The following is a 288,358-nucleotide window of genomic DNA, read 5'->3' as shown; positions in this document are numbered from 1 at the left end:
GGAGGCTCAACCGAAGGAACAACGGGCACCTCATACCTCCGCAACAACGACCGATGGAACACATTATGAATAGCAAACGATGCTGGGAGATCCAAACGAAAAGATACAGGGTTAAGAATCTCCGAGATCCTATAAGGACCGATGAACCGAGGCTTGAACTTAGGAGAAGAGACCTTCATAGGGACAAAACGAGAAGACAACCACACCAAATCCCCAACAAGAAGTCGGGGACCCACGCGGCGACGGCGATTAGCAAACTGCTGAGTCTTCTCCTGAGATAACTTCAAATTGTCCACCACCTGGTTCCAAATCTGATGCAGCCTGTCCACCACCACGTCCACTCCAGGACAATCCGAAGACTCCACCTGACCAGAGGAAAAACGAGGATGAAACCCCGAATTACAAAAAAAAGGAGAGACCAACGTGGCAGAACTAGCCCGATTATTAAGAGCAAATTCGGCCAGTGGCAAAAAAGCAACCCAGTCATCTTGATCAGCAGAAACAAAACACCTCAAATAAGTTTCCAAGGTCTGATTAGTTCGCTCCGTCTGGCCATTCGTCTGAGGATGGAATGCAGACGAGAAAGACAAATCAATGCCCATCTTGGCACAAAACGTCCGCCAAAATCTAGACACAAACTGGGATCCCCTGTCAGAAACGATATTCTCCGGAATCCCATGCAAACGAATCACGTTCTGAAAAAATAAAGGGACCAACTCAGAGGAGGAAGGCAACTTAGGCAAGGGCACCAAATGAACCATCTTAGAAAAGCGGTCACACACAACCCAGATAACGGACATTTTCTGTGAAACCGGGAGATCAGAAATAAAATCCATGGAAATGTGCGTCCAAGGCCTCTTCGGGATGGGCAAGGATAACAACAACCCACTGGCCCGAGAACAGCAAGGCTTAGCTCGAGCACACACTTCACAAGACTGCACAAAGGTACGCACATCCCTAGACAAGGAAGGCCACCAAAAAGACCTGGCCACCAAGTCTCTAGTACCAAATATTCCAGGATGACCAGCCAACACAGAAGAATGGACCTCGGAGATAACTCTACTGGTCCAATCATCCGGAACAAACAGTCTTTCTGGTGGACAACGATCCGGTTTATCCACCTGAAACTCCTGCAATGCACGTCGCAAGTCTGGGGATACGGCGGACAATATTACCCCATCCCTAAGGATACCAGTAGGCCCAGAGTCTCCAGGAGAGTCAGGCACAAAACTCCTGGAAAGAGCATCTGCCTTCACATTCTTTGAACCTGGCAGGTATGAAACCACGAAATTGAAACGAGAAAAAAACAACGACCAACGAGCCTGTCTAGGATTCAAACGCCTGGCAGACTCAAGGTAAATGAGATTCTTGTGGTCAGTCAAGACCACCACACGATGTTTAGCACCCTCAAGCCAATGACGCCACTCCTCAAATGCCCACTTCATGGCCAAAAGCTCCCGATTACCCACATCATAATTGCGCTCGGCGGGCGAGAATTTTCTAGAGAAGAATGCACATGGCTTCATCACCGAGCCATTAGAACTTCTCTGTGACAAAACCGCCCCCGCTCCAATCTCGGAAGCATCAACCTCAACCTGAAAAGGAAGTGAAACATCTGGTTGACACAACACAGGAGCAGAAGAAAACCGGCGCTTAAGTTCCTGAAAGGCCTCCACGGCCGCAGGAGACCAATCAGCAACATCAGCACCCTTTTTAGTCAAATCAGTCAAAGGTTTAACAATACTGGAAAAATTAGCAATGAACCGACGATAAAAATTAGCAAACCCCAAGAACTTCTGAAGGCTCTTAACAGATGTAGGTTGTGTCCAGTCACAAATCGCCTGAACCTTGACGGGATCCATCTCAATAGTAGAAGGAGAAAAAATGTACCCCAAAAAAGAAATCTTCTGGACTCCGAAGAGACACTTTGAGCCCTTCACAAACAGAGAATTGGCCCGCAGAACCTGAAACACCTTCCTGACCTGTAGAACATGAGACTCCCAGTCATCAGAAAACACCAAAATATCATCCAAATACACAATCATAAACTTATCCAGATATTCACGGAAAATATTGTGCATAAAGGACTGAAAGACTGACGGAGCATTGGAGAGTCCAAAAGGCATTACCAAATACTCAAAATGGCCCTCAGGCGTATTAAATGCGGTTTTCCACTCATCACCCTGTTTTATCCGCACCAGATTATACGCACCGCGAAGATCTATCTTAGTGAACCACCTAGCCCCCTTAATGCGAGCAAACAAATCAGTCAATAATGGCAATGGATACTGATACTTGACTGTAATCTTATTCAGAAGGCGATAATCTATACAAGGCCTCAGGGAACCATCTTTTTTTGCCACGAAAAAAAAACCTGCTCCCAGAGGGGACGAAGATGGACGAATATGTCCCTTTTCCAAGGACTCCTTAATATAATTCCGCATAGCAGTATGCTCTGGCAGTGACAGATTAAATAAACGACCCTTAGGGAACTTAATGCCAGGAATCAATTCTATAGCACAGTCACAATCTCTATGCGGAGGGAGCGAATTGAGCTTAGGCTCCTCAAAAACATCCCTATAGTCAGACAAAAACGCAGGGATCTCAGAAGGAGTAGATGAAGCGATTGAAATCGGAGGTGCATAATCATGAACCCCCTGACATCCCCAGCTTAACCCCTTAGTGACGGAGCCAAATTTTTGAAATCTGACCAGTGTCAATTTATGTTGTAATAACTCTCGAACGCTTCAACAAATCCCAGTAATTTTGAGACTGTTTTTTCATGACACATTATACTTTATGATAATTGTAAAATTAGGTTGATATGTTTTGTGTTTATTTATAAATATATCAGAAATTTGAGAAAAATTTTAAAAATTAGCAATTTTCAAACGTTGAATGATTTTGCCTTTAATCCAGATAGTCATACCACAGCAATACATTAATAAATAACATTTCCCACATGCCTGCTTTGCATCAGCACCATTTTTAAAATGTTATTTTATTTTGTTAGCATTTTATGAGGTTTAAAAATGTAGCAGTAATTTTTCATTTTTTCAAGGAAATTTACTACATTTATTTTTTTAGGGACTTATCCAGGTTTGAAGTGACTTTAGGGGTCCCATATATTGGGAAACCCCCAAACGTGATACCATTTTAGAAACAGCACCCCCTGATATATTGAAAACTGCAGTCAGGTAGTTTATTAACCCTTCACGTGCTTTTCAGGAATTAATGCAAAGTGGTATGACAGAAATGAAAAAGTTTATTTTTACCACCTAAATGCCTCTAACTTCTGAACAGATTACTACAGCCGGCAGAATCTAAGGCCGCAATTTGGTCGTGAATTGCCATCGCAAACATCAGGACCACAAAATCATGATCTGAGGGCACCAATTTGGATTAGGAGGAAGCCCCCACACTCTGTTAACCATTTATAATGATGTAGTCACTATTGACAGCAGCATCTAAGGGGTTAAACAGATATGGACGGTGCCAACACTGATCGTGGCTAATGCAGCACGTTGTCAGCTATAGTGTACAGCCGCCAGCTGCTGGATTGTCACCTGTGTGGGGAGGCTATTCTCTTATATCTCAGGTCAGTTAAAAGACGCATTGGCTGTCATTAAGGGGTTAACACAGACATTGTTTTCCAGTCCAGAACAGGATTATGAGTTTGTAACCATGGCAGACCAAGCACTAGTACATCATGTAAATTATACAGTACAAGGAAGCGAATCACCTCCTGATGAACGGGAGTCATGCGCATGGTCACTTGTGTCCAATACTGCGGTTTATTCATAGCCAATGGTGTAGAGTCAATTCCCTTCAGAGGAATAGGAACTTCCAGAGGTTCCAGACTAAAACCGCAGCGTTTAGCAAATGACCAATCCATAAGACTCAGGGCAGCGCCCGAATCCACATAGGCATCGACGGAAATGGAAGACAGTGAAAAAATCAGAGTCACAGACAAAATGAACTTAGGCTGCAGAGTACCAATGGCAAAAGATTTATCAACCCTTTTTGTGCGTTTAGAGCATGCTGATATAACATGAGCTGAATCACCACAATAAAAACACAATCCATTTTTCCGCCTATAATTTTGCCGTTCACTTCTGGACTGAATTCTATCACATTGCATAGTCTCAGGTGCCTGTTCAAAAGACACCGCCAACTGGTGCACGGGTTTGCGCTCCCGTAAACGCCGATCAATCTGAATGGCCATAGCCATCGACTCATTCAGACCTGTAGGCATAGGGAACCCCACCATAATATCCTTAATGGCCTCGGAAAGACCATTTCTGAAGTTTGCAGCCAGGGCGCACTCATTCCACTGAGTAAGCACCGACCATTTCCAAAATTTTTGACAATATATTTCCGCTTCATCATACCCCTGAGAGAGGGCTAATAAAGCCTTTTCAGCCTGAATCTCCAGGTTGGGTTCCTCATAGAGCAATCCCAATGCCAGAAAAAACGCATCCACATTGAGCAATGCAGGATCCCCTGGTGCCAATGCAAATGCCCAATTCTGAGGGTCGCCTCGCAGGAAAGATATTACAATCTTGACCTGTTGAGCAGGGTCTCCAGAGGAGCGAGATTTTAAAGAAAGAAACAATTTACAATTGTTCCTGAAATTCAGGAAGGTAGATCTATCTCCAGAAAAGAACTCTGGAATAGGAATTCTAGGTTCAGACATGGGAGTGTGAACAACAAAATCCTGTATGTTTTGAACTTTTGCCGCGAGATTACTCAGGCTGGAAGCCAAACTCTGGACATCCATGTTAAACAGCTAATATCAGAGCCATTCAAGGGTTAAGAGGAGGTAAGAAGCAGCTAGACAGCAATTAAGGGCTAGGCAGCAAAACTCTGAAGGAAAAAAAAAAAAAAAAATTTCCCTTAAACACTTCTTTTTCTCCTGCTTCAGCCCAAACAATTAACACTTTGTGGGCCGGCTATACTGTCATGAATCCCAATGGCTAGGGATAGCAAGGGACAAGCAAAGTAATACAAAATATCGGACGAGCTCTAGGGCGATGGAACCTGGGCTGACCGCTGCCCTACGCCTGACAAACGCAACTAGAGATAGCCAGGGAGCGTGCCTACGTTGGTTCTAGACGCCACGCACCAGCCTAAGAGCTAACTAGTACTGCAGAGAAAATAAAGACCTCACTTGCCTCCAGAGGAATGAACCCCAAAAGGTATAGTTGCCCCCCACATGTATTGACGGTGAAATGAGAGGAAGGCACACACATAGAGATGATATATATAGGTTCAGCAAATTGAGGCCCGCTGTAAACTAGAAAGCAGAACGATACAAAAGGGGTCTGAGCAGTCAGCAAAAAACCCTAATCAAAAAACCATCCTGAGATTACAAGAACCCATGTGCCAACTCATGGCACATGGGGGAAACCTCAGTCCACTAGAGCTACCAGCTAGCATAGAGACATAATAAGCAAGCTGGACAAAAAAACCAACAACTGAAAATCAGCACTTAGCTTATCCTGAAAGATCTGGGAGCAGGTAGGTAGGAACCAAACAGAGCACATCTGAATACATTGATAGCCGGCAAGGGAATGACAGAAAGGCCAGGTAAAATAGGAAACACCCAGCCTCTGATGGACAGGTGGAAACCAAAGGCCGCAACCCACCAAAGTCACCCAGTACCAGCAGTAACCACCAGAGGGAGCCCACAAACAGAATCCACAACAATACACCCTGCTCCTAACAGCTTACAATCTAATATACAAGATACACCCTGCTCCTAGGAGCTTACAATCTAATATACAATATACATGCAGGTATATTGGGCTCTCATAAGATATTGGCGCCGGTGAGCGGAGTCTCCTTTTCCATTGATTTCCATTGAAAAATGGCTGCCGGAAGTGGCACATGCGCAGATTGAAATCTCGCGAGATGAGATCTCAATCCATGTATGGGCGGCCTCTGGCGGCGATTTTCCCAAAGCTCAAATCAATGGGAAAGGAGACTCCGCTCACCGACGCAGACATCTTATGAGAGCCCAGGGCCCGCAACACTGCCCCAGTCCTGACGCTGCCGATTTCCTGAAGCAGTGACCCTCCCTCCTGTGATGCCGCCCCCGGCAAGCTACTGTTAAATGACACTAGAAGACGCATCCCCATGTTATTTTAAAAAAATGTTCTTATATTCCACCCCAAAAATTGGGGTGCATCTTATGGTCAGGTGCGTCTTATAGTCCACAAAATACATACACATATATATATATATATATATATATATATATATATATATATAATAGAGTATATATATATATATATAATAGAGTTGCAGACTCTGATCGGGCTTTGATCAGAGTGGCATCAGTTTCTCTCGGAGGTGGAGAGGGGGAAAAAAAGTTTTTCCATTTTGCCAGTCTGTGAAAATCGGAGAGCATATGTATAAATATATTTATTTATATTTAATTTATTTATATATAGTATGTATACATAGCGCTATGGAAATAATGGGGCTACAAGCGAGTAAAATTAATAAATATATGTGTCTGTGTATATTTGCGCAATTCTAGAAGCCTGTGCACAGATTAGAATAAAGGCTAATAGACTTTCTATCGAGCCTGTACCTAGATTTGGGCCCACTCAGGAAGGAGCTCTGTGATATAGAGCAGCTGTTTGGAGCAATCAGTGGGTTTCTCAGTACTCAGTCATCCACTGATCCACTCCACATAAGGGCTCGTGCACACGAACCAATTTTGTCATCTGAATGCTATCTTGGTTTTGACAGATAGCACTCTTACCTATGATACTCTATGGGGCTGTGCAAATGTCAGATTTTTTCCTCGGACCCAGTGGCCCACTAAAAAAATCGTCCAATTCCAATTTTGATCTCAGTGCCAGATCAAAATGGACAATGCAAGTCTATGGGCCCGTGAAAAAATAGGACCCTGCTTGGATGGATGACATTTGAGTGCAATCCGATTTTCACAGTCTGACATAATGGAGAAGGTGGAGAAACCTTTTTTTCCCCTCTCCACATCCGAGAAAAACTGATACCCCTCTGATCAAACTCTGATATGATATGATATGATCAGAGTCTGTAACTCTATTACGCCAGTTGCCGTTAAATCAATTCTGCTGAGGATATCCTGTGGTTCCAGTTCTGGTCCTCCTGCTGCCATCAGGCTACTATGTTCTCCGTTGTTTCTGCTCATCCTTCCTCCTGCGCCACCGTCATCTGTCCGTGCTTCATTACAGCTGCTCTTCTGAACTAGATGAGATGTAACACCTATCATTACAAAAAGAGGATTAAATGGTAGGTCCTATTTAAGGAATCATTCTGATACACAAGAGAGAACACGTCACTCAGAGATGTTTACTGAGATTTTTTAGGGGTAAATGGTGCAGTTCTAAACTTCACCACGAACATCCTACAGCTACACAATGTGTGAATGGGGCCGTAGTGTTAAGTGAGCAGCTACTTACAGGGACTTGTCTTCCTCAAGCTGCTGCTTCTGGGGACACAAGGTGGTTCAGGATAATAACTGTATACATTCTGTACCAATTGTGATGTCATGTGATCTCTGATGTCATGTGCCCTGTGATGTCATGTGATAGCTATGATGTCATGTGCTCTGTGATGTCATGTCCCCGTTCGTAATAGCTGCCACTGGTGGGTTATGTATCAAGTTTCCAACATCAATAGTAGAATTAATAAAACAAAATCACAGGCTGCAAATAACCACCAGCCTCATTTTTAATTGAGTCTTGACTAGAGTTGAGCGAATGTGTTTGGAATTCTTTGCCGAATCTGAATTTACCATATTCGTGCCATATTGGTGCGTTATTCGTGCTGAATTCATGTTTGCTGATCAGTTCTGAACATATTCGGTCATTTCTACTCCAAAGAAGTTCGGCAAACATTGCAAAAACAATATTAGCAGCCGATCATAATCGGGACCGAATTTTGAAAAATTCGCTCAACTCCAGTCATGATGCACGTTAATACCTAAACATTTCCACCCTTTTATTCTAATCCCTATCACCTACTGTTCTGTGAACTAAAGGAAATAACAGGACGCCATACTGCAATTCCTGATCACGATAAACCATCAGTTCCCGGTCACCCCTGATCCAACAGGACCAAAGGAGCTAATAATGGAGAACTGTAGCAGTCTGCAATTAAATTTATGTTATGGTAACGTTTTCACAACATTAATGGCAAAGCTACCCAAAAATGGAACCAAATGGAGTTGTCTCACCTGGCCCACCCCTTCCTAAATTCTTTTATTAGAGCACATGGGTGTCATAGAGGACAAAAACAGCCGATTACTGAGGGTCTTCAAGACCAGTGACACATGATCAGTTGATCGCCACCAAGTCCTCATTTATGGAAGGGGTTGTCCAGATTGGTAACAAGGTTGGGCTGGGCTCACACTGGCTTAATAAAGAACCAATTTTAGAAATTATAGAATAATTCTAACAATCACAGGACACATGATACAGTGTTTTTTTATAAGCTTTTCAGGTGAATGATGCAGTTCTGAATCCCACTACTAACACCCCATCTACAGAATTTGTGAGTGAGGTCGTAGTGAGAGTTCCTTACCTGGACTGGTTTCCTTCAGGTTGTCAGGCTCTAATGAAACAAGATGGCTCTGGTGCTGCACTTTGCACATTCTATGCCAATTGTGATGTCATATGATGTCTATGATGTTTATGTGCTTTGTGATGTCATCCAAACTGCCTGTTTAACTGCTTCCCACCCAATGACATACTTTGTGAACTGGTTATTTGGAAGCAATGGCGCAGACAATGAAGGGACAATGGTAATCATATAAAACTATTAATCTTTCTACCACAGAAAGGAAATCTAACCATAGGGACGCACATATATATATATATATATATATATATATATATATATATATATATAGATAGATAGAAGCAGGTAAACAATGTTAGGAGTAATAACTATAAGAGCGGTACTGTACTTTACGACACTAAACTAAATGCAATATCTTATTTAGCATTCTATGTGTATACATTATCCTTATGGTTCAAAAGTCAAATGAATCTTTATGCCTTTCTGTCTTGGCTCAATGGGCGCCACTCTCAGCACAAGTCCTACATAAGTGAGTCACTTAGTACGCTGCATGTGCTCGCCACACTATCCGCCCTTGTTTTCTTCCGAATCGTGGCCACAACCCACACCCTGTACCATATGTCTACGTTGGAAGTAATGGCCAGAGGAACGGTCCTCCGCTACAGCCGGTGAGGATGGTGACTTTGGCAGGAACACCTGTCGTGTAGCACAATCACAACACAAGTATCGCATTGCAACCACGAGGGTGCTGAGACAAACCATTTGCAAAAAATTAAACTGGGTATGATTCTTGCGTCTTCTTTGTAATCGTCGCATTACCATTTGGGTTGCATTGCGACCTGGTTCACTTGTATTATGCTGCGATGCTGCAGTAACACTTAGCAATGTTTGGTCGCTCGAAGTGTCGTGACAAAAGTCACCAGGTAGCTCCAGCCTTACAGTGCCATGAATTAAAGGTATTCTGAGAAAAACAAGCCAGTAACTTGATGTTTGCCACTGAAACTTCAGCAAACATTTGCCCACTGTTATCTTTATCATATTCAGTCTTATTCAAGTGGCTGCAATTTGCCAACCTGCTTGTAAAGTAACTAGCAGACACGTGGGACACGTTAAATCCATCGCAGGGGTGGTTAGTGTAACCATTTTCTGAGACCCATATGAGTCGCCCGCCAGGGCTGTGGGGTACTCAGTACCGGGTTCGGTCGCACTTAAAGGGGATGTCACGGTGGCTGCGACCCGGTCCGTGGCCCTGGGCGCTCATTTAAAAGGGGAAAGGTCTTTAAGGGGAATTGTAAAGTCTATTGTTCGTGACGCCACCTATGGTTTTCAGTCTGTAGCGACCGACGCTTCTTAAAGGGGTCCTCTGGGGTGATGTTATGCAGCAAGATGGTGATGCTTCCCACAGGTGAAGCGGGGTCCCCAGGGCTCCCAAGGTGTATGGCACAGATGGTGTGGTGAATGGTATAGTAAAGAACCAGGACACAGGTTTGCAGTCTTTACCTGGTTTACTGATGGTAGCAGTCAGCCTCAGTCCAGGGTACCAGATATAGGTGTCGCGGTGGTCTGGCTGGCGTGGAGGCAATTGATGAATCCCTTTTCCAGTTTAGATCCATAAGCCTTTCCTACTTGTGCTGATTTGTGAGGTCCCTTGCTGGTAGGGTACCCCTCCTTTCTCCTGTCCTGGGACAGGTACCTGTATGGCGAGCAGCTTGAGCCGTTTTACAGGGTCTCTATCATGACCCGGGCACTTCAGGTGCTGCTGTGTTTTCAGGTGTGGTGTGGGCAAATCACATACAGTTCTTATGCTCTTCGGTTCTGCTATGTGTCCTAGAGTACCACAAAAGCCTCGGGCTCCCGGTGCCCGGTTTCTGCACTTCGGCTCTGAGGGTGCCCGGTCACAGTTCCCCTCTGAGCCCTTTTCCACTCCATTGCTCCTTCCCTCAATGGCTCCATCACATTCAACCCCTCGGATTCTCCTTCCTTCCCAGAGCTGCAGCTCAAATCCTGGCTGCACGGCACATCTGTCTGCGCTCAGATCCAGACTTCCTCCTCTGTCCACTGTCTCTCACCAACTCCCTAACTCTTCCTTCAGACCAGAACACATCAAGCTGGGGAAGCTCCCCTGAATCCAGGTCCTGAGCTCCCCCTTCTGGCCCGGATTTGGAATGTGTTGTGTGTGGGTGCCTTACCTGGTGAAGGGGAACCCCCTTTCCTCCAGGCATGATATTACCCTCCCCGAAAGGAAGGCAATATCACTGTAACAACCGGTCACCTGGGGTGTTTCACATAACTTTTTTTTATTTCTCCATAGACAGAACCGTACGAGGACTTTTCTTTTTTTTGTGTGGAACTGTAGTTTTGGGATCATTTCTGGGTACATTTGGACTGTTTTAAATACATATGCATATCTTGTGCGCACTAAACCACATATGATTGTATCAATAAAGTTTGTCAGAGCCAAATACAAAAACCGCAGCATCAAAAATATGATAAAAACACATGTAAAAATAACAAACTCAAGAACGCAATAAAAAAATGCAAGTAACCTAAAGTATATACTGTAATAGGTACAGAAGTGTTTTATAGAAGATCTGCAACATCAAAAACTAATCAAATACTCAGGGAATGTATCATCGGGAAAAAAAACAAAAAACAAAACTTGTTTAAATCATTTTTTTCATCTTTACTTATTTTTACCTTTTCTTTTGCTTGTCATATGTTCTGTCTTTTTAAACCTTTTTCTTCCACATCAGGTTGTGGAAAACACTTGATGGGAGAGTGTATGTCAAAGATTGCTAGGTGTTGCATCTCCTGATGAAAAATGCTCCTACGTAGGCACTGTCCAATCAAAAGACTACAAAAATAAAACTATTCAGGAAACAAATTGAGCAAAAACGCTTTAAAAAAAATTCTACATGGTTTAAACTAAAAAACTCCTTAAATGAATCCCTAAAGGAGAAGCATTTCCTTAAAGGGGTTGTCCGTTCCAAATTTATTAGTCTGCAGTCACTCTTTGTGACTGCAGACTTATGAATCCCCCTGTGCCCTATGGGGATTCGCCACTTTCTGACCTGGGACTGGTGGGAATGTATGAGCTATACCCCGGCACTAGCGATACTTACCTCTCCCCGCTCCACCGCTTGAGCAATAATTTAGCAATATTATTGGTATTATTAGTGTTGCATAGTTTGGTCATAGAAGAAACTTGTGAGAGTAGATTATATGGGGTAATTCAACTTTTATCTTCACAGAACATGAGATACATGCATCAGCTTCTTAATACAGCAAAACAGGAAGTCTGAAAGGACCTTTTACCAGAGAGAAAACGAAACCAAAGTACAACAAGTATATGCATTACATTCAACTAAGCATATAACAGTAACAACATCGCCATCTACTGTCAGAACAGTGTATACTCCTCCTGCATACAAATAAGTCTGTATCTGTTGCATATCTGCCAACAATTAGGACTATTGGTCTTGTAATAAATCTTGATTTCCTCCAGGCAGGGTAATATTAGTAATATTTCCCCATCTAGGGTTTGGGGGCGAGGACAGCATGGGCCTCTGTGATTTCAAATGTCAGGGCTGAATTTCAGTCCCAGTCCATCCCTGCTCGCAATTCCCTAAACAACTATGAGCTCTAGTGAAAATTACTATATAGCAAAAAGTAATGTCCAAGTTCGGTTTTTAATAACTATATCAGAGGTGAAGTGTTGAGTTTTAGAGAACAGTTCTTATATAATCGTTGCTCTTCTCATTTCCCTTGGTGTGCGCCTGCAGCATATTCCCCAGAGATAGCCTGCACAGACAGGTATATTGCATTTCATAATGTCCCTGGGTTAATCCGAGGGCAGGTGAACAATTGCTCTGTATCTTTTGTTGAAGAGTAATTTCATCAAACGGCCTCTGTTCTTCCCACCCTGGCCGGCTCAGTGGCTTACCTATGATCACATTTCAGCTTTGAGGATTCGACCTCCACTTAGCTTAAAGTACTGTATGTAACAGGTCACCTTACCTAAGACCATGGGCTAAGCAAGATTACCTGCGGCTCATGAAAAATGACCTAATTGTCTGTGTCAGATAGAATAGCCTGTGAGATAAGCCGTTTGATTAGAAGTAAGTGGTGCGGTTTGGTAGCTGTGCATACGATTTACTAAAGATTTATCTCTTGTCTTTTATAAATAAAAATAGATATAATACATAGTTACTTATTAGAAGCATCAGTTAACGATAAGTCGATCACAATTTGCTCCCCATGCTGAGATCCCAATGATCAGCTCTAATCTGTAGGGAAGCTTAGTAGTAAGCGTTCAATTTCACTGCAGCACTCCAACAGGAGAAAGAAGGCATTACACTGCGCCCACTGGCTCTCACGTCTCAGTTTGCACACGACTTGCGTTAAAGTCTACGACAGCTGTTGATTTTACAACCAAATGGCAGCTCTAAAATAATCACACACCAGCAATTGTATTTTTTTCCTTAGTATTTGATTGAGAACTGCTGTTCCACAATACATATGGTATATGGATGAAAATATTGGGTCACTTTCGCATTACACCTACAGGAGCTTTTATGATGTCCCATTCTAAATCTTTAGGAATTAAAGGAAATCTGTCATCCCACCCCCGCCCCCCGGGATGTATATGACCAATTGGCGTGCGGTGCCTGGAATAAATCCCTGATTTACATTGGTCTGACTGGGGAATTTTTTGGAGATGCAAGTGCAGCGCCCCATAGTCCTGGTCGTTGCAGTACTGACGCTCCGCCACTAAGGGGAGTGATGGTACGTCTGATGGCACTAAAGGAGTTCACCTGACCAGGTATCACAGTCACACATTACACTTCACACTCTGGCCACCAGGGGGAGCAAAGGGTTCTATGTATTAGGCCACTCCTCACAATCTGGTAAAACTGGGGGTTGGATAGGAAGTTAGGGAGAAGCTGACTGGGTTTTGCCCAGGCAACATCCTGTGAGAGAGGGAGTTCCTGGGAAGATTCAGGGGGGGTCTCTGTCAAGGGTGGGATCCTGACAGCGGCCTAGCGAAAAGGACAGAACGTTACGGAGCCGCGCCTGCACCCGTTGTGGTGGCATCCTAAGAAAGGACACGAAGCAAGGTTTATTGTGGAGAAGTGAGAAACGAGATCACAGCACAAAGGAGAATAGAACCAGTAGGAGTCGTGCCTTAAGATCGTGGCAACATCCTACTGAGGCGCGTAGCCGGGGGCCGGAACGCCGAGGAAGTATTGGGCTCCAAGCATTACTTCAAACAGCGGCAGGGCAGTTAACTTTAGGTTGGCTGTCTCACCTAAATCACCTAAGCAGACATAGGAGGCAATTGTGGGAGAGGGGCGTCTCTAGGGTCCCAGAATAACTCCAGGCCTACCCCGTCATACGGGTGCGTCCTAGCCAAATCATCTGGGGGACGGAGAGAAAGAACATCAGAAACAGAAACAACAGTTGTGAGGACTATCCCGTGGTGCTCAGCAGGGAGGTACTACAACACACAGGCGCTAGAAGGTAGGCACTGATTTCCACCTGCAAAGGGAACTCTGGATGTGCCTTCGGACCGGCCGATCTCAGCCAGCCCTGTTAGCAGTGCTCTGGATTGCGGATCCTGAAGCCTTCAGTAAAGAGGTAAAGAGACTGCAACCCTGTGTCCTCGTTATTCATCGCACCTTGCACCACGCACCATCATCACCCCTTTCATTGGGCGCCCCTTAGCAGGGTCACGGACCGGGTCTAGCCACCGTGACAACCCCAGGACCGAGACAGAGAGGCCCGGTACCGAGTACCCCGCGGCCCTGCGTCTGGGGGCGCTCCACAAGGTCCTGAAGTCTAATGAGGAACTAGTAAGATTTATAAAATATGAACTAAAACATGAACTTACTGTTGCAAAAAAAAAAAAGTAAAGCAAAAACTGTTAGCATAAAACAATATAAAAGTGAAGCAAACATGGAAAGCAAAATGGAATGATTGTTCTTTTTTTTCGCTGTCAGTCTTCATTGTGTGAATACAACAGAACAACAATCCTTGTCCTGGAACACAACATACAATTGTTAAAACAGTCGATGATCGCTGCGGGATTTACACTTTGTTATCCAGTGCAGGCATTTATATTGCATCTGAATGTCAAATACTTGATCCAGTTCTTTATTTCTCAAGTATGTGATTTCAAAAGGAGAATAACTAACACATAAAGAAATAAAATGGTGCATTGAATAGTTTTAATTTAATGGTCTTGAATATGTTACATTCACAGCTACAATGAGAATACCCCCCATCGAGTATGAGATTGTGAGATGCTGTATAATCAGGTACAATATAATTTTAGCCTTTTAGCCTCTTCCCCAACAGAACATATTGATGCTCAGGTGATATCATTCTCACTGTTATGAGAGTGAAGACCTAGTGGGCGTGTCTACAATCACCAAACAACCCTCCCATGAGCAACTTACCAAGTCTGTTTGGCCAATCAGCACCAAATAGTAATCTAACAGTAGAAGCTGCAATGGATGTAACAACACCTAGTCCCGAGTGTCCAAGGGGCTCCAATAGCCCTCTACAGCATATGGTTATTGTCATTTCCACAATTATTGCATAACTTGATAGTGCAACGAATATAACAAACTTTGCAATATATCTTATCAGAGAAATATGACTTTTTCTCCACTTATTGGCCACTTGTAAAGGCACTGACACAGATGGCGATAACTTCAGTGCTGAATTCACAGCTACACTGCTTAGTACTTCTGAAGAATGTCCTCCATGCTGCTACTGCTTCTGAACATGTGCTACCTAGGGATGGGAGAGCAGCAACCTGTCATATCTGTGTGTGCTGTGTATGGAAGACATTACAGCAGGTAGCGTCTACACACTAGCTCAGAGACAAATTAAATTTAAAGCTAAAACTAGGGGGAAACTAGTGAAAATCCCGGATACAAATCATGCTTATTCTGAAAGGTCACCTAAAATGATAGAAGGCTCTTCTCTTCTTCTGGTCCAGTAGATTCAGGTTATGCTTTATACATAATATTGTGTATATAAGCCTTAACTCCTTCACGACATTGAACGTATCCAGATGTCATGGAAGGGAATGACTTCCTGACCCACCTAGCTGCCGGGGGTTCAGCTAACATAACAGCTGACACCTGGCTCTCACTGCCAGGAGCGGTGCCCAAACCACACCTGGTGTTTTAACCCTCTAAATGCTGTGATCAATATTGCATGCTGGACAGACTGAATACATGTGAGGAATGCCTGTTTGTTAGGGAATTCCCACATGTATTCAGCCTGTCCAGCAGCCGGAAATCATGCAGCTGAGGCGATGAAAACTAAATCTCCGAGCACGCCAAAATACTCGGAGATCACCCAAGCGTGCTCGGGGAGACCCGACCAACAATGCTACTCACCCATCACTACTTCTGAGCTTTGCAGTGTGTCTCAAAAGTAGTTTTTGGACCACATATCAGGTATCGGTGTACTCAGGAGATATTGCAGAACAAATTTGGGGGTTTATTTTCTCCTGCTATCCTTGTGAAAATTAAAAAAATTGGGGCTTAAACAATATTTTAGTGAGAAAAATTTATTTTTTTCATTTTCACAGTTAAACGTTGTAAAATTCTGTGACACACCTGTAGGTTCAAGATGCTCACCATACATCTAGATACATTCTTTGAGGGGTCTAGTTTCCAAAATAGTGTCACTTGTTGGAGGGGTTTCCACTATTTAGTCACATCAGGGGCTCTCCAAACACGACATGACACCCGCAGTGTCATTTCATTCCATCAAAGACTGCTTTCCAAAACTTCACTCCTTCCCTTCCAAGCACTGCCGTGTGCCCAAACAGTAGTTTTCCCATACATATGGGGTATTGGCGTACTTAGGAGAAATTGAACCACTAATTTTGGGGTCCATTTTTTCCTGCTACACTTGTGAAAATAAAAACAAATAGAGGCTAAAAGAACATTTTTGTAGGAAAAATTGTATTTTTTATTTCCATGGCTCTACGTTATAAACTACCGTAAAGCACCTGGGAGTTCAAGGTACTCACCACACATCTAGATACATTTCTTGAGTGGTCTAGTTTTCAAAATGGGGTCACTTGTGGTTTTTAGGCACATCAAGGGCTCTCCAAACACGTCATTGCATCCGTTCTCGATTCCAGACAATTTTTTGGTGTATTTTCTGTCATATAGGCCCCCCAAAGTCACATCAAATGCAATGTGGTTCCTAAAAAAAATGTTTTTTTAAGTTTTGTTGGAAAAATTATAAATTTCTTATCAACTTTGAAGCCTTCTAACTTCCTAATAAAAACAAATTATGTTTAAAAAAAAATGATGCACATGTGGGAAATTATTTATTAACTATTTTGTGTGAAATAACTCTCCGGTTTAAGGGCATAAAAATTAAAAGTTTGAAAATTGCGACATTTTCTAAATATTTTCACAAATAAACGCAAATCGTATCAAGCATATTTTACCACTGTCATGAAGTACAATATGTCATGAAAAAACAACTTCAGAATCAGTGGGATCCGTTAAAGGGTTCCGGAGTTGTAAGCTCATAAAGTGACACTGGTCAGAATTGTAAAAATTGGCCTGTCAATAAAGGTGAAAACTGGCTGGGGGGGTGGAGGATGGGTGAAGGGGCTCATGGCATAGATGACATCTACCTTCCTCGCGGGTGAGGACCCTGTCAACACAGAGAATACAACAATGAAAAAAAGGTCCAGCTCTCCATCGTAGGATCCCCATGTAGCTCTATGTCTATGCCTGAATGCAATCAGTAGCAGGAAAAGGTAGAAAATCCAGCTTCACAAACTTTATTTTTTTATGCCATCAATTTTTTTTTTTTTTTTTAAATCTTTTTATTAGATTTTCCAAGAATAGTACAGATCATACAAATCTTAACATTCCAATAATAATGCAATAATATGACATTATTAAATAACAATATGTCCTCAACAAACCCTCCCTCCCCCCCTACATAAGGACTCCCAAATTCTGCTTGCGCCAGGCCAAGAAATGTCTCATGAAATTGGTGAATTGCCACCTATCCTCTGTAATAAATACCATTGGGTGTTTTCAAAATGTGCTCTCAATTTCTCTCTAGTTTCTAGAGGGAGCGAGGGAATAAAAGTAGCCCATGTAGAAAAGAATTTACCCGCCTGCTTCTCTCTATTAGTCAGTGCGTCCAACCACTCCATTCTGAATATAAACTGGATTTTAGTGCGGATGAAAGGAAGAGAAGGGACTGAAGGGCTCAACCACTGGTGTAAGATGCTCTTTCTAGTCGCCGAAGCCCAAATCATAAGTGTTGCCTTAATGTGTTTGGGCAACTTGAGAGATGTCTCGTCTAGGATATTAAAAATGGCCCATTGTGGAGTAAGCGTGAAATTTACTTTACAAATACTTTGTAATTCTTTGTGTATCTCTCTCCATAATCCCAGAATTTGCGGGCAGCTCCATAAATGATGATAAATGTCAGTGTTACGAGTCTTACATTTAGAACATAAATAGACAGTGGATGGGGACATCTTAGATTGCAAGCAAGGGGTAATGTAGGCTCTGTGTAATATTAAAAGTGCCATATCCGTGTAACTGCTGTAAGGCAGGGTCTTTCTCTGTGACACAGTAGCCTCAAAGAGGTCACCCACCACCAAGCATGGCATGTCCTTCAACCACCTCGCCACTCCCGTAGTCTTCCCTTCCCCCACCCACTTTCTACGTAATAATGAATAGATGTTGCTTATAGAAGCCGGGTTGGATTTAGCATTTCGAATAAACCCATCCAGATTAGGTCTCCCCATCTCCCCCCCCCCCCCCGACTGACATTTCTGCGCCAAACTGCGCGCTTGGAGAAATAAGAATGGTCTGTTATTAAATAGTGAGAATCGTTGTGACGCCATTTCAAAGGATAATATTGAGAAATTAGGATCCATGAGATCCACTACCTGCCTACAACCTTGGGAAGCCAAAAGCTTATAAAAAGATGGTGCGGAACCTCTCAAAAACCCCGGATTTCCCAAAAAGGACTGGAAAGGGGACAAATCATGCTTTAAATTACAAATTTTCCTGCATTGTTTCCAAGTTTGCAACGTCTGCCATAGTGATGGGTGTTCATGTATTCCCGTTGGGAGATTTTCCCCACTTAGATGTAACAAGGCCGGTAACAAGATGTGTGGGAAAAATTGTTGCTCTAGTTCAACATTTGCAAAATGGGAGACACCCCTGATCCAATCAATTGCATATCTAAGATTAGCCGCTAAATTATATCTTCCCAAATCAGGAAAATTAACACCACCCTCCAATCTCGTCGCCTGCAATCTTGCAAGACTTATACGTGATCTGCCTCCAACCCCCCAAATGAATTTACGAAAATTTAGGTTCAATAAGTCCAGATCCGATCGAGTCAGGAGAAGGGGCAACGTCTGAAAAGTGTATAGCAATTTAGGAAACACTACCATTTTAATTAAATGGCATCTACCAGAAAACGACAGTGTGAAGTGTTTCCATGAATGGAGAAGGTCAACTACAGAGGAGATTAGCGGTCTGTAATTAGCTCTATATAAACTAGATGGGTCTGCAGGCAGTCGTATCCCCAAGTATTTGATAGAATCCTGGCACCAGTGGAACGGGAACGAGGGGTCGCCCAGCCTCCCAGATCTAAAAACCGCCAGGGCCTCAGATTTACCATAGTTGACCTTAAATCCAGAGCATCTGCCAAAATTCTCCAAAATTTGCATAATGGCCGGGATTGCTTTATCTGGGTTGGCTATAAATAAAAGAACATCATCAGCAAAGGCCGGGATTTTTATGGATGCTGCTCCCACCCTCACCCCTTCAAAGGCTGCCTCATTCTGTAGTGTTCTTAAAAGGGGGTCCAGTGCTATATCAAATAGGAGTGGGGACAAAGGGCAGCCCTGGCGTGTTCCCCGCTGAATTTCAAAGGGTCTAGATAAAACATTGTTCACTGACATCCTAGACATTGGCTGTCTATAAATTGATTTGACAGCCTCACAAAACCATGGACCAAACTCTCGGAATGATAGCAAATTGTATAGATAATCCCATGCTACCCTATCGAACGCCTTATCAGCGTCAAGGCTGACTACAATAGTTTTCATCCGTTTATGTGCTCTACTATAAGATATGGCACCTAAAGCTGTCCTAATGTTGTATGTGATGGATTTTCCGTGTATAAATCCAGTTTGTTGTGGTGAAATCAAATTTGGAATTATTTTCTGCAGTCTATCTGCCAGGATTTTTGTAAAAATTTTAAAGTCCGAATTTAATAATGAGATAGGTCTATATTCTTCAACCTGAGTATGGTCTTTATCTGGCTTTGGGAGAACAATAACCACCGCCTCATTGAACCGGTCTGGTAAGTGACCCGATTCAACTATATTGTTAAATAACTCACTCAAATGGGTAGCTATGTTTGTTCCTAGGATTTTATAATGTTCATTGCTGAACCCATCTGGGCCTGGTGCCTTGGAGAGTTTAAGCTTAGTCAAAGTCTGTAAAATTTCCGAGGGTGTAATAGGGGAGTTAATGGTTTCCCTCTCTTCCTCCGTGAGTGTCGGGGCAAGGTGATTTTTAAGAAATTCCCCACTCCCTCCTCCTCCTCCCCCCTCTGACCTATATAACTCGCCGAAAAAGGAACGGAACTCATCCACCATCTCCTCGTTATTAGTTAAGGTGTGACCATTACGTTGTTGTATTTTATATATTTTCGTTGCTTTCCTATATGGTTTTGTAAGAGACGCCAGCACCTTCCCTGGCCTGTTACCCCATTTAAAATATTTTTGTTTTTGATAGTCCAAGTTGAACAGAGCCATCTCATGGGCCAGAGTATCCGCCTCCTCCTTTGCCCTCAAAAATTTTTCTTTTGTCAGTGTGGTGTTATTCAGTTTAAAATTTTTGTAGGCTTGAGTGAGTGATTTTTGTGTTTCCATTGCTCTTTTCATAATATCTTTTCTTTTATGGCTAACATAAGAGATAATTTTACCCCTCAGCACAGCCTTAGAAGCCATCCAAAACAGTTGTGTGTTGTCACAATGAATTAAATTATCATTTTTATATTCTCCCCAAGACATTTGCAAATATTTTTTAAAATCATCTGATTGGTATAGGTAAGAAGGGAAGCGCCACCTCCTTTCCTGGTGTATTGGAAATGTTAATTTAGATTGGAACGTGACCGGGGCATGATCTGAAATATGAATATTTTGTATATTAGACTGTGTCACTAGAGGCACCAATGACTCATGTAACAACCAGCAATCAATCCTGGCGTGTGAATCATGTACGTGGGAATAGTGAGAATAGTCCCTCTCCAAGGGGTGTTGTAGTCTCCATATGTCAATCAATTCAAAGTGATCTAATAATGATTGAATACTACTCCCCTGCACCGGTCGATGAATATCTTTAGGGTTAGATCTATCCATGGAGATGTCTGCTACCTCGTTAAAGTCGCCTCCCATGATCACCCTTGACGTGTCCCACCCTGCCAACCTCTCTTTCAGTTTAACCTGAAACTGAACCTCAGGCGTGTTTGGGGCATAGACATTGACCAAGCTAAAACACATTCCCTCAATTATAATTTTAACCAAGAGAAATCTGCCCTGAGGGTCTTCTACGCTGTCAAGTATCTCGTATTTGAGGCCATTGCATATCAGTATAGCTACTCCTCGTTGTTTTTTTGTGTATGAAGCCTCGGCACAAAGTGAATATTTCCTACTTAATAGAGAGGGGTGATTACCCTTGATCCAGTGTGTTTCTTGGAGGAGAATGATGTGAAATCTTTGTTTTTGTAGAAAATTTAGAACCTTTTTCCTTTTAACTGGGGAATTCAGTCCGTTGACATTCCATGAGCACCATTGTAAGGAGCGGATAGTGGCGTCTTTAGTGCCTGCCTGGTCTGTCATTAACCTATCCCTTTTCGGGTGACCCTCAGACCCACCTGCAGAAGCTGTAAGTGAGATCCCCACCCATCCCAGCGAGTGAGCGCGAGACCTCCTGGAACCTGAGAATTAGGCATGCGCAAGCAGAGCCCCTCCCCCCCTCCCAACTCCCCATCCCCCAACTCCCCCCCCCAATTAAACTCTATAACTATAACAAATGTACTCATCCCAAGAGTGAGCATAACATAGAAAATAAACATGCCGCCTATGGGCAAGAGAGTAACAGCATAAACACGACATCACTTAATAATGACAAATTAGAGCAGCTCTTCTTATTCAGGATATATCGGAGTTAGAGTGAGCCCGGGGTACCTCCTGAAGAAATTCCAAAGCCTTTCCTGGGTCACTAAAGGACCGATTTTTACCCTCCATGACAAAGCGTAGAATCGATGGATATTGCAAACTGAAGCGAATGTTTTTATCCACCAAAATTTTACAAGCAGGGTTGAAGGCTTTACGTTTGGCTGCCATTGCGGCCGAGTAATCTTGGAACAAAAGTAGTTTGTGGTTCTCAAACAGCAAGGTGCGTTGTTTCCTAAATGCTGCCAAGATGCGGGTTTTATCTTGAAAGTCCAGGATTTTAAAGATGACTGGGCGTGGTCTGTCACCCTCTCCTCCCCTCGGTGGTCCTAACCTGTGTGCTCTCTCAATAGCCATTACGCCCGAAGCTGGTAGTACCCCAAGAGCTTTAGGCAACCACTCCGATGTAATTTTAACCAGCTCTGAGGGAGGGACAGACTCTGGGAGGCCTATAAGTCTTAAATTATTGCGACGAGACCTATTTTCAAGGTCATCTACTTTGTCCAGAAGATCTGAAATGACCTTTTCTTTGTCATCTAGTTTGTTTTTGAGGGTCAAAGTGGAATCCTCCAGGTCTGATATTCTTTGTTCCACTTCTGCTATGCGTGCACCCTGGGTGTTAACTTGTGAAACTATTGTATCCAATGAAGTTTGAAAAGCTGCTAAGCGATTGTCTATCTCAGGCATCAGCCGTTCTATGATAGCAGTTGCAATGGACTGTGAGTTTTCTGTATTAATATCATCTTTTTGTGATACAGGTGATGCGCCTGCTTGGTTACGTGTGGAGCTTCTGCCAGACTTGGCATTTTTACCCACAAATTTGTCCATGATGAAATGGATGCCTAAGGTTGTTAGTAAAGTTGTCAGTGATATCGTTATGCGTAGTAATTACATCTGAGGGTAAATTTGGATATCTTTTAGGTTATTGCCCTAAGTGGGCTTTCACTCGTGACTTTGCGTTAATGATACCAGAAGAATTAAAAGTACCTTTCACAAAGATGTCGCATGTACATTTCAGAGAATATAAAGCTGTGGTTTGAGCCAACACAAAGCCTCAGAAGCGTAGTTGTGCAGAGATCCCAGCGGGTTATAACTGATACCAGGTGTGCTTTTAATAAATCTGAAGGAATGTCTCTCCCCCGCCAGTGTTGTGATAATCTGGGATCAGGGATTCTACTCTCCTTCTCCTGTACTTGCACTAAGTCCTCCAAAGGGTCTCCAAATAAGTATTGACTGCAGAGTAAATGGTTGTTCTGGGTCCTGCAGCCGTCTCCCACCTCCCCAATACCTGGGTGTTATAAGTGACACCTGTGCCACTCACCCTGTCACAGCGACGGTGTTTGCAGTTTGGCTTCCCTCTCCCCTCCAGCGGCGTGTGGTATGCAGTGGGGACTTGCACTCTTTCTGCCAATATGGCGCCGGCTCACCTCCTCTTCCCGTTCAGATCTTCCTGCACCGCTGTGGCGCTGCTTACCGACCCGGGGCGCCTCAGATCCTCACCGGCTCTGCTTTTCCTCTTCCTGACGGCGAACAACGCCGCTATGTGCAGGGCGTCTTCACTCCCACGGCCTCTTCACCGCCTCCAGCCTCCGGTCACCAGAAAGGAGCGGCGCCGCGTGGTGTGAGGTATGCGGTGCAAATTGCACCTGATGACTCCCGGGGAGTCCGGAGAGCCGGGACCTTAGTGGGTATCCCTTGTCCGGTCCCTATCCTGGTCTCAATAAGAGAAACTGGCGATAGAAAAGGTGTTCTGCGCCCTTAGTCCAGGAGCTCTAGTAAGAAGCGGCCATTCACAAGCTCCGCCTCCCGGAAGTCTCAACTTTATTTTTTTAACCCCTTTACCACCTTGAACGTATAGGTGTGTCCAAGGTGGGCTCTCCCCGTTACTTGCGGGCTCCGGCGATGAGCCAGCAACTTTTTTGGCACATGTCAGCTGATTTGAACGGGTGGAATCGCAATCCACCTGTGGCTGTTAACATGCACGCGCCAGAAGTGCATCACTAAACCCACCCATAGAAGCCCGTGTCACATGACCGAGGGTCGCCGGTGGGTTGACATGACAACCCGGGGTCTGCAGCAGACTCCTGTGGTTGTCATTGCCAGATTGCTCTGAGCGCTGACCGCTTTTTCCCAGAATCAGCTTCCCCATAGCCAAAGGGCGGTGACTGTTATTACAGCTTATCCCCATTGAAGTGAATGATGCTGAACTGCAATACCGGACAGAGCCCATTGCAAGTCTTGCAAAAAAAAGGGAGACAATTTGTATTAAGCCATAGACAACCACTATAAAAAGAACATGGAAAAAAATGTTAATAAAAAAGGTGGAATAATAAAAACTGGTGGCACCGGTATTAAAAAAAAAATAAACAATTTTTAAGGGTCTAGCATTGAGATATGATAGTTCTTGATGTGACTTTTTACCAGCTGCATTTCATTGTAAAAGAGCATTCGGTAGAGAAAAAAAACTTGATTGTACAAAAGAATGAAAAATGCATTATTTCACAGAGCAGCATCACAATGGCTGGTGATTTAGACCTCGGATTATTAGGGTCTTATTATGTAAAGAATGACTTTAAATGCATGAGCTGATTTTGTTCACAAAGTCGGGGGGAAAAAGAAAGTCAAATTAGTTAGCAGGTAATTGCGGCAGAGCGGAGCAAATCCAGAAATTATTTGTTCATCAGCCATTTATACGCACTGGGTCTTATAAAGGAAATGAAGATTTAACATTCGCTATGACTATTATAAGATGACTTCTGTGACTGAAAAAAATAACCAGTTTGTTGCTTGTGATGTGTAAAAATAAAGTGAAAAGGTTGAAACATCTTAGTCTGGTTGTCATATAATCATAATGATGACAGCCAAAAAAAAGCTTTGCCAGTTTTCCAATTGCCGTGACTTTCATCAACTTTATGAATGAACTGGTCCCAGTATTGATCTGGGGTAAGAAGGTGGAGTGTTGCCCACGTTTCCCCTCCCAGAAGACATGTAAGTTGTTGCAATGTGTTATGACGTTTGAATGATTAATAATATGTATTGATAGTGATAAATTGTGTTCTGCCTAGCCACAGATCGTTTATAGGGACAGGTAGAGTTAATGGTTGGGACTAGCCCAAAGTGGGAGGGGCTAAAACAATATGACAGATGGAGTTTCCTGTCAGGAAGGTAGATAGGGCCTAGCTTACAGTTAGAGCAGACCTTTGATCTGATTAGTCAGCAGCAGAGTCACATGAATTGGGTGTCCCTAACGTGAGCGGAGACTGAGGCAACGGATAGCGTGATCCGGAGTGGAGACAAGGAAAAGTGTTATATTGTGATTCTACGGAGATGAGGTCTGGGACAGGAAGCCTAGCGGGATAGTACAGAGTTATCTGACAGTCAAATGACGGAGCAGCACTGAGAAGGGTAGCGGGACAAAAAGAGTACCCTCTGTGGAAGATCAAAGGCATCAGCAAGCAGATAAGCAAAGTAACGGCCATAGTGGCAAAAGTAGGTCCTCTAAGGGGAAAAGGATGTGGAACCAGTTGAAAAATAGTACAAATGTAGAGAAAAACACATGGCACTGCTACTAAAAGCTTCCAACACCACCACATAGATTCAAGCCGCTATGCCTAGAAAGCCTGGAGATGGACACCCGGGTGCAAAAACTGTAAGTCCATAATATTCCAAGGTAAAGAAAAAAGTAAAAATGCTCTCACCAGTCCAAGTTGCAAAAAAAGTCCTTTTTATTATTGCATGTGCAGGTACAAAGGGAGGACGTGGAAAAGAAGGATGACGGCCGTTTCGCGCTGTTGCGCTTCAACGGGTCCTAATACCAAATGCCAGTGGGGAAAAGTTTTTACCTTGTTCCGTTCGAAAAGGAACACCCACTTGACGTCACTACAAAAGACAAGGGGGCCACCCACCAAATAGTGAACGGAAAAACAAGTGACAATAAAATAGCTTAAACCCACATACAACTTTATCTGAACAACAACAAAAGAACAACAATGGAACAGAAATTAAATAATAAAGAAAAATAAAAATAAAAATAAAAATACATAAATAAATGATTTATGTATTTTTCTTTTTATTTTTCTTTATTATTTAATTTCTGTTCCATTGTTGTTCTTTTGTTGTTGTTCAGATATAGTTGTATGTGGGTTTAAGCTATTTTATTGTCACTCACCTCTTGGGTAAAACTGGGGGCTGGATAGGAAGTTAGTTAGAAGCTGACTGGGTTTGATCCAGGCAACATCCTGTGGCAGAGGGTGTTGCAGGGGAAGATTCAGGGGGGTCCTTGTCAGGGGTGGGATCCTGACAGTGACCTAGCGACAGGACAGAACATTACGGAGCCGCGCCTGCACTTGAATGCGGCGGCATCTTAAGAAAGGATACGAAGCGAGATATATTGTGGAGAAGTGAGAAACGAGATCGCAGCAAAAAGGAGATAAAGCCAGTAGGAGTCGTGCCCCGAGATCGGCAACATCCTACTGAGGCGCGTAGCCGGTGGCCGGAACGCCGAGGAAGTATTGGGCTCCAAGCAGTACTTCAAACAGCGGCAGGACAGTTGATTATAGGTTGGCTGTCTCACCTAAAACACCTAAGCAGACATAGGGGGCAATTGTGGGAGAGGGGCGACACTAGGGTCCCGGAAGAACTCCAGGCCTACCCGTCATACGGGTGCGTCCTAGCCATATCATCTGGGGGACGGAGAAGAACATCAGAACAGATACGAGTTGTGAGAAAGAACATCAGAAACAGACACAACAGTTGTGAGGACTATCCCGTGGTGCTCAGCAGGGAAGGAATACAACACACAGGAGCTAGAAGGTAGGCACTGATTTCCACCTGCAAAGGGAACTCTGGATGTGCCTTCGGACCGGCCGGTCTCAGCCAGCCCTGTTAGCAGTACTCTGGATTGCGGACCCTGAAGCCTTCAGTAAAGAGGTAAAGAGACTGCAACCCTGTGTCCTTGTTATTCATCGCACCTTGCACCACGCACCATCATCACACCTTTCATTGGACGCCCCTTAGCAGGGTCACGGACCGGGTCTAGCCACCGTGACAACCCCAGGACTGAGACTGAGAGGCCCGGTATCGAGTACCCCGCGGCCCTGCGTCTGGGGGCACTCCAACTTTGCGTCACGAACAGGATCTACTTAAGCCTGAAGAATCAGGTCATGTGTGCCTTGGAACAGTGTCTGAATTGTGCTTGAACTGTGATTTATTGTAAAGACTGTGGATTGCCACTTGCCGCCAAAAGTTCCCACCAAAACCGCCGCCATTACAGCGCCAAGGGGAGCGCAGGAGAAGAAGAAGGGCGTGGAAGTGGGCGTGGACAAGCTGAAGAGCGCGAAAGACAATGGCCGCCCAGTCTAAGTATTGCTGTATCCTGAGGACGTGTCCGTCAGCGGCTGGGGTCCGCCTCCTCATTCTCTTTGGAGGGTGGAGACCATGGAGACGGGGCCGCCCCCAAAAAAGAACGCGGGAAGGAAATCCCGAAGAGGGGACAGACATGGCGACCTCCAAGCAGCCACGTGGGGACAACCCGACCCGGCATAAGCCTGCATTGCCAGGAGTGAGCCCGGACCCACCGCTGCAGCGTGCATTGACCGTCGCAGAGCTGTCCGCAAGAGGAGGGCCCAGCAGCCAGTCGCCGGACGAATGGGCGGCTGCAGCCGAAGCCTGGCATCTGGCGCGCTGCCGAGAAGCCCACGCACGTGTGAGTTCCCGGCTGGTCCACTCTGCGGAGATCCACCTGTCCCCTGCGTTCCCCTCTTCACCTGACCCGACCGCGGAAGACTCACGGACCCCGTCACTGGGCCGTGAACCGCGGGAGCGGGATCTGAAACTGATGCCATGGATGGAGCACCGGCGGCGCCTGGTGGCCGCGTGGCGAAAGGAGAAGGAAAGAGAGGCCCGACCTGTGGCTGTGATCGATCTGAGGGGCGAAATGAAAGATCCTCCACCGAAGTGGGGTGTGGTGGTCACCTTCAACTCCCAGGAAGGAAGGGGAGTTATTCAGGAGATTGGAGAGCCGCTGAAGGTACACGTCGCCCGGAGCGAGGTGGAGCCCTGTTATGGGGAAATCGATGCAAACCGCGACTTGCAGCCTTGAGATACAGTGGTTTACACCCGATGGCAAAGGGGAACGAGTTGGAGAGCTCAGGATGTCCAGCGCTGTGCAGCTCTTCAGGCCGTCCCTGGGATCCAGGAATCCGGACCCGTCATTGAAGAGTCGATTGCAGTCCCCATTACGGATCACCAGGCTGCCTCAACCCATCGGGTGGACTTGGGGCCAAGCCTTCCTAAGCCGCAGAGGGCCACCTGTGAGGTAAAGCCCTGGTGGAAACCACCTCCTGATTTATGAGCCTAAACTGCAGAAAGCTGAAATTGTATATAGTTCATTAACTGTTTGTCTTCCGTGTCCTCTGCTGCTGATACCCGACCAGGGTTATTCTTAAAGGGATCCCTTCGTTTACCCGGGATCCCTATTGCTTTTTATTTTTGCTCTTGTTTTTATTTTTGCTTTTGTTTATCAATGTTTACAAAGACTGCCGAATCATGGACGGTGAATGGTTCACAAACTGTATTGTAAATAGTTTGCACCTTCTTAAAGGTGCCCTTTACTGGTTTTACAAGAAGGAGAGCTTTTTGAAGAGACTGATGCTGAGTACAGCATGGAAGCTCTTGCCTTAACCGGACTTGCAGATAGAGAGTCTGCATTACCTCAAAGAGACTTGGTTCCCTCTTAAAGGCAACGTTCATGTAACAACTCTGCTGGCATCACGGCATGGCCTCACATCTCTCACACTATCTTACCCACTGCTCCAGGCCATGATGTGGTTTCTGTTTTATGCCAGCTCCATGTTCTATGTCTCTGCTCTCTGCATGCTTCATGGTTCTGTGTATAGAGGGGCAGCGCCTGAACTCTCTGGTTCTTATAGGAATCAGGTGCATCTGTCCAATCTGTTCCTGACCAATTGCCAGGAGGCCTCCAGTATATAGTGCAGCTCCACCCAGTGTTCTGGGCCTGCGCAATGTGTTTGCTCAGTTAATGTCTAGCTGCTGAGTTTGCCAGGCCTTGCTCTATGTTATTCCCTCGCTGGAGGCTCTACTCTGTATCCTTGCCTTTATCTTGTTGTCCGCCCTCCAGGAGGCAGAATATCCTGGGCCCTGTGTCTTTGTCCTTGTGTCTTGTTCCATTGCCTTGTCTGTACTTAGTCTTATCTCCGTCTCCTTGTCTGTGGCTTCCTTCCCTGCTGTGTCTTTCCTTGTGTTCTCAGTCTGCTTATGTTCTGCAGCTCCCTCCGCATTCCTTGCGGTTCTGCTCCATTCATCTCTGCTCCGCTCCCGTTGCTGTAAGAATCTTTCTGCAGCTCCTCTCTGCATTCCTTGCGGTTCCACTCCATTCATCTCTGCTCCGCGCCCGTTGCTGTAAGAATCTTTCTGCAGCTCCTCTCCGCATTCCTTGCGGTTCTGCTCCGTTCTTCTCTGCTCCGCTCCCGTTGCTGTAAGAATCTTTCTGCAGCTCCTCTCCGCATTCCTTGCGGTTCTGCTCCGTTCTTCTCTGCTCTGCTTTTATTGCTGCGCTATCTCTTGCTGCTCTACCGCTCCTATCCGCAGCCTTGCGGTTCTCTTCCAGTGTGACCAGGTCCCTACCTGTTCCTTCCATATTTCATATCTGTTCCTGCACCTCCTGTGTGAACAGGTCCCTCCCTGTTCCTCCATACTACATTTCCGTACCTGCACCTCTAGTGTGAACAGGTCCCTACCTGTTTCTTCATAAACCACATCAACCAGTCCTGTGTTCTCTGCCGTGCCTTCCTATCCTGTGTTCCTGCCAGTCCAGCCGTTCCTGCCGTGCCTTCCTATCCTGTGTTCCTGCCAGTCCAGCCGTTCCTGCCGTGCCTTCCAGTCCTGTGTTCCTGTCGTCCTAGCCAGTCCTGTGTTTCCTGCCAGTCCTGTGTTCCTGCCAGCCCTGTGTTCTCTGCCGTGTCCCTGCTAGCCCTGTGTTCTCTGCCGTGTCTCTGCCAGCCCTGGTCTCAGCCGTGCCAGCCTACTCGTCTGTGTCTCAGCTGTGCTCTTCAGCCAGTCCTGCCTGATGCCCGCACCAATCCTGGTGTTCCTGTCTCCCAAGTGGGATCAGCAGCCACAGCCAGACATCACCCTGGAGTAGCACCTGGCAGCTGCCTGCTGCACAAGCCTGACCTCACCATCAGGGGCTCCAGTGAAAACCCAGGCAGCTGTCATAGTCACGCCCCTTCCAGGGTAGTCTGGTTTGTGGCACAGTGGGGCCACAAACCCCCCGAGTTCACGCCTACCAGTCAGGGCGCGAGCGTGACAGTTTGCACAGGCCATGGCCTCCGCTGTATCCCATGTCCTACCGCTTGCAGAGCATGATGAACTTTCTCTCTGCCCGTATGAGCAACCTTATAAATTTGTTCCACAAAGGGTGGTTCAGATTGAAGAGACCTCTGACCCAATTATAGTCTCTAATGCTCTCTTCAAGCAACTTCAGGCCTATGAGGAGGAGCACTACCCAGCTGACCCACCTATGTTCTATGGGAATCCTGAAGAATGCCAGGGGTTCCTGAAACAGTGCTTACGCTACATCCTGCAGAATGCAGCTTGTTTTCCCTCTGACTGGGTCAAGGTGGGTTACATCATGTCCTACCTGGCCGAAGATGCTCTAATATGGATAACCCCTCTGGGAAGTAGGGGATCCTATCGTCATGAACCTAGGGGCCTTCCTGCTGGCCTTCCGTAAAGTATTTGACAAGCCTTGTCCTGCTGCTCCTGTTAAGTCTTCCCCATCTAGATCCGAGAGGCGCTCCAGACGGGCGAAACCCGTGAAGAAACCCCCACGTCAAGCCATGACCGTCTGTGACCCTCCAGTTCCTGTACCCATTAAAGCAGCTACCCGTGTGAAGCCTAAGAAGGTTGATGAGAGTGGGCTGGCAAGGCAGCAGCCTGAAATCAGCCATAAGAAGGGCATACAATGTCGCTGCTGTTGTGAGGAACACCTGGATGGCCTCTGTCCAGGGGATCTAAAGCTCAAAAACCTCGGGTCAGTAGGAGAGACTGCCCTTGGTGAGAATAACTCCCTGCCGCTAAAGTCTATGACTGTTTCTCTGCCTTCTGGGAGCTTTGGTGTGTCTAAGCCGCCTGTCATACGGAGTCGGTGTATGGTCTCCATTCTACAGCTCCAGAACCCGGTGTGGGCGTTGCCTGATAATGGCCGAACCCTGCTAAAGAGCAGTATAGTCCTACAAGGACAACTACAGCTCCAAGTTGGAGCCTTATACACGAAGAAGTTTGTCTTCCACATGCTGTCTGTTATGCCCATGGGTCATTTTGCGCCAAGGACTCTACCACCCGCTCTGGTCAAGGGTTCCAGTAAAGTGCTTCGTTTGAACTTACCCAGTCTTGAGAACTGTCTGGTTCCCATGCATCAAAGACACTCAGTAGTGTCATCTTCTTCAGCTGGTCTGCTAGTCGACGAGTCAAGGTGTGCTGATGTAGCGCCCCCACTGCTGCAGGGCCGAGGGGTACCCGGTACCGGGCCTCTGAGTCTCTGCTCTGGGGTTGTCACGGTGGCTAGACCCGGTCCGTGACCCTGCTGAGGGGCGTACAATAAAGGTGGAGGTATGGTGACGATATTATGATGTGGTGGTGCGGTGCAGGTCGCAGTAAATAACGAGGACACCAGGTTGCAGTCTCTTTACCTCTTTACTGAAGGCTTCAGGATCCTCAGTCCGGAATACGGTTAACCGGGCTGTGGGAGTCCGGCCGGTCCGATGGCACCTCCAGAGTTCCCTTTGCAGGTGGAAATCTGTGCCTACCTTCTAGCGCTTGTGTGTTGTGGTCCTCCCCTGCTGTGCTTACGGGATAGTCCCCACAACTGTTGTGTCTGTTTCTGAAGTTCACTCACAACTCGATTATGATGTTCTTCTTCGTCCCCCAGATGATATGGCTAGGACGCACCCGTATGACGGGTAGGCTCGGAGCTCTTCCTGGACCCTAGTGTCGACCCTCTCCTGTTGTTGCCCCTTATGTCTTCTTAGGTGAATTGAGTGAGACAGCCCGCCTATAACTGACTGTCTTGCCGTAGGTTTGAAGTTAGGCCTGGAGCTCTATACTTCCTCGGCGTTCTGGCCACCGGCTGCGCGCCTCAGTAGGATGTTGCCTCGTCTTACAGCACGACTCCTACTGGTGTTTCTCCTTGTTGCGTTGATCTCGTTTCTCACTCAGCACAATAAACCTCGCTTCTTGTCCTTTCTTAGGGCACCGCCACTATCTCGTGCAGGCGCGTGTTATGAACTATACTTTTGGGCTCCCTCTTGTGGTCACTCGCGGTATGGCTCTTGGATTCTCTTTCCTCAGGTTGGTAGTCACCTGTTCGTTAAGACTCTGGGTGTTTCTATTTAAACTTCCTGGAGTCTTAGTCCATTGCCTGGCATCCATGTAATCAGTCCCTGTCTGGTTGCTCTTGTCTACTGGTCCTGATTTTTGCAACATAAGCTAAGTCCTGCTTTCTTGTTTTTTGTTTATTTGTATTATTCTGTTTTTTGTCCAGCTTGTTCATAATGTGATTCCTGATTTTGCTGGAAGCTCTTAGGGGGCTGATATTCTCCCCCCATACCGTTAGTCGGTACGGGGGTTCTTGGATATTCAGCGTGGATATTTTAGTAGGGTTTTTCGCTGACCACATAAGTCCGCTTTCTATATTTCTGCTATTATTTAGTGGGCCTCTCTTTGATGAATCTAGTTCATACTTACGTTTGTCCTTTCCTCTTACCTCACCGTTATTATTTGTTGGGGGCCTGTATCTACTTTGGGGTATCTTTCTCTGGAGGCAAGTGAGGTCTGTATTTTCTCTGAAAGGGTTAGTTAGATCTCCGGCTGGCGCGAGACGTCTAGAACCAACGTAGGCACGTTCCCCGGCTGCTATTATTTGTGGGCTAGGATCAGGTATGTGGTCAGCTCAGTTACCACCTCCCTAAGAGCTAGTTTTTATGTTTGCAGACTTTGCTGAAGACCCTGAGATCCTCTGCCATTAGGATCACAACAGTATGCCAGGCCACTGAATAGTTAATGCAATGTGATAGAGTTCAGACTAGAACTGAACGGCAAAATCATAGACGTCAGAATGGGTTGTGTTTTTACTGTGGTGATTCTACACATGTTATATCAGCATGCTCTAAACGCCTAACAAAGTTTGTTAGTCCTGTCGCCGTTGGTAACTTACAGCCTAAATTTATTTTGTCTGTGACTTTAATTTGCTCATTGTCTTCCTACCCTGTTATGGCGTTTGTGGATTCAGGCGCTGCCCTGAGTCTTATGGACTTGTCGTTTGCCAGGCGCTGTGGTTTTGTCCTGGATCCTTTAGAAAATCCTATTCCTCTTAGAGGAATTGATGCTACGCCATTGGCGGAGAATAAACCGCAGTATTGGACACAAGTGACCATGTGCATGACTCCTGAACATCGGGAGGTGATTCGTTTTCTTGTTCTGCATAAAATGCATGATTTGGTCGTTTTGGGTCTGCCATGGTTACAGGCTCATAATCCTGTTCTGGATTGGAGGGCTATGTCTGTGTCAAGTTGGGGTTGTCAGGGAATTCATTGCGATTCCCCATTGGTGTCTATTGCTTCCTCCACTCCTTCAGAAGTTCCTGAGTTTTTGCTTGACTATCAGGATGTGTTCAGTGAGTCCAGGTCCAGTGCTCTTCCTCCTCATAGGGACTGTGACTGCGCTATAGATTTGATTCCTGGTAGCAAGTTTCCTAAGGGACGATTATTTAATCTGTCGGTACCTGAGCATGCCGCGATGCGTTCTTATATAAAGGAGTCTTTGGAGAAAGGACATATTCGTCCATCCTCTTCCCCTCTTGGTGCGGGATTCTTTTTTGTGGCCAAGAAAGACGGATCTTTGAGACCTTGTATAGACTATCGGCTTCTGAATAAAATCACGGTTAAATTTCAGTACCCTCTGCCACTATTGTCGGACTTGTTTGCTCGGATTAAGGGTGCCTGTTGGTTCACCAAGATAGATCTTCGTGGTGCGTACAACCTTGTGCGCATTAGGCAGGGAGATGAATGGAAAACTGCATTTAATACGCCCGAAGGTCATTTTGAGTACTTGGTGATGCCTTTTGGGCTCTCTAATGCTCCTTCAGTGTTTCAATCCTTTATGCATGACATCTTCTGGAAGTATCTAGATAAATTTGTGATTGTTTATCTGGATGACATTTTAGTTTTTTCTGATGATTGGGATTCTCATGTAAAGCAGGTCAGGATGGTGTTTCAGGTTTTGCGTGATAATGCTTTGTTTGTGAAGGGCTCAAAGTGTCTCTTTGGAGTGCAGAAGGTTTCCTTTTTGGGTTTTATCTTTTCCCCTTCTGCTGTGGAGATGGACCCAGTCAAGGTCCGAGCTATTCATGATTGGACTCAACCCACGTCTGTTAAGAGTCTTCAGAAGTTTTTGGGTTTTTCTAATTTCTACCGTCGTTTTATTGCTAACTTTTCTAGCGTTGTTAAACCTCTGACGGATATGACCAAGAAAGGTTCTGATGTCGCTAATTGGGCTCCTGCGGCCATTGAGGCCTTCCGGGAGCTGAAGCGCCGGTTTACTTTGGCGCCTGTTTTGTGCCAGCCTGATGTCTCACTTCCCTTTCAGGTTGAAGTGGATGCTTCTGAGATTGGTGCAGGAGCTGTTTTGTCGCAGAGAGGCTCTGGTTGCTCTATGATGAAACCATGTGCTTTCTTTTCCAGGAAGTTTTCGCCGGCTGAGCGGAACTATGATGTTGGTAATCGGGAGTTGTTGGCCATGAAGTGGGCATTTGAGGAGTGGCGTCATTGGCTCGAGGGAGCTAAGCATCGTGTGGTGGTCTTGACTGATCACAAGAACCTGATGTATCTCGAGTCTGCTAAACGCCTGAATCCTAGACAGGCTCGTTGGTCATTGTTTTTCTCCCGTTTTGACTTTGTGGTCTCATACCTGCCTGGTTCGAAAAATGTGAAGGCTGATGCTCTCTCTAGGAGCTTTGTGCCTGATTCTCCTGGAGTCTCAGAGCCGGCTGGTATTCTTAAAGAGGGAGTGATTTTGTCGGCCATTTCTCCTGATTTGCGACGTGTGTTGCAGAGATTTCAGGCTTGTCCACCTGATAGACTGTTTGTTCCTGATAAATGGACCAGCAGAGTTATTTCCGAGGTTCATTCCTCGGTGTTGGCAGGGCATCCTGGGGTTTTTGGTACCAGAGATTTGATGGCTAGGTCCTTTTGGTGGCCTTCCTTGTCACGGGATGTGCGTGCTTTTGTGCAGTCCTGTGGGACTTGTGCTCGGGCTAAGCCTTGCTGTTCTCGTGCCAGCGGGTTGCTTTTGCCCTTGCCCGTCCCGAAGAGGCCTTGGACACACATTTCCATGGATTTCATTTCAGATCTTCCGGTGTCTCAGGGAATGGCTGTCATTTGGGTGGTGTGTGATCGTTTTTCCAAGATGGTCCATTTAGTGCCCTTGCCTAAGTTGCCTTCCTCTTCCGATCTGGTTCCTTTGTTTTTTTCAGAATGTGGTTCGTTTGCACGGCATTCCTGAGAATATCGAGTCTGACAGAGGATCCCAGTTTGTATCCAGATTCTGGCGATCTTTTTGTGCTAAGATGGGCATTGATCTGTCGTTCTCGTCTGCCTTTCATCCTCAGACTAATGGCCAAACGGAGCGAACTAATCAGACGCTGGAGGCTTATTTGAGATGTTTTGTTTCTGCGGATCAGGATGATTGGGTGACCTTCTTGCCATTGGCTGAGTTTGCCCTCAATAATCGGGCTAGTTCCGCTACTTTGGTTTCGCCATTTTTCTGCAACTCTGGTTTTCATCCTCGTTTCTCCTCGGGTCATGTTGAGCCTTCTGACTGTCCTGGGGTGGATTCTGTGGTTGATAGGTTGCAGCGGACTTGGAATCATGTGGTGGACAACTTGAAGTTGTCACAGGAGAAGGCTCAGCGTTTTGCCAACCGCCGCCGCGGTGTGGGTCCCCGACTTCATGTTGGGGATTTGGTTTGGTTGTCTTCTCGGTTTGTCCCTCTGAAGGTTTCCTCTCCTAAGTTTAAGCCTCGCTTTATTGGTCCTTATAGAATTTTGGAGGTCCTTAATCCGGTGTCTTTTCGTTTGGATCTTCCTGTGTCGTTTGCCATTCACAATGTGTTCCATAGGTCTTTGTTGCGGCGGTACATTGTGCCTGTGGTTCCTGCTGTTGACCCTCCTGCTCTGGTCTTGGTTGAGGGCGAGTTGGAGTATGTGGTGGAGAAGATCTTAGATTCTCGTCTCTCTAGACGGAGGCTTCAGTATCTGGTCAAATGGAAGGGCTATGGTCAGGAGGATAATTCCTGGGTGGTCGCCTCTGATGTTCATGCGGCCGATTTGGTTCGTGCTTTTCACGCTGCCCATCCTGATCGTCCTGGTGGTCGTAGTGAGGGTTCGGTGACCCCTCCTTAAAGGGGGGGTACTGTTATGAACTATACTTTTGGGCTCCCTCTTGTGGTCACTCGCGGTATGGCTCTTGGATTCTCTTTCCTCAGGTTGGTAGTCACCTGTTCGTTAAGACTCTGGGTGTTTCTATTTAAACTTCCTGGAGTCTTAGTCCATTGCCTGGCATCCATGTAATCAGTCCTTGTCTGGTTGCTCTTGTCTACTGGTCCTGATTTTTGCAACATAAGCTAAGTCCTGCTTTCTTGTTTTTTGTTTATTTGTATTATTCTGTTTTTTGTCCAGCTTGTTCATAATGTGATTCCTGATTTTGCTGGAAGCTCTAAGGGGGCTGATATTCTCCCCCCATACCGTTAGTCGGTACGGGGGTTCTTGGATATTCAGCGTGGATATTTTAGTAGGGTTTTTCGCTGACCACATAAGTCCGCATTCTATATTTCTGCTATTATTTAGTGGGCCTCTCTTTGATGAATCTAGTTCATACTTACGTTTGTCCTTTCCTCTTACCTCACCGTTATTATTTGTTGGGGGCCTGTATCTACTTTGGGGTATCTTTCTCTGGAGGCAAGTGAGGTCTGTATTTTCTCTGAAAGGGTTAGTTAGATCTCCGGCTGGCGTGAGACGTCTAGAACCAACGTAGGCACGTTCCCCGGCTGCTATTATTTGTGGGCTAGGATCAGGTATGTGGTCAGCTCAGTTACCACCTCCCTAAGAGCTAGTTTTTATGTTTGCAGACTTTGCTGAAGACCCTGAGATCCTCTGCCATTAGGATCACAACAGGCGCGGTCCCGTAACGTTCTCTCTGTTCGCTAGGCCTCTGTCAGGATCCCACCCCCGACAGTGACCCCCCTGAGTCTTCCCCCCGCAACACCCTCTGCCACAGGATGTTGCCTGGCTCCAACCCAGTCAGCTTTCTGTCTAACTTCCTATCCAACCCCCAGTTTTACCAGATTGTGAGGAGTGGCCTAATACATAGCACCCTTAGCTCTCCCTGGAGGCAAGACTGTGAAGTGTATTGGTGTCTGTGATACCTGGTCAGGTGAACTCCTTCAGTGCCATCAGACGTACCATAGCCCCCCTTAGCGACGGAGCATCAGTACTGCAACGACCAGGACTCTGGGGCGCTGCACTGACATCACCGAAGATGGGGAAACGGTGATGATGTCTCCACACATCTCCAGCGACTATACCAGTAAACACTTAGTAGTCGAGTCAAGGTGTGCTAATGTCACCGAACATGGGGAGGCGGTGACTATCTCTCCACACATCTCCAACGACTATACCTGTAATCCGTTCCTAGGAACATCCCCGCCGCTTGGACGATTTCTTCTGGATAACGGGCACAAGATGGTTCCTATGTTTATACCTTCTGCGTCCTTATGGCCGGCTGGTGAAGATTTCAAAACTGAAGTTTGTTCACCTCAACTTTTCTCTGACCCGGTGGAGCTGTTGTTCTCCACACTCATTTCTAGTGATTTTTCCTGTCTTCAGTACTCTAGAACATCTCTGCTATCTGAAAGTTTGTCTCTGGATATCGGGCAGAAGGTGTATCCTGTGAGTATTCCTTCGGCTTCCATGTGGCTGGCTGGTGAAGATAACAAGTCGGTAGCTTCCAAGTCCTTGCTTCTTGTCTACACTGAGGAAATGGTCCAGTCCATTGAGAAAGCTAACCCTATTGGGTACAATGAGACTTTGCTATCCGAGATTTCTGATGAAGCTAAACCTGCAGAGCACAAAGAGACTTTGTTTTTTGAGATACCTGGTGACTCTCCTGCCGCCTTCTACCCTGAAGATATCATGTTGGCCTGGACTATGTATGCTCCCATCCTTCTTCTACAAGTTATTCTGGCGGGCTTGAAGAAGAGGGGCCGTAAAGGGGGGGTACTGTAACAACTCTGCTGGCATCACGGCATGGCCTCACATCTCTCACACTATCTTACCCACTGCTCCAGGCCATGATGTGGTTTCTGTTTTATGCCAGCTCCATGTTCTATGTCTCTGCTCTCTGCATGCTTCATGGTTCTGTGTATAGAGGGGCGGCGCCTGAACTCTCTGGTTCTTATAGGAATCAGGTGCATCTGCCCAATCTGTTCCTGACCAATTGCCAGGAGGCCTCCAGTATATAGTGCAGCTCCACCCAGTGTTCTGGGCCTGTGCAATGTGTTTGCTCAGTTAGTGTCTAGCTGCTGAGTTTGCCAGGCCTTGCTCTGTTATTCCCTCGCTGGAGGCTCTACTCTGTATCCTTGCCTTTATCTTGTTGTCCGCCCTCCAGGAGGCAGAATATCCTGGGCCCTGTGTCTTTGTCCTTGTGTCTTGTTCCATTGCCTTGTCTGTACTTAGTCTTATCTCCGTCTCCTTGTCTGTGGCTTCCTTCCCTGCTGTGTCTTTCCTTGTTCTCAGTCTGCTTATTTTCTGCAGCTCCCTACGCATTCCTTGCGGTTCTGCTCCATTCATCTCTGCTCCGCTCCCGTTGCTGTAAGAATCTTTCTGCAGCTCCTCTCCGCATTCCTTGTGGTTCCGCTCCATTCATCTCTGCTCAGCTCCCGTTGCTGTAAGAATCTTTCTGCAGCTCCTCTCCGCATTCCTTGCGGTTCCGCTCCATTCATCTCTGCTCTGCTCCCGTTGCTGTAAGAATCTTTCTGCAGCTCCTCTCCGCATTCCTTGCGGTTCTGCTCCGTTCTTCTCTGCTCTGCTTTTATTGCTGCGCTATCTCTTGCTGCTCTACCGCTCCTATCCGCAGCCTTGCGGTTCTCTTCCAGTGTGACCAGGTCCCTACCTGTTCCTTCCATATTTCATATCTGTTCCTGCACCTCCTGTGTGAACAGGTCCCTACCTGTTCCTCCATACTACATTTCCGTACCTGCACCTCTAGTGTGAACAGGTCCCTACCTGTTTCTTCATAAACCACATCAACCAGTCCTGTGTTCTCTGCCGTGCCTTCCTATCCTGTGTTCCTGCCAGTCCAGCCGTTCCTGCCGTGCCTTCCTATCCTGTGTTCCTGCCAGTCCAGCCGTTCCTGCCGTGCCTTCCAGTCCTGTGTTCCTGTCGTCCTAGCCAGTCCTGTGTTTCCTGCCTGTCCTGTGTTCCTGCCAGCCCTGTGTTCTCTGCCGTGTCCCTGCTAGCCCTGTGTTCTCTGCCGTGTCTCTGCCAGCCCTGGTCTCAGCCGTGCCAGCCTACTCGTCTGTGTCTCAGCTGTGCTCTTCTGCCAGTCCTGCCTGATGCCCGCACCAATCCTGGTGTTCCTGTCTCCCAAGTGGGATCAGCAGCCACAGCCAGACATCACCCTGGAGTAGCACCTGGCAGCTGCCTGCTGCACAAGCCTGACCTCACCATCAGGGGCTCCAGTGAAAACCCAGGCAGCTGTCATAGTCACGCCCCTTCCAGGGTAGTCTGGTTTGTGGCACAGTGGGGCCACAAACCCCCCGAGCTCACGCCTACCAGTCAGGGCGCGAGCGTGACAGTTCACTTGTTGCACTTAAAGTATAATGTTGCCTTAAAGAAAGTAAATAGTAATGATGTTTTACATAGAAGTAATATGTAGTTAGCTAGATAGTTATAAAGAATGTTTAATGATGTTACTAGAGATTGAGGACGGGTCGAATTCCAATAAAGTGAACCCGCGGGGGTTGGTTAGTGAGTCCTCCTGAGAGCCATAGAGAGATGGTTAATTGATCCTGTACTAAGAGAAGAGGCAGTAGGCCTGGGTAGATAGATAGGCGGTCCTGCATATGAGAAATCAGAGAGTAAAAAGAAGAATGTTGCACTTAGAAGAGAGAGATAAAGAAAAAGTTAATTCTAGAGTTTTATAGTAAGCCTTTAGTGGGTTCAGCTTATACGCCCTTAAAGGAAAAGTTAAATTATTGTTCAGAATTTGCATTTAGTAGAATACCCGGCTGGGTAATAGAAGTTATTTATAGATAGGAAATTAGTATGTTTAAAATATTTAAACATGTTTCTGTTTGTAACGTTCAAGAGTCCTCACCTCCCATAAAGGGAAGCACCGTTATATTTACTTGTTTGTTGCATTTCAAAATTTTGTATGTCTTTTGCTGACATGTATTGTTGTTCTTCTTCCCAGTCCGGGAGTACTGGATTTCACCGGGGGGGAGTGCAGCGCCCCAGAGACCTGGTCGTTGCAGTACTAACGCTCCGCCACTAAGGGGAGTGATGGTATGTCTGATGGCACTTAAGGAGTTCACCTGACCAGGTATCACAGTCACATACTACATTTCACACTTAAGCCACCAGGGGGAGCAAAGGGTTCTATGCATTAGACCACTCCTCACTCCACTTGGGTAAAACTGGGGGCTGGATAGGAAGTTAGATAGAAGCTGATTGGGTTTGATCCAGGCAACATCCTGTGGCAGAGGGTGTTGCAGGGGAAGATTCAGGGGGGTCCCTGTCAGGGGTGGGATCCTGACAGTGACCTAGCGAACAGGACAGAACGTTATGGAGCCGCGCCTGCACTTGAATGCGGCGGCATCTTAAGAAAGGATACGAAGCGAGCTATAATGTGGAGAAGTGAGAAACGAGATCGCAGCAAAAAGGAGATAAAGCCAGTAGGAGTCGTGCCCCAAGATCGGCAACATCCTACTGAGGCGCGTAGCCGGTGGCCGGAACGCCGAGGAAGTATTGGGCTCCAAGCAGTACTTCAAACAGCGGCAGGACAGTTGATTATAGGTTGGCTGTCTCACCTAAAACACCTAAGCAGACATAGGAGGCAATTGTGGGAGAGGGGCGACGCTAGGGTCCCGGAAGAACTCCAGGCCTACCCGTCATACGGGTGCGTCCTAGCCATATCATCTGGGGGACGGAGAAGAACATCAGAACAGATACGAGTTGTGAGAAAGAACATCAGAAACAGACACAACAGTTGTGAGGACTATCCCATGGTGCTCAGCAGGGAAGGACTACAACACACAGGTGCTAGAAGGTAGGCACTGATTTCCACCTGCAAAGGGAACTCTGGATGTGCCTTCGGACCGGCCGGTCTCAGCCAGCCCTATTAGCAGTACTCTGGATTGCGGACCCTGAAGCCTTCAGTAAAGAGGTAAAGAGACTGCAACCCTGTGTCCTCGTTATTCATTGCACCTTGCACCACGCACCATCACACCTTTCATTGGACGCCCCTTAGCAGGGTCACGGACCGGGTCTAGCCACCGTGACAACCCCAGGACTGAGACTGAGAGGCCCGGTATCGAGTACCCCGCGGCCCTGCGTCTGGGGGCGCTCCATCCACATCTGTGAAAAATGGTCCGATTAGTCTGATCAGAGTGGCATCAGTTTTTCTCGGACGTCAAGGAAAAAAAAAAAGGTTCTCCTCCTTCTCCATTCTGTCAGTCTGTGAAAATCAGATTGCGCTTGGATGTCATCCGAGTGTGGTCCGATTTTTTTTTTCACGAACCCTTTGACTTGCATTGCCGATTTTGATCTGACAATTTGATAAAAATGTACTATGTCTCCGATTTTTTTTCTGTAGACCTCTTGGTTCAAGGAAAAAGTAGGACATGTGCACAGCCCTGTAGAATATAATAGCATTCTTGCCTATCTGTCAAAGCAACTCGTACTGAGAAAATGAGTTGTGTGAGCAAGCCCTTAGACTGGCTGAGAGTTAAAGGACAACTGTCACTAAAAATGTACCTAGGAAACCTGAGGAACTGAAGAATTTGAGCAATTAAACACATTTCCCTTTACAGCTGTTTTCCGGGACTCCCTTGTGCTGAAATTCATGTTTTCATCCTACACACATTAGGCTCACAAGTGCACTGGTGGTCATGTCAGTGCACTTGCAGTCCCTAGCCCTTTCTTCACTTATCACCGCCGGCGTCGCCACTACTTCTTGAATGACAGTGGAGAACAGAAGTAAAACTTCAGTATCTACTGTCAAGCAAGAAGCAGGGGTGGCACCGGTGGTAGTAAGTGAAGAAGGGGCAAAGATCAAAACGGTATTCATTAAAACATCATTTCGACCTCCGAAAATCAAGTCCTTACACAGCTACAAAGACTGAAAAACAAAAATATTATGGCTCTCGGAAAATGATAACACAAGCAAATTTATTTATTTACCAAATTCCAATTTTTGTTTCACCATTAAAATTTAAAAAAATCTAAGCAAATTTTGTATCGCCGTAATCATTCTGACATAGAGAATCATCTTTCCAGATCATTTTTTAACAATGAACACCATAAAAACAAAACATAACAAACCAATGCAGAATTGCATTTTTTATTTTTTAACAATTGCACCTCACTTGGAATTTTTTCCCCATTTTTCAGTACATTACGTAGTACAATTAATGGTGGGAACGTAACCTAAGATGCACAATTCTCCCAATAAAAAAAATAATGCAAGTGGTAATGGGAAAGAAATATCGTACAGAGAAGTGGCACCCCCCATGAGTATTACCTTATAGGGAAGGGATTTAATGCCCCCTACCAGGTTGCCGGTTGGGAGGTGTTGAGCACAATGATGTTCATCTATTTAGTCACACCACCGATATTCTTACATCACCTTTCACACTCGCTTCTGTTCACAAAACAGCTGACACTTTCACAGCCCAATATCCTGCTAATTTATGGAGCTTCGCTGCAGCCTTGTCATCCACTGGGTCTCTCGCAGGTGATACTGGGCCGTGCATAAAAAAACAGATATTCTGGTATTATTACTATCTTTATAATAAGTCAGGTTATTATTATTTATTATTATTATTGTACATTTTCATAGTGCCATTTATTCCATGTCGCTTTACATGTGAAAAGGGGGCAAATATAGACAAATATAACTAAATATGAGCAAAAAAACAAGACACACAGGTACATAAGGAGGTAGGACTCTGCCCGCGAGGGCTCACAGTCTGCAGGGGATGGGTGAGGATACACTAGGAGAGGGTAGAGCTGGTTCAGTAGGTTGAGGATCACTGCAGGTTGTAAGCTTGTCGGAAGAGGTGGGTCTTCAGGTTCTTTTTGAAGGTTTCTATGGTAGGCGAGAGTCTGATGTGTTGGGGTAGAGAGTTCCAGAGTATGGGGGTAGCACGGGAGAAGTCTTGGATGCGGTTGTGGGAAGAAGAGATGAGAGGAGAGTAGAGAAGGAGATCTTGAGAGGATCGGAGGGTGCGTGCAGGTAAGTACCAGGAGACCATGTCACAGATGTATGGAGGAGACAGGTTGTGGATGGCTTTGTATGTCATTGTGAGGGTTTTGAACTGGAGTCTCGGGGCGATAGGAAGCCAGTGAAGGGCATAGGGGAGATGCTGTGGAATAGCGGGGAGATAGGTAGATTTGTCGGGCAGCAGAGTGTAGGATGGATTGGAGTGGTGCCAGAGTGCTAGAGGGGAGGCAAGAGAGTAGGAGGTTGCAGTAGTCAAGGCGGGAGATTATAAGGGCGTGCACTAGTGTTTTTGTGGCGTCGCGGTCAAGGAATGCACAGATCCGGGAGATATTTTTGAGTTTGAGATGGCAGGAGGAGGCAAGGGCTTGGATATATGGCTTGAAAGAGAGGGCAGAGTCGAGGAAAATCCCGAGGCACCGGGCGTATGGGACTGGGGAAAATGAGCAGCCATTAACATTGATAAATAGGTCTTGTGGAGGGGTAGAGTGAGATGGGGGAAAGATGATGAATTCTGTTTTGTCCATGTTCAGTTTTAGAAAGCGACCAGAAAAGAAGGCCGAGATAGCAGACACAGTGTGGGATTTTGGTAAGTAAGGAGATGAGGTCAGGTCCGGATAGGTAGATCTGCGTGTCAGATTTGCTAGTTCAGTCTGCAGTGTGAGCAGGGACAAGCTTCATTCTTCACAAATAAAATGTCATCATTTGTATTATATGGGAAGAGACACAAATTTATCATGGGTTTTTTTTGCCCAAGAAGAAATTATAAAAATCTGTTCATCAATTTTAAATGGTTTTTAATTTTTTCAGAAATTAAGTTACAATTGATTTTCTCAAAAATTGCTCAAGCTATAGAGTTATATTTTTAGAAGTTTTTCACTTTGGACAAATCTCTACTTGTATTGGTCGCTTGACAAGAACAAGGTCATAAAGTGTAATACCTCATTTTCCCTCTGGTGGTGCTGTAGGGAAACTGAACACTTTCTTTAGTAGTAGTTATTAAAAGTCTCATCATTGATTTAATATTGGTTATTTTGCTTCTTATGTGATAGCTAAAATAGTTTCTTAAATGCGTATCTTCAACACCATAATGGTTGTTTGACAACAGTTGTCTTAACATTATGAGTTAGGTCCTCGATATTGTACATCTTACACCTACTCATCATATCTCCACCTCAAGGGTGTGGCTGGGGAAATAAATTTCCAGCCAGTTTTTTTCTCTGTGTTTGTTTGTGTTGTGTGGAGGTAGGAAGCCTCCTGACTGCTAACTCCTGTGAGAAAAAAAACACCAGAACACAGGCATGCTTACCTGTTCAAGGCCTCCAACAATTGCACTACCCAGGGTGCACCAGGCCCAAGTAAAGATAGCGAAAACACAGGTGCAAATAATACCGATGCAGCCAACCTACAATCAGGAATTGGCTGCTTGGAGCACCCATGCAAAAAAATAGTCTGTATGTGGCATGTTCACACAGGACTGCAAAGTATATGGTGAAAAGCCTATTAATGACGCCATAAATATAGCGGGCTAACCATGATGCATCCTGTGTGAACAGAGGCCACAGTGTACAGAGCCATCTAGGGCCCAGGCGCACCCTGGAAAAATGTACAGTGCACCAAAAACATAACAATGTATGCAAGGTATTGGTTGATATTATGGCCACAATATTGAAGCTGCCAACCCACGTCAAGGGTCCTTGTATCTTGGCAGTCCTAATCTAAAAAAACACCATTGGAGGAAAACCTCCACTAAACTCAAAAAAAACACCAGAACACAGGCATGCTTACCTGTTCAAGGCCTCCAACAATTGCACTACCCAGGGTGCACCAGGCCCAAGTAAAGATAGCAAACAACACAGGTGCAAATAATACCGATGCAGCCAACCTACAATCAGGAATTGGCTGCTTGGAGCACCCATGCAAAAAAATAGTCTGTATGTGGCATGTTCACACAGGACTGCAAAGTATATGTAAATGTACAGTGCACCAAAAACATAACATGGGTTGGCAGCTTCAATATTGTGGCCATAATATCAACCAATACCTTGCATACATTGTTATGTTTTTGGTGCACTGTACATTTTTCCAGGGTGCGCCTGGGCCCTAGATGGCTCTGTACACTGTGGCCTCTGTTCACACAGGATGCATCATGGTTAGCCCGCTATATTTATGGCGTCATTAATAGGCTTTTCACCATATACTTTGCAGTCCTGTGTGAACATGCCACATACAGACTATTTTTTTGCATGGGTGCTCCAAGCAGCCAATTCCTGATTGTAGGTTGGCTGCATCGGTATTATTTGCACCTGTGTTGTTTGCTATCTTTACTTGGGCCTGGTGCACCCTGGGTAGTGCAATTGTTGGAGGCCTTGAACAGGTAAGCATGCCTGTGTTCTGGTGTTTTTTTTGAGTTTAGTGGAGGTTTTCCTCCAATGGTGTTTTTTTAACTCCTGTGAGAGCAGCCATATATGTTGTCCCAGAGGACCTGGGCAGGACTGTATATGAACTTTTTATTTTCATTTGAGCTGGGCAGCCTGTTTTCTGTCACCAGTTTGGGTTTTTTGGTTTATGATGCAATAAACCACCCAGCTACTTTGAGGAGCAGCTAAGTGAGCCGACCTTCCACAATATATAAATATATTATTTTTAATAATTATAGACTTATAGATTTTTTTAAACTGCCATTTTGTGCTGAATAAAATTATTCTTCTTGCAAACAGCAGAAATTTTCTATATTTTTCTAAATTATCCTAATTTGCAATGGTGGCTGAATCATTTTGATCACAACTGTATAAATAACACAGAAGCTACCAACAACAATAGGAAATGATCGCAGCTCAGCTCCCACTCTCTGCACAGCGACCTCTGCACGGACAATGCCCACAACACTCCTCCAGACTATAGGCTTCTACGGTCCATGTAGATACAGTACTGCGTATCTCTAAATGCTGTTAACTTGATGTCCCCCCCCCAAAAAAAGGACATCCATAAAATAAAAAACAACAAAAAAATCAGTATGTGGGCTTTTTTTTATTTGTAAAAAACTAAGTATGTGATACATTTCTTTACCCAGCTTCTCTTTTCCCATTGGTAAAAATAAAAGAGATATAGAGGGGCATTTATACTCCTGCCAAGGGGCAGACATATCATTGGTGCAACCTGTGCAGTTGCACAAGGGCTCAAGAGGTAAGGGGGCACACATCCACCTCCAAAGCAGGTGGAATTGTGCATAATGATGAGCTATTGAACAGTGCTCTCCTTTCTGTGTCGGCCAGCACTTTTGCCCACCATGGCTGCCCCCTCTTACTGGATAATATGTTGTAAGACCAATTATAAAAGATAAAGGCTGTTCTCTTTAGTAAATAATGAGAATACTGCTTTTAGTGATTTTTATTAATCACATTACACTCTGTACGCGTTGTGTAGAGTGTACACACGACACATGAATGTCTTTTATGGAAGCCTGTGATATGCCACCTCTAATCACACGTCGTCAGCACTGCACGTTGTCCTTGTGTGAATAGATCTGCCCTTGTCTATAAACCTGATCAATATTGCAGATATAGAGAGTGAGATACGTAACACACACAAAATTACACTATAATACCTGTTATGACCCCAATGGCGAGGGTCTCAGAGATATCAGCAAGTCTGCAAAGTACAAAAATCCAGCTCATAGGGCAGTGGTAAGTGGGTTGACCATATATCTACTCCTAACGCCAACCCTAGAAGTAGCCGGGGAACATGCCTACGTTGGTCGCTAGATGTCTCGCGCCAGCCGGAGAGCTAACTACCCCTAGAAGAGGAAAACAAAGACCTCTCTTGCCTCCAGAGAAAGGACCCCAAAAGTAGGATACAAGCCCCCCACAAATAATAACGGTGAGGTAAGAGGAAATGACAAACACAGAGATGAACTAGGTATAGCACAGAGAGGCCCACTTACTAATAGCAGAATATAGTAAGATAACTTATATGGTCAACAAAAACCCTATCAAAAATCCACGCTGGAGATTCAAGAACCCCCGAACCGTCTAACGGCCCGGGGGGAGAACACCAGCCGCCCTAGAGCTTCCAGCAAGGTCAGGATACAGATAATATACAAGCTGGACAAAAAATGCAAACAATAACGAATAGCAAAAAGCAAAAAAGCAGACTTAGCTTAATCAAGCAGGAACCAGGATCAGTAGACCAGAGCAATACAGATTAGCTCTGATATCAACGTTGCCAGGCATTGAACTGAAGGTCCAGGGAGCTAATATAGCAACACCCCTGACCTAACGACCCAGGTGAGCATAAAAGGAATGACTGACAAACCCAGAGTCAAATCACTAGTAGCCACTAGAGGGAGCCAAAAAGTAAATTCACAACAGTACCCCCCCTTAGTGAGGGGTCACCGAACCCTCACCAAGACCACCAGGGCGATCAGGATGAGCGGCGTGAAAGGCACGAACTAAATCGGCAGCATGCACATCAGAGGCGACCACCCAGGAATTATCCTCCTGACCATAGCCCTTCCACTTGACCAGGTACTGAAGCCTCCGCCTGGAGAGACGAGAATCTAAGATCTTCTCCACCACGTACTCCAACTCGCCCTCAACCAACACCGGAGCAGGAGGCTCAGCAGAAGGAACCACAGGCACAACGTACCGCCGCAACAAGGACCTATGAAATACGTTGTGAATGGCAAACGACACCGGAAGATCCAGGCGAAAGGATACAGGATTAAGGATCTCCAATATCTTGTAAGGACCAATGAATCGAGGCTTAAATTTGGGAGAGGAGACCTTCATAGGAACAAATCGAGAAGACAGCCATACCAAATCCCCAACACGAAGTCGGGGACCCACACCGCGGCGGCGGTTGGCAAAACGCTGAGCCTTCTCCTGTGACAACTTCAAATTGTCCACCACATGATTCCAGATCCGCTGCAACCTATCCACCACAGAATCCACCCCAGGACAGTCAGAAGGCTCCACATGTCCCGAGGAAAAACGAGGGTGGAAACCAGAGTTGCAGAAAAATGGCGAAACCAAGGTGGCAAAACTAGCCCGATTATTAAGGGCAAATTCAGCCAACGGCAAGAAGGTCACCCAATCATCCTGATCAGAAGAGACAAAACACCTCAAATACGCCTCCAGAGTCTGATTAGTTCGTTCCGTTTGTCCGTTAGTCTGTGGATGAAAAGCGGACGAAAACGACAAATCTATGCCCATCCTACCACAAAAGGATCGCCAGAACCTGGAAACAAACTGGGATCCTCTGTCCGACACAATATTCTCAGGAATGCCGTGCAAACGAACCACGTTCTGGAAGAACACAGGAACCAGATCAGAAGAGGAAGGCAGTTTGGGCAAAGGAACCAGATGGACCATCTTGGAGAAACGATCACATATCACCCAGATGACAGACATGCCCTGAGACACCGGAAGATCCGAAATGAAATCCATAGAGATGTGTGTCCAAGGTCTCTTCGGGACAGGCAAGGGCAAGAACAACCCGCTGGCACGAGAACAGCAAGGCTTAGCTCGAGCACAAGTACCACAGGACTGCACAAATGACCGCACATCTCTTGACAAGGAAGGCCACCAAAAGGACCTGGCCACCAGATCTCTGGTGCCGAAAATTCCCGGGTGCCCTGCCAACACTGAGGAATGAACCTCGGAAATGACTCTGCTGGTCCATTTAGCAGGCACAAACAATCTGTCAGGTGGACAAGAGTCAGGCCTACCAGCCTGAAATCTCTGCAACACACGTCGCAGATCTGGAGAAATAGCTGACAGGATAACTCCTTCCTTAAGAATACCCACAGGTTCAGCGACTCCAGGAGCATCAGGCACAAAGCTCCTAGACAGAGCATCTGCCTTCACATTCTTAGAACCTGGTAAATACGAAACCACCACACGATGCTTAGCACCCTCGAGCCAATGACGCCACTCCTCAAATGCCCACTTCATGGCCAACAACTCCCGATTGCCCACATCATAATTTCGCTCAGCCGGCGAAAACTTCCTAGAGAAAAAGGCACAAGGTCTCATAGTAGAGCAACCAGGGCCTCTCTGCGACAAAACGGCCCCTGCCCCAATCTCCGAAGCATCCACTTCAACCTGAAAGGGAAGTGAGACATCAGGCTGGCACAAAACAGGCGCTGAAGTAAACCGGCGCTTCAACTCCTGGAAAGCCTCCACGGCAGCAGGAGCCCAGTTAGCCACATCAGAGCCTTTCTTGGTCATATCCGTCAACGGTTTAACAACGCTAGAAAAATTAGCGATAAAACGACGGTAGAAGTTAGCAAAACCCAAGAACTTCTGAAGACTCTTAACTGACGAGGGTTGAGTCCAATCATGAATAGCTCGAACCTTGACTGGGTCCATCTCCACAGCAGAAGGGGAAAAAATGAACCCTAAAAAGGGAACCTTCTGTACACCAAAGAGACACTTTGAGCCTTTAACAAACAAAGAATTTTCACGCAAAATCTTGAAAACCATCCTGACCTGTTCCACATGCGAGTCCCAATCATCAGAAAAAACCAGAATATCATCCAGATAAACGATCAAAAATTTATCCAGATACTTCCGGAAAATGTCATGCATAAAGGACTGAAAACCTGAAGGTGCATTAGAGAGCCCAAATGGCATCACCAAGTACTCAAAATGACCTTTGGGCGTATTGAATGCGGTTTTCCATTCATCTCCTTGCTTAATGCGCACAAGGTTGTACGCACCACGAAGGTCTATCTTGGTGAACCACTTGGCACCTTTAATCCGGGCAAACAAGTCTGACAACAACGGCAAAGGATACTGAAATTTGACAGTGATCTTATTCAAAAGCCGATAGTCAATACAAGGCCTCAAAGATCCGTCCTTTTTAGCCACAAAAAAGAATCCCGCACCAAGAGGGGAAGAAGAAGGACGGATATGCCCCTTCTCCAGAGACTCCTTGATATATGAACGCATCGCGGTATGTTCAGGTACCGACAGATTAAACAGTCTTCCCTTAGGGTACCGTCACACATTGAAATTTTCATCGCTGCGACGGCACGATTCGTGACGTCGCCGCGTCGTATAATCATCGCTCCAGCGTCGTAGACTGCGGTCACACGTTGCAATCACGGCGCTGGAGCGATGCCGAAGTCCCCGGGTAACCAGGGTAAACATCGGGTTACTAAGCGCAGGGCCGCGCTTAGTAACCCGATGTTTACCCTGGTTACCAGCGTAAATGTAAAAAAACAAACAGTACATACTCACCCGTCGGTGTCCTTCAGGTCCCTTGCCGTCTGCTTCCTGCTCTGAGTGCAGCCGTACAGTGAGAGCAGATCACAGCACCGCTACACTCTGCTCTCACTTTCCGGCCGGCACTCAGAGCAGGAAGCAGACTGCAAGGGACCTGAAGGACACCGACGGGTGAGTATGTACGGTTTGTTTTTTTACGTTTACGCTTGTAACCAGGGTAAACATCGGGTTACTAAGCGCGGCCCTGCGCTTAGTTACCCGATGTTTACCCTGGTTACAAGCGAAGACATCGCTGGATCGCTGTCACACACAACGATCCAGCGATGTCAGCGGGTGATCAAGCGACGAAAGAAAGTTCGAAACGATCTGCTACGACGTACGATTCTCAGCAGGGTGTCTGATCGCAGTAGCGTGTCAGACACAGCGATATCGTAACGATATCGCTAGAACGTCACGGATCGTACCGTCATAGCGATGGAAATTTCAATGTGTGACGGTACCCTTAGGAAACTTACTGCCTGGAATCAAATCTATTGCACAGTCACATTCCCTATGAGGAGGCAATGCACTTGACCTAGACTCGCTGAAGACATCCTGATAATCAGACAAATACGCCGGAACTTCCAAAGGCGTAGAAGTAGCAATAGACACGGGCAGGGAATCTCCATGAATTCCATGACAGCCCCAACTTGACACTGACATTGCCTTCCAGTCCAAGACTGGATTATGGGTCTGTAACCATGGCAACCCCAAAACAACCAAATCATGCATCTTATGCAGAACAAGAAAACGTATCACCTCCCGATGTTCAGGAGTCATGGACATGGTAACCTGTGTCCAAAACTGCGGCTTATTTTCTGCCAATGGCGTAGCGTCAATACCCCTAAGAGGGATAGGATTTTCTAATGGCTCAAGAACAAAACCGCAACGCTTGGCAAATGACAGATCCATAAGACTCAGGGCAGCACCTGAATCTACAAACGCCACGACAGGATACGATGACAGTGAGCAAATCAAAGTTACAGATAGAATGAACTTAGGTTGCAAATTACCAATGGCGACAGGACTAACAACCTTAGTAAGACGCTTAGAGCATGCTGAGATAACATGTGCAGAATCACCACAGTAGTAACACAAGCCATTCTGGCGTCTATGGATTTTCCGCTCATTTCTAGTCAGGATTCTATCACATTGCATTAAATCAGGTGCCTGTTCAGATAACACCATGAGGGAATTTGCGGTTTTGCGCTCCCGCAACCGCCGGTCAATTTGAATCGCCAGGGCCATGGAATCATTCAGACCTGTGGGAATGGGAAAACCCACCATCACATTCTTAATGGCTTCAGAAAGGCCATTTCTAAAATTTGCAGCCAATGCACACTCGTTCCACTGGGTCAGCACGGACCATTTCCGAAATTTTTGGCAATACACCTCAGCCTCGTCCTGGCCCTGAGACATAGCCAGCAAGGCTTTTTCTGCCTGAATCTCAAGATTGGGTTCCTCATAAAGCAAACCGAGCGCCAGAAAAAACGCATCAATATCAGCCAATGCCGGATCTCCTGGCGCCAGCGAGAAAGCCCAATCCTGAGGGTCACCCCGTAAAAAAGAAATAAGAATTTTCACTTGCTGAGCGGAGTCTCCAGAGGAACAGGGTCTCAGGGACAAAAACAATTTACAATTATTCCTGAAATTTCTAAACTTAAATCGGTCTCCGGAAAACAGTTCAGGAATCGGTATCTTAGGTTCTGACATAGGATTTCTGGTAACATAATCTTGTATGCCCTGCACACGAGCAGCAAGCTGGTCCACACTTGTAATCAAGGTTTGGACATTCATGTCTGCAGCAATCACAAGCCACTCAAAGGTAAAGGGGAAAAGAAAAAAAAAAAATGAGAGAGAGAAAAAAAATCTCAGAACTTTCTTTCTTATAATCCCACTTCTGCAATGCATTTAACATTTAGTACTGGCCTGGCAAACTGTTATGACCCCAATGGCGAGGTTCTCAGAGATATCAGCAAGTCTGCAAAGTACAAAAATCCAGCTCATAGGGCAGTGGTAACTGGGTTGACCATATATCTACTCCTAACGCCAACCCTAGAAGTAGCCGGGGAACATGCCTACGTTGGTCGCTAGATGTCTCGCGCCAGCCGGAGAGCTAACTACCCCTAGAAGAGGAAAACAAAGACCTCTCTTGCCTCCAGAGAAAGGACCCCAAAAGTAGGATACAAGCCCCCCACAAATAATAACGGTGAGGTAAGAGGAAATGACAAACACAGAGATGAACTAGGTATAGCACAGAGAGGCCCACTTACTAATAGCAGAATATAGTAAGATAACTTATATGGTCAACAAAAACCCTATCAAAAATCCACGCTGGAGATTCAAGAACCCCCGAACCGTCTAACGGCCCGGGGGGAGAACACCAGCCGCCCTAGAGCTTCCAGCAAGGTCAGGATACAGATAATATACAAGCTGGACAAAAAATGCAAACAATAACGAATAGCAAAAAGCAAAAAAGCAGACTTAGCTTAATCAAGCAGGAACCAGGATCAGTAGACCAGAGCAATACAGATTAGCTCTGATATCAACGTTGCCAGGCATTGAACTGAAGGTCCAGGGAGCTAATATAGCAACACCCCTGACCTAACGACCCAGGTGAGCATAAAAGGAATGACTGACAAACCCAGAGTCAAATCACTAGTAGCCACTAGAGGGAGCCAAAAAGTAAATTCACAACAAATACCTATAGCACTGAGCTCTCAGCTCTGCTCAGCTCAACACTTTATTGGAAATCTATGTGCAAAAATGACAGTAAAGTCATCAAACGCATTTCGGAATAGAATTCTTTAGTGATCTATGGCTAAGGAATTGTATTCTGAAATGCGTCAGTTGGTCATTTTTGCACATGGATGTCCAATAAAGTGTTGAACCAAGGAGAACGGAGTCCCGACTTTCTTCTGTTTTGATAGTCTCACTGCCTACTCAGGCTGCGGTCCATGCAGGATGTTATTGGTGCAGATGCGGGTGACCTGTTCTTGTTCGTTTTGGATATAGAAAAGAGCAGCCACTAATCTACACCTAATAAAAAAAGAATGCTAAAAGTTGGCATCACAAATTAGGATCCTTGTAGTGCACAAGATAAAAGCTCCAAATCCCCTGCATATCATAAGTAAATGGGTTGGCCAGGACTATCATATTGATTACCCCTCTTTAGGATAAGTCATCGATATCATATCGGTGGAGGTCCAACACCCAGCACCGCCACCGATCAGATGTTTGGTCCCCCAGTGGCTGGAAATATACAGTGGAACACAACAGCTCCATTCATTGTGTAGTGGCCATACTCAGGTACTGCAGCTTGTCTCCTAGTGAAGTGAACGGCAGCTGATCAATAAACCATGTAACTCCGAAACATTGGCAGGAAGAGCTTATGTCTGTGTAGCCTTTCAAATGCTGTGTGGATTGAGACCTGGGCAGCTTAAAGGAGAGTAGAGGCAAAGTGCCACATTTCGAGGTAATGAAACTAATGCTAAGTTAGTAATATAGTTAGTAATACTAATGCTATAATGCTAAGTTTCATCTCATAAAAATATGTTGTTGTTTTTTTTGGAACAGAGGTTTGGATATAGTCAGGGGAGTGAGTCTATCGTAATGGATGGATTTTTTCTTTTTTTTGTGTGTGTGTTTTTGGCCACGTAGTTTGTTTAATTAAAACACTTTCATCTTTACAAGCCTTGTGACCAAAAACTGCATAGCAAGACCCTGGTAATTTGCAGTAAATTCACCTGCATTTTTAAAAAAAACTTTTTTGCCATGGTGCACAATATACCAGTAGCTACATTTACAGACATCCTAAATTTTCAGATAAATGTGGAATTGTTGTATCGCAGGGCTTGATACAAATTGGTCTCAATGTGGATGAACTTCACATGCGCACCACAATTGTTTTTTAGCAGAATGATGTTGGATCCAGAAAATTTGGGTACCAGTGGCTTAGTGTGGATGGAGAGGGCAATGGGGCAGTACTATAAGTTCAACATGTGCACCTATACAGGGGCACAAGAGATAAGGGGATGATTCTGAATTATTGGACTTCAAAGGGCCCATATAATATTCTTGCACAGGGGCATTTTTTGGTCTGTGCCCACCAGTTTGTGACTGCATTGTGCTGCCGCCTGTGCCGGGCTACTCTTTGTGTAGGGGAAAAAAGGGACTTGTTTTCTAGAATAAGGTGAGTAACAAATTTCTTTTTTTCTGTAGGGGCTGGCACAAAGGTGCCATTATTACCATGGAATGGGCATCATTACTTTTTTAAAGGGGCATTAATACTTTATAAAGAGGGCACTCGGAGGGCGTTATTTGCATTAAGGGGGTACTCAGGTAATTATTATTATCATCGTTACTATTATTATTAATGGGTACCGTTACAGGATGCAATACTTGCCTTGCCCCGGGCTCTGCCAACCTACGCTGCACCACTGCTTGGTAAGGAGACACTGGATCATGGCAGAGTTGGGGATGGAGAGATGGTGGAGAAGAAGTCAGTAAAGACCTATCACTAATATATGCCAAGAGTTCTACAAGAAAAAAAAAGGTATTTATTGCCATATTGCTCTCCACAGGTTTGTGACTGCTCAACCCCAGGGGTCCAGCAGCAGGGGGTAGGTATACAATTAATCACGTTAAGACAAAAAAATAAAGCATGTGAGCAAATGTATAACAAAACGTCGCTGTTCAAACCAAACACCCAGCTCATTAGCAGGCACCACAAGGGGTGTAGGAGGCAGAGGGAACAGATGGCGGACAAGGCACCTGCTCTTATAGCCTGGAGTCTACACAGTAAGCACAGAAATGGTCCGAAGGTTAGAGATCCAGCAGAGATTAATACAATGCGTATGCCCTGAAAGCAAAGAGGCCAAAGGACGTAAGGGCAGAACACTTGCAAGCTCGGAAGGAGAATAAAGCCTACATTAGCCTCAGACTTGGTTGCCGATCTATCGTGTTTTTGAGTCTGGACTTTTTTTTTATATATAGAGAAGGCGGTTGGTACATAAAAGGTAACGGTGGGGGTAAAAAAAAAATGGAAAAACACAGAAAAAATGCCCTCTGGTATATTGAAGTTGAGAGATGGTCCACTTAAAGAGGCATTCCAGATCATATCACCAATCCACAAGATCACCGAGGTCACATAACTGGCCGCTCCTGGCACCGGAGTATCCTCACAGCGCACAATGCACACACTGTGAGGATTCAGAAGTCCTGCAGTCACACAGTTTGACTGCAGACTTTAACATCAAACCTGGAGAGAACCCCTTTAACCAAAACCACTGTACTAGGATTGATATCATCACCATACAGTGACCATATAATGGTAATATCAGGTCTACACCAGTGCTGTGCAGGCCATATATGTCTCCTGTGCAGGTTCTCATCAGTGACGCATTGTTGATTGTATTCGTTCATTTTCTTTTTTCCTTTGCATACGGCCCATTTTTTTCCTATAGCAAGATGGCGCGGCCGGCGCCTGCACGATTGCAGCTATCGGATCGCCGATAGCTGCTACTGCGCACCGCAGCCCGCGCCCATTAACTAGTTAAATGCCGTTGTCAAACGCGGGAGTGCTCGCACAGCTGACCCCCGTCACATGATTGGGGGTCATCAGTGCATTGCCATAACAACCAGAGGTCTCCTTGAGACCTCTATGGTTGTTGATGGCCAATTGATTTGAGCACCACCCTGTGGTCGGCGTTCAAAGCAACCCTGCACTTCTGCTACATAAAAAAAAGTGTTTAAAAATATTAAAAAAATAAAAAATATATAAAAGTTAAAATCACCCCCCTTTCCCCCCAATCAAAATAAAACAATAAAAAAAAAATCAATCCTACACATATTTGGTATCGCCGAGTTCAGAATCGCCCGATCTATCAATAAAAACAAAGGATTAACCTGATCGCTAAATGGCGCAGCGAGAAAAATATCAAACCGCCAAAATTACGTTTTTTTTTGGTCGCCGCAACATTGCATTAAAATGCAATAACGGGCGATTAAAAGAATGTATCTGCACCAAAATGGTATCATTAAAAACGCCAGCTCGGCACGCAAAAAATAAGCCCTCACCTGACCCCAGATCACGAAAAATGGAGATGCTACAGGTATCGGAAAATGGCGCAATTTTTTTATTTTTTAGCAAACTTTGGAATTTTTTTTTACCATTTAGGGTGCTTTCACACTAGCGTCGTACGACGCACGTCGCAATGCGTCATTTTGGCAAAATTGCCCGCAGGATGCGTTTTTTCCCCATAGGGTTGCATTAGTGACGCATTGCGACGCATTGCCACACGTCGCATCCGTCGTGCGATGGATGCGTCGTGTTTTGGCGGACCGTTGGCTCAAAAAAACGTTACATGTAACTTTTTGTGTGTGTCGTGTCCGCCATTTCCGACCGCGCATGCGCGGCTGGAACTCCGCCCCCTCCTCCCCGGACATCACAATGGGGCAGCGGATGCATTGAAAAACTGCATCCGCTGCCCCCGTTGTGCTTTTTTTTCACAGTATGCATCCGTACGTCGGCACAACGCATTGCGTCGTGCGTCGTACGACGCTAGTGTGAAAGTAGCCTTAGATAAAAGAGAACCTAGACATGTTTGGTGTCTATGAACTTGTAATGACCTGGAGAATCATAATGGCAGGTCAGTTTTAGCACTTAGTGAACCTAGCAAAAAAGCCAAGCAAAAAACAAGTGTAAGATTGCACTTTTTTTTGCAGTTTCATCGCACTTGGAATTTTTTTCCCGTTTTCTAGTACACGACATGGTAAAACCAATAGTATCGTTCAAAAGTACATCTTGTCCCACAAAAAATAAGCACTCACATGGCCATATTGACAGAAAAATAAAAAAGTAATGGCTCTAGAAATAAGGGGAGTGAAAAACGAAAAAACGAAAAAAGCTCCGGGGGTGAAGGGGTTAATATCTGCCCTCAGTCACTGGCTTTCTCACTCTGGCGGAGAAAATTGCGCTGGAGCCCACACCATTTTTTTCCGCGATTTAACCCTTTATTTTAACAGCTAGAGCCCCCAAATTATGCACACACACACACAAACTACTAACATTAGTAGTGAGGAATATGCAAAAAAAAGGGATATGAAAAGGTGTACTGTATGTAAACCATGTCTCATATCATGTCGGGTTTGGGAAGGAGAAAGCAAAAGCCGGCAATTGAATTACCGGCTTTTCAGCTATCTAGCGCTGTATGAAATATATATATATATATATATATATATATATATATATGTCTCACTGACATAGTATAGGTATATATATATATATATGTATATATATATATATGTGTGTGTAGACATTAATTTTATCTGTTCTATTCTAACCTGTCATTGTTATTTTACTGTACACCGCACTGAATTGCCGGCTTCTCTGTAGAACACCGCTGCGTATTTCTCGCAAGTCACACTGATGGTCCGTGTGTAATCCGTATTTTTCTCGCCCCATAGAGTTTCATTGGCGTATTTTTTGAGCAATACGCTGACAAACGCAGCATGCTGCGATTTTGTACGGCCGTAAAATACAGATGCGTAATATATACGCCAGATAGAAGCTGACCCATAGAGCATCATTGGTCCGTGTGCAATGCGTAGTTTTTGCGCACCTCATATGTCCGTAAAACTCTCTAGTGTGACGCCAGCCTCAAACTGATTTTTTTTTTAGGAATTTATGGATAAAATGAAAAGGATTACATACACATTATATATGTGATCATGCTGCAGCACAGGCATCACCACTGACGCCTGCCTGCAGAAGGGGATTTGTTTGTTCAAGATGTATATAATACTCATCACCACAAGCCGCCCCTGAGCACAAGCATATAATTAACTAAAAATTGAAAATAAAGATTAAAAAACAACCACAAGACGGATTTCATCAACCAAGGTATAATTTTAACATTCTGACACTGTGTGTAGGTTACTGAGCACAATCCTGCTGACAGGTTAATTTTAACTCTTTTCCGACATTGTGCGTAATAGTATGCCGATGTTGGAATCCCCTTTTGGTGTGGGCTCCGGCGCGGAGCCCGTACCTTTCCGGGCACATGCCAGCTTATATATATAGCTGACATGTGCCCGCAACAGCCACGGATGGAATCGCGATCCACCTGCGGCTGTTAACCCGTTAATTATCGCTGTCAATCTCTGACAGCGGCATTTATTATTATTATCATTATTATTATTATTATTATTATTATTTATTTATACAGCACCATTAATTCCATGGTGCTGTACATGAGACGGGGTTACATCAAAATACAAATATCACTTACAGTAAACAAAACTAACAATGACAGACTGGTACAGAGGCAAGAGGAACCTGCCCTTGCGGACTTACATTCTAAAGGATTATGTGGAAGGAGACAGTAGGTCGGGGGTTGCAGTAGCTCCGATGGTGTTGAGGTGGCCGTGTGGTCATTGCAGGTTGTAAGCTTTTTTGAAGAGATGGGTTTTCAGGTTCCGTTTGAAGGATACAAATGTGGTGGATAACCGAACGTGTTGGGGCACTGAATTCCAGATGATGGGGATATTCCGGAGAAGTCTTGGAGGCGATTGTGTGATGAGCGAATAAGCATGGAGGAGAGAAGGAGGTCTTCTGAGGACCAGACAGTGCGTGAGGGAAGATATTGAGAGATTAGTTTGGAAATATACGGAGGAGAAAGGTTATGGATGGCTTTGTAGCTCAGTATTAGTAGTTTAAACTGGATACGCTGGGAAATTAGGAGCCAGTGAAGGGATTTGCAAAGAGGGGAGAGATTAGTTAGTTGGGCAGCATAGTTAAGAACGGACTGGAGGGGTGTGAGAGTGTTAGAAGGTAGGCCACAGAGGAAGATGTTGCAGTAGTCAAGGCGGGAGATGATTAGGGCATGCACAAGCATTTTGGTAGAGTGAGGGTTGAGAAAGGGACGGATTCTGGAAATATTTTTGAGCTGGAGGCGACAGGAGGTGGCGAGAGCTTAAATGTGCGGTTTGAAGGACAGGGCAGAGTCAAGGGTTACTCAGAGGCAGCGGATTACCGGGACAGGGGAAGTGTGAATTCATTTATTGTGATAGATCAGGTAGGAAAGGTGTGCGAGATGGAAGAAAGATAATTAGTTCAGATTTGTCCACATTGAGTTTGAGGAAGCAAGAGGAGAAGAAGAAGGAGGATATGGCTAATAGACACTCCGGGATTCTGGACAGCAGAGAGGTGACATCTGGGCCAGAGAGGTAGATCTGAGTGTCATCAGCATATAGATGGTACTGGAGGCCATAGAGCTTTATGAGGACTTTATGAGTTGTCCAAGGCCAAAGGTATAGATTGAGAAGAGAAGGGGTCCTAGGACAGAGCCTTGAGGGACACCAACAGAGAGGGGGCGAGATGAAGAGGTAGTATGGGAGTAGGAAACGCTAAATGTGCAGACTACTCCCCTGGACGAAGCTTAACCGCGAAACGCGCGTCGGGGTCCATTTACTGCTCTGCTGTTACAGGTAAACATACCTTCACCTCTCCCTATGTCTGTTTGTACATCATCTAGCATGTGGTCAGTATATTGATATACATAGTGGCAATACTCTATATACCTTTCATTATGCCTTATATTTGAGCACTACTATGTGGCCAGTATGTTAAGTTATATACAGTGACTCTATTGTCAACTTCTCTAGGGCTTATTTACATTTTTTTAGGTTAATACACCTCTTTATTCTATTATATATATCTTGTATCCCCAGTTTATATATGACATGCAGCGCTGACCCGTGCATTTCCATTTAGCCCACATTATGGAATTTTGTGCTTTTTAGCAGCTTGGCTATTATTTGCTTGAACTATCTATATATTTTTTCTTTACTTGGCTTTATTTATTAGGGAACACTTTATGTTGGATAGGTGTATTTATATATGTATTTCCTCAGCAGACAGTATATTTTCTGCCTTATGTTTCTCCACTGATTGTCATTTGGACTTTACCAGAATTTTTAATGTATTATTAATAAAATTCTTCTTTTAATTGGCACAAAGCTTCCGTTTGGTTCTATTTTTTGGATATTTGCTTTACTTTGGAAGTGCCTGTGATATAGGCTATTGTTTGGGATACATAAATGTGCAGTTGGTAGGTATGAGGAGATCAAGGATAGGGCAAGGTCTTTGACACCAAAGGAAAAGAGGATCTGTAGTAGGAGGCAGTGGTCAACTGTGTCGAAGGCAGAGGACAAGTCTAGAAGGAGGAGTATAGAGAATTGTCTGTTAGCTTTGGCTGTAAGTAACTTTTTAACTTGCGCTTCCGGCAGCCGCGCCGGAAATCCTGCCCATTGGTGACCCCGTCACATGATCGCAGGTCACCAATGGGTTGGCATGAAAACCAGAGGTCTCCGGCAGACCTCTATGGTTGACATAGCCAGATTGCTATGAGCACCGCCCAGTGGTCGGTGCTCAGAGCAAGTGAGCATTTCTGCTACAAACAGGCGATCTGATCATCGCCTGTGTGTAGCAGAGCCGATTGGACAACTGCAGCTTCTATTCTCCCAAAAAGACTATTGAAACATGCAAAAAGTAAAATATACACATATTTGGTATCACCGGGTTGAGAATCGCCCGATCTATCAATATAAAAAAAATTAACCTGATCGTTAAACAGCGTACCGAGAAAAAGGTCAAAATGCCAGAGTTACAATTTTTTAGTCGCCACAAAATTGCATTAAAATGCAATAACAAGCGATCAAAAAATCGAATACACACCAAAATGGTATCATTAAAAACATCAGCTCGGCGCACAAAAAAATAAGCCCTCATTTAACCCGAGATCACGAAAAATGGAGACGTTACGGGTAGCGCAAAGCATGCTTACGCCTGCGCATCATCTTGCGCATGACGCAAACAAAAACTCTGCTTGCGCATGCGTTTAAATGCGTTTTGGCATGCGTTTGAGTTTTTTTTGCTCATGGTGGAGTCGGTGACATAATTTTCTGGACATGCACAGTTTAAAGTATGCATGCGTATCGAACGTATGTGTACGCATGTCCTTGCGTACAATGTGTTCCCATAGACAGTAATGCGTTTTTTTACGCACTCATCCACATTCGCATGCCTGAGCATATTTGACAGATTTTTGCAGTCTCCAAAAATGCTACATGTTGCGTTCGCGGCGCCCCGCCGCACACCGCGAAACAACGCATGCGTACGCAAAAGCATGTAAACGCATGCAAACGCATGTCCATGCATACACCATGTTAAATATATGTTCGCATGACGCATGCAGATCTATGCAGATCAAACGCTGCACATAAATTCGCAAATGTGAAACCAGCCTTACTCTGCACAGATTTCAATTTGCGACATCTGCCGTTCATGTACAGCGGAGGTGCACACTGTATATATGGAGCGGGATTAGAGGTAGCAATTGTCAAAGTGGCATTTTAGACGTCGGAATGTAAATAAAATAAAAAAACAAATAACATATTTGGTATCTCCTTGTGCATAACTAATAAAATATGGTAATTATCCCAAATGGTGAATGCCAAAATGGAAAAAAAAATAGAAATGGCAGTTCTTTGGCCACTTTGTGTCCCTAAAATTGAATAAAAACAGATTAGTTGTATTTTCCTAAAATAGGGAAAATAGTATTTTTTAAAAACTGCAGCTTGTACGGCAAAAATTAAAGCCTCATACTACTCTATCAAACGAAAAATAAAAAAGTTAAAGCTATTGTAAGACAAGGAGAAAAAAAATAAAATGGGAGTGGTGCCAGGGGAATGCTAAGGAAACTGAGCGGCAAGCTTTTGAGGAGCTTTGAGTTTTTGAGGATGATTTTGGAGAGTTTTAATGCCATTTCCATTTCAAAAACCCAATAAAAAGACTCAGTGAATACATCCAGAAGTTATGTGCATACAGAAGGGTTTTTTTTAGATGTTTTTGGATCAAGAAACTAAGTGGAAACTCTCCATATCCTCCTCAAAACTCTTCAAAAACCTGCAGTTTTCAATTAGTAGTTTCTTCTAACAAAAAGCCAAAAGCCTTGTGCACCAGCAGAGTTTTTGAAGCAAAAAAAAAAAAACACTTATTTTTTTTTGGGGGGGTGTCTTTCGTTCCCTGAAGCTATTTTGAAGAATGTTGGAAAGTTTTTTTTTCCCTGAGTCCTTTCTTTTTTTGCACCCTTTTGATTGGACAGTGCCTAGTTTGGAAAAGTTTCCTTCAGGATCTGCTTCAAAGTGACATGCATGTTCCTTTTTGCCATGTTTAAAATCCTCCTTTTTGAATTGTATTTTGAGGAGAAATTTGCAGAGGATCTACTCGAAAAAAAACTCCACGTGATGTGATGGAATGCGCACGTCTTTTTCATGCAGGTTGCTTTCTAGAAAAACTCCTGAAAAAGCCCTAAACACTCAAAAGAATGAACATTTTTATGTAAGTGACTTTTTGTTCATGTGTTCACACATCTCAGCTTCTTTTAGGCTATGTGCACACGTCAGGATTTTGTCAGGATTTTTCCTCAGGATTTGTAGCCAAAACCAGGAGTGGAACAATTAGAGGAAAAGTATAATAGAAACATATGCACCACTTCTGCATTTATCACCCACTCCTGGTTTTGGCTACAAAACCTGATGAAAAAGCCTGACAAAATCCTGACAAAATCCTGACGTGTGCACATAGCCTAAATCAGTTCCGAATTCCAAAGACGCCAAACGATTAAAAGAAGTGAGGTGACCATTCTTCAGGCATTTTCTGCATACTTTATAATGCAAGTCAACAGGAAGGCTCAAAAGATGCCCGAGAGACGAGCTTTTTGCCAGCATTTTTCCTTAAAAATCCGCTAGCAGATTTTTCATATATATTTCACCACAGTAAACACCATTGGTATGATATATACCTGCCTACATATCTATAACTGTATATTCCTATGTGTTTATACACATTTACTAAATAACACTATTTGTATGACATGTATTTATGACATATTTCTATGTTCTGGATGTTATATAGAGCTGTGGTATGAGCTGCTGACAGGACAGAGCCCGCACCGGCTGACAGGACAGGAGCTGCCTCATGTCACCTCCTCACAGTCCCCAGTGCCGGGCGGGAGTGAGAGCACAAGCGGCGCGTGGTTCATTCCTCGTCACTCTCCAGCTCACCACCCCCATGCGCTGAGCAGTTGGTACGCTCCGTGCTGGGAGCATCATGGCGATAGATGGTAAGTAGGCCAATAACCGTCTGCTGATCGTCTCATTAACAAGTCATTAGGGGGGTTCTGAGACCCTGCGGCCAGCACAGGGCGAGGCAGCGGCGGCCACTAGAACAGTGTGTGTGACCCGGCTGTAGTGGATAGTGTATACTGTGACTGACAGCAGCTGTGCTCAGTGTGTGTGTGTTTACTGGGCATCCCCCAGTGCCTGTGTATGGTGTGACTGGTGGCTGGTGATGGCTCCTCAGAGCGGTGTGTGACACTTTTTTCTACTCTACCCGGTTACTTCGTCTTTTTTTTGGTGCATAAAGCGACTTTTAAATGGCGCCGTCACATGATAAAAGCGCCAAAAAGACAAGGGCGACATTTTGGCTTTGGTTGGACCGAAATTTTTTGACTTGTCTGTCAAGGAATGCAGCATGGCGGCCGCATGTGACGGGGAACGTCGCGTTAGTCCCGGGGCCACACGAAAAAAATCAGAGCGTTCACCATTTTGGTCAGTTTCATGAACAGGAATAATGAAGGCAGTGTAAAGGCGGCAACGGCTCCCACGGACGAGCGCACCCAGTCGGGATCATACCGCCATATTGGAAAACCAGGGGCCGGTCGCCATCACGAATTGCGGGCGTGATGGCTCCGTGTGACCGTCCGTAGGCGCCCGAGCTGCCTATTCAGTGTGATTTTTTTTAATTGCAAATGCTCTGACTATATTTATGACATAGGCTTAGTGTACGTCATAAGTGGCTCGTTGGTGAGAGTCCGAGCACGCCGTCACGTCCATTATGCTTGTCGGGAGCCCACTTTTCCCAAACGGGTGGTGATCCCAAAAATGATATCACACCATAGAGGTGTCATTTGGAACATCCCTTTAAGTCCTGATTGGTGCAACGACATGATGCACATGCAACGTCGCGCCGACCCTGCTAATCAAGAAGAGGCATCAGGGTCTCGTCCAGCGTCCACGGTGTGTGACTCTATTAATCTCAAAAGTAAAGGAGCAGAAACGCTCAGCAATGTGCTGCTCCAAGACTGAAGAGGAGTGCAGCGCTTAGTGAGTGCTTCTGCTCTTTTATTGTAGTGACCATAGTCGGTTACAACACCCGGACCCCCCACAGATGAAGACTTTAATGTGATCACTGACAAAAAGTTTAGTGGTTCAGACAGAGCACTTCAATGACTTATATATACACGTCTCCAAACTGTATCTCTGTAACTGTCACAACACTACAACTCTCAACAAACATGTATGTACAGACTGCAACATCATGGAAGTTGTAGTTGTAACAGCTGGAAAGTCTCAGGTTGGATGACTCCATTGCTTTGTGCAGCTGGTATATAAGACTTGTGGTGCTGAATGGACAGCTCCTGATTTGATTCACCATGGTAAAGGCCCCTATTCATCCTTGTTTTTGTTTTTTTTCCTTTTACTTTACGTATTGACTCTCTTAAAAATGGTTCACAAATAGTTTTCAATATATGTGCGTGTGTGTGTGTGTGTGTGTATATATATATATATAGAGAGAGAGAGAGGTTGAAGGAAAAAATGTGGCACTCACCCTTTTGCATAAATATCATAGTCTTTATTACACCATAAAAGGTATAAACGAATTCAGTCCATGGGAACAGCTGGTTTTCCGAGGGGTGCGGGGAGAAGTAACAAAAACCTGCCGTTCCCATGGACTGAATTCGTTTATACCTTTTATGGTGTAATAAAGACTACGATACTTATGCAAAAGGGTGAGTGACGCATTTCTCCTTCAACCTCTATTTAATTCATTCATTGTTTTATGCTGAGCACCTACTACCCATCATTTTGCAAAACTGCATGCTGGTCTAACTTACGGATCCACCAAATAAATAGCGCATATGACCCTGGTGCCGTTCTTTCATCTTTCTTTGTTGGATATGTATATATATATATATATATATATATATATATATATATATTTATATATATACATATATATATACACAGTACAGACCAAAAGTTTGGACACACCTTCTCATTTAAAATTTTTTCTGTATTTTCATGACTACGAAAATTGTACATTCACACTGAAGGCATCAAAACTATGAATTAACACATTATTATTATTATTATTATTATTTATTATTATAGCACCATTTATTCCATGGCGCTTTACATGTGAGGAGGGGTATACATAATAAAAACAAGTACAATAATCTTGAACAATACAAGTCACAACTGGTACGGGAGGAGAGAGGACCCTGCCCGCGAGGGCTCACAATCTACAAGGGATGGGTGAGGATACAGTAGGTGAGGATAGAGCTGGTCGTACAGCGGTTTGGTCAATCGGTGGTTACTGCAGGTTGTAGGCTTGTTGGAAGAGATGAGTCTTCAGGTTCTTTTTGAAGGTTTCGATGGTAGGCGAGAGTCTGATGTGTTGTGGTAGAGAGTTCCAGAGTAGGGGGGATGCACGAGAGAAATCTTGTATGCGATTGTGGGAAGAGGAGACAACAGGTGAGTAGAGAAGGAGATCTTGTGAGGATCGGAGGTTGAGTGTAGGTAAGTACCGGGAGACGAGGTCACAGATGCATGGAGGAGACAGGTTGTGGATGGCTTTGTATGTCATGGTTAGGGTTTTGTACTGGAGTCTCTGGGCAATGGGGAGCCAGTGAAGGGATTGACAGAGGGGAGAGGCCGGGGAATAGCGGGGGGACAGGTGGATTAGTCGGGCAGCAGAGTTTAGAATAGATTGGAGGGGTGCGAGAGTGTTAGAGGGGAGGCCACAGAGCAGGAGGTTACAGTAGTCGAGGCGGGAGATGATGAGGGCATGGACTAGGGTTTTTACAGATTCTTGGTTTAGGAATGTACGGATCCGTGAAATATTTTTGAGTTGGAGGCGGCAGGAAGTGGAAAGGGTTTGGATATGTGGTTTGAAGGAGAGATCAGTGTCAAGGATTACCCCGAGGCAGCGAGCTTGTGGGACTGGGGAGAGTGGGCAGCCGTTTACTGTAATGGATAGGTTCGTTGGGGAGGTCGTGTGAGATGGGGGAAAGATGATGAATTCTGTTTTGTCCATGTTAAGTTTTAGAAATCTAGCGGAGAAGAAGGATGAAATAGCAGATAGACATTGAGGGATTCTGGTTAGTAGGGAGGTGATATCTGGTCCAGAGATGTAGATCTGTGTGTCATCAGCATAGAGATGATACTGAAAGCCGTGAGATTCTATGAGCTGTCCCAGGCCAAAGGTGTAAATGGAGAAGAGCAGGGGCCCTAGAACTGAATCTTGCGGGACTCCGACAGATAGGGGTGTGTGAGTGGGAGACGCTGAATGCCCGGTCAGTTAGGTATGACGAGATCCAGGATAGGGCCAAGTCTGTGATCCCAAAGCATGAGAGGGTCCGCAGCAACAGGGAATGGTCCACTGTGTCAAAGGCAGAGGACAGGTCCAGGAGGAGGAGGATAGAGTAGTGCCGCTTGCTCTTGGCGGTTAATAGGTCATTGGTGACCTTAGTTAGGACAGTTTCCGTGGAGTGGTGTGACACATGTGGAATTATATACTTAACAAAAAAGTGTGAAACAACTGAAATTATGCCTTATATTCTAGGTTCTTCAAAGTAGCCACCTTTTGCTTTAATGACTGCTTTGCACACTCTTGGCATTCTCTTGATGAGCTTCAAGAGGTAGTCACCTGAAATGGTTTTCACTTCGCAGGTGTGCTCTATCAGGTGTAATAAGTGGGATTTCTTGCCTTATAAATGGGGTTGGGACCATCAGTTGTGTTGATACACAGCTGATAGTCCTACTGAATAGACTGTTAGAATTTGTATTATGGCAAGAAAAAAGCAGCTAAGTAAAGAAAAACGAGTGGCCATCATTACTTTAAGAAATGAAGGTCAGTCAGTCCGAAAACTTTGGAAAACTTTGAAAGTGTCCCCAAGTGCAGTGGCAAAAACCATCAAGCGCTACAAAGAAATTGGCTCACATGAGGACCGCCCCAGGAAAGGAAGACCAAGAGTCACCTCTGCTTCTGAGGATAAGTTTATTTGAGTCACCAGCCTCAGAAATCGCAGGTTATCAGCAGCTCAGAGTAGAGACCAGGTCAATGCCACACAGAGTTCTAGCAGCAGACACATCTCTACAACAACTATTAAGAGGAGACTTTGTGCAGCAGGCCTTCATGGTAAAATAGCTGCTAGGAAACCACTGCTAAGAACAGGCAACAAGCAGAAGAGACTTGTTTGGGCTAAAGAACACAAGGAATGGACATTAGACCAGTGGAAATCTGTGCTTTGGTCTGATGAGTCCAAATTTGAGATCTTTGGTCCCAACCACCGTGTCTTTGTGCAACGCAGAAAAGGTGAACGGATGGACTCTACATGCCTGGTTCCCACCGTGAAGCATGGAGGAGGAGGTGTGATGGTGCGGGGGTGCTTTGCTGGTGACACTGTTGGGGATTTATTCAAAATTGAAGGCATACTGAACCAGCATGGCTACCACAGCATCTTGCAGCGGCATGCTATTCCATCCGGTTTGCGTTTAGTTGGACCATCATTTATTTTTCAACAGGACAATGACCCCAAACACACCTCCAGGCTGTGTAAGGGATATTTGACCAAGAAGGAGAGTGATGGGGTGCTACGTCAGATGACCTGGCCTCCACAGTCACCAGACCTGAACCCAATCGAGATGGTTTGGGGTGAGCTGGACCGCAGAGTGAAGGCAAAAGGGTCAACAAGTGCTAAGCATCTCTGGGAACTCCTTCAAGATTGTTGGAAGACCATTCCCAGTGACTACCTCTTGAAGCTCATCAAGAGAATGCAAGAGTGTGCAAAGCAGTCATCAAAGCAAAAGGTGGCTACTTTGAAGAACCTAGGATACAATACATATTTTCAGTTGTTTCACACTTTTTTGTTAAGTATATAATTCCACATGTGTTAATTCATAGTTTTGATGCCTTCTGTGTGAATTTACAATTTTCATAGTCATGAAAATACAGAAAAATCTTTAAATGAGAAGGTGTGTCCAAACTTTTGGTCTGTACTGTAGATAGACAGATATTTGTGAACCACTTTGAGGAAAGTAAAAATATTTCTATATATGATATATATATATATATACACTCACCGGCCACTTTATTAGGTACACCATGCTAGTAACGGGTTGGACCCCCTTTTGCCTTCAGAACTGCCTCAATTCTTCGTGGCATAGATTCAACAAGGTGCTGGAAGCATTCCTCAGAGATTTTGGTCCATATTGACATGATGGCATCACACAGTTGCCGCAGATTTGTCGGCTGCACATCCCAAAGATGCTCCATACAAGGCAGGATGGATCCATGCTTTCATGTTGTTTACGCCAAATTCTGACCCTACCATCCGAATGTCGCAGCAGAAATCGAGACTCATCAGACCAAGCAACGTTTTTCCAATCTTCTACTGTCCAATTTCGATGAGCTTGTACAAATTGTAGCCTCAGTTTCCTGTTCTTAGCTGAAAGGAGTGGTACCCGGTGTGGTCTTCTGCTGCTGTAGCCCATCTGCCTCAAAGTTCGACGCACTGTGCGTTCAGAGATGCTCTTAGGCCTACCTTGGTTGTAACGGGTGGCGATTTGAGTCACTGTTGCCTTTCTATCAGCTCGAACCAGTCTGCCCATTCTCCTCTGACCTCTGGCATCAACAAGGCATTTCCGCCCACAGAACTGCCGCTCACTGGATTTTTTTTCTTTTTCGGACCATTCTCTGTAAACCCTAGAGATGGTTGTGCGTGAAAATCCCAGTAGATCAGCAGTTTCTGAAATACTCAGACCAGCCCTTCTGGCACCAACAACCATGCCACGTTCAAAGGCACTCAAATCACCTTTCTTCCCCATACTGATGCTCGGTTTGAACTGCAGGAGATTGTCTTGACCATGTCTACATGCCTAAATGCACTGAGTTGCCGCCATGTGATTGGCTGATTAGAAATTAAGTGTTAACAAGAAGTTGGACAGGTGTACCTAATAAAGTGGCCGGTGAGTGTATATACATATATATATATATATATATATATATATACTAGCTGAAGAGCCCGGCGTTACCTGGGCATAGTAAATATCTGTGGTTAGTTATAGCACCTCACTTCTCTTATTTTCCCATCACGCCTCTCATTTTCCCCCTCACTCCTCTTATTTTCCCCCTCACTCCTCTCATTCCCCCCTCACTCCTCTCATTCCCCCCTAACACTTGTCATTTAGACCTCACATCTGTCATTTTCCGATCACTCCACTATTTTCCCTCACTCCTCTCATTTTGCACTCACACCTTTTCATTTTCACTTCACACCCCTCATTTTCACCTCACACCTCTCATTTTCCCCTCAGTATATACATGTTTGTCATCTCCCTTATATATAGTATACACCTGTATGTCATCTCCTGTATATAGTATATACCTGTATGTCATCTCCCCTGTAAATAGTATATACCTGCTGTATGTCATCTCCTCCTGTATATTGTATATACCTATGTGTCATATCCTCCTGTATATAGTATATACCTGTATGTCATCTCTTCTGTATATACTATATACCTGTATGTCATCTCCTCCTATATATAGTATATACCTGTATGTCATCTCCTGTATATAGTATATACCTATATGTCATCTCCCCTGTATATAGTATATACCTGCTGTATGTCATCTCCTCCTCTATATACCTATGTGTCATCTCCTCTTTTATATAGTATATACCTGTATGTCATCTCCTCCTGTATATAGTATATACGTGTGTCATCTCCTCCTGTATATAGTATATACCTGTAAGTCATCTCCTCCTGTATATAGTATATACCTGTGTGTCATCTGCTCCTGTATATAGTATATACCTGTGTGTCATCTCCTGTATATAGTATATACCTGTGTGTCACAAAATTTCGGACATCAATCCAGGGGTTAACTAAAGTGCATTTGTGTTAAAATTTTGCAACTTTTTAAACTCAGGATAAAAACAATTTGGAAACCCGAATGCTTTTCAACAACTACAAACATAATAAACAACAAACAAACCAGGCAAACACATATAAAATAGGCCCAAATTAACCCCTTCGCTCCATGCGCCGTACTAGTACTGCGCTGCCAGCACTGCATTTGTGCCAGCAGCAGTACTAGTACGGCGCACCGATCACCGCGGTGTCACGCTGAGCGCCGCGGTGATCGGGTGCGGGTGTCAGCTGTATATGACAGCTGACACCCCGCAGCAATGCCCACGATCAGCGCTAGCGCCGATCGCGGGCATTTAACCCCTCTGATGCCGCTGTCAGTAGTGACAGCGGTATAGAGGGGGATCGCGCAGGGACGGGGGCTCCCTGCACTCTCCCACCGGAGCAACGCGATGAGATCCAAGACGGCGCCTGCAAGAGCTGCTGAGAGCAGGCGCCGGAAAGCCTCCTAAGGTTGCCTGTCAGATCGTTGATCTGACAGAGTGCTATGCACACTGTCAGATCAACGATCTGATGTAATACAGTGATGTCCCACCCTGGGACAATAGTAGAAAGTTAAAAAAAAAAAAATAGAATGTATAATAAAAAATAAAAAAAATCCCCAAGTAAAGGAAAAAAAAACCATTTCCCAGTAAATCCATTTATTTATGTAAATTAAAAAAAACAATAAAAGTACACATATTTGGTATCGCCGTGTCCGTAACGACCCGCTCTATAAAACTATCCCACTAGTTAACCCCTTCAGTGAACACCGCAAAAAAAAAAAAAAACAAGGCAAAAAACAACGCTTTATTATCATACAGGCGAACAAAAAGTGGAATAACGCGATCAAAAAGACGCATATAAATAACCATGGTACCGCTGAAAACGTCATCTTGTCTTGCAAAAAAAAAGCCGCCATACAGCATAATCAGCAGAAAAATAAAAAAGTTATAGCTCTCAGAATAAAGCGATGCAAGAACAATTATTTTTTTTATATAAAATAGTTTTTATTGTGTAAAAGCGCCAAAACATAAAAAAAATATAAATGAGGTATCGCTGTAATCGTACTGACCTGAAGAATAAAGCTGCTTTATCAATTTTACCACACGTGGAACGCTATAAACGCACCCCCCTAAAAGAATTTCAGGAATTGCTGGTTTTTGTTCATTCCGCCTCCCAAAAATTCTGTCCCGCAAAAAACAAGATCTCACATGACTCTGTGGGCAAAAATATGGATAAATTATAGCTCTCAAAATGTGGTGATGCAAAAACTATTTTTTCCAATAAAAAGCATCTTTTAGTGTGTGACGGCTGCCAATCATAAAAATCCGCTAAAAAAAACGCTATAAAAGTAAATCAAACCCCCCTTCATCACCCCCTTAGTTAGGGAAAAATAATAAAATTTAAAAAAATGTATTTATTTCTATTTTCCCATTAGGGTTAGGGTTAGGGCTAGGGTTAGGGTTGGGGTTAGGGCTAGAGTTAGGGTTGGGGTTAGGGCTAGGGTTAGGGCTGGGGTTAGGGCTAGGGTTAGGGTTGGGGTTAGGGTTTCAGTTAGAATTGGGGGGTTTCCACTGTTTAGGCACATCAGGGGCTCTCCAAACGCGACATGGCGTCCGATCTCAATTCCAGCCAATTCTGCTTTGAACAAGTAAAACAGTGCTCCTTCCCTTCCGAGCTCTGCCGTGCGCCAAACAGTGGTTCCCCCCCATATACGGGGTATCAGCGTACTCAGCACAAATTGGACAACAACTTTTGGGGTCCAATTTCTCCTGTTACCCTTGGGAAAAAAAAATGTGGGGGCTAAAATATCATTTTCGTGGAAAAAAAATATTTTTTATTTTCACGGCTCTGCGTTATAAACTGTAGTGAAACACTTGTTGGTTCAAAGTTCTCACAACACATCTAGATAAGTTCCTTGGGGGGTCTAGTTTCCAATATGGGGTTACTTGTGGGGGGTTTCTACTGTTTAGGTACATCAGGGACTCTGCAAATGCAACATGACGCCTGCAGACCAATCCATCTAAGTCTGCATTTCAAACGGCGCTCCTTCCCTTCCAAACTCTGCCGTGCGCCCAAACAGTGGTTCACCCCCATATATGGGGTATCAGCGTACTCAGCACAAATTGGACAACAACTTTTGTGGTCCAATTTCTCCTGTTACCCTTGGGGAAAAAAATGGGGCTAAAATATCATTTTCGTGGAAAAAAAATATTTTTTATTTTCACGGCTCTGCGTTATAAACTGTAGTGAAACACTTGTTGGTTCAAAGTTCTCACAACACATCTAGATAAGTTCCTTGGGGGGTCTAGTTTCCAATATGGGGTCACTTGTGGGGGGTTTCTACTGTTTAGGTACATCAGGGACTCTGCAAATGCAACATGACGCCTGCAGACCAATCCATCTAAGTCTGCATTTCAAAGGGCGCTCCTTCCCTTACGAGCTCTGCCGTGCGCCCAAACAGTGGTTTCCCCCCATGTATGGGGTATCAGCGTACTCAGGAAAAATTGGACAATAACTTTTGTGGTCCAATTTCTCCTGTTACCCTTGGGAAAAAAAATTGCGGGCTAAAACATCATTTTGTGGAAAGAAAAAATGATTTTTTAATTTTCATGGCGCTACATTCTAAACTTTAGTGAAACAATTGGGGGTTAAAAGTGCTCACCACACATCTAGATAAGTTCCTTAGGGGGTCTTCTTTCCAAAATGGGGTCACTTGTGGGGGGTTTCTACTGTTTAGGCACGTCAGGGGCTCTCCAAACGCGACATGGGTTCCGATCTCAATTCCAGCCAATTTTGCATTGAAAAGTCAAACGGCGCTCCTTCCCTTCCGAGCTCTGCCATGCGCTCAAACAGTGGTTTATCCCCATATATGAAGTATCAGCAACTTTTGGGGTCCAATTTATCCTGTTACACTTGGGAAAATAAAAAATTTGGGGCGAAAAGATCATTTTTTGTGAAAATTAATATGACTTTTTTTTACGGCTCTACATTGTAAACTTCTCTGAAGCACTTGGAGGTTCAAAGTACTCACCACATATCTAGATAAGTTCCTTAGGGGGTCTACTTTCCAAAATGGTGTCACTTGTGGGGGTTTCCACTGTTTAGGCACGTCAGGGGCTCTCCAATCGGGACATGGGTTCCGATCTCAATTCCAGCAAATCTTGCATTGAAAAGTCAAATGGCGCTCCTTCCCTTCCGAGCTCTGCCATGTGCCCAAACATTGGTTTACCCCAACATGTGGGGTATCGGCGTACTCAGGACAAATTGTACAACGACTTTTGTGATCCAATTTCTCCTGTTACCCTTGGTAAGATAAAACAAATTGGATCTGAAGTAAAAATTTTGTAAAAAAAAAGTTAAATGTTCAATTTTTTTTAAGCATTCCAAAAATTCCTGTGAAGCACCTGAAGGGTTAATAAAATTTTTGAATGTGGTTTTGAGCACCTTGAGGGGTGCAGTTTTTAGAATGGTGTCACTTTTGGGTATTTTCTGTCATATAGACCCCTCAAAGTCACTTCAAGTGTGAGGTGGTCCGTAAAAAAATGGTTTTGCAAATTTTGTTGCAAAAATGAGAAATCGCTGGTCAACTTTTAACCCTTATAACTACCTAACAAAAAAAAATTATGTTTCCAAAATTGTGCTGATGTAAAGCAGACATGTGGGAAATGTTGTTTATTAACTATATTATGTGATATAACTCTCTAATTTAAGGGCATAAAAACGAAAAATTTGAAAATTGCTAAATTTTCATAATTTTCGACAAATTTCTGTTTTTTTCACAAATAAATGCAAGTCATATCGAAGAAGTTTTACCACTATCATGAAGTACAATATGTCACGAGAAAACAATGTCAGAATCACCAGGATCCATTAAAGCGTTTCAGAGTTATGACCTCATAAAGTGACAGTGGTCAGAATTGTAAAAATTGGCCCTGTCACTTAGGTGAAAACAGGCTTCGGGGTGACGGGGTTAAAAGAAGAATAAGGCACAAATGAAAAACAGGCAGAAAACACTAAAAAGTAGACAAAAAAAATAAGGTTCAAATGCATTAATGAATCGAGCCCTTTTTTTATTGCGGTTTTGTGACATATAATGGGAATGTGTAGGCTACCACTTTGTGATGTGTGAAGGGTCCGCTCACTTCTATGGGTATGTGGGAGCGGTACTGTGGGAAGTAAATAGAGTCATGGTCACATTTGCTCACTAGAAATACATCCAGATTTGGGATCCACTGGTTGGACCCCACTGTTCATATATTTATCACCTACTCAAAGTCAGAAAACTGTAGACAGGGGCCCATGAGAAATGTCTTCTACCTTCCGACATCCCCAGCTCTTCTTTTGATTAGCCGACATCATCGTTGTATCGTGACGCACATGTGACGTCGCACCAGACTGGCTAATCAGAAGAAGGTCCAAGAGTACTGTCAGGTAGGAGGTCCCTCTCAATGCTCCTACCAGGCAACGTGGCCATTGGACTGGGTCCTACAAATCCACTTGCTTCTACTTTTCCTTGGACTTGTCCTCCTGCCTGTCACAGCTGCTTTACTAATTGCTAATTTCAGGTGTTCCGAATCAAACAATTCTGTAAAACTTTAGACTTTACAAGTTCCTCTGTTGTTCCTCCTGGAAAGATATTCTTAAAATGACAACCGGTTGATGCCAGTCTCCTTGTATGTAAGGTTCGTCTATACACTATCTGATCCCGATAGTTAATAGTAAATTATGTCAGGTGTTGATGCAAAGCCTTTTTTTTTTACAAATGGATCATGTATTCTGCCATTGGCCTTCCGGCACTGAGATGCTGATAACATCTGACGTAGAATGATAGCTCATATGCTAAAACGTTTGTCAAATATGGGGTATTTGATGACTACATCAGTCATTTTTAGGCAAAAACTTTCCCATCTGAAGATATCTCGTAATACGCTTCTTCCCTTTTAAACAGAAAACAATTTTTTTTAATGTTTGTATTTATATTTGTTATACATATTATAGTACCGGTATTTTCTAAGAATGTTTGGTAATTGTTGTACCCATTTTTCCATATTGCTATGTTTGCATAAACATTATCCTGAAATCTTGCAGTTTTAACTCTGAGCCTCATAATATACTGACACTGTTGCCTCCTGTCCTGTAGAGATCACTTCTCAGAGGTCATTTTTATCATCACAGGCCGGATTACAATGACGAGTAGAACCTACATAGAGGTAGCACTGAATCTCTCATTAAAGGGAACCTGTCACCCTCCTCAGGCGTTTGTAGCTAAAAGAGCCACATTGTGCAGCACTAATGCTGCATTCTGACAAGGTGGCTCTTTTAGTTATGCTCCCTGCACACGCTGAAATAAAGGCTTATAAAATGTGCCCCCTCATACCGTGAAATCATCCCGGGGTGGGTCTTTCCCCCCTAATCAGACGCAGCAGAGCCGTCACTTCGGGCCTGTGCGCGCCGGGCGCCGCCTCCTCTTGCTTCATTTTCGTCGCCTGCGCTGTAAGTATTTTTTTCTGGGCATGCGCAGTTGCGCTACCCTTCGAACTTACTGCGCTGGCGCCAGGGATGCTAATGAAGCAAGAGGAGGCGGCGCCCAGCGCGCAGATGCCCGGAGTGACGGCTGTGCTGCGTCTGATTAGGAGGGAAAGACCTGCCCCGGGACAGTTTCACTGTATGAGGGAGCACATTTTATAAGCGTTTATTTCAGCATGTGCAGGGAGCATAACTAAAAGAGCCACCTTGTCAGAATGCAGCATTAGTGCTGCACAATGTGGCTCTTTTAGTTACAAACGCCTGAGGGGGGTGACAGGTTCCCTTTAATGATAGGTGATATCACAGCTCACCTCATTCTCCTTCACAATTGCTTATAACACCTTTATATACAGTAGATAACACAGGATCCACCATTCACAATAGCTGATGTCACAGCTCACCTCCTCCTCCTGTACAATGACTGATAACACCTCTATATACAGTAGATAACACAGGATCCACCATTCACAATAGCTGATGTCACAGCTCACCTCCTCCTCCTATACAATGACTGATAACACCTCTATATACAGTAGATAACACAGGATTCACCTTTCACAATAGGGGTTGTCACATCTCACCTCCTCCTCCTGTACAATGACTGATAACAACTCTATATACAGTACATAACACAGGATCCACCATTCACAATAGGTGATGTCACAGCTCACCTCCTCCCCCTGTACAATGACTGATAACACCTCTATATACAGTAGATAACACAGGATCCACCATTCACAATAGGTGATATCACAGCTCACCTCCTCCTCCTGTACAATGACTGATAACACCCCTATACACAGTAGATAACACAGGATCCACCATTCACAATAGGTGATATCACAGCTCACCTCCTCCTCCTGTACAATGACTGATAACACACCTATATACAGTAGATAACACAGGATCCACCATTCACAATAGGTGATGTCACAGCTCACCTCCTCCTCCTGTACATTGACTGATAACACCTCTATATACAGCATATAACACAGGATCCAACATTCACAATAGGTGATGTCACAGTTCACCTCCTCCTCCTGCACAATGACTGATAACACCTCTATATAGAGTAGATAACACAGGATCCACCATTCACAATAGGTGATGTCACAGCTCACCTCCTCCTCCTGTACAATGACTGATAACACGTCTATATACAGTAGGTAACACAGGATCCACCATTCACAATAGGTGATGTCACAGCTCACCTACTCCTGTACAATGACTGATAACACCTCTATATACAGCATATAACACAAGATCCAACATTCACAATAGGTGATGTCACAGCTCACCTCCTCCTCCTGTACAATGACTGATAACACCTCTATATACAGTAGATAACACAGGATCCACCATTCACAATAGCTGATGTCACAGCTCACCTCCTCCTCCTGTACAATGACTGATAACACCTCTATATACAGTAGATAACACAGGATTCACCTTTCACAATAGGGGTTGTCACATCTCTGTTGTGAATTCCGCTCTTGGGCTCCCTCCAGTGGTTGTAAGTAGCACTTTTGTGAATTCTGCTCTTGGGCTCCCTCCTGTGGTTTTGACTGGTATAGCTGCTTCTTGGATTTAGCATCAGCAGCTGCTCCCACTGATCGTCTTTCTGGTTCGGCTATTTTAGTCTGGCCTTATTCCTCAATCATTGCCAGTTGTCAATCGTTCCTGCTTGGAGCCACTGCTCTTTTAGATTTCTCTGACACTCTGTCCAGTTCAGCAAAGAAAAGTCCTTTGTCCTTTTGCTGTCCACTTGTTGTGGACGTTATTGTTCAGCACATTCTATGTTTTGCTCATTTGTCCAGCTTATCAGTATGGATCTATTCAGCTAAGCTGGAAGCTCTGGGCTGCAGTTTTTGCCCTCCACACCTTTAGTCAGGTGTGGAGATTTTTGCATATCTCTGCGGTGGACATTTTCTAGTTTTTATTACTGACCGCACAGTGTTTCTTTCCTTACTGTCTATCTAGCTAGAATTGGCCTCCTTTGCTAAATCTTGTTTCATACTACGTATGTCATTTCCTTCTCCTCTCACAGGCAATATTTGTGGGGGGCTGTCCTATCCTTTGGGGATTTTCTCTGAGGCAAGATAGCTTTCCTGTTTCTACCTTTAGGGGTAGCTAGTTCTCCGGCTGTGACGAGATGTCCAGGGAGTGACAGGAACATTCCACGGCTACTGCTAGTGTTGTGTTAAGATCAGGAACTGCGGTCTGTATAGTTACCACCTGCCCAGAGCTAGTCGCATGTCGCTCCTAAATTACCAGTCCATAACACATCTCACCTCCTCCTCCTGTACAATGACTGATAACAACTCTATATACAGTAGATAACACAGGATCCACCATTCACAATAGGTGATGTCACAGCTCACCTCCTCCTCCTGTACAATGACTGATAACACCTCTATATACAGCATATAACACAAGATCCAACATTCACAATAGGTGATGTCACAGCTCACCTCCTCCTCCTGTACAATGACTGATAACACCTCTATATACAGCATATAACCTAGGATCCACCATTCACAATAGGTGATATCACAGCTCACCTCCTCCTCCTGTACAATGACTGATAACACCTCTATATACAGTAGATAACACAGGATCCACCATTCACAATAGGTAATGTCACAGCTCACCTCCTCCTCCTGTACAATGACTGATAACACCTCTATATACAGCAGATAACACAGGATCCACCATTCACAATAGGTGATGTCACAGCTCACCTCCTCCTGTGCAATGATCTTATGCCAAGTGGGATACTAAGTTAATAGACAGGTTAAACCTTTTAGATTTAAGATAATTAAGAGTTCCGATAATTGGGTGGTGGTTACTGAAGTTGCCGTGTCACTTTGAGGGTATCTATCAGATAGGGCTCCATATACCTACAGTATATGAATTCTCCTATTCTTGAGACTTGCCCAATAATGAGCACTGGCAGGGTTGGCCCATCTATGCATTGCATTGGCAATCATTTGGCTCACAACTGGGGCCTCCACGACCAAAGGCCCTTCATTTCTGCCTATGGCACAACTGCACCTGGCAGAACCCGGTATAAGTCAACGAGGTCAACCATCAGAAGTAAGTAAAAGTGGGGTCCAACCTGTTGGATTTACACTGACCGGCAGAATGGGGAACTTTTATCACCTTCAGAATAAAGTGCCAATGCACATTCTTGAATACCGCTACAGCTTTTTTGGCAGCCCCATAGAGAATAATTGAAGTGGCTTAAGACCTGCCTCTCCATTTTGCAGTGGGGATAAAAATCTTTCATTGTGGCTAAAAATTTCCTGATATTCTGATCGATGCGGGTCCCAGTGGTTGCACCCCCGCTGATCAGTTATAGAATATAATGTGGATAGGTGATAAATTGTTTTCACCGGACAACCCCTTTAATATGTAAAAGGATTGTCCGACCCTGTTTTTTTCAGTGCTACCGATCTCCATGCTAACCGTACCAGCTAGACAGGCACTACAACGACTCCCCGACCAAAGTGTTTACACATTGGTCACTGCTGCTGCCAGTGATTGGCTGCAGAGGTCACACGTCTGTATGTGCAGAACAGGATGCACAGAGATTGACTTTGTCATGTGTCATCTGTAAAAGCAAGCACGGAGACCTCAACCAGCACTGGAAGAAGAGTTTAAAGGGATCAGTAAGGTGAGTATGATTTATTTTTTATTTTCCTTGATGATGGAAATTTTTTGAGTATTATTATTATTTATTTCTATAGCACCATTGATTCCATGGTGCTGTACATGAGAAGGGGTTACATACAAATTACAGATATCACTTACAGTAAGCAAACTAACAATGACAGACTGGTACAGAGGGGCGAGGACCCTGCCCTTGCGGGCTTACATTCTACAGGATGGTGGGGAAGGAGACAATAGGTTGAGGGTTGCAGGACAATAGTTTGAGGCGGCATCTTCGGTAGTGGTGAGGAGGCAGCGGGGTCAGTGCAGGCTGTTGGCTTTCCTGAAGAGATGGGTTTTCAGGTTCCGTCTGAAGGATTCGAATGTGGTTGATAGTCAGACGTGTTGGGGCAAAGAATTCCAGAGGATGGGGGATATTCGGGAGAAGTCTTGGAGGTGGTTGTATGAGGAATGAATAAGTGTGGAGGAGAGTAGGAGGTCTTGGGAGGAGAGGAGATTACGTGAGGGAAGATACCGGGAGATTAGTTCAGAGATATATGGAGGAGACAGGTTATGGATGGCCTTGTAGGTCAGTATTAGTAATTTGAACTGGATACGCTGAGGGAATGGGAGCCAGTGAAGAGATTTGCAGAGGGGGGAAGCAGAGGAGTAGCGAGGAGAGAGGTGAATTAGTCGGGCAGCAGAGTTAAGGATGGACTGGAGAGGTGCAAGGGTGTTAGCCGGGAGGCCACAGAAAAGGATGTTGCAGTAGTCAAGGCGGGAGATGTTGAGGGCATGCACAAGCATTTTAGTAGATTGATGGTTGAGGAAAGGAAGGATTCTGGAGATATTTTTGAGCTGGAGACGACAGGAGGTGGAAAGAGCTTGGATGTGCGGTTTGAAGGACAGGTTAGAGTCAAGGGTTACACCGAGGCAGCGGACTTCCGGTACGGGGGAAAGCGTGATGTTGTTAATTGCGATAGATAGGTCAGGTAAGGAAGATCTATGAGATGGAGAAAAGATGATGAGTTCAGATTTGTCCACATTGAGTTTGAGGAAGCGAGAGGAGAAGGAGGATATGGCTGATAGACACTCAGGACAGCAGAGCGGTGACGTCTGGGCCAGAGAGGTAGATCTGAGTGTCATTAGCATATAGGTGGTACTGGAATCTATGGGACTTTATGAGTTGTCCCAAGCCAAGTGTATAGATTGAGAAGAGTAGGGGTCCTAGAACAGAGCCTTGGGGGACTCCAACAGAGAGAGGGTGGGATGAGGAGGTAGCGTGGGAGAGGGAGAATGATTTATCGTTTATTGTCCTTGAAAAAAAAAAAAAAGGGTTAGATAACCCCATTATGTAATAAGAGAAAAGGTTAGTAAACAAAGCCAATACACACAGCCAGGACACAACATTACTTATACCATCAGTTTATATTTTTCCCTCGCTGTATTATTTGTTGATGCCTCTGTAATTGCTCCTGCCATGTAAAACAATCATTAGGAGTCATTTGCATAATTGCCAGTGAGGTTTGAAATTAAACTTTTATTTCTTCCCATAAAATGTCTGTGATACGAGCATTATTATTGGCACGAAAGCGTATTTTTTCTCTAATTCCCTTCTTATGGTATAAGATTATCCATGGGTAAGTCACTTTGTAACGTAGTCTCGGAAGGCTCCGTGTAATCCGCATATTTACAACATTTCAAAGTTCAACTCTTCATAAGAAGTTTAGAGTTTTCATAATTATGCCGCTTTGCTCTTTTTGTACTCATTTGCTGCCACTTTAAAAAAATGTTGGTTTTTGTTTTCCACTTTTTGACATTTTTTTTTGGCGCAAAAGGACTACACACATGGAGGGATTCTACTGTATGTATGCCTGAATTGTTTCCACGAATTATGCAACAGGTGCAATTACGGTAAGCTAAAAGACAAAACTAAAGAGCTTTTTTTTAACTTTTGTACTTACGGTAATTCTTGAACCATGTGCATCATTTTGAAAAATGTGGCACAAAAATAAGCGACAAAGAATATTACAAAACAAAAAAAAAAGAAAAATGATTTAACAAAAAACAAACAAAAAATAAAAATGCAAATGATGAACTTGGCCCTAGAGGTCTGTATAATATTCTGCTGTATATAGTGGAAATAAGCTCTCTTGCCGGTAAGCTATTTTTCGGTGAGCATACCCCTGTAGATCGCACCTGGTACATCATTGGATTGCAAATTTCGTAGGAGTGAAATACAATATATGGATCCATAACTCACAGATTTCGACAATCTATAGTGTATGGGGTTCTATAACTCTCCCCTAATGGTAGATGTTAAGGGAAGAAACTATCAAGCATTTTTGGTGCCATTATTCCCATCCCATTCCCATTCCCAGAGAGTTTAAAATAAATCTGTCATCATAATGATGTACGTGCAGAGAGCCTGATTACTGTGATGTGTCACTTACTAGGCTGCTTGGTGCAGTTTTGATAGAATCTAACAATGCTCTGAATGCTGAACCCTGTATAACCCCGCCCACACCACTGATTGGCTGCTTCCTGTGTGCACTGTCAGCAAGCAGCCAATCAGTGGTTGGGGGTGGGATTACACAGATTAGTCTGACTGACCTGGACGTGAGACCTTGTCCTCTAGTGATAATCTCCTTCTGGTAAGACACTGATTGTATTGAAACTACAGCAAGTTGCTGAGAAAAAGACACATCCCTAGAATCAGGCTTTCTGCTCTTACATTATGCCTCTCTCAGATTAAATATACCATAATAACTCTGCATTTCTACCCAATTCCACTCCTGTTACTCTTATGACATACTCTGTCCTAGACCTGATGGTGCTTGTGTATTTACTTTGAAAATATATGACAGCATGGCCTTATCATTATTTTTCAAAGTTTATTGTTAATCTCCTCCCTCTTAGTTTGCGTGATAGTTCCTCTGGGAGCCGGAAGGTCGATCTGCTGATCACTTCGGGTCCCGATTTTCGGATCTAAAGGAAACAGATTTAGATAGAGAAAACCATGGAGATCATGCAAGCGCATTTCCTTTGCAGCGGTATTACATGGCGGTCATGCAAATAAATGGGCTTGCTTCTAACACCAGGATTGAGAACTTCTTTTATAAATTCTCTCTCTTTTGTGGCTGACAGATAGGGGTCCCAGGTAGGACTACTGTATATGAAGGACCCCTTTAAGAACCGCTACTATGAAAAACAATGTTTTGGTCCTGATTTTGCAGACAGCATTGATGCAGAAATGAAGAATGATTTTTTTTTTTCATTCGGGCAGTTTTTAATGCGTTACGCCCATTGTGTCATTTGTGCCAGTCCTGCAGTAATTTCTTTAATATTGCCCCCTAAGGAAAAGATTTTAGAATGAGAAAGGGGACATTTTAACATATGAATGGAGTGCAATACTTAGATTATAATCTTCCTGAGCAGTTATCCTGCCAAGTCATTTGGGTCAATGAGTCACTTCGGCTCGGTGTTTTCATGGTCCCCATGGTAGCACATAGACGTTCGATTGCAAATAGAAAAAAAATCCGCCCCCATCAAAGTGTAATTCGAGGATTTCTTTGCTGTTCAGAACATTTTCCATTTCTTATTCATACAACCAGAGGATGGTTAAGGAGCAATTCTCATCTTGCCACTGATATGGATAGGGAGGTAAAGGGGGGCTAGTTTGTATAACTACCTTAAGGAGTTATAGAATAAATGGTCCTGTGTGTTTACAGGAAGGATATCACTATTTCTACTTAATTCTATGATCTCTTGCATTTTCACCAGGTTTCTCATTTGCAGGCTCTATCTCTTAAGTTACAATGGTTTTTAAGCTGACGAGCTGTGTTACATCCCTTACACAGATCAGAACACAAAAGGGTATTCCTGTTCTTGTTTTACTTCTTAGCTTGTAGAGAGAAGCAGCAGAGGTATGGAGGAAATTATTCTGCAGTACTGAGCAGTGCAGATGTGAATCCAGCTCTTTGATGTAGTAAAAGACTTGCTAAAAAGCTCTGCACAAACTTTCTCTGTCTTTCTCTCTGACTGTTTTCTCACTTTGCTCTTCACTCCTCTTCTCCTCTCCAAAGAGTGTAATAGGAGGTGTAACATGACAACACAGTGAGCTGGTGGTCTGTCTATTCCAAGCAAGGCAGTTGAGCTGTTTTTTTTCAGAATGGAAGACCAGTTCAGGAAGTGGTAGGAAAGGAAAGAAGTGACTCATAAGTGGAGAAATAGGCATATATCTCTGATAAGATATACAATAAAGCTTCTTAAATTCGCCATACACAGCTCAGCACGCAAAGAGGCATTCCTACTCTTCTTTCCTTAGTTTGCACGCAGAGAAAAGCAGCAGCAGTGTGGATTAAATTATACACCAGTACTAAGCTGTGTAGATGTGAATCCAACTCTTAGATATGGTAAAAGACTTGTTAGAAAGCTCAGCACAATCTTTCTGTGTCTCCTGCTGTCTGTTTTCTCACTTTGCTCCTCCTCCCCTCTCCAAATGAGTATAATAGGAGGTGTAATATGACAACACAGTGAGATGGCTATCTGTCTTGTCCAAACAAGGCATTTGAGCTGTTTTTTTTTAGAGTGGATGACTAGTTGAAGAGGCAGTTGGAAGGGAAAGAAGTCGCTCATAAGTGGAGAAATAGACAGATTTTTCAGTACAGAGCTGTGTAGATGTGAACCCAGCTCTTTGATGAGGTAAAAGACTTGTAAGAAAGCCCAGCACAATCTTTCTATGTCTCCATCTGTCCGTTTTATCACTTAGCTCCTTACTCCTCCTCTCTAAAGTGTATAATAGGAGGTGTGACATGACAACACAGTGCGATGGTGGTATGTCTTGTCCGAGCAAGGCTAGTTGAGCTAATTTTTTAGAGTGCATGACAAGTTCAGGATGCGGTTGGAAGGGAAGGAAGTGGCTCATAAATGGAGAAATAGGCAAATTTCTCTGATAAGATATATTCACCTGTGTTATTGATTTATGCAACGTTTGTTGAAAGTACCGTTCACTTTTAAACTCGAGTGATCAGAGCAAAATTCTACCACTGCAGTTAGGGACAGGTACATAGGAATCGGGCTCAAAGTTCTATACAACGGGACCTGACGTGATGCACATGTATGTTACAATTCTGAAAGGGTTTGGTAGCCAAGTGCTCGTTTGGCCAACAGTTATCTCTCCTGACTCCCTAATATGTACGCTGGGGGATGAGGGTGATATAACGCTGGTGGTGGTTTATCTCTTGTTAGAAAAAAGGATTGGACATATTGAAAGTCAGCATGCCTGAGCTTTCTTTCCCCTGATAGGGGAAAATTGAGATACTACCATATGTTTTAGATGGTCGGTCGGTCCCGTGCAAGGACTTTAGGCTTTCGTCCAAGTTGCATAGCCAACTTTAGTGCTCTTAAAAAGGTTATCTGGTCTTCTTCTAAAAGTATGCAGTCACATTGTTATGAACTGACCCGAGTTGGAGTAGTGGTATTGCAGCCACTAGGGGCAGCACTGGCAGGTAGCGTAGTCAGGAGTTAGCCAGAGGTCGGTACACAGGAGCAGAGTCACTAATAATTTCAGGACCCCATACTGGCAAAATCCTCTCATCCTGCCTCCATGTATGTTATCTCATCCTGTGTCTATGTATGTCCTCTTATCCTGCCCCCATATGTCTCCATCCTGCCCCCTCATATGTCTCCATCCTGCCCCCCTCTTGTTTCTCCATCCTGCCGCCGTCATATGTCTCCATCCTACCCCCTCATATGTCGTCTATTATTTGAGTTTAAGGAAAATAAAAGTTCTCCTTACCTGGCTGGGGTCCAGCGGTGTCCTCTTCCTCAGCCATTTGAGGCGCAGATGCGTTGGCGCATGATAGTGATGTCATACGCCGGCGACGTGCGCTTTGAGGTCAGCTGCCAGCCTATGATTGGCTGGCGCCTCCTATTGCTGTGCCGGAAGAGGTTCTGCATGGCAATAGGTTGTACCTGATGCATGTTCAGTTATTATCGAACGGCTGAATCCTGTCCCTGGGGTTCGGTGAGGAGGGGGGCCCGATATGCCAGTAAGGGCAGTAATTGTGGCCCTGAACAGGAGCAGCAGTGTAGTTTGGACAAAGCAGCAGATGAAAAGAGGGCTTGATTAAAGACTGGGAGCTCAATAATCTCGCAAGGAAGGAAGAGCAATGGCAGGTTTAAATAGGGTGTTCAATCAGGAGATTACAGGGTGGAGACAATCAGGTACTCAGGGTGGAGACAATCAGGAACCACACAGGTACTAGTTTCTGGGTTAGCAAGGAACTGTCCGGCAAACTGAATAGTTCAGTGGGGAGAGCTGCTGCCTGGTGCACAAGAGCTGATGGGTTTGAGTCCTGACACATAGAGTGCTGTCAGGCTTCACCAGTGTTCCCAGTGAGAGCGGGTGGTCACATGTGCCAACTAGACGTGCTCGGCTTCTCTCATTGAGTCGCAGTGTGGCGGAATGTCACGTGACCGCCCGCTCTCATTGGTAATACTGGTGAGTTCTCACGGTGTGTGCATCGGACGCTGTTATGATTCAGAAATCTGACTAGGAGGACAAACCTGGACCACCACTTTAACATTGGCAAGGGTTCGTTGCTAAATTATTTATGTGGAAATAGATCCATCAGCAGCGGAAAACGTGGCTCAGCACCGATGCTGGTCTCTGAACGATTGCTGAATTCCAGCCAATATTGAGCCACTTGTGACGGTTCCTTGGCTTCTCATGTGTCAGGCACAGTTTGGCGGTACATCTATCTGGGCATGGCGGTGTCATTGTACGAGGCTGCGTTCACTAGACACAGATGGCCCTGCATTGTTTGTCTCTCGTATACCCGTCACGTGCTGTCCCCGGGGACATCCTCCGGTTGGATTAATACTCCTTTAATAGGGAGATGAGGCCAAATAAACACCTCATTAGGACAAGTCTGGCTGCAGACAACAGGCCCCCTGCTCTGAGGGTTTCACGGGGGAGATTGTAGGTGTAGTACTCCTTATAACATATTAGTGTGACAGCTACACAAGACCGCCATCACTTTTAATGCATAAAGCAGCAAACACTCGTCTGCATTCATTGCCTGCTAGTGGTTTAAACTCTCTCTAAGGGTAGGTTCACCCGACCACATGCGAGAAAAACAAACTAATTATTCTGATCAGACTTTAATTAGAGTGGGATCAGTGTTTCTCACCAGTGGAGAAAACAAACAAAAAAAAGTTTCTCCACCTTTTCCATTCTGTCCATGAAAATTGGACTGCACTCGGTATCATCCGAGTGCAGTCCGTTTTTTTTTTCACAGACCCATTGACTTACATTGCCGATTATTTTGATCTGACATATGGGATCAAAATCAGTCACGTCTACCTGGAATCTGTAAAGTATGTGTGTATTACTCCTCTGTCTGAATTAGATCCATAAGGCTAGGTCTGCACAGTGACATTTGTCGTGTGACAACAGTTTTCCTAAAAGTCTTACAACAAAAATATCTGTGAGCTGTGAATTTGCTGTAAATAAATCGGCCAAGATGCAGATTAGTCGCGCCCATGTCGCTTGCAACTTGCATTTGTAGTCTATGGAAAGTGTATCTCGTGGGACTTGCGACAAACTACAGAAAATCCCAAACATTTGGAAACATTTGCAACTTATGAAGAAATAATTAATGATTAATGAATAATTGTACGAAATCACTAGATGCATTTTTGCAATGTGCCGCTGTGTGATTTCAGCGTGGTGCGACGCATGTCGCTGTGTAGCCCCAGCCTTAATGCCACATGCGCTTTCTTCCACCCGTTCTGTGTTTTGGAGACACTCCTGGTTTTATCATACAATTGAGTCTCCCACCAGGGCAGTGGGTACTCTGCCCCAGGTCCGGTCGCTCTTAGAGGGGATGTCACGGTGGCTGCGACTCGGTCCGTGGCCCTGGGACTCAAAGGGGAACAGTGTTTAAAGGGGTTTTTGTATAAAATTTGTCGTGACGCCACCTGTGGTGTTCGGTCAGTGGGTACTCTGCCCCAGGTCCGGTCGCTCTTAGAGGGGATGTCACGGTGGCTGCGACTCGGTCCTTGGCCCTGGGACTCAATTAAAGAGGAACGGTGTTTAAAGGGGGTTTTGTCGTGATGCCACCTGTGGTGTTCGGTCAGTGGGGACCGCCGCCGCTTAAAGGGGTCCTCTGGGGCGATAGTATGGCGGCTGGATGGTGACGCCTCCCACAGGCGAAGCGGGGTCCCCAGGGCTCCCAAGGTGTGTGGCGATGATGGTGTATGCCGGTGAATGAGTAAAAGACACAGCGTTGCAGTCTTTACCTGGTTTACTGAAGTTATAACAGGCCTCAGTCCAGGGTACCAGCAACAGGTGCATAAGGAGTCCAGGCAGCCCAGAAACAAGTGAAATCCCTTTGGCAAGTCAGGTTGGGAGTCTTCCACTTTGCGCTCGCTATACGTCCCTTGCTGCCTGAAGATTCCTAACAAGGTCCTGGTCCTTTTTCTGTCCTGGGACAGTGCCTGTATGATACGCAGCTTGAGCTATTCTTTCTGGGGTCTCTGCACGGTGACTCCAGGCTCCAGAATGCTGCTGTACCACAAGCTTAAAACGGGCAGTATACGTATAGTCCTATGCCCTCCGGTTCTGCTATGGGGCTTGCAGCTCCCCACAGCCTCGGGCTCCCGGTACCCGGTCTCTGCGCTCTGGCTCACAGGAGGCCCACTCGCAGACTCCCTTAGCCCTGAGTCTCTCTTCTGCTCCTTTCCCTTCACTGTCTGCTCCAGACTAAACTGCTCTCACTGGTTTCCTGGGACCAACTGTCTGACTCCTCCTCCAGACCAGGATCTTTATTCAGGGAAGCTGCCCTAAAACCGGGTTTAGAGCTCCCCCTCCTGGCCTGGATTTAGAAGGTGTTGTGTGTGTGTGTGATTTACCTGCCAAAGAGATCCCTTTTGTTTCCAGGCATAGCACTACCCTCCCCGAGAGGAAGGCAGCACTACTGTGGTACCCGAACTCCTGGGGTGCCACACAAATACTGATGAGAAATCACTGACGTCTGAGCTTTTACCCATTAAACAGCAAAAACGGGCAGCACTCGGATGGGGCACGCATGTCACCCTTTTGTTACCTATATTTTTTATGGACTTTATACACTTGAGTGACCAAGTTTGATCCACAGATTGGATGATGTCTTTGTTTTGTTTTGTTTCTGCCCACAATAAAAAAAATGGTTGTGGGAATTAGCCCCAAGCCATTCGCACAGAAGAAGGAAAAGCCTGAATAATGGCTAGGTAAGTGTGCGGGTATGGATTTTCTTTGACATTCACTATGACTAACGACCCATGAAGTTTATGAGGTCATCGCGCAGTATAGATTCACGCGAGGTCGATAAACAACATGCTTTTCTATTTCTTTCATTGTTATAATTACTGTACAGTCGCGAAGGACTTTAGTGCAACTCTTATACAGGGAGGATGGTGAGTCTGCGGAGAGAAATACCAGCGCTGGTATCTACTATATAATTGTCTAAGAAGTACTTCCGTCAAGTCTGTCTTCCTGTCTGTCTGTCCCGGAAATCCCGCGTCGCTGAATCAGCGACGGGCACAGTCTGGCCGAGAATTAGTCCCTCCTTACTCCCCAGCCGTCAGTGCCCGCTCCATACTCCCCTACAGTCAGCGCTCACACAGGGTTAATGGCAGCGTTAACGGACCGCGTTATGCCGCGGTGTAATGCACTCCGTTAATGCTGCTATTAACCCTGTGTGACCAACTTGTACTATTGATGCTGCCTATGCGGAATCAATAGTAAAAAGATCTGATGTTAAAAATAATAAAAAAATAATAAATCATTATATACTCACCTTCCGTGGGCCCCTGGATCTTGCCGAGGCCTTTCCTACTCCTCGCGACGCTCCGGTGACCGGTCCATGCATTGCGGTCTCGCGAGATGATGACGTAGTGGTCTCGCGAGACCGCTACGTCATCATCTCGCGAGACCGCAATGCACTCTTGGGACCGGAGCGTCGCGAGGAGCATCGGTAAATGCCTCGGCTGGATCCAGGGGGTCGACGGAGGGTGAGTATATAACTATTTTTTATTTTAATTTTTTTTTTAACAGGGATATGGTGCCCACATTGCTATATACTACATGGGCTGTGTTAGATACTGTGTGGGCTGTGTTATATACTACATCTCTGTGCTATATACTATATGGGCTGTGCTATATACTACGTGGCTGTGGTATATATTACGTGGCTGGGCAATATACTACATTGCTGTGCTCTATACTACGTGACCTGTGTTATATACTGCATGTAATACACCGCACACTCTAAGTATGTTACTTGTGAAATTTGAAATTTATTGAGGTGCTATAGACATATCATTCAACAATGCGAAGTGCGACCAGAAGTCAAACTGACAACGTTTCGACTCGTCCCGAGTCTTTATCAAATTTTTCACAAGTAACATACTTAGAGTGTGCGGTGTATTATATTTAGTCGTAGTGTGTTAGGACACCCCAGTCCTCTACACCTGCACCTCGCTTTATTCCAACCTTAGTGCACACCAATTTTCTCTTCATTTATATACTGCATGGGCAGTGTTATATACTACGTCTCTGTGCTATATACTACGTGGCTGTGCTATATAGTACGTGTCTGTGCTATATACTACGTGTCTGTTATATACTACGTATCTGTGCTATATACTACGTGTCTGTGCTATATACTATGTGTCTGTGCTATATACTACGTGGCTGGGCAATATACTACGTGGCTGGGCAATATACTACGTGTCTGTGCTATATACTATGTGTCTGTGCTATATACTACGTGGCTGTGCTATATACTACGTGGCTGGGCAATAGTCGGACATACAACGAATATAGAAAGTTTACACATCCCTTTTCATACGCCAGGTTTTTATGATGTGAAAAAAAATCACAACCAGAAGAATAATTTCAGAATTGTTTCCACCGTTAATGTCATCCCTAATCTGTACAATTCAATTGAAATATAAACGGAAATCTTTTTGAGTGGAAAAAGAAAAATTAAGAACTAAAATAATGTTTTTGCATAAATATGCACACCCTTAACCTAATATTTTGTTGAAATAGCCTTTGAGTTTATGACAACATTCATTCCTTTTGAGCAGGATTCTGTCAGCATGGCAGCATTAGTCATCTTTTCCCACTCTTCCTTGCAGTAGCTCCACATATGTCAGATTGTAAGGGCATCTCTTGAGTGCAGCGCCTTCTTCAGGTCTCCTACAGATTTTCAATTGGATTCAGGTCTGGGCTCTGGTTAGACCATTAAAAAATGTCAATCTTCTGGCAAAGCCATTGTTCTGTTGATTTGGAGGTATGCGTAGGTTCGTTTTTGTCCTGAAAAGTGAAATTGCTCTTGTTCTTCAACTTTTTAGCAGAGGCCTGAAAGTTTTGGTGCAAACATGACTTATATTTGAAAGTGTTCAGAATTCCCTCCACGTTGATTAAAGCCCCAGTTCTAGGTGCCGAAATACAGCCGCAAAGCATAATGCTGCCTCCACCATGCTTCACTGTAGGTATGGTGTTCTCTTACACAATGTTGGCTTTGCACCAATCATACCCTTTATGGCCAGAAAGTTGAACTTTGATCTCATCATAAAAGGTTTTTCCACATGCTTTTGAGATGTAGGTTTTGGCAAAACATAACTAGAGTTGAATGTTTGTCTTTGTAAGAAAAGGCTTCCACCTTACCACTCTACCCAACAGGACAGACATATGAACAATTCGGGATATTGTTGTCACATGCAGGGCACAACCATCCCTAGCCAGAAATTTCTGCAGTTTCTTTAATATTTCTGTATGCCTCTAGGCTGACTTCTGATGCAATATTCTTTTTAACAGTTTTTGAAGGGCGTCCAGTTTTAGGCTATGTCACTTTTTTGTGCCAAATTTAAAGGGATTGTCTGGTCCAAATCGATAAGTCTTCAATCACTGCAGACTTAGCAATCCCCCAGCACACACGCTGTGCGCTGCGGGAATTCAACGGTTTCTGAGCGGAGACCGGAGGGTATGTATGTGCTATGCATACTCCCGGCTAGTGCTTATCTAATGGGCCTCGCTGAGACTGCTCCCTGTTTAGTAATGTGTCTGTCTAATGGGGGCCTATTAGAGAGCACAGCTTCACTCCATACAATTGGCACTGGCCAGGAGTATGTATAACTCATATATACCCTCCGGTCTCTGCTCAGAAACCGACGAATCCCCACAGTGCACTGTGCACTGGGGGAATTCATAAGTCTGCAGTCACACGGAGTGACTGCAAACTTATAGATTTGGACTGTACAACCCGTTTAAGCCACTTCACAGTATTTCATGGGATATTTAATGCCTTAGATTTTTTTTGTACCCTTCTCTTGACTGATAACTTGCAATAATGAGATCCCTTTGCTGTGTTGTGATCTGTTTATGGACTATGGCTTTTGCTGTAAAGTGCAAGTAAGAAAATGTCCGGAAAAATTTATATGGGGTTAATCAAAATCCCTGTGAATGATGACAGCCGTGTACTCACTACTATGTAACATGAGTTTCTATGTGCACACGTCAGGAAGGATTTCTTGCAGAAATTTCCTGAACAAAACCTGACATTTTCTGCAAGAAATCCGCATGCGTTTTTTTCAAGTTTTTCTTGCGGTTCCGCAAAATTAATGAACATGCTGCGTTTTTTACCGCGATGCGTTTTTTTTCCGCGGAAAAAAAACGCAACATATGCACAAAAATTGCGGAATGCATTATAAATGATGGGATGCATATGTATGTGTTTTTTAAGCATTTTTATCGCGTTTTTATAGCGAAAAAACACAAAAAATCCGGAACGTGTGCACACAGTCTAAATGTGATTGGCTAATATTGAAAACAACCACATCCCCAATTAAAATAATAATAATTTTTATTTTTTATATAGCGCTAACATATTTCGCAGCGCTTTACAGTTTGCACACTTTGCACACACAGGGTGTTCACACTTACTGTACGCAACCACATTATTTTAGTCTTGTTATTATTTTGTTCCTCAAAGTTATTTCAGTTTGTTTCTCAATGGATCTGTACAGATTATAGGTGACATTAACAGTGGAAAAAGTTCAAAAATGATGCCGCTTGGTATTATTTTTCATTTTACATGACCATAAGGCGAATTTTGAAAAAACGGATCCTGCACAATTTGCCGCCGCATCCGTCTTTTTTCTCATAGAATTGTATTAGCGCCGGATTGCCCCACGTTTTGTCCGTTTTTCGATGGATCCGCACAAAGGAATGTTTTTTGGGTCCGTCAAAAAAACAGACCGTGAGGGACAGCGTTCCAATGACGGAATTCGGCGACGGATTCCAGTTTTTTAAACTGAGCATGCCCTGAAATATTTTTTTTAGCGTTTGTGCACGATTTCCGTTCTGGTCTCTCTCTCTCTCTCCCCTCCCCAGAAACATAGGATCCAATTATCCAGATGTCAGCTAGTCGGATCCAGCAAAATAACCGGATCCGTCGCATCAATTTTTCACTATTTGCGATGGATCAATTTTTTTCAAAATTTGCCGGATTCAGCCTGACGGCAAAAAACTGATGTGTGAAAGTAGCCTTACCCGGCATTGATACAAATTAGGCAATGTTGACCTGGTTGGTCATCCTGTCCGATCCTCTTTGGCTTCCATGCCTTTCATTCTGAGCGCTACCGGCGCTTACTAGGCGCTGCAACGTCATGATGTTGTGTAAGGCATAGCAAGCATCGGAGGTGCCCAAGTTAACAGGATAAGGGTGCCTGACATAGAAGTAAAGACCGGCTGCCATGGAGGACTAAACTGGACACCGGACAATGGTGGAACAAATCGAAAAACATCCTGCTGCTTGGAGGGCTACATCCCCATCAAAACAAAGAAAACCTCCGCGAAACCCCAAAGACCCCAATGTACCACCACTAGTGATGACCATGGATCCAGCAGTGCATCATGCTATCCAGTCATTTTTCTATAGAGACTTTATATTTCTGACCCTGTTTCTGGATACTGGTAGGTAGTCCACGGGAAACGTACCTGCCCGACGTCCGTCCACGGCACTGTCTGGTGGATGGATAATTAAGCCATTATTTTTTTATGATTTATCGGAACAGAGAATCCCGATAAGGATCAGCGAAGGATATGTTATCTGTAAATGATGACCATGATAATCTCTAAATACAAAACGCACTAAATCGATTTTTTTTCTTGTGTCTCAATTTTTGCAGGTGGGGAAAGAACTTGTGGAGTCCACGAACTAATCTGTATTAGAAAAGGTAAGTGTTCACATTTTATACATACGGATAAAAAAGTCAGAGATAACATACTTTCCTTGCTTTTTTCCTCACATCTTGGCACCTCTTTGGGTTGTTTTTTTTTTCTAAATTTGTGTTTTCTATATATTGACTTAAAGGGAATGTCTTACCTATAAAAATAAATGTTAAGAAGGAAAGAAATGGAATTAAAGAATGTATACTTGCTGGCTTCTAACCCCCCCGTGGCTCTAACACAGGCCTCTCCGGTGGTCTCTGGTGATCAGGCCTGTGATTGTCTGCAGCGGTCAGGTGACAGGAACAGGAATATATCCAGTGCAGCCAATCACAGGCCAGAGCAGTCAAGTGACTGAAGTATGGGATATCATTGCCTCCTGTCTTTGTGGACACCACCAGAGCCGCCAGCGCTGGAGCAGGGGTAGATCAGGTGTATATGCATTCTTTGCATTATTCCAGTGACATTTTTTTCCTCTGCAAAATTCACAGTTTACCCACCTTTCTGCCTTTACAAATCATTAGATCTGCAATAATATCAGAAGACTTAATTGACATCTTGTGGATTTGAAATCTGCATTATTGGTCATTTGACGCCAGAGATTTTCTTATCAACGTGTGGATGAGACTTTGGGAGTAAACATCGGATTTTCTTCACACAAAAAAAGTTCTATTACATATACAGACCATGGGAACATAACCTTAGGCGGTATGGGAACATACCTGTAGGCGGTATGGGAACATACCCTTAGGCGGTATGGGAACATACCCTTAGGCGGTATGGGAACATACCCTTAGGCGGTATGGGAACATACCCTTAGGCGGTATGGGAACATACCCTTAGGCAGTATGGTAACATACCATTAGGCGGTATGGGAACATACCCTTAGGTGGTATGGGAAGATACCCTTAGGTGGTATGGGAACATACCTGTAGGCAGTATGGGAACATACCCTTAGGTGGTATGGGAACATACCATTAGGCGGTATGGGAACATACCATTAGGCGGTATGGGAACATACCCTTAGGTGGTATGGGAACACACCCTTAGGCGGTATGGGAACATACCCTTAGGCGGTATGGTAACATACCCTTAGGCAGTATGGTAACATACCATTAGGCGGTATGGGAACATACCCTTAGGCGATATTGGAACATACCCTTAGGCGGTATGGGAACATACCCTTAGGCGGTATGTTCCCATAAAGGTAAGTCTTTAGTTACCCTTGTGATGTGAACATTTTTCCAAAAAGGGATTGTGTACAATTCTTTTTCTGAGTTTTGGGAGTAGAAACTCCGCGAAAGGAGATGTTTTGAGTTTTGGAGGAGGATTTTGAACAGTTTATGCTCTGTTTCAGTAAAAAAAAAAACTCAAGGAAAAAGTCTTGGTGTGAACACACCCTGATAACACACCCTGTATATTACAGAGTTCATTAGGACAGGGCATAGATTGTAAATACTGCCATACAAACTAGTAGTTGTGCTTACATAAGCATAAACACATAGGCATGGATATATATGCACCATTGTTTCTCAATCAAGGTCGCTGTCTGCCTCAATAATGACATCACACTAGGCTGGCTAATCAAAAGAGCAGCTGGGGATGCCAACAGGATGGTGGTTCTCAGGGCTCCCATCCAGTGGCCACATTTTACTGACAAGGTCGCTGAACCGGGTCCTGCTAAAGTATTGCAGACTGTAGAAAAAAATCAAACAATTAAATGTTATAAAGAAAAAGTTTTAAAAAAATAAAGGTGGAATCCCCTCTATTTCCACAATTTAAAGATAAACAGAAAAAATTAAAAAAAAAAATTAAAATATTGCTAAGTTCGCAAAAATCCGATCCATCAAATTATAAAATTATTTAACCCAAACGGTAAACCCCCAAAGCATAAAAAAATAGAAACCGCATAAGTGCTATTTTTCAGTTATCGCACTTTCCTACAAAATGCAATAAAATCAAAGCATTACATGCACCTCAAAGTAGTACTAATGAAAGTGATTATGACTTTTAGAAGAAGGGAAGCAAAAATCAAAAATGAAAATTGGCCTTGGTGGGAAGATGTTAATATCATAAACGGTGACTAAGATGTCAGGACTCTAGGAGGATTGATTGATGGGACTCTAGGTGCATCGATTGACGGGACTCTAGGTGGATCAATTAACGGGACTCTAGGTGGTTCGATTGACGGGACTCTAGGTGGATCGATTGACGGGACTCTAGGTGGATCGATTGACGGGACTCTAGGTGGATCGATTGACGGGATTTTAGGTGGATTGATTGACAGGACTCTAGGTGGATCGATTGACGGGACTCTAGGTGGATTGATTGACGGGTCTCTAGGTGGATCAATTAATGGGACTCTAGGAGGATTGATTGATGGGACTCTAGGTGCATCGATTGACGGGACTCTAGGTGGATCAATTAACGGGACTCTAGGTGGTTCGATTGACGGGACTCTAGGTGGATCGATTGACGGGACTCTAGGTGGATCGATTGACGGGACTCTAGGTGGATCGATTGACGGGACTCTAGGTGGTTCGATTGACGGGACTCTAGGTGGAACGATTGACAGGACTCTAGGTGGATCGATTGACGGGACTCTAGGTGGATCGTTTCGTGGGACTCCAGTCCATCTGGCAGGTCACTAGTTTCTGGCTGCCGAACGGGAGGCTTGAGAATCTCTTGCTTTCCGGAATCCCAGGCGTGGCTTTTGATTAGCTAGGTGTTATGACCCCAATGGCGAGGGTCTCAGAGGAACGTGGAAGTCTGCAGAATACAAAAATCCAGCTCATAGGGTAGTGGTAACTGGGTTGACCATATATCTACTCCTAACGCCAACACTAGAAGTAGCCGGGGATCATTCCTACGTTGATTCTAGATTACACGCGCCAGCCGGAGAATCTAGCTACCCCTAGTAGAGGAAAACAAAGACCTTTCTTGCCTCCAGAGAAGGGGACCCCAAAGCTGGATAGAAGCCCCCCCACAAATAATGACGGTGAGGTAAGAGGAAATGACAAACACAGAAATGAACCAGGTTTAGCACAGAGAGGCCCGCTTACTGATAGCAGAATAAAGAAAGGTAACTTATATGGTCAACAAAAACCCTATCAAAATCCACACTGGAAATTCAAGAACCCCCGAACCGTCTAACGGTCCGGGGGGAGAACACCAGCCCCCTACAGCTTCCAGCAAAGGTCAGGATATAGATTTGGAACAAGCTGGACAAAAATACAAAACCAAAACAAATAGCAAAAAGCCAAAAGGCAGACTTAGCTGATATAACTGGAACCAGGATCAGTAGACAAGAGCACAGCAGACTAGCTCTGATAACTACGTTGCCAGGCATTGAACTAAAGGTCCAGGGAGCTTATATAGCAACACCCCTAACTAACGACCCAGGTGCGGATAAAAGGAATGACAGAAAAACCAGAGTCAAAAAACTAGTAACCACTAGAGGGAGCAAAAAGCAAATTCACAACAGTACCCCCCCCTTAGTGAGGGGTCACCGAACCCTCACCACGACCACCAGGGCGATCAGGATGAGCGGCATGAAAGGCACGAACTAAATCGGCCGCATAAACATCAGAGGCGACCACCCAGGAATTATCCTCCTGACCATAGCCCTTCCACTTGACCAGGTACTGAAGCCTCCGCCTGGAGAGGCGAGAATCCAAGATCTTCTCCACCACGTACTCCAACTCGCCCTCAACCAACACCGGAGCAGGAGGCTCAGCAGAAGGAACTACAGGCACAATGTACCGCCGCAACAAGGACCTATGAAATACATTGTGAATAGCAAACGACACAGGAAGATCCAGACGAAAAGATACAGGATTAAGGATTTCCAATATCTTGTAAGGCCCAATAAAACGAGGTTTAAATTTGGGAGAGGAGACCTTCATAGGAACAAAGCGGGAAGAAAGCCATACCAAATCCCCAACGCGTAGTCGGGGACCCACACCGCGGCGGCGGTTGGCAAAGCGCTGAGCCTTCTCCTGTGACAACTTCAAGTTGTCCACCACATGATTCCAGATCTGCTGCAACCTATCCACCACAGAATCCACCCCAGGACAGTCAGAAGGCTCCACATGACCCGAAGAAAAGCGAGGATGGAAACCAGAGTTGCAGAAAAAAGGCGAAACCAAGGTGGCGGAACTAGCCCGATTATTAAGGGCAAACTCAGCCAACGGCAAGAATGTCACCCAATCGTCCTGATCAGCAGAGACAAAACACCTCAAATAAGCCTCCAAAGTCTGATTGGTTCGCTCCGTCTGTCCATTAGTCTGAGGATGGAAAGCAGACGAAAACGACAAATCAATGCCCATCCTACTACAAAAGGATCGCCAGAACCTGGAAACGAACTGGGATCCTCTGTCTGACACAATATTCTCAGGGATGCCGTGCAAACGAACCACGTTCTGGAAAAACACAGGAACCAGATCGGCAGAGGAAGGCAGCTTAGGCAAAGGAACCAAATGGACCATCTTGGAGAAGCGATCACATATCACCCAGATAACGGACATGCCCTGAGATAGCGGAAGATCAGAAATGAAATCCATGGAGATATGTGTCCAAGGTCTCTTCGGGACAGGCAAGGGCAAGAGCAAACCGCTGGCACGAGAACAGCAAGGCTTAGCTCGAGCACAAGTCCCACAGGACTGCACAAATGACCGCACATCCCTCGACAAGGAAGGCCACCAAAAGGACCTGGCCACCAGATCTCTGGTGCCAAAAATTCCCGGGTGACCTGCCAACACCGAGGAATGAACCTCGGAAATGACTCTGCTGGTCCACTTATCCGGAACAAACTGTCTGTCAGGTGGACAAGACTCAGGCCTATCAGCCTGAAATCTCTGCATCACACGTCGCAGATCCGGAGAAATAGCTGACAAGATAACTCCATCTTTAAGAATACCAACAGGATCAGCGACTCCAGGAGCATCAGGCACAAAGCTCCTAGAAAGAGCATCGGCCTTCACATTCTTTGAACCTGGTAAATACGAGACAACAAAATCAAAGCGGGAGAAAAACAATGACCAGCGGGCCTGTCTCGGATTAAGGCGTTTAGCAGACTCGAGATACATCAGATTTTTGTGATCAGTCAAGACCACCACACGATGCTTAGCACCCTCGAGCCAATGACGCCACTCCTCAAATGCCCATTTCATGGCCAACAACTCCCGATTGCCCACATCATAATTTCGCTCGGCAGGCGAAAACTTCCTAGAGAAAAAGGCACAAGGTTTCATAACAGAGCAACCAGGGCCTCTCTGCGACAAAACGGCCCCTGCCCCAATCTCCGAAGCATCCACCTCAACCTGAAAGGGAAGTGAGACGTCAGGCTGGCACAAAACAGGCGCCGAAGTAAACCGGCGTTTCAACTCCTGGAAAGCCTCCACGGCAGCAGGAGCCCAGTTAGCTACATCGGAGCCCTTCTTGGTCATATCCGTCAAAGGTTTCACAATGCTAGAAAAATTAGCGATAAAACGACGGTAGAAGTTAGCGAAGCCCAAGAACTTCTGAAGACTCTTAACTGACGAGGGCTGAGTCCAATCAAGAATAGCTCGGACCTTGACTGGGTCCATCTCCACAGCAGAAGGGGAAAAAATGAACCCCAAAAAGGGAACCTTCTGCACACCAAAGAGACACTTTGAGCCCTTGACAAACAAAGAATTTTCACGCAAAATTTTAAAGACCAACCTGACCTGCTCCACATGCGAATCCCAATTATCAGAAAAAACCAAAATATCATCCAGATAAACAATCAAAAATTTATCCAGATACTTCCGGAAAATGTCATGCATAAAGGACTGAAAAACTGAAGGCGCATTGGAGAGCCCAAAAGGCATCACCAAGTACTCAAAATGACCTTCGGGCGTATTGAATGCGGTTTTCCATTCATCACCTTGCTTAATGCGCACAAGGTTGTACGCACCACGAAGGTCTATCTTGGTGAACCACTTGGCACCCTTAATCCGGGCAAACAAGTCAGACAACAGCGGTAAAGGATACTGAAATTTGACAGTGATCTTATTTAAAAGCCGATAATCAATACAAGGTCTCAAAGATCCGTCCTTTTTTGCCACAAAAAAGAATCCCGCACCAAGAGGGGAAGAAGACGGACGAATATGTCCCTTCTCCATAGACTCCTTGATATATGAACGCATAGCGGTATGTTCAGGTACCGACAGATTAAACAGTCTTCCCTTAGGAAATTTACTGCCTGGGATCAAATCTATAGCACAGTCACAGTCCCTATGAGGAGGCAGTGCACTGGACTCAGACTCACTGAAGACATCCTGATAATCAGACAAATAGTCCGGAACTTCCGAAGGCGTAGAAGAAGCAATAGACACAGGCAGGGAATCCCCATGAATACCACGACAGCCCCAACTTGAGACTGACATAGCCTTCCAGTCCAGGACTGGATTATGGGTCTGTAACCATGGCAGCCCTAAAACAACCAAATCATGCATTTTATGTAAAACCAGGAAACGTATCACCTCGCGGTGTTCAGGAGTCATGCACATGGTAACCTGTGTCCAATACTGCGGTTTATTTGCTGCCAATGGTGTAGCATCAATACCCCTAAGAGGAATAGGATTTTCTAATGGTTCAAGAGTAAAACCACAGCGCTTAGCAAATGAGAGATCCATGAGACTCAGGGCAGCACCTGAATCTACAAATGCCATGACAGGATAAGATGACAGTGAGCAAATCAAAGTTACAGACAGAATAAATTTAGGTTGCAAATTACCAACGGTGACAGGACTAACAACCTTAGCTATACGTTTAGAGCATGCTGAGATAACATGTGTAGAATCACCACAGTAGTAGCACAAGCCATTCCGGCGTCTATGAATTTTCCGCTCATTTCTAGTCAGGATTCTATCACATTGCATTAAATCAGGTGTCTGTTCAGACAACACCATGAGGGAATTTGCGTTTTTTCTATCACATTGCACCGAATTAGGTGTCTGTTCAGACAACACCATGAGGGAATTTGCGGTTTTGCGCTCCCGCAACCGCCGGTCAATTTGAATAGCCAGTGCCATAGTATCATTCAGACCTGTGGGAATGGGAAAACCCACCATAACATTCTTAATGGCTTCAGAAAGGCCATTTCTAAAATTAGCGGCCAGTGCACACTCGTTCCAATGTGTCAGCACGGACCATTTCCGAAATTTTTGGCAATACACTTCAGCCTCGTCCTGCCCCTGAGACATAGCCAGCAAGGCCTTTTCTGCCTGAATCTCAAGATTGGGTTCCTCATAAAGTAAACCGAGCGCCAGAAAAAACGCATCAAGATCAGCCAATGCCGGATCTCCTGGCGCCAGCGAAAAAGCCCAATCCTGAGGGTCGCCCCGTAAGAACGAAATAACAATTTTTACTTGCTGAGCAGAATCTCCAGATGAACAGGGTCTCAGGGACAAAAACAATTTACAATTATTCACGAAATTCCTAAACTTAAACCTGTCTCCGGAAAACAGTTCAGGAATCGGTATTTTAGGTTCTGACCTAGGATTTCTGATAACATAGTCTTGTATGCCCTGCACACGAGTAGCCAGCTGGTCCACACTTGTAATCAAGGTCTAGACATTCATGTCTGCAGCAAGCATAGCCACTCTGAGGTAAAGGGGAAGAAGAAAAAAAAAAACTCAGAATCTTCTTTCTTATAATCCCTCTTCTGCAATGCATTAAACATTTAATACTGGCCTGGCAAACTGTTATGACCCCAATGGCGAGGGTCTCAGAGGAACGTGGAAGTCTGCAGAATACAAAAATCCAGCTCATAGGGTAGTGGTAACTGGGTTGACCATATATCTACTCCTAACGCCAACACTAGAAGTAGCCGGGGATCATTCCTACGTTGATTCTAGATTACACGCGCCAGCCGGAGAATCTAGCTACCCCTAGTAGAGGAAAACAAAGACCTTTCTTGCCTCCAGAGAAGGGGACCCCAAAGCTGGATAGAAGCCCCCCACAAATAATGACGGTGAGGTAAGAGGAAATGACAAACACAGAAATGAACCAGGCTTAGCACAGAGAGGCCCGCTTACTGATAGCAGAATAAAGAAAGGTAACTTATATGGTCAACAAAAACCCTATCAAAATCCACACTGGAAATTCAAGAACCCCCGAACCGTCTAACGGTCCGGGGGGAGAACACCAGCCCCCTACAGCTTCCAGCAAAGGTCAGGATATAGATTTGGAACAAGCTGGACAAAAATACAAAACCAAAACAAATAGCAAAAAGCCAAAAGGCAGACTTAGCTGATATAACTGGAACCAGGATCAGTAGACAAGAGCACAGCAGACTAGCTCTGATAACTACGTTGCCAGGCATTGAACTAAAGGTCCAGGGAGCTTATATAGCAACACCCCTAACTAACGACCCAGGTGCGGATAAAAGGAATGACAGAAAAACCAGAGTCAAAAAACTAGTAACCACTAGAGGGAGCAAAAAGCAAATTCACAACAGCTAGGGCTGGTACCACGTCATCATTGCAGCGTGGTGCATAGATGATGTCACACAAGCCTGGCTAATCAATCCAACACAAGTAAAAGACTTGGAGAGCTCCTGTCCAGTGGTCACAGAGCACTGTCCTGGGCGATGGACCGCAGTCCCATGAATTGATCCGCCTAACTCTCAGTTGTCACGTATAGGGATAGTTGTACCTAATTCTGGCACAACTAGTAGGAAGTATTTTGGGGAGGGGGTATGATATTTTATCCAGCAGGTAGATGTTCTCCTTCCTATTAGGCCATGCACAGAGCAAATTTATTTCAAAGGAGAAAAACACCAGGTTACCGCAGTTTTTGTCAAAAGTTTTTCCTTTGTCCTTAATTATGTATTGTATGCTTGAAGATCTCCTATTGCTCGTAAAATGTGTGTTCTTGTCCCCCCGCCGGCTGAGCTTTTCTTTGCGTTGTGCTTAATGGAGTGGACTGCTCTCGCTGCCTTTCAGGGAGTGGTTTGCAGCCTTTGATAAAAGCTGAGTATAACATTCTGCTCTGTGTAATGAAGCGGAGGATTATAAAGAGACCATATGATGCGTAACACCGCAACTAAACATAAAAGATCTCCGTGTTCTTCCAACCTTGACCGACCCACCAAATCTCATTCATTTGACATGTGGAATATATTACAGAATTTGTTTTTTTTTTTTTCAGTAACATTATAAGAAATTGTCCGACTCTTTACAGTAACTAAAGACCTGTATCTGTAGGGAATCTGTCATCAAGAAGTGACCTATTGTTTTATGTTTCTATCTTTTTTTTAAAATATTTTTCGTTATTTTTTTTAGTTGCTTTTTTAATTTTTATTGCAGTTTTCACGCTAATTACTCACATCAAAGGGTTTGTCACATTGTCTTTCTTCAGGAGCACACCTGTTATGGACTGGTAATTTAGGAGCGACATGCGACTAGCTCTGAGCAGGTGGTAACTATACAGACCGCAGTTCCTGATCTTAACACAACACTAGAAGTAGCCGTGGGATGTTCCTGTCACTCCCTGGACACCTCGTCACAGCCGGAGAACTAGCTACCCCTAAAGGTAGAAACAGGAAAGCTATCTTGCCTCAGAGAAGATTCCCAAAGGATAGGACAGCCCCCCACAAATATTGACTGTGAGAGGAGAAGGAAATGACATACATAGAATGAAACAAGATTCAGCAAAGGAGGCCACTACTAGCTAGATAGATAGTAAGGAAAGAACACTGTGCGGTCAGTAATAAAAACTAGAAAAAGTCCACCGCAGAGATATGCAAAAATCTCCACACCTGACTAAAGGTGTGGAGGGCAAAATCTGCAGCCCAGAGCTTCCAGCTTAGCTGAATAGATCCATACTGATAAGCTGGACAAATGAGCAAAACATAGAATGTGCTGAACAATAAAGTCCACAACAAGTGGACTACAAAAGGACAAGCAAGGACTTATCTTTGCTGAACTGGACAGAGTGTCACGGAAATCCAAAAGAGCAGTGGCTCCAAGCAGGAAAAATTGACAACTGGAATTGATTGAGGGATAAGGCCAGACTAAAATAGCCGAGCCAGAAAGACGATCAGTGGAAGCAGCTGCTGATGCTAAATCCAAGAAGCAGCTATACCACTCAAAACCACAGGAGGGAGCCCAAGAGCAGAATTCACAAAAGTGCTACTTGCAACCACCGGAGGGAGCCCAAGAGCGGAATTCACAACAGTACCCCCCCCCCTTGAGGAGGGGTCACCGAACCCTCACCAGAGCCCCCAGGCCGATCAGGACGAGCCAAGTGAAAAGCACGAACCAAATCGGCAGCATGGACATCGGAGGCAACCACCCAAGAATTATCCTCCTGGCCATAACCCTTCCACTTAACAAGATACTGAAGCCTCCGCCTCGAAAAACGAGAATCCAAAATTTTCTCAACCACATATTCCAACTCCCCCTCAACCAACACCGGGGCAGGAGGATCAACAGAGGGAACAATGGGTACCACATATCTCCGCAACAAAGATCTATGGAAAACATTGTGGATGGCAAAAGAGGCTGGAAGGGCCAAACGAAAAGACACTGGATTGATAATCTCAGAAACCTTATAAGGACCAATAAACCGAGGCTTGAACTTAGGGGAAGAAACCTTCATAGGAACATGACGAGAAGATAACCAGACTAAATCCCCCACACGAAGCCGAGGACCAACACACCGACGGCGGTTAGCAAAACGCTGAGCCTTTTCCTGAGACAACGTCAAATTGTCTACCACATGAGTCCAAATCTGCTGTAACCTGTCCATCACAGAATCTACACCAGGACAATCAGAAGGCTCAACCTGCCCTGAAGAAAAACGAGGATGGAAACCAAAATTACAAAAAAAAGGCGAAACCAAAGTAGCCAAACTGGCCCGATTATTAAGGGCAAACTCGGCCAACAGCAAGAAAGCCACCCAATCATCCTGATCAGCAGACACAAAGCATCTCAAATAGGTTTCCAAGGTTTGATTAGTTCGCTCAGTTTGGCCATTTGTCTGAGGATGGAACGCCGAAGAAAAAGACAAATTAATGCCCATCCTAGCACAAAAGGCCCGCCAAAACCTGGAAACAAACTGGGAACCTCTGTCAGACACAATATTTTCCGGAATGCCATGCAAACGAACCACATGCTGAAAAAACAATGGAACCAAATCAGAGGAGGAAGGCAATTTAGGCAAAGGTACCAAATGGACCATTTTAGAGAACCGGTCACAAACCACCCAGATAACAGACATCCTCTGGGACACAGGAAGATCCAAAATAAAATCCATGGAAATATGCGTCCAGGGCCTCTCAGGGACAGGCAAAGGCAAAAGCAACCCACTAGCGCGGGAACAGCAAGGCTTAGCCCGGGCACAAGTCCCACAGGACTGCACAAAAGAACGCACATCCCGCGACGAGGAAGGCCACCAAAAGGACCTAGCCACCAAATCTCTGGTACCAAAAATCCCAGGATGACCGGCTAACACCGAACAATGGACCTCAGAAATTACCTTACTTGTCCATCTATCAGGAACAAACAGCTTCCCCATAGGACAGCGGTCAGGTTTATCATCCTGAAATTCCTGAAGCACCCGCCGTAAATCAGGGGAGATGGCAGAAAGAATCACCCCTTCCCTAAGAATGCCAACCGGCTCAAGAACTCCAGGAGAATCAGGCAAAAAACTCCTAGAGAGGGCATCCGCTTTAACATTCTTAGATCCCGGAAGATATGAAACCACAAAATCGAAACGGAAGAAAAACAGGGACCATCGAGCCTGTCTAGGGTTCAGCCGCTTGGCCGACTCGAGGTAAATCAAATTCTTATGATCGGTCAAGACCACAACGCGGTGCTTGGCTCCCTCAAGCCAATGTTGCCACTCCTCAAATGCCCACTTCATAGCCAACAACTCCCGATTGCCGACATCATAATTGCGTTCCGCAGGCGAAAACTTTTGGGAAAAGAAGGCACATGGTTTCATCAAGGAACCATCAGAATTCCTCTGTGACAAAACGGCCCCTGCCCCAATCTCAGAAGTGTCAACCTCAACCTGAAAAGGAAGAGACATATCCGGCTGACGCAAGACAGGGGCAGAAGTAAATCGGCGCTTAAACTCCTGAAAGGCCTCAACAGCCTCAGAGGACCAATTTTTCACATCAGCGCCTTTCTTCGTCAAATCGGTCAGGGGCTTAACCACACTAGAGAAGTTGGCAATGAAACGGCGATAAAAATTAGCAAAGCCCAAAATTTTCTGAAGGCTCCTCACAGATGTGGGTTGAATCCAGTCATGAATGGCTTGGACCTTAACAGGATCCATTTCTATAGACGAAGGAGAAAAAATAAACCCCCAAAAAGAGACCTTCTGAACTCCAAATAGGCACTTAGACCCCTTCACAAATAGAGCATTATCACGAAGGATCTGGAATACCATCCTGACCTGCTTCACATGAGACTCCCAATCATTGGAAAAAATCTAAATATCATCCAAATACACAATCAAGAATTTATCAAGATAATTGCGAAAAATGTCATGCATGAAGGACTGAAATACAGAAGGAGCATTAGAAAGCCCGAAAGGCATCACCAGGTATTCAAAATGGCCTTCGGGCGTATTAAATGCAGTTTTCCATTCGTCACCCTGTTTAATACGAACAAGATTATATGCCCCTCGAAGGTCAATCTTGGTAAACCAACTAGCCCCCTTAATCCGAGCAAACAAATCAGAGAGCAAAGGTAAAGGGTATTGGAATTTGACCGTGATCTTATTAAGAAGGCGATAATCAATACAGGGTCTCAAGGAGCCATCCTTCTTGGCAACAAAAAATAATCCCGCTCCCAATGGTGACGAAGATGGCCGAATATGCCCCTTCTCCAAGGACTCCTTAACATAGCGCCGCATAGCGGTATGTTCTGGCACAGACAGGTTGAAAAGTCGGCCCTTAGGGAACTTAGAGCCTGGAATCAAGTCAATAGCACAATCACAGTCCCTATGTGGAGGAAGGGAACTGGACTTGGGCTCATCGAATACATCCTGGAAATCTGACAAAAATTCAGGAACATCAGAAGAGGGGGAAGAGGAAATTGACATTAAAGGAACGTCACTATGTACCCCTTGACAACCCCAACTAGTCACAGACATCGATTTCCAATCCAACACTGGATTGTGTACTTGTAACCATGGAAAACCCAGTACAACAACTTCATGTAAATTATGCAACACCAGAAAACGACAATCTTCCTGATGTGCTGGAGCCATGCACATAGTCAGCTGAGTCCAATACTGAGGTTTATTCTTGGCCAACGGTGTAGCATCAATACCCCTCAAAGGAATAGGGCTCTGCAAAGGCTGCAAAGAAAAACCACAGCGCCTGGCGAATTCTAAGTCCATTAAGTTCAGGGCAGCGCCTGAATCCACAAATGCCATGACAGAGAAAGATGACAATGAGCAAATCAGGGTCACAGACAGGAGAAACTTAGGCTGTACAGTACTAATGGTAACAGATCTAGCGACCCTCTTAATACGCTTAGGGCAATCAGAGATAGTATGAGCTGAATCACCACAGTAAAAACACAGCCCATTCTGACGTCTGTATCCCCTCTGTTCCGCTCTGGTCAGAATCCTATCACATTGCATAGGCTCAGGACTCTGTTCAGAGGATGCTGCCATATGGTGCACCACTTTGCGCTCGCGCAGGTGCCGATCAATCTGAATGGCTAGAGACATAGATTCGCTCAGACCAACAGGCGTGGGGAACCCCACCATAACATCTTTAAGGGCTTCAGAAAGACCCTTTCTGAAAATTGCTGCCAGAGCGTCCTCATTCCATTTAGTGAGCACAGACCATTTTCTAAATTTCTGGCAGTATAATTCTGCCTCTTCCTGACCCTGGCACAGGGCCAACAAGGTTTTTTCCTCATGATCCACAGAGTTAGGTTCGTCATACAATAATCCGAGCGATTGAAAAAATGCATCTACATTAAGCAATGCCGGATCCCCTGACTCAAGGGAGAATGCCCAGTCCTGAGGGTCACCACGCAGCAGAGAAATAACTATTTTAACTTGCTGAGTGGGGTCACCAGAGGAACGGGGTTTCAGAGCAAAAAACAATTTGCAGTTATTTTTAAAGTTCAAAAACTTAGATCTATCCCCGTAAAACAAATCTGGAGTAGGAATTCTAGGCTCTAAGGCTGGAGTCTGAACAACATAATCTTGGATACTCTGAACTCTTGCAGCAAGCTGATCCACATGAGAAAACAAACCCTGAACATCCATGTCCGCGCCCAAATCCACCCAGAGATTAAGAGGAAGGAAAAAGACAAAACAGACTAAAGAAAAAAAATGGCTCAGAACTCTTTTTCTTTTCCTTCTTTTGAGATGCATTCAACTCATTTTTGGCCAGTTGTACTGTTATGGACTGGTGATTTAGGAGCGACATGCGACTAGCTCTGAGCAGGTGGTAACTATACAGACCGCAGTTCCTGATCTTAACACAACACTAGCAGTAGCCGTGGGATGTTCCTGTCACTCCCTGGACACCTCGTCACAGCCGGAGAACTAGCTACCCCTAAAGGTAGAAACAGGAAAGCTATCTTGCCTCAGAGAAGATTCCCAAAGGATAGGACAGCCCCCCACAAATATTGACTGTGAGAGGAGAAGGAAATGACATACATAGAATGAAACAAGATTCAGCAAAGGAGGCCACTACTAGCTAGATAGATAGTAAGGAAAGAACACTGTGCGGTCAGTAATAAAAACTAGAAAAAGTCCACCGCAGAGATATGCAAAAAGGTGTGGAGGGCAAAATCTGCAGCCCAGAGCTTCCAGCTTAGCTGAATAGATCCATACTGATAAGCTGGACAAATGAGCAAAACATAGAATGTGCTGAACAATAAAGTCCACAACAAGTGGACTACAAAAGGACAAGCAAGGACTTATCTTTGCTGAACTGGACAGAGTGTCAGGGAAATCCAAAAGAGCAGTGGCTCCAAGCAGGAACAATTGACAACTGGCATTGATTGAGGGATAAGGCCAGACTAAAATAGCCGAGCCAGAAAGACGATCAGTGGAAGCAGCTGCTGATGCTAAATCCAAGAAGCAGCTATACCACTCAAAACCACAGGAGGGAGCCCAAGAGCAGAATTCACAAAAGTGCTACTTACAACCACCGGAGGGAGCCCAAGAGCGGAATTCACAACACACACCGCTCCCCTGCCTTCTGCCTGCCGGGACTGATGTGCCATTGGAGAAACGCTACGTTCTTCAATGGTCATACTTTGCAAGTGTTGGAGGAGCACTGGATGAAGCAAAGAGCTTGCAAGTGCGCGCTCCTTGCCTAGGAAACCGGCCATCACTGATAGAATACAGGAGGTGCCCGGTAACCTAGGCAATGAGCAGAATACCATAGAGTTAAAAATTTGAGAGCAGGGTAGATTTTTAATAGGAGGTAAATTATAAAGTTGCAGAGTTTACAGAGCAGAAACTGAGCAGGACATCCAAGATTTTGAAGAGTTTTACAATTTCCAGAAGGATTTAGGGTATTTCCGCTCTAAAAATTCCTTGAAAAACGCTGTCTGCAAATAGGTTGATTATTACGATAACAGGCAGGATTGCAATAAGCCCTAATATAAAGCAGAAGGCAGATAACACACAATCACAATTTTCACATAGTAGATTGATGTGGAGAGCTAAGCTCCTCACCCTCTCTGCGCCGTGACGTCTGCACGGGGCACAAAGCGTGAGCACAACGCTCTTCCATAGAAGTCAATAGTTGTTTTTTTTATTGCTTCGTAATCTGGTACCCAAATCGTCATCCCTGAGCACCTCGGGCCCTCTTATGTACGGCCAGTCTTGTTCTTGGGTTAATGGTAATGCAATAGTTATAGTAGAAGCATCTTTTCCTTCCCCTTTGGATACTTTTACAGCTGTTTCCAGAGGTGCACTCATTTATGGATTTGGACCAGTGTGATCGGTGGGTTAGTGCTACGGAATGTGGCGCAGAACGTTTTCTTTTTTTTTTTTCTTAATGACAAGGCTCGCACGTTCCTGTTATGCAAATCTGCTTCTGTCTGCAAAAAGTGAAGGTAAAAACGCCAAGCTGTTATCTTATATACCCTCACTCCCAATTACCATTATTTGCAGCAGCGAGTCTAATACATGTAAATCTCCACGCATCACTTAGTAATATAAACCATTTTTGTGCCTTTCTACGATCAATGGGGCTGTGACGCCTACTGGAGTTGGCTCATTTCCAAAATACATTGCTTTTGTAGTCTTTTTTTGTGGATTATCTAAAGAGCAATTTGTTGTTTTTTTATCACGTGGATATTAGATCTAGTAAGATCTTAACGATTTTTTTTCTTACAGAAATAGTCTTTCACTTCAGGGGTCTTCGCCAACTAAAACTCTCTGTACTGATGAAGGGCAAAATCTGCGAAACAATGCAGTCTATAGGTAGGCGTCACTGATTACACTGATAACCTGCAGTCATGGCTCAAGGCTTTTTTAAGGTGTTTTCCTACAAAAATCCCTTAAACTTAACTTATTTTTACCAGGCAACCCCTTTATCACCTATTCATAGGATAGGTGATGACTTATAGATTGGTGGGGGTCTGGGCTCTGGGATCAGCACCGATCGGCATAATGGATAACTTTTACCCCTGTTAGAATAGTGCTGGGGTGCACCAGTGTGACCTGCGAACCATTTGTTCTTTGTGGCTGCCGAGCGCTGCACTCCTTTTTATATAGCAGCCCCATAGAGAATGAATAGAGTGGCGGTCGGGCCGTCCCAATCTAACGGTGTTAAAAGTGACTCGTTGGGGATAACAATTCCTCATTCTGCCGATCCATGCAAGTCCAGTGGTCTAATCCCCAATCAGTAAGTTATCGCCTATCCTGTGGATGGACTGGAACCCACCCACTCATGCTCGTCCAGTCAAATGCCAACTACAGAGTTGACAAAAAGATTTGCACTGCCATGGTCTGGCATCCAGATCAGTTCTCCATGTCAAATCCAACAGCGCAATCTTCAGTTCTGCGGCTGGCTTCCTGGGTGGCTGGCATTACTAGCCTTACAACATCATGACATTGCTTGTCCTAGTGAACGTCAGAGGTGCCGAAGGTGCTGGCCCCAAAAGCAAAGCCTGCACTGGTCCAGCTGCCAAGGAGGACTAAGCTGGATGCCGGAGCAGATCATTGCAAATCTTTTTTGCTATACTCTAGTCTATAAGCAGCACATTCCAAATAACGGTAGAAGTTGAGGTACTTGAAGAAAACTCTACTTGAGAATTCTACAGAGCAGAAAATATATAAAAATTCCAAATAAAGATATGTGAGACATGTAATGACTGACAGTCTGCTCTCCTGATCTACATGTTGAGACATTGGTAACGTCTCCTTTCATTTACAATAAGCTCTGGAGGCAGATTCTCAGGGAGATCTATGTCCCGCCCATAGATCTTAACAGATCATTTATATATTAAGAAAAACGTGGATTTCTCTTGAATAAAACATCAGATCGCAGATATCAAAATATCCTTTTATTCAACTTTTTACAACCTACATGGCCATATAGACAGCTTGGGTGGCATGGTCCTACTGACTGATTCCATTGAAGCATCCATTGAGTAGGTGAGATAATTGGTTAGACATTGTACTTATCTTTTGATGGTAATATCGTTCCCACATTTTCCTTCTAGATTAGTTTGCATTCTTGTAGGACTCCCTACGCCACCCTGTTCTTAGCAAGGAGGACCAATAACTACTCAAGACAACCAAGGGGAGAAAAAAGGAGAAAGCAGACAGCCCCCTCTGTCTCCAATAGCTTTTCATAGAAAATCTCCTCTTATGTCTTTTTAACCAGTAATGGTTTCTCACCAGTAATTGTGTTTTTACTTATTAATATATCAATATTCAATATAGTTTATTCCTTCGAAAACACCAATCAGATTTATCTGCAGGCATTGGTACTAATAGCATTAAATTGTGGGGGTCAAAAAAGTCTTTAAGTTTTACCTAGAACACTCAGTAGTAAATCTCATAGATTTAGAAGACATGTGAATCAGTGGACTAAAACCAGGGTTGGAAGGATGGTCAATATCCAGAAGATCAAGGATCAATGGGAAACAGAAAAGGATAAAAATACAGATTTTCGCAAGCAACAGAGCAAATTTGGCTAAACCCAACTGCTTTATGTATATGGGATCTTTCTGATTTGTCAGGGGAAAAAAGGATCGGGCATGTTCAGTTTTAACATGCCCAATCTATGTTCTCACAGGAGATGTTCCACAGCTAGAATGAGTCTTGTCAGTTGCATTCTTCCCCATTCCCAACCAGAACATACACTCTATGGCAAGCCCAGTGCACATGTTAATGGCCACATAGTCCAAATGAGCTTTAGACAAAAACTATTGCAGGTATATGGGGTCCTACTGTCAAAATCAGGTCTCATACAAAGTGGAAGAGTGAGGAACAGGCTGTGGTCAAAAGTAAGAAAACAAGCAATAGAGATCAGAGGTGTAACTATTAACCATGGGGCCTCATGGCAAAATTAGGAATAAGATCCCACCCTACCATGATTAGATTAGAAAATGCTCTATTATTTTGGTTCTCGACATACAATCCTCCTCCATTGCCCCTTCCACTCTTCCCAACTATTATTCACTATGATCATTAAGTCCATCTCCTCTCTTTCGGGAGGTGCACGTCACAGCTATCGGGACCCTACACCAGTAGTTACTTCCATGTTGGAAATATAAATTAATGAATTAGTCATTCATTTTTAAGAAAACATCTAAAGTGTATGCAGATAACAGACTTTCTTGTTCCTACGCTCTTCCACCTGTTTGTATCAAGTGTCTATAGATTCCTGCTGCCTGAGTAGGAGGGACTGCAAACAAGTCTGTGTGAATAGAAAGGCAGTGTATTATATTATTATTATAATTTATTATAGCCCCATTTATTCCATGGCGCTTTACATGTGAGGAGGGGTATACATGATAAAAACAAGTACAATAATCTTAAACAATACAAGTCATAACTGGTACAGGAGGAGAGAGGACCCTGCCCGCGAAGGCTCACAATCTACAAGGGATGGGTGAGGATACAGTAGGTGAGGGTAGAGCTGGTCATGCAGCGGTTTGGTGGATCGGTGGTTACTGCAGGTTGTATTCTTGTCGGAAGAGGTAGGTCTTCAGGTTCCTTTTGAAGGTTTCGATGGTAGGTGAGAGTCTGATGTGTTGGGGTAGAGAGTTCCAGAGTAGAGGTGATGCGCGAGAGAAATCTTGTATGCGATTGTGGGAAGAGGAGATAAGAGGGGAGTAGAGAAGGAGATCTTGTGAGGATCGGAAGTTGCGTGTAGGTAAGTACCGGGAGACGAGGTCACAGATGTATGGAGGAGACAGGTTGTAGATGGCTTTGTACGTCATGGTTAGGCTTTTGTACTGGAGTCTCTGGGTAATGGGGAGCCAGTGAAGGGATTGACAGAGGGGAGAGGCCGGGGAATAGCGGGGGGACAGGTGGATTAGTCGGGCAGCTGAGTTTAGAATAGATTGGAGGGGTGCGAGAGTGTTAGAGGGGAGGCCACAGGCATGGACTAGGGTTTTTGCAGATTCTTGGTTTAGGAATGTACGGATCCGTGAAATATTTTTGAGTTGAAGGCGGCAGGAAGTGGAAAGGGCTTGGATATGCGGTTTGAAGGAGAGACCAGTGTCGAGGATTACCCCGAGACAGCGAGCTTGTGGGACTGGGGAGAGTAGGCAGCCATTTACTGTAATGGATAGGTTCGTTGGGGGGGTCACGTGAGATGGGGGAAAAACAATGAATTCTGTTTTGTCCATGTTAAGTTTTAGAAATCTAGCGGAGAAGAAGGATGAAATAGCGGATAGACATTGAGGGATTCTAGTTAGTAGGGTGGTGATATCTGGTCCAGAGATGTAGATCTGTGTGTCATCAGCATAGCATATATATATTATATAGCAGCTAGAAAGGATCTATTAGAGAAAGACCATGCTTTATGGCATCCTTATTCCCTACTATGACTTGTAGAGATGCGTTGTCTCCATAAGACAACCCATTGGATACACTCTTAGACACCAACGCTATATTTTTTGGGGTTGCGGGTTAAGCGACCATCTTCTACAGGTTTTCAATAACCTTCTTTGTACATTTTCTGAGGCTGCTATACGACATAGAAACTCCTGTCGACTCAAAGAAACAGATTTTTAGCATCAGGAACAGCGAGCATTAGTAAACAAGTCATGCTAAAATTAATCGCGATCACAAGTACGGTACAACAAGCCATCTGTTCCGGAGAAGTCAGTTTAATAAAGCCACTCTGTGAAGATCTGGGCAAAGTCACCGTGCCAATAAAGTTTCAGATAAGACACAAAGATAGAAAATATGCTCGTAAAGGCAACTTTACTCTTATGTAAAGCATTCTTATGTTAGTCTGTACTTATTGAAGCATTTTAGGGTAGACTTACTTGAGGATCTTAGTACCCTACGGCCTTGACGGCTGAATTTGTCCTGGTCATTGTGCACAAAATTACAGAACTTTACAATTGAAATTCAAGAGTTAAAAAGGTTGTCCACTACTAGGACAACACCTTCTTGATCAAAATGTTTGGTCCCCATAAAATAATAAAACCTATACTCACCGCCGGTGCCGTTCCTGTGGTGACGGCACTCATGGTACCAGGGCTCCTGAGTGGTTGTTGTGACACCGGCGCCCAATCAGCGCTGGGGTCACTGTTCCCACTTCCTGTTGAATTGAGCAGGAAAAGGAAGTCTGAGATCAGCGGCAGCCCGGACTTCCTCTTCATGCTCGATTTGTCCGAAGGCAGGGATGGTGACTCCAGCTATGATTGGACTCTGTGGGTCACGTGTCACAACAATCATTCAGGAGCCCCGGAACGCGAGTGCTGACACCGCAGGAACGGCGTCGGCACGGGAGGTGAGTATACATTTTATTATTTTATGGGGGCAGACATTTTGATCAAGAAGGGGTTGACAAGCGAGGGCTATGACAAGTTGTCAATACACACATCCAATGTTTCATCCAACCAGTCTTATTACGGATCCTTAGTTTATTATTCTATGATATGACACCTATATTCTGGTATAGGCCCATAATGTAACTTCATGTACCTGTGAATTTTTGTGGAGTGTAGGGGAGTCACCCTCAGCAGTAGGCAGTGTTCACACACACACTGGATTCTTGTGTCAAAACAATTTGTCATTTATTTCCACAGGTTGCACAGCACCGAAAACAAAACCATAAACATAAATCCCTAGCCTCGTCTTGATGCTCTGGCTACTCATACAAGGCTGAGCTAGTCCCAGTCCGGTCAAACAAAACAGCTATCATCTATAGTAGCCACTGATTCTTGGAGTATGGCGCACACGACCTGAGCAGTCTTTTCTCAGAGAAAAATTCTGGTTTGTCTTCTCTCCTGCTCCAATACAATCCACTCCGATCAGCTTCCTCCAGCTGGCTGACTAAGGTGAACACCTAGCCTGGTTATAGGTAGACCTAGCCAGGTTCACCTATTCAGAACCCGTTTAGCTAGGATTTAACCCTAGCCAATCTGGCTTTGCTACAGGGGGCACCTGTTATGGTTCTCAATGGCAAGAGAACATAGCCCAGCAAACATACGAACTAGCTCTTGGAAGGATGGAAACTAAACTGACCATGAACTAAACCTGCCGCACAACTAACAGTAGCCGGGTAGCGTAGCCTGCGTTTTATCCCTAGACGCCCAGCGCAGGCCGGAGGACTAACTAATCCTGGCAGAGGAAAATATAGTCCTGGCTCACCTCTAGAGAAATTTCCCCGAAAGGCAGACAGAGGCCCCCACAAATATTGGCGGTGATTTTAGATGAAATGACAAACGTAGTATGAAAATAGGTTTAGCAAAATTGAGGTCCGCTTACTAGATAGCAGGAAGACAGAAAGGGCACTTTCATGGTCAGCTGAAAACCCTATCAAAATACCATCCTGAAATTACTTTAAGACTCTAGTATTAACTCATAACATCAGAGTGGCAATTTCAGATCACAAGAGCTTTCCAGACACAGAAACGAAACTACAGCTGTGAACTGGAACAAAATGCAAAAACAAACAAGGACTAAGTCCAACTTAGCTGGGAGTTGTCTAGCAGCAGGAACATGCACAGAAAGGCTTCTGATTACAATGTTGACCGGCATGGAAGTGACAGAGGAGCAAGGCTAAATAGCGACTCCCACATCCTGATGGAAACAGGTGAACAGAGAGGATGATGCACACCAGTTCAATTCCACCAGTGGCCACCGGGGGAGCCCAAAATCCAATTTCACAACAGTACCCCCCCCTCAAGGAGGGGGCACCGAACCCTCACCAGAACCACCAGGGCGATCAGGATGAGCCCTATGAAAGGCACGGACCAAATCGGAGGCATGAACATCAGAGGCAGTCACCCAAGAATTATCCTCCTGACCGTATCCCTTCCATTTGACCAGATACTGGAGTTTCCGTCTGGAAACACGGGAGTCCAAGATTTTTTCCACAACGTACTCCAACTCGCCCTCAACCAACACCGGAGCAGGAGGCTCAACGGAAGGCACAACCGGTACCTCATACCTGCGCAATAATGACCGATGAAAAACATTATGAATAGAAAAAGATGCAGGGAGGTCCAAACGGAAGGACACAGGGTTAAGAATCTCCAATATCTTGTACGGGCCGATGAACCGAGGCTTAAACTTGGGAAAAGAAACCCTCATAGGGACAAAACGAGAAGACAACCACACCAAGTCCCCAACACAAAGCCGAGGACCAACCCGACGCCGGCGGTTGGCAAAAAGCTGAGTCTTCCCCTGGGACAACTTCAAATTGTCCACTACCTGCCCCCAAATCTGATGCAACCTCTCCACCACAGCATCCACTCCAGGACAATCCGAAGATTCCACCTGACCAGAAGAAAATCGAGGATGAAACCCCGAATTACAGAAAAAGGGAGACACCAAGGTGGCAGAACTGGCCCGATTATTGAGGGCAAACTCCGCTAAAGGCAAAAAAGCAACCCAATCATCCTGATCTGCAGACACAAAACACCTCAAATATGTCTCCAAGGTCTGATTCGTCCGCTCGGTCTGGCCATTAGTCTGAGGATGGAAAGCAGACGAGAAAGACAAATCTATGCCCATCCTAGCACAGAATGCTCGCCAAAATCTAGACACGAATTGGGTACCTCTGTCAGAAACGATATTCTCCGGAATACCATGCAAACGGACCACATTTTGAAAAAACAGAGGAACCAACTCGGAAGAAGAAGGCAACTTAGGCAGGGGAACCAAATGGACCATCTTAGAGAAACGATCACACCACCCAGATGACAGACATCTTCTGAGAAACAGGAAGATCCGAAATAAAATCCATCGAGATGTGCGTCCAGGGCCTCTTCGGGATAGGCAAGGGCAACAACAATCCACTAGCCCGAGAACAACAAGGCTTGGCCCGAGCACAAACGTCACAAGACTGCACGAAGCCTCGCACATCTCGAGACAGGGAAGGCCACCAGAAGGACCTTGCCACCAAATCCCTGGTACCAAAGATTCCAGGATGACCTGCCAACGCAGAAGAATGAACCTCAGAAATGACTTTACTGGTCCAATCATCAGGAACAAACAGTCTACCAGGTGGGCAACGATCAGGTCTATCCGCCTGAAACTCCTGCAAGGCCCGCCGCAGGTCTGGAGAAACGGCAGACAATATCACTCCATCCTTAAGGATACCTGTAGGTTCAGAATTACCAGGGGAGTCAGGCTCAAAACTCCTAGAAAGGGCATCCGCCTTAACATTCTTAGAACCCGGCAGGTAGGACACCACAAAATTAAACCGAGAGAAAAACAACGACCAGCGCGCCTGTCTAGGATTCAGGCGTCTGGCGGACTCATGATAAATTAGATTTTTGTGGTCAGTCAATACCACCACCTGATGTCTAGCCCCATCAAGCCAATGACGCCACTCCTCAAAAGCCCACTTCATGGCCAAAAGCTCCCGATTCCCAACATCATAATTCCGCTCGGCGGGCGAAAATTTACGCGAGAAAAAAGCACAAGGTCTCATCACGGAGCAATCGGAACTTCTCTGCGACAAAACCGCCCCAGCTCCGATTTCAGAAGCGTCGACCTCAACCTGAAAAGGAAGAGCAACATCAGGCTGACGCAACACAGGGGCGGAAGAAAAGCGGCGCTTAAGCTCCCGAAAGGCCTCCACAGCAGCAGGGGACCAATCAGCAACATCAGCACCCTTCTTAGTCAAATCAGTCAATGGTTTAACAACATCAGAAAAACCAGCAATAAATCGACGATAAAAGTTAGCAAAGCCCAAAAATTTCTGAAGACTCTTAAGAGAAGAGGGTTGCGTCCAATCACAAATAGCCTGAACCTTGACAGGATCCATCTCGATGGAAGAGGGGGAAAAAATATATCCCAAAAAGGAAATCTTTTGAACCCCAAAAACGCACTTAGAACCCTTCACACACAAGAAATTAGACCGCAAAACCTGAAAAACCCTCCTGACCTGCTGGACATGAGAGTCCCAGTCATCCGAAAAAATCAAAATATCATCCAGATACACAATCATAAATTTATCCAAATAATCACGGAAAATGTCATGCATAAAGGACTGAAAGACTGAAGGGGCATTTGAAAGACCAAAAGGCATCACCAAATACTCAAAGTGGCCCTCGGGCGTATTAAATGCGGTTTTCCACTCATCCCCCTGCTTAATTCGCACCAAATTATACGCCCCACGAAGATCTATCTTAGAGAACCACTTGGCCCCCTTTATGCGAGCAAACAAATCAGTCAGCAGTGGCAACGGATATTGATATTTAACCGTGATTTTATTCAAAAGCCGATAATCAATGCACGGCCTCAAAGAGCCATCTTTCTTAGCCACAAAGAAAAAACCGGCTCCTAAGGGAGATGACGAAGGACGAATATGTCCCTTTTCCAAGGACTCCTTTATATATTCTCGCATAGCAGCATGTTCAGGCACAGACAGATTAAATAAACGACCCTTAGGGTATTTACTACCCGGAATCAAATCTATGGCACAATCGCACTCCCGGTGCGGAGGTAATGAACCAAGCTTAGGTTCTTCAAAAACGTCACGATATTCAGTCAAGAATTCAGGAATCTCAGAGGGAATAGATGATGAAATGGAAACCACAGGTACGTCCCCATGCGTCCCCTTACATCCCCAGCTTAACACAGACATAGCTTTCCAGTCAAGGACTGGGTTATGAGATTGCAGCCATGGCAATCCAAGCACCAACACATCATGTAGGTTATACAGCACAAGAAAGCGAATAATCTCCTGGTGATCCGGATTAATCCGCATAGTTACTTGTGTCCAGTATTGTGGTTTATTGCTAGCCAATGGGGTGGAGTCAATCCCCTTCAGGGGTATAGGAGTTTCAAGAGGCTCCAAATCATACCCACAGCGTTTGGCAAAGGACCAATCCATAAGACTCAAAGCGGCGCCAGAGTCGACATAGGCATCCGCGGTAATAGATGATAAAGAACAAATCAGGGTCACAGATAGAATAAACTTAGACTGTAAAGTGCCAATTGAAACAGACTTATCAAGCTTCTTAGTACGCTTAGAGCATGCTGATATAACATGAGTTGAATCACCGAAATAGAAGCACAACCCATTTTTTCGTCTAAAATTCTGCCGTTCACTTCTGGACAGAATTCTATCACATTGCATATTCTCTGGCGTCTTCTCAGTAGACACCGCCAAATGGTGCACAGGTTTGCGCTCCCGCAGACGCCTATCGATCTGGATAGCCATTGTCATGGACTCATTCAGACCCGCAGGCACAGGGAACCCCACCATAACATCCTTAATGGCATCAGAGAGACCCTCTCTGAAATTCGCCGCCAGGGCGCACTCATTCCACTGAGTAAGCACAGCCCATTTACGGAATTTCTGGCAGTATATTTCAGCTTCGTCTTGCCCCTGAGATAGGGACATCAAGGCCTTTTCCGCCTGAAGTTCTAACTGAGGTTCCTCATAAAGCAACCCCAAGGCCAGAAAAAACGCATCCACATTGAGCAACGCAGGATCCCCTGGAGCCAATGCAAAAGCCCAATCCTGAGGGTCGCCCCGGAGCAAAGAAATCACAATCCTGACCTGCTGAGCAGGATCTCCAGCAGAGCGAGATTTCAGGGACAAAAACAACTTGCAATTATTTTTGAAATTTTGAAAGCAAGATCTATTCCCCGAGAAAAATTCAGGCAAAGGAATTCTAGGTTCAGATATAGGAACATGAACAACAAAATCTTGTAAGTTTTGAACTTTCGTGGTGAGATTATTCAAACCTGCAGCTAAACTCTGAATATCCATTTTAAACAGGTGAACACAGAGCCATTCCAGGATTAGAAGGAGAGAGAGAGAGAGAAAGGCTGCAATATAGGCAGACTTGCAAGAGATTCAATTACAAGCACACTCAGAACTGAGAAAAAAAAAAAAAAATCTTCAGCAGACTTCTCTTTTCTCTCCTTTCTCTGTCAATTAATTTAACCCTTTTGGGCCGGTCAAACTGTTATGGTTCTCAATGGCAAGAGAACATAGCCCAGCAAACATACAAACTAGCTCTTGGAAGGATGGAAACTAAACTGACCATGAACTAAACCTGCCGCACAACTAACAGTAGCCGGGTAGCGTAGCCTGCGTTTTATCCCTAGACGCCCAGCGCCGGCCGGAGGACTAACTAATCCTGGCAGAGGAAAATATAGTCCTGGCTCACCTCTAGAGAAATTTCCCCGAAAGGCAGACAGAGGCCCCCACAAATATTGGCGGTGATTTTAGATGAAATGACAAACGTAGTATGAAAATAGGTTTAGCAAAATTGAGGTCCGCTTACTAGATAGCAGGAAGACAGAAAGGGCACTTTCATGGTCAGCTGAAAACCCTATCAAAATACCATCCTGAAATTACTTTAAGACTCTAGTATTAACTCATAACATCAGAGTGGCAATTTCAGATCACAAGAGCTTTCCAGACACAGAAACGAAACTACAGCTGTGAACTGGAACAAAATGCAAAAACAAACAAGGACTAAGTCCAACTTAGCTGGGAGTTGTCTAGCAGCAGGAACATGCACAGAAAGGCTTCTGATTACAATGTTGACCGGCATGGAAGTGACAGAGGAGCAAGGCTAAATAGCGACTCCCACATCCTGATGGAAACAGGTGAACAGAGAGGATGATGCACACCAGTTCAATTCCACCAGTGGCCACCGGGGGAGCCCAAAATCCAATTTCACAACAGGCACCCAAACGTTTTAGCTGAAGGATTCCACATTGTGTCTTATTCGAACACACGCAACATATGCAGACTTATAGGGACTTTGTGAAGACATAAAAGAAAAACCTACACAGAAACTAGAAGTGCTGAGCCCAAATAAAATGCATAATATTTATTGATAACAATTTATAAAAAAGACATTTAAAAATTTAGATAGAGTATGGAGATGAGAGAAGAGATGGCCGCCTGTATTATAACTATCCAGGTGTTAACATATAGGTAATCCTGACAATTAATGATACGGTTTTACTGGTACTAGTATTAAAGTATATATGAGTTACATAGCAATATATAGATAACATATCCTCATCATGTTCAAAAAAAGGGGTAGAATTATATAGATAAATATAATTAAGTGACAGACAGTTATTAAATGAACATATACACGATTAATAAGTAAGGTGCTGTGCAATAAATATTAAATAGGGTATTTCATAATAATTGGTAGTAAATGTACCCTTTATATAGTGCTGTGTAAAATAACCAACCCATCATACCATCATATCGATAGTTAGGAAGAATAATTAAGGTATGAAATCCAAGTGCACAGAAACCTGTACAGGTAATCAATGTGCGGCGGCAAGGACCCCTTTTGGATAGTTGTATCTTTCAACTTAGTGGGAACAGTTTTGGAAAAGCATTTTTTTGTTTCAATATGACTGTGCCCCAGTGCACAATGCAAAGTCTATAAAAACATAGTTGGTGGGAGTTTGGAGTGGAAGAACTTGACTGATCCCTGACCTCAACCTCATCGAAAACCTTTGGGATGAACTAGAATACAGTGTGTCCGTAAAGTCATGGTGCACTTTTGGCTAGTTACTGGAAAGCAACAATAGATGATAGAAATGTGAAATCTGCTCCAAATAAAAGAAAAACTCTCCCAGTTCCATACCTATTCAGTGCAGTTCAATGTGAGCTCCGTTTGTTGCCCTACACACATCCAAACGATAGTGGTTGCATGATGGCACTGACCTGGCAGTGTATTAATCAGAGTTCAGTTTCTAAGGGGTTACTCTAACTGGGGGCTCAGCAACAGCTTAAATGAGTTTGTGTTGTTTGATTGGTTTTTGTTATCTCTCCTTATGAACAGGTCTGATATGATTGAGCCAGAGAAAGGATGCCAAAAGTGCACCACGACTTTACAGACACACTGTAGAGATAGATTGTGAGCCAGGTCTTCTCGTCCAACATCAGCGTCTGACATCACAAATGCTTTTCTCGATGAATGGGTAAAAATCATGACAGACACAAGCCAAAGCTTTTCTAAAACAGTGGAAGCTTTTATAGCTGCAAAGCGACCCACTAGGTTGGGATGTCATAAAAGCTCCTGTATGTGTAATGTGGAAGGGGTACTGTTATGACCCCAATGGCAGAGGGTCTCAAAAGTAAATACCAAGTCTGCAAACACAAAAAACCAGCTCATAGGGCAGTGGTAACTGGGCTGACCGTATATCTAATCCTAGCACCACAAATAGCAGCAGCCGGGGAACGTGCCTACGTTGGTTCTAGACGTCTCGCGCCAGCCGGAGAACTAACTAACCCTAGAAGGGAAAAGATAGACCTTTCTTGCCTCCAGAGAAAAGACCCCAAAAGTTGGATACAAGCCCCCAACAAATAATAACGGTGAGGTAAGAAGAAAAGACAAACGTAAGAATGAACTAGATATTTAGCAAAGAGAGGCCCACTGACTAATAGCAGAATATAGTAAGATGACTTATACGGTCAGCAAAAACCCTATCAAAATTTCCACGCTGGATATTCAAGAACCCCCGAACCGTCTACCGGCCCGGGGGGAGAATACCAGCCCCCTAGAGCTTCCAGCAAAATCAGGAATCACATTTAGTACAAGCTGGACAAAAAATAAGAACAATGCAAATAACCAAAAAACCAAGAAGCAGGACTTAGCTTAATTTTGCAAGATCCATGACCAGCAGACAGGAGCAAACAGAAAGGAACTGATTACAACGATGCCAGGCACCAGACTGAGAATTCAGGAAGTTTATATAGCAACACCCCTGGACTAACGACCCAGGTGGGTGCCAAACTGAGGAAAGACAATCCCAGAGTCATATCACTAGTGACCACAAGAGGGAGCCAAAAAAGTCTAATTCACAACAGGGTACATACCATCATTTATTTCAGCAGCCATACTATATGGATAAAAGGAAGCTTGATTTAAAAAAAAAAAAAACATTTGTAAATTTGCCCGTAACCTCCACCAAATGTGGAAGCTTTGGATCCAGCACGTATATTCTTCTTCTTTTTTTTATAAACACGATTCTACAGGTCTTTAAACCTATTAGTAGGAGGCAGTCATTTATCTGTTCTTTATTGCAGTGATAATTGACAGATGACTAGCTTAGACCACAATGAATTGGATGCTTCTTTAGGTAATTACATTAGAAAAGTGAAGGATACTTACAGGTTCAGATATCTGTAGCTCCCGCTGTCAAGTTACATTTATGTATCAAGTGTTGTGAAGACCAGGCGCACTTGGTGTTTTGGTGTTACCAGGACATACACCGTCATTATAAGGCCTGCGCAGCCTTACCTCGGCTCACTATTATATGGTATAGATGTATTATTTAACTGCTGTGTTATTCCCCATGGTACAAAATGCCTTCAGATATGAAGATATTTTTGTGTTTTGTTATTATCATATCATACATTACTGAGGACATTGTAAAGTATAAACAATTTCAATATTCACTATAGAGCGTTTACATCTCCAGAGCCTATAGGCACAGATTGTCTATTGTCCTAAACTCTGCCTACCAGACTCCTAAAGGAATATCTGTCACCAGTTTTTGCTCTTTAATCTAAGAGCAGCATAATGTAGAGGTAGAAATGCTGATTCCAGCAATATATCACTTACTGGGCTGCTTTTTGTAGTTTCAATAAAATCAGTGTTTTATCAGCAGGAGATTATCACTAAAGGACTAGTTGTGTCATGCCATGTAGTCCTCCTGCTTGGTGTAACCCTACCTCCACCACTGATTGGTAGATTTCTGACACTTCACAGAGTACACAAAAAGCAGCCAATCAGGGGTGTGGGCGGGGCTATACAGAGCTCAGCATTGGTAGATCTGCAGCAAAGAAAACAAAGGATTTTAACAAAACTGTAGCAAGCAGCCCAATAAGTGACAGATCACTGGAATCAGGGTCTATGTCTCCGGAAGGGACATGTACAAAGAATATCAGGTATTACAGCGTAACACATCAGTCACAATTCACAGGTCTCTAATCACACACATGGGAGAGACCTGTCAATCAACTAGAGCGGTGCAGGGAGGAGCCGGCTAGGGGTGTTACGGCACTAGTCAGGTCTTTGTAACTAATCCTGGTCTGGCTGTTCAAATTATGTTTTCTCTGAATTTCCGGAGTGTTTCAGAGCAAAACATACCTGGCTGCAGTCATGTAGGAAGACTCTGTTTCATACTGCCCGTTGTTTTGGCAGCATGAATCGAGTAACAGGTTACCTTTAAGCCTTAAAGGGTAATTCTAAGAGAGAAGACCTTTGGGGCTCATTGGTCAGCAACTCTTGTGCCCTGTCTGCCAGGCATTAATTGGTCCGTCACCTACCTCATTTGACAGCTAATAGGGTATTAGGTTCTGGGTGTTAATAAGCTTGTCCACTACTTATTCATCGATGACCTATCCTCGGACCCCGGCACCACAGCTGATCCACAGCGGTGTTGGGGTTCGGCCTGGCACCACTGCTGATCAACTGCTATCTCTGGCGAGAAGCCGGCAGTACTCATTTGTGGAGCGACCGGGGCTTGGTACTGCAAATCAGTAGGAGGCGAATGTGCAGTACCCTGCGGTGGTCACTATCAGAAGGTGGCCTTCTGGCCAGCGGCTGCCGCCACCGATAACGGCTCATCGGGGGGGGTGCCAGGTGTCAGACTCCGACTGATCAGACATCGATGACCTATCCATTAATGAAAAAAGAAGTGGACAACCTCTTTAAGATTCCCATATACATATTTATTGTCCAATCAGCCATTGTTCACCAAGACTGCACTGTACACACGCGTTCCTTTCTCTGTGAGATGTGCACGTTTTCTTAATGGTAACAGTAGATCCGAGGAGTCTGTCAGCACTAAATGACCCTTTAAACCAAGCACAGGTGTTCGGTGCACACTTGGCTTGGTTACTTATTTTCCATCTTTCTCCGCCATCCCCTGTCTTCTCTAAAGCCAGAGATTTCAACCAAGAAAGATTGATGTAAAAAGTGTATGCGAATGAGCAAAGGCCATGCTAAGGCTATGTGCACACGTTGCAGATTTGCCTGCGGATTCGCAGCAGTTTTCCATGCGTTTACAGTACCATGTAAACCTATGGGAAACAAAATCCGCAGTGCACGTTGTTATGATCTGGTGGCCTAAGAGCAGCATGAGACGTACTCTGGAGAAGGTGGTACCTGTACTGACCGCAGACCCTGAACCTAGCACCGCAACTAGAAGTAGCCGTGGAAAGTACCTAATGCTCCCTAGACATCTCGACACAGCCGGAGGACTAATTACCCCTAGATATAGAAAAGGGAAAACTATCTTGCCTCAGAGAAAATTCCCAAAGGATAGGCAGCCCCCCACAAATATTGACTGTGAGAGGAGAGGGAAAAAACATACACAGACTGAAATGAGAATTTAGCAAAGGAGGCCACTTTTAGCTAAATAGAAAGGATAGGACAGAGTACTATGCGGTCAGTATTAAAACACTAGAAAATATCCACCACAGAAAATACAGAATCTCCACAGCTAACTAAAGATATGGAGGGTATATCTGCATCTCCAGAGATACCAGCTTGGCTAAAAAAATCCTTATACAGACCAAGCTGGACAAGACAAAACATAGAAAAGAACTGAACAATAAGACCACAGCATGTGGACAGCAAAATCAAGGCCAGAACTTATCTTTGTTGAAAAGAACTGCAAAGCAGAAGAGACCAGGCAGGGATGTGAATCCTCCAGGAACAATGGACAACTGGCACTGACTAAAGGGTGAAGCAAGACTAAATAGCCCAGTCCAAATTGCAAAAAGTGAACACACCTGATAAATGCTGTGATTCAGAGACAGCAGCGCAACCACTTACAACCACCGGAGGGAGCCCAAGAGCAGAATTCACAACAGTACCCCCCCCTTGAGGAGGGGTCACCGAACCCTCACCAGAGCCCCCAGGCCGATCCGGACGAGCCAAATGAAAGGCACGAACCAAATCATCAGCATGAACATCAGAGGCAACAACCCAAGAATTATCCTCCTGGCCATAACCCTTCCATTTGACAAGATACTGAAGCCTCCGCCTCGAAAAACTAGAATCCAAAATCTTCTCAACCACATACTCCAACTCCCCACCAATCAACACCGGGGCAGGAGGATCAACAGAGGGAACAACGGGCACCACATATTTCTGCAACAAAGATCTATGAAAAACATTATGGATGGAAAAAGAGGCTGGAAGGGCCAAACGAAAAGACACTGGATTGATAATCTCAGAAATCCTATAAGGGCCAATAAACCGAGGCTTAAACTTAGGGGAAGAAACCTTCATAGGGACATGACGGGAAGACAACCAGACCAAATCCCCAACCCGAAGCCGGGAACCAACACAACGACGACGGTTAGCAAAACGCTGAGCCCCCTCCTGAGACAACACCAAATTGTCAACAACATGAGCCCAAATTTGCTGCAGCCTGTCAACCACAGAGTCCACCCCAGGACAATCAGAAGGCTCAACCTGCCCTGAAGAAAAACGAGGATGAAAACCAGAGTTACAAAAGAAGGGTGAAACCAAGGTAGCAGAACTAGCCCGATTATTAAGGGCAAACTCGGCCAATGGCAAGAAAGCCACCCAATCATCCTGATCAGCAGACACAAAGCATCTCAAATAAGTTTCCAAAGTCTGATTAGTTCGCTCGGTTTGGCCATTTGTCTGAGGATGAAATGCGGAAGAAAAAGACAAATCAATGCCCAGCCTAGCACAAAAGGCCCGCCAAAACCTAGAAACAAACTGGGAACCTCTATCGGACACAATGTTCTCCGGAATGCCATGCAAACGAACCACATGCTGAAAAAACAACGGAACCAAATCAGAAGAGGAAGGCAACTTAGGCAATGGTACCAAATGAACCATCTTAGAAAACCGGTCACAAACCACCCAGATAACTGACATCCTCTGGGAAACCGGAAGATCCGAAATAAAATCCATAGAAATATGCGTCCAAGGCCTCTCAGGGACCGGCAAAGGCAAAAGCAACCCACTAGCGCGGGAACAGCAAGGCTTGGCCCGCGCACAAGTCCCACAGGACTGCACAAAAGAACGCACATCCCGTGACAAAGAAGGCCACCAAAAGGACCTACCAACCAAATCTCTGGTATCAAAAATCCCAGGATGACCGGCCAACACAGAACAATGAACCTCCGAAATCACTTTACTAGTCCATCTGGCAGGAACAAACAATTTCCCCACTGGACAGCGGTCAGGTTTATCAGCCTGAAATTTCTGAAAAACCCGTCGTAAATCAGGGGAGATGGCAGAAAGAATCACCCCTTCCTTCAGAATACCGACCGGCTCAAGGACCCCAGGAGAATCAGGCAAAAAGCTCCTAGAGAGGGCATCATCCTTAACATTCTTAGAACCCGGAAGATACGAGACCACAAAATCAAAACGGGAGAAAAACAGGGACCATCGGGCCTGTCTAGGATTCAGCCGTTTGGCAGACTCGAGATAAATCAGATTCTTATGATCAGTCAAGACCACAATACGGTGCTTGGCCCCCTCAAGCCAATGTCGCCACTCCTCAAATGCCCACTTCATAGCCAACAACTCACGATTGCCGACATCATAATTGCGTTCCGCAGGCGAAAACTTTCGAGAAAAGAAGGCACACGGTTTCATCAAGGAACCATCAGAATTCCTCTGAGACAAAACGGCCCCTGCCCCAATCTCAGAAGCGTCAACCTCAACCTGAAAAGGAAGAGAAACATCCGGCTGACGCAACACAGGGGCAGAAGTAAATCGGCGTTTAAGCTCCTGAAAGGCAGAAACAGCCGCAGAGGACCAATTCGTAACATCAGCGCCTTTCTTCGTCAAATCGGTCAGGGGTTTAACCACACTGGAGAAGTTGGCAATGAAACGGCGATAAAAATTAGCAAAGCCCAAAAATTTCTGAAGGCTCTTCACGGATGTGGGCTGGATCCAATCATGAATGGCCTGAACCTTAACCGGATCCATTTCTATAGATGAGGGAGAAAAAATGAAGCCCAAAAAAGAAATCTTCTGTACTCCAAAGAGGCACTTAGACCCCTTCACAAACAAGGCATTATCACAAAGGATCTGAAATACCATCCTGACTTGTTTCACATGAGCCTCCCAATCATCTGAAAAAATCAAAATATCATCCAAATATACAATCATGAATTTATCAAGATAATTCCGAAATATATCATGCATGAAGGACTGAAACACAGATGGAGCATTAGAGAGTCCGAATGGCATCACAAGGTATTCAAAATGGCCTTCGGGCGTATTAAACGCAGTTTTCCATTCGTCACCCTGCTTAATACGAACCAGATTATATGCCCCTCGAAGGTCAATCTTAGTAAACCAACTAGCCCCCTTAATCCTAGCAAACAGATCAGAAAGCAAAGGCAAAGGGTATTGGAATTTGACCGTGATCTTATTCAAGAGGCGATAATCAATACAGGGTCTCAAGGAGCCATCTTTTTTGGCAACAAAAAAAAAAACCTGCTCCCAATGGTGATGGCCGAATATGCCCCTTCTCCAAGGACTCCTTAACATAGCTCCGCATGGCGGTATGTTCTGGCACAGACAGGTTGAAAAGTCGGCCCTTAGGGAACTTACAGCCTGGAATCAAGTCAATAGCACAATCACAGTCCCTATGCGGTGGAAGGGAACTGGACTTGGGCTCATTGAATACATCCTGGAAATCTGACAAAAACTCAGGAATTTAAGAAGAGGGGGAGGAGGCAATTGACATCACAGGAACGTCACCATGAACCCCCTGACAACCCCAACTAGTCACAGACATAGATTTCCAATCTAATACCGGATTATGCACCTGTAACCATGGGAAACCCAGCACAATAGCATCATGCAAATTATGCAACACCAGAAAACGACAATCTTCCTGATGGGCTGGCGCCATGCACATGGTCAGCTGTGTCCAAAACTGAGGTTTATTTTTAGCCAACGGTGTAGCATCAATGCCCCTCAAAGGAATAGGACTCTGCAAAGGCTGCAAGGGGAACCCACAACGTCTGGCAAATTCTAAGTCCATTAAATTTAGAGCGGCGCCTGAATCCACAAATGCCATGACAGAAAATGACGATAATGAGCAGATCAGGGTCACAGATAACAGAAATTTAGGTTGTACAGTACTGATGGTAACAGAACTAGCGATTCTCTTGGACCGCTTAGGGCAATCAGAAATAACATGAGCAGAATCGCCGCAGTAAAAACACAACCTATTCTGACGTCTGAATCCTTGTCGTTCAGCTCTAGACACAATCCTATCACACTGCATAGCCTCAGGACTCCGCTCGGAAGACAATGCCATAGTATGCACAACTCTGTGCTCGCGCAAGCGCCGATCAATCTGAATGGCCAGAGACATAGAATCACTCAGACCAGCAGGCGTGGGGAACCCCACCATAACATCTTTAACGGATTCAGAAAGACCCTTTCTGAAGATTGCCGCCAAGGCATCCTCATTCCATTTAGTCAGTACAGACCATTTTCTGAACTTCTGGCAATATGATTCTGCCGCTTCTTGACCCTGAGACAGAGCCAACAAGGTCTTCTCAGCATGATCCACTGAATTAGGTTCGTCATACAATAACCCAAGCGCCTGAAAAAAGGTGTCTACATTAAGCAACGCCGGATTCCCAGGTTCCAGGGCAAATGCCCAATCCTGGGGGTCACCACGCAGCAGAGATATAATAATTTTAACCTGCTGGATGGGATCACCAGAGGAACGTGGTTTCAGAGCAAAAAACAGTTTACAGTTATTTTTAAAGCTCAGAAATTTGGACCTATCCCCAAAAAACAAATCAGGAGTTGGAATTCTAGGCTCTAAAACTGGAGTCTGAACGATATAATCGGAAATACCCTGTACTCTAGCAGCAAGTTGATCCACACGAGAAGCCAATCCCTGAACATCCATACCAGCGCCGAACTCCTGAGCCACCCAGAGGCAAAGAGGGAAGAGAAAAAAAAAACACAACAGACTACAGAAAAAAAAATGGCTCAGCACTTTCCTTCCCTTCTTCTGAGATGCGGTTAACTCATTGTTGGCCAGTTGTACTGTTATGATCTGGTGGCCTAAGAGCAGCATGAGACGTACTCTGGAGAAGGTGGTACCTGTACTGACCGCAGACCCTGAACTGTTGTGAATTTGGATTCTGGGCTCCCCCGGTGGCTACTGGTGGAATTGAACTGGTGTCTTCATCTTCTCTGTTCACCTGTTTCCATCAAGATGTGGGAGTCGCTATATAACCTTGCTGCTCTGTTAGTTGCTTGCCGGTCACCAATGTTATCAGAAGCCTCTCTGTGCTTGTTCCTGCTCCTAGACAACTACTAGATAAGTTGGACTTTTGTCCATGTTTGTTTTTGCATTTTGGTTCCAGTTCACAGCTGTAGTTTCGTTACTGTGTCTGGAAAGCTCTTGTGAACAGGAATTGCCACTCTGGTGTTATGAGTTAATGACAGAGTTTTAAAGTAATTTCTGGATGGTGTTTTTGATTAGGGTTTTCAGCTGACCATGAAAGTGTCCTTTCTGTCTTCTGCTATGTAGTAAGTGGACCTCAAATTTGCTAAACCTATTTTCATCCTACGTTTGTTATTTCATCTTAATTCACCGCCAATACATGTGGGGGGCCTCTGTCTCCTTTTGGGGTATTTCTCTAGAGGTGAGCTAGGACTAATATTTTCCTCTGCTAGCATTATTTAGTCCTCCGGCTGGTGCTGGGCATCTAGAATCAACGTAGGCATGCTACCCGGCCACTGCTAGTTGTGTGTTAGGTTTAGTTCATGGTCAGCTCAGTTCCCATCTTCCAAGAGCTAGTTCCTATATATGCTTATGCTATGATCTCTTGCCATTGAGATCATGACAGTTTGACCGGCCCACTAAAGGGTTAAAATCCTTGGCTGAGAAAGGAGAGAAATAAGTAGTCTGCTGATATTTTTTTTTTTTTTTTTTTTCTCTCCTTTGAATGGCTCTGTGTCCACCTGTTTGTAATGGATCTTCAGAGTGTAACTGCAGGTTTGAATAATCTCGCCACGAAGGTACAAAATTTGCAAGATTTTGTTTGTCATGCACCTGTATCTGAGCCGAGAATTCCTTTGCCGGAATTTTTCTTGGGGAATAGATCTGGGTTTCAGAATTTTCGAAATAATTGCAAATTATTTTTGTCCCTGAAATCTCGCTCTGCCGGAGACCCTGCACAGCAGGTCAGGATTGTGATTTCCTTGCTCCGGGGCGACCCTCAAGACTGGGCTTTTTCATTGACACCAGGGGATCCTGCGTTGCTCAATGTGGATGCGTTTTTTCTGGCCTTGGGGTTGCTTTATGACGAACCTCATTTGGAGCTTCAGGCAGAAAAAACTTTGATGTCCCTATCTCAGGGGCAAGATGAAGCGGAAATTTACTGCCAAAGATTCCGTAAATGGTCTGTGCTTACTCAGTGGAATGAGTGCGCCCTGGCGGCGACTTTCAGAGAGGGTCTCTCTGATGCCATTAAGGATATTATGGTGGGGTTCCCTGTGCCTGCGGGTCTGAATGAGTCCATGACAATGGCTATTCAGATCGATAGGCGTTTGCGGGAGCGCAAACCAGTGCACCATCTGGCGGTGTCCACTGAGAAATCGCCAGAGAGTATGCAGTGTGATAGAATTCTGTCCCGAAGCGAGCGGCAGAATTTTAGACGGAAAAATGGGTTGTGTTTCTATTGTGGTGATTCTACTCATGTTATATCAGCATGCTCTAAGCGCACTAAAAAACTTGGTAAATCTGTTTCCATTTGCACCTTACCGTCTAAGTTTATTCTATCTGTGACCCTGATTTGCTCTTTGTCATCTATTACCACGGACGCCTATGTCGACTCTGGCGCCGCTTTGAGTCTTATGGATTGGTCCTTTGCCAATCGCTGTGGGTATGATTTAGAGCCTTTGGAGACTCCTATTCCTCTGAAGGGGATTGACTCCACCCCATTGGCTAATAATAAACCACAATACTGGACACAAGTAACTATGCGTATTAATCCGGGTCACCAGGAGATTATTCGCTTTCTGGTGCTGTATAATCTACATGATGATTTGGTGCTAGGATTGCCTTGGCTGCAATCTCACAACCCAGTCCTCGACTGGAGAGCTATGTCTGTGTTGAGCTGGGGATGTAAGGGGGCTCATGGGGATGTACCTGTGGTTTCCATTTCATCATCTATTCCCTCTGAAATTCCTGAGTTCCTGTCTGACTATCGTGACGTCTTTGAAGAATCCAAGCTTGGTTCGTTACCTCCGCACCGAGAGTGCGATTGTGCCATAGATTTAATCCCGGGTAGTAAATACCCAAAGGGTCGTTTATTTAATCTGTCTGTGCCTGAACATGCTGCTATGCGAGAATATATAAAGGAGTCCTTGGAAAAGGGACATATTCGTCCATCGTCATCTCCCTTAGGAGCCGGTTTTTTCTTTGTGTTAAAAAAAAGACGGCTCTTTGAGACCATGTATTGATTATCGGCTTTTGAATAAAATCACTGTTAAATATCAATACCCATTGCCGTTGCTGACTGATTTGTTTGCTCGCATAAAGGGGGCCAAGTGGTTCTCTAAGATTGACCTTCGTGGGGCGTATAATTTGGTGCGAATCAGGCAGGGGGATGAGTGGAAAACCGCATTTAATACGCCCGAGGGCCACTTTGAGTATTTAGTGATGCCTTTTGGTCTTTCTAATGCTCCGTCAGTTTTCCAGTCCTTTATGCATGATATTTTTCGCAATTATTTGGATAAATTTATGATTGTGTATCTGGATGATATTCTGATTTTTTCGGATGACTGGGACTCTCATGTCCAGCAAGTCAGGAGGGTTTTTCAGGTTTTGCGGTCTAATTCTTTGTGTGTGAAGGGTTCTAAGTGTGTTTTTGGGGTACAGAGGATTTCCTTTTTGGGATATATTTTTTCCCCCTCTTCCATTGAAATGGATCCTGTCAAGGTTCAAGCTATTTGTGATTGGACGCAGCCCTCTTCTCTTAAGAGTCTTCAGAAATTTTTGGGCTTTGCTAACTTTTATCGTCGATTTATTGCTGGTTTTTCGGATATTGCTAAACCATTGACCGATTTGACTAAGAAGGGTGCTGATGTTGCTGATTGGTCCCCTGATGCTGTGGAGGCCTTTCGGGAGCTTAAGCGCCGTTTTTCCTCTGCCCCTGTGTTGCGTCAGCCTGATGTTGCTCTACCTTTTCAGGTTGAGGTCGACGCTTCTGAGATCGGAGCTGGGGCAGTGTTGTCGCAGAAAAGTTCTGACTGCTCCGTGATGAGGCCTTGTGCCTTCTTTTCCCGTAAATTTTCGCCCGCTGAGCGGAATTATGATGTTGGGAATCGGGAGCTTTTGGCCATGAAGTGGGCTTTTGAGGAGTGGCGCCATTGGCTTGAGGGGGCCAGACATCAGGTGGTGGTATTGACTGACCACAAAAATTTGATTTATCTTGAGACCGCCAGGCGCCTGAATCCTAGACAGGCGCGCTGGTCATTATTTTTCTCTCGGTTTAATTTTGTGGTGTCATACCTACCGGGTTCTAAGAATGTTAAGGCGGATGCCCTTTCTAGGAGTTTTGAGCCTGACTCACCTGGTAACTCTGAGCCCATAGGTATCCTTAAGGATGGAGTGGTATTGTCAGCCGTTTCTCCAGACCTGCGGCGGGCCTTGCAGGAGTTTCAGGCGGATAGACCTGATCGTTGCCCACCTGATAAACTGTTTGTTCCTGATGATTGGACCAGTAGAGTCATCTCTGAGGTTCATTCTTCTGCGTTGGCAGGTCATCCTGGCATTTTTGGTACCAGGGATTTGGTGGCAAGGTCCTTCTGGTGGCCTTCCCTGTCACGAGATGTGCGAGGCTTTGTGCAGTCTTGTGACGTTTGTGCTCGGGCCAAGCCTTGTTGTTCTCGGGCTAGTGGATTGTTGTTGCCCTTGTCTATTCCTAAGAGGCCTTGGACGCACATCTCGATGGATTTTATTTCAGATCTGCCTGTTTCTCAGAAGATGTCTGTCATCTGGGTGGTGTGTGACCGTTTCTCTAAGATGGTCCATTTGGTTCCTCTGCCCAAGTTGCCTTCTTCTTCCGAGTTGGTTCCTCTGTTTTTTCAAAATGTTGTTCGTTTGCATGGTATTCCTGAGAATATCGTTTCTGACAGAGGGACCCAATTCGTGTCTAGATTTTGGCGGGCATTCTGTGCTAGGATGGGCATAGATTTATATTTTTCGTCCGCTTTCCATCCTCAGACGAATGGCCAGACCGAGCGGATTAATCAGACCCTGGAGACATATCTGAGGTGTTTTGTGTCTGCTGACCAGGATGATTGGGTTGCTTTTTTGCCATTGGCGGAGTTCGCTCTCAATAATCGGGCCAGCTCTGCCACTTTGGTGTCCCCGTTTTTCTGTAATTCGGGGTTTCATCCTCGATTTTCCTCTGGTCAGGTGGAATCTTCGGATTGTCCTGGAGTGGATGCTGTGGTGGAGAGATTGCATCAGATCTGGGGGCAGGTGGTGGACAATTTGAGGTTGTCCCAGGAGAAGACTCAGCTTTTTGCCAACCGCCACCGTCGTGTTGGTCCTCGGCTTTGTGTTGGGGATTTGGTGTGGTTGTCTTCTCGTTTTGTCCCTATGAGGGTCTCTTCTCCTAAGTTTAAGCCTCGGTTTATTGGCCCGTATAAGATATTGGAGATTCTTAACCCTGTTTCCTTCCGTTTGGACCTCCCTGCATCCTTTTCTATTCATAACGTTTTTCATCGGTCATTGTTGCGCAGGTATGAGGTACCGGTTGTGCCTTCCGTTGAGCCTCCTGCTCCGGTGTTGGTTGAGGGTGAGTTGGAGTACGTTGTGGAGAAAATCTTAGACTCTCGTGTTTCCAGACGGAGACTCCAGTATCTGGTCAAGTGGAAGGGATACGGCCAGGAGGATAATTCTTGGGTGAATGCATCTGATGTTCATGCCTCTGATCTGGTTCGTGCCTTTCATAGGGCCCATCCTGATCGCCCTGGTGGTTCTGGTGAGGGTTCGGTGCCCCCTCCTTGAGGGGGGGGTACTGTTGTGAATTTGGATTCTGGGCTCCCCCGGTGGCTACTGGTGGAATTGAACTGGTGTCTTCATCTTCTCTGTTCACCTGTTTCCATCAAGATGTGGGAGTCGCTATATAACCTTGCTGCTCTGTTAGTTGCTTGCCGGTCACCAATGTTATCAGAAGCCTCTCTGTGCTTGTTCCTGCTCCTAGACAACTACTAGATAAGTTGGACTTTTGTCCATGTTTGTTTTTGCATTTTGGTTCCAGTTCACAGCTGTAGTTTCGTTACTGTGTCTGGAAAGCTCTTGTGAACAGGAATTGCCACTCTGGTGTTATGAGTTAATGACAGAGTTTTAAAGTAATTTCTGGATGGTGTTTTTGATTAGGGTTTTCAGCTGACCATGAAAGTGTCCTTTCTGTCTTCTGCTATGTAGTAAGTGGACCTCAAATTTGCTAAACCTATTTTCATCCTACGTTTGTTATTTCATCTTAATTCACCGCCAATACATGTGGGGGGCCTCTGTCTCCTTTTGGGGTATTTCTCTAGAGGTGAGCTAGGACTAATATTTTCCTCTGCTAGCATTATTTAGTCCTCCGGCTGGTGCTGGGCATCTAGAATCAACGTAGGCATGCTACCCGGCCACTGCTAGTTGTGTGTTAGGTTTAGTTCATGGTCAGCTCAGTTCCCATCTTCCAAGAGCTAGTTCCTATATATGCTTATGCTATGATCTCTTGCCATTGAGATCATGACACTGAACCTAGCACCGCAACTAGAAGTAGCCGTGGAATGTACCTAACGCTCCCTAGACATCTCGACACAGCCGGAGGACTAATTACCCCTAGAGATAGAAAAGGGAAAACTATCTTGCCTCAGAGAAAATCCCCAAAGGATAGGCAGCCCCCCACAAATATTGACTGTGAGAGGAGAGGGAAAAAACATACACAGACTGAAATGAGAATTTAGCAAAGGAGGCCACTTCTAGCTAAATAGAAAGGATAGGACAGAGTACTATGCGGTCAGTATTAAAACACTAGAAAATATCCACCACAGAAAATACAGAATCTCCACAGCTAACTAAAGATATGGAGGGTATATCTGCATCTCCAGAGATACCAGCTTGGCTAAAAAAATCCTTATACAGACCAAGCTGGACAAGACAAAACATAGAAAAGAACTGAACAATAAGACCACAGCATGTGGACAGCAAAATCAAGGCCAGAACTTATCTTTGTTGAAAAGAACTGCAAAGCAGAAGAGACCAGGCAGGGATGTGAATCCTCCAGGAACAATGACCACTGGCACTGACTAAAGGGTGAAGGAAGACTAAATAGCCCAGTCCAAATTGCAAAAAGTGAACACACCTGATAAATGCTGTGATTCAGAGACAGCAGCGCTACCACTTACAACCACCGGAGGGAGCCCAAGAGCAGAATTCACAACAGCACGTGCTGCGGAAAATACCGCGCGGAAACGCTGCCTTGTATTTTCCGCAGCATGTCAATTCTTTGTATGGATTCCACAGCGTTTTACACCTGTTCCACAATAGGAATCCGCAGGTGTAAAACCATAGGTGAAATCCGCACAAAAAAACGCAGGAAACCCGCTGTAAATCCGCAGGTAAAACGCGGTGCGTTTTACCTGCGTATTTTTCAAAAAATCCGCACACAAATCCACAATGTGGGCACATAGCCTAAGGATGCTCCAAGTGTTTAGTTTTCAGTAGTTATTTTGTGCTGACAGACACCTTTGTCGACCTTAAGAACAAAGGATCAGGCATATTAAAATTCAGTATGCCTGATCCTTATTCCAACATCGTCTCATTAGCGGACCCATATATACATCATGTAGGTTGTCAGTCCCATTCAAATTGCTGGTTTTGGCCAAATTTGCTCTGTAATGGGCATGTTAAAAGGACCTTAAAGCAATCTGTTACATAAATAAGGTCTAGCTCTGCTATTCCATATGTTTTACTCTGAAGCGCTGCAGCATTTCTTCTCCCCATTCTTCCCGTTGTGTTCCCATTCACTGACAGGTTCTTCCCCTATGTATATATATATGACATGTGTCTCCATATATATACTTATATATATGTGGAGACACATGTCAAGTGACTATAAGTAATCAAAACTCAACTTCACAGGGGTTGTTCTTCTGTTCCAAGAAAGAGGTAATAGGAGTAGGGTCCAGAGAGACTTACGGTATTTTATATCCTTTTTCTAAATACATGTATGTTATGTAATGTCCCCTGTTATCAGGTAGGCTGACTGTAGAATACTGCCATAATATCACTGACAGTAAGTCATACTTGGGAAAAAAAAGTACATTAGCCATTACGATATATCAAACTCATATGATTAGTATTAATCATAGTGTAAAATCCACAAGAAAAAAAAAATGGAACTAAGAATGTACACAGAAGACGTAACCCCTGCACAACCCACTATGTCACTACAGGTGTTTTATGTAATTAACAACCATATACTGGAATACAGTGTGCACATACACTCCCCCCCAAAAAAAAAATGAAATATATTCAATAATATGAAAAGTATACATGTTGTTAGAGCTGCCCTCTCGCCAATTTATATGTTTCTGTGATTCAGTTTTCGGGTGGTGAGAAAAGAAGGAATACTCAGGCATGTGATTTCCAACAATCTCCAAGGGTTTCCCGGAATGTTTGTATATTTCTAGGCTTCATAAATATAGGTGTTCCATTATGAAATTCTACAAAAAGCAGAATTCATAGCTGCATAAAAAGTAAACAACACTCCACATGTCCACCCTATCTCCACATTAAAAATCTCCCGAAAAAAAGTTAACCTTATTGAAACATGCATTGAGGGTCTAGCACCGTCCCTACACCCGAGCCGAGCCAGTATATTCACAAGTAGTTCTTGATTCACATTGTTGCTATGACAGTTCTGCCTGTACTCATTACTTGAGATCTTTACCAGATTATCTGTTTATATGATATATCCAGTACTGTTGCCTCTCTTCGAGAGATTGATAATATGCAACTTGTATGGTTTATTATAATTGTATTTGACCTGCATTGTATATACTGTATATATATTATTATTATTTATTGTTATAGCGCCATTTATTCCATGGCGCTTTACATGTAAGGCCTCTTTCACACTTCAGTTGTTTGGCGTCAGTCTAAATCCGCCATTTTCCTCAAAAAACGGATCCGGTTTTTTTTTCGACAGATCCGGTTTTTTCCCCATAGACTTGCATTAGCGACGGATTGTGACGGGTGGTCGTCCGTTCCATCCGTCATGCGACGGATCCGTCAAAATTTGGCGGACGTCATCTAGACATTGACGGTCATTGCAACGTTTTTTGTCTGCGTTGAAATGGCGGATAGCGACGGATCCGTCGCGTCCGTCATTTCATAGAATGGCCACCTATGGGCGACGGATCCGTCGCGACCGTCATTTCGGCGGATCCGTCGCCCCAATCCGTTTTTTCAATTTTTTTCAATTGCGCATGCTCCAAAAAGTATATACAACCCCCGAGTAACGGATCCATCAAAAAAACGGATCCGTTACATCCGTTTTTTCAACTATTGTGACGGATCCGTCGATCCGTCATTATGTCGGAAGTGACTGACGCCAAAAAACTGAAGTGTGAAAGAAGCCTTAGGAGGGGTATACATAATAAAAACAGGTACAATAATCTTGAACAATACAAGTCATAACTGGTACAGGAGGAGAGAGGATCCTGCCTGCGAGGGCTCACAATCTACAAGGGATGGGTGAGGATACAGTAGGTGAGGATAGAGCTGGTCGTGCAGTGGTTTGGTCGTTCGGTGGTTACTGCAAGTTGTAGGCTTGTCGGAAGAGGTAGGTCTTCAGGCTCTTTTTTGAAGGTTTCGATGGTAGGCGAGAGTCTGATGTGTTGTGGTAGAGGTTTCCAGAGTAGGGGTGATACGCGAGAGAAATCTTGTATACGATTGTGGGAAGAGGAGATAAGAGGGGAGTAGAGAAGGAGATCTTGTGAGGATCGGAGGTTGCGTGTAGGTAAGTACCGGGAGACGAGGTCACAGATGTATGGAGGAGACAGGTTGTGGATGGCTTTGTACGTCATGGTTAGGGTTTTGTACTGGAGTCTCTGGGCAATGGGGAGCCAGTGAAGGGATTGACAGAGGGGAGAGGCTGGGGAATAGCGGGGAAACAGGTGGATTAGTCGGGCAGCAGAGTTTAGAATAGATTGGAGGGGTGCGAGAGTGTTAGAGGGGAGGCCATAGAGCAGGAGGTTGCAGTAGTCAAGGCGAGAGATGATGAGGGCATGGACTAGGGTTTTTGCAGATTCTTGGTTGAGGAATGTACGGATTTGTGAAATATTTTTGAGTTGAAGTCGGCAGGAAGTGGAAAGGGCTTGGATATGTGGTTTGAAGGAGAGATCAGCGTCAAGGATTACCCCGAGGCAGCGAGCTTGTGAGACTAGGGAGAGTGGGCAGCCGTTTACTGTAATGGATAGGTTCGTTGGGGGGGTCGCGTGAGATACTGCTCAATAAAATAAAGGGAACACTTGAACATCAGAATATAACTCCAAGTAAATCAAACTTCTGTGAAATCAAAAGGTCCACTTAGGAAGAAACACTGATTGACAATCAATTTCACATGCTGTTGTGCAAATGGAATAGACAACAGATGGAAATTATTCGCAATTATCAAGACACCCTCAATAAAGGAGTGGTTCTGCAGGTGGGGACCACAGACCACATCTCAGTACCAATGCTTTCTGGCTGATGTTTTGGTTACTTTTGTATGTTGGTTGTTCTTTCACACTCGTGGTAGCATGAGACGGACTCTGCAACCCACACAAGTGGCTCAGATAGTGCAGCTCATCCAGGATGGCACATCAATGCGAACTGTGGCAAGAAGGTTTGCTGTGTCTGTCAGCGTAGTGTCCAGAGGCTGGAGGCGCTACCAGGAGACAGGCCAGTACACCAGGAGACGTGGAGGGGGCCGTAGGAGGGCAACAACTCAGCAGCAGGACCGCTTCCTCCGCCTTTGTGCAAGTAGGAACAGGAGGAGCACTGCCAGAGCCCTGCAAAATGACCTCCAGCAGGCCACAAATGTGCATGTTTCTGCACAAACGGTTAGAAACCGACTCCATGAGGATGGTCTGAGTGCCCCACGTCCACAGATGGAGGTTGTGCTCACAGCCCAGACCGTACAGGACGCTTGGCATTTGCCACAGAACACCGGGATTGGCAAATTCGCAGTTGGCGCCCTGTGCTCTTCACAGATGAAAGCAGGTTCACATTGAGCACATGTGACAGACGTGACAGAGTCTGGAGACGCCGTGGAGAGCGATCTGCTGCCTGCAACATCCTTCAGCATGACCGGTTTGGCAGTGGGTCAGTAATGGTGTGGGGTGGCATTTCTTTGGAGGGCCGCACAGCCCTCCATGTCCTCGCCAGAGGTAGCCTGACTGCCATTAGGTGCCGAGATGAGATCCTCAGACCCTTTGTGAGACCATATGCTGGTGCGGTTGGCCCTGGGTTCAATGACCAGACCTCATGTGGCTGGAGTGTGTCAGCAGTTCCTGCAAGATGAAGGCATTGAAGCTATGGACTGGCCTGCCCGTTCCCCAGACCTCAATCTGATTGAGCACATCTAGGACATCATGTCTTGCTCCATCCACCAACATCACGTTGCACCACAGACTGTCCAGGAGTTGGCGGATGCTTTAGTCCAGGTCTGGGAGGAGATCCCTCAGGAGACCATCCGCTGCAACATCAGGAGCATGCATTGGCGTTGTACAGTAAGGAGGTCATACAGGCACATGGAGGCCACACACAATACTGAGCATGTTTTCCTTGTCATGAGGCATTTCCACTGTAGTTAGATCAGCCTGTAATTTGATTTTCCACTTTGATTTTGAGTATCATTCCAAATCCAGACCTCCATGGGATATTCATTTTGATTTACGTTGATAATTGTTTTATAGTTCTGAACACATTCCACTATGCAATGAATAAAAATTTGCAACTGGAATATTTCATTCAGAGACATCTACGATGTGGTATTTTAGTGTTCCCTTTATTCTTATGAGCAGTGTGTATATATATACAGTATACGTATATATATATATATATATATATATATATATATATATATATATATATATACATACTTTTCATATTATTGAATACAGTTGATTCTTTAAAGGGTATGTGCACACAGCGTATTTCGATACATGGTTGTTAATGATGTAAAAACGCATTGCGAAGTCACATGGAGGAGTTACATTTTCTGTGTTCATGTCTTATAGAGCTGTTAGATTTAGTTTGCCCGCCTTTCTCTCTATTTTGTAGTTTTTCTGTAATTTACGGTATGGTTATTATTATAATATACAGTATATGATTTTGATCTACCTGAGCTAATGTTCCCTTTTTCTGGTATGTAGGTTGTTGATGGTTAATGGAAGGCCCACAGAGACCATCTGAGGTTGTGTAAGTGGTATGAAGTCATACTTGACTACTTTTGGAAATACCCTTACAGGAGAACAATAACCATGGTCCTCTGGCAAAATATTTTTTGTTTATGTAACTATGCCCTTTTCTTGTGACATACTCCTCCACACATCTTTCTTGCCCCTCCATGCATTTTACTCTTTCCTTTCATACCTCTTCCTCTCCCCCTGCTTGCTCTTTCCTCGTCCCTCAACGATTCTTTCTGCCTCCTTCCCTCCTCTTCCTTGACCTCTCCATGTATCTACCTCACCCCTTCATGCTTCTTTGGCTTCCTTTCTGTTTCTCGCCCTTCCATGCCTGTTCCTCACCCCCTTCACACATCTTTTTCGCCACTTCCCTCCTCATCCTCGACTCCAAAACACCTCTTCTTCGCCGCCTCCATGTCTCTTTCTCGCTCACTCCATGCATCTTCCTCGCCTCTTCCTCACCCCTTTTGCTTTTTTCACCCTCTCAACTCCCATTCCTCGATCTCTCCACATCTCTTTGCTGCCCCCTTCACTCCTCTTCCTTGCCCCTCCAAACCTCTTCCTCACCCCCTCCATGCCTCTTCCTCACCCCCTTCATGCCTCTTCATCACCACCTTATGCTTTTTCCTCGCCCCCCTCCACGCCTCTTCCTCACCCCCTCACTCTTTTTCCTCGCCTCCTCAACACCTTTTCCTCGATCTCTCCACAGCTCTTTGCACCCCCTTTGCTCCTCTTCCTTGCCCCTCTAAACCTTTTCCTCACCCCTCCATGCCTCTTCATCACCACCTTATGCTTTTTCCTCGCCCCCCTCCACGCCTCTTCCTCACCCCCTCACGCTTTTTCCTCGCCTCCTCAACACCTTTTCCTCAATCTCTCCACAGCTCTTTGCACCCCCTTTACTCCTTTTCCTCGCCCCTCCATGCCTCTTCCTCACCCCCTTACTCTTTTTCCTTGCCCCATCAACACCTCTTCCTCGATCTCTCCGCAGCTCTTTGCACCCCTTTCACTCCTTTTCCTCGCCCCTTCCACACCTTTTCCTCCCTCCCTCCACACCGCATTACCGCCCCTTCATGCCTATTCCTTACCCCCTTCACTCTTCTCATTTTCTATACTTTCTAGAATAGCTGCTTCCCAAGAGTTTTTGGGGAGGCTTCTAGAAAATGGCCAACTCTTTCGGGAGACCGGTTAGTCTCCTTTTTTTTCTGCGGCTTACTGAGAAGTTCAGGAAAAGTAGGCTATTATGCATGATGTCCAGGAGAATCCGTGTTCCCATACTTCCCAACTTATGTCACCCAGCTCGACTTCCTCTAGGCACTTCTATGTACGATATCAGCACTTTACAGTATAATTTTAGTGCCTCTTTAAGAGACCATTTTTACTTGAATTAGTAAATATGTTTCGGAACACTAGAATTCGGAACACACAAATCTTCAATTGGTGGGAAAGGATCTATTCAACAGCGTAGATGAAATCTACTTTATATATACACAATATATTTTATTTGTTATTTTTTTGGCATCAGCTTTCTTCGCACCCCATATTACAGCTGTAAACTACACAAAGCTGGGAAGACAAACTGCGAAAAATACAGCATAAGACAATGAGGAGCAGGCGGCATGTAACGCTGTCCCGGCTTCTCACGTGACTTCCTTATTTGTACATCAGTCAGATAGGATTGCAGCAATGAAATCAATAATTTACGCTTCAGTGACATATAGGCAGGTAGCCATATGGTCACAAAGGAATCGCCGGGCATCGCCGTGGTCAAAGGATGTTACTTGTGATGGCTGAAATTACATTTGTGCTTTTTATATCACGGTTTTTGGTATATGACAGCGACTTTCAGTACCAGGCTTCATTGTATCATCAAAGCTCTGAAACGCGCAGGTAAGAGACTGCCGTACTTCTTTATTGAGGCTTCCTTCGCTTATTCCACAACGCTGACCTCAAAAGTGTCAGAGTTTATTTATTAAAGGGGAATTTTAGAATTAAAAAGGGCGTAAAAAAGTTAAAAGGCTTCTATTTTTGGTTGGATTCCGTTATAGGAAGGAGAACCTTAGGTCAGTTAACCCTTTCTTTGTTTGCCTACATTAAGGGGCAATGCTCCGATTCATATGACCCATTAGGAAAGAGGTAAACAGACTGTACGGGGGGTGAGTGGGGTGATCAATGACCCCCTGACTGTCTCTATGACATGCTGAATTTTATTAATGGAAGCATTTGTACAAGTTTTCAGACTTGATCATTGTGGAATATTAAGATTATATACACACAGACAGGTGCAAAAATAAAATCGTAATGTTTACTTTAAATGGTTGTCTGGTGAAAACAAGTCATCCACTATCTTAAAGGGAATCTGTCACCAGGTATTTGCTACCTCTTCTGAGAGCACTAGTCCGAACCCCGGTATCAATAATACCTGAGTAAAAGGAAGAGATCCATTTATAATAGAAAATATATTTTATTGAAACAATTAAAATACAAGAAATTAACAAAACATAGTTCCAACCGGAGGAGACACTATTGATTTCTACGTATACAATGGTAAACAGTCAAATTCACTTTAGAAAGTGAATGTGATACACCATAGTAGTTGAATCCCGGAAGAAGCCAGTGGCGAAACGCGCGTCGGGGTGTGGAGACACTACTCCTTATGTTGGAGGTGGTCCTTTTGCCCTACTCTCTGTACAGGTAATCTCTTGTTATTAGATGCATCTGTTACACACAGTTGGATGCTTGATATAAGGATATGTATTTACTATGGTTGTACAAATGGGGATTAGGTTATCGCCGATACAGTGGTCTGAGCTATTGCAATGATAGACAACAGTGAAGTGATATGTACAACAATTTTCTTAGTTGTTAATTAGGAGAAATATACCGTCTCATGTTTTCATTATTTCACTATATAATTCGTTGTTATATCAATAGATATTATACTTGGAAAGTAAAGCTATAGGCCCATTGGCCCATTGGGATTTCAGTGATTGTTTTCATATTCACTACTATTGTCTATTACATTTGTTTTATAAAGTGAATTGACTGTTTACCATTGTATACATAGGAATCAATAGCATCTCCACCTGTTGGCAGTCTGCTTTTTTTATTTCTTGTCTATTAATTGTTTCAATAAAATATATTTTTATTATAAATGGATCTCTTCGTTTTACTCAAGTATTATTGATACCAAGTTAGTTAGTGATGTAAAGTGCCATTGATCTTGATATTTTTTTGACATTGCGTGGTGATCTCTTCTTAGAGCTGCATGATGTAGGAAAAACGACTGATTCAACGAGTTATCACTTAGTTTACTGGGTGCAGTAGTTGTGACAGAATCAGAGTTTTTAGGTGTAGCAGATCTAGAAAGCTAACCCTGCCAACACCACAGCTTTCTGTGAACATTGTCTATTGACAGTGAGCTGCTTATCAGAGGTGTGGACGTGGACGGACCAGGGCTCACATGAGCTTTAGTCCAGGCAGTGATTATTTCCTGGTGATAAAACATTTATTGTATTGAAACAACAACACACAGCCTAATAAGTGGCACATCCCTGAAATCTGCCTCTCAGCCCCTACCTCATTATGTACTCAGTTTACATAGCAAAAACCTGCTGACAGATTCCCTTTAAAGATAGGGGATAACGTGTTCATCAGTGCGGGACCCTCATCGAACGACAAATCGGGGACATATACCGCTTATTTCCAGCCAATTAAGGACCTGCTAACTGCTGGTTGTAGGGCTGCTGTGTGTCAGACCACCATCTAACCATCATATGGATAAACCATCAATATCAAACTCTTGAAAAACCCCTTTGACCAAGTGCCAATCGACTTGTTATATTATTGCTCAATGCTCATTATGAGCAGATATTTGGCTGTGTAAATTTACCTTTATTTATACCGAACTATGTGTTGATTGTTGCTGAGAATATGTTAATATATACTTTTAGGACTATTTCCATCTGAAAAAATTAATGATTTGTGCCAACGAGAAATTTCCTGCTATTTTGTGTCTACAGCTTCTATGCTGACCTATGTGTCATCATGGTAACAGACTGCAAACAAAACCTATGTAATCTGCTTTTGTAATCTGTTCCTTAAAGGGAACCTGTAACGCTATTATACTGCAGATATTGGGTTAATCTGCAGGTTATTAGCCTTAATGTTCCCGGCCGCAGTACAGAAAGTGTGGCACCAGGGAGAAAATTAACTTTATTTCTCCCAGGAGCCGCCGGTTTTAAGTCATGCAGGTGTGCCCGATACAGTACTGAGAGCGGCAGCTGAAAGCACAGACCGGCATTGATTGCTAGGCAGCTAAGTAACACTGCACACACTACTTTAATAACAGGAAATCTTTTTCTATCACTTGTAATGTCAAATGGTTAATTTTTCCCCCTAAAATCTAATACCAGGTTAACCCTGCATATACAGTGGGTACGGAAAGTATTCAGACCCCTTTAAATTTTTCACTTTTTGTTTCATTGCAGCCATTTGGTAAATTCAAAAAAGTTCATTTTTTTTCTCATTAATGTACACTCTGCACCCCACCTAGACTGAAAAAAAACCAGAAATGTAGACATTTTTGCAGATTTAGTAAAAAAGAGAAACTGAAATATCACATGGTCATAAGTATTCAGCCCCTTTGCTCAGTATTTAGTAGAAGCACCTTTTGAGCTAGTACAGCCATGAGTCTTCTTGGGAATGATGCAACAAGTTTTTCACCCCTGGATTTGGGGATCCTCGGCCATTCTTCCTTGCAGATCCTCTCCAGTTCCGTCAGGTTGGATGGTGAACGTTGGTGGACGCCATTTTCAGGTCTCCAGAGATGCTCAATTGGGTTTAGGTCAGTGGCTCTGGCTGGGCCAGTCAGGAATGGTCACAGAGTTGTTCTGAAGGCACTCCTATGTTATTTTAGCTATGTGCTTAGGGTCATTGTCCTGTTGGAAGCTGAACCTTCGGCCAAGTCTGAGGTCCAGAAGAAGAGGTTTTCATACAGGATATCTCTGTACTTAGCCGCATTCATGTTTCCTTCAATGACAACCAGTCGTCCTGTCCCTTCAGCTGAAAACCACCCCCATAGCATGATGCTGCCACCACCATGTTTCACTGTTGGGATTGTATTGGGCAGGTGATGAGCAGTGCCTGGTTTTCTCCACACATACCGCTTAGAATTATCACCAAAAAGGTCTATCTTCGTCTCAGACTACAGAATCTCATTTATCATAGTCTGGGAGTCCTTCATGTGTTTTTTAGCAAACTCTATGCGGCTTTCATATGTCTTGTACTGAGGAGAGGCTTCCGTCAGGCCACTCTGCCATAAAGTGATAGTTGACTTTGTGGAACTTTGTCCCATCTCCCTATCGCATCTCTGGAGCTCAAACACAGTGATCTTGGGGTTCTTCTTTACCTCTCTCACCAAGACTCTTCTCCTCTCCCACGATTGCTCAGTTTGGCTGGACGGCCAGGTCTAGGAAGACTTCTGGTTGTCCCAGTCTTCTCCCATTTAAGGATTATGGAGGCCCCTGTGCTCTTAGAAACCTTGAGTACTGCAGAAATTCTTTTGTAACCTTGGCCAGATCTGTGCCTTGCCACAATTCTGTCTCTGAGCTCCTTGGCCAGTTCCTTTGACCTCATGATTCTCATTTGGTCTGCCATGCACTGTGAGCTGTGAGGTCTTATATAGACAGGTGTGCGCCTTTCCAAATCAAGTCCTATCAGTTTAATTAAACACAGCCGGACTCCAATGAAGGAGTAGAACCATTTCAAGGAGGATCACAAGGAAATGGACAGCATGGGACTTAAATATGAGTGTCTGAGCAAAGGGTCTGAATACTTATGACCATGTGATATTTCAGTGTTTCTTTTTATTAAATTTGCAAAAATTTCTACATTTCTGTTTTTTTCAGTCAAGATGGGGTGCAAAGTGCACATTAATGTGAAAAAATGAACTTTTTTGAATTTACCAAATGGCTGCAATGAAACAAGAGTGAAAAATGTAAAGGGGTCTGAATACTTTCCGTAGCCACTGTACAGTAGCTAATTCTTTAGGCGCCCGTTGTACATATGTATTAGCAGGTATACGGTGTGTAATTATCATAAATGGTTTTCAGGGACTTCCTTTATCTGACAAACTATCTTTTGAAATACCAAGTACATAATTGCTTTTAATGGTAGAGTTTGTCATAGAATTCGGCTGATATGATGATAGCACTCAAGAAATATGCCTTAATCGTCCTCTAATTTACACGACTGCTTTTTACTGTTTTTTTTTCCTTTTAAAGCTCTTGAATCTGCAAACTAATTCCACTCATTCTCAAAGTATCAAGCTGAAGACAGGGGTCCACATACATGGCCACCTAACCATTTCCCTAAGTTAACTTGTAGGATCTCCCTTCTCAAAATTGTGGAATTGTTCACTAATTTAAAGGGATTCTCCAGTTTTTAATTTTTTTTTTTTCAGTCTATAGGCTAACTCTGAGTGCCTCCCCTCCCCGGGTACAGCATTACCTTTCCACCACTGCTCTGGTTTTTATTGATCGGCCGCAGCAGTGATGCCACCCATAACCAGTTCAGCCAATCACTGGCCTCAGCGGTGATGCATTCATAACCAGTACAGCCAATCAGTGGCTTCACCAGTAATGCCGATTTAAATGGCACAAACTACTGAGCCCAGTGATCAGCTGCAGCGGTGACATTCACTGTCAATTTGAATTTGCTGCTGCAGCCAATCAGCTAAGACCGGAGCCGTGGTGAGAGGCATCGCTGGATCTAGGGTGGGCTAGTAACAGCTCACTTTACTATTTTAGAAGTCTGCAAACCAATGGATCCAAACTCCTTCATTATTGTCACTGCACAATACTGCTCCACCGTACGCTGCGCAGTAGTAATTAGGGGTCCTGCAGCCAAATATATCTTTTTCTAGTAGGAAAACCACTTTAAAACCCCCAAAATAGGGCTAAAAAAAGTATGAACAATAAGCCAAAAATGTAAAACCTCATCTTATAAAAAAATGAAATCTCCGAATTAAAAAGTAAAAACATTTTTCCCAAACAGTCTTAATGAAATACTCCGACCCCTGCTCATGTTTGATGGTAGCATTGTAGCCTCCTGATTGTCTGCTTATGTCTCTCCTCTAGTGTCCCCAGAAGCTGTTGGCTTTCTTTCAGCCGTCGGCGTGTCCATCGTCCTCCTCCTGTTACTTTTTATCTACATTAATAAGAAGATGTGCGTGGGTAAAACCGGAGGGTTCCACAGAGGAAGCTCAGAGTTTGGCGCAAGGAATCATCAAGGTGAGACGGAACCTTCGTATTATTATGCATTCAATTAGGTTTTTTGGAGCGAGACGCAAATAGTAAGACGTGTTAGGAATATCTTACAGGGTTATTCTCAAAACTAAAAGTGATCACTGCTCCACAGAATAGGCAATGACTAGCAGATCAGTGGGGGTCCGACCTTGGGGGTTGCCACTAAACCCAAGAGGAACAGGGCTCCAAAATTGTCTGAATGGAGCAGTGGCCACGTGTACATGCCACCACTCCGTTCACAGACTGTAGGTCTGTCTGAGATAGCCGAGCTCGGTACTTGCCTATCTCAAACAGAGAATTGCAGTGCATGTTCGGCTACTGCTTCATTCCGAAGGGGCATTAGAGTGCCTATTTCACATGATCGGTGGGAGTTCACCGATGGGCAAGTGTACACCTATCATTGAGTTATACACATCAAGTCTTCTGTATCCCGTGGCTGCAAAGTTTTAAATAGCCTTTCAATGAGTTGCCTGACTTTAAAAAAAAACTATTGAAATACTATTTTATGAATGTAAATAATGGGTTGTCATTCAATTCAGACGCCTATCTATTAGCCCGAGAAGAGCAATGACCAAAGAACTTTTGACCTCTGGAGGACCTGGCACAACCAGCCCATTGCAATGCTGTTTTTACTCTGTGGGGGTGCTGCAGAGGAATTGAGCACTTATTTTCTGGTTCTTACACAGTTTAAAGCTGAGCGCACTGTGATTATTAAAGCCGAGCGCACTGTGATTATTTCATAAATGGACCCTTTAAACAAAAATGGATAATCCAACAGAAACACAAGACAATGGAAAACCAATATATAGAATATAGATTGTCCGGAATCTCGTAATAGTATATGTTGAGTCGCTGTCCTTTAAAAATAAATGTAGGACTGTTCAAGTCCCTAAAGCTCATATAAAGGTATTGAGATCGTAGGTTGACATTTTTCTCCCTGTCTTTATGTCCAGATTGCAGGTACATTACCACAATCTGCCATACAGTTTCTTCCTGAGGATGGCGCAGGCTCAGCAGTTGAGCTTGCACCATCCACAGTAGGTGTCAGCTGTTACATACTGCTAATACCAGGCTGTAACGACCAGGACTGAAGATATCTGGGTTCTTGGTTGACTAACCCCTTAAATGCAAGAGTCAACAGAGACTGTAGCATCTAAGGCAGTGTTCCCCAAGTCCGGTCCTCAAGAGCCACCAACAGGTCATGTTTTCAGTATTTCCTTAGTATTGCACAGGTGATAATTGCATCAACTGCACAGGCAATAATAATTGCATCACCTGTGCAATACTAAGGAAATCCTGAAAACATGACCTGTTGGTGGCTCTTGAGGACCGGACTTGGGGAACACTGCTCTAAGGGATTAGACAAAGGAGGGAAGCTTTTTCGGTCCTTGTATCGGCGCCGAGAGATGCAATCATGGGGTGCCAATTTATTATCCTTCCCTATGGCTTCCCTTGCAGAACACCTTTATATTGACTTCACGGATGCAAATATGTTCCCCTACCATAGATATATGCATGGATTTGGTAAAATTAGAATTCTAATTCAAAAATCCTTAAATTACCTTTTCCTTTCTGTGGAGTACAGATGGTATGGCTGCACAAGGTGAAAGCATTGATGTCCTGGTTTTTATCACCTATGTGCCAGTGGGGGCATACAAGGACACATCTGCTGGCACAGAAGGTTATCCAACATTGACAGCTATCTGTTAACCCCTTCCCGACCCATGACGCCACTTAGGCGTCATGAAAACCTGTGCCAATCCGACCCATGACGCCTATGTGGCGTCATGGAATGATCGCGTCCCTGCAGATCGGATGAAAGGGTTAACTCCAATTTCACCCGATCTGCAGGGACAGGGGGAGTGGTACTTCAGCCCAGGGGGGGTGGCTTCACCCCCCCGTGGCTACGATCGCTCTGATTGGCTGTTGAAAGTGAAACTGCCAATCAGAGCGATTTGTAATATTTCACCTAAAAAACTGGTGAAATATTACAATCCAGCCATGGCCGATGCTGCAATATCATCGGCCATGGCTAGAAACACTTACGTACCCCCCCCACCACCACCACCGCCGATCTGCTCCCCGGTCCTCCGTCCGGTGCTCCGCTCCCCTCCGTCGTCCTGTCTGCTCCCCCGTGCTCCTGCCCACTCCCCCCGTGCTCCGATGCCACCCCCGTCCCCCGATCCACCCCACATGCTCAGATCCCCCCCCCTCATACTTACCGGGCCTCCCGGTGTCCGTCCGTCTTCTCCATGGGCGCCGCCATCTTCCAAAATGGTGGGCGCATGCGCAGTGCGCCCGCCGAATCTGCCGGCCGGCAGATTCGTTCCAGATATATTTTGATCACTGAGATATAACCTATCACAGTGATCAAAATAAAAAAAATAGTAAATGACCCCCCCTTTATCACCCCCATAGGTAGGGACAATAATAAAAAAAAGAAAATATTTTTTTTTCTTTTCCCACTAGGGTTAGGGTTAGAACTAGGGTTAGGGGTAGGGTTAGGGGTGGGGTTAGGGTTAGGGTTAGGGCATGTGCATACAGTGCGGATTTGGCTGCGGATCCACAGCGGATTGGCCGCGGAGCCGCAGCGGATTGGCCGCGGATCCGCAGCAGATTGGCCGCTGCGAATTCGTAGCAGTTTTCCATCAGGTTTACAGTACCATGTACACCTATGGAAAACCAAATCAGCTGTGCCCATGGTGCGGAAAATACCGTGCGGAAACGCTGCGTTGTATTTTCCGCAGCATGTCAATTTTGTGTGGATTCCGCAGCGTTTTACACCTGTTCCTCAATAGGAATCCGCAGGTGAAATCCGCACAAAAAAACACTGTAAATCCGCTGTAAATCTGCAGGTAAAACGCAGTGCCTTTTACCTGCGGATTTTTCAAAAATTGTGCGGAAAAATCTCACACGAATCCGCAACGTGGGCACATAGCCTTAGGGTTAGGGTTGGAATTAGGGTTAAGATTAGGCTTGTGTTTAGGGTTACGGATAGGGTTAGGGGTGTGTTGGGGTTACAGTTGTGGTTAGGGTTGGGATTAGGGTTAGGGTTGGGATTAGGGTTAGGGTTGGGACTAGGGTTACGGGTGTGTTGGGGTTAGGGGTGTGTTGGGGTTAGGGTTGTGATTAGGGTTATGGCTACAGTTGGGATTAGGGTTAGAGGTGTGTTGGGGTTAGTGTAGAAGTTAGAATTGAGGGGTTTCCACTGTTTAGGCACATCAGGGGTCTCCAAACGCAACATGGCGCCACCATTGATTCCAGCCAATCTTGAGTTCAAAAAGTCAAATGGTGCTCCCTCCCTTCCAAGCCCCGACGTGCGCACAAACAGTGGTTTACCCCCACATATGGGGTACCAGCGTACTCAGGACAAACTGGGAAACAACTATTGGGGTCCAATTTCTCCTGTTACCCTTGCAGAAATTAAAAATTACTTGCTAAAACATAATTTTTGAGGAAAGAACAATTCTTTTTAATTTTCACGGCTCTGCGTTATAAACTTCTGTGAAGCACTTGGGGGTTGAAAGTGCTCACCACACATCTAGATAAGTTCCTTGGGGGGTCTAGTTTCCAAAATGGGGTCACTTGTGGGGTGTTTCTACTGATTAGGCACATCAGGGGCTCTGCAAATGCAACGTGACGCCCGCAGACCATTCCATCAAAGTCTGCATTTCAAATGTCACTACTTCCCTTCCGAGCCTTGACGTGCGCCCAAACAGTGGTTTACCTGTTGTGAACTGTGTTTCTGGGCTCCCTCTGGTGGTCACTAACGGTATTGTGTTAGGCATGTCTTGTTGCAGGCCTTAGCTCCAGCTGTGTCGTTAAGCAGCGGGTGTTCCCTATTTAAGTCTCCTCTGGACTCAGTCTCTTGCCTTGCATCGTTGTATCCAGACCTATTTGGTCTCCTCCGGATTCCTTTCAGTCTGCCTCATGCAAGAAAAGCTAAGTCTGTTTTGTACAATTTGGATCGTTTGCATTATTCAGTGTTTTTGTCCAGCTTGCTTTACATTTGATTTTCTGACTCGCTGGAAGCTCTAGGGGGCTGATATTCTCCCTCCACACCGTCAGTCGGTGTGGGGGTTCTTGAATGTTCAGCGTGGATGTTTTTGTAGGGTTTTCTGCTAACCGCATAGTCCACTATCTATTTTCTGCTATTTAGACTATTGGGCCTCTCTTAGCTGAATCTAGTTCATCTCTACGTTTGTGCTTTCCTCTTGCCTCACCGTTATTATTTGTTGGGGGCTTTCTATATCTTTGGGGTTCAATTTCTCTAGAGGCAAGTGAGGTCTTGTTTTTTCTCTCTAGGGGTAGTCAGTTCTCCGGCTGGCTCGAGGCGTCTAGGGCCAACGTAGGCACGTTCACCGGCTACTTATAGTTGTTTGTGTTAGGATCAGTGTCATGATTCTCAATGGCGAGAGAACATAGCCCAGCATATATGAGAACTAGCTCTTGGAAGATGGAAACTATACTGACCATGAACTAAACCTGCCGCACAACTAGAAGTAGCCGGGTAGCATGCCTACGTTTTTTAACCCTAGATGCCCAGCGCCAGCCGGAGAACTACCTAATCCTAGCAGAGGAAAAGACAGTCCTGGCTCACCTCTAGAGAAATTTTCCCAAAAGGCAGACAGAGGCCCCCACATATATTGGCGGTGATTATAGATGAAATGACAAACGTAGTATGAAAATAGGTTTAGCAAAATCGAGGTCCGCTTTCTAGATAGCAGGAAGACAGAAAGGACACTTTCATGGTCAGCAGAAAACCCTATCAAAACACCATCCAGAAATTCCTTTAAGACTCTAGCATTAACTCATAACACCAGAGTGGCAATTTCCGATCACTAGAGCTTTCCAGACACAGTAACGAAACAGCAGCTGTGAACAGGAACAAAATGCAAAAACACACAAGGACAAAAGTCCAACTTAGCTGGGAGTTGTCTAGTAGCAGGAACAAGCACAGAAGGCTTCTGATTACATTGTTGACCGGCAAGAAACTGACAGAGGAGCAAGGTTATATAGCGACTCCCACATCCTGATAGGAGCAGGTGAACAGAGGGGATGATGCACACAAGTTCAATTCCACAAGTGGCCACCGGGGGAGCCCAGAATCCAATTTCACAACAGATCAGGTATGCGGTTAGTCCAGTTTCCACCTCCCTAGAGCAGTATTTATATTTTTGTTATCTTGCCAGAATATCAGAGATCCTCTGCCATTGGGATCATAACATTTACCCCCACATATGGGGTATCAGCGTACTCAGGAGAAGCTGCACAACAACTTTTGGGTCAAATTTCTCCTGTTACCCTTGTGAAAATAAAAAATTGCTTGCTAAAACATCTTTTTTGAGGAAAGAAAAATGATTTTTTATTTTCACGGCTCTGCGTTGTAAACTTCTGTAAAGCACTTGGGGGTTGAACGTGCTCACCACACATCTTCCTTGGGGGGTCTAGTTTCCAAAATGGGGTCACTTGTGGGGGGTTTCTACTGTTTAGGCACATCAGGGGCTCTGCAAACGTAACATGATGCCCGCAGACCATTCCATCAAAGTCTGCATTCCAAAACGTCACTACTTCCCTTCCGAGCCCCGGCATGTGCCCAAACAGTGGTTTACACCCAGCTATGGGGTATCATCATACTCAGGAGAAACTGGACAACAACTTTTGGGGTCAAATTTCTCCTGTTACCCTTGGGAAAATTAAAAAATTCTGGGCTAAAAAAAATATTTTTGAGGAAAGAAAACACATTTATTATTTTCACGGCTCGGCGTTATAAACTTCTGTGAAGCACTTGGGGGTTCAAAGTGCTCACCACACATCTAGATAAGTTCCTTTGGGGGTCTAGTTTCCAAAATGGGGTCACTTGTGGGGAGTTCCTACTGTTTAGGCACATCAGGGGCTCTGCAAACGCAACGTGATGCCCGCAGAGTATTCCATCAAAGTCTGCATTTCAAAACGTAACTACTTCACTTCCGAGCCCCGGCATGTGCCCAAACAGTGGTTTACCCCCACATATCGGGTATCAGCATACTCAGGAGAAACTGGACAACAACTTTTGGGGTCCAATTTCTCCTGTTACCCTTGGGAAAATAAAAAATTGTGGGCTAAAAAATCATTTTTGAGAAAAGAAAAATTATTTTTTATTTTCATGGCTCTGCGTTATAAACTTCTGTGAAGCACTTGGGGGTTCAAAGTGCTCACCACACATCTAGATTAGTTCCGTGGGAGGTCTAGTTTCCAAAATGCGGTCACTTGTGGGGAAGCTCCAATGTTTAGGCACACAGGGGCTCTCCAAATGCGACATGGGGTCCGCTAAAGATTGGAGCCAATTTTTCATTCAAAAAGTCAAATGGCGCTCCTTCCCTTCCGAGCCCTGCCGTGCGCCCAAACAGTGGTTTACCCCCACATATGATGTATCAGCGTACTAAATTGGACAACAACGTTCGTGGTCCAGTTTCTCCTTTTAGCCTTTGGAAAATAAAAAAATTGTTGCTAAAAGATCATTTTTGTGACTAAAAAGTTAAATGTTCATTTTTTACTTCCATGTTGCTTCTGCTGCTGTGAAACACCTGAAGGGTTAATAAACTTCTTGAATGTGGTTTTGAGCACCTTGAGGGGTGCAGTTTTTAGAATGGTGTCACTTTTGGGTATTTTCAGCCATATAGAACCCTCAAACTGACTTCAAATGTGAGGTGGTTCCTAAAAAAATGGTTTTGTAAATGTTGTTGTAAAAATGAGAAATCACTGGTCAAATTTTAACCCTTATAACTTCCTAGCAAAAAAATAATTTGTTTCCAAAATTATGCTGATGTAAAGTAGACATGTGGGAAATGTTATTTATTAACTCTTTTGTGTCACATAACTCTCTGGTTTAACAGAATAAAAATTCAAAATGTGAAAATTGCAAAATTTTCAAAATTTTCGCCAAATTTCCATTTTTTTCACAAATAAACTCAGAAATTATCGACCTAAATTTACCACTAACATGAAGCCAAATTGTCACGAAAAAACAATCTCAGAATCGCTAGGATCCGTTGAAGCGTTCCTGAGTTATTACCTCATAAAGGGACACTGGTCAGAATTGCAAAAAACGGCCAGGTCATTAAGGCCAAAATAGGCTGGGTCATGAAGGGGTTAATTACTCTGTGCAAACACTTCATGTCTGCTCTCCATCAGATAACCTGCTTCAATTACCCATTCACAGCTCAGGGTGCTGACAGTGATCCAAGACCCCCAACCTTTCATCTGTAGAACTCATAATCACACTAAAGACAGACATAATCATACTGTCCTGCAGAATAAAAGTTAACAAATCATTTATATAGCATGGTGAATGCTATGAAAACAAAAACTGTCAAAATTACATTTTTTTTCAGTCCTTTAAACAAATAGAAAAAAATAGAACTTTTTCAGTACATTATATATAATCCAAATTTATGCTGTTTAAGTGTAGAATTCATGTTGCAAAATAACAAGCCCTCATAGAGCTATGTCAACGGGAAATAAAATAAAACCAAATGCAGAGATAAAAAAAAAAAAAAATTGAAATAACCAATAATAAAGGCTACAGAAAATATCTGCAGCAGCTTGCTTGATTGCCTGGTATTACAGTTCAACACATTCTCTTGATTTGGTACCGAACTGTAATAAATGCCAAAAGTTTATTTCAGTCCAACATTAAAATATGACACATGACTATTCTCCCTCCGGTATATATGTCCCTGTGTGAGGAGCAAACGGCAACGCGTTTCGATCCGAAGATCTTTATCAAAGCTTTGATAAAGATCTTCGGATCGAAACGCGTTGCCGTTTGCTCCTCACACAGGGACATATATACCGGAGGGAGAATAGTCATGTGTCATATTTTAATGTTGGACTGAAATAAACTTTTGGCATTTTTTACGGAGCTGGAACTCAACTTCCTTTTTTCCTTGGATTACACTCGATTTCCTGCGGCGGAGTTCCGTGCACCTGCGTTCATCAACGGTGAGCTGGCATACAAACCTTTTTCTTTCTTACCGAACTGTAATACCCTACCTAACCCACAGATCGGGATGGCGCTGTTTCTGAAAAAAAAATTTTTTTTATTTTTTTCCAAAAACTTAATAATATAGGAAAATGAAGGGTGAAATAAAAAAAGAATGTGAAAAACAATGCGGCGTAGAAGTCTATACATAGCAGTCGGCGTTTTTAACAATACCTACACATCGTCTCAGTATCCATTTCAGAATAATAATAATAATGCTGGGATATTCTCTCCATAGAATAATGTATAGCTGTGATTGGCACCCTCATTAGAATGTCACTTAGTTATGCGGTGACAAAGAATAACGGCGTTTTCTTTCTTGGTAAGTCATTCATCGGAGGACAATGTAGCATAATTCTAGAGCCGCTTTTCAGTAAGAGTAGAAGAATATTAAGTGCTAAAATTATAACATGCTCATTGAAGCAAAGTTGTACACTGTAAAGCACCCCAGGACTATAGTCGGCTGATTTTATTTGCTGCTTTCACAAGTCTACCATTCTATTACAGAGGGAAAGGAAAAATAAAAATCATAGTGATTTTTCGACTATATGGGGCCCAAAACTGACTTTCTGAATTATTATTCTTTCTTAGCTACTGCTGCATTCATACAGCATATTTCACCTTAAAGCAGGTAATCTGTCACCACAGTTCACAATATCAATTGTATACATTATTAAATAGACCTGATCGGGATAGTATACTTATGGATGAATATTCATGATATTAAAATGAGCATTTCACGAGTCCAGCTATAAAGTCAGAGATCTCAAGTGTATTCAGTCGCCACTCACCTACCTAGCCTAAATGACAGATGCAGATTGTACTAAGAGGTATGAGATCTCAGCAGGGAGGAGGGACACTGAGGAGCTCTCAATCAGGCTGGGTAGGCCGAGTCTTAGTAGTAGCAGGGAAGAGGGACACTGAGAAGGCAATGTGGGTGGAAAGTTAATGGAATTGTCCGGGACTTTAACATAGACTGCCTAATTTTAGGATAGGTCACCAATGTCTGATCAGTCGGGGTGCAACACCCGGCATCCTCGCTGATCACCTTATCTTGGTGTCAGCGACGACCGGAACTGCTCAGTTGTGGATCCGGACAGCGCCGTTGACTGTATAGTGGTTGAAGCCGAGTACTGCACATCTGCTACTTATTCAAATCAATAGAGGGTGGAATGTGCAGTACCCAGTTGTGACCACTATTCTGTCGACGGCGCTGTGCTGTGCAGATCCACAACTGAGCAGTTCCGGCCGCCACCAACAGTGGGAAGGCTAATCAGTGGGGGGGCTGGGTTTCGCACCCCCACTGTCATGGATCCCAATGGCTGGGGATCGCACTGGACAAGCAAAATAACATAAATAACGGACGAGCTCTAGGGTGATGGAACCTGGGCTGACCGCTGCCCTACTCCTGACAAACACAACTAGAAATAGCCAGGGAGCGTGCCTACGTTGATTCTAGACGCCACGCGCCAGCCTAAGAGCTAACTAGCACTGCAGAGGAAATAAAGACCTAGCTTGCCTCCAGAGGAATGAACCCCAAAAGGTATAGTTGCCCCCCACATGTATTGACGGTGAAATGAGAGGAAGGCACGCACATAGAGATGAAAATAGATTTAGCAAAATGAGGCCCGCTATAACTAGAAAGCAGAATGATACAAAAGGGGTCTGAGCGGTCAGCAAAAAACCCTAATCAAAAACCATCCTGAGATTACAAGAACCCATGTGCCAACTCATGGCACATGGGGAGAACCTCAGCCCACTAGAGCTACCAGCTAGCATAGAGTCATAATTAGCAAGCTGGACAAAAAAACCAAACAACTAAAAAACAGAACTTAGCTTATCCTGAGAGATCTGGGTGCAGGTAGTCAGGAACCAAACTGAGCACATCTGAGTACATTGATAGCCGGCAAGGGAATGACAGAAAAGCCAGGTTAAATAGGAAACACCCAGCCTCTGATGGACAGGTGGAAAGCAGAGACCGCAACCCACCAAAGTCACCCAGTACCAGCCGTAACCACCAGAGGGAGCCCAAAAACAGAATCCACAACAGTATCGTCGGTTCATTACTAATTTTTCCAGTGTTGTTAAACCTTTGACTGATTTGACTAAAAAGGGTGCTGATGTTGCTAATTGGTCTCCTACGGCTGTGGAGGCCTTTCAGGAACTTAAGCGCCGGTTTTCTTCTGCTCCTGTGTTATGTCAACCAGATGTTTCACTTCCTTTTCAGGTTGAGGTTGATGCTTCCGAGATTGGAGCGGGGGCGGTTTTGTCACAGAGAAGTTCCAATGGCTCGGTGATGAAGCCATGTGCGTTCTTTTCTAGAAAATTCTCGCCCGCCGAGCGCAATTATGATGTGGGTAATCGGGAGCTTTTGGCCATGAAGTGGGCATTTGAGGAGTGGCGTCATTGGCTTGAGGGTGCTAGACATCGTGTGGTGGTCTTGACTGATCACAAAAATCTGATTTACCTTGAGTCTGCCAGGCGTCTGAATCTTAGACAGGCTCGTTGGTCGTTGTTTTTTTCTCGTTTCAATTTTGTGGTTTCATACCTGCCAGGTTCAAAGAATGTGAAGGCAGATGCTCTTTCCAGGAGTTTTGTGCCTGACTCTCCTGGAGACTCTGGGCCTACTGGTATCCTTAGGGATGGGGTAATATTGTCCGCCGTCTCCCCAGACTTGCGACGTGCATTGCAGGAGTTTCAGGCGGATAAACCTGATCGTTGTCCACCAGAAAGACTGTTTGTTCCGGATGATTGGACCAGTAGAGTCATCTCCGAGGTCCATTCTTCTGTGTTGGCTGGTCATCCTGGAATATTTGGTACTAGAGACTTGGTGGCCAGGTCTTTTTGGTGGCCTTCCTTGTCAAGGGATGTGCGCACCTTTGTGCAGTCTTGTGAAGTGTGTGCTCGGGCTAAGCCTTGCTGTTCTCGGGCCAGTGGGTTGTTGTTATCCTTGCCTATCCCGAAGAGGCCTTGGATGCACATTTCCATGGATTTTATTTCAGATCTCCCTGTCTCACAGAAAATGTCCGTTATCTGGGTTGTGTGTGACCGCTTTTCTAAGCTGGTTCATTTGGTACCCTTGCCTAAGTTGCCTTCCTCTTCTGAGTTGGTCCCTTTATTTTTTCAGAACGTGGTTCGTTTGCATGGGATTCCGGAGAATATCGTTTCTGACAGGGGATCCCAGTTTGTGTCTAGATTTTGGCGGACGTTTTGTGCTAAGATGGGCATTGATTTGTCTTTCTCGTCTGCATTCCATCCTCAGACGAATGGCCAGACGGAGCGAACTAATCAGACCTTGGAAACTTATTTAAGGTGTTTTGTTTCTGCTGATCAAGATGACTGGGTTGCCTTTTTGCCACTGGCCGAATTTGCCCTTAATAATCGGGCTAGTTCTGCTACTTTGGTCTCTCCTTTCTTTTGTAATTCGGGGTTTCATCCTCGTTTTTCCTCTGGTCAGGTGGAGCCTTCGGATTGTCCTGGAGTGGACGTGGTGGTGGACAGGCTACATCAGATTTGGAATCAGGTGGTGGACAATTTGAAGTTGTCTCAGGAGAAGACTCAGCAGTTTGCTAATCGCCGTCGCCGCGTGGGTCCCTGACTTCTTGTTGGGGACTTGGTGTGGTTGTCTTCTCGTTTTGTCCCTATGAAGGTCTCTTCTCCTAAGTTCAAGCCTCGGTTCATCGGTCTTTATAAGATCTTGGAGATTCTTAACCCTGTATCTTTTCGTTTGGATCTCCCAGCATCGTTTGCTATTCATAATGTGTTCCATCGGTCGTTATTGCGGAGGTATGAGGTGCCCGTTGTTCCTTCGGTTGAGCCTCCTGCTCCGGTGCTGGTGGAGGGAGAATTGGAGTATGTTGTTGAGAAGATCTTGGATTCTCGTGTTTCCAGACGTAAACTCCAGTATTTGGTTAAGTGGAAGGGTTATGGTCAGGAGGATAATTCCTGGGTGGTCGCCTCTGATGTTCATGCGACTGATTTGGTCCGCGCCTTCCATAGAGCTCATCCTGATCGCCCTGGGGGTTCTCGTGAGGGTTCGGTGACCCCTCCTCAAGGGGGGGGTACTGTTGTGGATTCTGTTTTTGGGCTCCCTCTGGTGGTTACGGCTGGTACTGGGTGACTTTGGTGGGTTGCGGTCTCTGCTTTCCACCTGTCCATCAGAGGCTGGGTGTTTCCTATTTAACCTGGCTTTTCTGTCATTCCCTTGCCGGCTATCAATGTACTCAGATGTGCTCAGTTTGGTTCCTGACTACCTGCTCCCAGATCTCTCAGGATAAGCTAAGTTCTGTTTTTTAGTTGTTTGGTTTTTTTGTCCAGCTTGCTAATTATGACTCTATGCTAGCTGGTAGCTCTAGTGGGCTGAGGTTCTCCCCATGTGCCATGAGTTGGCACATGGGTTCTTGTAATCTCAGGTTGGTTTTTGATTAGGGTTTTTTGCTGACCGCTCAGACCCCTTTTGTATCATTCTGCTTTCTAGTTATAGCGGGCCTCATTTTGCTAAATCTATTTTCATCTCTATGTGCGTGCCTTCCTCTCATTTCACCGTCAATACATGTGGGGGGCAACTATACCTTTTGGGGTTCATTCCTCTGGAGGCAAGCTAGGTCTTTATTTCCTCTGCAGTGCTAGTTAGCTCTTAGGCTGGCGCGTGGCGTCTAGAATCAACGTAGGCACGCTCCCTGGCTATTTCTAGTTGTGTTTGTCAGGAGTAGGGCAGCGGTCAGCCCAGGTTCCATCACCCTAGAGCTCGTCCGTTATTTATGTTATTTTGCTTGTCCAGTGCGATCCCCAGCCATTGGGATCCATGACACCCCACCAATCAGATATTGATGACCTATCCTAATGATAGGCCATCAATATAAAAGTCTCGGACGACCCCTTTAAACTTTTGAAAAGGATTGTACAGCCAGTCAGACATGGAACTCCCATCTCAGGGGGTCTGAAAATTAAAGAAGGAATGAAGACTGCAGATATCAATTTTTTTAAATTAAAACTGACTACTAACATATGTAAAAATTATTTTTTCCACGCAAAAGGTGTCTATAACCTTAAAGTGGTATCCCCAACTTATTACCACCTTAGAAAATATCTATTAGATGCAGGCCTTACCTCTAGAACCCATACCAACTTCCAGACTGGGGTACCCCAAGCCCCAACCTGTATCATGATGTACTAAAAAAGGTAGGGACACATGCAGAAAAAGTCAAGGAACTCATATGATCATATGATCCTTTAAGTTAAGGAGCTTAACGAGACTTCAGAAGAGTCATCTAAAGATGATCATGTCATGTTTCGCTGCTGGAACTGTAAAAAAATAACTGTTATCTGTGGGGGAAAACTGGGCATGAAGTTTTTGAAAGTCCCTTGGGGAATTAAATATTATATTTTCCCCATTATAATCAATGGGATATTCATATGATTCACAGACATGTTTCGTGTTGCAATTAAGATTTTGTGTATCCTTTGTGACAAAGTCACTGGCAAAGTACTGGAGGGGAGATATGTTTCACTGAGGCTATTAGCTACAGTGATTTGAAACCTGAAAGTTTTCCCCATCACACTAAGTGCTGAGAGGTGTTAATCGGCCATTTTAAGGGCAAGGTTTTTACCTGAACAGCTAAAGAGAGGGTGGGAGGCTGTTCACCATATCTCCTCTACTTGGTGGGGTTTAGATGGTAAATAGTCAGCCTACTGAGACATTCTGTGTTCAGTATGCCTGGAGAGGCTTAGTCCAGAGTGGTGCTCGTGAAACTGAACCGTGTGTTTTTTTGGTAACCCTGAGCGGGTGGATCTCCGCAGCCATACGGACTATATAACCAATTTGTTTTGCTCTCCTGTTTTGCCCGAAGGGCCGTGTTTATTTATACTTTGCACTGGTTTATGCCACATGTATATAATAAACCAATGGAATATTTAAAGAGACAGTGTTCCTGTGTCTACCTCCGTGTGCAGCCGAATAAGCCGATCCTCCACAGTTGGTGCTAGAAGTACAGGCAATTTCCCCGAGAAGCACGTGTGATGGCTGTGGACAAACCACATGTCCTGGGTGAATCCAGGAGGCTGCCGCCGGAACTGTGGGCGGAGATGCTGGCCCCCTATCTAACCGACGAGCCCCAAAAGGCTTATTGTGACCTGGCCTTACAGGATGCACAGGAATATTCCAAGCTAAAAACTGAGATACTGGCATGCTCAGGGGGTGAATATGTCTGTCCGAGTTCAAAGGTCCACCACTAGGGGGGGGGGGCCTGAGGTCCTAAGGGGTTGCTGAGGGGTAGCCAAAGGCTGCTGATAAAGACTTGCTCTGCTGGAGATATCACGGTCATGGACACATTGGTTTATTAAATACATGCGGCATAAACTGGTACAAAGTAAAAATAAACACAGCCCTTCGGCAAAACAGGAAAGCAGAACAAAATGATATATAGTTTGCATAGCTGCGGATATCTGCCCGATCAGGGTAACCAAAAAAACAGACAGTTCAGTTTACTATAGACACGACAACCACTCTGGAGTTATCCTCTCCAGGCATACTGAACACCAAATGACTCAGAAAGCTGACTATTTAACTTCTAAACCCCACCCTGGGGAGGAGATATGGTGAACAGCCTCCCATCCGCTCTCCAACTGTTCACTTAAAAACCTTGCCCTTAAAATGGCCGATTAACCCCTCTCAGCACTTATTGTGCTGGGGAAAACTTTCAGGTTTCAAATCACTGAAGCTAATAGCCTCAGTGAAACATATCATCCCTCCAGTACTTTGCCAGTGACTTTGTCACACCTTCTACGGTATTACTGCTGGATTTGCTGATGCACAAATGTGTTGTAAATGTTTATTTCATCTGTGCACAGAGATGTCTTTATGCAAAAGCAAATCATTTTCTTCAATATTTTATTTATGAATGTAATTCTTTAAAGGGGCCATCCACCTCTGAATTAAAAAAAAAAAACAGTCAGCAGGCTAAAAAATAATGAAATAAAGTATACTCACCAACACATCAGTGCCGTGGCATAATTGGCTGCAACAGTCACATGTCCCTATGACTGGAACAGGAAGTACTATGACCGGAAGTGGGAGCTGGGCAGGGTTGGACTATGGGGAACTGGGGGAATCAGTAAATTGAGTATATTTTATTTTATTACTTTCTGTCATGCTGGGTGATTTTTCTACAAAACAAATCAGGGTTGCACAACCCCTTTAATTTTACATAATTTCTACAGTGTGGAATTGTAGATGGAATTAAGATGATCTAACAGCCAGTATCACTCTTACTACAGAGATCAATATGAGTAATCAATAGACAATTGGATTACAACAAACAAAAACCTTTTTTTGATGGACTATTTCTGATCGAACAATTGGAAGTCCAGTTTTCCATATAGCACATTTCTCTCAATATTAAAAGAAATAGAAACCATTGGTGATGGCGTTCTTCCGGAACTTTCAGCAGAACATCAGTCTTCCATCCATGTCTTCCATTGCGAACACTCTGAGTAATGCCGTGGACGGTTTGGCCAGTGCTGTTGAAGAGGTCAGTTACACTGTGGCAGACTCCGTTACGGAGCAGGTTACGAGTATGATACACGTACTCCGTACAGACGAGGAGGGAAATCAAACGAAAGGGGCTAATGACAAAGACGAAGGTCAACTAACTCAAAATACTCAAAATACTACTTATGGAAGTAATCCGGATTTCGTACCCATAGACATAAATGAACATGAATCAAGTGTGAATACGGTTACAACCCAACTGAGGTCATCGGAAGGACGCAAGAGGGAAAGGAATCGAAGGCATGACAACATTCACGATTACAGTAGTCATCATGAAGATGCAGAATTCATGCATGATAGTAGTGACTTACCAACATCGGAGAGAAGACAATATGATCATTCCAGGGAGATGAAAGAAGACACGGTTCCTGTAAAAGGAAATCAAGACAATTTGTACAGTGATGGACACGGATATTGTCAAACCACTGAAGGACCAGAAAGAAGAAGGAAATCCAAAAAGACAACTCAACAATCCAATGATTATAAAGAAAGTGACCGTGATCCCAGAGAACTTGGAAAAACAAATGATTTTAACAGTCAGGGTTCAAAAACATTGAGGTCAAGATCACCCAGAAATAATCACTCATCATCTCCTCGGGTTAACAGAGATAAGTTCTCAGAGGAGAACGTGAAACAATCAAAGCACCGTAAACTTCCAAATCTTAATCAGATTCATGGTGACCAATCCAAAAAGCAGAGGAACCATTGTGAAGATCCTGGAGAATATTACATAAGGAGTGATGAAAGTCCCTCCAGCAGAGTTAATGAAAGCAGAGACAGAAGAACGAAGGACAAGAAACCGCGAAGGGGAAAGGAAAGAGATGTAGACATCTCTGAAGACAAGAAAGGGCGACATAAAGGTACACTGCTCTTCAGCACTTTCTGACTTGCAACGACTCTTCTCTACTGTTCTGCAATTCTTTTTTTTCCCAAATTTTGTCACTTTCTGACTTTACTATTTTAGTTTTGGTGAACAATATGAAGTTGAAATGTTCATTTTCTTGAAGGTTTCTGAGTGGGTCTTCAATTTTCACTAGAATTTAATTGATAATCCTCATATTTTCTTATCGAACTGCTCTCTTGGATTACTTGTAAATTGTTTTGGAAATTGTTGAAAATATCAAAATATATTTTTTTTAATCTGGTTTGATGGACACCTCTAAAATGGTCATATACATATATATCATATACTGTACATTTATATATAAATCTCAAAAAATGAGATTTTTGCCATTTTCCTATACAATTTGTGACCTAGAGCTTTTTTTGCTTTCTGATTTCTTGCATGGTTTAGATTTGACTTGAGATTGTGTACATTTTAGTTAAGCAAATACAGCTTATGCCTCCTGAAAGTATATTTTATTGACCTACTGACCAGCCCTGGCCTGGGATACAATCCACACCAGTATTTGACATATTGGCATACTTGGCAAGCTTTCTAGCTTGATGCCTTTGAGGTTAATAGTTGCGCCCACTTTTCTACTTTTGAGGTACCGTATATACTCGAGTATAAGCCGACCCGGGTATAAGCCGACCCCCCTAAATTTGCCACAAAAAACTGGGAAAACTTATTGACTCGAGTATAAGCCTAGGGTGGAAAATGCAGCAGCTACCGGTGAATTTCAAAAATAAAAATAGATGCTCCATACCGTTCATTATGGCCCCATAGCTGTGCCATATAGTGCTCTGCACCGTTCATTATTGCCCCATAGCTGTGCCATATAGTGCTCTGCACCGTTCATTATTGCCCCATAGCTGTGCCATATAGTGCTCTGCACCGTTCATTATTGCCCCATAGCTGTGCCATATAGTGCTCTGCACCGTTCATTATTGCCCCATAGCTGTGCCATATAGTGCTCTGCACTGTTCATTATTGCCCCATAGCTGTGCCATATAGTGCTCTGCACCGTTCATTATTGCCCCATAGCTGTGCCATATAGTGCTCTGCACCGTTCATTATTGCCCCATAGCTGTGCCATATAGTGCTCTGCACCGTTCATTATTGCCCCATAGCTGTGCCATATAGTGCTCTGCACCGTTCATTATTGCCCCATAGATGTGCCATATAGTGCTCTGCACCGTTGATTATTGCCCCATAGCTGTGCCGTATAGTGCTCTGCACCGTTCATTATTGCCCCATAGCTGTGCCATATAGTGCTCTGCACCATTCATTATTGCCCCATAGCTGTGCCATTTAGTGCTCTGCACCGTTCAGAATTGCCCCATAGCTGTGCCATATAGTGCTCTGCACCATTCATTATTGCCCCATAGCTGTGCCATTTAGTGCTCTGCACCGTTCAGAATTGCCCCATAGCTGTGCCATATAGTGCTCTGCACCGTTCATTATTGCCCCATAGATGTGCCATAGAAAGCTGTGCTGCTGCTGCAATAAAAATAATAAAACACATACTCACCTCTCTTGCTTGCAGCTCCTCAGCGTCCCGTCTCGGCGTCTCTCCGCACTGACTGATCAGGCAGAGGGCGGCGCGCACACTATATGCGTCATCGCGCCCTCTGACCTGCACAGTCAGTGCGGAGAGACGCCGGGAAGATGGAGCGACGCCCGGCGTGTGGAACGTGGACAGGTGAATATGACATACTTACCTGCTCCCAGCGTCCCGCTCCTTCCCCCCGGACAGCTGGTCTTCGGTGCCGCAGCCTCTTCCTCTATCAGCGGTCACCGTTACCGCTGATTAGAGAAATGAATAGGCGGCTCCGCCCCTATGGGAGTGGAGTCCATATTCATTTCTCTAATGAGCGGTCCCATGTGACCGCTGAACAGGGGAAGAGCTGCGGCACCCGGAGACCGTGTGACGGGCAGGGGGAGCGCCAGGATCGCCGGGACTAGGTAAGTATGCCTCAGCGCCCTCTCCCCCTCACCCGCCGACCGTGACTCGAGTATAAGCCGAGAGGGGCACTTTCAGCCCAAAAATTTGGGCTGAAAATCTCGGCTTATACTCGAGTATATACGGTATATGCTACTTTTTTTCAGGTGGGCAAACTCACCTAGTTTTTCAAGAGGAAGACACTGTTTTTCTCTGGCATTTTGTTATCCTGGGGCTTTCTTTTTTAAATGTTTAGGTCTTTTACAGCTTTTGTGGCCGTTTCTTAGAATTCACACAACGTATTTGTGGCATTTTTTTTGTTTACTGGTATTTTCTGGATGTGTTCTTAAAAAAATAAAAACTCCTTTAGACAATGAATAAACCACTAGTGTTTTTTGAAAAAAAAAGATTAAAAAGATGAGCATCTTCCCGATGTCTTTTGAGCCATCCCATTGACTTGTCTTGCAAAGAATAGAACACCTAAAGTATGTTCCAAATAATTATTTTAACCACCTGGCTTCTTTGGAAACCTGAAGCAGTTTAAAGGCGCTGAAAGGATTGAGCATAAGAACAGCAAGTCACTTTTTAGAAATGCATAGGTTCATTCTTTTGAGTGTAGTTTAGCTAGTGCTTTTTCAGGCGGTTTTCAGAGCACGTGTCGGAGCGGACCTACCTGAAAAAGAATGTTGTGTGCACATATCCCAAGAGGGCATGACTCCTTGAAGCCCATTCCATTTCTGTCCATGTCCCGTTCTCTGCCTCCTTGGATGTCCCAATGGATGCCAAAGGACAAAAAAGCTCTTGTTCTAGTAGTTTAGAACAGAGATTTGCCGAGTCATCCAGGAGTCCGGGAAGTCTCCCGTTATCTCAGGAGAGTTGTCAAGTATTCATATTGGTTCACTATAAAACACAGATTTCCAACACTAATTTTAGGACCAAATTGCAGCTTTAACAGTCGTCCAATTTGAACTTTCCAATATTGTATTTATTATTTTACTAGGGCGAGACCTCCATGGTTCATCATCAGAAAGTGAAGATGAAGGCCTGGCTAAATACCATGAGGCAAAAAGCCGGCTGCATGGCTCTAGACCTGCCTCAGACAAGCAACAAAACTACATGTGGGAAACCAGGCAGAAGTACAGCCCGCTGTCTGCAGAGTATGACGGGTACAGCAGCGAAGTGTCTGCGGATGAAGGTAAGAAGTCACATTTTATATTCCTCCTGCCTGCAATTTTGGGAATGGGAAGGAGCCTCATGAATCTGCATCATTCTCATGATATCAGAATAGGTTTTGTGTGAAAGATGTGATGAAGGTGCCTGGCTACTGAAATGAGATGTCATCCGAGTGCAGTCCAATGTTTTCCACGCACTCATTCACTTGCATGGCCTAGTGTGATACGAAAATATTTTGGCCATGTGCATGGCCCCATAGACTAACATTGGACGGCACCATGGACTAACATTGGACGGCCCCATGGACTAACATTGGACGACCACAGAGACTAACATTGGACGACCACAGAGACTAACATTGGACGGCCCCATGGACTAACATTGGACGGCCCCATGGACTAACATTGGACGGCCCCATAGACTAACATTGGACTACCACAGAGACTAACATTGGACGGCCCCATGGAATAACATTGGACGGCCCCATAGACTAACATTGGACGGCCCCACAGACTAACATTGGACAGCCCCATGGACTAATATTGGACGGCCCCACAGACTAACATTGGACAGCCCCATGGACTAACATTGGACGGCCCCATAGACTACATTGGACGGCCCCATGGACTAACAATGGACAGCCCCATAGACTAACATTGGATGGCCCCATAGACTAACATTGGATGGCCCCATAGACTAACATGGGATGGCCCCATGGACTAACAATGGACAGCCCCATAGACTAACATTGGATGGCCCCATAGACTAACATTGGATGGCCCCATAGACTAACATTGGACAGCCCCATGGACTAACAATGGACAGCCCCATAGACTACCATTGGACGGCCCCATGGACTAACATTGGATGGCCCCATGGACTAACATTGGATGGCCCCATAGACTAACATTGGAAGGCTCCATAGACTTAACATTGGACGGTCCCATAGACTAACATTGGTCCGAGTATGATCCGATGTTTTGTCGAATCGCAGTAACACCTAAAATACGCTCGTCGCTATATTGGCAAAACAACTAAATATTCTTTTATCCATGAACATTCACTTTAATTATCCCTCCACAATTACATTCCCTTTATTGATTATCTTTTTTTGGTATGCATTTATTTTTTTTGTGTTGTGACTTTATTATGGTCTTTGTCTTTAGCCATGATATCATTGTGCTTAATATTTATCTCTGCACTGTGACATTACCGTGTTTAGTTTCTCTGCACTGTGTCATCACTGTGTATATTATCTCTGCACTGTGACATCACTGTGTATATTATCTCTATACTGTGACATCACTGTGTATATTATCTCTGCACTGTGTCATCATTGTGTATATTATCTCTGTACTGTGACATCACTTTGTTCATTATACCTGTACTGTCATTATTGTGTATATTATCTCTGTACTGTGACATCACTGTGTTTAGTATCCCTGTACTGTGACATCACTGTGTGTATTATCCCTGTACTGTGACATCACTGTGTTTAGTATCCCTGTACTGTGACATCACTGTGTTTTTTTCCCTGTACTGTGACATCACTGTTTATTATCCCTATACTGTGACATCACTGTGTGTATTATCCCTGTACTGTGACATCACTGTGTTTATTATCCCTGTACTGTGACATCACTGTGTTTATTATCCCTGTACTGTGACATCACTGTGTATATTATCCCTGTACTTTGACATCACTGTGTGTATTATCTTTAAACTGTGACATCACTGTGTGCATTATCCCTGTACTATGACATCACTGTGTGTATTATCTCTGCATTGTGACATCGCTGTGTGTATTATCCCTGTACTGGAACATCACTGTGTTTATTATCCCTGTACTGTGACATCACTGTGTTTAGTATCTCTGTACTGTGACATCACTGTGTTTATTATCCCTGTACTGTGACATCACTGTGTTTATTATCCCTGTACTGTGACATCACTGTGTTTAGTATCTCTGTACTGTGACATCACTGTGTTTATTATCCCTGTACTGTGACATCACTGTGCTTATTATCCCTGTACTGTGACATCACTGTGTGTATTATCCCTGTACTGTGATATCACTGTGTTTAGTATCTCTGTACTGTGACATCACTGTGTGTATTATCCCTGTACTGTGACATCACTGTGTTTATTATCCCTGTACTGTGACATCACTGTGTTTAGTATCCCTGTACTGTGACATCACTGTGTTTAGTATCTCTGTACTGTGACATCACTGTGCTTATTATCCCTGTACTGTGACATCACTGTGTGTATTATCCCTGTACTGTGACATCACTGCATACCTCCCAACCGTCCCGGATCCCGCGGGACTGTCCTGATTTTGACAGCCAGCCCCGGGATCCCGGGCGGGACACTAATGTCCCGTGCCTAGGGCAGGGACAATGCAGGGGGCGGCACCTGAGTAGCTTAGGTTTGTGGCTGTTTTTTTTTTCTTATACATGCTGGGTCTCCTCCCGACCGATCCCCCCCCCCCCCGCCCCCGCCCCCTGTGTGTGCGGCGCTGCGCTGCCACGCTGAGGCAGAGAGCCAGCAGCGATCAAGATGAGAGGTCAGCGACTCACTTCCTCCTGTGTGTGCACGGAGCTCCGGCGTCTCCTGCTCTTAGCTGCTATCCCGGCAGAGAAGGAGAGATGGGGGAGGTGCCGGGACAGTGCAGAGCTGTGAGCAGCCGGAGAAACTGAAGAGCTGCAGTACACATGGACAGATCAGCCGCCCCTGCACCACAGAGGAGATTGTGTGTGTGTGATGTGTGTGTGTGTGTGTGTGAGATGTGTGATGCTGCATTTGTGTGTGTGTCATGTGTGTATGAGGTATCTGGTGTGTGTGATGGCTGGGTGTGTGTGATGGCTGGGTGTGTGTGTGTGATGGGTGTGTGTGTGTGATGGATGTGTGTGTGTGATGGGTGTGTGTGTGTGATGGGTGTGTGTGTGTGATGGGTGTGTGTGTGTGATGGCTGGGTGTGTGTGTGTGATGGCTGGGTGTGTGTGTGTGTGTGATGGCTGGGTGTGTGTGTGTGATGGCTGAGTGTGTGTGTGTGTGATGGCTGGGTGTGTGTGTGTGTGTGATGGCTGGGTGTGTGTGTGTGTGATGGCTGGGTGTGTGTGATGGCTGGGTGTGTGTGATGGCTGCGTGTGTGATGGCTGCATGTGTGTGATGGCTGCATGTGTGTGTGTGTGTGATGGCTGCGTGTGTGTGTGATGGCTGCGTGTGTGTGTGATGGCTGCATGTGTGTGATGGCTGCGTGTGTGTGTGTGTGATGGCTGCGTGTGTGTGTGTGTGTGTGTGATGGCTGCGTGTGTGTGTGTGTGATGGCTGCGTGTGTGTGTGTGTGATGGCTGCGTGTGTGTGTGTGATGGCTGCGTGTGTGTGTGTGTGATGGCTGCATGTGTGTGTGATGGCTGCGTGTGTGTGTGTGATGGCTGCGTGTGTGTGTGTGATGGCTGCGTGTGTGTGATGACTGCGTGTGTGTGTGATGACTGCGTGTGTGTGTGATGACTGCGTGTGTGTGTGATGGCTGTGTGTGTGTGTGTGATGGCTGCGTGTGTGTGTGTGATGACTGCGTGTGTGTGTGATGGCTGTGTGTGTGTGATGGCTGCATGTGTGATGCATTTGTGTCAAAGCTGCATGTGTTTGTGAGCTGCGTTTGTGATGCTGCGTGTGTATGTGTGATACTGTGTGTGTGATGCTGCATGTGTGTGAGCTGCGTGCCTGTATGTCATTATACAGTATGGAGAACTGTGGCCATAATACAGTATGGAGCATCATGTGGGGTCATTATACAGTATGGAGCATCATGTGCAGTCATTATACAGTATGGAGCATCATGTGCGGTCATTATACAATATGGAGCATCATGTGCAGCCAGTATACAGTATGGAGCATCATGTGTGGTCATTATACAATATGGAGCATCATGTGCAGTCATTATACAGTATGGAGCATCATGTGCGGTCATTATACAATATGGAGCATCATGTGCGGTCATTATACAGTGTGGAGCATCATGTGCGGTCATTATACAGTATGGAGCATCATGTGCGGTCATTATACAGTATGGAGCATCATGTGCGGTCATTATACAATATGGAGCATCATGTGTGGCCATTATACAGTATGGAGCATCATGTGTGTTCATTATACAGTATGGAGCATCATGTGCAGCCAGTATACAGTATGGAGCATCATGTGCGGTCATTATACAATATGGAGCATCATGTGCGGTCATTATACAGTATGGAGCATCATGTGCAGCCAGTATACAGTATGGAGCATCATGTGCGGTCATTATACAATATGGAGCATCATGTGCGGTCATTATACAGTATGGAGCATCATGTGCGTTCATTATACAGTATGGAGCATCATGTGCGGCCATTATACAGTATGCATGCGGTCATTATACAGTATGGAGCATCATGTGCGGTCATTATACAGTGTGGAGCATCATGTGGGGCCATTATACAGTATGGAGCATCATGTGCGGTCATTATACAGTATGGAGCATCATGTGCGGTCATTATACAGTATGGAGCATCATGTGCGGCCATTATACAGTATGCATGCGGTCATTATACAGTATGGAGCGTCATGTGTGTTCATTATACAGTATGGAGCCTCATGTGTGGCCATTATACAGTATGGGGCATCATGTGTGGTCATTATACAGTATGGAGCACTGTGTGGCCATATTTTTTTGTTTATAACTATTGTATATGAAACAGTGTGATCAGCAGTGCTAAATGGGTGTGCTTGGGACGTGGATATGGGTGTGACTAATTATGAATGGGTGTGGTCAGAGGCGTGGCCTAAAATTTGCCGCGGCGCGCTTAGCGCGCCGCAAACTTTGTCCCTCTTTCCCATCTTCAAAAGTTGGGAGGTATGTCACTGTGTTTATTATCCCTGTACTGTGACATCACTGTGTTTATTATCCCTGTACTGTGACATCACTGTGTTTAGTATCCCTGCACTGTGACATCACTGTGTGTATTATCCCTGTACTGTGACATCACTGTGTTTAGTATCTCTGTGCTGTGACATCACTGTGTTTAGTATCTCTGTCCTGTGACATCACTGTGTATATTATCCCTGTACTGTGACATCATTCTGTTTATTCTCAGTACTAGGACATCACTCTGGTATATATCTCTGACCTATGACATCATACTGTTTACTATCTCTGTATTGTGTCATCATTGTGTGTATCTCCATATTGTGACACCATTGTATGTAATCTTTGTACAGTGACATCACTGTTTTTGTTATTTCTGTACTGTGACCTCACAGTGTTTATTGTCTCTGTACTAAGACATCACTGAGTTTAATATGTCTGACCCATCCCATGACTCACATTATTATCCATGTACTGTGACATCACTGTCTGTTATCTTTGTATAGTGACATCACTGTGTTTATTATTCCTGTACTTTTATTATCCCTGTACTGTGACATCACTGTTATTCTCTGTGCTAGGACATCACTGTGGTTAATATCTCTGACCTATGTCATCATACTGTTTACTGTCTCTGTATTGTGACATCATTGTGTTTATTATCTCTCTACTGTGACATCACTGTGTTTATTATCCCTGTACTGTGACATCACTGTGTTTAGTATCCCTGTACTTTGACTTCATCATCTGTTATGTATGTACTGTGACATCCTTCTGTTAAATATCCCTGACTCATAACATCACTGTGTTTATTACCCCTTTACTGTTACATCACCTTGTTTATTATCTCTGTACTGTGACATCACTGTGCAATAACCCTTTCTTAAAACTTCACATTATTAAGAGCTGTGAATATACCACACATTTTAATTTTATATTATTTACGTCATGCCATTATATCACTGTGGTTCTTAGGTTTGTTTCTACCGAACGACCAGCGGCGGTAAATGACCGCTCTTATCACAGCCTGTTTACACAGGCAGACGGCGGTGATGCGCTCAGAACGATCTGTAGTAGACCGCTCGGCGCCCATAGGATTGTTCCCGGCAGCTCGGGTCCTTTAGCAGAAGACTATTCACCTTCGAGAAAGGTGATCATTTCACCCTACAAACAATCACTTTGCTCATTCACCGGTTGACCGCCAGCCTGTTCACACTGAAATGAACTTGCTTAAGAACGTTCGGTCACCGTAGTCTTTCAGTGTAATTGCACCTTTAGTCATTAGCGTGACGTCACTGTGTGAAAAAAAACCTTCACAGTGTTTCTTGTCCATTAACAGTATCATTATTTGTTAATTGCACCAATATGCAAGGAGGGCGGTCTTTAGTGTGGGCCCATCGGCAGATTTTCCGACAGTGTGATGGGCCAGTCTGACCCTTCCGGTACATGTGAACTTTCCTTTACAGGGAAGAATACGCTGTCGTGAGTACATCTGTATGTTGGTACTGGTGCAACTTCAAGAGCCTAGGCTTAATGTATACGAACATTAATTATTTACATGAGATATCAAAGATAAAGCCGCGGATTCCCTGTCAATCGGTGATGTATATAAGCAGCATATCCATGTGTGACATCCAAGGAGGGAACTGAGAAATAATGATGTGAGACTGGGAAAGGATGTAAGAGACTGCCACTCACGCCGTCCACTTTTATTTGTCTGCGGCTTTAATATGCAAATTACACGCAAATATTGATTGAAGGATTGCCGTCATCCATGATGATTTGAGTCAGAACCAAAAGGATGGAAACGCCAATTAATTTATTTGAAATGCATAACATTGAACCCCTGATAGATTCATTTTTACCGCCGTCAGTTTTGTTTATTTTTTTTTTTGCTGTATTAAATTGTTAAACAGATATAAGCTTATTTTTTTCATCAGGATCCCTTTTATTTACAGTATAAATGGCAAGAGTAACCGCTGTTTTAATATTTGTTTTCTTTTCCTAAATCAGTAGAACATGCGAAAATAAGAAATTGTGTGATTTATCATATCAGAGAAATCTTCTTCTTTCTCCTCCTGGACCGATTATTTATTCATTCTCAATAGTCTGAAATCACTGGTAAAATCAGTAAAGGCAAATTTTGACATTACTGATATAGGAGATGACAGTTGGTGCTCATAAAGTTCTATGGAGGGGGAGGAGCTAGTGACAGCCACAAACATTCCGCTGCAAGTTCTCTTGAAGCATCAGTTACAGTTTAAATTTTAACTGTCGTTTGAGGAGAACTTGCAGCGGAGTGTTCGTGGCTGTCACTAGCTCCTCCCCCTCCATAGAACTTTATGAGCACCAACTGTCCTCTATCTCTGTAATGTGACATTCTGTCTTCGCTGAATACAGATTTTACCCATGAATTGAGAGTGAAAGATCAATCTAGATGGAGAAAGAAGCAGATTTCTCCGACAAGATATATTACAAAGTTTCTTACTTTCATGTGAACTGTGAAATAAAAATTAAAACGATGTTTACTCTTTAAATTTTTCACACCTTTTTTTTGCGACAAAATAGACTTGTGCTTAAAGGATTTATCTGTGACTATTTTTCTTTTACTATGTTCCTAAAAACTAACAGGCAAATATAGTTGCTAACTACCTGCCTGTTCTACCCAACGCCGGCACACAGAGGTCACCTACTGCTCCTTCCCGACGATTCAGCTGCTGAACGTCAACAGAGCACCTCTTCATCTTCCGGGCTGCTCTGTCGACAGAGTGTGAATGCCGACATCATGTTGATTGACAGCCGGCTCCTACACAATTAGACAGCAAGGAGCCGGCTGTCAATCAGCATGACATCGGCTGTCAATCAGCATGACGTCAGCAGTCACGCGTCGTCAACAGAGCAGAGTGGGAGAAAAAACGTTGTCCTGTCGACATGATGTCAGCAAAATTTGCTGAATCACCAGTTTGTCACTCCCATAAAAGTGAAAAGAGCATCACGGAGTTCGGGACTCCTGTTGTTTGGATCAGTGGTGGTCCACCCTCGTCGATCATACATTATTATATGTAATTATAAAAAGAAAACCCCATAAAGGCAGAAGATTCACAATAACTTTTGGTTATACACCTGTTGTGGTATTGGGAATGAATGGAACAGTGATCGAGCATGCTCACTGCCGATCCATTCTAACGGGGAAAAAACCATCTCCGTTCTGATGATCAGTGCAGGTCCCAGGGGTCGGACCCCCCTGATTAGTAAGTTGATGCACGGACTGGCCGGCGGCCCCCAAACCCGAGCGTCACAGGTGTATAGAAATATATGAAGCAGTCGCATTGGAGTTGGGAATCCGAGCTTTGCATTCCGATCTCGGTCCAGTTTATATGGCCATCTGACTGTATCCTTAGGATAAGTCATCAATATATCAGATGAGTGGGGGTGCGACACCCGGCACCCCACTGATCAGCCGTCACAAGTCCCACAGCGCCATACACTGTGCAGTGGCCATTCCCAGGTACTGCAGCACAGCTTCTATTCACTTCATTCTTCAAAATTCAAATCCTGGAAAATCCCTTTAAGGGATTAAACGAGGCAAAAAAAAAAAATGTGATACAGATGGGCAAATCTTTAAAAAATTCTCCAAAATTTAAATCTAGATTTTTTATTTTTTTTGATAATTTTGAATTTAGAATTTTTCCCTAATTGCATGATCTCTGATGGTAAGCTTTATATTCTTCATATGCTGTGGTTGGCATTAAATGTAGAGATTGGTAACATTGACAAAAATGTTGTATTTTGAGATTTAATATCGATCATAATATATAATCCTCCTCTCTCATATTCCTATTTTTCTCCCATTCCCCATCTACTAGCTTCTTCCATTTCTTGTGTTATCTCTTATTGCTTTCTCATGGTTTTATATTACTGTATGTTGTTTTTTTTTTACCATCTTCACTTTTTAAGATTATTTCAAGCTTGAAATATTTCATTAAAAAAAGAGATTTCACTTCTTTTCTCTTTGCCCGTCTTTCTGCACAGGAACGCTGTAACTGCAGCACTTGCTGAATGATTCCTCTAGATGGCCTTATAAAACTTCCTTTCACATAGGGCCATTAGCGCAGCAATGATTCCCTTATACCTCGTCTTTACGGAAGCAGGGGAACGCTCGCACACTTATATTCATCGCAGGGTAATAGTAAGGCCATCCAATACCAGGCTCTGCAATCCCGTAATGTCTCGTATTAGTTACTTTTACATTGTAATAAATGTGCCTATTTGCCTTTATGTCTTCTTCGTACGGAAAGAAATTGGCATTTTTCAAGAAAAGGTTTCATATTTGGAATATAACTTTTCTGAGACTAGGAGTAAAATAAGCCCTGACCTTCTGAATGTCAATGTATTTTGTGCACTAAAAACGTTAGAAAAATATCCATGTATTCTACACGCCACTATGTATATAACAGAAAATTCAACCAAATCCACCAGGATCTGATGACCATCTAATCTGCATCCTGATTCGGGGGGGGAGAAAAGGATCATCTTGCTGTATTTCATTGTCAAATCCTTTCTGTCCTCTTGAGATAAAATCTGCCGCCAGAGCTGTCTGGCTGCTTTTTTAACTATGTTTAAAGAGAACCCGTCAGCAGGCTTTTGATATGTAATCCAAGAGCAGCATGATGTAGGGGCAGAGACCCTGATTCCAGTGATGTGTCTGTAACGCGGGTGGGTGTGGACCCACTGAGCCAAGGGCCAGGCTTACCCTGGAGGGGCGTGAGTAAGTGACCACCTGGTTTTCGCTAGAACCTCTGGTGGCGAGGATAGGCTTGGCCGCATGTAGTCCCCAGGTGTCACCCCAGGGCAGACCCCGAAACTGCGGCAGCTTTTCCACGGATCAGAGCAGGTATGCGAAGTACAGGAGGGTGAGACAGAAGAGTAGTCAGACATTCCGAGGTCGGAGCAGGTGGTGCAGGGTCAGAATACGTAGCCAGAGTCAGGAGCAGGGAGATCAGACAGATAGGGGAAAACATGCCAGGTCGTTAACAGTAGAGACAAATCAAACATGCACCTGTATGTATGCCTAGAGACAGGCTGCAACTAGGAACCTAAGCTCAGGCAGAGGTGAGGAGGGAGGAGCTGCTATATCCATTGCCTGGTATGGGATAGATTAGAGAAGACAAACCCTGCCGGACACAGCAGAGTTAAATTCCTGCAGGATTTGACCACCCTGCCGTATAGCCAGGTGGAGACAGCAGGAATATGCAGCATAGCTGGAAGTACTGCATGAGGACTCAGCACCGCGGCCTGACACAGGGAGGTCTGTCATGATTCTCAATGGCGAGAGAACATAGCCCAGCATATATGAGAACTAGCTCTTGGAAGATGGAAACTATACTGACCATGAACTAAACCTGCCGCACAACTAGAAGTGGCCGGGTAGCATGCCTACGTTTTTTAACCCTAGATGCCCAGCGCCAGCCGGAGAACTACCTAATCCTAGCAGAGGAAAAGACAGTCCTGGCTCACCTCTAGAGAAATTTTCCCAAAAGGCAGACAGAGGCCCCCACATATATTGGCGGTGATTTTAGATGAAATGACAAACGTAGTATGAAAATAGGTTTAGCAAAATCGAGGTCCGCTTTCTAGATAGCAGGAAGACAGAAAGGACACTTTCATGGTCAGCAGAAAACCCTATCAAAACACCATCCAGAAATTCCTTTAAGACTCTAGCATTAACTCATAACACCAGAGTGGCAATTTCCGATCACAAGAGCTTTCCAGACACAGTAACGAAACAGCAGCTGTGAACAGGAACAAAATGCAAAAACACACAAGGACAAAAGTCCAACTTAGCTGGGAGTTGTCTAGTAGCAGGAACAAGCACAGAAGGCTTCTGATTACATTGTTGACCGGCAAGAAACGGACAGAGGAGCAAGGTTAAATAGCGACTCCCACATCCTGATAGGAGCAGGTGAACAGAGGGGATGATGCACACAAGTTCAATTCCACAAGTGGCCACCGGGGGAGCCCAGAATCCAATTTCACAACAGTACCCCCCCCTCAAGGAGGGGGCACCGAACCCTCACCAGAACCACCAGGGCGATCAGGATGAGCCCTATGAAAGGCACGGACAAGATCGGAGGCATGAACATCAGAGGCAGTGACCCAAGAATTATCCTCCTGACCGTATCCCTTCCATTTGACCAGATACTGGAGTCTCCGTCTGGAAACACGAGAGTCTAAGATCTTTTCCACAACGTACTCCAACTCACCCTCAACCAACACCGGAGCAGGAGGCTCAATGGAAGGCACAACCGGTACCTCATACCTGCGCAACAATGACCGATGAAAAACATTATGAATCGAAAAGGATGCAGGGAGGTCCAAACGGAAGGACACAGGGTTAAGAATCTCCAATATCTTGTACGGGCCGATGAACCGAGGCTTAAACTTAGGAGAAGAAACCCTCATAGGGACAAAACGAGAAGACAACCACACCAAGTCCCCAACACAAAGCCGAGGACCGACACGACGACGGCGGTTGGCAAAAAGCTGAGTCTTCTCCTGGGACAACTTCAAATTGTCCACCACCTGCCCCTAAATCTGATGCAACCTCTCCACCACAGCATCCACTCCAGGACAATCCGAAGATTCCACTTGACCGGAGGAAAATCGAGGATGAAACCCCAAATTACAGAAAAACGGGGACACCAAGGTGGCAGAGCTGGCCCGATTATTGAGGGCGAACTCCGCCAAAGGCAAAAAAGCAACCCAATCATCCTGATCCGCAGACACAGACACAAAACACCTCAAATATGTCTCCAAGGTCTGATTAGTCCGCTCGGTCTGGCCATTAGTCTGAGGATGGAAAGCAGACGAAAAAGACAAATCTATGCCCATCCTAGCACAGAATGCCCGCCAAAATCTAGACACGAATTGGGTCCCTCTGTCAGAAACGATATTCTCAGGAATACCATGCAAACGAACAACATTTTGAAAAAACAGAGGAACCAACTCGGAAGAAGAAGGCAACTTAGGCAAGGGAACCAGATGGACCATCTTAGAGAAACGGTCACACACCACCCAGATGACAGACATCTTCTGAGAAACAGGCAGATCCGAAATAAAATCCATCGAGATGTGCGTCCAAGGCCTCTTCGGGATAGGCAAGGGCAACAACAATCCACTAGCCCGAGAACAACAAGGCTTGGCCCGAGCACAAACGTCACAAGACTGCACAAAGCCTCGCACATCTCGTGACAGGGAAGGCCACCAGAAGGACCTTGCCACCAAATCCCTGGTACCAAAGATTCCAGGATGACCTGCCAACGCAGAAGAATGAACCTCAGAGATGACTCTACTGGTCCAATCATCAGGAACAAACAGTCTACCAGGTGGGCAACGATCAGGTCTATCCGCCTGAAACTCCTGCAAGGCCCGCCGCAGGTCTGGAGAAACGGCAGACAATATCACTCCATCTTTAAGGATACCTGTGGGCTCAGAATTACCAGGGGAGTCAGGCTCAAAACTCCTAGAAAGGGCATCCGCCTTAACATTCTTAGAACCCGGTAGGTACGACACCACAAAATTAAACCGAGAGAAAAACAACGACCAGCGCGCCTGTCTAGGATTCAGGCGCCTGGCAGACTCAAGGTAAATTAAATTCCTGTGGTCAGTCAATACCACCACCTGATGTCTGGCCCCCTCAAGCCAGTGACGCCACTCCTCAAAAGCCCACTTCATGGCCAAAAGCTCCCGATTCCCAATATCATAATTCCGCTCGGCGGGCGAAAATTTACGGGAAAAAAAAGCACAAGGTCTCATCACGGAGCAGTCGGAACTTCTCTGCGACAACACCGCCCCAGCTCCGATTTCAGAAGCGTCGACCTCAACCTGAAAAGGAAGAGCAACATCAGGCTGACGCAACACTGGGGCGGAAGAAAAGCGGCGCTTGAGCTCCCGAAAGGCCTCCACAGCATCAGGGGACCAATCAGCAACATCAGCACCCTTCTTAGTCAAATCAGTCAATGGTTTTACAACATCAGAAAAACCAGCAATAAATCGACGATAAAAGTTAGCAAAGCCCAAAAATTTCTGAAGACTCTTAAGAGAAGAGGGTTGCGTCCAATCACCAATAGCCTGAACCTTGACAGGATCCATCTCGATGGAAGAGGGGGAAAAAATGTATCCCAAGAAAGAAATCTTTTGAACCCCAAAAACACACTTAGAACCCTTCACACACAAGGAATTAGACCGCAAAACCTGAAAAACCCTCCTGACCTGCTGGACATGAGAGTCCCAGTCATCCGAAAAAATCAGAATATCATCCAGATACACAATCATAAATTTATCCAAATAATCGCGGAAAATGTCATGCATAAAGGACTGGAAGACTGAAGGGGCATTTGAAAGACCAAAAGGCATCACCAAATACTCAAAATGGCCCTCGGGCGTATTAAATGCGGTTTTCCACTCATCCCCCTGCTTGATTCGCACCAAATTATACGCCCCACGGAGATCAATCTTAGAGAACCACTTGGCCCCCTTTATACGAGCAAACAAATCAGTAAGCAGTGGTAACGGATATTGATATTTAACCGTGATTTTATTCAAAAGTCGATAATCAATACACGGCCTCAAAGAGCCGTCTTTCTTAGACACAAAGAAAAAACCGGCTCCTAAGGGAGATGACGAAGGACGAATATGTCCCTTTTCCAAGGACTCCTTTATATATTCTCGCATAGCAGCGTGTTCAGGCACAGACAGATTAAATAAACGACCCTTAGGGTATTTACTACCCGGAATCAAGTCTATGGCACAATCGCACTCCCGGTGCGGAGGTAGTGAACCAACCTTGGGTTCTTCAAAAACGTCACGAAAGTCAGACAAGAATTCAGGAATCTCAGAGGGAATAGATGATGAAATGGAAACCAAAGGTACGTCCCCATGAGTTCCTTTACATCCCCAGCTTAACACAGACATAGCTCTCCAGTCGAGGACTGGGTTATGAGATTGCAGCCATGGCAATCCCAGCACCAAAACATCATGTAGATTATACAGCACCAGAAAGCGAATAACCTCCTGGTGATCCGGATTAACACGCATAGTCACTTGTGTCCAGTATTGTGGTTTATTACTAGCCAATGGGGTGGAGTCAATCCCTTTCAGAGGTATCGGAGCCTCCAGTGGCTCCAAATCATACCCACAGCGTTTGGCAAAGGACCAATCCATAAGACTCAAAGCAGCGCCAGAGTCGACATAGGCGTCCGCGGTAATAGATGACAAAGAACAAATCAGGGTCACAGATAGAATAAACTTAGACTGTAAAGTGCTAATTGAAACAGACTTGTCAGGCTTCTTAGTACGCTTAAAGCATGCTGATATAACATGAGTTGAATCACCACAATAGAAGCACAACCCATTTTTTCGTCTAAAATTCTGCCGCTCGCTTCTGGACAGAATTCTATCACATTGCATATTTCTGGCGTTTTCTCAGTAGACACCGCCAAATGGTGCACAGGTTTGCGCTCCCGCAGACGCCTATCGATCTGAATAGCCATCGTCATGGACTAATTCAGACTCGCAGGCACAGGGAACCCCACCATAACATCCTTAATGGCATCAGAGAGACCTTCTCTGAAAATCGCCGCCAGGGCGCACTCATTCCACTGAGTAAGCACAGACCATTTGCGGAATTTTTGGCAGTATATTTCAGCTTCATCTTGCCCCTGAGACAAGGACATCAAGGCCTTTTCCGCCTGAAGCTCTAAATGAGGTTCCTCATAAAGCAACCCCAAGGCCAGAAAAAACGCATCCACATTGAGCAACGCAGGATCCCCTGGTGCCAATGCAAAAGCCCAGTCTTGAGGGTCGCCCCGGAGCAAGGAAATTACAATCCTGACCTGCTGTGCAGGGTCTCCGGCAGAGCGAGACTTCAGGGACAAAAACAATTTGCAATTATTTTTAAAATTTTGAAAGTGAGATCTATTCCCCGAGAAGAATTCAGGCAAAGGAATTCTAGGCTCAGACATAGGTGCATGAACAACAAAATCTTGCAAATTTTGTACCTTTGTGGCGAGATTATTCAAACCTGTAGCTACACTCTGAAGATCCATTTGAAACAGGTGAACACAGAGCCATTCAAGGATTAGAAGGAGAGAAAGAGAGGAAGGCTGCAGTATAGGCAGACTAGCAAGTGATTCAATTAAGAGCACACTCAGAACTAGAGGAAAAAAAAAAAAAAAAAAAATTGTAGCAGACTTCTTTTTTCTCTCCTTTCTCAGCCAGTAATTTAACCCTTTTTTGGGCCGGTCAAACTGTCATGATTCTCAATGGCGAGAGAACATAGCCCAGCATATATGAGAACTAGCTCTTGGAAGATGGAAACTATACTGACCATGAACTAAACCTGCCGCACAACTAGAAGTGGCCGGGTAGCATGCCTACGTTTTTTAACCCTAGATGCCCAGCGCCAGCCGGAGAACTACCTAATCCTAGCAGAGGAAAAGACAGTCCTGGCTCACCTCTAGAGAAATTTTCCCAAAAGGCAGACAGAGGCCCCCACATATATTGGCGGTGATTTTAGATGAAATGACAAACGTAGTATGAAAATAGGTTTAGCAAAATCGAGGTCCGCTTTCTAGATAGCAGGAAGACAGAAAGGACACTTTCATGGTCAGCAGAAAACCCTATCAAAACACCATCCAGAAATTCCTTTAAGACTCTAGCATTAACTCATAACACCAGAGTGGCAATTTCCGATCACAAGAGCTTTCCAGACACAGTAACGAAACAGCAGCTGTGAACAGGAACAAAATGCAAAAACACACAAGGACAAAAGTCCAACTTAGCTGGGAGTTGTCTAGTAGCAGGAACAAGCACAGAAGGCTTCTGATTACATTGTTGACCGGCAAGAAACTGACAGAGGAGCAAGGTTAAATAGCGACTCCCACATCCTGATAGGAGCAGGTGAACAGAGGGGATGATGCACACAAGTTCAATTCCACAAGTGGCCACCGGGGGAGCCCAGAATCCAATTTCACAACAGTACCCCCCCCTCAAGGAGGGGGCACCGAACCCTCACCAGAACCACCAGGGCGATCAGGATGAGCCCTATGAAAGGCACGGACAAGATCGGAGGCATGAACATCAGAGGCAGTGACCCAAGAATTATCTTATCCTCCTGACCGTATCCCTTCCATTTGACCAGATACTGGAGTCTCCGTCTGGAAACACGAGAGTCTAAGATCTTTTCCACAACGTACTCCAACTCACCCTCAACCAACACCGGAGCAGGAGGCTCAACGGAAGGCACAACCGGTACCTCATACCTGCGCAACAATGACCGATGAAAAACATTATGAATCGAAAAGGATGCAGGGAGGTCCAAACGGAAGGACACAGGGTTAAGAATCTCCAATATCTTGTACGGGCCGATGAACCGAGGCTTAAACTTAGGAGAAGAAACCCTCATAGGGACAAAACGAGAAGACAACCACACCAAGTCCCCAACACAAAGCCGAGGACCGACACGACGACGGCGGTTGGCAAAAAGCTGAGTCTTCTCCTGGGACAACTTCAAATTGTCCACCACCTGCCCCTAAATCTGATGCAACCTCTCCACCACAGCATCCACTCCAGGACAATCCGAAGATTCCACTTGACCGGAGGAAAATCGAGGATGAAACCCCAAATTACAGAAAAACGGGGACACCAAGGTGGCAGAGCTGGCCCGATTATTGAGGGCGAACTCCGCCAAAGGCAAAAAAGCAACCCAATCATCCTGATCCGCAGACACAAAACACCTCAAATATGTCTCCAAGGTCTGATTAGTCCGCTCGGTCTGGCCATTAGTCTGAGGATGGAAAGCAGACGAAAAAGACAAATCTATGCCCATCCTAGCACAGAATGCCCGCCAAAATCTAGACACGAATTGGGTCCCTCTGTCAGAAACGATATTCTCAGGAATACCATGCAAACGAACAACATTTTGAAAAAACAGAGGAACCAACTCGGAAGAAGAAGGCAACTTAGGCAAGGGAACCAGATGGACCATCTTAGAGAAACGGTCACACACCACCCAGATGACAGACATCTTCTGAGAAACAGGCAGATCCGAAATAAAATCCATCGAGATGTGCGTCCAAGGCCTCTTCGGGATAGGCAAGGGCAACAACAATCCACTAGCCCGAGAACAACAAGGCTTGGCCCGAGCACAAACGTCACAAGACTGCACAAAGCCTCGCACATCTCGTGACAGGGAAGGCCACCAGAAGGACCTTGCCACCAAATCCCTGGTACCAAAGATTCCAGGATGACCTGCCAACGCAGAAGAATGAACCTCAGAGATGACTCTACTGGTCCAATCATCAGGAACAAACAGTCTACCAGGTGGGCAACGATCAGGTCTATCCGCCTGAAACTCCTGCAAGGCCCGCCGCAGGTCTGGAGAAACGGCAGACAATATCACTCCATCTTTAAGGATACCTGTGGGCTCAGAATTACCAGGGGAGTCAGGCTCAAAACTCCTAGAAAGGGCATCCGCCTTAACATTCTTAGAACCCGGTAGGTACGACACCACAAAATTAAACCGAGAGAAAAACAACGACCAGCGCGCCTGTCTAGGATTCAGGCGCCTGGCAGACTCAAGGTAAATTAAATTCCTGTGGTCAGTCAATACCACCACCTGATGTCTGGCCCCCTCAAGCCAGTGACGCCACTCCTCAAAAGCCCACTTCATGGCCAAAAGCTCCCGATTCCCAATATCATAATTCCGCTCGGCGGGCGAAAATTTACGGGAAAAAAAAGCACAAGGTCTCATCACGGAGCAGTCGGAACTTCTCTGCGACAACACCGCCCCAGCTCCGATTTCAGAAGCGTCGACCTCAACCTGAAAAGGAAGAGCAACATCAGGCTGACGCAACACTGGGGCGGAAGAAAAGCGGCGCTTGAGCTCCCGAAAGGCCTCCACAGCATCAGGGGACCAATCAGCAACATCAGCACCCTTCTTAGTCAAATCAGTCAATGGTTTTACAACATCAGAAAAACCAGCAATAAATCGACGATAAAAGTTAGCAAAGCCCAAAAATTTCTGAAGACTCTTAAGAGAAGAGGGTTGCGTCCAATCACCAATAGCCTGAACCTTGACAGGATCCATCTCGATGGAAGAGGGGGAAAAAATGTATCCCAAGAAAGAAATCTTTTGAACCCCAAAAACACACTTAGAACCCTTCACACACAAGGAATTAGACCGCAAAACCTGAAAAACCCTCCTGACCTGCTGGACATGAGAGTCCCAGTCATCCGAAAAAATCAGAATATCATCCAGATACACAATCATAAATTTATCCAAATAATCGCGGAAAATGTCATGCATAAAGGACTGGAAGACTGAAGGGGCATTTGAAAGACCAAAAGGCATCACCAAATACTCAAAATGGCCCTCGGGCGTATTAAATGCGGTTTTCCACTCATCCCCCTGCTTGATTCGCACCAAATTATACGCCCCACGGAGATCAATCTTAGAGAACCACTTGGCCCCCTTTATACGAGCAAACAAATCAGTAAGCAGTGGTAACGGATATTGATATTTAACCGTGATTTTATTCAAAAGTCGATAATCAATACACGGCCTCAAAGAGCCGTCTTTCTTAGACACAAAGAAAAAACCGGCTCCTAAGGGAGATGACGAAGGACGAATATGTCCCTTTTCCAAGGACTCCTTTATATATTCTCGCATAGCAGCGTGTTCAGGCACAGACAGATTAAATAAACGACCCTTAGGGTATTTACTACCCGGAATCAAGTCTATGGCACAATCGCACTCCCGGTGCGGAGGTAGTGAACCAACCTTGGGTTCTTCAAAAACGTCACGAAAGTCAGACAAGAATTCAGGAATCTCAGAGGGAATAGATGATGAAATGGAAACCAAAGGTACGTCCCCATGAGTTCCTTTACATCCCCAGCTTAACACAGACATAGCTCTCCAGTCGAGGACTGGGTTATGAGATTGCAGCCATGGCAATCCCAGCACCAAAACATCATGTAGATTATACAGCACCAGAAAGCGAATAATCTCCTGGTGATCCGGATTAATACGCATAGTTACTTGTGTCCAGTATTGTGGTTTATTACTAGCCAATGGGGTGGAGTCAATCCCCTTCAGAGGTATAGGAGCTTCCAAAGGCTCCAAATCATACCCACAGCGTTTGGCAAAGGACCAATCCATAAGACTCAAAGCGGCGCCAGAGTCGACATAGGCGTCCGCGGTAATAGATGATAAAGAACAAATCAGGGTCACAGATAGAATAAACTTAGACTGTAAAGTGCTAATTGAAACAGACTTGTCAAGCTTCTTAGTACGCTTAGAGCATGCTGATATAACATGAGTTGAATCACCACAATAGAAGCACAACCCATTTTTTCGTCTAAAATTCTGCCGCTCGCTTCTGGACAGAATTCTATCACATTGCATATTTTCTGGCGTCTTCTCAGTAGACACCGCCAAATGGTGCACAGGTTTGCGCTCCCGCAGACGCCTATCGATCTGAATAGCCATCGTCATGGACTAATTCAGACTCGCAGGCACAGGGAACCCCACCATAACATCCTTAATGGCATCAGAGAGACCTTCTCTGAAAATCGCCGCCAGGGCGCACTCATTCCACTGAGTAAGCACAGACCATTTGCAGAATTTTTGGCAGTATATTTCAGCTTCATCTTGCCCCTGAGACAAGGACATCAAGGCCTTTTCCGCCTGAAGCTCTAAATGAGGTTCCTCATAAAGCAACCCCAAGGCCAGAAAAAACGCATCCACATTGAGCAACGCAGGATCCCCTGGTGCCAATGCAAAAGCCCAGTCTTGAGGGTCGCCCCGGAGCAAGGAAATTACAATCCTGACCTGCTGTGCAGGGTCTCCGGCAGAGCGAGACTTCAGGGACAAAAACAATTTGCAATTATTTTTAAAATTTTGAAAGTGAGATCTATTCCCCGAGAAGAATTCAGGCAAAGGAATTCTAGGCTCAGACATAGGTGCATGAACAACAAAATCTTGCAAATTTTGTACCTTTGTGGCGAGATTATTCAAACCTGTAGCTACACTCTGAAGATCCATTTGAAACAGGTGAACACAGAGCCATTCAAGGATTAGAAGGAGAGAAAGAGAGGAAGGCTGCAGTATAGGCAGACTAGCAAGTGATTCAATTAAGAGCACACTCAGAACTAGAGGAAAAAAAAAAAAAAAAAAAATTGTAGCAGACTTCTTTTTTCTCTCCTTTCTCAGCCAGTAATTTAACCCTTTTTTGGGCCGGTCAAACTGTCATGATTCTCAATGGCGAGAGAACATAGCCCAGCATATATGAGAACTAGCTCTTGGAAGATGGAAACTATACTGACCATGAACTAAACCTGCCGCACAACTAGAAGTGGCCGGGTAGCATGCCTACGTTTTTTAACCCTAGATGCCCAGCGCCAGCCGGAGAACTACCTAATCCTAGCAGAGGAAAAGACAGTCCTGGCTCACCTCTAGAGAAATTTTCCCAAAAGGCAGACAGAGGCCCCCACATATATTGGCGGTGATTTTAGATGAAATGACAAACGTAGTATGAAAATAGGTTTAGCAAAATCGAGGTCCGCTTTCTAGATAGCAGGAAGACAGAAAGGACACTTTCATGGTCAGCAGAAAACCCTATCAAAACACCATCCAGAAATTCCTTTAAGACTCTAGCATTAACTCATAACACCAGAGTGGCAATTTCCGATCACAAGAGCTTTCCAGTCACAGTAACGAAACAGCAGCTGTGAACAGGAACAAAATGCAAAAACACACAAGGACAAAAGTCCAACTTAGCTGGGAGTTGTCTAGTAGCAGGAACAAGCACAGAAGGCTTCTGATTACATTGTTGACCGGCAAGAAACTGACAGAGGAGCAAGGTTAAATAGCGACTCCCACATCCTGATAGGAGCAGGTGAACAGAGGGGATGATGCACACAAGTTCAATTCCACAAGTGGCCACCGGGGGAGCCCAGAATCCAATTTCACAACAGAGGTCCAGAGCAGCGAACACAATGAGTAGGGCGGCGCTGAGAAGGCGTGTGAGTCGCCGGCGTGACAGTATCACTTACTAGGATGTGTTTTGCTGTGTTTTTTCATTAGGAGATTATCTCTACAGAACTAGGTGTCTCGTTCCTCTTGGTCCAACTACACCCTCAGCACTGATTAGTAGCTTTCTGTCACTATTCAGTGTATAGAGGAAGCTGCCAATCAGCGGTGGACGGGGTTATACAGAGCATTCTGAGCTCTGCTAGATCCGCAGCAGGGAAAACTGATTCTATCATAACTGCTGCACCCAGTAAACTAAGTGACATATCACTGGAATCAGTGTCTCGATCCCTACATCATGCTGCTCTCAGATTACATAGCAAAAACCTGCTTAGGGCATGTAAGGAGCATAGTGAGGTCGGAGACTCAGCACTGAACTCCTTGTACTTCTGTGTCTTGCTCAGTGATGATCGGGTTTAAGCCTCCTTACATCGGCCATGTCTCTGAGCACTGAACACCTTGTACTTCTGTGTCTTGCTCAGTGGTGGTCGGGTTTCAGCCTCCTCACCTTGGTTGTGTCTCTGAGCACCGAACACCTTGTACTTCCGGGCCTCCAGCGAGGTTGCACTTCTGGATTATGACAGCACTGGAGGATAATGGCTTCCTGGTCACTTCACATTTGATTCTTCTCAAATCTTTGGAAGTCCATGTGCATCTTTTGTTCTCAACACATTTTTTGTAACACTGGTGACTATTTGCAACAAATCTGTTGATGTCTCTGTGATCACGTCCCAATATCTTATCAAATTCTATCCTCACCTACTGTATTCTCACCCATCCCTTGTAGATTGTGAGCCTTCGCGGGCAGGGTCCTCTCTCCTAATGTACCAGTTATGACTTGTATTGTTCAAGATTATTGTACTTGTTTTTATTATGTATACCCCTCCTCACTTGTAAAGCGCCATGGAATAAATGGCGCTATAACAATAAATAATAATAATAATAATAATAATAATAATTTGGAGAGTGATGAATCCTCTGTAAGGCTGGTTTCACACTTGCGTTTTTGTCTGCAGCGTTTTTTGCACAAAAAAACGCATGCGTTTTTTTTCCTATATTTAACATTGAAAACGCATGCGTTTTTTTGCACATGCGTTTGGTCGCGTTTTCAAACGCATGCGTTTTTTGTCTGCATGCGTTCATTTTCAAAAATGCTACCTGCAGTATTTTCTTGCGCGTTTTTTTGCCGCGAAAAAACGCATGCGTTTTTCGCGGCAAAAAAATGCATTGCTGTCTATGTAAACGCATGCGTTTTTAAGCACATGCGTTTGCGCTAAAAACGCATGCGTTTTTATAGAAAAAAACCAGAAAACACACTGAAAAGCCACCCACCACCATCAAGGTGATAAAGGGATCCAAACCCTAACCCTAACTCTACCCCTAACCTCACCCCTAACCGTTTAATGAACATTTTCTGACAGTCATATTGCCACGTATTTAAGTGCCACGTATCACGTATTTCAGTGCCACGTATGCCACGCGCCACGTATTTAAGTGCCACGTGCCACATATTTAAGTGCCACGTGCCACGTATTAAAGTGCCACGTGCCACGTATTAAAGTGCCACGTGCCACGTATTTAAGTGCCACGTATTTAAGTACCACATATTTAAGTGCCACGTATATAAGTGCCACGTGCCACGTATTTAAGTGCCACGTGCCACGTATTTAGGTGCCACGTGCCACGTATTTAAGTGCCACATGCCACGTATTTAAGTGCCACGTGCCACGTATTTAAGTGCCACGTATTTAAGTACCACGTATTTCAGTTGCACGTATTTCAGTGCCACGTATTTCAGTCACGTTTAGGGTTAGGGGTAGGGGTAGGGTTAGGGTTTTCTTGTTTTTTCTTGTGTTTTCTTGTGTTTTCTTGTGTTTTTCTATAAAAACGCATGCGTCTAAAAAACGCATGCGTTTTACCGCGTTTACATGCGTTTTTTCACACATGCGTTTTTTTTAAAAACGCATGCAGATAAAAACGCAAGTGTGAAACCAGCCTTAGACTTCTAATATTTTTTGGCATTTCGGCATCAGATCATTCTCTCTTTTGGCCTGTTTGCCCTGAGGAAAACAAGCCGGCTAATAATTCTGCACACCTTGATAAAGGGTGTTGTATCCTAAAGGTACTGTCACACTGAACAACTTAACAACGATAACGATAGCAATCCGTGACTTTGCAGCGTCCTGGATAGCGATATCGTTGTGTTTGACACGCAGCAGCGATCAGGATCCTGTTGTGACATCGTTGGTCGGAGCTAGAAGGCAGCACCTTATTTCGTCGCTGGATCACCCGCTGACATCGCTGAGTCGGCGTGTGTGACACTGATTCAGCGATGTCTTCACTGGTAACCAGGGTAAACATCGGGTTACTAAGCGCAGGGCCGTGCTTAGTAACCCGATATTTACCCTGGTTACCATTGTAAATGTAAAAAACAAACAAACACTACATACTTACATTCCGGTGTCTGTCGCGTCCCCCGGCGTCCGCTTCCCTGCACTGTGTCAGCGCCGGCCGGCCGTAAAGCAGAGCACAGCGGTGACGTCACCGCTCTGCTTTCCGGCGGCGCTTACACAGGATGCAGGAGGAGTGCAGGGAAGCGGACGCCGGGGGACGTGACAGACACCGGAATGTGAGTATGTGTTTTGTTTTTTTTAACATTTACACTGGTAACCAGCGGCCCTGCGCTTAATAACCCGATGTTTACCATGGTTACCCGGGGACTTCGGCATCGTTGGTCGCTGGAGAGCTGTCTGCGTGACAGCTCTCCAGGGACCACACAACGACGAAACAGCGACGCTGCAGCGATCGTCATCGTTGTCTATATCGCTGCAGCGTCGCTAAATGTGACGGTACCTTTAGGCCTCATCATTCTGTAAGATGGAAATTCACCTTAAAGGTCAAATGAGTGAGCCGACATCAGCAAAAGCAAGACAATGGGAGAGGAAGCTGTTACGCTGTTAATGATAAACTGGTAGACACTTTTACGTCCTTGAGATATTCCTTCAAGATGCAAATCATTCATCTTGGCCTCCTCAACTTTTTAAGATAAGTGTATCAAAATTCTGTCTCATTTTTCATAATTTGCACCACATTTATTTTTTTTTTTGGGGGGGGGGGGTTAAAAAATTTTTTGTCTCCAAACAAATCAGCATTGGTTGCTTAGCCAGAGCGAGTATGACCTAAGATTTGACAGCATCAGCCAAAATTGCACCAAAATTTTGCAGCTCACCAATTGGTTGGAGTAAAGTTAGATTAATGTGTCTAAACATACATCATCATCTGTCATTAGTCACTGTGATAAATTCGGTGTATTTTAAAAATTTGTAGTCAATGTTTACTCTTTCTAAATATTGGAAAAGGTTAGTGAATCAGCCCCGTTGGCTGTCCTTCTTTTAGGAGACCTGCTGAGAATGGAGTCTTGAAGGCATTACTCACTGGGAAGAATAAGCAAATTCACTCTCTACTAGAAGAAAACTAACCTTATCTTACAGATGTCATCTGGCTTGGTTAACATCCCCAGGGCATGTTTCAAGGCTCATTCTAGGACCGGACATTGACTAACAGGGTGGCTACCTCTAATAGGTGGCTCTAGAGAGAGTTTTGTTTTTCTCTTCCAGGAGAGAGCTAATTTGCATAATAAGAATTACCAAATGATCTTAGACTGTTCAACGATGCCTGATGTGGAGGAAGGCAAATCAGTCAACAAGCTAGAACATGGCAAGGGCTGAGAATTACCCACCTAGACATCCACTTTGCTTCAGGTATGATTGTGGTGCTTCCTTTGTGATGATATAAGAGGGCGCAGTGTTGGATGTTTGTTCCCAGTGTACACTGACCTCTTGACAAGAAGCCAAGTTATAGAAAGAATTCCACATGGATTAACAGACATCCAATATGAAGGTATTCTTCTTATTAAACAACAGCAGAAATTTTACTCAAATATATTCCGTCCCTGGTCTCTCCTCCTTTTTTGGTGCTCTTGCACTTGCATCACCAGTGGGCATTATTCACATTATTCGCTATCTGAGCTACTTCAGATGACACTTGCATTCTCTCATCTTTACTCCCTAGACTTCTAGGAGGCATGCTTTTTGCCCTCTTGCTCTAGCCCATAACTCTTGTCAGGAGTACACTGACTATCAGAGTGTTCTCTATCCTTTTCTCTTTACAGTCAGCCGGTCTTTTATGACTGGTGGTGTCTGTCACAGAGGCAACGTGTCCTCTGTAACCTGGTGCAGCTCACAATTTGTTTTTGCTGTTCATCTGCTACTGACTACTCAGTAATATGGCTTTAGCTCACGACACAGACCCTTTCCATAGGACAAAGACGCCCCTTAATAACCGCTGTCACTCACATGCTTTGTCGACATGTCAACAGAAAGACAGCATGAACTCTCATACAACCTCTCTCCGGATTACTTAAATGACTCCCGTAGAATCAAATATGACCACCATTATATATGTCATTGACCTGACATTTTAGGAAACCATCTCATGAAGGTTATTGTACCCTTCAATTTAGCAATGGCTAGGACCTGTGTAAGATAGCCGAAATGGCTCGTCACATTGACAATTTTTTTTTTACGATGGGTTTGAAATCTTTCTTGAACTGCCAAATGCGACTATAACTTTTAAGGGAGAATCACATGTATTATTTCCATTCTACAAATTAATGAATACTTCTTAAAGATTATTATCATCTCTGCGAATGACTGTCAATCATGCCGCAGTCAAATATATTAAAATCTTATTTCTTTCCAAAGTCTTTTGTAGCGTAGAATAGTAACTGCGTCCTTCAATGCAGCGTATTATTTTAGTTGTATTATTTTTACATTTTAGCACACTTTTAAAACAGAATTGTTTCGTAGCGTGCTGTCAAAGGAAATTACCTATTTTTAAAAACTCATACAATATGCAGCAAAGAAAGGAAATATTCTTGTTTTTTTTTTATAAGAACCTACATAAGAAAAATTGTATGCTTTCTGCTTCAAGACTCCAAGCTTCGGATTTTGTAGCCGTTATTGTTTGCGCTAAAGCTATTATTACTGACATGATGGTTGGGAAAAACAATAGGCTGATTTATTATTGTGAATGAAGGCTGCTCCTGGCTTTGAAGCCTGTCAATTAACGTGACTCTTCAGCCCACAGAGCATAGCCATCTTACACCGTTTGCAGGAATAAATATGAAGAAATGAAATGAAAAATTGCACGCTTGAAAAAGACAATAAAATTAAAGAATTGTTACACTTCAATAGATTGCACAATTTCTGGTAGAGGCAAGAGACATTCTGTTATAAGAAGCATCTCTGCAGCTGAGTATTGAAAGAATAAAAGGAAGGCTATGGCTAAAAGATTTTTCGTCTTCACCTTAACGCCACTCATTAGCGTAAGAGCTTAAGTGCGGCGAAACACTGGTTTGCCTTCCCCCGACAGTCTCCAATGTGCTCACTGGAGATTTATATTTTTTTACCACTTTTGTAAATTATCCCTTATTCTATGGACAATGTACTGATTGCTACCGATCAACCCATTGGAACAAGAGGGAGACAGCCAGCTCACTAAGATGCCGGTGCACGAATCCGGTACGGCATCGTCAGTAGGCAGGAAAGAAAGGAATATCCAGCACTCTTTCCTTAAAAAAAAAATCCATAAAAAATATCAGCACATGCAAGAAAGAACAGAACTGATGCGTTTCGAACAGAAGTTTGTTCGAAACGCGTCAGTTTTGCTCCTCGTTCCATGTTCCATTTTTTGTATTTTTTTTTTGTACCAATAAAAGTGATTTTATCTTTTTCAACGAAAGAGTGCTGGAAAATCCTTCCTTTAAAACCATTGGAACCGCAAACGGTCCCAAGATCGGGGCTGTACTTGGCAGTCTCTGACGGTGCTATAGACAGTGACGGATTGGCGGTACACATGTTCAGACTATGCTGCGTTCTGCAGAGCCACATTCTCAGGAGCAGTGGAGGACCCAGGGCCGGGAGGTTCCTTATCCTGTTAATATGGGATAAGTTACAAATGCAAGGTCCAGAATGTAGGCAACAGACAGACCAAAGCTAAGAAGGGAAGTCAAGAAAGACTGCCTTGCATACATACCAACACACTGTTAAAGGGAACCTGTAAAGTAAGAAAAAAATGCTATTAGCCAGCACATATAGTGTTAATATGCAGATTAATAGTGTTCTAAACCTGCCCGACGCCTGCACTTAGAGCCCTGCAGCCAAGAGAAAATTAGCTTTATTCCACTTAGCAGCCTTGGGCTTTTAGTCATACTGGCAGGCCAGCACGGTTTCAGTCACCAGTCAGTACATAGTAAGTGGCGGCTATAACCGCACCATTAGAGGCGGCTGTCAGTCAGTGCCGGGTTGTGGTTACAGCTGCCACTCACTATACACTGACTGAAGCCGTGCTAGCCCACCCCTGATTGCATGAAGTTTATTTCCTCCTGACAGCGCGGCTCTCGGTGCAGGCGCTAGGCAGCTTTATATCACTATTAACCTGCAGGATAACCCCATATCTGAATGTCAATAGTGTTTTTTTTATAGTGTTTTTTTTTTTTACACAAAAGTTTCCCTTTAAATCATGAAGAATCTAAATACTCTGTTGCTCAGCCAAGTTGAATGTGGAATAGCCTTATTCAGATAGTGGAGCGTACTCAGCCTCTGACTAATCAGGACATTATTCAGAGCATGATGTCCCTTTAAAAGAGAGGATGCAACTACACCCGGAACCGTCTAAAAATTATCCCTTATTTTACAGAAGGCATTTTTTTGGGATGAATGAAGTATTGTAATTTGTTCTATTGGTATGACCCATATAAAATGAACATTTTTATTGTGAATTAAGATGATGTGTTTGGACAGACTTTGTTTTAGAAATATATTTTGACATTATGTCTGTGGCCATGGATGTGTTTGCGCAGTGGTTGTGTAATGCAGCCAACACTTTGAAGTCTGTAATCACATGTCAATGCATATATGATGAAATCTGAGCTACATGTCAGTTCTTGGGTGAAACTGTGTGTTAAGGGCTGGCGTAACACACCGAGTAAATAGTGAGATGATATTTGGTGCATTCGCAGCCCGGGGTCCACTGTGCAGGAGAGAATCCTGCTGCTGGCAAATGGCGGCACTATATGGCGGTAGAAGCGAACTCTGTTACTTCACAGAGTCGCCCATAAAGAAAGCACTGTGTCCTGTTTAGCTCACAGGAGTACACAGCAACTGCTGAGCTGATAGCAGTCTGTGGTCACGCAGTCAAAGAGGCACACATACAATCTCCTCACCGGAGGTGCCGGTATTCTAGTGGCTTATTTCAGCCGGAGCCCTGAATGCACACACACAATCTCCTCACCGGAGATGCCGGTATTCTAGTGGCTTATTTCAGCCGGAGCCCTGAATGCACACACACAATCTCCTCACCGGAGGTGCCGGTATTCTAGTGGCTTATTTCAGCCGGAGCCCTGAATGCACACACACAATCTCCTCACCAGAGGTGCCGGTATTCTAGTGGCTTATTTCAGCCGAGCCCTGAATACACAAATGTATGACCACATTGGCGCAAAACTCATGACATGAATTGATACTAGCGCATGGCCGTGCAGTCATGCGAACCTTTTATAGCTGCAGCAACTTCATTACCTTCCCAGAAGGACCAATGGAAAGCTGCCACAGAACTTGAACAGGTTCAGGACCTTCCTAGAGGACCAATGGGAGTTGCTGCAGTACCTGAGCATGTGACCCTTGATCTCCAATGAGAGATCTTACCCTGGGCATGCTTAGAAGGGGAAAAGCAGGACTTAGTCCCAAAGACGTCTGCTCGCCGCTGACCATTACTGGCTACAATGGCAGAAGCTGGAAAGGTAGCAGTAACCCTTTGCAGAATATCAGGCTGAGCTAGACACTGGGACCAATGTCTGTGCTGAGCAGGCTCCACTGCGGCAGGAGAAGAATGGGAGACCGCAGCGGAGATGGCTCGAGATTCCCCCTGTGCAGAGGCGGTAACTCAACCCCTAACACTGTGAACAATATTGGTGTTTTTGACCTTCATATACTTTATCAATGATTTTACAACAGTCACAGGGTTTTTTAACCACATTTACAGATTCCAGTTTTCTCAGTTTTGGAACGAATAACGTTATCGGTATTGTTAAAATTTTCTTTATTAGGCCGGCGTCACACTAGCGAGTTTTACGGACGTATGAGAGGTGCAGAAAATACGGATTGCATACGGTACAATGATTCTCTATGTCCCAGCTCCTATCTGCCGTATTTTACTGATCCGTATTATACGGTCTTGTACGACCGTAGAAAATCACAGCATGCTGCATTTGTCACCGTATTGCGCAAAAAAATCGCCAATGAAAGTCTATGGTGGCGAGAAAAATACGGATTGCACACGGACCAGCAGTGTGACTTGCGAGAAACACGCAGTGGTGTTCTATGGAAAAGCCGGTAATTCAATTGCCGGCTTTTTCTTTCTCCTTCACAAACCCGACATGATATGAGACATGGTTTACATCTAGTAAACCATCTCATATCCCTTTTTTTTTGCATATTCCACACTATTAATGTTAGTAGTGTGTATGTGCAAAATTTGGGCGCTGTAGCTTGTAAAATAAAGGGTTAAATTGCGGAAAAAACTGGCGTGGGCTCCCGTGCAATTTTCTCTGCCTGAGTGGTAAAGCCAGTGACTGAGGGCAGATATTAACAGCCTAGAGAGGGTCCATGGTTATTGGCCCCCCCTGGCTAAAAACATCTGCCCCCAGCCACCCCAGAAAAGGCACATCTGGAAGATGCGCCTATTCTGGCACTTGGCCACTCTCTTCCCACTCCCGTGTAGCAGTGGGATATGGGGTAATGAAGGGTTAATGTCACCTTGCTATTGTAAGGTGACATTAAGCCAGATTAATAATGGAGAGGCGTCAATTATGACACCTATCCATTATTAATCCAATAGTACGAAATGGTTAATTAAACACACACAATATTTAAAAGTATTTTAATGAAATAAAGACACAGGGTGTTGTAATATTTTATTATACTGGTAATCCACCTGAAGACCATCGTCCTGTAAAAAAGGTAAAATAAAAAATCAATATCCCATACCTTCCGTCGTTCTGTCAGTCCCACGATGTAAATCCATCTGAAGGGGTTAAATCATTTTACAGCCAGGAGCTGTGCTAATGCTAATCCTGTACATCGTGGGACTGACAGAACAACGGAAGGTATGGGATATTGTTGATTTTTTATTTTTCCTTTTTTACAGGACGAGGGTCTTCAGGTGGATTACCAGTATAATAAAATATTACAACACCCTGTGTCTTTATTTCATTAAAATACTTTTAAATAATGTGTGTGTGTTTTATTAACCATTTCGTAAAATTGGATTAATAATGGATAGGTGTCATCAGAATTGATGACATAGGTTGCGGCTTGCTTTCTGTGGCGTCACAGGGGGGAGAGAGGAGGAGGAGGATCCCCATTGACTTGCATTGGGTTTCATGTTTCGGTCGATCCCTGACTTTGCGCGATAATCGGCCTATTTCACTCGACTCGACTTATGACAAAGTCGGGTTTCGCGAAACCCGACTCGATCCTAAAAAAGTAAAAGTCGCTCAACCCTAGTCATCAAAGCAAAAGGTGGCTACTTTGAAGAATCTAGAATATAAGACATAATTTCAGTCGTTTCACACTTTTTTGTTAAGTATATAATTCCACATGTGTTAATTCATAGTTTTGATGCTTTCAGTGTGAATTTACAATTTTCATAGTCCTAAAAATACAGAAAAATCTTTAAATGAGAAGGTGTGTCCAAACTTTTGGTCTGTACTGTATATATATATATATATATATATATATATATATATATATATATATATATATACTGTATATATGTTTTAATGAACATTTGAGCACATAAGTCCATTAGATGTCGGTTTTGCAAGCCTGCGAGAAAATATCGCAGTACGGATGCCATACGGATTACATACGGAGCATGCCATGCGCAAAATACGCTGCCACACCCTGCCTACGGATGACATACAGACCACTATTTTGGGAACATTTCTGCATATTACGGCCGTAAAATACGGACCGTAATTTCATACGCTGAGTCTGACGCCGGCCTTACGCACATGGCTGGGTGCTATGCAATTCTTTATTGTTTTTCCTCTTCTTAATACGATGTTAGCTCTCTGTGGGATCAGTTCTTTCAATATTGGATACCAATATTTGTTCAAAATATTACGAATGGTTTGATTACCCTATTGTATGTGGTAATAAAACTATATTTCCACCTTGATGTATCCTCAAACTCTTTGGATTTTTTGGGGGTGTTTATTTAGGCAGTCGTTCTGAGTAAGAAGGAGACTGCGTTGATGAGATGGGAGAGATGAGAGGTATCACCGTGGTTTACGGTGAGGATTGGTAAGAATTGTCATAGGTGGAAAGTGGACTGAGGTTGAAGGGAGATATGCACCCAGGGATGGAAGACGTGGATGGAGCTTCTGTATCTAAATGGTTTGACAGATTGAGAGAAGGTAAATGTGTATTTGGTTCCGGGATAGGTATGGCATGTGTACTGGATGAAAGAGTTTGTGTAAATGTTTATGGAGTCACTACCCCTGGGACAAGGTCCACGACTCGTAGTGGTGACAGTAGCGGGACAAGAGGAAGGGAGTGTTTTTAGAAGGGGCACATTGTTGGATGCGGGATGGAAACGATGGAATGTGAGAGACTGGTTGTTAGTCCGGAAGTTCCATTTGGTTCGGGACAGATTGCTGCCATCAGATGGTGGATGGTGCATGGACTTGAATGCATTGCGTCTGGGCTGATTTTCGCAATCAGATCTAAGTCTGTTGCTCTTGTGCTGATTTACATAATCAGACCTGGGTCTGTTGCTGGAAGAAGGACTTATTTTTTTTGGACCATGATTTTGGTCACTTGAATTTATGGGCTTTCTTTTCGACCAAGATTTTTTTAAAAAAATGAAGTCTAACTGTGACTTCCATATTGATATCTTTATATATAGATGAAGAAGAAAATTGCACTAGATCCTGTAAACACTTTCCACATAGAGAAGTCACTGACAGAGCCAGTTCTCTACATTTTTTTATTAAACCCACCAAAACAGTGTAAAGGTGCTCTTTCCACATATCAGTGAAAGTTGTGTCATTCAGAAATGTAGATGGAATACCTATCTGTAATCCTTTCAGTATTTGTTTTTATGAAATGCAGAGTTCTAAAAAATCCGCATCTATTTGATGTCTGATTTGTTGTTTTGAAATCTTGAAAATATTTCTAAAATAACAGGACGTGATGTAGTCTAATTGGTCTGATCTGTGTCTCTCCGTAAGTCCAAATCAGCCGGCTCCACATCATCAGTCAGGGAGGCAATGTTCTTTCCCGGACTTGCGGAAAATCAACAGTTGTTGGCTTATAGGACTCTGACAATCTAATTGGGATTTAAACCTTCAAACGGAAGTGCCTTCTGGATTTTCATCCAAAACTACGTCCACATGGAAGAATTTCTGGTAGAGGAAAACTACCCCCATGGTCCACCAGATGGGCAGCTTGCCAGGGAAGGGATCCCTTTAATTTATAAATCACATTTAGAGTTGTGCCTAACTTGCACAACCTGCTCAGGTGAGCAAAATTCATTTCTACTCACTTCAATATTATATATCATACTCATTACCCTTTGATAGATCTCCCCCCTGTTTTTTCTTCATCTTCTCTTTCCCAGATTTTATTTCCAGAGGGCATAAAAAGAAGCAAAACATTTCAACCTCCAAAAGGTCTTTGTTAGAAAGGTGAAAGGCCTCTTGGAGGCTGAAACGTTGTCTTGCTCAGTTTATTAACTAAAATAAAAGCTAAGTGCCTTGAATATTTTTTACAAGTGGTCAGAAGTATAGTTAGATCGTAGACTAGACTTCACATCCAACTAATGGTTAGCTGGGTCATGATTGTTGCCAAATTTCGAGCTACAACTTGGAGTAAGATTCTGGGTGGTCCAAGAGCTGTCTTGCATCTTTGAACTTGTGCACTAGTTTATCATATCTTCTGTTATCATCTTGACTTGACTGGCATAGTATCAGCGATTTCTTGCCCATGTGAAAGTTTGGCTCACCGCGGATTTGTCTCTTACTCGCTCGTAGAGCCTTGAGGTGGACTCGCGTGCCAATCCTGTCATCCTATTTTAATGATTTAACAGCTGGAGTCTTTGACACATTTAGCATCAATGCATTTATTGACACTTAACTGACACCAGTGAAGCAAGCTGCCGTCTTGGCTCTCGTAAATCTTGTCGCGAGTTTTATCCAAAGCAGAAAAGCAGATTATAAGTATTCCGGTTCTTCAGATTTAGGCTGTAAAAAAAAAAAAAAGAAATCGAAGAGTGAAAATAACTGTTTTGAGCAAGAAATGCCAAAAATCATGAGAGGTGTACAGCACCTATTTCAACTGGGGTCCTACCAGTTGGTGCATGCTAATATCTGAAACGTATTTTAGTTGTCTGTCATTTGCCTTCTCCCAATATAACATTATTCCTATCTTCATAGATGGATATTTTCTGTTGAGCTTGTAAGTACAAGCAAATTTGCAATTTACTGTTTACAAGTTGCCTGGGAGACCGACCACCACTGTTAGACAGCGTAACATATGCATTGCTTATAGCTGGAGCGCGCTACTAATTCTGGCCACATTCAGTACAGTGCTTACAAGCTAGACAGCAGAACATACGCAGTGCTTACCGCTGGAGCGTGCTGCTAATCTTGGCCATATTCAGCACAGTGCTTACAAGCTAGACATCAGAACATATGCAGTGCTTACCGTACCTCTAGAGCATGCTGCTACTCCTGGCCAATATCAAGCTCAGTGCTTACAAGCTAGACAGCAGAACATATGCAGTGGTCATGGCTAGAGTGCGCTGCTCATCCTGGTTATATTCAGAGCAGTGCTTACAAGCTAGACACCAGAACATATGCAGTACTTACCTCTAGAGCATGCTGCTACTCCTGGCCATATACAGCGCAGTGCTTACAAGCTAGACAGCAGAACATATGCAGTGCTTACCATTGGAGCTCGCTGCTATTCCTGGTTATATTCAGTGTAGGGCTTACAATCTAGACACCAGAACATATGCAGTGCTTACCGCTGGAGCACGCTGCTAATCCTGGTTATATTCAGTGCAGTGCTTACAAGCTATACAGCAGAACATATGGAGTGCTTACGGCTGGAGTGTGCTGCTAATCTTGGCCATATTCAGCGCAGTGCTTACAAGCTAGACAGCAGAAAATATGCAGTGCTTACAGCTGGAGTGTGCTGCTAATCCTGGCTATATTCAGCGCAGTGCTTACAAGCTAGACAGCAGAACATATGCAGTGCTTACGGCTGGAGTGTGCTCCTAATTCTGGCTATATTCAGCACAGTGCTTACAAGCTGGAAAGCAGAACATACGCAGTGCTTACCGCTGGAGCACGCTGCTAATCCTGGTTATATTCAGTGTAGTGCTTACAATCTAGACACCAGAACATATGCAGTGCTTACCGCTGGAGCACGCTGCTAATCCTGGTTATATTCAGTGTAGTGCTTACAAGCTATACAGCAGAACATATGCAGTGCTTACCGCTGGAGCACGCTGCAAATCCTGGTTATATTCAGCGCAGTGCTTACAAGCTATACAGCAGAACATATGGAGTGCTTACGGCTGGAGTGTGCTGCTAATCTTGGCCATATTCAGCGCAGTGCTAACAAGCTAGACAGCAGAACATATGCAGTGCTTACAGCTGGAGTGTGCTGCTAATCCTGGCTATATTCAGCACAGTGCTTACAAGCTAGACAGCAGAACATATGCAGCGCTTACCGTACCTCTAGAGCATGCTGCTGCTCCTGGTCAATATCAAGCTCAGTGCTTACAACGCAGAGAGCAGAACATATGCAGTGGTTATGGCTGGAGTGCGCTGCTCATCCTGGTTATATTCAGAGCAGTGCTTACAAGCTAGACACCAGAACATACAGTATGCAGTACTTACCTCTAAAGCATGCTGCTACTCCTTGCCATATTCAGCGCAGTACCTACAAGCTAGACAGCAGAACATATGCAGTGCTTACCACTGGAGCACACTGCTAATCCTGGTTATATTCAGTGTAGTGCTTACAATCTAGACACCAGAACATAAGCAGTGCTTACCGCTGGAGCACGCTGCTAATCCTGGCCATATTCAGCGCAGTGCTTACAAGCTAGACAGCAGAAAATATGCAGTGCTTACGGCTGGAGTGTGCTGCTAATCTTGGCCATATTCAGCGCAGTGCTAACAAGCTAGACAGCAGAACATATGCAGTGCTTACAGCTGGAGTGTGCTGCTAATCCTGGCTATATTCAGCACAGTGCTTACAAGCTAGACAGCAGAACATATGCAGCGCTTACCGTACCTCTAGAGCATGCTGCTGCTCCTGGTCAATATCAAGCTCAGTGCTTACAACGCAGAGAGCAGAACATATGCAGTGGTTATGGCTGGAGTGCGCTGCTCATCCTGGTTATATTCAGAGCAGTGCTTACAAGCTAGACACCAGAACATACAGTATGCAGTACTTACCTCTAAAGCATGCTGCTACTCCTTGCCATATTCAGCGCAGTACCTACAAGCTAGACAGCAGAACATATGCAGTGCTTACCACTGGAGCACACTGCTAATCCTGGTTATATTCAGTGTAGTGCTTACAATCTAGACACCAGAACATAAGCAGTGCTTACCGCTGGAGCACGCTGCTAATCCTGGCCATATTCAGCGCAGTGCTTACAAGCTAGACAGCAGAAAATATGCAGTGCTTACAGCTGGAGTGTGCTGCTAATCCTGGCTATATTCAGCGCAGTGCTTACAAGCTAGACAGCAGAACATATGCAGTGCTTACAGCTGGAGTGTGCTCCTAATCCTGGCTATATTCAGTGCAGTTCTTACAAGCTAGACACCAGAACATATGCAGTGCTTACCGCTGGAGCACGCTGCTAATCCTGGTTATATTCAGTGCAGTGCTTACAAGCTATACAGCAGATCATATGCAGTGCTTATGGCTGCAGTGTGCTGCTAATCCTGGCCATATTCAGTGCAATGCTTACAAGCTAGACAGCAGAAAATATGCAGTTCTTACAGCCAGAGTGTGCTGCTAATTCTGGCCAAATTCAGAGGAGTGCTTACAAGCTATACAGCAGAACATATGCAGTGTTTATGGCTGGAGTGTGCTCCTAATCCTGGCTATTAGGGTTGAGCGACCTTGACCTTTTTAGGGTCGAGTCATGTTTTGCGAAACCCGACTTTTTGAAAAGTCGAGTCGGGCGAAATCGGCCGATTACTGCGAAAAGTCGAGGATCGGCCGGAACACGAAACCCTATGCACGTCAATGGGGATATTTTTTTTTTCTCTCTCTCTCTCTCTCTCTCTCTCTCTCTCTCTCTCTCTCTCTCCCCCCTCCGTCCCATATTCCCCTCCGTCCCATATTCCCCTCCGTCCCAGCACAGAAAATCTCGTGTTACACATTGCAAATCCCTACGGCGCACAAGCGATAAAATGATGATAGCCGTGCACGCCCCTAACCCCTATGTCATCACTCTGCCCACACTCCTTCATTGGCTGAAAAAATGGCGCTAAACGCGTCATACGAAATGCAACTTTGGCGCCAAGATCGCGTACCGCATGGCCGACCCCACACAGGGATCGGGTCGGGTTTCATGAGACGCCGACTTTGCCAAAAGTCGTCGACTTATGAAAATGAACGATCCGTTTCGCTCAACCCTACTGGCTATATTCAGCGCAGTGCTTACAAGCTAGACAGAACATATGCAGTGCTCACCACTGGAGTACACTACCAATCTTGGCCATATTCAGCGCAGTGTTTTCGCAGGATAAGTTGTTTTGCAGTTTTGAATTACGTGGTTCATTTTACCATACAATGTACTGGAAAAAATTCCAAGTGGGGTGAAATAGTGAAAAAGCCATTCTCCCATTATTTTTTGGGTCAGTGTGATTACGACAATAGCAAACTTGAATATGTATATATGTATCAGAGGTGTAGCTAGGGTTTTAGATCAAGGGGGCTAAGCTTCTGAGTGGGCCCCTTACCAGGTAATCCTGATTACAACTATTGTGACGCACTCTAGCAGTAGATGTAGGAGAACCTCAGCATATGACAGATCTGTAACTAAAAATAAACGGTTCAGAGACCAACGCTGATATTACTGCCATATAGTGACCATATAGTGGTAGATACCAGTCCTGCTGTACTTGTAATAGATTATTGTACAGTTATAGATGGTGACTTACAGCTGACGTTTTTTCTGTTGGAGTCGTTCACTTTTCCTGTCTTTTCCATCTGGGCCAGACTGACACGATAACTTCTCCAGCCAGGACTCAGCTGCAGAAATTAAAACACAGACACATTCATTCACATTTCTCGCACCGTCCCCATCTATTCCTGCTGATACCCCAATACTGAGACGCTGCTGCCGTATGTGTCCCTATTACTGTACTTACGCTGTGGTTCTGTGTGCCTTTAGATGGTAAAACAATCCTCTAGAATATTGTAATGCCGTGTGCAAGTGCCCTAGTAAATAATGCCCACATTTTGCCCCTAGAAAGTAATAATGCCCTTTTGACAGTCACAAAAACCAGAGTGCCACTATAACAACAAGTGCCCACTTAACATTTAATAATGTCCTGAGTCTCTCCCCTCGCACAGCTCACCTCTACACTGTATTATGCTCTCTTATACACAGTATAATCCCCCACGTGGTATATTGACCCCTTAGTAGTCCCCAGATTCGATGGCTCCAACACTATATGATGGCTCCCCACACTGATGGCTCCCTAAATAGCCTCCATGTAGTATAATGCACCCCATAGTCCTCCATATAGTATACTGCACTCCACATATCCCTCCCTATAGTATAATGCACTCCCTTTATGTCTCCATACAATATAATGCACTCCCTGTTGGCCTCCATATAGTATAATGCACTTCCCATAGGTCTCTATATAGAATAATGCACTGTCCATAGGCCTCTATATAATAAAATGCACTACCCATAGTCCTGCATACAGTATAATGCACTTCCAATTAAAAAAATACAATACTTCTTTCTCCTACTTGTTCCCCCACTGCTCCGGTTTCTGCAGTGAGAGCCTGCATATCTCAGCACAGCGCGCGCCATGTAGTGACATCATATTGCCCGCTGTTAGTCTCTGGTCAGTGATGTCAGCCGATACAGTTGAACTTGTGATGACGGGCGGCACTGGGCTCCCCCAGCTCACGGGACCCATATCGGGCGCATAGCAGTGCAGGGAGATCGTAGCTCCGTGGGGGGCCCTCAGAGTGTGAGGCCGGGGCTACCGTACCCTCTGCCCCTGGTAGCTACGCTACTGCCATATATATCTTTTAGTGGTAAAAAAAAAATGTTGGTTACTGTCACCATTTTCTGAGACTTTTACCTATATATTTTTCCATTGGTGGACCTGTGGACCTGTGTGGGAGCTCGATTTTTGCGTGGCGAGATGTAGTTTGGATTTATACCATTTTATGGTACTTGCGACTATTTAATTATTTTATATTGCATCTTTTATGGGAAATGCAGTGACGAAAAACATCAATTCTGGCGTTTCCACTTATTTCTCTTTACATCGTTTACCTTTTGTGTTTAAATCATTTTCTAATTTTGATAGATTGGACCTTTATGGATGTGGCTATACTAAATATAAATTTCTAATATTTTTTTTTAACTTTTGAATGGGGAAAAGGAGAGTGACTTACACTTTTTTTATATTTTACATTTTTAAAATATTTTTTTAATTTTAATTTGTGATTCCTTTAGGAGACTTGAAACTGCAATATTGTAATCAGTTGTATTATATACTGCAATAATTCAGAATTACATTTAATAGTTAAAATCACAACCTTCTATAAAGCTCAGCCTGTGATTGGGCTTCTCAATGGCACCGAGATGGCACAAGGGTCTTCAGCCGGTATCTGCCATGGCATCGCATCAGCTTGTCACAGATGAGGAGATACACATGCCCCACCAAGATTTCGCTATTTAAAAGATTGGACAGCAGCATCTAAGTGGTTAAACAGCAGATACACAAGATCATTTTCTTTTCACTTTGACCCTACCAACTGTATTTGGGAAAGTTATTCTAGGAAGTCATTGCATGGTAACATGGCTCTTTTATCAGCAGTGGCACACATGAGAATTTTCTGGGCATGCGTAACTGTCAAGTGGCTGGGACTTTGAGCAGATGCCTCCGACATTAGGATAGCCCATCCGATCCGGTATCTCTTGTCATCCCATTTAAAAGGGTTGTCCAGGATTGTTTCATTTTTCACTATGGGTCTAAGAACTAACAGGCAGGCAGTTGCCTATTTCTGCCGGCACAGAGCAGTCACGGACCGCTCCTGCCAGTGATTCAGCGGCTTCCTCTAATGTCATGTCGTCAGAGCAGCAGCTTCTCTTCCACTCTGCTCTGCTGATGTCTTGTTGATTGGCAGCTGGCTCCTTACTGCCTATCTGCGAGGAGCCGGCTGTCGACCAGCATGACATCAGCAGTCACGTTTATTCGACAGAGAAGCTGCTCTGTTGACATGGAGCAGCTGAATCGCCGGCACGAGTGGTCTCTGGGTAGAACAGGCAGGTAGTTGTTGCCTCTGTTATCAACTACCCGCCTGTTAGTTTTTAGCTCCTTAATAGAAAAAAAATAAAACAGTCCTGGACAAACCCTGTATGTGGTAGCTGCGGCTCATTCTTCACCGTTTTGATCAGTGGAGTGCTATCCATGATGACGTATAGCTCTCTTGTTTTTTTATGGGGCCGTGCTTATGTCCGATTTTTTTCCTCCAAAAATCAGATGGCAGTCTCCATTCATGTCTATGAGTCCGTGAAAAACACGATTTTCACAGACTGATATAATGGAGATGTTGGAGAACCTTTTTTTTTCTCTCCACCTCTGAGAAAATTGATTCACACTCTGATCAAACTCTGAGTAGCATAATGGAACTGATTTTCTCGGATGAGGAGAAATTAGTCATGTGAGCCTGCCATTATTAATTGTCTTCACATTTAGGATAAATGGAGAAAGTCACAGTAAATCATTGTAATTATCATTAATTAACTGTTACTGCGTAGTTATAGCTTTATCGATATCTTACCTTATGGTGTTTAGGCTCAAATTCGGAATTCGCTAAAATTGCCACTTCATTTATCGGTCTAAACATAAGCTTGCCGGAGTAAGATGCACCCAATTTATTAAAGTATCACAAATTGTAATAGGTTTGGCTCAACGTTGTGAACCACAAACTAATATATTATAATTTGTGCTAGAAATTGTGAATGTGGCCTAAAAAGCAACGTAATGTACAGAAAATCTGCAATTTATTTGTGTAAATGTGTGCTTACAAATATTTGCAACTCTCTTTCTACCAGTAAACTGATGCAAATAGCTAAAAGGGGATATCCAGTGACACAAAAAGTCATCAACCTATTTGCAGGATAGGTGCTATCTTACTGATCGGTCTGGATCTGATTGCTGGTACCCACACTGATCGGTAGAATATTTCCTCCCGACGGAACACTTTTAACCCCCGGTATAGAATGGAGAAGAAGATTGGAAGCCCATCGCCGCTTCATTCTTTCTCTATGGGGCACGGCACTCGGCAGCCCCATGAGGAAGGTCCCAATGGTTGGATCATTACCGACCAATACAGAACAGGGCTCTGACTTCCAACCTAGAGCAATTTGTTTGTGGGATCCATTTACTTTACTTTGTTTTTATGGTGAGATGACGCCTGTTCCACTTCATCTTTTCATGAACTAATGAATATTAACTTTCTGAAAGTGCGATGTGTACATTCAGCCACTCATTAAAGGGAACCTGTCACCCCCAAAATCGAAGGTGAGCTAAGCCCACCAGCATCAGGGGCTTATCTATAGCATTCTGTACTGCTGTAGATAAGCCCCTGATGTATCTTGAAAGATGAGAAAAAGAGGTTAGATTATACTCACCCAGGGGCGGTCCCGGTACGACGGGCGTCGCGGTCCGGTCCGGGGCCTTCCATCTTCTTACGATGACGTCCTCTTCTTGTATTCACGCTGCAGCTCCGGCGTACTTTGTCTGCCCTGTTGAGGGCAGAGCAAAGTACTGCAGTGCGCAGGCGCCGGGAAAGGTCAGAGAGGCCCGGCGCCTGCACACTGCAGTACTTTGCCCTCAACAGGGCAGGCAAAGTACGCAGGAGTCGCAGCGTGAAGACAAGAAGAAGACGTCATCTGATAAAGATGGAAGGCCCCGGACCGCGACCGCCCCTGGGTGAGTATAATCTAACCTCTTTTTCTCATCTTTTAGGATACATTGGGGGCTTATCTACAGCATTCCAGAATGCTGTAGATAAGCCCCTGATGCTGGTGGGCTTAGCTCACCTTCGATTTTGGGGTGACAGGTTCCCTTTAACATTGTCCGGAACCCTTATATAGAAAGGAAAAGCCGGGGATGTAGAATATATTATATGGGGGGAGGAGGTGATCTGAGAAGAGACAGGAAAAGTTGCAAAGAGTTGAATGATCAAGAGAGGAGCTGGCATAGATAGACACTTGAGAGATCTTCTCCTGCTCCATTCCCGGAGACTGATAACTACCATCACTAATGAGCTTCAGCACTAGGAGTAATAGTCCTATGTGTGTGAGTACATGTTCCCTTTGCCTCTTATATGGCAATATACTTATATATACATCCTATGTATACAACTAATTATTATCTTAAAGGGATTGTCCACTGCTAATGTTTAAATTAAAACCGGGCTCAGGATGGTGTAAAAATGTATAAAAAAAAGATACCTACCAAACCATCTCTAGTGTGCACCACTGCCAGGCTCCCCTGATGGTCTCCTAGGTTCCTCTTCTGGTGGGTGACATCATATGACCGCTGCAGCCAATCAGTAGTCCAAGATGGCAGAAAAATAACAAAAAATACATGCTCACCTACCTGTCCCATTCCTCTTTTGCGCACCACTACCTATACCTATATCCTCTGCCAGTCTCCTAGCCTCCTTTTCCAGTGCTGAATATTACATGACTCTCTCCACTTACAGTTTTGTGAAAAAGTGTTTGCCCCTTTCCTGATTTCCTATTCTTTTGCATGTTTGTCACATTTAAATGTTTCAGATCACCAAACAAATTTAAATTTTAGACAAAGGTAACACAAGTAATGACAAAATGCAGTTTTGAAATGAAAGTCTTTATTGTTAAAGGAAAAAGAAATCCAAATATAAAGGGCACTGTGTTAAAAAGTTATTTGCCACCTCCCCTTCTCCCGCCCCTTAAAACATAAATTAACTGTGGTTTATCACATCTTTGGGAAGTTTAGTTCAAATTCCCTAGCCACACCAAGGTCTGATTACTGCCACACCTGTTCTCAATCAAGAAATCACAAACATAGGACCTGCCTGACAAAGTGAAGTAGACCAAAAGTTTCTCAATAGCTAGACATTATGCCGCAAGAAATTCAAATACATTCTGGAACAAATGAGAAGCAAGTAATTGAGATCTATCTGTCTGGAAAAGGTTATAAACCCATTTCTAAAGCTTTGGTACTCCAGCAAACCACAGTGAGAACCATTATCCACAAATGGCAAAAACATGAAATATTGGTGAACCTTCCCAGGTGTGGCCGGCCAACCAAGTTTACCCCAAGAGTGCAGCGAAGACTCATCCAAAAGGTGACAAAAGACCCCAGAACAACATCCAAAAAACTGTAGCCTTCACTTGCCTCAGTTAAGGTCAGTGTTCATGACTCCACCATAAGAAAAAAACTGGGTAAAATGACCTGGCATGGCAGAGTTCCAAGACAAAAACCACTGCTGAGCAATAAGAACATAAAGGCTCACCTCAGTTTTGCCAAAAAACATCTTGATGATCTCCAAGACTTTTTGGAGAATACAGAATACTCTGTGGACTGACAAGACAAAAGTTGAACTTTTTGGAAGGTGTATGTCCCATTACATCTGGCGTAGAAGTAACACGGCATTTCAGAGAAGGAACATCATACCAACACTAAAATATGGTGGTGGTAGTGTGATGATCTGGGGTTGTTTTGCGGCTTCAGGACCTGGAAGATTTGCTGTGGTAAATGGAACCATGAACTCTGCTGTCTACCAAAAAATCCTGAAGGAGAATGTCTGGTCATCTGTTCGTGATTTCAAACTGAAGCACACTTGGGTTATGCAGCAGGACAATGATCCAAAACACCACCAAGTCCACCTCTGAATGGCTTAAGAAAATTAAGACTTTGGAGTGGCCTTGTCAAAGTCCTGACTTTATTTCTATTGAGATCCTGTGGCATGGCGGTCTGATCTTGAACCGATTAGCTTGGACATCTGAATGAGCCCTTACACCATGACTCCTGTAGAATAAATCATATTCTATGCATGGACCTTAAGAGCCAAAATAGCCTTGCCATTGACTGATAGCAAGAACCACTTCATCCTAAGTTTCGATAGAAGTTCCAAATATTCCTGACTTACTGATAGATTAAAATAAAAACATAAAATTATGGACTCTCCACTCTGTTACTTTTCATTCCATTGGAATCGTGGCAAACCTATAAATATCAATTTTGTGCAGAAGCTTCTTTTATCCAAACAGTGCACTCTTGTCACTGCTACATTCTCTACAACAAGAAGTCACACCTCAGCTAATTTGAAGGCAGATTTAACTCAGCTTTAGAAGCCCGGGGATAGTAATTTGAATTATGCATGAGTGTCTGGTGCGTAGTTCCATTAGCCTGCTAGATAGTAATGTAAACATGCCCTGAATTTTAAGTATTCCATACAAGTGTCAGGTATAAAAATAGAGTTTGTGTCTGCCGTTGTGCTAAACCGCTCTTGAGATTTACACAGTTACATATTTGCTGTTGTTACTGAGGAAAGATAGATAACGTCTTAGATATCATATAAATATGTAAAATGTCAACAGGTTAGCTTTGTCTTCTAAATGGTATGGTCCATGTCACGCTGTAAAGGAGCACTGTCAGTGGAAGGTTGGTTGTCTGGGACTTTAGCATTGATGGCCTATCCTTAGGGTAGGTCAATAATATCTGATCGGTGGGGGTGTGACACCCAGCATTTCTGCCTATCAGCTGTGTCAGGTATCGGCAGCATCCGATACTGCTCAGTTACCGAGCTGCACAGCTCTGTAGACGGAATAGTAGCTGTAGCCGGTTACAGTACATCAAATCAATAGCAGTTGGATGTGTAGGACCTGGTTGTGGCCACTATTCCGTCTACGTAGCTGTGCAACTCTGTAACGGAGCAGTTCCAGCCAACTCCGGGAACAGTTGATTGGCATGGGTGCCAGGTGGCGCATTCCCACAAATTAGACATTGATGACCTCTCCTAAGGAAAGGCCATCAATGTTAATATCCTGGACAACCCTTTTAAAAGGACTTCCATGGGCATGCTTTGCGCAGGCCACTTTGTTTAGCAGATCCCAGGGGAACTCTGGCCTTCAACTTTTAAACCCTACGCACATACAGTAGACCTTGACTTAGGTAATGCCTCTCTGAGTTGCTCCCACAGAGTAGCTGCTGAGCGGTAGAACGGGCTGATAGAAAATAGTTGAAATGCCGGGTCAGAACCCAGAGATCAAGGTCAGGAACAGAATTGAGAGGCAGTCGAGTAGTCAAAACACAAGCTGGGGTTAAGGATGAGAATAAGCAGATTGAGTCAGAGCTGAGAAGCAGGAGTGAACCAGAATAAGTATAATCTATAACTGGCAATTGGAAACAGACTGCTCGGGTCTCCCTACTTGGGTGGCACCACAAGTCCCTGAACCGCTCTAGTCATCCGCAATGAAGGTGCATCATGCATACAAATAAATAGAAGAAGCTATTCCAGGTATGGATGTTATAATAAGGGACTTTGAAAAATTGTTTATTATGTCATTATCATTTAGTGTAAATGATTGGGTCATTGAAGGGTAACATCGTGTGGACAGCTCCTTGGTCATGGTTGTTCAAATCATATCTGTGGATCAAACTGCTGAGACTTCAATGACAAGATGTTATCGATTGGAGAAATGAATACTTTTGCTGTAGAGGAAATTAAGGCGAGAGTTCAGCTTTTCAATCATTTTTTTTATTGTTCCGCAAAATATCAATTTTGCACACAAAAAAATTGTTAAAATCTCCCATTGTTTTGAACACCAATGTGTTTCCATGGTAACAGACTACAAGACTATAGTTTGTAGTCTGCAGTCGTATTGTCTTCCATTTCCCCCTTACTTCTTGGTAAAGTACTCAATGCACATTAGTAAAAAGTAAGGAATCGATGAAATAAAGTATGATTGATAGGATCAGATTACACAGGGATTGTTTGTAGTTACCATAGAGAAACATACATCTGCATATGAGCTGTGTACACAAAACAATGCAATATTTTGATACAAGATTACTGTGGTTGTATAGTTGCTTTATACAGAGATCCGTCTCTTTGAGCATTAATTGGACATTACTTATTGGAAACATTTGGAATTTTTCAGCCATCGGCAGACGTGCCTCCACATGTAGTTCATACAATTTCCAAAGCAAGCATTGGAAGTTGCATAAACCTGTTGTGAATTTGCTTTTTGCTCCCTCTAGTGGTTACTAGTTTTTTGACTCTGGTTTTTCTGTCATTCCTTTTATCCGCACCTGGGTCGTTAGTTAGGGGTGTTGCTATATAAGCTCCCTGGACCTTCAGTTCAATGCCTGGCAACGTAGTTATCAGAGCTAGTCTGCTGTGCTCTTGTCTACTGATCCTGGTTCCAGTTATATCAGCTAAGTCTGCCTTTTGCTTTTTGCTATTTGTTTTGGTTTTGTATTTTTGTCCAGCTTGTTCCATATCTATATCCTGACCTTTGCTGGAAGCTCTAGGGGGCTGGTGTTCTCCCCCCGGACCGTTGGACGGTTCGGGGGTTCTTGAATTTCCAGTGTGGATTTTGATAGGGTTTTTGTTGACCATATAAGTTACCTTTCTTTATTCTGCTATCAGTTAGCGGGCCTCTCTGTGCTAAACCTGGTTCATTTCTGTGTTTGTCATTTCCTCTTACCTCACCGTTATTATTTGTGGGGGGCTTCTATCCAGCTTTGGGGTCCCCTTCTCTGGAGGCAAGAAAGGTCTTTTGTTTTCCTCTACTAGGGGTAGCTAGATTCTCCGGCTGGAGCGTGTCATCTAGAATCAACGTAGGAATGATCCCCGGCTACTTCTAGTGTTGGCGTTAGGAGTAGATATATGGTCAACCCAGTTACCACTGCCCTATGAGCTGGATTTTTGTATTCTGCAGACTTCCACGTTCCTCTGAGACCCTCGCCATTGGGGTCATAACAGTTTGCCAGGCCAGTATTAAATGTTTAATGCATTGCAGAAGAGGGATTATAAGAAAGAAGATTCTGAGTTTTTTTTTTTTTTCTTCTTCCCCTTTACCTCAGAGTGGCTATGCTTGCTGCAGACATGAATGTCCAGACCTTGATTACAAGTGTGGACCAGCTGGCTACTCGTGTGCAGGGCATACAAGACTATGTTATCAGAAATCCTAGGTCAGAACCTAAAATACCGATTCCTGAACTGTTTTCCAGAGACAGGTTTAAGTTTAGGAATTTCATGAATAATTGTAAGTTGTTTTTGTCCCTGAGACCCTGTTCATCTGGAGACTCTGCTCAGCAAGTAAAAATTGTTATTTCGTTCTTACGGGGCGACCCTCAGGATTGGGCTTTTTCGCTGGCGCCAGGAGATCCGGCATTGGCTGATATTAATGCGTTTTTTCTGGCGCTCGGTTTACTTTATGAGGAACCCAATCTTGAGATTCAGGCAGAAAAGGCCTTGCTGGCTATGTCTCAGGGGCAGGACGAGGCTGAAGTGTACTGCCAAAAATTTCGGAAATGGTCCGTGCTGACACATTGGAACGAGTGTGCACTGGCCGCTAATTTTAGAAATGGCCTTTCTGAAGCCATTAAGAATGTTATGGTGGGTTTTCCCATTCCCACAGGTCTGAATGATACTATGGCACTGGCTATTCAAATTGACCGGCGGTTGCGGGAGCGCAAAACCGCAAATTCCCTCATGGTGTTGTCTGAACAGACACCTGATTCGGTGCAATGTGATAGAAAAACCGCAAATTCCCTCATGGTGTTGTCTGAACAGACACCTGATTTAATGCAATGTGATAGAATCCTGACTAGAAATGAGCGGAAAATTCATAGACGCCGGAATGGCTTGTGCTACTACTGTGGTGATTCTACACATGTTATCTCAGCATGCTCTAAACGTATAGCTAAGGTTGTTAGTCCTGTCACCGTTGGTAATTTGCAACCTAAATTTATTCTGTCTGTAACTTTGATTTGCTCACTGTCATCTTATCCTGTCATGGCGTTTGTAGATTCAGGTGCTGCCCTGAGTCTTATGGATCTGTCTTTTGCTAAGCACTGTGGTTTTACTCTTGAACCATTAGAAAATCCTATTCCTCTTAGGGGTATTGATGCTACGCCATTGGCAGCAAATAAACCGCAGTATTGGACACAGGTTATCATGTGCATGACTCCTGAACACCGCGAGGTGATACGTTTCCTGGTTTTACATAAAATGCATGATTTGGTTGTTTTAGGGCTGCCATGGTTACAGACCCATAATCCAGTCCTGGACTGGAAGGCTATGTCAGCCTCAAGTTGGGGCTGTCGGGGTATTCATGGGGATTCCCTGCCTGTGTCTATTGCTTCTTTTACGCCTTCGGAAGTTCCGGAGTATTTGTCTGATTATCAGGATGTCTTCAGTGAGTCTGAGTCCAGTGCACTGCCTCCTCATAGGGACTGTGACTGTGCTATAGATTTGATCCCAGGCAGTAAATTTCCTAAGGGAAGACTGTTTAATCTGTCGGTACCTGAACATACCGCTATGCGTTCATATATCAAGGAGTCTCTGGAGAAAGGACATATTCGTCCGTCTTCTTCCCCTCTTGGTGCGGGATTCTTTTTTGTGGCAAAAAAGGACGGATCTTTGAGACCTTGTATTGATTATCGGCTTTTAAATAAGATCACTGTCAAATTTCAGTATCCTTTACCGCTGTTGTCTGACTTGTTTGCCCGGATTAAAGGTGCCAAGTGGTTCACCAAGATAGACCTTCGTGGTGCGTACAACCTTGTGCGCATTAAGCAAGGTGATGAATGGAAAACCGCATTCAATACGCCCGAAGGTCATTTTGAGTACTTGGTGATGCCTTTTGGGCTCTCCAATGCGCCTTCAGTTTTTCAGTCCTTTATGCATGACATTTTCCGGAAGTATCTGGATAAATTTTTGATTGTTTATCTGGATGATATTTTGGTTTTTTCTGATAATTGGGATTCGCATGTGGAGCAGGTCAGGTTGGTCTTTAAAATTTTGCGTGAAAATTCTTTGTTTGTCAAGGGCTCAAAGTGTCTCTTTGGTGTACAGAAGGTTCCCTTTTTGGGGTTCATTTTTTCCCCTTCTGCTGTGGAGATGGACCCAGTCAAGGTCCGAGCTATTCTTGATTGGACTCAGCCCTCGTCAGTTAAGAGTCTTCAGAAGTTCTTGGGTTTCGCTAACTTCTACCGTCGTTTTATCGCTAATTTTTCTAGCATTGTGAAACCTTTGACGGATATGACCAAGAAGGGCTCCGATGTAGCTAACTGGGCTCCTGCTGCCGTGGAGGCTTTCCAGGAGTTGAAACGCCGGTTTACTTCGGCGCCTGTTTTGTGCCAGCCCGATGTCTCACTTCCCTTTCAGGTTGAGGTGGATGCTTCAGAGATTGGAGCAGGGGCCGTTTTGTCGCAGAGAGGCCCTGGTTGCTCGGTTATGAAACCTTGTGCCTTTTTCTCTAGGAAGTTTTCGCCTGCCGAGCGAAATTATGATGTGGGCAATCGGGAGTTGTTGGCCATGAAATGGGCATTTGAGGAGTGGCGTCATTGGCTCGAGGGTGCTAAGCATCGTGTGGTGGTCTTGACTGATCACAAAAATCTGATGTATCTCGAGTCTGCTAAACGCCTTAATCCGAGACAGGCCCGCTGGTCATTGTTTTTCTCCCGCTTTGATTTTGTTGTCTCGTATTTACCAGGTTCAAAGAATGTGAAGGCCGATGCTCTTTCTAGGAGCTTTGTGCCTGATGCTCCTGGAGTCGCTGATCCTGTTGGTATTCTTAAAGATGGAGTTATCTTGTCAGCTATTTCTCCGGATCTGCGACGTGTGTTGCAGAGATTTCAGGCTGATAGGCCTGAGTCTTGTCCACCTGACAGATTGTTTGTCCCGGATAAGTGGACCAGCAGAGTCATTTCCGAGGTTCATTCCTCGGTGTTGGCAGGTCACCCGGGAATTTTTGGCACCAGAGATCTGGTGGCCAGGTCCTTTTGGTGGCCTTCCTTGTCAAGGGATGTGCGGTCATTTGTGCAGTCCTGTGGGACTTGTGCTCGAGCTAAGCCTTGCTGTTCTCGTGCCAGCGGTTTGCTCTTGCCCTTGCCTGTCCCGAAGAGACCTTGGACACATATCTCCATGGATTTCATTTCTGATCTTCCGCTATCTCAGGGCATGTCCGTTATCTGGGTGATATGTGATCGCTTCTCAAAGATGGTCCATTTGGTTCCTTTGCCTAAGCTGCCTTCCTCTTCCGATCTGGTTCCTGTGTTTTTCCAGAACGTGGTTCGTTTGCACGGCATCCCTGAGAATATTGTGTCAGACAGAGGATCCCAGTTCGTTTCCAGGTTCTGGCGATCCTTTTGTAGTAGGATGGGCATTGATTTGTCGTTTTCGTCTGCTTTCCATCCTCAGACTAATGGACAGACGGAGCGAACCAATCAGACTTTGGAGGCTTATTTGAGGTGTTTTGTCTCTGCTGATCAGGACGATTGGGTGACATTCTTGCCGTTGGCTGAGTTTGCCCTTAATAATCGGGCTAGTTCCGCCACCTTGGTTTCGCCTTTTTTCTGCAACTCTGGTTTCCATCCTCGCTTTTCTTCGGGTCATGTGGAGTCTTCTGACTGTCCTGGGGTGGATTCTGTGGTGGATAGGTTGCAGCGGATCTGGGATCATGTGGTGGACAACTTGAAGTTGTCACAGGAGAGGGCTCAGCGCTTTGCCAACCGCCGCCGCGGTGTGGGTCCCCGACTACGCGTTGGGGATTTGGTATGGCTTTCTTCCTGCTTTGTTCCTATGAAGGTCTCCTCTCCCAAATTTAAACCTCGTTTTATTGGGCCTTACAAGATATTGGAAATCCTTAATCCTGTATCTTTTCGTCTGGATCTTCCTGTGTCGTTTGCTATTCACAATGTATTTCATAGGTCCTTGTTGCGGCGGTACATTGTGCCTGTAGTTCCTTCTGCTGAGCCTCCTGCTCCGGTGTTGGTTGAGGGCGAGTTGGAGTACGTGGTGGAGAAGATCTTGGATTCTCGCCTCTCCAGGCGGAGGCTTCAGTACCTGGTCAAGTGGAAGGGCTATGGTCAGGAGGATAATTCCTGGGTGGTCGCCTCTGATGTTCATGCGGCCGATTTAGTTCGTGCCTTTCATGCCGCTCATCCTGATCGCCCTGGTGGTCGTGGTGAGGGTTCGGTGACCCCTCACTAAGGGGGGGGGTACTGTTGTGAATTTGCTTTTTGCTCCCTCTAGTGGTTACTAGTTTTTTGACTCTGGTTTTTCTGTCATTCCTTTTATCCGCACCTGGGTCGTTAGTTAGGGGTGTTGCTATATAAGCTCCCTGGACCTTCAGTTCAATGCCTGGCAACGTAGTTATCAGAGCTAGTCTGCTGTGCTCTTGTCTACTGATCCTGGTTCCAGTTATATCAGCTAAGTCTGCCTTTTGCTTTTTGCTATTTGTTTTGGTTTTGTATTTTTGTCCAGCTTGTTCCATATCTATATCCTGACCTTTGCTGGAAGCTCTAGGGGGCTGGTGTTCTCCCCCCGGACCGTTAGACGGTTCGGGGGTTCTTGAATTTCCAGTGTGGATTTTGATAGGGTTTTTGTTGACCATATAAGTTACCTTTCTTTATTCTGCTATCAGTTAGCGGGCCTCTCTGTGCTAAACCTGGTTCATTTCTGTGTTTGTCATTTCCTCTTACCTCACCGTTATTATTTGTGGGGGGCTTCTATCCAGCTTTGGGGTCCCCTTCTCTGGAGGCAAGAAAGGTCTTTTGTTTTCCTCTACTAGGGGTAGCTAGATTCTCCGGCTGGAGCGTGTCATCTAGAATCAACGTAGGAATGATCCCCGGCTACTTCTAGTGTTGGCGTTAGGAGTAGATATATGGTCAACCCAGTTACCACTGCCCTATGAGCTGGATTTTTGTATTCTGCAGACTTCCACGTTCCTCTGAGACCCTCGCCATTGGGGTCATAACATAAACCCTTATGTAGTGAGTTCCAGAAATGGCGGCTGCAGGAAGAAAAAAATGTGAATATGTAGCCCTCTTTCAGTCTATGTCACCACTATTTTACTGACATCAGTACCAATAAGAGATAACCGGATCGATTTGTGGGACTCTGGTCCAGCATCCAGATCACTGGAACATATGGCTTGTTGGGAGGCCCTCAAATACCGTTCCTCGGCATGGCTTTTGATTAGCCAAGGATGGCGCAACATCAACTGTGCGTCCACGTCGTAGAGATAATGTTGTGCCACCCCTGACAAATCAAGTCCTGCCCAGGAAAGACTGGAGCGATCCGGCAGGTCTCAGCCAATAAACGACGACTAGAGCAGCGCTCAAAACAGCAGAAGACGGCGATTCGTAAGTATTTTACTAGGGACAGGGATCATGCAGTAGTGATAACACTCCAATGGGGAAAAAAAGAAAAACAACGATGGAGTGGTGCTTAAAACGGTACCTGTTCCGTGTAGATGTAGGACAGAACCTTCTAAAGGATCATTCGAACGTTACAGATTTTTCTTGTAGTCCAAAAAGCGGCCAATATTTGGTCATGTGGGTGGCATCTGAGTACTGTTCGATTTTTTCACATATCCAGTGATTTACATTAGCGAGTCTGATCCGCGAATTGGATCAAAGGTGGACACATCTCTGTTTTGGCGCGAACCACACTGTCCGCAAAATAACATGGACATGTGGAGAGCCCCGCAGACTATAATGGGTACGAGTTCTATCCGCGAACAACACAGATAGAACTCGCACATGGAAAACTGACAATGCACCGATCATTGCAGAACTTCCTTCTGGTGATCTGAAGCCCAGGATTAATGTAAAAAGAACAAATAAAATAGTTTTTTTCTTTGAAGGTGAAAAATAAAATAAAGTTTTTGGTTTGTGATTGCGGAGAGAACCCATCATTGTCTCTTCATTGTTTTATTAAAATTGCAGCCATCAAGCAGCAGTATTAATTACAAGGTAAAATACCGCACGCAATAATTAACCTGACATTTCCCCGAAATTACTTAGAAGGCATGTGAGAAATTCTCATGCTTTTTACCGCGGCTCCTTAATCATTTAAGGCGACTACTATAACACATTAATAACCCAACAAATCAATGTTATTCCCTTTTGTTGTTTCCCATTGTTATGAGCACAATACGTTCTGCGTTTACATCAATTTATGGAGCGAGCACAACAGGTTTAAATTAGCAAATGTAACACTGAAGACAAGCCCATATCTGCTGTATCAATCTAGATCATATTTACCTGCATTTCCGTACGCTGAGGCTTTCTGTATGTTGTGGGACCACAGCATGCTGGGTATTGTAGTACTAAGAGGAAAGTAATGCCTCGCTAGTGCCAAACATTGCAATCCACCTACTTAATGGGAATTTGTCCAGCAATACCTTTACATGGCCGGTCGGTTCCTCCATTACTGAGAAACCAACATTTAAATGCATGAGGCTGAAGATCTTTTGTAGATCTGAAACCTCCGTCACTCCAGCTCTATTTCCCGCCCAGCTCCATCTCCTCCTACTTGACTGACAGCCTATATGCTATGGGATTTCACGCACCACTCAAGTTCCCTACGCCTAGTCTTATACTTACCAGCCACCGTCTTCATCTTTTCCTAACGCCGCTCCAGTCTTTAGCAGTTTGGGATCTACTGGATCGCTTCAGCGTTTGCTGAAGCGATCCAGATATTACAACTCAACGTAAGTCTATCAGAGCCATAATGAGTCAAGAAGGAGGCTGTCTTAGATTTACAATGAGAGCTTGTGAAAATTACCTCCAACTTCCACTCAGTCTGAAGTTACGGTCACTAGATGACGCCACTGGAATGGAGTGGCGCTGAGAAGTTCTGACGATAGCGGCTGCTAAGTATAAGACTAAGCTCAGGGAACCTAGATTAGTAGCACCACTCCATCGCTGAAATAAAATAAAAAACGCTGGATTGGTGCTTTCAGTCATCAGTCAAGCAAGAGAGGGCAGGGTTGTGCAGGGAATAGAGCTGGAGTAACAGAGACTTCAGATCTACAGCCTTATTTTCCTATTGGTTCAAACTCTGATTTCTCAGTAATAGAGGAACGGACTGGCCACGTAAAGGTACCGGTGGGCTCGTATTTGAAAGATCTACACATATAAAATAGTTTGAGGTGTGAAATCCTGCTGACAGATTCACTTTTAAAGGTGTTCTCTCATCTTCTTTCTTCAGGAGCACACTGCCTCCCAACTTCCTGTTTGCCGGGGAGCGGTGCGCTCCTGAAGATTGACAGTTCGGACCAGTGGCGTGATTGCGTCGCTAATCCAAACTGTACGCTCCCCTTTTCTGTTAGAAAGATTTGATAATGAAGTGATTCGCAGATTGTACATTTTTTTCACATTATCTTACAAATGAGATCAAATTCTTTGAAAGTACAAGGAACATTTAAGAAACGGCTCATTGAAGATGCGGTGAAAAGACTAACAAATAATCCAGGCCCTTACGCAATTACTACCCTGCCTTAGAGAAATTAGTTCTTAATCCTGATTGACTACTTTTGTCCTTTCATTTACGCAATTTTCAAAAACATTTTCCTTTTCTCCATTCGGGTGATACATTCACATTCTAATATTGTGACTTTATTCTAGTTAATTGCAGTTGCGGAGATTTATATGTACGCAGACATATTAGAGGATTACAGTTTCCCCCAGTCGGGGGTCTTTAGTATTAATTTACTGTAAATCATTATGTAAATTCCTGTAATTCTGTTCTTCTTTGATTACTTGGCCTTCAGATCTTGCAAGGATCCCGAGCAGAACAATGTTTTTTTTCCTTGTTTTTTTTTTTTTCCTCCTGTTTTTAATTGGCTGCTAACGATAGTTGTTAGATAATTAACTCGTATTCAGTTGAATAGCCATTAACGGTTGCTCAAGGCAGGTCTTGCTTACACGGGTATTACCTAATTTCTAACGTGCGGTGTTTCTTATCATCCATGAAGTCATTGGCGTTGTCTAAGTGGCTGATTAATTGCAATTATGAGGCATACTGTATACATTAACGTCATTGGAAATACAGCAGTTTATCGAGCGTTAACACTTGTCGCTTCATTAATCTTGAGAATCTAAAAATACTAATTTGGTTAAAAAAAAAAAATTACACTAAATTCCAAGTCCGGAGAATCGTTCTCTTGTTTTTTCGACGGAATACTCGCCAGGTGCGGCATCAATCAGAACACTGAAATTAGGACGGAGAGAACCTTAAGAACTTCACAGGTTTCCTCATTACTGATACATGTGTGAAAAACCGTCTCGTTAGCCCATTAACCGTAGCTGTAGAAATCACTACATATTATATACTTACCATACCTCATTTACATACGTAACCCCTTAATGATCAGCCCTGGAAGTGTCTTTTTTTTTTTTGTGTGTGTGTAAGTTTTAGTTTTTTCCCTTTCCACATTTAAAAAGCCATAACTTTTTTTTGTCTACTGATGTATATTATTTTATATTTTTTTACGCTGTTTGAGTGTAAAAATAAATAACTGTATAATTTACTATTTTTTAAATTAGGGAAAAAAAGTATTTTTTTTAGCATTTTTATTTGCACCTATCACCATAAATAACCTGATGAATTAAAAGAGTTTTCTGGTTCTAGAAAACCCTTATCCCCCAAATGCAGTTTGTTTAAAATAAAAATTGTTCTTTACTCACCCTCCCAGGTCCAGCGCTGCTGTTCTCATGGTCTGTTATTGTCTGCAGCGCTGACGTCACAACAACAACGCTGCAGCCAATCAGTGATCTTAGTATCTCTGAGCAGCTAGTGCTGTTAACTCGTGATTGGCTGCAGCGCTGTTGATGTGATGTCAGCACCGCAGACAATAACAAACACCGGGAGCAGCGACGAAGACTAAGCGCTGGACCTGGGGAGGCTGAGTAAGGCATTTTTTGGCTTATATGCATAAAAAGTAAATGTCTTCTATCCGAGATAATATAGTAGTAATAGCAGTACAATTGTGGATATAGTGACAAATCACAACGAGTTATGGAAAATCACCGCAATAGAAGCATAGCTTTAGCTTTAGATGCTGGCAGGGCTGCTCTAAGGGCCAGGTACCAGCGGCGGTACCAATATTCCAATCTGACATGTCCAATAACCAACATATATCACTTATCTACAGGCTAGATGATAAATGTATGATCTCGGGGGGGTCTGCCTTCTGAGACATCCACTGATCCTGAGAATGGTGGGTGCAAAGTTCCCTATGTGTATAGAGTAGTAGTGAGCATGTGCGAACGCCTGCTGTAGACAGAGAAGGTGCAGTGGTTGCACATGCTCACTACCTCTCCATTCATAATGGGAAGCCGAGACCCCTATTCTGCCTTCGGACCTAGGTGCTATCGGTGGATGGGAGATAAAACAATAATAATGATTGCGTACATGGTTATGGTCGGGTTTAAGATCATTAGAAGAGGTTACATTTTAGTGCCTCTTTTTATCGAAGATTCAGTGCCGGGTTCTGCATCCTTCCGAGTCCCTCCACTCTTCTGGATGTTGGGATAACATGTCAACCCAGCACGCTGCTTTAAGGCCTGATAGGTCAGCTCATGCAGCAGCATCCACACCACTATTGTGGATTGTCTTTCTGCCCCAGGATGAAAATCCAGACAAACCCAGCTTTGCTATATTGTTGGATATCACAAGTGCTGCCTGGACTCTGTGATAAACCCAGCTCTGCTATATCGTGTGATGGCGTAACTCTACAATACTGCTGGCCAGTTCTGCTGGGACTCTATGACAAACCTAGCCCTGCTATATTCCTGGTTATCTCTGCTTTGCAGCTGACCTGTTCTGCCTCGACTCTGTGACAAACATAACACTGCTATTTCACTGAATTAACTCTGCTATACATCAGGAGCAGTTTATCTCAGAATGTCATGGGTCATTTAGCTCTGCTTCTCTGGTTCCTTGTCATTCTGTTGACTCTTCTATGTCACTCTCCAACATTGCTACACCAAGTGCTATGACTTCAACTCTGTTCATTCGTTTCTTGTGGTGCCAGTTCTGCTCCTACAGTTTCCATCCTGCTGCATCTGCTTGTGCTGTTCCAGCTGGATCATCCTGCTGCACCAGTGCCCGTGTCCGTGCTGCAAAATAATCGCTCATTTAAAACAAGGGCTTTGAGGAGGATCCGCCTCACAAGGATAGGAGAGACTAATATTTTGGGATATTGAATTCTGGAGAGGTCTAGATCCATGTGAGTGATGACATCATAACAACGAGCAGATCTCTTCTCTTAGGTTATGTTCACATGTTGCGTTTTTGCGGCCTTTTTTCATGCAAATTAAAAGCTGAAACTCAGGAACAACAGGCACTAAAGTGTATCAGCATGAAAAACGCAGCAAAAAAAAGTGGCAAAAACGCAGCAAAACCGTCTTTCCTCTGGAGCCGCACTTCAGGCACATGAGAGCCACATTCGGGCTACCAGTTGGTATAACCTGTGCATTCTCATTTCTCTGGGAGAACTTGTGACTTCCATGAAGCTTAGCGGAGATTTCTATAAATTGCAGAGTCTTGGAAGCTTGTTCCTACCTGTAGTACATCCAGCAGAACGTCTGGCTGATACATTCTATTTTTCTGCACATTATGGAACCCAAACATCCAAAGTCATTCCACTTTTTAATTTTCTTTTCACGTTCTTTATCAGAGATAATGATGCCACTCTCACCAGTGCTCTACCTACGCAGAGAGTGGTGTTTGTGCTCCGTGGGGACACGTAATGGCGTTCATCCGAGTGACTCACAACCATTGTGTTCACTTACTGAGACAATAACCGTGTCAATCACAAATCTCCTGTTTCCTTGGAAAACACTGAACTATCCATTTCTGATGCCTCGCAGCGTATCCCTCATTTTATCACAGCATCAAAGCATATCTTGTAGTAAGGCTGTGTAACAATCGTCAGAGAGCGATATATGTATGTCCTTATCTATTGTATACGTCTCACTTTTATCTAGTTACCAGTCTATGTATATATGTATCTCACTATCAATCTTTAATTACAATTTTATCTATATTTATCTTCTATATTTTCCTTTATTTCCTTCTTCCTTTATTCTTTCTTTGTTTCTTTCTTTCCTTTATCTACCTATCTATCTAGAGCAAGAAGTTGGAACAGCACACATATAGCAATACTTTCCTCCCATGCATGGAATCCCCTCCGTGCAATAGGATATAGATTTGGAAAAAAGAGGCAGCAATCCAGTATTTACAAAAATACAGAAAGGGACTTTAATAGCCGGGTATAGAAGGGCTCATTGTAGCCAAAACGTCGCCACGCCACCAGGGCTATTAAAGTCCCTTTCTGTATTTTTGAAAATACTGGAGTGCTGCTTCTTTTTTCCAAGTATCTATCATCTGTCTATTATCTATCTATCTATCTATCTATCTATCTATCTATCTATCTATCTATCTATCTATCTCCTATCTATCTATCTATCTATCTATCTATCTATAATCTATCTATCTCCTATCTATTATCTATCTATCATCTATCTTATATCTATCAATTATCTATCTATCTATATTTATCTATCATCTATATCTATCTATCATCTATCTATCATCTATCTATTATCTATCTATCTCTCTATTATCTATCTAATATCTATCTATCTCACATCTATCTATTATCTATCTATATATTATCTATCTATCTATCTAATACTATCTATCTAAGTATCTATCTATATTCTATCTATTATCTATCTTTCTATAGTCTATCTGTCTATCTATATTCTATCTATCTATTATCTATATCCATTATCTGTCTATCATCTATCTATCTATCTATCTATCAACTATCTTTTATCTGTCAATTATCTATCGATCATCTATCTATTATCTATCATCTATCTATAATCTATATCTAATATCTATCTATTATCTATCTATCTAAATTCTATTATCTATCTAATTTCTATCTATCTATTATCTATCTATCCATTATCTATCTAATATATATTGTCTATCTAATATCTATCTATCTCTCTATTATCTATGCATTTATCTTTCTATCCAGCCGCAGTGACAGGCATTCACTTTTAGCTGCAATCCTTTGACGATCTTGTTGATCATTATCATGGGCCGTGATTCATGGCATAGTCTCAGCTGGAGCACCCACCTTACATACCTGGAGGATAATATTTCTCCTAGTTTTCAGGAGCCGCCTATGTGTTCGCCAGAAACCACTGCGCCCGTTGCTGATCACGCAGCCTCCTGAAATGACAGTGAAGAGCTGATAGGAGACAATTTTTTTTAACAACTGTGGGGCTCCTATTGGTCAGAACCCGACTAATGTCTTTATTATGAGGAACCCGCTAAAATCCTAATATTCTCATATCTGAATTCCCCTTGGCACATGCTATTAACTATTTACTCATTGTACCAGGATATGGAATAAGGAAGGGTATGTTCACATATATTGAACACACTGAGGGTTTCCATCTAGATATGAGGGCGGAAGATGCACTGGATATTAAAGCATGCCTGTCATTTCAGGTGACTGTTCAGAATAGGTTTTATGTGTGTGTACGTGAGGATAACACTATTTCCGGCCATTATATCATGCATTTTTTAGCATTGTTACTCTCTGCAAGCCCAGTGTATAAATTTTAGTTGTCTCTGAGCTGGAGGGAGGAGACTGCCTGCTATGATGTCTCCCATGCACAGCACGCAGAGACATGAGGGATTCCTGCTGCAACATGGAGGATTTTATATAGCAGTACTGAGCAGAGTAGATGTGAATTCAGCTCTGGGGTGAGATAAAGCACTTGCTAGAAAGCAACAATACCCTATTGCCGTGTCTTTGTCTTTTCCTCTTTATAGATTTTTATATATGCACGTAATGTGATCCCTCATTGTGCCGCCAGTCGGTGTCGTTTTGATCAAGACAGATTTTAGCAGGTTTTTTTTTAGAGGGCGTGATGGGTGTATGAGGCAGGGAAAGAGAAAAGATGGCTCATAAGTGGATAAAAGAACATATATCTCCAAACTTACAACTCTTATTACATTCGCTTATACTATCGAGTTTTGAAAAGTTTGCTGAAACGACAAAGACTTTTTAAAGTAGCAGCAAAGCAGATGTGATTGGACTACACTTTATCCACACTCTGCGGGAACGGAACGGAATGTGGAAACTCGAGTTCCGCATGGATTTTTTTTTTTTCGCTTGATTTTCACAGCCGATTTTACCCTTCACAATGACCGGGATGAAATCTGCATTAAAAACTGGATGCAAAACAGGATTTCACTGCGGAATTTAAATGCAAAAAAATCCACAATGGATTTTTTTAGGACAAATTACGAAGCATTCAAAGTATAATCAGTAGAATCTCAGTCGGAAAACATAATTAAATCTTATTCCTTTTACCCATTTGTCACATCGTCGCTTGATAACGTCTTAAACTGCCTCAATCCCCAATGTTGAAGGTGTCATTGCTTTTTAGTTAAATATGCACCAGAGACAAACGTCAGTCCACATCTGGCAGGATGATCTCCCCCCCGGTAATAATTGCCTCTTAATTGCCGAAAAAGTGACATCCATCTATTGACAGCCTGTCCAACTCTTCTCTTTGTCGTCTTGGTCTTCCCAGCAGACTGCCATGTGTTGAGTGACAGGCTTCCCGCTAGTGACTGTGGTTGTGCAGATATTTCGTAATCTCTTATTAGGGCGGCATTAATGTATACGGTGAACTCTTCAGAAACATACATGTCTGCACTTAACAAACACGATGAGTAGTCGTTCAGTCACGTACTACTGTCAAGTTTGTAAAAATTTGAGCTGCGCCTCAAGTCTCTAATACATTTTACATGAACCTCAGCAGAAATGGCTGATTTTGGCCAGATATGTAGAGTATGAGTTTGTCACAACATCAGGAAAAAGAAAGATCGGGAACTCGATAATCAATAATTCTATTGGAATCCCAAATAATGGAGCATTTAAGTCCTGTCCCATCCCGCGAGACCGCCACAAAACAACCCAGAAATGTCCTTCTAAACTCAAATCATCACTTATTTGCAAAGAGTCCTGTGAAACTGGGACTGTTGGCAAATATTGGAATATCTGCTGGTTAGATTATATTTACTACCTTGAAGCACATTCTAACTAGGAACTTGAGTGTGAAAAAATAACCAGGATACTACTCACCTACCTGACCAGAGACAAAATATAATTCACCCCGGCTGAAGAAAAAGTCAGGAGACGTCTGGGGACACAGTATGGTGTACGGAGGAGCGTATGTGGCCAATTCTGAAGGTGTTTTAAAATAGTTGATAATATTCACCAATGTTATTGCATGCCCTCATTATCTTCGACCACTTTCTCAGTGACCTCCTATTTAGTTCTCTGATGTCCCTCAGATCCATCCTTAGCGTTGCAACCCGATTAACCTACCTCTCCCTTCATCACTCTTCTGCTTCACCCCTCAACAAATCCCTTCACTTCCCATTGGCCTGAGAATTCAGTTAAAAATGACTAACCATGACTTACAAGGTTGTCCATAACGTGTCTCCTCCAGACATCTCTGGTCTAAGTGCTTGCTATCAGTCCACACATAATCTCCAGTCCATAACCTGTCTCCTCCATTCATCTCTGCCCTAATCTTCCAATACCTCTGCGCTTGTAATCTCAAGGCCATAACCTGTCTCCTCCATACATCTCTGCCCTAATCTTCCACTACCTCTGCGCTTATAATCTCAAGGCCATAACCTGTCTCCTCCATACATCTCTGCCCTAATCTTCCACTTTTCCCCACATATCATCTCCTGTCTTCCTTCTTTGCTCTCCTCCTCTCCAAATAACGTCTTCAAAAGTTCTCCCATGCTTCCCCCCATGCTCCAAAACTCACCACCCCAACCGTTCAAACACTCTCCTACTGCTGAAGCCTTCATTTGCTACCTGAAAACCGATCTTTCCAAAAATGGGTACTAGCTACGATACCCCCGCTGCCATCCACATGCCATATGAGCAACTTCTACCCTCAACTTCTGTCTCCTTCACCCTTCCTGGTAGATCGTAAGCCCTCGTGGGCAGGGCGCTCTCTCCATTTCTACTAATCTGTTGGTTAGTTAAACTCGGTTATTGTACCCTATGTTGTATACTTATGTCACGTATGTTATACATGTTATATACAGTACTATTTTTGCATGTCTAGCATCCTGGAATTAAAGAAGACCTGTTAGATGCCATAATTTTTATCTTGTGTAAATGCAGCTGTTCCCCCAAATCCGGCGATGTTTTTCTTTTGTTTCTGCTCCTCTCCGTTCCTGAGATATGGCCCCTTCTTCACTGTATATAAATCCAGGCTTTTTATTCAAGTGGGCGTTGCCCTCAAGTAGACTGCCACGTAGTAGAGCTGAGGACCACGCCAATTTGGCTTAACATGCTACATTTTAAGGTGGCCATATCTCAGGAACGAGGAGAGGCGCAGGAACAAAAGAAAAATATCTCCGGATTCAGGAGAACAGCGGCATTTAGACCAGGTAAATGAAATTACATATTTATGGCAAGTGACAGGACCTCTTTAAGGGCGCTATAAAATAAATATAATGTGTCGCGACATCTGTCAGGGGGTTTATAAATATAAGATGTGGTTTATCAAATCGAGAGATTACCAGAACTGATGGATCTGCTTATTTACAGCTAACAGCATCCAAAGAATGAGGAGGACTCCGCCACTAGACGAGCTCCAGCCGCCACCTTACCAGGATGACTCTGCAACTCCTCACCTTTCCTGTACTCCTTCTGAACTCGGGGATAGTAAATGTGAACTGTCCCATTGTAGCAACAGTCCCAGATACTCCTACAATAAATGCCCCAGTGAGGGGAGTATGGGGCATGAAGCAGAGAGCTTCCAGAACAAAGGCTACGAAGAAGATGTCCCCAGCGATAGCACGGCCGTTCTGAGCCCAGAGGTGTGTAATACATGAGCAGGTAGTAGTCACTCGCCACATGTAGGCCAAACAGATATCAAAAATGTATTACAGCCTTAAAGGGGTTGTTCAGATGCTTGGGACTCTATGTGACTGCATACTTGTGAATCCTCACAGTGTGCAGTGTACATGCTGCCAGCAATGGGAACGGCGGGTGCTTGGCGATTTGCATATATGCGGACACATGACGACTAGACGTGAATTGAACAAAGCCGGTCACGTCTAGTCGGAAGTATGCAAATCGCACCGGAGATTCCTGACATCATGAACAATGCACACTGTGAGGATTCACAAGTCTGCAGTCACTCTATGTTGAGCTATAAGCCTGGACAAGCCCTTTAAGTGTTCTGTAAGTGATGAACCAGGAAACACAGGATGAACAGCACTATAGGTGCCCAGGTAACATGATGTAGGACCACCATAGGAAAAATTAGTCATTGCACAGTTTACATCGAAATTACTGGGGTCCCTATTGTAATAAATAAAAAATAGTGGATTGCTCTAAGGCTACGTTCACATTTGCGGTCTGCGCCGCAGCGTCGCCGCATGCGTCATGCGCCCCTATATTTAACATGGGGGCGCATGGACATGCGTCGCACTTGCGTTTTGCGCCGCATGCGTCCCTGCGGCGCCCGCGTCTGGGCGCAGAGGACGCAGCAAGTTGCATTTTTGCGTCAAAAATCAATGAAAAAAAGGACGCATGCGGCGCAAAACGCAGCGTTGTGCATGCGTTTTGCTGCGTTTATGTTTGTGTTGTGCGTTGCGGCGCCGACGCTGCGGCGCACAACGCAAATGTAAACGTAGCCTTGGGGCTTGTTCACATTTTTCGTTTTTGTCTTTTTTCCCCACACTCTTTTGCTGTAGAAAAAAAAACGCAGCATTTTACAGTACCAGCAAAGCGAATAATTCCTGAAATCTCATACACACGCTTCTTTTCTCCTTTGTGGATTTGAAACATCAGAGAGTTTTGATGAAATCTGCTGTGTATCAATTATTTCAGCACTTTTTGCAGCATTTTATATTGAAAAAAATGTGTCAAAAATTCATGTTTTCCTGCCAACATTCAGTTTTCTCCTGCAGAAAAATCTTCTGCAAAGACTCAATGTGTGCACACAGCATAATGAATTGGAATATCAGCTTGATTAAAGCAGACAGGATTATTATTAAACAACAAGAGATTAATAAAATGCCAAGTAATTATTGCCGTCTCACTTTTCTGGTCTCATCCGGTCGGAAGATTTAAATATGTTTTAATCAAAGGTTTTACGTGTATTTCTTCTCCCCCCACCGTGCTCCATTTAGTAAATGTCAAAGGTTTACCCAAGCACAAACTGCGCTCATTTACGGTTCCTCCTGTCTGTAAATATTGACCAGATTAGAAGCAAAAGTTAATCTCGGAAGTTATTAAAATAATGATTGAAATGTGAACCTCCATCCGTAAGCAAGAGATATCCAAGAAAACTTGCTGTGAGGAGGTCAAAATTTAAAAAAAAAAAACTGTATTAAAATATACAATTTACTAATGTACTTTTATTTAAAAAAAATAAAAGATTCTACGATTTTCAGGTATTGGCACAGGAGCTGGAGGCTGCATTTGCAGGTTGTGTTTGACACAGAGAACTTCCCCTTTCAACAGCTCCGCTTCTTCTTGGGTTCAACACGAGAGATATGTCCCTGTGTTGGCTCGTCATCAGTGATGGGTATGAAGGGGTCTGGCTGAACGGCTCATTTTAATAGCTAAGCCAGCCTCCTTCTCTATCGTAGACGGAGAAAAAGGGGCTGGGTTAGCTATTAAAATAAGCCGGTCAGCCAGACCTTTTCATACACATCACTGATTATTATTATTATTATTTATTTACATAGAACCATTGATTCCATGGTGCTGTACATGAGAAGGGGTTACATACAAGTTACAGATATCACTTACAGTAAGCAAACTAACAATTACAGACTGGTACAGAGGGGCGAGGACCCTGCCCTTGCGGGCTTACATTCTACAGGATTATGGGGAAGGAGACAATAGGTTGAGGGTTGCAGGAGCTCCGGTGTTGGTGAGGCGGTGGCTTCGGTAGTGGTGAGGAGGCAGCGGGGTCAGTGCAGGCTGTAGGCTTTCCTGAAGAGGTGGGTTTTCAGGTTCCGTCTGAAGGATCCGAATGTGGTTGATAGTCGGATGTGTTGGGGCAAAGAATTCTAGAGGATGGGGGATAAGTCTTGGAGGCGGTTGGGTGAGGTGCGAATAAGTGTGGAGGAGAGAAGGAGGTTGGGAGGACTGGAGATTACGTGAGGGAAGATATCGGGAGATTAGTTCAGAGATATATGGAGGAGACAGGTTATGGATGGCTTTGTAGGTCAGTATTAGTAGCGAGGAGAGAGATGGATTAGTCAGGCAGCAGAGTTAAGGATGGACTGGAGAGGTGCAAGGGTGTTACCAGGGAGGCCACAGAAAAGGATGTTGCAGTAGTTGAGGCAAGAGATGATGAGGACATGCACAAGCATTCTAGTAGATTGACGGTTGAGGAAGGGACGGATTCTGGAGATATTTTTGAGCTGGAGGCGACAGGAGGTGGAAAGAGCTTGGATGTGCGGTTTGAAGGACAGGGCAGAGTCAAGGGTTACACCGAGGCAACGGACTTCCGGTACGGGGGAAAGCGTGATGTTGTTAATTGCGATAGATAGGTCAGGTAAGGAAGATCTATGAGATAGAGGAAAGATGATGAGTTCAAAGATGATGACGAGGAAACTCAGGGACATATCTTTCTTGTGAATCAGAAAAAGAAATGGAGTTGCCATGACACGGTATTTTTTATTATTATACATGCACACTGATGTACATGCATATGAGCATTAGGATGTGCATATATGGATCGGACTCAGGAGCTGAGCCTTCTCTATACAGGTACAGGGCCGGTGACGACGAGCTCTGATTACAGGTTCCACCAGGGGGACTTAAAAATAAAGTGAAAATGAATATTCGAAAAACCAAAAAACTGAGCTGGACTATAAGCTGGTATACGTGCAAAATGTAAGAGCACGTTCACACTGTGGCCATTTCATAGAAAATACGCAAAAAACAAAACAAAAATGAGCATATACCCTACAGAAAGTAAATGGTACTAGTACTAGTAATGGTAAATAGTTACTTATTTAAATCTTTAAATCTATTTTGATTAAAAAAACAACATTAAAGGTATCCCGCGACAAGGTGTACCTATCAGGACAGTCCCTAACCTGTCTCTAGTGTTAAAATTTGTGTCAAATGACATCAGCGACGGGTCTGACTGAGACACCCCCATCCATGGGAAGCTGTACAGATGGAATACTTGGCGCCGTTTGACAAGAGGTGAGGTTTTAATACTAGAGATAGGACAGGACCATCCCAATTGGGTCACCTTGTCACGGTTGGATGGATTTTATACTTTTTAATCAAAATATTGTGAGCTAAGTACCCTATGTTATTTATATGTACTATCACTATTTTACTAATTTACTTACTTTACGGTATATTCTAATTTTTGTGGTTTATTTCCTGGATTTTGTCTTTAAACATTCAAGAAATAAAAAAAAAAAAAAATAAAAAAATTTAACTCACCCACCCCCCTCCTTTTCCCAATTTAAAAATAAAAAAATGATTAAAAAATAATAGTTTGGCATCACGGCGACCGTAAAACTTTGTACTGTAAAAATATAAAATTAATAAGCACGGTGTCTCAGCGGTTAGCACTATTTCTTTGCAGAGCTGGGGTCCTGGTTCAAATCCCACCAAGGACAACATCTGCAAGCAGTTTGTATGTTCTCCCCGTGTTTGTGTGGAATTCCTCCGGATTCTCCGATTTCCTCCCACACTCCAAAGACTTACTGATAGGGAATGTTTGATGATAATCTATGTAAAACACTATGGAATAAGAAAGCGCAAAGATAAGATAAGCATAATAAATAAATAATAAACCCAAACAGTAAAGCTTGTCAAGAAAAAAAAAATTCTAGAAATGACTTTTTTTTTTATCGTACTCCTAAAAAAATACAATAAAAAGTGATTAAAAAAACTTACATCTTGCCACAGAAAAAAACAAGCCCCCATCCAGTAAAAAAAGTTACTGATTTCAGAAAATGGCGCGAAACAAACCAATGTTTGTGCAATGTTCATTATAAAAAAAAAGTCTTAAGTGTTGTATTGCCGTGATTGTACGGACCAGAAGAATTGTGTTGCCAGGTCATTGTTACTGCACAATAAACGCCGTAAAGAGGGAAAGAATAAAATAATAACAGCAGGAATGCTTTGGAATGCTTTCTTTTTTCATCATTCCACCACACTTCCTTTTTTTTGTTTTCTTGTTTTTTAGTTCTTCTACATTATATGGTAAAATGAATGGTGTCATTCAAAACTACAACTCGTATTGAAGATAGTCGGGCCGTAATATGGCTACGTGGACCAAAAAGTAAAAAAGTTATGGCTCTTCAAAGAAGGCGAGGAATAACCAAAAGCATAAAAGCGAAAAATCGCCCTGTCTTGATGCAGACATTATTATTAGTGATGAGCGAACGTGCTGGGATAAGGTGTTATCTGAGCATGCTCGGGTGCTGACCGAGTGTCTTCGGCGTACTCGAAAAATATCTTCACGTCCCCGCGGCTGCATGTCTGGTGGCTGTTTCAACATTCGCAACACATGTTTGTTATCCAATCCCTGCATGTGTTGTGGCTGTCAAACAGCTCCGAGACTTGCAGCTGCGGGGACTCGAACATATTTTTGGAGCATTCCAAAGACACTCGGTTAGCATGCTCAGATAACACCTTATCCCGGCACGTTCACGCTTCACCAATTATCATTAGATACAGTACATTTATTGCCAATTTTAAGGTGAAACATTTGCATTTTTTTTTCCTGCTTTCCCTCCATGTAACAATTCTCAGGTCGTTATCGAAGGTGCAAAATCTTCAATTTGCACAAACCCCGCGATAATAACCCTACAACTACACACACCGTTAAACAGCACCCGACGCGTTCCTTCACACCCCGGCATTTAATTTATTATTTCTCCATTGACGAAAATGTAGTAAAAGCTCCGCCGAGTGCCAATCTACGTCTCTCCTGCAAATTCCCAAGCGATGTAAAACATCCTTAGGCTATAACACTAATTCGGGGTATACTTAATAGTCATTTTTGACAAGTTCTTAGCTCAGGGAAGAAAAAGCTATAATATATTCCATGGATTTCTGGAAGGTTTATTTTCAGCTCTTGTTATCCGGTGATTTTTTTGTTTTTTTATTTTATTTTGTTTTTTATCCATATATATATATTTTTATTATTTTATTCTGTAAAGATCTAAAAGCCAATGCAATAAATACATGCATACTCCTATTTATTTTTTTTTTTCCGTAGGATTTGTCAGCCAGAGGATCATCTTCACAGCTTCCTAAGTCTTTTGATCCGGAGCCAGTAGCTAAATACGGCACGTTGGATGTAACTTTTGACTATGATTCACAGGAGCAGAAACTTCTCGTCACTGTGACAGCTGTCACCGATCTGCCCACACACAACAGGACTGGGAATAGTAATTCCTGGCAGGTCCATCTTGTTTTGTTACCCATGAAAAAACAGAGAACCAAAACCGGCGTTCAGAAGGGACCTTGCCCGATGTTCACGGAGACCTTTAACTTCAATCATATAGAATTGGAAATGATTGCAAACTACGCCGTGCGATTCAGACTTTACCTGCTCCGTCGGATGAAAAAAGAAAGGATTGTCGGGGAGAAGGTGTTTAACCTGACGAAGCTGAATCTCCAAGGAAAGCTGTCCATCCCCATAGTCTTAGAGCCGGCCTACAGTCTCTCGGTAAGTCTTAGGCCGGCGTCACACTCGGCGTAAGACAATACGGTCCGTATTTTACGGCCGTAATACGGCCGTAATACGGAGAAATGTTCCCAAAATAGTGATCCGTAGGCAGGGTGTGTCAGCGTATTTTGCGCATGGCATCCTCCGTATGTAATCCGTATGGCATCCATACTGCGATATTTTCTCGCAGGCTTGCAAAACCGACATCTAATGGATTTATGTGCTCAAATGTTTGGGAAAACATATATACAGTATATATATATATATGTCATTGAGACACATATATATATGTAGTCTGTATTTATATTTACTACAGCGCGATATATGTGAAAAGCCGGTAATTCAATTGCCGGCTTTTCATTTCTCCTTCCCAAACCCGACAGGATATGAGACATGGTTTACATACAGTAAACCATCTCATATCCCCATTTTTTTTGCATATTCCACACTACTAATGTTAGTAGTGTGTGTATGCAAAATTTGGGCGCTGTAGCTGCTAAAATAAAGGGTTAAATGGCGGAAAAAATTGGCGTGGGCTCCCGCGCAATTTTCTCCGCCAGAGTGGTAAAGCCAGTGACTGACGGCAGATATTAATAGCCAGGAGAGGGTCCATGGTTATTGGCCCCCCGTGGCTAAAAACATCTGCCCCCAGCCACCCCAGAAAAGGCACATCTGGAAGATGCGCCTATTCTGGCACTTGGCCACTCTCTTCCCACACCCTGTAGCTGTGGGATATGGGGTAATGAAGGGTTAATGCCACCTTGCTATTGTAAGGTGACATTATGCCAGATTAATAATGGAGAGGCGTCAATTATGACACATATCCATTATTAATCCAATTGTTTGAAAGGGTTAAAAAACACACACACACATGATTTAAAAGTATTTTAATGAAATAAACACAGCGGTTGTTTTAATATTTTATTGCTCTCTCAATCCATTTGCAGACCCTCGCTTGGCAAAACAATAAACCCACAATATACATACCTTCTGCTGACCCGTCACGTCCCACGAGGTAATCCATCTGAAGGGGTTAAAATAATTTACAAGCAGGAGCCCTGCAAATGCAGCTGTGCTCGTGCTTGTAATTCCCCGGCGAATGAAGGAAATGTAGGTCATTGACCTACATTTCCTTCAGTCGCGGTGATGCGCTCCCTGGTGGATGTCCTCATATGACCTGGAGCGTGGGAAAAAGTTGCCAGGCTGCAATTCATGAGAACATCCAGCAGGGGCGCATCACCGCGACTGAAGGAAATGTAGGTCAATGACCTACATTTCCTTCATTCGCCGGGGAATTACAAGCACGAGCACAGCTGCATTTGCAGGGCTCCTGCTTGTAAATTATTTTAACCCCTTCAGATGGATTACCTTGTGGGACGTGACGGGTCAGCAGAAGGTATGTATATTGTGGGTTTATTGTTTTGCCAAGCGAGGGTCTGCAAATGGATTGAGAGAGCAATAAAATATTAAAACAACCGCTGTGTTTATTTCATTAAAATACTTTTAAATCATGTGTGTGTGTGTTTTTTAACCCTTTCAAACAATTGGATTAATAATGGATAGGTGTCATAATTGACGCCTCTCCATTATTAATCTGGCTTAATGTCACCTTACAATAGCAAGGTGGCATTAACCCTTCATTACCCCATATCCCACCGCTACACGGGAATGGGAAGAGAGTGGCCAAATGCCAGAGTAGGCGCATCTTCCAGATGTGCCTTTTCTGGGGTGGCTGGGGGCAGATGTTTTTAGCCACGGGGGGGCCAATAACCATGGACCCTCTCTAGGCTATTAATATCTGCCGTCAGTCACTGGCTTTAACACTCTGGCGGAGAAAATTGCGCGGGAGCCCACGCCAATTTTTTCCACCATTTAACCCTTTATTTTAGCAGCTACAGCGCTGCAATTTTGCACATACACACTACTAACAGTAGTGTGGAATATGCAAAAAAAAAGGGGATATGAGATGGTTTACTGTATGTAAACCATGTCTCATATCCTGTCGGGTTTAGGCAGGAGAAATGAAAAGCCGGCAATTGAATTACCGGCTTTTCTCTAACACCGCTGCGTATTTCTCGCAAGTCACACTGCTGGTCCGTGTGGAATCCGTATTTTTCTCGCCCCCATAGACTTTCATTGGCGATTTTTTTGCGCAATACGCTGACAAACGCAGCATGCTCCGATTTTGTACGGCCGTAGAAAGCCGTATAATACTGAACCGTAATATACGGCTGATAGGAGCAGCCCCATTGAGAATAATTGTGCCGTTTATTTTGCGAGTTTTACGGACGTATTTTCTGCGCTCTTACGTCCGTAAAACTCGCCAGTGTGACGCCGGCCTTAGAAGCGAGTAAGAACGAACAAGAGAGTCTTTTTTTTGGTAAGTTTTTACAAAATTAAAAGAAAATAAATAAATGATTATTCGATTTTCTGTTAAACAGAGACTTTATTCTGAATTAACGATCATTTTACCTTCCAGATGAAGATTAATTTAGATTACAACTACCTATTTTAATTGGATTATGTAGATTTAAAGTGGTTTTAAATAAAAAAAAATCTACAATGTGTATCTCGATGCAAGATCACTAAGGACTAGTGAGGTGTTATCTCAGCATGCTTGAGTGCTAACCGAGTCATCGACGTACTCGAAAGATATGTTCCAATCCCCGCAGCTGCAAGTCTCGTGGCTATTCGACAACTGCAAGGGATTGCCTAACAAACATATTCCCATCTTCATAGATGGGTATTTTTGGATAGTGCTTGTAAAAATAAACCATTTTGCAATTTACTGCTTATTAAAATTTCCAATCGTTCTTGAGAGATTAACACTTTTCTTTTTGTTTACCGTTCGTCACCTAGGAGACCGACCAGCATCGCTGTGTAGCTTGTAAGCATTGATCTGAACCTGGCCGGGATTACGATATAATTACGCTCCAGTGATCCAATCAGCATCAAAACAGCGCTTACAAGCGGAACAGGAAAGAGCTTGTAAGCACTGTGCATGTTTGGCCATCGCTGCTAGACAGCAGTGTCGGTCGGTCACTGAGGTAACGAGCTGTGTACAAAAAAGTGATAATATTTCAAGAACGATTACAAATTTTAATAAACAACAAATGACAAAAGTTTTTGTTTTTACAAGATCTATGCGAAAAAATCCAATCTGTGAAGATGATAATTACCCTTTAATAATGTTGATGTATCAGAAATGTACTCCAGCCATGAACGGAAGCATAATTTTGTCTATATTTGTGCCTCTTTTGACAGGTGATTATGATACTTTTGTTAGACCACGCTCTCCCCTGTTGTGAATTCTGCACTTGGGCTCCCTCCGGTGGTTATAAGTGGTAGTGCTGCTGTCTTTGGATCGCAGCATTCATCAGGTGTGTCCACTTATTGCAATTCTGACTGGGCTATTTAGTCTTGCTTGACCCTTTAGTTAGTGCCAGTTGTCCATTGTTTCCTGGAGGATTCACTTCCCTGCCTGGTCTCTCTTGCTTGCTGTTCATTTCAACAAAGATAAGTGCTGGCTTTGTTTTCTGCAGTCCACATGCTGTGGGCCTTATCGTTCTAGTTATTTTCCATGTTTTGTCTTGTCCAGCTTGGTCTGTATAAGGATTTCTTTTGCCAAGCTGGTATCTCTGGAGATGCAGATATACCCTCCATGCCTTTAGTTAGATGTGGAGATTTTTGTATTTTCTGTGGTGGATATTTTCTAGTGTTTTAATACTGACCACATAGTACTCTGTCCTATCCTTTCTATTTAGCTAGAAGTGGCCTCCTTTGCTAAATTCTGATTTCAGTCTGCGTATGTTATTTCCCTCTCTTCTCACAGTCAATATTTGTGGGGGGCTGTCTATCCTTTGGGGATTTTCTCTGAGGCAAGATAGTTTTCCCTTTTCTATCTCTAGGGGTAATTAGTCCTCCGGCTGTGTCGAGATGTCTAGGGAGTGATAGGTACATTCCACGGCTACTTCTAGTTGCGGTGTTAAGTTCAGGGTCTGCGGTCAGTACAGGTACCACCTTCTCCAGAGTAAGTCTCATGCTGCTCCTAGGCCACCAGTTCATAACAGTACAACTGGCCCACAATGAGTTAATTGCATCTCAGAAGAAGGAAAGGAAAGTGCTGAGCCATTTTTTTTTCTGTAGTCTGTTGTGCCTTTTCTTTCCTCTTTACCTCTGGGTGGTTCAGGAGTTTGGCGCTGGTATGGACGTTCAGGGATTGGCTTCTCGTGTGGACCAGCTTGCTGCTAGAGTACAGGGTATTTCCGATTATATCGTTCAGACTCCGGTTTTAGAGCCTAGAATTCCAACTCCTGATTTGTTTTTTGGGGACAGGTCCAAATTTTTGAGCTTTAAAAATAACTGTAAACTGTTTTTAGCTCTGAAACCCCGTTCCTCTGGTGATCCCATCCAGCAGGTTAAAATAGTCATTTCTCTGCTGCGCAGTGACCCTCAGGATTGGGCGTTCTCCCTGGAAGCTGGAAATCCTGCTTTGCTTAATGTAGACACCTTTTTTCAAGCGCTAGGGTTATTGTATGATGAACCTAATTCAGTGGATCATGCTGAGAAGACCTTGTTGGCCCTGTCTCAGGGTCAAGAAGCGGCAGAATCCTATTGCCAGAAATTTAGAAAATGGTCTGTACTGACTAAATGGAATGAGGATGCCTTAGCGGCAATCTTCAGAAAGGGTCTTTCTGAATCCGTTAAAGATGTCATGGTGGGGTTCCCCAAGCCTGCTGGTCTGAGTGATTCTATGTCTCTGGCCATTCAGATTGATCGGCGCTTACGCGAGTGCAGAGTTGTGCGCGCTGTGGCGTTGTCTTCCGAGCGGAGTCCTGAGCCTATGCAGTGTGATAGGATTGTGTCTAGAGCTGAACGACAAGGATTCAGACGTCAGAATGGGTTGTGTTTTTACTGCGGCGATTCTGCTCATGTTATTTCTGATTGCCCTAAGCGTACTAAGAGAATCGCTAGTTCTGTTACCATCAGTACTGTACAACCTAAATTTCTGTTATCTGTGACCCTGATCTGCTCATTATCGTCATTTTCTGTCATGGCATTTGTGGATTCAGGCGCCGCTTTAAACTTAATGGACTTAGAATTTGCCAGACGTTGTGGGTTCCCTTTGCAGCCTTTGCAGAGTCCTATTCCTTTGAGGGGCATTGATGCTACACCGCTGGCTAAAAATAAACCTCAGTTTTGGACACAGCTGACCATGTCTATGGCGCCAGCTCATCAGGAAGATTGTCGTTTTCTGGTGATGCATAATTTGCATGATGCTATTGTGCTGGGTTTCCCATGGTTACAGGTGCATAATCCGGTATTAGATTGGAAATCTATGTCTGTGACTAGTTGGGGTTGTCAGGGGGTTCATGGTGACGTTCCTTTTATGTCAATTACCTCCTCCCCCTCTTCTGAAATTCCTGAGTTTTTGTCAGATTTCCAGGATGTATTTGATGAGCCCAAGTCCAGTTCCCTTCCACCGCATAGGGACTGTGATTGTGCTATCGACTTGATTCCAGGTTGTAAGTTCCCTAAGGGCCGACTTTTTAACCTGTCTGTGCCAGAACATACCGCCATGCGGAGTTATGTTAAGGAATCTTTGGAGAAGGGGCATATTCGGCCATCTTCTTCACCATTGGGAGCAGGTTTTTTTTTTGTTGCCAAGAAGGATGGCTCCTTGAGACCCTGTATTGATTATCGCCTCTTGAATAAGATCACAGTCAAATTCCAATACCCTTTGCCTTTGCTTTCTGATTTGTTTGCTAGGATTAAGGGGGCTAGTTGGTTTACTAAGATTGACCTTCGAGGGGCATATAATCTTGTTCGTATTAAGCAGGGTGACGAATGGAAAACTGCGTTTAATACGCCCGAAGGCCATTTTGAATACCTTGTGATGCCATTCGGGCTCTCTAATGCTCCATCTGTGTTTCAGTCCTTCATGCATGATATATTTCGGAATTATCTTGATAAATTCATGATTGTATATTTGGATGATATTTTGATTTTTTTAGATGATTGGGAGTCTCATGTGAAACAAGTCAGGATGGTATTTCAGATCCTTCGTGATAATGCTTTGTTCGTGAAGGGGTCTAAGTGCCTTTTTGGAGTACAGAAGGTTTCTTTTTTGGGCTGCATTTTTTCTCCTTCATCTATAGAAATGGATCCGGTTAAGGTTCAGGCCATTCATGATTGGATTCAGCCCACTTCTGTAAAGAGCCTTCAGAAATTTTTGGGCTTTGCTAATTTTTATCGCCACTTTATTGCCAACTTCTCCAGTGTGGTTAAACCCCTGACCGATTTGACGAAGAAGGGCGCGGATGTGGCGAATTGGTCCTCTGCGGCTGTTTCTGCCTTTCAGGAGCTTAAACGCCGATTTACTTCTGCCCCTGTGTTGCATCAGCCGGATGTCTCCCTTCCATTTCAGGTTGAGGTTGACGCTTCTGAGATTGGGGCAGGGGCCGTTTTGTCTCAGAGGAATTCTGATGGTTCCTTGTTGAAACCGTGTGCCTACTTTTCTCGAAAGTTTTCGCCTGCGGAATGCAATTATGATGTCGGCAATCGTGAGTTGTTGGCTATGAAGTGGGCATTTGAGGAGTGGCGTCATTGGCTTGAGGGGGCCAAGCACCATATTGTGGTCTTGACTGATCATAAGAATCTGATTTACCTCGAGTCTGACAGACGGCTGAATCCTAGACAGGCCCGATGGTCCCTGTTTTTCTCCCGTTTTGATTTTGTGGTCTCGTACCTTCCGGGTTCTAAGAATGTTAAGGCGGATGCCCTCTCTAGGAGCTTTTTGCCTGATTCTCCTGGGGTCCTTGAGCCGGTCGGCATTCTGAAGGAAGGGGTGATTCTTTCTGCCATCTCCCCTGATTTACGACGGGCTCTTCAGGAGTTTCAGGCCGATAAACCTGATCGATGTCCAGTGGGGAAACTGTTTGTTCCTGACAGATGGACTAGTAAAGTGATTTCTGAGGTTCATTGTTCTGTGTTGGCTGGCCATCCTGGGATTTTTGGTACCAGAGATTTGGTTGGTAGGTCCTTTTGGTGGCCTTCTTTGTCATGGGATGTGCGTTCTTTTGTGCAGTCCTGTGGGACTTGTGCGCGGGCCAAGCCTTGCTGTTCCCGCGCTAGTGGGTTGCTTTTGCCTTTGCCGTTCCCTGAGAGGCCTTGGACGCATATGTCTATGGATTTTATTTCAGATCTGACATTTTCCCAAAGGATGTCGGTTATCTGGGTGGTTTGTGACCGGTTTTCTAAGATGGTTTATTTGGTACCTTTGCCTAAATTGCCTTCCTCTTCTGATTTGGTTCCGTTGTTTTTTCAGCATGTGGTTCGTTTGCATGGCATTCCGGAGAATATTGTGTCCGACAGAGGTTCTCAGTTTGTTTCTAGGTTTTGGCGAGCCTTTTGTGCTAGGCTGAGCATTGATTTGTCTTTTTCTTCCGCGTTTCATCCTCAGACAAATGGCCAAACCGAGCGAACTAATCAGACTTTGGAAACTTATTTGAGATGCTTTGTGTCTGCTGATCAGGACGATTGGGTGGCTTTCTTGCCATTGGCCGAGTTTGCCCTTAATAATCGGGCTAGTTCTGCTACCTTGGTTTCACCCTTCTTTTGTAATTCTGGTTTTCATCCTCGTTTTTCTTCAGGGCAGGTAGAGCCTTCTGATTGTCCTGGGGTGGACTCTGTGGTTGACAGGTTGCAGCAGATTTGGGCTCATGTTGTGGACAATTTGGTGTTGTCTCAGGAGGAGGCTCAGCGTTTTGCTAACCGTCGTCGGTGTGTTGGTTCCCGCCTTCGGGTTGGGGATTTGGTTTGGTTGTCTTCCCGTCATGTTCCTATGAAGGTTTCTTCCCCTAAGTTTAAGCCTCGGTTTATTGGTCCTTATAGGATTTCTGAGATTGTCAATCCGGTGTCTTTTCGTTTGGCCCTTCCGGCCTCTTTTTCCATCCATAATGTTTTTCATAGATCTTTGTTGCGGAAATATGTGGTGCCTGTTGTTCCCTCTGTTGATCCTCCTGCCCCGGTGTTGGTTGATGGGGAGTTGGAGTATGTGGTTGAGAAGATTTTGGATTCTCGTTTTTCGAGGCGGAGGCTTCAGTATCTTGTCAAATGGAAGGGTTATAGCCAGGAGGATAATTCTTGGGTTGTTGCGTCCGAGGTTCATGCTGACGATTTGGTTCGTGCCTTTCATTTGGCTCGTCCTGATCGGCCTGGGGGCTCTGGTGAGGGTTCGGTGACCCCTCCTCAAGGGGGGGGTACTGTTGTGAATTCTGCTCTTGGGCTCCCTCCGGTGGTTATAAGTGGTAGTGCTGCTGTCTTTGGATCGCAGCATTCATCAGGTGTGTCCACTTATTGCAATTCTGACTGGGCTATTTAGTCTTGCTTGACCCTTTAGTTAGTGCCAGTTGTCCATTGTTTCCTGGAGGATTCACTTCCCTGCCTGGTCTCTCTTGCTTGCTGTTCATTTCAACAAAGATAAGTTACATAGTTACATAGTTACATAGTTAGTAAGGCCGAAAAAAGACATTTGTCCATCCAGTTCAGCCTATATTCCATCATAATAAATCCCCAGATCTACGTCCTTCTACAGAACCTAATAATTGTATGATACAATATTGTTCTGCTCCAGGAAGACATCCAGGCCTCTCTTGAACCCCTCGACTGAGTTCGCCATCACCACCTCCTCAGGCAAGCAATTCCAGATTCTCACTGCCCTAACAGTAAAGAATCCTCTTCTATTTTGGTGGAAAAACCTTCTCTCTTCCAGACGCAAAGAATGCCCCCTTGTGCCCGTCACCTTCCTTGGTATAAACAGATCCTCAGCGAGATATTTGTATTGTCCCCTTATATACTTATACATGGTTATTAGATCGCCCCTCAGTCGTCTTTTTTCTAGACTAAATAATCCTAATTTCGCTAATCTATCTGGGTATTGTAGTTCTCCCATCCCCTTTATTAATTTTGTTGCCCTCCTTTGTACTCTCTCTAGTTCCATTATATCCTTCCTGAGCACCGGTGCCCAAATCTGGACACAGTACTCCATGTGCGGTCTAACTAGGGATTTGTACAGAGGCAGTATAATGCTCTCATCATGTGTATCCAGACCTCTTTTAATGCACCCCATGATCCTGTTTGCCTTGGCAGCTGCTGCCTGGCACTGGCTGCTCCAGGTAAGTTTATCATTAACTAGGATCCCCAAGTCCTTCTCCATGTCAGATTTACCCAGTGGTTTCCCATTCAGTGTGTAATGGTGATATTTATTCTTTCTTCCCATGTGTATAACCTTACATTTATCATTGTTAAACCTCATCTGCCACCTTTCAGCCCAAGTTTCCAACTTATCCAGATCCATCTGTAGCAGAATACTATCTTCTCTTGTATTAACTGCTTTACATAGTTTTGTATCATCTGCAAATATCAATATTTTACTGTGTAAACCTTCTACCAGATCATTAATGAATATGTTAAAGAGAACAGGTCCCAATACCGACCCCTGCGGTACCCCACTGGTCACAGCGACCCAGTTAGAGACTATACCATTTATAACCACCCTCTGCTTTCTATCACTAAGCCAGTTACTAACCCATTTACACACATTTTCCCCCAGACCAAGCATTCTCATTTTGTGTACCAACCTCTTGTGCGGCACGGTATCAAATGCTTTGGAAAAATCGAGATATACCACGTCCAATGACTCACCGTGGTCCAGCCTATAGCTTACCTCTTCATAAAAACTGATTAGATTGGTTTGACAGGAGCGATTTCTCATAAACCCATGCTGATATGGAGTTAAACAGTTATTCTCATTGAGATAATCCAGAATAACATCCTTCAGAAACCCTTCAAATATTTTACCAACAGTAGAGGTTAGACTTACTGGCCTATAATTTCCAGGTTCACTTTTAGAGCCCTTTTTGAATATTGGCACCACATTTGCTATGCGCCAGTCCTGCGGAACAGACCCCGTCGCTATAGAGTCCCTAAAAATAAGAAATAATGGTTTATCTATTACATTACTTAGTTCTCTTAGTACTCGTGGGTGTATGCCATCCGGACCCGGAGATTTATCTATTTTAATCTTATTTAGCCGGTTTCGCACCTCTTCTTGGGTTAGATTGGTGACCCTTAATATAGGGTTTTAATTGTTTCTTGGGATTTCACCTAGCATTTCATTTTCCACCGTGAATACCGTGCTGGCTTTGTTTTCTGCAGTCCACATGCTGTGGGCCTTATCGTTCTAGTTATTTTCCATGTTTTGTCTTGTCCAGCTTGGTCTGTATAAAGATTTGTTTTGCCAAGCTGGTATCTCTGGAGATGCAGATATACCCTCCATGCCTTTAGTTAGATGTGGAGATTTTTGTATTTTCTGTGGTGGATATTTTCTAGTGTTTTAATACTGACCGCATAGTACTCTGTCCTATCCTTTCTATTTAGCTAGAAGTGGCCTCCTTTGCTAAATTCTGATTTCAGTCTGCGTATGTTATTTCCCTCTCTTCTCACAGTCAATATTTGTGGGGGGCTGTCTATCCTTTGGGGATTTTCTCTGAGGCAAGATAGTTTTCCCTTTTCTATCTCTAGGGGTAATTAGTCCTCCGGCTGTGTCGAGCTGTCTAGGGAGTGATAGGTACATTCCACGGCTACTTCTAGTTGTGGTGTTAAGTTCAGGGTCTGCGGTCAGTACAGGTACCACCTTCTCCAGAGTACGTCTCATGCTGCTCCTAGGCCACCAGTTCATAACACTCCCCCTCCAAAAAATTCCTCTCTCCCAGCAGTAGGTCTCAGCATTATCTCAGACACCACTTAACAGCTGAATCACAAACTCCTGTTTTTCTGTGTTTAAGAAACTTAGTCTGGAAACTTTATTTCTGAATACTTATATTGTAGTATATCTGCTTTTCTGTTTTCAAACCCTTGAAAAGAATCTGTCACCAAGTTTATGACTCCTAATTTGAGAGTAACGTAATGTAGGGGCAGAGACCCTGATTCCAATGATGTGTCACTTACTGTGCTGCTTTCTGCAGTTTTGATAAAATCCATATTTTATCTGCCACAGATCTCTGAAAGCTGAGCTCTTTACAACCACGCCACCAGCACTGATTGGCTGTTTCACAGAAAGCAGCCAATCAGTGGTGTTGGCGGAGTTGTACCGAGCTCAGCATTCAGAGAACTGTTAGATCTTCAGCTGAAAAAAACTGTGATTTTATCAAAACTGACACCAGCAGCCCAGTAAGTGACGCATCGCTGGAATCAGGGTCTCGGCCCCTGGATCATGCTGCTTTCAAAACCTGATGACACATTACATTTAAAAAGATTATTTAATTATCTTTTCTACATGAAAGATTTTTAGGCAATCGTATTTGACATATTTTGCCCTGTTCTGACAATATTTTTTTTTACCTAAAATACAAAGGAAATGTGTTATCTTTATCTATAGGCTTTTAGAGATCATTTCATCTTAAACTTTCATAACTGTTCACATTTACAGTGATTTTGGCCAGGGGTGCACAAACTTTTACACGCCACTGTTTATATCTCCAGTGACATCTACATATGTGCTGTGTGTGTACGATCCTTAGCGCTTTTTTACTGGTATTATCTACTTCCATGTTTTCTTGCACTCCCATCTCTTATTAAGCTCAGCGTCCTTCTAAGCAGGTCACATAAGCCCAAGATTTCCAACCGAGAAGATGTGTCACTGTCCATCAGTGACGCCCCGACACTATAGGGGCCGAGCTGACAGGTGGATTACCTTTCTCAGACCTGGGTGAGTTCACTGTCAGTTCCTGCGGGGATCGAGGGGATCGGTGAAGAGCATTATAAGCTGTCGTGTTGGTGCCATTGCACCTGTCAACACTGCAGACGTGGCCGCCCCGATGGAAGATCTGGTCCATTTTACTTTTTTTTCTTTGTGAAAAATAGGAAATAATATTGTAGTTCAGACCCATGGAAGAGATGAGAGGGTTGTGCACTGCCGGCACTGTGTTTGTCCCCATTGTGAGGGATTAGTAAGATGCATTTACATTGTGCAATGTGCAGCATTAAATGTCACGCTCCAAAAGGTAGAAATATGGCGGCACGCACCAGCCGATAAACTATAGGCTTTTTATTCCATCTGGTTTAAAAACTGTATGGAGCACAGTGTGGAGCAAAGCATGGAGCACAACATGCACTCCATGCAGTGCGGTCATAGTCCATGCAGTGCAGACATAGTCCATGCAGTGTGGTCATAGTCCATGCATTGCAAACATAGTCCATGCAGTGTGGTCATAGTCCATCCAGTGCGGTCAAAGTCCATGCGGTGCAGTCATAGTCCATGCGGTGCGGTCATAGTCCATGCAGTGTGGCCATGGTCCATGCATTGTGATAACAATTCCATGCAGTGTGGTCAAGTTCCATGTAGTGTGGTCAAGGTCCATGCAGTGTGGTCACCAATCCATGCAGTGTGGTCATGGTCCATGCAGTGTGGTCATGGTCCATGCATTGTGATCACCGATCCATGCACTGTGGTCAAGATCCATGCAGTGTGGTCAAGGTCCATGCAGTGTGGTCATAGTCCATGTAGTATGATAATGATAACCAATCCATACAGTGTGGTCATGGTCCATGCAGTGTGATAACCAGTCCATGCAGTGTGGTCATGGTCCATGCAGTGTGATAACCAATCCATGCAGTGTGGTCATGGTCCATGCAGTGTGATAACCAATCCATGCAGTGTGGTCATGGTCCATGTAGTGTTGTCACCAGTCCACGCAGTGTGGTCAAGGTCCATGCAGTGTGGTCATGGTCCATGTAGTGTGATATCCAATCCATGCAATGTAGTCATGGTCCATGTAGTCCGGTCACTAATCCATGCAGTGTGGTCAAGGTCCATATAGTGTGGTCACCAATCCATGCAGTGTGGTCAAGTTCCATGCAGTGTGGTCATAGTCCATGCAGTGTGGTCACTGATCCATACATTGTGATCACTGATCCTCACAGTGTGGCCACCATTTCATGTAGTGTAGTCACAGCTCCATGCAGTGCAGTCATGATTCATGCAGTGTGGTCACAGCTCCATGCAGTGCAGTCATGGTCCATGCAGTGTGGTCACTGATGCACGCAGTGCGGCCACCATTTCATGCAGCGTTGTCACCGATCCATGCACTGTGGTCACCGATCCATGCACTGTGGTCACCCATCCATGCAGTGCGGCCACCATTTCATGCAACGTGGTCACCGATCCATGCACTGTGGTCACCGATCCATGCACTGTGGTCACCCATCCATGCACTGTGGTCACCCATCCATGCAGTGCGGCCACCATTTCATGCAACGTGGTCACCGATCCATGCACTGTGGTCACCGATCCATGCACTGTGGTCACCCATCCATGCAATGTGGTCACCCATCCATGCAGTGTGGTGTGTCCAGGATCGAACTGACACTGAGAGTACTGTACATTACTGTAGTTACGTGGAATCCCCGACATGATTCGATTTGAGCTGTAGTTTGGTTAATGCATAATAAATAAACCATCCACATAATCAAAAAGCATTTATAGAGGGATCAACGCAAACTCTCAAGTATAAAAAAAAAAATCTCATTACAGCCCTCCGGTAAATAAATCCTATGTTTCCGAAGCCGCTAAGCTCATCCTTTGTCAATAAAAGAAATCACATTTGCATTCCAAAATTATTTCTGGAGTAAAACCTGTGTGTGACTGATTAGGCAAAAGCAAATAACATCAGCGCTCATCATCCTCGGAAGGCTCTACAGCAGTACATTACAGGCTGCCATTGTGTGCGCCGCGCGGTAACACAGTACTAATGCTATTAGCGTACAACCTGCAATGCTAAGAGGAGATAAGATGATTATCCCGTATACAGATCGCTCACCCTAGCGCCACAAGAGCAGCCTGTTACTACACTGCCAACATAGGGGCCGACATAACGAGAGTCAAACAAGATGCTCCAGCAAGTTAAGCCCTCTGTATAAAGAAAACCTGTCACCTGTCAATAATAGGTCATTTTGTTTTTACCCACCAGAAAATTAAATATAGATTTTAGAAACAATTTTCACTAGTTTTCTGGTGTACATTGTAGTAAATGACATCACCACGTCTCCCTTTTTATGCAACCTAAATTTTTGGTTGCTTTACCAGCTGCTCCTTGACATTGAGCATTGCTACTGCTGATAAAAGTGTAACTGCAGCTTCAGAAAACTTTTGGTGTATCAGAAGTTTTGATCGGTGGCTGCCTCTGTACTAAGACCCCAACCGATTTATGAAATGAAGGAGCGTAAACCTTCAGCCGAGTACTCCTCTCCTCTGAGACTGAGGATGGGCTTAAAGATTTTCTGTTGTCTTCTGTCTCGGAAGAGAGTGGCGCTAAGCACTTCTGCTCCTTTGATTTTTGCGATCAGCATTTGGATCCCATCCTTTTACAAAACTTTTTTCATGTCTATGTCACATATGGAAAGTTTCGTAAAAGCACGGTTACTCGCACCAAAGCTATTCCGTAGCCATAGGATTCGGGATAACTACCCAATCACTTGAGGTCTGACCTCTGGGACCCCCATTGATCTAGAGAGCTGTACTCAGCTATTTCCATCAGTCCCATAGAGAATGAATGGAGCAGAGGTAAGCATGCTTGACTTCAGACGGGAGTACTTCAGAGTCTTGTTCTACAGATCGGCCGGACCCCCAGAGATAGGAGATAACTTCAAAACTTGGCACAACCCGTTTCAAAGGGTTATTCCCATCATCATCATCATCAAGTTAGCGTCTATCCAAAAGATAGGTTGAAAATTTGTGGATCAGTTGGAATCTGAAAGACTGGGACCTCCACTGATCTATTGCCATGGGTCATTTCAGTATCGGGAGCAGGACTAGATAAGAGTAAAGGTGTTTAATATACCCTACCCAACTGATTTAGGAAGGGGAAGCTGAAACGGGAACACCCAGACAATACTGTTCCCTAAGCCTTGCACTTAAAGACGTTTTCTGGTTTTGGAAAAAAACACGAACTAATCTCACTCATTCACTTCAACACTGTCGACCTAACGTTGCAGCCAGTAACCGACACCGTAAACCCCAACCAAGGCTTGTCACTAGACCCAGGGTAGGTGAGTAGCTTGAAGGCCAAATTCGGACATCCATGAAGTACAGATTGTGAAGTCCAGACTGGTTGCGGATCTCCTGAAACTGTTGAGTTTGGGTTAGGAGACCTCCGTCCCGGTACGGACATTGAGTACGGACATTGTTTTACAGACGTCGAATTCGACCTAACATGGACCGTGTTAAAACGTTTCTGCAGCAATTTACGATACAACATGGGGTATTTTAATAAGAACGGGCCACCTATCACCAAATAATGCCACGCGAAGTCAGGGCATGATCTTGCTGACAGTTTCCTTTTCATTCCGTTATGTTTTGTGTCCGATAGGATGATGAAGACGTTGGATATTATCACTCTATTTGGTGTATTATGGGCTTTATCTCTTTGACAACAATGCGTTTAACCCTGCTTATTTTCCATATTCATCTCCTCATCCCTTATGAATTTTGCATGAACTCTTCACCGGTCCTGCCACCGATTGTTTATACGCGAATATATTTTATTTATCTGATTATATCTTGTGTTGTATTTAAGTATTCAAGCCTCACAGAGCAAATTTTTTTTATTTTTTTTTTTGCATTGTCGTATTCCCGTCCTACATTCGAATCCATTTATTTTCTATAATTGATTTATGTATGAATAATGCAGTGTCAGATTATGGCGCATACAAAACACCGGCTTTAGCAATCTGATTTGTATTTTAAGCAGCTGTTTTTGAAACACATAACAGTCGCCTCCGAATACAGAATTGGTTGTAATGGTGGCGTAATAATATCCTCTCTCTTAGAGCTAGAGGATTTTCAAGAAGGAAAAAAAAAATCCAGCTATTTTATCAAGACGGAATTGTTTTGTGATGATCTTTGAAATGTTTCTCCACCCGTTTATGTAGACTTATAGCACAGAGACTCACATCTGCGCCTGAAGGACCTAAAAACGGTCTTCAAGTGAGAACCGTGTCCCCCGCTATGGGAATTTCTGCGTCTCTTTATGGATGAAAGACGATTGATATCTTGGAATTTTAGCATTGAGACATCCAATGATCAGTCAAACCTTCCTCTTGACGTAACCTTGACCATATTGAGGTTGTATCTTATTTTGGATGTTTCTAAAAGGTCTGGTATCCATAAATGAAGCCGTATTTCAGGTTACCCCCCTTTTCTGTTTTGGGTCTTAGTATTTCGCTGGAATTGGGACTTTGGTGCTTGATGTTTATCCAGCAAGTGATTCTTTGGGTAACGATGGTGGACACCAAGACAGCACCCAACAATTCGCATTGAAATCAGTGGGGTGATCATGTAATCCATGGTGCTCCAGAACGTGAGATGCTCTTGGCAACCATGACTTTGAGGGTCCTGAACATGGTTCTCCCAAATGTTTGGTTCTTAAATAGATCTTATAAACTCCTTAGATGCCACATATTGTGCGGAGATATAAATATATATAAGATCATAAGTCAACGAGGATCATTATCAAAGCTTCTCAGTTGCGTCTGATCTTTTCCGGTGGTTGACTGGTATTATGCAAAGTGGCGACCCATACAGTTTATTCCTTCATTAAGTCTGTGTGGTTTTGGGTCTTGCCATATAATCAGAGTGTATAGGCTGTGGTTGGATTTTACTAGCCACATAAAAAAAGCAGCCATCTGAATATTTAATGGAAAGCGTTAAGGGAAGATAAAACAGGCATCCCGTGGACCGTCTTTTCTTATGAGCTGAGCTCTGCGTGTCATCAAGCTTTGCCTTTTTCACAACTAAAGCCGGTCATACATATTAGATGGACAATGTATCGGCCGATTGTTGAGCTCGCAGCCATCTCGGCCGTCTTTCCCACACACAGTAGCACTCGATCTGCCGAATGCTCCTGTGTTCTCTATGAGAAAGCCACCAACAGACGTCTCTGCCGGCGTTTTCTCAAGGAGAACAAAGCAATTGGCGGCCAGAAATTGGACATCACCTCCAATGATTAGTTGGTGGGTGCCCCCACATGCATTACAGTGTTGTCCGAATCCATCGATATCGGGGGTTTCGGCTAACATTAGTCTAATAAACCAGATAAAAGTAATGAGACGCAAAGTGATTAAGTAGTGTAGCTACGCAGGTGGTGTAAGCGGTAATTAATAAAGCTGAGATTACACGTACGACCATAGAAGTTCCCCACAACACACCCTGGAAGATATTAACGATTACCCAATACGAACCTTGAGGATGATCTACAGAGGGTTTTTTCTGCAGGACAGGAGAAGTTGACATTTTCGGTAAAACTAACTGTCTCCGATGTGCTAATGAATGTTTGTCTCCGAGGAACTGCAGGAATTATGATCTGGGCTGTCCACGGTTATCATAAGTATGGAGTCATTATAGCACGGCTCTGACTGACATCTCCTCTGTTCTACCGGTCTACCGTAATGTCAGGTGATAGACAGGCGCTGGTTGTTTAGAGTTTCTATTGTGTGACACATAATATGAGTAACAATTATCCATGCCTATTATAGGCTGTGTTCCAGCCAGTGAAGGACTACATTTCGGTAAAATTCAGAATATCCGAATTTATAAACTGGATTTAAAGGGAAACTGTCAGCTGATTCAGGCATCCCGAGCCCCGACTCATCTAGATTGACAGGTTTTCCTTATATGTGCGATTATAAGGAGAGGCCTGTCAATCTAAGACAGCGGTCCAGAGCCGGAGCCGGTCTCTGATTCATGCTGCCCGTGATTCAAGCATCAGGAATCAGTTCACAAGTTCGTTTTAAAGATGTTCTCATTTAAAAAAAACTTCCCCAGCGTAAAAAAAATAAATAAAATGCTTTGCTCACCCTCCTCAGGTCCGTTGCTGAGTTTCTGCCTCTGCTCTCGGTTTCAGACATCTTGTAGCCAGTCAGTGAGTTCTGAGCTCAGACACAGGGAGCAGAAGTTGAGACTCGGTGCTGGACCTAGGGAGGGTGAGTAGAGATCAGTTTATTTGTTGTCTTCTTTTAAACAAAATGCAGGCTGGGAATAGGGGTTATGCCGAAACAGGAAAACCCCTTTAATCAACCCTATTCATTATAACATTCATAGATTCCTAATACAACACATCTGGGATCCTATGTAACCCATTTATTCTCTCCAGTGCTGATGTCGGACGGCTAAGCTTGGCACAGTAGAACGTAGCTGCAGTAAAAAATACCAATCTCTGGCATGTTGTTATAGGCTGTGTTCCAGCCAGGGAACAACCACATTTCAGCATAATATATCATGATTTACAGGCAGGTTTAAAGAGGACTTGTCACCAGGTGAGAAGAGACCAGACTTTGCTCTTATCTTATTTCCGCTGCTGCCCTGAATATTCTGCTTTTATCTTTATTGCAATCCGCCATATAGTTCCAGAAAGAGTAGCCTTTTTATTATTTAGTGCTGATATTTATGGTTTGTTTGTTTTTTCCAAGGGGGTGTGTCTCACATAATTCTCTGGGGGAGTGTCTTTAGGCTTCTACGCCCCTTTGTTAAAAAAATATATATATATTATTAACCAAAAGGCCCGTATCTCTACCGGATAAAAAAAAGGTAAAAGGGAATATTCAGTGGAGCAGCAAGAATAAAAATGTGACTATGGCGACTGAGGGCCTGACTGTGGCTCCTTCAAAAATGGCCAATAATTAGTAATAACAAATGTAATGTGTCACAGGGTTTTTTCCCTTTATTTTCTTAATAAATAGGGGTTTTAGATTGAAACAACATAATATAACACAAAATATGCAAAAAAAAAAAAAAATATATATATATATATACATATCTATATCAATATGTCAATTGACTCTGAGCTGGTGGAGACTATGTACTGTGATTTCCGCCATATACCACACAGACAAGAGGGATTTCTACTCTTCATTCTTTAGTTTGCCCACAGAGAGATGTACCATCAAGAAGGAAATTATACAGCAGCACTGGGCAGTGTAGCTGTGAATACAGCTCTGGGATGAGCTAAAAGACTTGTTAGAAAGCTCAGCATAATCTTTTTGGCTCTTTCAGTTTTCTCACTCTGATCCTCACCTCTCCTCCTCTCTACCCTCTCAATAGAGAATAAAAGGAAGCGAATCTTGTGAAACGTGAGCTCAGGAGGCAGGAGAGAGATGAAGAAGTGGTTCATGAGTGGAGAAAGAAACTAAATTTTATCATAAGATAGATCAGGACATTTCTTATTTTCGTATGTACTATTGATTCATGCAAAGTCTGTGGAAATTACAGTTCCCTTTTAAAGGTGATGGCCCTGTTTTGGTATCTATTATATGACTGTATTGTTGGAATAATCTGTAGGGGGCACTACTATATAGAACTACAAGTGTCATCCTCTGCACCTAGATCTAGGGTGAGAACATTGTCTTAAAGAGAACCTGTCATATTGAAAATGGTATCTGATCTGCAGGCAGGATTTTATAAAGCAGGAGGAGCTGAAAACAGTATAACTTGTATTTTATTCATTGTAATCCCTGGTGTTTATATATGTAACGGTCCAGTGGTCGGTCCCAGTAATGATTGACAGCCTTCCCTTTATAATATGTAAGAGTCCAGTGGTCGGTCCCAGTAATGATTGACAGCCTTCCCTTTATAATATGTAAGAGTCCAATAGGGGGTTCCAGTAATGATTGACTGCCTTCCCTTTATAATATGTAAGAGTCCAGTGGTCGGTCCCAGTAATGATTGACAGCCTTCCCTTTATAATATGTAAGAGTCCAATAGGGGGTTCCAGTAATGATTGACTGCCTTCCCTTTATAATATGTAAGAGTCCAGTGGGCGGTCCCAGTAATTACTGACATGCTTCCCTTTATAATATGTAAGAGTCCAATAGGGGGTCCCAGTAATGATTGACGGCCTTCCCTATATAATATGTAACAGTCCAGCGGGCGGTCCCAGTAATGATTGACAGTCTTCCCTTTATAACTGTGCATGTAGAGCTAGCTATCAATCACTATGTAGGACCGCCTACTTGACTTTTATGCAGAATTGAGGCTCCTGAATGACTTCTAGCTATTATTGGGACTTCCAAAAGGCAGGTAGGTGCCACTCCTGAGACATAAGAAAATAATGTGCCAGTATTAATACCGCCCCTACTGTCCGGGCACAGGGTGCACGCTGTTATTTCCCACTTTCTCCCGCACTCCTGTGTCGTGTAGCATTATGTTTGTTCTGCACAAGGACCTGCAATATAAGATTTATCTGTTTGTTTCCAGGGCTGTGATTCCCAAATGAGTATGTCAGAAGTGTCATGCACAGAGAGCACGTCCTCCTGTCAATCACTGGTCCACGGAGCCGCTCCTGAAATCCTCATCGGCCTGCTTTATAATGCCACCACCGGCAGACTCTCCGCAGAAGTGATAAAAGGCAGCCACTTCAAAAACCTGTCAGCCAACAGACCTCCCAGTGAGTGCGATGCCTCTATGTTTTCTCCTTCATAATGAGTTTTACTGCTATGGGGGATCATGTTCAGCCACGCTAATTACCGGCAAAGGACGAGGACACATTTTATATCTCCATCAAATAAAATCTCAGGTTACTATTTCAAAAGGTTTTAGTCCCTGAATCCAAATTTTATTTTAAGCGAACATACGGATTAATTTTATTCATGTGTGTGTGTGCGTGTGTATATATATATATATACAGTGCCTACAAGTAGTATTCAACCCCCTGCAGATTTAGCAGGTTTACACATTTGGAATTAACTTGGCATTGTGACATTTGGACTGTAGATCAGCCTGGAAGTGTGAAATGCACTGCAGCAAAAAAGAATGTTATTTCTTTATTTTTTTTTTAAATTGTGAAAAGTTTTTTCAGAGGGTCATTTATTATTCAACCCCTCAACCCCCCAGAATTCTGTTTGGTTCCCCTAAAGTATTAAGAAGTAGTTCAGGCACAAAGAACAATGAGCTTCACATGTTTGGATTAATTATCTCTTTTTCCAGCCTTTTCTGACTATTTAAGACCCTCCCCAAACTTGTGAACAGCACTCATACATGGTCAACATGGGAAAGACAAAGGAGCATTCCAAGGCCATCAGAGACAAGATTGTGGAGGATCACAAGGCTGGCAAGGGGTACAAAACCCTTTCCAAGGAGTTGGGCCTACCTGTCTCCACTGTTGGGAGCATCATCCGGAAGTGGAAGGCTTATGGAACTACTGTTAGCCTTCCATGGCCTGGACAGCCTTTGAAAGTTTCCTCCCGTGCCGAGGCCAGGCTTGTCCAAAGAGTCAAGGCTAATCCAAGGACAACAAGGAAGGAGCTCCGGGAAGATCTCATGGCAGTGGGGACATTGGTTTCAGTCAATACCATAAGTAACGTACTCCACCGCAATGGTCTCCGTTCCAGACGAGCCCGTAAGGTACCTTTACTTTCAAAGCGTCATGTCAAGGCTCGTCTACAGTTTGCTCATGATCACTTGGAGGACTCTGAGACTGACTGGTTCAAGGTTCTCTGGTCTGATGGGACCAAGATCGAGATCTTTGGTGCCAACCACACACGTGACGTTTGGAGACTGGATGGCACTGCATACGACCCCAAGAATACCATCCCTACAGTCAAGCATGGTGGTGGCAGCATCATGCTGTGGGGCTGTTTCTCAGCCAAGGGGCCTGGCCATCTGGTCTGCATCCATGGGAAGATGGATAGCACGGCCTACCTGGAGATTTTGGCCAAGAACCTCCGCTCCTCCATCAAGGATCTTAAGATGGGTCGTCATTTCATCTTCCAACAAGACAACGACCCAAAGCACACAGCCAAGAAAACCAAGGCCTGGTTCAAGAGGCAAAAAATCAAGGTGTTGCAGTGGCCTAGTCAGTCTCCTGACCTTAACCCAATTGAAAACTTGTGGAAGGAGCTCAAGATTAAAGTCCACATGAGACACCCAAAGAACCTAGATAACTTGGAGAAGATCTGCATGGAGGAGTGGGCCAAGATAACTCCAGAGACCTGTGCCGGCCTGATCAGGTCTTATAAAAGACGATTATTAGCTGTAATTGCAAACAAAGGTTATTCCACAAAATATTAAACCTAGGGGTTGAAGAATAATTGACCCACACTTTTATGTTTAAAATTTATAAAAATTTAACTGAGCAACAAAACTTTTTGGTTTGTAAGATTTATGAATCTGTTAATAAATCCTGCTCTTGTTTGAAGGCTCTAACTTATTTGCATCTTATTAAACCTGCTAAATCTGCAGGGGGTTGAATACTACTTTGAGGCACTGTATATATATATATATATATATATATATATATATATATATATATATATATATATGTGTGTGTGTGTCAGCGTGTATATGTCTGTATATATACCGTAATCATAATTAAAGGTAATTTTCAAGAAAATAATTTTGAAAAGCTAAATTAAATAATACAAAATAATAAAATATATATATTTCTTATTTTTTATTGTGTGTGTGTGTGTGTGTGTGTGTGTGTGTATATATATATATTTGAGGAAAAATAAAATTTAAAAATGCTAGAGATAGCGTAATACAAATTAATAAATAATAAAGTAATATATATATATATATTTTCATATATGATACGTTTTATCTTTTATATATAATATATTGTATATACTATATTATATTATATATGCTATATAATATATTATTTATACAGTCATGGCTGAAAGTGTTGACACCCTTGAAATTGTTCCGGAAAATGAAGTATTACTCCAAGACAATTACACGTTTTGCTTTTGTAACGGACTGGGTGGTGGATCCACTGTGCCATGAAGCGGGGAGATGCACGACAGCTGGCAATACCGCAATCCGTGGAGGGACGAGGGAGACGGAACCAGGTGCTACAACAGGACTGACCTCGGGTAGATGGCAGCTGACCCCCAAGGGACAGGACGCCCGAATGGCCAGGAATGGTAGATTTAGCAAGTACTGGCAGGCACGGATGGTATAGTGACTGGCACAACAGACACAGGCATGCGGATACTGACGGTCACAACTGGTCCTGGAAGGCGGATGTAGGCGGGCATGGCTGATAGACAGACAGGCGGCCACGGCTGATAGGCAAGCGGCCATGGCTGATAGGCAAGCGGCCATGGCTGATAGGCAGGTGGGCATGGCTGAAGACAGGCAGGCGAGCTGACTTACAGGGAATGCATATTGGGATACGAGCACTGGGACATGAGAACTATCAAGCATTTTAGAATGTTGAACAGGCTCCTCCATTCAAGTTAAGGTGCCGTAAATAGTACTTGTCTCCCAGCCATTGACTGGGGATATTTTAGGAAGGTGCGCACAGTCCCTTTAAGAAGGAGAGCACTCGCAGTCGTGTGCCCTAAGCACAGTGCCTGGGGATCTGCACAATGTGCGCATACCCTGGACATCAGCAGCAGGAGAGAAGGGAGGAAGTGCAGGACCGCGGCGTTGAGTGAGTCGCCGTTTATGCCGGGGAATGGACGCAGAGTGCAGAGCGCTACTGTTATACACATGTTTATTTCCTTTGTGTAAGTTGGAACAACACAAAAGAAGCAGAAAAAAAGGCAAATAGGACATAATTTCACACACAACCCCAAAAGCCAGCCAGATAAAATTGTTGGCACCCTCAACTTAATATTTGGTTGCACACCCTTTGGAATAAATAACTGCAATCAATCGCTTCCTATAACCATCAACTTAGGAGTTCAGTAGAATTTAGATCCGGACTCATTGCTGACACCTTCAGAACTCTCCAGCGCTTTGTTTCCATCCATTTCTGGGTGACTCTTAAAGTATGTTTGGGGTCATTGTCCTGCTGGAAGACCCATGACCTAGGACACAAACCCAGCTTTCTGACACTGGACATTATATTGCGAACCAAAATCATTTGGTAATCTTCAGATTTCATGATGCCTTGCACACAGTAATGGCACCCAGTGCCAGAGGCAGCAAATAACCCCAAAACATCTGTGAACCTCCACCATATTTGACTGTAGGTACTGTGTTCTTTTCTTTGTATGCCTCATTCTGTTTTTGCCAAACAGTAAAATGATGCCCTTAACAAAAAAGCTCTATCTTAGTCTCATCTGTACACAATACGCATTCCCAGAAGGATTTTGGCTTACTCATGTACATTTTGACAAACTGCACTCTAACTTTTTTATTTCTGTGTCACTGATGCACGCTGAGCCTGCAGGAAAGCTTGAATTTCTTTGAAACTTGATTGGGGCGGCTTATCCACCATTCGGGCTATCCTGCGTTGCAACCTTTCATCAATTTTTCTCTGCTGTCCATGTCCAGGGAGATTAGCTACAGTGCCATGGGTTGTAAACGTCTTGATTGTGTTGTGCAATGTGGACAAAGGAACATCAAGATCTCTGGAGATGAACTTGTAACCTTGAGATTGTTGATATTGTACAACAATTTAGGTTCTCAAGCCCTCAGTTTTTTTCTCCTCTTTCTGTCCTCAGTGTTTAGTGTGAGGCACACAATGCAAGACACAGTGCAAAGACTTCTCCCCTTTTTATCTGGTTTCAGGTGTGATTTTCATATTGCCCACACCTGTTCCTTGCCGCAGGTGAGTTTGAATGAGCATCACATACTTGAAACAAAGTAGTTTATCCACAAATTTGGTAAGGTGCCAACAATTTTTTCTGGCTCATTTTGGGGGTTTTGTGTGAAATTATGTCCTATTTGTTGTTTTTTCTCGGTTTATTTTTGTTTTGTTCCAATACACACAAAGGAAATAAACGTGTGTATTACAAAACATGTGTAATTGCAATAATTTTCTGGGATAAATATTTCATTTTCTGGAAGAATTTCAAGGGTGCAAACACTTTCTGCCATGACTCCATATTATATATACTATATATGTTATATAAACTATATGTAATAAGATATATTTTATCTTTTTTAGTATTTTCTTTTTCTTTGTTAAATAAAAAAAAGAAACAAATTATTGGTCCTTTTATCTCCTTTAGCCCAATCTTATTAACCCCATGTTGGGACTCCTTTAAGGCACCGTAATTTACCTGTAATTTACCTGTAATCAGTATCTGTGATCCTGCCCTGCTTCACTGTCTCATAAATTAAAAAAGAAATAAAAAAATAATAATAAAAAAATAATATATATGTTAATCGGACACTTTGAAAAGAGTAGAAATGTCTCAAATATGTTTCTAATCTGAATGCTTTTCCCACGAGAATGAAAAGCATTTCCCATACAAAAACTCTTTAAATTATATCCGGGTTCTTTTATTAGTTTATAGGAAAATCTATAAAGCCAATTGTAGGTTTTCGGGGATAGTAGTTTACAAATTTGCCTAGGCTGTGTTCAGATTACTAGGCTGATTTGTTTTTTTAAGGACATTAGAAAAGGAGCTTGCAATTACCAGACTTCAACATAGTGATAGTGGCCTCTTGATACACGGTAGATAAATGTTGGACGAAACTGCCAGTTTTGGTTAAGATGTATGGCGGCCTTCAACTATTCCCCGATGGTAAACTCTTAGTCTGGATTCACACATTGGTCCGAGGATGGACAGCGATGCATGGACTGGCCGCCAGGTCTCCTGACCCAAACTTGGTACCATGATTTTCAGATTGTTGAGCTCGGGTCCCGTCCATGAATCATGGCCCAATCCTTGTGTTCTCAAGGTAGATAATGCATGCACACTTGGTCGGATGTGGATGTGTATTTGGCCGGGGGGTTAGGAGAGATCATAAAACTGGCATAAAACGATTAAAAAAAAAAGATGATGATTACGTAATTAAAAAAATAACGGCACAAAATAATAATATAATATTAATAAAAATCAATGGATATCCCTTTGAATTATATGATAAAGTTCACACAAAAACGTTATATCTCAATGTTCATTTTAGCAAAAAAACATTGAAGGTTCACAACGTGATGTATATGTAGCCCACGGGGTAACGCGGCGTGACTTCGGCTTCATGCTGTGCTGTTAATGTGCAGCGCTGTGTAAGATCATAGTGCGGGTGCATTTTGATGTATAGACCAGCGATTCTCAACCTACAACCTCAAGTCTGTGATCGTACACCGCTACATCTACTAACAGCCTAGGATTAACACGGTGCATGTGTCCCCTAGAAACATCTTATATACTCCCCAGGGAACACATAAGACAGGTTGAGAATCGGTTGAGCGCTCCTGTGTTCTCTACGAGATACCCGCTGCTATACTCTTCTGCTTATCTCCGCTCCAAACAAAGGATCGACCAATGGAATTCAGCAGACCGGTTCCATTTCCTCCTAACATGATCAGTCAGGGGAGAGTCGGGAGGCCCCCATACACATTATGAGGTCTGACAATCCCTCTCAAATTTGCCAAATTTTATCTAATATGTATGGAGGCATGTAAGTAATTTAGTTTTTTGTGATCGGTAGATTTCTGGCAAGTTCTTGGGCAACAGTAAATCTTTTTAATTATCAAAAAAATAAATTGTAGATTGCCCAAATATTATCTCCAGGGTTAGCTCTAACTCTCCATAATTATCAAGACATATCTAGACATAACCAACTTTCAGTGCAGGACCATAAGTAGCTCAGTATGTACAGTACTGTGTTAAAGCCCCCATAGACATTAGATAAAAGTTGTCGAAAATGCCTAATTTTGGAAGACTTTGGCTCAGCAATGAATCATTCCCGATGGCTGACATTTGTCCTCTTCCATTGTCAAGGTCAGCCATGTTGGGTTTCGTCACATAATTCAGCATAAGCTGTCATGTTTTCATGGTCATGTCAGCTTATGATGTACAACTTTTCGATGATCCTTAGTACCAGTAGGGTGGTATAGCTGGTGACCATCTTTTAGGTGTTCTTCTGGCAATGTTCCTACTTTAGAACCTGTGACCTTTCATCTAATGTCTGTGGACCTCTGTCTTTGTTCATGTACACCCAATCCTAAAAATGTTGTGTGTCGTAGAAGATGTAACAACTACTTGGCTTCAGTTATAATTCCAATGCTAATGCTAATGATGTCCCGAAAATGGTCTTCTACTTCTATTCTGTTCCTCTTCAAGTTACAAAAAATGTCTTCCTGTATACTCTTTCAAGGCCGAAGAAGTCATGTCATGGAAATGCATGACCTCTGGTACTGAAATGGTTGCACTCTAACCTCTAACCCTCTCTCACCCAACTATTGTCATTATTTCTTTTTCTGCTCTCCACCCTCTGTTGTCAGATGGACTGTTCTGTTGTCTAAAACACTTGATAGGTGGACAGGTTTATATAATTCGAGGTGAGTTCCGTAGAGACTAGTAGCTTGGATGTTGTCTTTCTCATGCAGAGGAGAACTTGCAGTAAAGCTGTCCACCATATTGTTTCGTTTTTGTATCTCTTATCTGTGGTTCACCGGATGGGATCGTAAATGGAACCGACCTCTGCTGATGGATGATGGTTTGCGGAATATACAGTGGAGACTAATCCAAATTGTAACACTGCATTGTAATGCTGGACGATCCCCAGGTGGATCATTGCTTGCACTACCAGACCTGACCAGGTCAAAAGGATTCTCCCCCCGACAGATGGTTTTGGGGAACATAAGGATCAGGCAATTTACATTTTTTGTTCTGCAGACAGATATGTCGAGTCTGGCTGGACTTATTCCGCTCTCCCCAGAGAGTACACATGAATGATCATCCAACATTCATACATTCACCGATTGTATGGGGGAATCGGAAGAGATAGCTCTTGCTGAATGAATATTTGCCTGGTAATTATCCATGTAAAGGTATATGGGCACCTTTAAAAGGGATTTCTGGTTTCAGAAAACCCCTTTCCCCTGTGCAGTTTACTCATCAACCACCAGTCCAGCCATGAGTTTCCGCCACTGCTCCCGGAGAGTGAGCTCATCGGCTTTGCCCAAATAGATGGCACGAACGGCTGATCTCACCGATTCACTGCACTGCAGACAATACCAGACCCTGGGAACAGTGGTGGAGACTCAGCGCTGGAACCGGTGCAGATTAATTCTATACAGTTTTGGGGGGTTTTTTTATACAAAGTGCGCCTGGGGACAGGGTTTTGCTGAAGTTGGAAAACTCCTTTATGTCAAGAATCAGCCAACGAACTGCAGCACTTTCTTCTTGGACCCATTCTACCCATATCAGACTAGATAGGCAACAAAGAACATAACCCGATGAATACAAGCCAATGACGGGTTAAAGTCTTCAGTGTTGAGATGCCAGATGCATTTCAACAGAAGAGATGATTTGGAACGCATGTTGGGCCTCATAATTACATTATCATAGAAAATATGGAGCCCATGTTGGGCATCTTTAGTGTAATATACCAGCATTTTAGTTTCCCTGGGTTAGTAGCTATTTTGCATCAAGTGCCTATTGTTCCATCATGTTCCCCGCACATAGTAATGCACGTCATATGACTCCAGGTATTCCTTCCTTTATGTAAACCTGACAATTGTACTGTACGGCGACATTTTGCATAATGGTTTGAAGAGAACACAACACAATGGAGTTAATGTCCTTCTCTGTTTATAATGGTTTCATGCTGTTTGCCACCAAAATGACCGGATTTTCCAGAAAGCCGCATATGAAACTATTATGCTAAAATTTTCTCCGTTAGCCTAACGAATTTTAGTGCATTATCCGCACTCAGATTGCAGACAAATGTAAAAAAAAAAATTGCAATCTGGATGCATTCAAGTGACGCCTTGCTCCCGATCTGATGCTTTTAACTCAATCAGAACTAAAAAAAAAAAAAAAGGTCCATCCGGCAATGCAGTGCAGTGTACCAGGGTGAGGAGACTCATCCTCATTGGGAAGGGTTAAATCCCAGATCTGCGGCGCTGAACCGCATCCATGCAGAGTGTTCCTAGTCAGTTCCCATATTTGGCATCACATTCTCAGCTCTTCTGATGTCACCATTGCACTTCTACTCCTTTACCCCCCACCCTCCTCCATCAATTGTTCTCATTCCCTCTGTTGATGTCTTTTTTATTCTTCCAAAAACTCAGTGGTATGCTTCAAGTGTTGTGGCTAGACGAAGCTTGCTCAGTGTTAGAAATGCTATATTTTTTTGGCTTAGTGCAATGATTAAGAATGCAAGAGGATTATGCGGTATACCGTATATATGCAAATGCAATAGTCTGAATCATCCCAAGCCAAGACTAATATTTGATTTTTATTTTTTTTTTGGCATTAAATATTTAACGCTTGGATTTTCCTATTGACATTTATGGAAAATCTTATTATAGAGCTGAATAAATTGCATTTGATGCCGGATGACTGGTATACTCCATATCCTTCTCCTACCACTAATGCATTGACTGTTAATGTGTCCCTGTAGTATCAGCATGCCCGCTATGATTTCTAACCATCTCATTCATTTTTATAGATACCTATGTAAAGTTAACTCTGCTGAACTCCATGGGTCAGGAAATGTCAAAATGTAAGACATCCATCCGACGAGGTCAGCCGAACCCCCTGTACAAGGAAACCTTCATTTTCCAAGTGGCTCTCTTTCAACTATCTGATGTGACTCTCATATTGTCCGTTTATAACAAGCGCAGCATGAAGCGCAAGGAGATGATAGGCTGGATATCCTTAGGTCTGAACAGCTCGGGCGATGAAGAGCTTAATCATTGGACTGAAATGAAAGAGTCAAAAGGACAGCAAGTATGTAGATGGCATACGCTGCTGGAATCGTAATTGCCATCGGTAGGTCTCTCGTGACTCAAGAGAGCTCATCTGCTCTTTGAAAGGACGGGATGTAATTTAGCCACCTGCATATGATTGCTCCTCGTAGGTAATGGCTTTGACATGCCGTGGAAAGCTCAGTACACACCAGAGATGAGGTTTCATGCCGCAGTGTGTATTCCTGTGCATCTGAGCGGAGATGGGCAAAGGACGTGAGCAACATGAAGCTGGATTTCTAGATAATATTCCGACGACTTCTTAGGTGCTTTTTTCTTATTTTGTCTTGACGAAAAACTGTTTTGTACAATGTTCTCACCAATTAACCTGCTACTTTTTGGTTCGTTCATAGAACAAAGTAGGGTAAAAACCTTTGGTTCAGTCTTTTTATGTCTCCTTTTTCCCCGCAATCAAATCTAACCCACCAGCTGTTATTGCAGAAAACGAGGTCTCCCGTGGTGCCCACTGTCTCGTTGGCTATATACAGCATTGTGGGAAATGTGGTTTGATGATAGATAACTCTGGTGGTGCAAAAAGTACTTTAGTTGTCCAGCAGGTTTGGGCAGCTGGTAAGTAAATTTGGCAAGTTCTCTTTTGAGTTTATGTCCAGTCCTTCAAGGAGGTCAACTGGACTCCATCTACTGTACTTTGGCCATGGTTTACGTTTACTTGCCCGTGATTAAGTGTAATTAAGTACCACTGGGTTAAGGGCTTGTCTCCTACAAAAAGTTAAATGGTCATACAGTGAGGCAAAATCCAATGGCAGTACATAATTTTGTTATCTGGGGCAAGAGGTTAGAAGATGAAACTGGTCTTCAAGTTACAACCAAACTCTATGGTGTAAGCGGGACATATACTTTATTGATGTCCTGCTGCCGGTTGATGTTGGTAGGGTGCTTGCCTATGTACGGACAGCCTACATCTGGAGTATGGGTTATTGTATTGGATATTACTCCAAGTGGCTTGGACTTACATAAAATAATTATTTCTTGCCATTTGGAGCCGGTGATTAAAGGGTTATTGTTATGTTCTTTAATGGGTGAAACTGCAAAGTGATTGAAAAAAAAGGAAACTTTTCAATTTACTCATTATTGAAAATGCACTCCTTTGTCAAGTAATAAGTGATTTTTAATTTTACTGTGTATCACATATTGCCTAGGTTACCGTCCAACGCTGCAGTCTAGCAGTGGTGGCCAGACATACTCAGTGCTTACAAGCTCTTCCCAATAGAGCTTGTAAGCACTGCTCTGAAGCTGGCCAGATCGCCAGAGTACTTTGTTACATCCTGATCCTGCCATCTTCACTCAATCCATGCTCCTCCAATGTTGCAGAGGCAACCAATTGGAGAGCACACAGTACGGGTCATCGGTGCGATGATGATTGATAGTCTGAACTGTGATGCAAGCAGGGGCACATCAGCAGCAAGCAGTAAAGTGGGAGGCAGGGGAGCAGTGCCCTCCAACGACCCCTCTCAGTGAGAATTCGTAGGAATATGCCTACCTATTCTTGTGCACTCCAAGGAATGGTCAGCCTAGGCTGTTATTATTGTGGACCCCTTAATGGTGGTAAGTTAGAGGTGTAGAACAGATTACAAGCCTCAAAATACAATTCCACGTTTGCGTTTCATGGGATATGAAAACCTATACAAAATATAAAGCACAAATAACAAACAAATATCTACATAAAAGCAGTCTTCTGAAATTCATTTAAAAGAAAAAAAAGAGCCCATAAGATGTAGGAGGTAGGTAATGGTAATAGTAAAAGGACTAGTTAGATTGAAAAACCCTACTCTTATTGGATTGGCCAAGAAGCTACTCATGGGCGGTCTTTCTTCTGGGAACTCCCCTGAGCAGCTGTTTTCTGCCAAACAGGCTCGAAAGGAGATAACCATGACATGATGGTCATTTTATGAAATCCATAGGCATCCATGCAAGATGGTTTACAATAAATATCCTTTGCTGAGCTGAGAGCTGTGCTGGATGCAGCTCTTGGTTCTAGTTATGGTAATAAAGAAAAATTCGGAGCAAGAGGTCACCAGACCATGTTAGATAGTAGGACTTTTAAAAAGGGAATTTAAAATGGATATTCCCTCAAAGTAAGGGCACTCAAGAAAGAAAAATAATCAAATACCACAGAGAAATCACCAGCAATGATGGCTTTAAGGTGTTCTTGTTGAAGTTTGGGGAACAACTCCTGCATGTTTGTGACTTGGTGTACTATATGTTGTTTGTAAACCTGAGATTGTTAACAAAAAGCTTGATCTGATGAAAGTTTATATTATAGGTTGTCCTGTAAATCATTTTGTAAAGGCAGCCATTTTGAATCCTATCACAAGTCACTCACAAAATGGTTGTCTCAGACATGGATCCAATCACATTTTTTTTTTACAACAGTCTCTTTGTCATTTTTGGACAATGCTTAGACATTTACACATTATATTTGCTACCTAAGCCGAATGTCCAGCGTAGTGTGAATGTCCAGTGACGAGAAAAAACTGAATAATATCGAAAGAAGGAGATTATGTACAAAGGTAATGACAGATAATTGTTATGTTTTGTTTTATATCTTAGTTTATTTTGGAAGATGAGGATTTGTAGCCTTGTTAAGATATTTTATGAACTGAAAGGGGAATCTGGGACTGATTTGTTTTTGGCGGCCTAGCTTTCCTCTCAACAAACCAAACTAATTAATTAATTGACTAGGATAGTGACTCGCTCATTGTTTAACGGGTGTAACTTCGTACTTTTAGTAGTTGCTGTGTGCCTGTCATTACAGGGCAGTCCTAATCATTCGAATGGGGCAAAATTGTAGAGAACTGTAATATCAGGCACAACCATGGCTGAAGGTACGGAAGCACTTCGGGCACACTGCCCCATGCAATCAGCTGATATTGGTGGTGTTAAGATTTAATAGTCATGACCTACCCTAAGGACAGACCATCAATTTTAAGGTTCTGGATTATCTTTTTGAACTGGACTTTTTATACATCCTTTCCAGTGACCATTCCCGAAGGCAATATTATAGAGTTTGCTATCAGTTGCATATATTTTCGGTTTTAGGGCCATCTTTTCCTATAACTTTAGTTGAAAAAGGACCTGAAAGAAAAGTACAGGAAGAAAATTGTGTACCTCTACAGCTGCTGTTGCATTTCTTGCCTATCTTGAAAGATGAAGATGGCCTGATGGATTGTCTATTTACCATCCTCAGTTAACCTCATCTAGAAGCAGAAGTGGAATAAGCCATTATCAGTCTAAGAGCCACATTAATTAAACAAGGGGTACAGAGGGTCACAGCCTTTTACCTACTCCAGGCACCAAATTGTCTGACGGCAGCCCTGCTCACCTCTAATATTTTAGATTTACGGCAGAATTGGGTTTGAATTTCTATGAGAGAATGTCAATGTACAGGTTGACTAGCCTCGAAAAATCTAGCTCAAAAAGTTGTGTAGCCCTAGACTTTTCCAAACTATATTTGGAGGCTTTTTTTTGCCATATATCCATTTACGTTAGGCCTAAACTTCTCATCTGAGAGCACATATTGGTATATTCATGTACATCAGAAGTCATTTCACTACATTTTGATTTTCACATGTCGAATGTATTCATTCCAAGCAATGCCTATTTATAGAATGTATGGTATTGTTTTTCCAAATTACTGGAAGGTGCATTTGTATTAGTGGTCACATACTCGTATGTGACAACTTTTGGCCCTTAAGATATGGATGACTAATGGCAAAACACATGAGATTGCTGCTGGCCAAAGGTTCAGTACACAGTTATCTCTCCTGACTCCACCATACACATGAGCGCTCATGTGTGTCTTCAACAGGGAAAGTAGAGAAAGCCTCTCTGTGGAGAAAACAAAAGGATCAAATGTGGAAATTCCAACTGTCCAGTCTCTCTCTCTCCTCTGTTGGAGGAGAATTGTTAAGCCCCCATAGACATGAGATAGCTTAGTCCATCCCACCAAATTTGGTAGATCTGGACAACTTTTGTCTTTTGTGGCCTTGAAAATTCATGTTGAGTGTATGGAGGCCCTTAAATTTTATCTACTCATATAGAGAGTTTAGCAAAGATCTTTCCTTATTTTGGATCTTGTGCCTCATGGGATGATGCCATAGTTCTTTCCATATTAGTAGATAAATACATATATCCGTCTAAGTCGAAAAGGGCCAAAAAGGGAGTATTTCAATTTACAGACGAGTAGATAGATGATAATACTCAATGTAGTCACATAATGTAGGGAAGAAGGTTGATAAATCTCAGTTATCTTTGTTGCTTAGGATTCCCATTAAGTAAGTTGTCAGGGATGGGAGATTTGGCTTACAAATACTGATGTAAAATACTGACCAAATACTGTATGAACGTGGCCTAAGTCTAAAAGTATCAATACACCTTTGTTAGGTGCTGGTCCAATACACATTTATCTGACAGCCCCGCTCTTCCCTGGTCTCGCCTAACCTTGCATATGTTCTCAATGGGGAGAAGGAAAGTAGGCCATTGCTAGAAACCTCTGATGGCGGTTTAGCTCTTATGACAATAAAAGGATTGGGTTAGAGTAGAGCAAAAAGACCTTGCGTGACATCATGGGGTCAAATAAATGTTAGAGTCACCGAGGATGCCAGGCGCAAAAGGGAAGTCTGTTCTGATCCGGATGCCATGGAGGACCGGAGTAGGCCCTGGACCGGAGCAGCACAAATCTTTTTTCTCAACTCTAGTTGGGGGTGTTGAAATACAAATACTGATTCCACTTTCATCCAAGATCTGTAGGATGCTGAGCGTCCAGATACTCTCATAGAAATTAGATGGTTGGCTGATCCCACCAATATCATGGAGTTCAGTCAATTTTAATTCATATGGGGGTCTTAAGAATGAAGGGGCTGAAGCATTGTCTAAGCTCAGTGGCTTCTTTAGCGTTTTTTCAAACCCAATGATAAATTTCTCCACAGTGGGTAGACAGTAGCACTGCTGCACAGGAGGAAAAATGGTCAAAATATCAATGAACAGAGGCCAACAAGTGAGAGCATCAGAAGAATCCCAGTATAATAAATGGAAACATTAACAAAATAACTGACTCGGTTAGACCCCCCCATAATGTCCAAAGCCATAGAAAATCTAAGATTTCGAGGCACCAGAGAAAATGGGGACAAACCATAACCTTTATTCCATTATTCCATCCTTAAAAATCACAAGGTGAAATACAATTTGAGTAGACTAGTGAAGCAACATTTCGACCCAAAAGGGCCTTTTCCAAGCCAGAAATACAATAAATATTACAGCTGTAATTTTTTATTGTACTTCTGGCTTGGAAAAGGCCTTTTTGGGCCAAATCGTTGCTTCACACGTCTACCTCAATTGTATTTCACCTTGTGGTTTTTAAGGATGGAATAATGGAATAAAGGTTATGTTTTCTCCCCAGTTTCTCTGGTGTCTCGGAAACTTGGATTTTCTATCTCTTTGTTATTCCGTTCTGTCATTGGTAGAGAAAACAGAGGATATTCAAGATGCAAAAAACCACATATAATAGATCAGAATCCTAGAAAACACTGAAAAACCAAAGAGCAACAAGGATCCCTAAAATATAACCTTTAATACAAAAAAGTTAAAAAACTCTATTTTTCATAATAGCAATACAAATTGGGAAGAACATATGTGTACCTGTTAGACCCTGAAAGGTAACTATATTATGCCCTGCCTGGCAGTGGAGGTTGGCACCCTAAATTTCTGCGGTAGGCGTCCCAACTCCTCGACGGCTCACCCTTTAAGTCCCTAAAAATCCCTGCATTACAGGAATTCCGGTGAACCCTATAGATAGTCCCTATAATCACACCTGCCTGGCAGTGGAGGCAGACACCCTAATTTTTCTACGGTAGGTGCCCCCTTGATGGAGGTGACTTGATGGAGGAACGAACTGTGGGTAGATTGATCTTGAGCAAGCCTAGAGAGTAGTTAGGTCCACCAGGATCTTCTCCACCATTTTCTTGATTGTATCAAGCCATCGGGTTAGCAACAATAAAATGATAGCGCTACTTTAAGACGCCGAAGAAAAACAGAGGAACCTGAGAACTCTTGATATATTATCCTACGCTGTCTCCATAACTTTTGGTGCCTTTAAAAAAGGTGAAAGTGGTGAACTTCTTTGGGCCTCGTTAATAAAAACCAGGATGCCCTAGCACATGGATGTATTTGTAATGCTGGCATGGCTATGGGATTTTAGGAGATTAGACTTATTTTATTATTATATTTTGCTTTTTATTCAATTTCCAAGATGCATTGAGTATAATGCGACATGAATTATGTGTTTTTACATTCATACTATACAAAGCAGCCATTACAATTATTACATCTATTTTTTTCTGTATTCTCGTTTAATGAACACAAATCGTCATAGCAGTACAACTAGAGATAATTAGAGACATTAAAATCATAAAATATGCAATAACCTAATCCTATTACTGTTTACTAAGATGTCACCGCTACATAGATGATATCTCTTTGCAAAAAAACAAAAAAAAATTATGCAGTAAAACTAAAGGATGTACTGACAAAGTGGAAGGAAGAATTCATGGATTCCTCTGGGGTTGATGAATGTATAGAAGACACGACCAGTTAGACGACACTAAACTTAAAGGAGTATAAGCATCTCGTGGTTCCAATCTCTGGGACCTCCTCCGATAATGAGAATAAAGGGACCCACGCTGGAGGGTAGTTGTCTAAAAATTTTAATGGAAAAAAAACAAAAGTGTCAATAAAGGAAAAAATTATATATTGCATTAAAGGGGGATTTAAAAAAACAATTCGCGAGAGAAGAGATTGTGTTAAAATAATAAAACCCACCAATCCCATCTGGGAACACCCCCCCCATCCAACAACCCATTTTTCCAATTTTTGCCATTTTATGATCACCAAAATTTGCTGGGGTTATGCATGAAAATTCGGGACTGTTCCGACAAATTCAGGACAGTTGGCAGGTATGTCCAGCCCCTAGATGTCACGTGATCATTCACATGACTGCTGCACCCAATCACTGTCCTCAGCAGTTATGACTCATCACCCCCAAGGCCAGTGATTGGCTGCAGAGCCATGTAAATTTTGGACATGAATTCATTGCTGCAGGCGTCACCGGAGAATCGGCATTGTACTGATTAGATTAGTGGTGCTTATTTTCTGTTCTACACCAATTTTTTAACAACTCTTGACAACCCCTTTAAGAAGGATATGTAAGTTTTCTTGAAATGTGGTTGGACTTCACTAATGCTCTGGACTCTTTGGAAAACATGCAGACAGATAAGTACATGTGAATGTAGACTAACTGTGACTCCATTGCTGGCCACTGAACATCGGGAACTGGGTTCAGTAGTTCAGCATACATGGAGTTAAAAACTACAAGTGTCTTACCGCATATGTTTACAATTTTTACAAAACTTAACTATACCCCAGTGTTTGAGATTGTCTGGCAATTTGCGTCTTTTTAGCTATTTCAAAGGCAGCACTTAAGAAAAGAACTGTAAGGAAGTTGTAGTATAGGAAGATGCGTAATTATAATGGTTCTATGTACAAGGAGGCAACACTTAGACTAGTTAATAGGCACATACATAACATTTCAAGCTTTAGAAAGACATCCAATCTTATAGGGTAATTCATAGTTTCACCTTTAAACATTATTTTTTCGCTTTACCATCTGGAGATAATCGACGTAGAACATTGAACAAGTTTCTAGATAATTTGCTTTACTTATTTTGACTGTAATCTTGGGTTACATCTTGGCTTAAAGAGTAAAGAAAAAAAACTTGTACAGCTCCAGAGTTATTTTTTTTTATTAAACCCCCTATTAGTTATTGTTAATGTGTATATATAGTGTGTGTTATAATACTTACCCATTGCTGTCTTCTGCCGTTTGCAACGCTGCTCCACTCCTCTCCTGCATCATGTGACCACAGTTCTTACTTGTCCTCTCACATAGTGGAACATTACTTCCTTTCTTACACTAAATCTGTGAAAGTTTTATTCTGAGTCTCGTGGACTTACATTGAGAAAGTAAGTTCTGGTCCACGCAGAAGACTGGTAACAACTGCAGGAGAGGAGCGGAGCAGCGCTGGAAACGGCAGAATACAGCTATAGGTAAGTATTTTAATGCATACACTAAATATACATTACTGATGGCTAACGGAGGGGGCAATAGAAAAAAAAATACTGGGGTGGTCCTTTAAGTTTTTTTGGGATACAATTTAAAGGTTATTCCTGTATACAGGATAGGTGAGTACACATGCTCACATGCTCAGCCGCCACTCCATTAATTTTACCTGGGACTGCTGGAGATAGGCAAGTGCTGTCGATAGATGATAACTTTATGTTAATGGAATACCCTTTTAGATTTTATTTTTGGGGGCCTAAAATGAAACAAAATTAGCATTGTGTGCACAATTTGTTTGCTTGCCGTAGTACCAATCAAGTGACTTGCAAACAGAGACTCGAGTCCACTATTTAGTAACATCTCATGAATCAATCAGCGTCGTAGTCATTTAGACATACAAGCTGCCAATTTACTTGTGGATTTGGTGAGTCAAATCATACAATTATTTACAAAAACCGTAAAGGGGGAATGTCTGGGATTAGGAACAAAAAGTGTATTTTTCCAGAAATATTGCTACCTGGTTCCTAGGCTGTGTCTGGTGTCTCATCTCATCCTCACTCAAATACATGGGGCTCAGTCTTCAATACCAGAAACAGCCCATGGACAACAGTGAAAGAAATAGACCTTTTTTCTAAATCCAGACAACCCCTGTAAAGTCAAATTTCCATCCAGAATTGAAAGTTCCTTTTAAAGAGAATCGGTCACTTGCCATAAACATGTAATTTGTTTTTGTACCTGGCTTAAATGCCGCTGTTCTCCTGAATCTGGAGTTGTTTTTCTTTCATTCCTGCTCCTTTCCATTCCTAAGATATGGTTCCCTATGTCCTGTATATAAATCTAGTCTTTGTCATGATCCAGACCGGGGTTTGTTTCTTGCTATTCTCTCCCCGGTCTTGTCACACGGGGTTAACTTCCTTTGCCTCGTTTTGGGATCTGTTTTGCTATTTTAGTCCACGGCTGCCTGCAGGCAGCGTCAGCTATAGTACTTGCCCCGGCTTGAGCGGCTGACCCCATTACACCCAGATTTGTCCTCTGCCCATTTACCCAGTACCCCTGCCTTCCCATTCCTGCTTCCCCGCTCGTCTTGCTGTGTGCTTCCCGTGCTTTGACCCGGCTTGTCCTGTGACTTGTTTCTCTGTCTTACGTCTCTGGCATCTCCGCTCCAGTCTAGCTCCAACTTCTTTGGCTTGTATCTGACCACGTGTACTGTTTGTTTCCCCTGGTACTGCGTTTTCTGTCCGTTACTGACCCGGCTTGTCTGACCTCTTATGCCACTTGGTGGCGCCTGCGCTGCTGTACTTTAGCACTTCACCGTGAGTGCTACCTATCCTCCCTCTCTAGCATCCCCTGGGATAGGACACACGATACTGCGCTGCGGCATCATTACAGTCTTGTTAGGCAAGTGCGTGTGGTCATCAACTTGTCACCATGGGAGTTATTTTTAGGGCTACGCTCATTTGATAAAGTCTAGATTAATATGCAAGGAAGAAGAGGCCATATCTCAGGAAGAGGATCAAGAAGAAAAGAAACATGACTGAAGATTCGGGAAAACAGGTTAAAACTTTACATATTTATGGCACGTGACAACTGCTCTTAAAGTCCAAAATTATGATACTTTACATCTTCACAAACTTTTGCGTAACCTGAACCGGTGAATCGGTTTAGGAAATGCTCTCTTTGCTGGATAATGTGTAGGGCGAGTAAGGTCCGGCCGTATCGACCAACATAATGGTACTGGACGGATTTCCCGCCAATTTGCAAATTTAGGTCAGGCAAAAAAATTCTAAATACCTCTATTTTTGCGGGAAACCCAATGAATAATGTGTTTTATGAATTATTCTACTAATAATATGACCCTCCTTGTGTTTTTCAAAGGCACTTATTTCTATACATGAGCCTCCTATGCACGATCCAGACTCATTAAAGTTTTCTGCAAATCATTCCAAAGACAAAACCTTGAACACTGCCAAGAAAGAGGAAGGATGGACGTCATAGGGTGGGGAGGAGGAAGGAAATAAGACTTAATTATCTTCAATAGGGTTCACTTTTTAAAAAAAACAAGCGAGCGAGATACAAAATCTCAATATTTAGCTGGGGAGAGCGAGAAGAATGTGTGCAAATATTATCTATACCGTGTAGGAGTGAATGTACGTTTAATAATTTTCTAACTCCAGACTTTTCTCTCTTCTTTTTCTGTGGAAAGCGAGGAAGTTTTCTATTGTATTATTTCTATAAAAAAAATCTTGTTAAATGTTCATGTCCATTAACGACGTACAATGATGCATCGCATCCCCTCCAATTTCTGTTGATTGTATACCGCACATTGGAAACGCTATAGTTTGGCTTTCTGAAATCTCATTATTGAAGCTGTAATATTTGATAAAAGAATATTTGAACACGATTTGCTTTAATAAACTCAATTTTTAGTTATTGAGCAAAACGACGTCGGGTCATTTATTTGTTCTCGAAGTTAACGAGTGGACTGAATTGACAGGTAGATTAATTGGTAGGGATAATAGATAATAATTGATCTATAGACTGCAGATAAATAGTGCACAATAGGAAAGCCAAAAAACGGAAACAAGCTAAGTATTTTGTCCTGTTGTTGCAAGCCTTTATTTGAAGAATATCCCTCTTTTTTGGGGTCCCCATTTTTGATCTCCCTCGTCTAGTGGAATGCTATAAGGTGAGCCTATATCATATATACTCCTAACAAAAAAAAATGTTCCACTATCTTGAAGCGCCATATTTATTTTTGTAGCGTCTGTTCTTCTTTCCTTTTTTATTTTCTTCAAATTATACCACAAAAGAAGTACCGTAATGGGTCAGTATAAAAAGATCATGCAATCCTCAATAATGAAATTGCAACACCGAGAAGGAAACGTGGGATTATGGAAATCACAGGGTTAGACTGCAAATTATGAAAGAATGGAAGAAAAAATGATGAAAACATCTTGATTTATGCAGTCTGGAATATGAGGACAGAAATCCCCGCTCTTGAAGGTACTTTGGCAAATCATCAAGATCCGCTGCTGGCAGCTTCTTTGCAACTGTCGTCCAATGACGTTCCAGATGCTCGATGGGAGACAAGTCCGGAGATGCTGCAGGCCATGGTAGTGCATTTAGACCATGCAGGCTGCTCACAGTAACACGAGCAACAAGTGGTACGGTGTTGATGTGTTGAAAAACGGCTCTTGGGACACTTTAGAGAAATGGTCGTACCACTGGTTTAACCATCAAATCAATGTAACGCTGAGCTGTTTGTACACTTTTTTTTACGCAATCGCTTTTTGATTTATCCTCCTACCAGCAAAGTAGAAGGAAATTGGGAAAGAATTCAATCGTATCCAGGTAATCCAGGAACAGGACTAATATGTAAATGGGCCATAAATAAGGGGCACAACGCCCAGCCTCCCACCCCGGTGTTGTCAACGTATCCCTTTCATTATCCCTACATGTGAAATGGATTATCAGCTGCGGCTGGTGTAGTAGGTAGTTTCTGTGTGTGTTTATTTGTTCATCCATGACAGACTGCCATGCCGTCATTATGCTCTAATGGGCACTGCCCCAAATGGGATGCTTGTCAGCAGCCAGGCTTGCGACAGGAGAAAACATGTATTTGTAGAGATGGAGTCCAAGACAAGAGGAAAAAAAAAGCTATAGTGTGTAGTGAAATGTGCCCAAGCTGCCACTCACTGGGTAATAGATTTTACTTTCCTTCTGTTATTGTCTCCATCAGTTGGATAGATTTTCTCCGCCTGGCTATCTGCACCGGGAGCTGTGAGGATACAATGCCATCAATCAGACATACAGCATACACACATGGCAGCAGATGGAGACTTTCCTCATCATTTCTACAAACACGTCTTGTTCATTTGTGACCAATTTCTTCTTCTTGGGAATTAAATACACGACGAGCTCGAGAACAAAAACAAGATGAAAATATGTTGAAATTATTTCGTTGGCAAAATGATCCACAGGAGAATTCACAATGCCAACAAAAAAAAAATCACAGATATATTTTTATACTCCAATAATGTTCCACTATTCATTATCACATTTGTAATGTATGTAATGTCTAGCAGATCATATCATTATTTTACATTTATAACATTTTGGAGAGACAAAAACGGTGGCAGAGTGTAAAAAAAAAAAAAGGAAAAGATAGTACTATTCAGTGCCCAGATAAATAGCGCAGTTTGTGGAAAAATTGTGCCGTACAGTGCCCAGATAGAAAAAAGTATACATAGTATGTAAATATTACCTTACTGTGTCCAGATAAATTGTGCACAAATACTACCATGCAATGGCCAGATAAAAAATATAAACAGTATGCAAATATTAACTTACTATGTCCAGATAAATTGGGCAGATTGTGCACAAATAGTGTCATACAGTGCCCACATAAAAAAGTATAAACATATAAACAGTATGCAAATATTACCTTACTGTGTCCAGATACATTGTGCAGATTGTGCACAAATAGTGTCATACATTGCCCATATAAAAAGTATAATCAGTATTCAAGTATTACCTTACTGTGTCCAGATAAATTGTGTAGATTGTGCACAAATAACACCATGCAATGGCCAGATAAACATATAAACATTATGCAAATATTAACTTACTATGTTCAGATAAATTGGACAGATTATGCACAAATACCGTTAGACAGTTCCCATATGAAAAGTATAAACAGTATTCAAATATTCCCTTACCGTGTCCAGATAAGTAGTGCAGACTGTGCTCAAATTGTGGCCTCATTGTATATCATTATATACCATTTTGGAGAGACAAAAATAATGGCAGAGGAAAAAAAATCTTTTCAGATAGCAATATTCAGTGCCCAGATAAATAGTGCAAACTGCACAAATTGTGCCATAATTATTTTCCATATATTCCATTTTGAAGAAATAAAAATGCTGACAGAGATTAAAAAGAAATCTGCACTTTTCAGATAGAACTATTTAGTGCTCAGATAAATAGCGCATGCAGTCTGTGCCCAAATAGTACCATGCAGCACTCATAAATAGTGCAGACTGTGCACAAATAGTACCCCACAGTGCCCAGGTAAATAGTGCAGACTGTGCACAAATAGTACCCTACAGTGCCCAGGTAAATAGTGCAGACTGTGCACAAATAGTACCCTACAGTGCCCAGGTAAATAGTGCAGACTGCACAAACAATGCCCAGATAAATAATACAGACCGTGCACAAATAGTAACAAATAGTGCAGCTTGTGCACAAATAGTAACAAACAGTGCCCAGATAAATAGTGCAGACCGTGCACAAACAATGCCCAGATAAATAGTGCAGACCGTGCACAAATAGTACCATACAGCACCCAGATACAGTAAGTAATACAGACTGCGCACAAATACTACCAAACAGTACCCAGATAAATAGTGTACACTGTGTGCAAATGCTGTAGTACCATACAGTGACCAGATAAATAGTGTAGACTGTTCACAAATAGTACCAAACAGTACCCCAAAAAAAGAAAAATGTAGTATTGAAATATTACCTTACTATGTCCAGATAAAAAGTTCAGAAATTCTCCAGAGTCTTGATAATGTCTCACACCATATAGTCCCAAAAAGTCTACAATTTTTCCATGGTAATATTCAGTGCCCAGATAAGTAGGGCAGACAGCCCACAAATTGTGCCATCATTATTTTACATATATGCTATTTTGGAGAGGCAAATATTTTAGAAATAACTAAGCTTGCCCCCAATTGTTCCCTTACTTTCCTCTCTTGTGGATGTTAAGCAGGCAGTGTGACATGGACCTTGCATTTAAAGAGATTGTCCATTTTGTACAATCATTTTGTTAAAAAGATAAGCAGATCACAGAGTGTGGTTGCTGGATCCCCTATAAATTGTGGTGTTAGGTGTTCAATTTCCCTGCAGTGTCGCCATAGGGCAACTAAAGTATTGCACAGTTCTAGAAATCAATGGTTGGTCTGTTTAGTGTTGTGCTGAATCCTCCCTGCTCTTTGTAGCTGATCTGTAATCTCCTGAGTGTTGCACCAAAATCTATTATATCAGAATTCTCCGTTAAAGTTGTTTGAAACTGAAAAGTTGGCCGTTCACATGAGATAACGGTCTTCTGAACAGCTATTTCTCCCGGCTTTCCCATAAAGGAGATCACGGCCTACATGAGTGTTTATATGTTTTCAACAGGGAGAGAGGAGAAATTCGCTGCCAGACAGTAACTTATCTCCTCCAAATCCCCCCCCCCCCAAAAAAAAAGACTAGGTGTTGAAATTCCAATTTCTCATTCATTTTCTCCTCAACATCATTTAGCAGGGAGGCTCCATACACACCAGATGATGGGTTGATCCAGCCAAAATCGGTGGGGTCAGCTGACTATAATCTAATGTACATGGGGGTCTTAACCCAGATAACCCCTTTAGGTGGCTTGGCATAGTCAATTCTGGTACACTTTGGGTAAATGACCCTTCAACCACCAAATTAATGTAACACCGAACCTGGAATGAAGAAAAGAGGGTCTAGTCACCATACTTTAGGTGACACCATAATCCTGGAAGTAGCAGTCCCTCATGAAGGCCTCTTCATGGCGTTTCCCATGTAGTCTCATCAGATTTGAACTGGCACATTGTTAGGGCTGGCGGAACGCACCGAGTAAATATAGAGATGTTATTTGGTGCGTTCGCAGACGGGGTCCACCGTGCAGGAAAAGAACCTGCTGCTGGCAAACGGCGGCACTATATGGCGGTAGAAGCGATCTCTGTTGCTTCACAGTCGCTATAAAGAAAGGACTGTGTCCTGTTAAACTCCACAGGAATACACAGTAACTGCTGAGCAGATAGCAGCTTGTGGTCACGCAGTCAAGGAGGCAAACATACAATCTCCTCACTGGAGGAGCCGGTATTCTAGGTGGCTTATTTGAGCCGGGGCCCTGAAGCCATACACACAATCTCCTCACCGGAGGTGCCGGTATTCTAAGTGGCTTATTTCAGCCGGGTCCCTGAATCCATACAAGCGTGACCACATTGGCGCAAAACTCATAACATGCATTGATACTAGCGCATGGCCGTGCGCCCATGCGAACCTTATATAGCTGCAGCAAGTACAAGACATTCCTAGAAGGACCAATGAGAGAATGCCACAGAGCCTGAGCACCTTCAGGACCTTCCTGGAGAGACAATGGGCTTTGCTGCAGTATCCAAGCATGTGACCCTCGATCTCCAATGAGAGATCTTACCCTGGGCATGCTCAGAAGGAGAAAAGCAGGACTTAGTCCCAAAAGCGTCTGCTCGCCGCTGCCCAGCACTGGCTTCAATGGCAGAAGCTGGAAAAGCAGCAGTAACCCTTTGCACAGAGTCAGATTGAGCTAGACGCTGGGACTGATGTCTCCGCTGAGCAGGCTCCACTGCGGCAGAAGAACCGCAGCGGAGATGGCCCGAAATTCCCCCTGTGCCGAGGCGGGAACTCAACCCCTAACATTACCCCCCCCCAGGGCCCCCCCCCCCTGGACCCCCCCTACGCTCGAAGGCAGCAATGAGCTGCAGAGCCTAAATGTGCTCAGCAGGCTCCCAGGACCTGTCCTCAGGACCATAACCCTTCCAGTCCACCAAATAAAATTTTTTGCCGCGTGCCACCTTGCACCCCAAAATAGCGTTCACCTTGTAATCGTCCGAAAACGAACCAGATGTCCCGGCAGATGACTCGGAAAACCGAGACATGTATACGGGTTTCAAGAGGGACACATGAAAGGTGTCGGTGATACCCATGCATGGTGGAAGGGCTAAACGGTAGACCACAGGGTTAACCTGTTTGAGGGCCTTGAAAGGGCCCAAGTTGCGAGGTGCAAACTTAGTGGACTCAACTCGCAGCCTGATGTTACGGGCGGAGAGCCACACCAAGTCGCCAGGAGCAAAGGTCGGAGCCGATGTGCATCGGCGGAGGACCTCATTCTCTCCTTGGAGGCCTGAATGGCATCCTGAGTGCGGTCCTAAATATCCCGTGCCTCCACAGCCCAGTCTGCCACCCTGGAGTCAGCGGAAGACACGGCAGAGGCACAGGTACCCACGGATGCTGACCATAGTTAAGGAGGAATGGGGTTTGTCCAGTGGAGTCGGCTACGGCGTTGTTCAGTTCAAACTCCGCCCACGGTAGCGGGAAGCCCAGTCATCCTGCCTGGCTGAGACAAAATGTCGCAGATATGTGACCAAGGTCTGGTTGGCCCTCTCTACCAACCCATTCGTCTCGAGATGATATGCGGAAGAGAGATTAAACTCAATGCTGAGAAGACGACAAAGCTCTCTCCAGAACCGAGACGCAAACTGGGGACCCCGGTCACTGACAATTTTGTCCGGCATACCGTGTAGGCGGAAGATGTGTTTTATGAACAACGCTGCCAAGGCCCGTGCAGAAGGTAGCTGTGGAAGTGGCACCAAATGCACCATTTTAGAAAAATGATGGGTGATAACCCAAATGATGGTACAGCCACGAGACTTGGGCAAACCCACCACAAAGTCCATCCCGACCATCTCCCAGGGCCTGTCTGCCACTGGCGAGGGATAGAGTAACCCAGCTGGCCGTTGTTGAGGAGACTTATTTTTGGCACAGGAGACACACGCCCGAATATAGTCTCTGACGTCACGGACCATATGTGGCCACCAGTACGTCCTTGCCAGCAGCTCAGATGTCCTCTTTGTCCCAAAGTGTCCACCCACCCTGGACGAATGAGCCCAAGAGAGAACCTTCGGTCGCAAATTAATGGGTACAAAAGTCTTGCCCGGAGGCACAGACTCTAGCGAAACCGGAGCTATGGTTCTCAAGCTCTCAGAAGGGACAGTAAGCCAAGGCTCCCCTTCCTCCTCCTCAGATGACACAACGGAGCGAGAGAGGGCATCAGCACGAATGTTCTTCTCCCCAGCGAGATAATGGAGGGTGAAGTGGAACCAGGAGAAGAACAAGGACCATCTGGCCTGACGAGAATTTAGCCGCTTGGCTGTTTGTAAATCAAATTTTTGTGGTCCGTGAAGACCTGGAAGGGAAAGCGAGCCCCCTCCAAAAGATGTCTCCACTCCGAGAAGGCTAACTTCATTGCTAGCAACTCCCTGTCCCCGATGGAATAATTCCTCTCCGCTGGTGTGAAGGTCTTGGAGAAGAAGAATCAAGGATGCATAAGACCTTGAGCATCCTTTTGGAAGAGGACTGCTCCTGCACCAACGGATGAGGCATATACCTCCATTATAAACGGCTTATCAACATCGGGAAGATGTAGGATGGGAGCGCTAGCAAAATGAGACTTAATAGAAGAAAAAACCTTGGAGACCTCTTCAGACCACAATTTGGGATTTGCTCCCTTCTTGGTGAGGGCTACCAAGGGAGCTACCAAAGTTGAGAAGTGGGGAATGAACTGACGATAGTAATTTATGAACCCCATAAAGCGCTGCACCGCTTTAAGAGAATGGGGTTCTTGCCAGTCCATCACAGCCTGTAGTTTGGCAGGATCCATAGCCAATCCCTGGGCGGAGATGATATAGCCCAGGAAAGGTAAAGACTCCTGCTCAAACATACACTTCTCCAACTTTGCATAGAGGGAGTTTGCCTGTAAGAGGTCGAAGACTCTGCCAACATCTCTCCGGTGGGAGTCAATATCTGGAGAGAAGATGAGAATATCATCCAGATAGACTACGACCGAGGTGGAGAGCATATCCCGGAAGATATCGTTGACAAAGTCTTGGAAAACGGCTGGGGCATTACAGAACCTGAAGGGCATCACCAGATACTCATAGTGCCTATCCCTGGTATTAAACGCCGTCTTCCATTCATCCCCCTCACGGATGCGAATCAGGTTATAAGCACCCCGCAGATCTAATTTGGTAAATACCCTTGCTCCCCGTAGCCTATCAAAGAGCTCAGAAATCAGAGGCAACGGGTATTTATTCTTAACGGTGAAGGCGTTAAGACCCCTGTAATCTATGCAAGGATGTAATTCTCCTTTCTTCTTCTGCACGAAGAAGAACCCCGCCCCTGCAGGTGACACTGACTTCCTAATGAACCCTCTTGCCAAATTCTCCTGGATGTATTGGGACATAGCCTCCGTTTCCGGGAGAGAGAGGGGATAGACCCGTCCCCGAGGAGGTTCTGCTCCAGGCAAGAGATCAATAGGACAGTCATAGGGACGGTGAGGCGGAAGGGTATCCGCAGCCTTTTTGGAGAAGACGTCTGCATAGGACCAATAGCACTTGGGAAGGGAAGAGAGATCTGCGGGTATCTCAATAGAGGAAACCTGAACGCACTCCCTCACACATCTGCCCTTACATGAATCTGGAGCGCCCCCAAACGCAGGGCCGCGGGGCACTCAGTACCGGGCCTCTCGGTCTCAGTTCTGGGGTTGTCACGGTGGCTAGACCCGGTCCGTGACCCTGCTAAGGGGCGTCCAATGAAAGTTGTAAGTGGTGGTGCAAGTCGCGATGAATAACAAGGACACAGGGTTGCAGTCTCTTTACCTCTTTACTGAAAGCTTCAAGGTCCTCAATCCAGAGTACGGTTAACAGGGTTGCAAGAGACCGGCCGGTCCGATGGCACCTCCAGAGTTCCCTTTGCAGGTGGAAATCTGTGCCTACCTTCTAGCGCCTGTGTGTTGTAGTACTTCCCTGCTGAGCACCACGGGATAGTCCTCACAACTGTTGTGTCTGTTTCTGATGTTATTTCCCACAACTTATGTCTGTTCTGATGTTCTTCTCCGTCCCCCCGATGATATGGATAGGACGCACCCGTATGACGGGAAGGCCTGGAGTTCTTCCGGGACCCTAGCGTCGCCCCTCTCCCACAGTTGCCCCCTATGTCTTCTTAGGTGATTTTGGTGAGACAGCCATCCTAAAATCAACTGTCCTGCCTCTGTTTGAAGTATTGCTTGGAGTCTAATACTTCCTCGGCGTTCTGGCCACCGGCTACACGCCTCAATAGGATGTTGCCTCGATCTTACAGCACGACTCCTACTGGTGTTATCTCCTTTTTGCTTTGATCTCGTTTCTCACTCTCCACAATAAACCTCGCTTCTTGTCCTTTCTTGAGATACCGCCGCGATGTAGCGCAGGCGCGGTTCCTTAACGTTCTTTCCTGTTCGCTAGGCCTCTGTCAGGATCCCACCCCTGATAGGGACCCCCCTGAATCTTCCCCTGCAACACCCTCTGCCACAGGATGTTGCTTGGTTCCAACCCAGTCAGCTTTCTGTCTTTCTGTCTAACCCCCAGTTTTACCAGATTGTGAGGAGTGGCCTAATACATAGCGCCCTTAGCTCCCCCTGGAGGCCAGACTATGAAGTGTATTGGTGTCTGTGATACCTGGTCAGGTGAACTTCAGTGCCATCAGACGTACCATCACTCCCCTTAGCGGCGGAGCATCAGTACTGCAACGACCAGGACTCTGGGGGCGCTGCAAATCACTCCAACCCAATATCCTCCCAGAGGTCCACTCAATATGTGGGGAGTGGAAACGGAGCCAGGGTATTCCCAGCAGAATCTCGTCCATTCCCTCGGGAAGAACAAGAAGGGAAATAATCTGGTGGGAAGGGGACATAGATAACGTGAAAAAGACAGTCTGGTGTGTGATTTGTGAGGGAAGTGTCGACCCATTCACTACTCTAACAGTCACCGGTTTGGCGAGCATCTCCAGAGGTATTGCATGGCACAGAGCAAAAGCAGAGGACATGAAATTCCCCTCTGCCCCAGAGTCCACACAAATCTCGACTATTAGAGAGGATGAGCCTAACATGATTGTCCCTTTGAAGGACAGCTTGGAGGAAAATGCCGCTGTGTCTAGTGATCCTCCTCCAATGGTTACTACACGCGATCGTTTACCCGACCACCGTGGACATTTATTTGCATAATGTCCTTGTTGGCAATTTCTACAAACCACGGGTACCCGAGCGGTCCGAGACTTAAGTCCCGCTCGAGAAACCTCCATGGCCTCATGGGAGTCGGACGCCTGAACGGAAGATTCTAGAGGTCTGGTGAAGGTGGGAGCCAGCCGAAACCTCTAGCTACACTGGGTCCGCTCTAACCTCTGCTCGTTAAAACAGAGGTCGATGCGGGTAGATATAGTAATGAGCTCCTCCAGTGTGGCGGGAATCTCCCTGGTGGCCAAGGCGTCCTTCACATGGTCTGCCAGTCCTTTCCAGAACACCGGAATAAGGACTTTATCCGGCCACTCCAGCTCAGAGACCAGTGTCCGGAATTGGACGGCGAACTGGCTGACCATGGACGAACTCTGTGCTATTGCCAACAATTGGAGCGCGGTATCGTGGGTGACACGAGGTCCCAAAAAGACCTGTTTCAGAGCGTCCAGGAAGAGAGGAGCACTCTGCACCACACGATCATTACGCTCCCATAGCGGCGTTGCCCACTCCAACGCCCTGCCCGACAAAAGGGATAAAATAAATCCCACTTTCGCCCATTCCGTAGGGAAACGTGCAGCCAGGAGCTCAAGATGAATGGAGCACTGACTCACGAATCCCCGACATAGCTTACTGTCACCAGCAAACTTGTCTGGAGACGGGATAAAGTCGGAACAGGGGTGGCAGAGGACAAACTGGCTGCAGCTACACTGGCAGCCTGAGCAGCGACTGCGGTAACATCCACAGCTGAGGTTGTGCGCTCAAGAGCCGCCAACCTACACTCCAGCTGCTGGATGTACTGCTGTAGACGCTGATCGCCCACCATTTACCAGCCAGACCCTGGCACTAGTATACTGTTAGGGCTGGCGGAATGCACCTGCAGCGCCCCAGAGTCCTGGTCGTTGCAGTACTGATGCTCCGCCACTAAGGGGAGTGATGGTACGTCTGATGGCACTGAAGGAGTTCACCTGACCAGGTATCACAGACACCAATACACTTCATAGTCTGGCCTCCAGGGGGAGCTAAGGGCGCTATGTATTAGGCCACTCCTCACAATTTGGTAGAACTGGGGGTTGGATAGAAAGTTAGTGAGAAGCTGACTGGGTTGGAACCAGGCAACATCCTGTGGCAGAGGGTGTTGCAGGGGAAGATTCAGGGGGGTCCCTGTCAGGGGTGGGATCCTGAC

At 44.1% G+C, this 288,358-nt stretch overlaps 1 protein-coding gene across 6 annotated transcripts; it reads left to right on the top strand.

The window, feature by feature from the left end:
• The first annotated feature begins 63,754 nt into the window (after positions 1–63,754).
• On the top strand, positions 63,755–267,539 carry SYT14 (synaptotagmin 14). Of its 6 annotated transcripts, XM_077282335.1 has the most exons (10): positions 63,755–63,868; positions 94,209–94,256; positions 110,608–110,694; positions 149,489–149,641; positions 169,054–169,248; positions 231,329–231,600; positions 236,997–237,449; positions 257,758–257,947; positions 264,692–264,748; positions 266,866–267,539. In XM_077282335.1, exons 1-10 carry the CDS (start codon positions 63,856–63,858, stop codon positions 267,177–267,179), a joined length of 1,782 nt encoding a protein of 593 aa, XP_077138450.1. In that variant the 5' UTR covers positions 63,755–63,855; the 3' UTR covers positions 267,180–267,539. The 6 variants fall into 6 exon arrangements, with proteins under 6 accessions (XP_077138450.1, XP_077138451.1, XP_077138446.1 ...); XM_077282336.1 differs by lacking the exon at positions 110,608–110,694 and having other exon boundaries at positions 63,765–63,868; XM_077282331.1 differs by lacking the exons at positions 63,755–63,868; positions 94,209–94,256; positions 110,608–110,694; positions 149,489–149,641 and adding exons at positions 157,951–158,001; positions 164,955–166,088.
• Positions 267,540–288,358: the final 20,819 nt, after the last annotated feature.

This window comes from Ranitomeya variabilis, chromosome 2 (assembly GCF_051348905.1).
Source record: "Ranitomeya variabilis isolate aRanVar5 chromosome 2, aRanVar5.hap1, whole genome shotgun sequence".
Taxonomy (NCBI): Eukaryota; Metazoa; Chordata; class Amphibia; order Anura; family Dendrobatidae; genus Ranitomeya; species Ranitomeya variabilis.
The sequence above is the reverse complement of the archived record's forward strand: the minus strand, read 5'-3'. Positions and strand labels throughout refer to the sequence as shown.

Excerpts from the sequence above, each read along its gene's own strand:
- SYT14 (XM_077282331.1), top strand. The coding sequence starts at position 165,101 with ATGGCGTTCTTCCGGAACTTTCAGCAGAACATCAGTCTTCCATCCATG. Across the intron at positions 166,089-169,053 it reads CAAGAAAGGGCGACATAAAG|GGCGAGACCTCCATGGTTCA; the intron begins GTACACTGCTCT and ends TTATTTTACTAG. Across the intron at positions 257,948-264,691 it reads GTCAGCCAACAGACCTCCCA|ATGGACTGTTCTGTTGTCTA; the intron begins GTGAGTGCGATG and ends CTCTGTTGTCAG.